The sequence below is a fragment of the Oncorhynchus clarkii genome, chromosome 33 (genome assembly GCF_045791955.1).
Source record: "Oncorhynchus clarkii lewisi isolate Uvic-CL-2024 chromosome 33, UVic_Ocla_1.0, whole genome shotgun sequence".
NCBI classification, from domain to species: Eukaryota; Metazoa; Chordata; class Actinopteri; order Salmoniformes; family Salmonidae; genus Oncorhynchus; species Oncorhynchus clarkii.
Window position 1 is genome coordinate 30,726,116 of NC_092179.1, and position 255,699 is coordinate 30,981,814.

General features: G+C 45.4%; 2 protein-coding genes across 2 annotated transcripts in view; one reads left to right on the forward strand and one right to left on the reverse strand.

Annotated features, from left to right (window-relative positions):
- Window positions 1-28,314: 28,314 nt before the first annotated feature.
- Window positions 28,315-240,758, reverse strand: LOC139393337 (serine/threonine-protein kinase WNK1-like). The gene is made up of 31 exons (XM_071141971.1): window positions 240,064-240,758; window positions 236,668-238,139; window positions 128,201-128,379; window positions 124,055-124,275; window positions 121,923-122,080; window positions 104,507-104,595; window positions 95,012-95,231; window positions 94,525-94,804; window positions 92,187-92,380; window positions 82,450-82,536; window positions 77,922-78,053; window positions 75,250-75,348; window positions 73,764-74,123; window positions 73,231-73,310; window positions 72,896-73,043; window positions 71,426-71,542; window positions 70,804-70,914; window positions 70,575-70,641; window positions 70,227-70,379; window positions 68,401-69,632; window positions 66,756-66,845; window positions 63,421-63,507; window positions 63,104-63,140; window positions 62,899-62,969; window positions 62,177-62,682; window positions 59,038-59,243; window positions 58,146-58,361; window positions 56,866-56,961; window positions 35,796-35,837; window positions 31,962-32,200; window positions 28,315-30,969 (listed from the first exon to the last, which is right to left on the reverse strand). The coding sequence occupies exons 2-31, from the start codon at window positions 237,478-237,480 to the stop codon at window positions 30,586-30,588; spliced, it is 6,714 nt and encodes a 2,237-aa protein (XP_070998072.1). The 5' UTR covers window positions 237,481-238,139; window positions 240,064-240,758; the 3' UTR covers window positions 28,315-30,585.
- A 14,403-nt stretch (window positions 240,759-255,161) lies between these two features.
- The window catches only part of LOC139392974 (uncharacterized), a 543-nt gene continuing 5 nt past the window's right edge, over window positions 255,162-255,699 (forward strand). The window contains exon 1 of the mRNA XM_071141281.1: window positions 255,162-255,699. This exon is cut by the window's right edge and continues 5 nt beyond it. Coding sequence (XP_070997382.1) covers window positions 255,162-255,699 — 538 coding nt within the window.

A 255,699-nucleotide genomic window follows, 5' to 3' on the forward strand; every position in this document is an offset into this window, starting at 1 on the left:
AGCAAGAGGGACTGGTTTGGCAGATGATTGGACGGCTTTGAAATATCTTCGAAATATGGGTGTGGCTAAGATGCGTAAATTAAAAGCAGACCACTACCTGAAATCTACTTCACATCATTTTTTAAAAATCCATCCAAATTTGGGCAAGTTGTGAAGGGTTTGGAGTTCAAAAAAGATACACAGCTTCCCAAACAATTGTTGTTCGACACACAGATTGTAACTGAGAGAACCTCCATTCTGAAAGCTATTGAATCAGCATCTTTTAGATGCAGGCAGTTTATTTGAAAAGGTCAAAGGTATAATTGAGCCCCCTATGAATTTACCTGCAACCCCTGTGCACTCATTCACCAGGTTCTCCTTTTCATCCTTCTCTGTTTCAGAAGTGTGTAAAACCCTGAAAGAAATTGATGGAAAAACATACCCTGACCCTGATGAACTCGATCCCCACCTCCTACACCTACTGTAGCTGCACACATCATTGCTCCCCCTTAACATGTATTTTTAACCTCACGCTTGATGTTCAGGAAATCCCCAAGTTATGGAAATCTGCTTTTGTACTGCCTCTCCTGAAAGGTGGAGATCCTTTGCTACTTGACAACTATCGGCCCATATCAAAATAGTCTGTACTGTCAAAAGTACTGGAGTCCTTAGTTAGTAGGCAGCTAAAAGTACTGGAGTCCTTAGTTAGTAGGCAGCTAAAGGTACTGGAGTCCTTAGTTAGTAGGCAGCTAAAGGTACTGGAGTCCTTAGTTAGTAGGCAGCTAAAGGTACTGGAGTCCTTAGTTAGTAGGCAGCTAAAGGTACTGGAGTCCTTAGTTAGTAGGCAGCTAAAGGTACTGGAGTCCTTAGTTAGTAGGCAGCTAAAGGTACTGGAGTCCTTAGTTAGTAGGCAGCTAAAGGTACTGGAGTCCTTAGTTAGTAGGCAGCTAAAGGTACTGGAGTCCTTAGTTAGTAGGCAGCTAAAGGTACTGGAGTCCTTAGTTAGTAGGCAGCTAAAAGTACTGGAGTCCTTAGTTAGTAGGCAGCTAAAAGTACTGGAGTCCTTAGTTAGTAGGCAGCTAAAGGTACTGGAGTCCTTAGTTAGTAGGCAGCTAAAGGTACTGGAGTCCTTAGTTAGTAGGCAGCTAAAGGTACTGGAGTCCTTAGTTAGTAGGCAGCTAAAGGTACTGGAGTCCTTAGTTAGTAGGCAGCTAAAGGTACTGGAGTCCTTAGTTAGTAGGCAGCTAAAAGTACTGGAGTCCTTAGTTAGTAGGCAGCTAAAGGCCTACTTGCAAGAAAACAACATCTTAAATAGAATGCAATCAGGTTTTAGGTCTGGCCACAGCACTGTTTCAGCAACATTGAAGATTTTAAATTACATCCACTGTGCTCTTGATAAGAAGTTACATGGTGTCTATCTTTATTGATTTGTCGGAGGCTTTTGACACTGTGGACCATGCTGTGTTAGTGCAAAGGTTCAAATGTTGTGGAATTACTGGTCATGCTCTAGATTGGTTTATAAATTACCTTTCAAATCGTACACAATGTGTAATGGCGGATGGTTGTAAATCCGAGTCCATAGAGGTGTTCCGCAAGGTTCTATTTTGGGCCCACTGTTGTTCATTTTGTATATCAACAACATTGGGGATCTTATTGAAACAGCAGATGTTCATTTTTATGCAGATGATACTGTTCTTTATTCAAGTGGTAGTAGTTTATCTTTAGCTTTTGAAAATGCCCAAAGAGCATTTAACATCATACAACAGAATCTGTATGATTTAAAGCTGGTTCTAAATTCGGGTAAAACAAAATGCATGGTATTTTCAAATGCCAGGCATGTTACAAATCATGTCATTGCTACATTGGCTGGACATGCTATAGAGCAAGTTAAAGTGTACAAATATTTGGGTGTGTGGGTTCATGATAAACTGGCAGATGTATATATGCAGGCCTCAACCACTACCCTGAGAGCACTTGATTCAGTGTATCATGCAGCCCTCAGGTTCATTACCAATCAAAAACGTCTAACACATCATTGTGATCTCTACAGCGCTGTTGGCTGGTAGTCATTGACCTTGCGTAGGCTTAAACACTGGTATACACTGATTTATAAGGCCATACTGTAGGCTTAAACACTGGTATACACTGATTTATGAGGCCATACGGTGTAAAATGCCATTTTTTAGTTAGGTCGGTAAATAAATATCAATTACGGTCCCATTCGCTTCGAACAGTACCAAAAATTAGAACGGGTCATGGTAGAAATAGTTTTAGTTACTTAGCTCCATGGTCCTGGAATTCTCTCTAGTTTCGTTGGTGGAGTTTTAACCCTTGATCGATCGTATATATCATAGAAGAATGTAATTGTTATTAGGCTGTTTTTAGTCAAAACTTATTTTTTGTTATAGTGTATGTGTGTTTAAAGTTTTGTTTTAGAATAAGGCTGTAACGTAACAAACTGTGGAACAAGTCAAGGGTTCTGAATACGTTCTGAATGCACCCGTACCTGTACAGTACCTGCTGCAGTCTGGCTCACCTCCAGTTGCTGATGCGTGATGAACGAAGCAGTGTGTGTGTGTGTGTGTGTGTGTGTGTGTTTGTGTGTGTGCACTTGTGTAGAGAGGTTTTTTCATTTCATTCTGGCCCCATAGGTTTCATTTTCCTCCCCTACTGCTCTGCATACCCCATGTTCAGTGTGTGTGTCCAATCTTCTACTACAAGTAGGGCAGAGTCCACACTGCCTGCTCCTTCTGTGTGATATAATATGAGCCTCCCTGGCTGGCTCCTGTAGGGAACAGGGTCTTTGTAGCCCATAGAGATACAGTACATGAAGCTCATAGATTTGCATTCCAAAATGGCACCCTATTCCCTTTATAGTGCACCACTGAGGCATTCCCATTCCAATTCCATTCTCTCCGAGGGGAATGCCAACTCCATTCTCTCCGAGGGGAATGCCAACTCCATTCTCTCCGAGGGGAATGCCAACTCCATTCTCTCCGAGGGGAATGCCAACTCCATTCTCTCCGAGGGGAATGCCAACTCTATTCTCTCAGAGGGGAATGCTAACTCTATTCTGTCTGAGGTGATTCTAACTATGTGTTCTTTCAAGGAATTCTAGCTATATGCACCGAGGTAACATTGAGTTTCTCACCCATCCTATCCTCAGACGTTCAACTATATACCTACTGGATGAAAAGAAGTCAGGGAGTTCACTCTCTCTGGGATTCCTCTGTTTCCTGTCTCACAGAGCCACAGTGACTTACAGGTTAATCACTAACACACCTGCCACAGTGCCACCATAGATCCAAAATGTCTGTGAGTCTAGACCTGCATACCTGTGTGTGTGCGTCACTCCTCTGGCCATGGTTCAGCTGGCTCTGTTAGCTCTCCTCCTGCCCGCTCTCCCTCACTAAATGACAATTAGTCCTTTCACAGTTTTTATTCAGTTGCTGCTATAGAGCCTGTTAACCACAGTGGGGTTGGTAGATTACTGCTATAGAGCCTGTTAAACACAGTGGGGTTGGTAGATTACTGCTATAGAGCCAGTTAAACACAGTGGGGTTGGTAGATTACTGCTATAGAGCCTGTTAACCACAGTGGGGTTGGTATAATACTGCTATAGAGCCAGTTAAACACAGTGGGGTTGGTAGAATACTGCTATAGAGCCTGTTAAACACAGTGGGGTTGGTATAATACTGCTATAGGGCCAGTTAAACACAGTGGGGTTGGTAGATTACTGCTATAGTGCCAGTTAAACACAGTGGGGTTGGTCCCTGAGAGGCAGTGAGTGTGTGTATATGTTTACAAACCGTTCCAAGACCAGTCTCATTATGTATCCCACATGGTTTAGATCAGAAGAGCGTAAGGGAAAACTGATCCTATATCAGTTGATGAAGTACCAGAGAAATGTTCCACCTAACAGGGTGACCATAGTGCTCTATCATTAGATCAGGGATAGGAGACCCTGGTCCTGGATGCTCTATCATTAGATCAGGGATAGGAAACCCTGGTCCTGGATGCTCTATCATTAGATCAGTGTGTGTGTGTGTGTGTGTGTGTGTGTGTGTGTGTGTGTGTGTAAGAAAGAGAGATGTACGCACAGCAAGCATAGAGAGATGGTGTAACTTAGAGAGATGGAGTAACTTAGAGATGGTGTAGCTTAGAGAGATGGTGTAGCTTAGAGAGATGGTGTAGCTTAGAGAGATGGTGTAGTTTAGAGAGATGGTGTAGTTTAGAGAGATGGTGTAGCTTAGAGAGATGGTGTAGCTTAGAGAGATGGTGTAGCTTAGAGAGATGGTGTAGTTTAGAGAGATGGTAAAGGCTTAGAGAGATGGTGTAGTTTAGAGAGATGGTGTAACTTAGAGAGATGGTGTAACTTAGAGAGATGGTGTAGCTTAGAGAGATGGTGTAACTTAGAGAGATGGTGTAACTTAGAGAGATGGTGTAGCTTAGAGAGATGGTGTAACTTAGAGAGATGGTAAAGGCTTATAGAGATGGTGTAGTTTAGAGAGATGGTAAAGGCTTAGAGAGATGGTGTAACTTAGAGAGATGGTAAAGGCTTAGAGAGATGGTGTAACTTAGAGAGATGGTGTAACTTAGAGAGATGGTGTAACTTAGAGAGATGGTAAAGGCTTAGAGAGATGGTGTAGTTTAGAGAGATGGTGTAACTTAGAGAGATGGTAAAGGCTTAGAGAGATGGTGTAGTTTAGAGAGATGGTGTAGTTTAGAGAGATGGTGTAACTTAGAGAGATGGTGTAACTTAGAGAGATGGTGTAGCTTAGAGAGATGGTAAAGGCTTAGAGAGATGGTGTAACAGAGAGATGGTGTAACTTAGAGAGATGGTGTAGTTTAGAGAGATGGTGTAACTTAGAGAGATGGTGTAGTTTAGAGAGATGGTGTAACTTAGAGAGATGGTGTAACTTAGAGAGATGGTGTAACTTAGAGAGATGGTGTAGCTTAGAGAGATGGTGTAGCTTAGAGAGATGGTGTAGCTTAGAGAGATGGTGTAGCTTAGAGAGATGGTGTAACTTAGAGAGATGGTAAAGGCTTAGAGAGATGGTGTAACTTAGAGAGATGGTGTAACTTAGAGAGATGGTGTAGTTTAGAATGATGGTAAGGCTTCTAGAGATGGTGTACCTTAGAGAGATGGTGTAACTTAGAGAGATGGTGTAGTTTAGAATGATGGTAAGGCTTCTAGAGATGGTGTAGTTTAGAGATATGGTGTAGTTTAGAGAGATGGTAAAGGCTTAGAGAGATGGTGTAACTTAGTGAGATGGTAAAGGCTTAGAGAGATGGTGTAACTTAGAGAGATGGTGTAACTTAGTGAGATGGTAAAGGCTTAGAGAGATGGTGTAACTTAGATAGATGGTAAAGGCTTAGAGAGATGGTGTAACTTAGAGAGATGGTGTAACTTAGAGAGATGGTAAAGGCTTAGAGAGATGGTGTAACTTAGAGAGATGGTGTAACTTAGAGAGATGGTGTAACTTAGTGAGATGGTAAAGGCTTAGAGAGATGGTGTAACTTAGTGAGATGGTAAAGGCTTAGAGAGATGGTGTAACTTAGAGAGATGGTGTAACTTAGTGAGATGGTAAAGGCTTAGAGAGATGGTGTAACTTAGATAGATGGTAAAGGCTTAGAGAGATGGTGTAACTTAGAGAGATGGTGTAACTTAGTGAGATGGTAAAGGCTTAGAGAGATGGTGTAGTTTAGAGAGATGGTAAAGGCTTAGAGAGATGGTAAAGGCTTAGAGAGATGGTGTAGTTTAGTGAGATGGTAAAGGCTTAGAGAGATGGTAAAGGCTTAGAGAGATGGTGTAGTTTAGAGAGATGGTAAAGGCTTAGAGAGATGGTGTAGTTTAGAGAGATGGTAAAGGCTTAGTGAGATGGTAAAGGCTTAGAGAGATGGTAAAGGCTTAGAGAGATGGTGTAGTTTAGAGAGATGGTGTAGTTTAGAGAGATGGTAAAGGCTTAGAGAGATGGTGTAGTTTAGAGATATGGTAAAGGCTTAGTGAGATGGTAAAGGCTTAGAGAGATGGTAAAGGCTTAGAGAGATGGTGTAGTTTAGAGAGATGGTGTAGTTTAGAGAGATGGTAAAGGCTTAGTGAGATGGTAAAGGCTTAGAGAGATGGTGTAGTTTAGAGAGATGGTGTAGTTTAGAGAGATGGTAAAGGCTTAGAGAGATGGTAAAGGCTTAGAGAGATGGTGTAACTTAGAGAGATGGTGTAACTTAGAGAGATGGTGTAACTTAGAGAGATGGTGTAACTTAGATAGATGGTAAAGGCTTAGAGAGATGGTGTAGTTTAGAGAGATGGTAAGGCTTCTAGAGATGGTGTAACTTAGTGAGATGGTAAAGGCTTAGAGAGATGGTAAAGGCTTAGAGAGATGGTAAAGGCTTAGAGAGATGGTGTAGTTTAGAGAGATGGTGTAGTTTAGAGAGATGGTGTAGTTTAGAGAGATGGTAAGGCTTCTAGAGATGGTGTAACTTAGTGAGATGGTAAAGGCAGATTCCCAGTCTAATCTCTAGTCCATCAGCAGGCGTATGGGACAGTGTCCTCTGTTAGGGTGACTGACTTTTCTCTGTATACAAAACAAACCTAAACAACCCCCATCCACAGCAGGGTCAGTAACAGCCTCTTTCTGCCTGATAACCTTCACTGCTACTGGGGAAGAATGAACAGGTGAGGACAGTGGCTGGAGGGAGGTTGACCCTGGGGGTGTCACCTTGACCAAAGTTTCCTTAGTCCCCTAGTGAGGGGAAAATCATACGTGTGTCTTCATGGGCTATAAAACACACTATCTCAGTGTGTCAGAGTGTGTGTGAGTGTGTGAGAGCGAGAGAGAGAGAGAGAAAAGAGTGTGTATGTGTGTGTGAGAGAGAGCGAGAGAGAGAGAAGAGTGTGTATGTGTGTGTGAGAGAGAGTGTGTGTGTGTGTGTGTGTCAGAGTGTGAGTGAGTGAGTGAGTGAGTGAGTGAGTGAGTGAGTGAGTGAGTGAGTGAGTGAGTGAGTGAGTGAGTGAGTGAGTGAGTGAGTGAGTGAGTGAGTGAGTGAGTGAGTGAGTGAGTGAGTGAGTGAGTGAGTGAGTGAGTGAGTGAGTGAGTGAGTGAGTGAGAGAGAGAGAGAGAGAGAGAGAGAGAGAGAGAGAGAGAGAGAGAGAGAGAGAGAGAGAGAGAGAGAGAGAGAGAGAGAGAGAGAGAGAGAGAGAGAGAGTGTGTGTGTGTGTGTGTGTTCTTAACAGTGACTAAAGTCGTGTGGACAGTTGTCTCAGTCTCATGTTGTCCTTAGCTAAACTCTCTCTCCCACAAACCACTTTCCCACAGCCTCACACTGGTTTTCAACTGGCTTTGAAATGGCTGCTTAACTAAATCCAATCACCTTCCTCTACCAGTGAGAGAGAGAGAGTTTTGCATATTTTCACAGACCACAATGTCTAACCGAGGGCTTTGACGAAGGGAGCCCTCTGCTCCAACTTCTAATTGCCCCCTTGTTTCTTCCAAAACCATGTTCCTTTGTTCAGAGGCAACAACACATGGTGTGCTGATTCCGTTCCAGGAGATCCTCTTTCAAAAGATGAGCTTCATGGTGGGATTGGAGAAGCGTGAGAAAGAGTTCAGAGGGTTAGTCGGAGGCTGGCAGGGAGTGTGTGAGTGGTAGCTGTGATCTCACAGCACGTCCATTTATCAGCAGGCAGGGTGAGAGGGCAGCCCTGTCAGTTTGGCCCAGGAGCATGTATGGAGGATCCAATAGAAGCTTGGAAGAGGAGGGGATGGAGTATCAGAGAGAAGAGGGGATGGAGTGACCGAGAGGGGGATGGGGTGACCGAGAGGGGGATGGAGTGACAGAGAGAAGAGGGGGATGGAGTGACAGAGAGGGGGGTGGAGTGACAGAGAGGGGGAACAGTAGGTCTCTACAGGGAGGGGGGCGGGGTGACAGAGAGGGGGATGGAGTGACAGAGAGGGGGATGGGGTGACCGAGGTGGGATGGAGTGACAGAGAGGGGGATGGGGTGACCGAGGGGGGATGGGGTGACCGAGGGGGGGATGGGGTAACCGAGGGGGGGATGGGGTGACCGAGAGGGGGATGGGGTGACAGAGAGGGGGAACAGTAGGTCTCCACAGGGAGGGGGGTGGGGTGACAGAGAGGGGAACAGTAGGTCTCCACAGGGAGGGGGTGACAGACAGGGGAACAGTAGGTCTCCACAGGGAGGGGGAGGGGGTGACAGACAGGGGAACAGTAGGTCTCCACAGGGAGTGTTGAAGTAAAGTAGGACGCTTGTAGTGACTCATTTTTACTCTCAAAAACAACCCCCAAATCATCGCCTAACATTTCCAGTCGTGAGAGTTCATGTTTATGTGGGTGTTATGAATAGACTATTTACAGCTGTTAAAAGTAAGCAACGGGCTTAGCATCAGAATACAACGGTGATGAACTAGCCACTACTATTGTCACAGCACTGTATTGTACAAGGTCAGATTAGTAGGAGGTTCCCATGACAACAGGACGTGGTTGAGTGGGCTGTTGTTTACCTGATCAGCTCTCTGTCTCCTCAGCAGAGAGAAGACAGGCCACTCAGCCTGTCAGTGAAAAGAGCACCCCGATTTAACACAGCTAATTGTACACGAACAGAGACAGAGAGAGACAGAGAGCCCACACAAAGTCCGTTTGTACGGTGCTTTGGTGATTACATTTCACTTCCTTATGTTATTATAAGATACATTTTAACAAGACAAATATCATTATTCATGTTCTGAATCGTTCATTGGGCTCTTTCTCTAACATCTCATTAACATCTCATTAACATCTCATTAACATTACCTTTCCCTTTATAGCCCAAAAGTTGGAGTTCGTAAACCTAATACATCCCATAATAAACACAGAGCTCTGTTGACAGAGTGGTGCAGGTTTCTCTTAACCTAATACATCCCATAATAAACACAGAGCTCTGTTGACAGAGTGGTGCAGGTGTCTCCTAACCTAATACATCCCATAATAAACACAGAGCTCTGTTGACAGAGTGGTGCAGGTTTCTCCTAACCTAATACATCCCATAATAAACACAGAGCTCTGTTGACAGAGTTGTTTCTGTGGTGGCAGAAAGCTAAATGAGCACGACACCAGCAGAATGACATGTAAAAAGCTCTGACAATAAAACAGCTGGGTAACAGGTACATGCTCAGTGCTCCGTTGACCTTTCACAGGGATACACTTGTTTTGGTGTAAAAAGGAAGAACAGAAATGTCAAATTAATATGAAAAGCTTATTAAAAATATGGAAATACAAAAATACATATATCCATCTCACCTCTAATATTGTTTTATGTCCTTCGGGTTCGAGTAGAAAGAAGACGAGACCAACGGGAAAGGGATCCTGTCAGGTTGGAGTAGAAAGAAGACGAGACCAACAGGAAAGGGATCCTGTCAGGTTTGAGTAGAAAGAAGACAAGAGCAACGGGATCCTGTCAGGTTTGAGTAGAAAGAAGACAAGAGCAACAGGATCCTGTCAGGTTGGAGTAGAAAGAAGACGAGACCAACGGGATCCTGTCAGGTTGGAGTAGAAAGAAGACGAGAGCAACAGGAAAGGGATCCTGTCAGGTTGGAGTAGAAAGAAGACGAGACCAACGGGAAAGGGATCCTGTCAGGTTGGAGTAGAAAGAAGACGAGACCAACAGGAAAGGGATCCTGTCAGGTTGGAGTAGAAAGAAGACGAGACCAACAGGAAAGGGATCCTGTCAGGTTTGAGTAGAAAGAAGACAAGAGCAACGGGATCCTGTCAGGTTTGAGTAGAAAGAAGACAAGAGCAACAGGATCCTGTCAGGTTGGAGTAGAAAGAAGACGAGACCAACGGGATCCTGTCAGGTTGGAGTAGAAAGAAGACGAGAGCAACAGGAAAGGGATCCTGTCAGGTTGGAGTAGAAAGAAGACGAGACCAACGGGAAAGGGATCCTGTCAGGTTGGAGTAGAAAGAAGACGAGACCAACAGGAAAGGGATCCTGTCAGGTTTGAGTAGAAAGAAGACAAGAGCAACGGGATCCTGTCAGGTTTGAGTAGAAAGAAGACAAGAGCAACAGGATCCTGTCAGGTTGGAGTAGAAAGAAGACGAGACCAACGGGATCCTGTCAGGTTGGAGTAGAAAGAAGACGAGAGCAACAGGAAAGGGATCCTGTCAGGTTGGAGTAGAAAGAAGACGAGAGCAACAGGAAAGGGATCCTGTCAGGTTGGAGTAGAAAGAAGACGAGACCAACAGGAAAGGGATCCTGTCAGGTTAGAGTAGAAAGAAGACGAGACCAACAGGAAAGGGATCCTGTCAGGTTGGAGTAGAAAGAAGACAAGAGCAACGGGATCCTGTCAGGTTGGAGTAGAAAGAAGACGAGAGCAACGGGATCCTGTCAGGTTTGAGTAGAAAGAAGACGAGAGCAACAGGAAAGGGATCCTGTCAGGTTGGAGTAGAAAGAAGACGAGACCAACGGGAAAGGGATCCTGTCAGGTTGGAGTAGAAAGAAGACGAGAGTAACGGGATCCTGTCAGGTTGGAGTAGAAAGAAGACAAGAGCAACGGGATCCTGTCAGGTTGGAGTAGAAAGAAGACGAGAGCAACAGGATCCTGTCAGGTTGGAGTAGAAAGAAGACGAGAGCAACGGGATCCTGTCAGGTTGGAGTAGAAAGAAGACAAGAGCAACGGGATCCTGTCAGGTTGGAGTAGAAAGAAGACAAGACCAACGGGATCCTGTCAGGTTGGAGTAGAAAGAAGACGAGAGCAACGGGATCCTGTCAGGTTGGAGTAGAAAGAAGACGAGAGCAACGGGATCCTGTCGGGTTGGAGTAGAAAGAAGACGAGAGCAACAGGAAAGGGATCCTGTCAGGTTGGAGTAGAAAGAAGACGAGAGCAACAGGAAAGGGATCCTGTCAGGTTGGAGTAGAAAGAAGACGAGAGCAACAGGAAAGGGATCCTGTCAGGTTGGAGTAGAAAGAAGACGAGACCAACAGGAAAGGGATCCTGTCAGGTTGGAGTAGAAAGAAGACGAGACCAACGGGAAAGGGATCCTGTCAGGTTGGAGTAGAAAGAAGACGAAAGCAACAGGAAAGGGATCCTGTCAGGTTGGAGTAGAAAGAAGACGAGAGCAACAGGAAAGGGATCCTGTCAGGTTTGAGTAGAAAGAAGACAAGAGCAACAGGATCCTGTCAGGTTGGAGTAGAAAGAAGACGAGAGCAAAAGGAAAGGGATCCTGTCGGGTTCGAGTAGAAAGAAGACGAGAGCAACAGGAAAGGGATCCTGTCAGGTTGGAGTAGAAAGAAGACGAGACCAACAGGAAAGGGATCCTGTCAGGTTGGAGTAGAAAGAAGACGAGACCAACGGGAAAGGGATCCTGTCAGGTTGGAGTAGAAAGAAGACGAGAGCAACAGGAAAGGGATCCTGTCAGGTTGGAGTAGAAAGAAGACGAGAGCAACAGGAAAGGGATCCTGTCAGGTTTGAGTAGAAAGAAGACAAGAGCAACAGGATCCTGTCAGGTTGGAGTAGAAAGAAGACGAGACCAACGGGACCCTGTCAGGTTGGAGTAGAAAGAAGATGAGAGCAACAGGAAAGGGATCCTGTCAGGTTGGAGTAGAAAGAAGACGAGAGCAACAGGAAAGGGATCCTGTCAGGTTGGAGTAGAAAGAAGACGAGACCAACAGGAAAGGGATCCTGTCAGGTTTGAGTAGAAAGAAGACGAGACCAACAGGAAAGGGATCCTGTCAGGTTGGAGTAGAAAGAAGACGAGACCAACGGGAAAGGGATCCTGTCAGGTTGGAGTAGAAAGAAGACGAGAGTAACGGGATCCTGTCAGGTTGGAGTAGAAAGAAGACAAGAGCAACGGGATCCTGTCAGGTTGGAGTAGAAAGAAGACGAGAGCAACGGGATCCTGTCAGGTTGGAGTAGAAAGAAGACGAGAGCAACGGGATCCTGTCAGGTTGGAGTAGAAAGAAGACAAGAGCAACGGGATCCTGTCAGGTTGGAGTAGAAAGAAGACGAGAGCAACGGGATCCTGTCAGGTTGGAGTAGAAAGAAGACAAGAGCAACGGGATCCTGTCAGGTTGGAGTAGAAAGAAGACGAGACCAACGGGATCCTGTCAGGTTGGAGTAGAAAGAAGACGAGAGCAACGGGATCCTGTCGGGTTGGAGTAGAAAGAAGACGAGAGCAACAGGAAAGGGATCCTGTCGGGTTCGAGTAGAAAGAAGACGAGAGCAACAGGAAAGGGATCCTGTCAGGTTGGAGTAGAAAGAAGACGAGAGCAACAGGAAAGGGATTGTGACAGAAAGAAGACGAGAGCAACGGGATCCTGTCAGGTTGGAGTAGAAAGAAGACAAGAGCAAAGGGATCCTGTCAGGTTGGAGTAGAAAGAAGACGAGAGCAACAGGATCCTGTCAGGTTGGAGTAGAAAGAAGACGAGAGCAACGGGATCCTGTCAGGTTGGAGTAGAAAGAAGACAAGAGCAACGGGATCCTGTCAGGTTGGAGTAGAAAGAAGACGAGACCAACAGGATCCTGTCAGGTTGGAGTAGAAAGAAGACGAGAGCAACGGGATCCTGTCGGGTTGGAGTAGAAAGAAGACGAGAGCAACAGGAAAGGGATCCTGTCGGGTTCGAGTAGAAAGAAGACGAGAGCAACAGGAAAGGGATCCTGTCAGGTTGGAGTAGAAAGAAGACGAGACCAACAGGAAAGGGATCCTGTCAGGTTTGAGTAGAAAGAAGACGAGACCAACAGGAAAGGGATCCTGTCAGGTTGGAGTAGAAAGAAGACAAGAGCAACGGGATCCTGTCAGGTTGGAGTAGAAAGAAGACGAGAGCAACGGGATCCTGTCAGGTTTGAGTAGAAAGAAGACGAGAGCAACAGGAAAGGGATCCTGTCAGGTTGGAGTATCCTGTCAGGTTTGAGTAGAAAGAAGACGAGAGCAACAGGAAAGGGATCCTGTCAGGTTGGAGTAGAAAGAAGACGAGACCAACGGGAAAGGGATCCTGTCAGGTTGGAGTAGAAAGAAGACGAGAGCAACGGGATCCTGTCAGGTTGGAGTAGAAAGAAGACAAGAGCAACGGGATCCTGTCAGGTTGGAGTAGAAAGAAGACAAGAGCAACGGGATCCTGTCAGGTTGGAGTAGAAAGAAGACGAGACCAACGGGATCCTGTCAGGTTGGAGTAGAAAGAAGACGAGAGCAACGGGATCCTGTCGGGTTGGAGTAGAAAGAAGACGAGAGCAACAGGAAAGGGATCCTGTCGGGTTCGAGTAGAAAGAAGACGAGAGCAACAGGAAAGGGATCCTGTCAGGTTGGAGTAGAAAGAAGACGAGAGCAACAGGAAATGGATTGTGACAGAAAGAAGACGAGAGCAACGGGATCCTGTCAGGTTGGAGTAGAAAGAAGACAAGAGCAAAGGGATCCTGTCAGGTTGGAGTAGAAAGAAGACGAGAGCAACAGGATCCTGTCAGGTTGGAGTAGAAAGAAGACGAGAGCAACGGGATCCTGTCAGGTTGGAGTAGAAAGAAGACAAGAGCAACGGGATCCTGTCAGGTTGGAGTAGAAAGAAGACGAGACCAACGGGATCCTGTCAGGTTGGAGTAGAAAGAAGACGAGAGCAACGGGATCCTGTCGGGTTGGAGTAGAAAGAAGACGAGAGCAACAGGAAAGGGATCCTGTCAGGTTGGAGTAGAAAGAAGACGAGAGCAACAGGAAAGGGATCCTGTCAGGTTGGAGTAGAAAGAAGACGAGAGCAACAGGAAAGGGATCCTGTCAGGTTGGAGTAGAAAGAAGACGAGACCAACAGGAAAGGGATCCTGTCAGGTTGGAGTAGAAAGAAGACGAGACCAACGGGAAAGGGATCCTGTCAGGTTGGAGTAGAAAGAAGACGAGAGCAACAGGAAAGGGATCCTGTCAGGTTGGAGTAGAAAGAAGACGAGACCAACGGGAAAGGGATCCTGTCAGGTTGCCAGTTGCCTTTCATTCTCACACAGAATCCAGCCTTGCTGACCAGATGCAATTTTCCTGTTTTTTTTTACAACTTTTTCATCTGGCCTCCATTGATTTAGTCACTCTAATTCTGGCCATCATCCTACAATGGTAAAAACTCCAATATCTTCTGAGCAGATTATGATAGAGACATGAGGTTTGGACCATAGGTTTTCTTAGAGAAGTATCTACACAATCAACATATTGATCTACAGTATTGGTAAAAATATGTGTTTTTGATTTGACACCCTACTGTTGGGCTACTGTTTTGAAGCAGGGTTATTTCTCGTCTTTAGATTAATGAGGCTTCATTTACTTTGACAGCTATTTATTTTTAAGAGATGGCTAGAACATTTCCTCAATTCCTCAAATGGACATTTGAGTACAATCTAGTCTAGCCTATATTTGTGCAATGGTTCTTCATACAGGGGTAAGAGGAGCTCGGCTTGCCCCGTACCATCTCCCAAGCCTCACGAGAGGAAAGAAAGCCCTCCTCTTCACCCAGAATGAGGGCAGTGAGTTTGTCCATAATAAAACTCTCACTGGGATAACCTTCCCGTGCAAATATCATGAAACAGGAAGATCTCGTTGAAAGGTCTTTATATAGACTGACGCCTAAGGTTCTAATGGCAGATTAAAACCTAGAGGTGACAGGCGACCTCCTTGTATCATCCCACCAGCTGTAACACACCTCTAGAGATTGAAGGAGAGAACATGAATTAGTCAACATGTTACATTTCCGTCAGTGACGGTCTACCGGATGATTCTCAGTGACGGTCTACCGGATGATTCTCAGTGACGGTCTACCGGATGATTCTCAGTGACGGTCTACCGGATGATTCTCAGTGACGGTCTACCGGATGATTCTCAGTGACGGTCTACCGGATGATTCTCAGTGAGCTTTTTCCACCACAGGTTGGCTCTTTCCTCAGGTCTGGACTGATGAGGGACTCAACATCTCAGAGTGCTGATCCAGGATGTGTTCTAGATCCTAGTGAATATGATTATATGAACAGGGGGGGGGGGGGGAGAACCTGATCCCAGAACAGCACTCCTATCCTTGGGGGCAGGTAGCCTAGCGGATAGAGTTTGGCAAGTAACTGAAAAGGTTTGAATACCCGAGCCGACAAGGTAAACAAATCTGCCAATGTGCCCTTGAGCAAAGCACTTAACCCTAATTTGCTCCAGGGGTGCCATACTACTAAGCTGACCCTGTAAAACAACACATTTCACTGCACCTATCTGGTGTGATGAGGGTGCCAGCCTCTACAGGATCTCAGTCCAGCCCAACAGGGTTCATAATTTGGCAACAAAAGCACAGCGAGGGACAAATACTGTATGTCATGAAACAGGGGGAGGACTGCTAAGTTCCACTTTCCTATGGTGGGGGGGGAGCATCTACTCAGCACAAATACAAGAGAATCAGAGGAATGCACATTGCCTACTTCAGCCAACATGGGACAGACTTGACTGTGTCAATCTGTTGAGCTGAGGCGGCACACACACACGCACACACACACACACACACACACACACACACAGGAACACACACACACACACACCACACCAATACACCACACGCACACACACACAGAGGAACGCAAGGCACAAACTGAATCCTATGCAGTGCGTGTTCTTGGAGGACATTTCTGGATAAGAAAATAAATTAAGGAAATACATTTTTCATTTTCATCAGATAAGGAGGTACCGTTAACAAGATGGCCGCCCTGATTTCATACAATCACTAATTATTTTACTGACGTATACAAACACTCAGTCACCCGAAGAAACAATGCATTTCCTTCCCTTGACGGCTTTCTATTGGTCTCAGACCTGAATGGTTACTTGATTAGCAACTAGTGGTGTGTGCATGGAGAGGAGCATGTGACTGTGTCCCAAATGGTACCCTATTCCCTACATAGGGCACTACTTTTGCACAGGGCCCTGGTTAAAAGCAGTGCACTACATAGAGCATGGTGTGCCACTTGGGAGGGAGCCTTATTCCTCTGTGATTTATATCAGGGTAGTGCAGCTCTGTTGTGGAATATTGTTCCTAAAGTAATTCCCTTTTCCTTCCCCACTTCATTCTTTCCACAGAATCCATGACGACTGACAAACACTAGTTTTCCCAGTCTCCCACCAGCCTGCCTCCAAATTGGCTCTCAGTCACAAGCGTAAGTCATTCAGTCTGTCTATAATAATGTATTGCGCAACCTGTAACACGATCAGATATATTGTTATATATTGTGATCTAAACAGCAGAACTGATCCCAAATCCCAAGTCGGACATTTACATACACCTTAGCTAACTCAGTTTATCACAATTCCTGACATTTAATCCACCACTTTATTTTAAGAATGTGAAATGTCAGAACAATAGTAGAGAGAATGATTTATTTCAGCTTTTAATTATTTTATCACATTCCCAGTGGGTCAGAAGTATACATACACTCAATTAGTATTTGTTAGCATTGCCTTTAAATTTTTTTAACTTGGGTCACACGTTTCGGGTAGCCTTCCACAAGCTTCCCACAAGTTGGTGAATTTTGGCCCTCTGTCCTCCTGACAGAGCTGGTGTAACTGAGTCATTTTTGTAGGTCAACTTGCTCACACACACTTTTTCAGTTCTGCCCACAAATTTTCTATAGGATTGAGGTCAGGGCTTTGTGATGGCCACTCCAATACCTTGACTTTGTTGTCCTTAAGCCATTTTGCCACAACTTTGGAAGTATACTTGGGGTCATTGTCCATTTGGAAGACCCATTTGCGACCAAGATTTAACTGATGTCTTGAGATGTTGCTTTAATATCTCCACACAATTGTCCTTCCTTATAATGACATCTATTTTGTGAAGTGCACCAGTCCCTCTTGCAGCAAAGCACTAACCACAACATGATGCTGCCACCCCCGTGCTTCACGGTTGGGAAGGTGTTCTTCGGCTTAAAAGCCTCCCCGTTTTTCCTCCAAACATAACGATGGTCATTATGGTCAAACAGTTCTATTTTTGTTTCATCAGACCAGAGAACATTTCTGCAAAAAGTACGATCTTTGTCCCAATTTGCAGTTGCAAACCGTATTCTGGCTTTTTTACGGTGGTTTTGAAGCAGTGGCTCCTTCCTTGCAGAGCGGCCTTTCAGGTTATGTCGATATAGGACTCATTTTAATGTGGATATAGATACTTTTGTACCTGTTTCCTCCAGCATCTTCACAAGGTCCTTTGCTGTTGTTCTGGGATTGATTTGCACTTTTCTCACCAAACTACGTTCATCTCTAGGAGACAGAACACGTCTCCTTCCTGAGCGGTATGACGGCTGCGTGGTCCCATGGTGTTTATACTTGCGTACTGTTGTTTGTACAGATGAACGTATTATGAACGTTTTTTTTCTGAGGGCTTGGCTGTTTATTTTGATTTTCCCATGATGTCAAGCAAAGAGGCACTGAGTTTGAAGGTAGGCCTTGAAATACATCCACAGGTACACCTCCAATTGACTCAAATGAAGTCAATTAGCCTATGAGAAGCTTCTAAAGCCATGACATAATTTGGGCGAATTTTCCAAGCTGTTTAAAGGCACCAGTCAACTTACACTTCTGACCCACTGGAATTGTGATACAGTGAATTATAAGTGAAATAATATGTCTGTAAACAATAGTTGGAACATTTGTGTCATGCACAAAGTAGATGTCCTAACCAACTTGCCAAAACTATAGTTTGTTAACAAGAAATTTGTGGAGTGGTTGAAAAACGAGTTTTAATCTCCAACCTAAGTGGATGTAAACTTACAACTTCAACTGTATATAAACTCAAAAAATAAACATGCTCTCACTGTCAACTGCGTTTATTTTCAGCAAACTTAATGTGTAAATATTAGTTAGATTCAACAACAGACATAAACTGAACAAGTTCCACAGACATGTGACTAACAGAAATGGAATAATGTGTCCCTAAACAAAGGGTGGGGGGGTCAAAATTAAAAGTAACAGTCAGTATCTGTTGTGGCCACTAGCTGCTGATTTGCCAGTTCTTGCTGTGAGATGTTACCCCACTCTTCCACCAAGGCTCCTAGCCCTCACCCTCCGATCCAACAGGTCCCAGATGTGCTCAATGGGATTGAGATCTGGGCTCTACGCTGGTCATGGCAGAACACTGACATTCCTGTCTTGCAGGAAATCACAAACAGAACGAGCAGTATGGCTGGTGGCATTGTCATGCTGGAGGGTCATGTCAGGATGAGCCTGCAGGAAGGGTACCACATGAGGGAGGAGGATGTCTTCCTTGTAACGCACAGTGTTGAGATTGCCTGCAATGACAACAAGCTCAGTCCGATGATGCTGTGACACACTGCCCCAGACCATGACGGACCCTCCACATCCAAATCGATCCCGCTCCAGAGTACAGGCCTCGGTGTAACACTCATTCCTTCAACGATAAATGCGAATCCGACCATCACCCCTGGTGAGACAAAACCGTGACTCGTCAGTGAAGAGCACTTTTTGCCAGTCCTGTCTGGTACAGTGACGGTTTGTGCCCATAGGCGACGTTGTTGCCGGTGAGGACCTGCCTTACAACAGGCCTACAAGCCCTCAGTCCAGCATATCTCAGCCTATTGCGGACAGTCTGAGCACTGATGGAGGGATTGTGCGTTCCTGGTGTAACTCGGGCAGTTGTTGTTGCCATCCTGTACCTGTCCCGCAGGTGTGATGTTCGGCAGTACCGATCCTGTGCAGGTGTTGTTAAACGTGGTCTGACATTGAGAGGACGATCAGCTGTCCGCCCTGTAGCGCTGTCTTAGGCATCTCATAGTACTGACATTGCAATTTATTTCCCTGGCCACATCTGTAGTCCTCATGCCTCCTTGCAGAATGCCTAAGGCACATTCACGCAGATGAGCAGGGACCCTGAGCATCTTTCTTTTGGTGTTTTTCAGTAGAGTCAGTAGAAAGGCCTCTTTAGTGTCCTAATTTTTCATAACTGTGACCTTAATTGCCTACCGTCCGTAAGCTGTTCGTGTCCTAATGGTGCATGTTCATTAATTGTTTATGGTTCATTGAACAAGCATGGGAAACAGTGTTTAAACCCTTTACAATAAAGATCCGTTTAGTTACTTGGATTTTTACGAATTATCATTGAAAGTCAGGGTCCTGAAAAAGGGACGTTTCTTTTTTTGCTGAGTTTATATACACTGCTCAAAAAAATAAAGGGAACACTTAAACAACACAATGTAACTCCAAGTCAATCACACTTCTGTGAAATCAAACTGTCCACTTAGGAAGCAACACTGAATGACAATACATTTCACATGCTGTTGTGCAAATGGAATAGACAACAGGTGGAAATTATAGGCAATTAGCAAGACACCCCCAATAAAGGAGTGGTTCTGCAGGTGGTGACCACAGACCACTTCTCAGTTCCTATGCTTCCTGGCTGATATTTTGGTCACTTTTGAATGCTGGCGGTGCTTTCACTCTAGTGGTAGCATGAGAGTCCACAACCCACACAAGTGGCTCAGGTAGTGCAGCTCATCCAGGATGGGACATCAATGCGAGCTGTGTATACATATATAAATATATATATATATACACGTTTGTTGTACCGGTACAAAGTCAATGTGCGGGGGCATCGGTGTCGAGGTAATATATACATGTAGGTAGAGTTATTAAAGTGACTATGGATAGATAATAGCAAAGGGTCTGAATACTTATATTTTATAAATCTGCAAAAATGTGAAATCTGTTTTGGCTTTGTCATTATGGGGTATTGTGATGTCATTATGGGGTATTGTGATGTCATTATGGGGTATTGTGTGTAGATTGATGATGATTTTGTATTTATTTAATCCATTTTAGAATAAGTCTGTAAACGTAACAAAATGTGTTAAAAGTCAAGGGGTCTGAATACTTTCCGAGTGCACAGTACAGTATATGTCATATACTGCCCCCATGTGGCAGTGGATGGTACTAAAACATGTGGATAAAAAAAAAAAAAACATTTAGGACAAGATTAAAGGACCAATAACTTGATTAATTTAAATTACTTTTATTTATTAAGTTTACAAATAAAGTAACAAATATATTTTATTGGAGCGCAAAGCGTAGTTTTATGTGAAGATTGAACAGCCTCTACTCAATGCAGAACAGTTAAACGCTGCCAATGATTCCTAACAGGTTCCGTTTGGTTTTCCATTTCACTATTATTCTAAAACATTTTTTGTACAATGTTAAACAGCACGAGGAAAAAACATTCAATTAAGTCACTAGATGTTTCTTGAGACATAAAATTGCAAAAAAACAAAACAAAAAATCTGATAAGTAGAACAAAACACTTTAAATCAACTTGAATTGTTTTGTTTTTGTGAGGGTGGCTGTGTACACGTTTGGAGTTGTTTTGTGGTCATAACTTTACAGTATAATAAGCTGTGATGAAAAGGTAACACATGCCAGATGGTAGCTAGAGAAACAAGCATGCTCTTTATTCAACCACTTCTGTGTCAGTCAGATCAACGCTGAATTGAATGACATTCCAACATTTTATGTGCACTTTGCAGGACATATATCAGTTACAGAAAGGCGAAGGAGGAGGTGTAACGTAACAGTAACAAGGAACAGAACAGGAGAAGTACCAGAATCGATCGGGATTCTGAATGGATGGTAAAAAATAATATTATTACGCTTTGTAAATTCAGTAACTTCCCTCCTCTGTAACTATGTAAATGTAGCTCTGGTCCAGGGCGTGGTTCGGCTACTCTCTCACGACGACGATCGTTGGAGCACAGAGCTGGACCAGAGCTACTGTAAATATGTTCATCAGAGGAGGTCTTCAGTTTCACCACTGTAACCTCACCATAACCTGTTCACTACTGTAACCTCACCATAACCTGTTCACTACTGTAACCTCACCATAACCTGTTCACTACTGTAACCTCACCATAACCTGTTCACTACTGTAACCTCACCATAACCTGTTCACTACTGTAACCTCACCATAACCTGTTCACTACTGTAACCTCACCATAACCTGTTCACTACTGTAACCTCACCATAACCTGTTCACTACTGTAACCTCACCATAACCTGTTCACTACTGTAACATCACCATAACCTGTCCACTACTGTAACCTCACCATAACCTGTCCACTACTGTAACCTCACCATAACCTGTCCACTACTGTAACCTCACCATAACCTGTTCACTACTGTAACCTCACCATAACCTGTTCACTACTGTAACCTCACCATAACCTGTTCACTACTGTAACCTCACCATAACCTGTTCACTACTGTAACCTCACCATAACCTGTTCACTACTGTAACCTCACCATAACCTGTTCACTACTGTAACCTCACCATAACCTGTTCACTACTGTAACCTCACCATAACCTGTTCACTACTGTAACCTCACCATAACCTGTTCACTACTGTAACCTCACCATAACCTGTTCACTACTGTAACCTCACCATAACCTGTTCACTACTGTAACCTCACCATAACCTGTTCACTACTGTAACCTCACCATAACCTGTTCACTACTGTAACCTCACCATAACCTGTTCACTACTGTAACCTCACCATAACCTGTTCACTACTGTAACCTCACCATAACCTGTTCACTACTGTAACCTCACCATAACCTGTTCACTACTGTAACCTCACCATAACCTGTTCACTACTGTAACCTCACCATAACCTGTTCACTACTGTAACCTCACCATAACCTGTTCACTACTGTAACCTCACCATAACCTGTTCACTACTGTAACCTCACCATAACCTGTTCACTACTGTAACCTCACCATAACCTGTTCACTACTGTAACCTCACCATAACCTGTTCACTACTGTAACCTCACCATAACCTGTTCACTACTGTAACCTCACCATAACCTGTTCACTACTGTAACCTCACCATAACCTGTTCACTACTGTAACCTCACCATAACCTGTTCACTACTGTAACCTCACCATAACCTGTTCACTACTGTAACCTCACCATAACCTGTTCACTACTGTAACCTCACCATAACCTGTTCACTACTGTAACCTCACCATAACCTGTTCACTACTGTAACCTCACCATAACCTGTTCACTACTGTAACCTCACCATAACCTGTTCACTACTGTAACCTCACCATAACCTGTTCACTACTGTAACCTCACAATAACCTGTTCACTACTGTAACCTCACCATAACCTGTTCACTACTGTAACCTCACCATAACCTGTTCACTACTGTAACCTCACCATAACCTGTTCACTACTGTAACCTCACAATAACCTGTTCACTACTGTAACCTCACCATAACCTGTTCACTACTGTAACCTCACCATAACCTGTTCACTACTGTAACCTCACCATAACCTGTTCACTACTGTAACCTCACAATAACCTGTTCACTACTGTAACCTCACCATAACCTGTTCACTACTGTAACCTCACCATAACCTGTTCACTACTGTAACCTCACAATAACCTGTTCACTACTGTAACCTCACCATAACCTGTTCACTACTGTAACCTCACCATAACCTGTTCACTACTGTAACCTCACCATAACCTGTTCACTACTGTAACCTCACCATAACCTGTTCACTACTGTAACCTCACCATAACCTGTTCACTACTGTAACCTCACCATAACCTGTTCACTACTGTAACCTCACCATAACCTGTTCACTACTGTAACCTCACCATAACCTGTTCACTACTGTAACCTCACAATAACCTGTTCACTACTGTAACCTCACCATAACCTGTTCACTACTGTAACCTCACAATAACCTGTTCACTACTGTAACCTCACCATAACCTGTTCACTACTGTAACCTCACAATAACCTGTTCACTACTGTAACCTCACCATAACCTGTTCACTACTGTAACCTCACCATAACCTGTTCACTACTGTAACCTCACAATAACCTGTTCACTACTGTAACCTCACCATAACCTGTTCACTACTGTAACCTCACCATAACCTGTTCACTACTCTAACCTCACCATAACCTGTTCACTACTGTAACCTCACCATAACCTGTTCACTACTGTAACCTCACCATAACCTGTTCACTACTGTAACCTCACCATAACCTGTTCACTACTGTAACATCACCATAACCTGTTCACTACTGTAACCTCACAATAACCTGTTCACTACTGTAACCTCACCATAACCTGTTCACTACTGTAACCTCACCATAACCTGTTCACTACTCTAACCTCACCATAACCTGTTCACTACTGTAACCTCACCATAACCTGTTCACTACTGTAACCTCACCATAACCTGTTCACTACTGTAACCTCACCATAACCTGTTCACTACTGTAACCTGTTCACCATTGCATGTTATGCATTGCAGCCACTGTATCATACAGTATGACACTTAGTTAAGAGGAAGTAAACATTGTAAATATTGCTCCGTATTCTTTAGATAGAGCAGATTTTCATGTAGCTAAAGTCATTACTGCATGGTAATGGCACTGAGGCAGTGGCATTGTAAAGGTCTTATTTGTTTTTCAAAAGTATCGATCATCAACAAAAGAACTAAGAAAATAGTATTTTTTGTCACGTTCACAGCTTCAACCAAACTTGCTAAGTACTGAGGGCCTCCAGTAAGTACTGTACTGAGGGCCTCCAGTAAGTACTGTACTGCTGTACTGAGGGCCTCCAGTAAGTACTGTACTGAGGGCCTCCAGTAAGTACTGTACTGAGGGCCTCCAGTAAGTACTGTACTGCTGTACTGAGGGCCTCCAGTAAGTACTGTACTGCTGTACTGAGGGCCTCCAGTAAGTACTGTACTGAGGGCCTCCAGTAAGTACTGTACTGCTGTACTGAGGGCCTCCAGTAAGTGCTGTACTGAGGGCCTCCAGTAAGTACTGTACTGCTGTACTGAGGGCCTCCAGTAAGTACTGTACTGCTGTACTGAGGGCCTCCAGTAAGTACTGTACTACCGTACTGAGGGCCTCCAGTAAGTACTGTACTACCGTACTGAGGGCCTCCAGTAAGTACTGTACTGCTGTACTGAGGGCCTCCAGTAAGTACTGTATTGCTGTACTGAGGGCCTCCAGTAAGTACTGTACTGCTGTACTGAGGGCCTCCAGTAAGTACTGTACTGAGGGCCTCTAGTAAGTACTGCATTGCTGTACTGAGGGCCTCCAGTAAGTACTGCATTGCTGTACTGAGGGCCTCCAGTAAGTACTGCATTGCTGTACTGAGGGCCTCCAGTAAGTACTGTACTGCTGTACTGAGGGCCTCCAGTAAGTACTGTACTGAGGGCCTCCAGTAAGTACTGTACTGCTGTACTGAGGGCCTCCAGTAAGTACTGTACTGAGGGCCTCCAGTAAGTACTGTACTGCTGTACTGAGGGCCTCCAGTAAGTGCTGTACTGAGGGCCTCCAGTAAGTACTGTACTGAGGGCCTCCAGTAAGTACTGTACTGAGGGCCTCCAGTAAGTACTGTACTGCTGTACTGAGGGCCTCCAGTAAGTACTGCATTGCTGTACTGAGGGCCTCCAGTAAGTACTGCATTGCTGTACTGAGGGCCTCCAGTAAGTACTGTACTGAGGGCCTCCAGTAAGTACTGTACTGCTGTACTGAGGGCCTCCAGTAAGTACTGTACTGAGGGCCACCAGTAAGTACTGTACTGCTGTACTGAGGGCCTCCAGTAAGTGCTGTACTGAGGGCCTCCAGTAAGTACTGTACTGAGGGCCTCCAGTAAGTACTGTACTGCTGTACTGAGGGCCTCCAGTAAGTACTGTACTGCTGTACTGAGGGCCTCCAGTAAGTACTGTACTGCTGTACTGAGGTCCTCCAGTAAGTACTGTACTGCTGTACTGAGGGCCTCCAGTAAGTACTGTACTGCTGTACTGAGGGCCTCCAGTAAGTACTGTACTGCTGTACTGAGGGCCTCCAGTAAGTGCTGTACTGAGGGCCTCCAGTAAGTACTGTACTGAGGGCCTCCAGTAAGTACTGTACTGAGGGCCTCCAGTAAGTACTGTACTGCTGTACTGAGGGCCTCCAGTAAGTACTGTACTGCTGTACTGAGGGCCTCCAGTAAGTGCTGTACTGCTGTACTGAGGGCCTCCAGTAAGTACTGTACTGCTGTACTGAGGGCCTCCAGTAAGTACTGTACTGCTGTACTGAGGGCCTCCAGTAAGTACTGTACTGCTGTACTGAGGGCCTCCAGTAAGTACTGTACTGCTGTACTGAGGGCCTCCAGTAAGTACTGTACTGCTGTACTGAGGGCCTCCAGTAAGAACGAAAAGTTCAATCCACAAAACGTTTTACAAAGAAAACCAACTGTTTTTAACGGTTTTAAATATCCAGGATACAACATAGTCACTCTGAAAAGACAAATGATTGAGAATCTACCATCTGTTTTCAAGTGATTTCCCGTAGCAGACATGTTTACAGCGAGGAGAGACGACTGAAGCGCTAAGCAGAAGGCGATAGATCTAGCAGTCCCTGTAAGCTAATCAGTAGTTAAGGTGACGAGTGTTTATTAAAAATCACTTTTCTACGGTTTTAAACATGTTTGACCCCAGGTAATGGTTTTGTACAGTTGCTTTGAAAAGGATATGGGGCTTAATTAACTATTCTGTTGTACACAGACTGGACCAGTTTTACTGTCTACAACACTGTCAGGTAACGAGAAAGACACGGACACTGTTCATCTATCATTACAACATTTTGTAAGGTTTCCAAAAAGACCAGAAGGACATCCATCAACCAAAAAACTAAAACATTCATGTCGAATAAATCTAATCATGATGGAACCAACCATTTATTTGTCTGCATTGTGAGTGGTGAGACTGTCTGCTACTTTAGAACAAGCTACAAACCTGCACTAAAAGCCACAGGTGGTTTCATTAAAGAGACTGGGGCAGCATTAAGCAGATGATGAAATAACTGGGCTTGAACCACCAGCATTTGTGGTGAGGAAGTCACTTGTTGGTCAAACCCAGCAGCACAGCGTACAGTACTACTGCCATGTGTTGGAGATAGAGAGTCCCCTGACCTCTCCTCTTCTGCCTCCACTAGCCCTGGTTTCTACCTCAACCCAGCAGCACAGTGTACAGTACTACTGCCATGTGTTGGAGATAGAGAGTCCCCTGACCTCTCCTCTTCTGCCTCCACTAGCCCTGGCTTCTACCTCAACCCAGCAGCACAGTGTACAGTACTACTGCCATGTGTTGGAGATAGAGAGTCCCCTGACCTCTCCTCTTCTGCCTCCACTAGCCCTGGTTTCTACCTCAACCCAGCAGCACAGTGTACAGTACTACTGCCATGTGTTGGAGATAGAGAGTCCCCTGACCTCTCCTCTTCTGCCTCCACTAGCCCTGGCTTCTACCTCAACCCAGCAGCACAGTGTACAGTACTACTGCCATGTGTTGGAGATAGAGAGTCCCCTGACCTCTCCTCTTCTGCCTCCACTAGCCCTGGCTTCTACCTCAACCCAGCAGCACAGCGTACAGTACTACTGCCATGTGTTGGAGATAGAGAGTCCCCTGACCTCTCCTCTTCTGCCTCCACTAGCCCTGGCTTCTACCTCAACCCAGCAGCACAGTGTACAGTACTACTGCCATGTGTTGGAGATAGAGAGTCCCCTGACCTCTCCTCTTCTGCCTCCACTAGCCCTGGTTTCTACCTCAACCCAGCAGCAGTGTACAGTACTACTGCCATGTGTTGGAGATAGAGAGTCCCCTGACCTCTCCTCTTCTGCCTCCACTAGCCCTGGCTTCTACCTCAACCCAGCAGCACAGTGTACAGTACTACTGCCATGTGTTGGAGATAGAGTCCCCTGACCTCTCCTCTTCTGCCTCCACTAGCCCTGGCTTCTACCTCACTTTCACTTTACCCACCTTAAATGGCATAGGGCCCAGTCACAACTACTACTGTAAAGACTACGTCCAAAATGGTGCCCTATTCCCTATTCAGTGCACTAGGGTCCATAGGACGCTGGTCAAAAGTAGTGCACTATATAGGGAATAGGGTGTCATTTGGGGGACACAGCCTAAGACTGCCCCACTGACAGTAGACACACATTATGCCTGGTTAGTAAACTATAAAACACCACAATCTGGTTTTAACTCTTTTGAGACATTCACACAAATACCGTTTCTCACTGACTGACTTTCTCTTCTCTATTCCTATCCGTCTACCGCTTCCTCCCCTCTCTTTCACCACCAACACGAGGCTTGTATACCGTGCTGCCTGGTGTCGGACACACTCAAGGCTTCCTGGACAGGCCATCAGTAAAGATAGTCTGATTGTTGTAGTGGGTCTAATGATAGGCTCAGTGTTAGCTAGAGAGCTCTTGCATACTGAATGAATGGTTCTAGCATCTGAAACACTAGAACAAACGGAACAGTCAAGCATTCTGTTCCTAACAGACCCTTTATTTTAAATGTTAAGGTAACCCTGGTTCAGCCTCACTCTGTTGTTGTGTTGTCTGCGTTCCTTTGTTTGTTTCAAATACAGAGTTTGTCCAAGCTTCACCATCAGATCCAGTCCTACTCTCTGCAGAGTCTAGGACTAAGTTTGTCTTCCGCCCCCCCAAATCAAAATGTATTTAACCCCAATACTAAAACAATAAATGGCACAAAGAAACAAAAACCCCACAGCCCACCTTCCCCCGTCTCCCCTTCCCAGTGTACCTTTGACTTTTGTACCCACAGAGCCAGTAAAGCACTTCAATGTAGCAGAAATCAACAGCACTTCCGTTACTCCATCATGTCAAAGAAACTGTTCAAAATAATAAGCAAAATAAATAATGGAAGGCACTAGAAACTCTAGCAGAGCTCTCGCTGGAGTACTGGGGGGCGAAAGGACACGGAAAAGACCAAGGGTGAGTCCTACATTGCACCTTATCCCCTATATAGTGCACTACTTTTGACCAGAGCCCCATGGGCCCTGATCGAGGTCTTATCGGCTCCTGGTGAAAGGTTGAACACGGTGTAGGGGATAGGGTGTTATTTGGCACTCAACCCCAAGTTACTATTCAAGTACGTTAATTGAGTCCATTTAACATTCACATTTATCTAATATAAAGAAAGTAGAAAGAGAAGAAAGGTTAAAGTGACCTCGATAAGTACTGGATAAGGAAAATAGCTAGCCTTTTATTTTGTTATTTTTTTGTTCAGCCTAAGTATTACCAATCCACCATAACGTTTCCTCCAACTGTCTTTTATTTTGTTATTTTGTGTTCAGCCTAAGTATTACCAATCCACCATAACGTTTCCTCCAACTGTCTTTTATTTTGTTATTTTCTGTCTTTTTTCTTCTTAAACTCGTGTTGTCCAACAACATGTATAATAATCACAGTGTTTCAACATCAGAAACTGATGGGTAAATACAGGTCCATACAGAACGTCTTTTCTTGTTTTTTAAATAGAATAATAATAATGTACATTTCTGTTTTCAATCACACTATTGAAAAGACTCAGAAGTAGAGAGAGATCGAGGCCCCTAACGCTGTCAACATCATGATTATAAAAGGCTTTATGTTACTAATAGATCATAGGTTTGAAAGCTTCACAAGCCCTCAGGACAGACGGCGTTGTGTTGCTGGAGATCCAAGGCATTACTTTTCATCCATCATACCATCCACCACGCAGCCTACCACCAAGCCCAGCCCACGTCCAGTCCTCTCCTTGCCCCACCGAGACCTGTCCGTCTCTGGGTCCATGCAGGACCAACACCAACCTACCTCACAACCGTGAAAACAATATCATGTGTGACACAGAGAGCCAACAGGACATACCTCCTTCCGTTCACCCTGCATTCCCTCTCAGAGCTAAACCACCTGTGAAAAAGAAGACTATTGAGTTGAGTCTGAGAGAATCTACTTCAGTCAACAACTCCTGTCTGAGAGAATCTACTTCAGTCAACAACTCCTGTCTGAGAGAATCTACTTCAGTCAACAACTCCTGTCTGAGAGAATCTACTTCAGTCCTGTCTGTGTTAGTTCAGGGGGGCTCTCTCATTAGGGATATGTAGATGGGAACTACGAGCCAGCTTGTACAGACTTTATGCTTCAGGATGGGGATCTCATCAACCTCCCAGATATAGCACATTTTAAAATGGAGTAACTATAAGCCTGAAGTTAAGACTGGGATAGATGGGTCTCACACACACTACTCCCCTCCAATCATGTAAAGAGATGGTTACCATGGAGAGGGGAGTTGTAGTTTCTTTAAAGGCCCTATATACTGGGAGATGTAGTTTCTTTAAAGGCCCTATACTGAGAGAGAGTTCCTGGATAGGAGGGTCAACCCTAGCGTTAACCCTTTCATCATGCTACAGAAGAGTCTCCTCAGTTCAATGGGGACAGAGGAAAAAAAATTAAAACACTAATCAAACATGGAATCATCATAATCCCAAACTCTTCAAAAATCATAAAAAAAAGACATTCTGAATCTGGTCATGGATTGTTTTGTTTTCCTAATGAAGGTCACTTTATGTGTTATTATTATATTAAGGAGGAGGTTTCTATTACGGTGTTCTTATTGCATCCCATGGCAACAGGAGGGGTAGAGCAGGGTATGAACCCCCAGGTCTTTTCTACTGACTGTCAACACTGCCTGACCAGCTACATACATGGCACCAGTCCCACACCTCAGCCTCACAAGCTCATTCCTTGACCCCATAACCTTCCTCACATCTCCTCAACATGCTACACAACTCTACCATAATGGACTTCTACTGGAGCTGTATAGTACTGTACAGTCACTTAAAGCTCTGTTCTGGAGGTCAGTTACCAACAGGAGGAGCTGTATAGTACTGTACAGTCACTTAAAGCTCTGTTCTGGAGGTCAGTTACCAACAGGAGGAGCTGTATAGTACTGTACAGTCACTTAAAGCTCTGTTCTGGAGGTCAGTTACCAACAGGAGGAGCTGTATAGTACTGTACAGTCACTTAAAGCTCTGTCCTGGAGGTCAGTTACCAGCAGGAGGAGCTGTATAGTACTGTACGGTCACTTAAAGCTCTGTTCTGGAGGTCAGTTACCAGCAGGAGGAGCTGAACAGGCAGGGGGGGGGGGTTCAGATAGGTGAGAGGAGAAAGGGGGTTAGCTATGTACTGCAGCTCCCCAACGATAAGTAGACCCCCTTGGTCTGTTACTATCCTCCATCCCTCCTCTCTGAGATCAGTACAAGGCTCTGGTCTCTACTATAGAGTACATGTAAAAGCCAGTCACAGTGAAGGAACAAAGCCCATCACCACACACACACATTTTACAATAGTAATTGTCACATTAACCCTCTTTGGCCACATAACATTGCACTCGTGTCCATTGGTATTCCTTGTCGCGTTTTGCGTCTTTCTTCGACCCCCAAGGCCCACAGTTGACCTCGGGGTGGGGGGGGAGAGGGGAAGTGTGTCCCTCTCCTGTTATCCTTCAAGGAAACAGAAGAGGGCAGAGTGGTGCACCATTTCACACAGCAGCTGACTCTTCTCTCTCCTGCTCCTCCTCTTCTTCACAGCCAGCTCATTCACATTCAATACAGTCCCACCAACCATGATGTCGCTTGTAACACACAAGCCCCTCTCCCCCTTGTAACACAGACACCCTTCATTCCTCATGTCTCTCTCCCTCAGTCTGTCAGTCTCTCAGCCCGGCATGGCTAACATCCCCTCATGGCCACTACGTGGTCCTCAGGTTGGGGCCTCCAGGGTTGCTGACGGATTTCTGCAAAGTGCTGATGTGATGGAAGCCCTGCAGGGAGCCCTGCCCCCCAGTGGCAGAGGAGGGGTACTGCGAGGAGGAGGCAACCAGGGGCTGAGAGGAGGCTAACATACCGGCCTGACCCTGTCCCGGCCCTGTGGACCCCGTGGATCCCACCCACTGGGCGCTGCTGTAAGGTGCAGTGGAGGAGGGGTAGCATGCCCCGACCCCGCCGTACTGGGGAGGGGGACACAAGGAGCCCTTGCGGCCTCCCAGAGAGGTAGCGGGGGTGGAAGAGGCGTTGCTGGGGCACAGCTGACTCGGGGCGGAGAACTTACGGCCCTTGTTGGTGGACGGGGTCGCCTGGAGAGGGAGAAGAGACACCAGGGTGAGATACTGCATGGCTGCTCTCCAATATCCATACTAGCATACCACTTACATTACATGGCCAGAGCTATCTCAGCTATGCTACGTGGAGGTTGGACCAGGACCCATATCAACAACTCATGTTCCAGCTTACAAACACCATAACATTCCCGTCCCCATAACATTCCCATAACATTCCCGTCCCAATAACATTCCCGTCCCCATAACATCCCCATAACATTCCCGTCCCCATAACATTCCAGTCCCCATAACATTCCAGTCCCCATAACATTCCCGTCCCCATAACATTCCAGTCCCCATAACATTCCCATAACATTCCCGTCCCCATAACATTCCTGTCCCCATAACATTCCCATAACATTCCAGTCCCCATAACATTCCAGTCCCCATAACATTCCCGTCCCCATAACATTCCAGTCCCCATAACATCCCCGTCCCCATAACATTCCCGTCCCCATAACATTCCAGTCCCCATAACATTCCCATAACATTCCCGTCCCCATAACATTCCCGTCCCCATAACATTCCCGTCCCCATAACATTCCCGTCCCCATAACATTCCCGTCCCCATAACATTCCCGTCCCCATAACATTCCCATAACATTCCAGTCCCCATAACATTCCCATAACATTCCCGTCCCCATAACATTCCCGTCACATTCCCATAACATTCCCGTCCCCATAACATTCCCATAACATTCCTGTCCCCATAACATCCCCATAACATTCCCGTCCCCATAACATCCCCATAACATTCCCGTCCCCATAACATTCCCGTCCCCATAACATTCCCGTCCCCATAACATTGCCGTCCCCATAACATTCACTTCCAGTAATCTATATTTCAAATAAGCAACACAATCAAACATGGACTATATTGGTAAGGCTTGAGCATCCCATTATTTTGATGAATAAGACCTTTTGAGAATGTTTTGTTTCTATACTAGAATGAGTCTGTCTTTACTCACCTGGTAGCTGTGTCCCTGTGAGGGTTGCTGTTGCTGTTTGGAGCGACTCTTGCCCTGGGACAGACTGATGGCGTCGCGGGCCCAGTTGTCAACCAGCTTGTGCAGGTCGTCGGTGAACGTGCCCTTCCGGCCCTGTTGAGGGGGGTTGGGAGAAGGCTGGCCCTGGTTCTGACCCCCTGAACCCTGGTCTCCTGGACCCTGGCCTCCTGGACCACTCACTGTGTTGGTGCTGCTGGTCCCTGGAGAGACGGGAGAGACAGAGAGAGAGAGGGGGAGAGAGAGACAGAGAGGAGGGTTATGGGATATGTAGAGTAGGTAGTTGTTTGGTGTCAGTGTGTTTGCGTTGGTTAACGACATACTCTAGCTATGTCAACGTAACAGGACAGGATCCTATGACACATTATGATCAACTCTGAGGCATGCATTTCCTCCATCCTGATGAACTGGGCCAACATTTAGCAGGATGAAAATATCTACTCTAATCTGACAAATGGGTTCTGCATATGAACAGCAGAGGGAGCTGTAACACAAGTCTTAGTCCATCACCCTGAATGAACCAGAACATTCTCCATTTTAAAAACACATTCACTGTCTGCAGATAAAATGTTCAATATATCAACAATGACTAGCTTAGACTTACAGCTAAAATGACCCATCTCTCACAAGATCCATGTTGGGGATTTAATTTGGGCCAAGACCTAAGATCATGGTGGTTTACGTTTGGAGACTTAATGAATTGTATTTCAAAAGAAAATGTTATCTAATGTTGTCTACAGTCATTCTGTATCAGCAGCCTTCCTAAAACACTAACAGGCATTATATTACAGCAAGCATTACATGAGAACAGATGTATTGAGCTGCAAACAGGCTTTAAAAAGGTTAGCTGTTCAGTGCCTCTCTTCCTGGAAGCAGAGCCAGAACCCAAAATACACCAGAGGTGAGAGTGAGTATGGGAAAATTAATCAGCTCCTTTTTCACAGTCACCTACTGCAATGTCTCAACAATCGAAGGCAACAATAATTATATACATGCAGTAGCCATGCAGTAGCTGGCTGCAATAGGAACTCAAGGACCTGATGCATTTCCGTTGCAAACAATAAATGAAGCTATGATAGAAAAACAAACTCCTAAAATGTAATTGTTGTTCAATAGATAAACTAAGTTCAATCATTGAAGATCTTTGGCATTTCTGACAAGCTACTGAGTCAAGTCTTTTTATAAAAAAAAGGAAACATTTATAATTAGAGGGAGGCAAAGCCATGAGTAAAGCAGCGATACACTGAGTCATGACTGCAGCACCAGTGGAACTCTGGGTAATGGAGTCCACAGGACAAGCCATGCTCTAAACTAGAAGAGATGGGGGAAGGAGGGGAGCAGCTGAATCACAACATGACTTCAACATTTTGTGGTCTGGATGACTCCCATTCACATTGCAACGACTCTGAATAAATATTTTTTAGGTTGGCCAATAACCAAAATACCGTACGTTTAAAGGGCCAATCAGCACGTGCTACATACGTTTTCTGACTTGTACATTCTTGATATGTATCCAATTATTCTTGAAGAATCTAACTTATAAATGCCTCAGGTGCTTAGTTCAATTGTCGTATCCCATCAGAACTCAAAATACAACCTTGTTTTACTCCAATGTTTGTAAACAAAAGGAACAAACACTTTTTAGCCTCAAAACATTGTTAAAACGATCATTTTAAGGCTTCCCGAGTGGCGCTGTGGTCTAAGGCACTGCATCCCAGTGCCATTAGAGATCCTGGTTTGAGTCCAGGCTCTGTCGCAGCGGGCTGCGACCGGGAGACCCATGGGGTCCAGCATCGTCCGAGTTAGGGGAGGGTTTGGCCGGCCGGGATGTTCTTGTCCCATCGCGCTCTAGCGACTCCTGTGGTGTACCGGGCACATGCACGCTGACACGGTCGTCAGGTGTACGGGTGTTTCCTCCGACACATTGGTGCGGCTGGCTTCCGGGTTAAGCGGGCATTGTGTCAAGAAGCAGTGCGGCTTGGTTGGGTCGTGTTACGGAGGACGCATGGCTCTCGACCTTCGCCTCTTCCGAGTCCGTACGGGAGTTGCAGCGATGAGACAAGACTGTAACTCCCAAATGGAAACCACGAAATTGGTGAGTAAAAGGGATGATCTATTTTATATACATACACCACTGTTCAAAAGTTTGAGGTCACTTAGAAATGTCCTTGTTTTTGAAAGAAAAGCAATTTTGTTGTCCATTAAAATAACATCAAATTGATCAGAAATACAGTGTAGACATTGTTGTAAATTAATGTTGTAAATGATGTAAATGGCAAATTTTTAATGGCATATCTACATAGGCGTACAGAGGCCCATTATCAGAAACCATCACTCCTGTGTTCCAATGGCACGTTGTGTTAGCGAATCCAAGTTTATCATTTTAAAAGGCTAATTGATCATTAGAAAACAATTTTGCAATTATGTTAGCACAGCTGAAAACTGTTGTTCTGATTAAAGAAGCAATAAAACTGGCCTTCTTTAGACTAGTTGAGTATCTGGAGCCTCAGCATTTGTGAGTTCGATTACAGGCTCAAAATGGCCAGAAACAAAGAACTTTCTTCTCAAACTCATCAGTCTATTCTTGTTCTGAGAAATGAAGGCTATTCCGTGCGAGAAATTGCCAAGAAACGGAAGATCTCATAAAACGCTGTGTACTACTCCCTTCACAGAACAGCGCAAACTGACTCTAACCAGAATAGAAAGAGGAGTGGGAGGCCCCAGTGCACAACTGAGCAAGAGGACAAGTACATTAATGTCTAGTTTGAGAAACAGAAGCCTCACAAGTCCTCAATTCTCAGCTTCATTAAATAGTACCCGCAAAACACCAGTCTCAACGGTGAAGAGGCGACTCCGGGATGCTGGCCTTCTAGGCAGAGTTCCTCTGTCCAGTGTCTGTGTTCTTTTGCCCATCTTAATCTTTTATATTTATTGGCCAGTCTGAGATATGGCTTTTTCTTTGCAACTCTGCCTAGAAGGCCAGCATCCCGGAGTCGGGACGTTGTTGACGTTGAGACTGGTGTTTTGCGGGTACTAATTAATGAAGCTGCCAGTTGAGGACTTGTGAGGCTTCTGTTTCTCAAACTAGACATTAATGTACTTGTCCTCTTGCTGAGTTGTTTATTTATGTTCCCCAAACATTTTTGAGGAATACAAGATGTATCGACTTGAAAACTGTATAATTGGTTAAGTACTGTGGATACCAATATCCCTGTGAGCCTCTGCAGGCGCATGTTGCCCAGGGTTAAGAACAGACATGGGAAAATGAATAATATGACATTGTATCGTATTACACCCTCAAAACTTATTCCATGGATCCCTTGGTCAATTTATAAAAAATCTGTTAGTATTTTCACGTAAAATAAAATGACATTTAGAAGACATTGTTATATATCTGGCCACGGAACCCACTTTGAGAACCCCTGTGATAGATCATTTGAATGGGGTCATCGTCACAACAGAGAAATGCTCAAGTCACCCTGTGAGAGGAGAGCCTTGTTGACTCCGACACACGACTAAAGCCACAGCTGGCATCCACAGGGCAGTAAAGTGCACAGACATTCAAAGCAGAGAGCAACGGGAGGTAGGATTGCAAAATTACAGCAACTTATTCAAAATGTCCAGGTTTCCAGAAAGGGAATAAGCAGGGAGGGAATCCTCCAAATGGGATTTCTGGAAAACCTGGGACATTTGGGAAAGATTCTTTAACTTTGCAACCCGAACAGGGGGGTGCAGAGAGTGAGGGTGGTGGAGGAGGCAGTAGGGGGTGGGGGCAAAGGTCATAAAATAGATAATTACTACAGAGTTGGTTGCAGGGGCAGACTTTTTTCACCATCTTCCCTGAAGAGTGGACGGAGAGAATGTGAAGCGCAGGACGGACGGAGAGTGCGTGAGGATTGGAGGAGAAAGTGTGTGTTAATCATTCACCCTTCTACAACAGACTACAGCATACTGAGTGTTTTCAATTCAAACTAAAACAAGCACTCCTCCTGAGGTAAATCCAGATCCTCTCTACAGCTCATTCCCCTTGGTTAAAAAGACAGGAGTGTAGGGGTGTAGGGCGGTGGGTATAGGGGTGTAGTTGTAGGGTTTAGGGTGCAGGGAATAGTAGTATAGGGGTGTAGTTGTAGGGTTTAGGGTGCAGGGAATAGGAGTGGAGGGGTGTAGGGTTTAGGGTGCAGGGAATAGGAGTGTAGGGTGTAGGGTGGAGAGCAGAGGTTGGCAGGAGTTTAAGCTGCAGAGGGATCATTAAGGCATTCATACAAACTTAATTAACATCCATTAATGAAAGTACAAACTCCTTTCATTGAGTCAAACCCAGTCAGAATAAGTTACATCAACTCAACAGGTAATAAACAATTGCTTGTCTTTCCTTTTTGTCTGCTTTGCAATGGAAGACATGGATCTGGCTGGCTGGGTGGGTTCTCTCCTAGCAGATAGCCAAATGGTGAGAAGATGAGATGTGATGAGGCTGAGAACAGCACATGGTAAGTTGGAGAAAGGTGGGGTTTCTGGATGAAGTTTGCTAAGGTTCTCCACATTAACACTATCAATGGTGCTAACACAAGACAGAAGAAAAGACCGGCTGCCGGCTGCAGTAGGGAGAAGTGTAGTACAGACCATAACTACCACTAAAGGGTAGTACTGTAGTACAGACCATAACTACCACTAAAGGGTAGTACTGTAGTACAGACCATAACTACCACTAAAGGGTAGTACTGTAGTACAGACCATAACTACCACTAAAGGGTAGTACTGTAGTACAGACCATAACTATAACTAAAGGGTAGTACTGTAGTACAGACCATAACTACCACTAAAGGGTAGTACTGTAGTACAGACCATAACTACTACTAAAGGGTAGTACTGTAGTACAGACCATAACTATTACTAAAGGGTAGTACTGTAGTACAGACCATAACTATAACTAAAGGGTAGTACTGTAGTACAGACCATAACTATTACTAAAGGGTAGTACTGTAGTACAGACCATAACTATTACTAAAGGGTAGTACTGTAGTACAGACCATAACTATAACTAAAGGGTAGTACTGTAGTACAGACCATAACTATTACTAAAGGGTAGTACTGTAGTACAGACCATAACTAATACTAAAGGGTAGTACTGTAGTACAGACCATAACTAAAGGGTAGTACTGTAGTACAGACCATAACTATTACTAAAGGGTAGTACTGTAGTACAGACCATAACTAATACTAAAGGGTAGTACTGTAGTACAGACCATAACTAAAGGGTAGTACTGTAGTACAGACCATAACTACTACTAAAGGGTAGTACTGTAGTACAGACCATAACTATTACTAAAGGGTAGTACTGTAGTACAGACCATAACTATAACTAAAGGGTAGTACTGTAGTACAGACCATAACTATTACTAAAGGGTAGTACTGTAGTACAGACCATAACTATTACTAAAGGGTAGTACTGTAGTACAGACCATAACTATAACTAAAGGGTAGTACTGTAGTACAGACCATAACTATTACTAAAGGGTAGTACTGTAGTACAGACCATAACTAATACTAAAGGGTAGTACTGTAGTACAGACCATAACTAAAGGGTAGTACTGTAGTACAGACCATAACTAATACTAAAGGGTAGTACTGTAGTACAGACCATAACTATTACTAAAGGGTAGTACTGTAGTACAGACCATAACTAAAGGGTAGTACTGTAGTACAGACCATAACTATTACTAAAGGGTAGTAGTTCAGACCATAAATATTACTAGAGGGTAGTACTGTAGTACAGACCATAACTATTACTAAAGGGTAGTACTGTAGTACAGACCATAACTATTACTAAAGGGTAGTACTGTAGTACAGACCATAACTATTACTAAAGGGTAGTACTGTAGTACAGACCATAACTAAAGGGTAGTACTGTAGTACAGACCATAACTAAAGGGTAGTACTGTAGTACAGACCATAACTATTACTAAAGGGTAGTACTGTAGTACAGACCATAACTATTACTAAAGGGTAGTACTGTAGTACAGACCATAACTATTACTAAAGGGTAGTACTGTAGTACAGACCATAACTAATACTAAAGGGTAGTACTGTAGTACAGACCATAACTATTACTAAAGGGTAGTACTGTAGTACAGACCATAACTACTACTAAAGGGTAGTAGTACAGACCATAACTATTACTAGAGGGTAGTACTGTAGTACAGACCATAACTATTACTAAAGGGTAGTACTGTAGTACAGACCATAACTATAACTAAAGGGGAGTACAGACCATAACTACTACTAAAGGGTAGTACTGTAGTACAGACCATAACTATTACTAAAGGGTAGTACTGTAGTACAGACCATACCTACTACTAAAGGGTAGTACTGTAGTACAGACCATAACTATTACTAAAGGGTAGTACTGTAGTACAGACCATAACTAGTACTAAAGGGTAGTACTGTAGTACAGACCATAACTATTACTAAAGGTTAGTACTGTAGTACAGACCATAACTATAACTAAAGGGGAGTACAGACCATAACTACAACTAAAGGGTAGTACTGTAGTACAGACCATAACTACTACTAAAGGGTAGTACTGTAGTACAGACCATAACTATTACTAAAGGGTAGTACTGTAGTACAGACCATAACTAGTACTAAAGGGTAGTACTGTAGTACAGACCATAACTATTACTAAAGGGTAGTACTGTAGTACAGACCATAACTATTACTAAAGGTTAGTACTGTAGTACAGACCATAACTATAACTAAAGGGTAGTACAGACCATACCTACTACTAAAGGGTAGTACTGTAGTACAGACCATAACTATTACTAAAGGTTAGTACTGTAGTACAGACCATAACTACTACTAAAGGGTAGTACTGTAGTACAGACCATAACTATAACTAAAGGGGAGTACAGACCATAACTACAACTAAAGGGTAGTACTGTAGTACAGACCATAACTACTACTAAAGGGTAGTACTGTAGTACAGACCATAACTACTACTAAAGGGTAGTACTGTAGTACAGACCATAACTGCTACTAAAGGGTAGTACTGTAGTACAGACCATAACTAAAGGGTAGTACTGTAGTACAGACCATAACTATAACTAAAGGGTAGTACTGTAGTACAGACCATAACTATAACTAAAGGGGAGTACAGACCATAACTACAACTAAAGGGTAGTACTGTAGTACAGACCATAACTACTACTAAAGGGTAGTACTGTAGTACAGACCATAACTAAAGGGTAGTACTGTAGTACAGACCATAACTATTACTAAAGGGTAGTACTGTAGTACAGACCAAAACTATTACTAAAGGGTAGTACTGTAGTACAGACCATAACTATTACTAAAGGGTAGTACTGTAGTACAGACCATAACTATTACTAAAGGGTAGTACTGTAGTACAGAACATAACTACTACTAAAGGGTAGTACTGTAGTACAGACCATAACTACTACTAAAGGGTAGTACTGTAGTACAGACCATAACTAAAGGGTAGTACTGTAGTACAGACCATAACTATTACTAAAGGGTAGTAATGTAGTACAGACCATAACTATTACTAAAGGGTAGTACTGTAGTACAGGCCATAACTATTACTAAAGGGTAGTACTGTAGTACAGACCATAACTAATACTAAAGGGTAGTACTGTAGTACAGACCATAACTACTACTAAAGGGTAGTACTGTAGTACAGACCATAACTAATACTAAAGGGTAGTACAGACCATAACTACTACTAAAGGGTAGTACTGTAGTACAGACCATAACTACTACTAAAGGGTAGTACTGTAGTACAGACCATAACTAAAGGGTAGTACTGTAGTACAGACCATAACTATTACTAAAGGTTAGTAGTACAGACCATAACTATTACTAAAGGGTAGTAATGTAGTACAGACCATAACTATAACTAAAGGGTAGTACTGTAGTACAGACCATAACTAATACTAAAGGGTAGTACTGTAGTACAGACCATAACTACTACTAAAGGGTAGTACTGTAGTACAGACCATAACTAAAGGGTAGTACTGTAGTACAGACCATAACTATTACTAAAGGTTAGTAGTACAGACCATAACTATTACTAAAGGGTAGTACTGTAGTACAGACCATAACTATTACTAAAGGGTAGTACTGTAGTACAGACCATAACTATTACTAAAGGGTAGTACTGTAGTACAGACCATAACTATTACTAAAGGGTAGTACTGTAGTACAGACCATAACTATAACTAAAGGGTAGTACTGTAGTACAGACCATAACTAAAGGGTAGTACTGTAGTACAGACCATAACTATTACTAAAGGGTAGTACTGTAGTACAGACCATAACTATTACTAAAGGGTAGTACTGTAGTACAGACCATAACTACCACTAAAGGGTAGTACTGTAGTACAGACCATAACTATTACTAAAGGGTAGTACTGTAGTACAGACCATAACTAATACTAAAGGGTAGTACTGTAGTACAGACCATAACTAAAGGGTAGTACTGTAGTACAGACCATAACTATTACTAAAGGGTAGTACTGTAGTACAGACCATACCTACTACTAAAGGGTAGTACAGACCATAACTATTACTAAAGGGTAGTACTGTAGTACAGACCATAACTATTACTAAAGGGTAGTACTGTAGTACAGACCATAACTAGTACTAAAGGGTAGTACTGTAGTACAGACCATAACTACTACTAAAGGGTAGTACTGTAGTACAGACCATAACTAAAGGGTAGTACTGTAGTACAGACCATAACTATAACTAAAGGGTAGTACTGTAGTACAGACCATAACTATAACTAAAAGGGGAGTACAGACCATAACTACTACTAAAGGGTAGTACTGTAGTACAGACCATAACTATTACTAAAGGGTAGTACTGTAGTACAGACCATAACTACTACTAAAGGGTAGTACTGTAGTACAGACCATAACTAAAGGGTAGTACTGTAGTACAGACCATAACTATTACTAAAGGGTAGTACTGTAGTACAGACCATAACTATTACTAAAGGGTAGTACTGTAGTACAGACCATAACTATTACTAAAGGGTAGTACTGTAGTACAGACCATAACTACTACTAAAGGGTAGTACTGTAGTACAGACCATAACTACTACTAAAGGGTAGTACTGTAGTACAGACCATAACTATAACTAAAGGGTAGTACTGTAGTACAGACCATAACTAAAGGGTAGTACTGTAGTACAGACCATAACTATTACTAAAGGGTAGTAATGTAGTACAGACCATAACTATTACTAAAGGGTAGTACTGTAGTACAGACCATAACTAATACTAAAGGGTAGTACTGTAGTACAGACCATAACTATAACTAAAGGGGAGTACGGACCATAACTACTACTAAAGGGTAGTACTGTAGTACAGACCATAACTATTACTAAAGGGTAGTACTGTAGTACAGACCATAACTACTACTAAAGGGTAGTACTGTAGTACAGACCATAACTATTACTAAAGGGTAGTACTGTAGTACAGACCATAACTATTACTAAAGGGTAGTACTGTAGTACAGACCATAACTATTACTAAAGGGTAGTAGTACAGACCATAACTATTACTAAAGGGTAGTACTGTAGTACAGACCATAACTACTACTAAAGGGTAGTACTGTAGTACAGACCATAACTATTACTAAAGGGTAGTACTGTAGTACAGACCATAACTATTACTAAAGGGTAGTACTGTAGTACAGACCATAACTATTACTAAAGGGTAGTACTGTAGTACAGACCATAACTATTACTAAAGGGTAGTACTGTAGTACAGACCATAACTAAAGGGTAGTACTGTAGTACAGACCATAACTATTACTAAAGGGTAGTACTGTAGTACAGACCATAACTATTACTAAAGGGTAGTACTGTAGTACAGACCATAACTATTACTAAAGGGTAGTAATGTAGTACAGACCATAACTATAACTAAAGGGTAGTACTGTAGTACAGACCATAACTATTACTAAAGGGTAGTAGTACAGACCATAACTATTACTAGAGGGTAGTACTGTAGTACAGACCATAACTACTACTAAAGGGTAGTACTGTAGTGCAGACCATAACTATTACTAAAGGGTAGTACTATAGTACAGACCATAACTATTACTAAAGGGTAGTACTGTAGAACAGACCACAACTACTACTAAAGGGTAGTACTGTAGTACAGACCATAACTAAAGGGTAGTACTGTAGTACAGACCATAACTATTACTAAAGGGTAGTAGTACAGACCATAACTATTACTAAAGGGTAGTACTGTAGTACAGACCACAACTACTACTAAAGGGTAGTAGTACAGACCATAACTATTACTAAAGGGTAGTACTGTAGTACAGACCATAACTATAACTAAAGGGTAGTACTGTAGTACAGACCACAACTACTACTAAAGGGTAGTAGTACAGACCATAACTATTACTAAAGGGTAGTACTGTAGTACAGACCATAACTATAACTAAAGGGTAGTACTGTAGTACAGACCATAACTACTACTAAAGGGTAGTACTGTAGTACAGACCATAACTAGTACTAAAGGGTAGTACTGTAGTACAGACCATAACTATTACTAAAGGGTAGTACTGTAGTACAGACCATAACTATTACTAAAGGGTAGTACTGTAGTACAGACCATAACTACTACTAAAGGGTAGTACTGTAGTACAGACCATAACTATTACTAAAGGGTAGTAGTACAGACCATAACTATTACTAAAGGGTAGTACTGTAGTACAGACCATAACTACTACTAAAGGGTAGTACTGTAGTACAGACCATAACTATAACTAAAGGGGAGTACAGACCATAACTACAACTAAAGGGTAGTACTGTAGTACAGACCATAACTACTACTAAAGGGTAGTACTGTAGTACAGACCATAACTACTACTAAAGGGTAGTACTGTAGTACAGACCATAACTGCTACTAAAGGGTAGTACTGTAGTACAGACCATAACTAAAGGGTAGTACTGTAGTACAGACCATAACTATAACTAAAGGGTAGTACTGTAGTACAGACCATAACTATAACTAAAGGGGAGTACAGACCATAACTACAACTAAAGGGTAGTACTGTAGTACAGACCATAACTACTACTAAAGGGTAGTACTGTAGTACAGACCATAACTAAAGGGTAGTACTGTAGTACAGACCATAACTATTACTAAAGGGTAGTACTGTAGTACAGACCAAAACTATTACTAAAGGGTAGTACTGTAGTACAGACCATAACTATTACTAAAGGGTAGTACTGTAGTACAGACCATAACTATTACTAAAGGGTAGTACTGTAGTACAGAACATAACTACTACTAAAGGGTAGTACTGTAGTACAGACCATAACTACTACTAAAGGGTAGTACTGTAGTACAGACCATAACTAAAGGGTAGTACTGTAGTACAGACCATAACTATTACTAAAGGGTAGTAATGTAGTACAGACCATAACTATTACTAAAGGGTAGTACTGTAGTACAGGCCATAACTATTACTAAAGGGTAGTACTGTAGTACAGACCATAACTACTACTAAAGGGTAGTACTGTAGTACAGACCATAACTAATACTAAAGGGTAGTACAGACCATAACTACTACTAAAGGGTAGTACTGTAGTACAGACCATAACTACTACTAAAGGGTAGTACTGTAGTACAGACCATAACTAAAGGGTAGTACTGTAGTACAGACCATAACTATTACTAAAGGTTAGTAGTACAGACCATAACTATTACTAAAGGGTAGTAATGTAGTACAGACCATAACTATAACTAAAGGGTAGTACTGTAGTACAGACCATAACTAATACTAAAGGGTAGTACTGTAGTACAGACCATAACTACTACTAAAGGGTAGTACTGTAGTACAGACCATAACTAAAGGGTAGTACTGTAGTACAGACCATAACTATTACTAAAGGTTAGTAGTACAGACCATAACTATTACTAAAGGGTAGTACTGTAGTACAGACCATAACTATTACTAAAGGGTAGTACTGTAGTACAGACCATAACTATTACTAAAGGGTAGTACTGTAGTACAGACCATAACTATTACTAAAGGGTAGTACTGTAGTACAGACCATAACTATAACTAAAGGGTAGTACTGTAGTACAGACCATAACTAAAGGGTAGTACTGTAGTACAGACCATAACTATTACTAAAGGGTAGTACTGTAGTACAGACCATAACTATTACTAAAGGGTAGTACTGTAGTACAGACCATAACTACCACTAAAGGGTAGTACTGTAGTACAGACCATAACTATTACTAAAGGGTAGTACTGTAGTACAGACCATAACTAATACTAAAGGGTAGTACTGTAGTACAGACCATAACTAAAGGGTAGTACTGTAGTACAGACCATAACTATTACTAAAGGGTAGTACTGTAGTACAGACCATACCTACTACTAAAGGGTAGTACAGACCATAACTATTACTAAAGGGTAGTACTGTAGTACAGACCATAACTATTACTAAAGGGTAGTACTGTAGTACAGACCATAACTAGTACTAAAGGGTAGTACTGTAGTACAGACCATAACTACTACTAAAGGGTAGTACTGTAGTACAGACCATAACTAAAGGGTAGTACTGTAGTACAGACCATAACTATAACTAAAGGGTAGTACTGTAGTACAGACCATAACTATAACTAAAAGGGGAGTACAGACCATAACTACTACTAAAGGGTAGTACTGTAGTACAGACCATAACTATTACTAAAGGGTAGTACTGTAGTACAGACCATAACTACTACTAAAGGGTAGTACTGTAGTACAGACCATAACTAAAGGGTAGTACTGTAGTACAGACCATAACTATTACTAAAGGGTAGTACTGTAGTACAGACCATAACTATTACTAAAGGGTAGTACTGTAGTACAGACCATAACTATTACTAAAGGGTAGTACTGTAGTACAGACCATAACTACTACTAAAGGGTAGTACTGTAGTACAGACCATAACTACTACTAAAGGGTAGTACTGTAGTACAGACCATAACTATAACTAAAGGGTAGTACTGTAGTACAGACCATAACTAAAGGGTAGTACTGTAGTACAGACCATAACTATTACTAAAGGGTAGTAATGTAGTACAGACCATAACTATTACTAAAGGGTAGTACTGTAGTACAGACCATAACTAATACTAAAGGGTAGTACTGTAGTACAGACCATAACTATAACTAAAGGGGAGTACGGACCATAACTACTACTAAAGGGTAGTACTGTAGTACAGACCATAACTATTACTAAAGGGTAGTACTGTAGTACAGACCATAACTACTACTAAAGGGTAGTACTGTAGTACAGACCATAACTATTACTAAAGGGTAGTACTGTAGTACAGACCATAACTATTACTAAAGGGTAGTACTGTAGTACAGACCATAACTATTACTAAAGGGTAGTAGTACAGACCATAACTATTACTAAAGGGTAGTACTGTAGTACAGACCATAACTACTACTAAAGGGTAGTACTGTAGTACAGACCATAACTATTACTAAAGGGTAGTACTGTAGTACAGACCATAACTATTACTAAAGGGTAGTACTGTAGTACAGACCATAACTATTACTAAAGGGTAGTACTGTAGTACAGACCATAACTATTACTAAAGGGTAGTACTGTAGTACAGACCATAACTAAAGGGTAGTACTGTAGTACAGACCATAACTATTACTAAAGGGTAGTACTGTAGTACAGACCATAACTATTACTAAAGGGTAGTACTGTAGTACAGACCATAACTATTACTAAAGGGTAGTAATGTAGTACAGACCATAACTATAACTAAAGGGTAGTACTGTAGTACAGACCATAACTATTACTAAAGGGTAGTAGTACAGACCATAACTATTACTAGAGGGTAGTACTGTAGTACAGACCATAACTACTACTAAAGGGTAGTACTGTAGTGCAGACCATAACTATTACTAAAGGGTAGTACTATAGTACAGACCATAACTATTACTAAAGGGTAGTACTGTAGAACAGACCACAACTACTACTAAAGGGTAGTACTGTAGTACAGACCATAACTAAAGGGTAGTACTGTAGTACAGACCATAACTATTACTAAAGGGTAGTAGTACAGACCATAACTATTACTAAAGGGTAGTACTGTAGTACAGACCACAACTACTACTAAAGGGTAGTAGTACAGACCATAACTATTACTAAAGGGTAGTACTGTAGTACAGACCATAACTATAACTAAAGGGTAGTACTGTAGTACAGACCACAACTACTACTAAAGGGTAGTAGTACAGACCATAACTATTACTAAAGGGTAGTACTGTAGTACAGACCATAACTATAACTAAAGGGTAGTACTGTAGTACAGACCATAACTACTACTAAAGGGTAGTACTGTAGTACAGACCATAACTAGTACTAAAGGGTAGTACTGTAGTACAGACCATAACTATTACTAAAGGGTAGTACTGTAGTACAGACCATAACTATTACTAAAGGGTAGTACTGTAGTACAGACCATAACTACTACTAAAGGGTAGTACTGTAGTACAGACCATAACTATTACTAAAGGGTAGTAGTACAGACCATAACTATTACTAAAGGGTAGTACTGTAGTACAGACCATAACTACTACTAAAGGGTAGTACTGTAGTACAGACCATAACTATAACTAAAGGGGAGTACAGACCATAACTACAACTAAAGGGTAGTACTGTAGTACAGACCATAACTACTACTAAAGGGTAGTACTGTAGTACAGACCATAACTACTACTAAAGGGTAGTACTGTAGTACAGACCATAACTGCTACTAAAGGGTAGTACTGTAGTACAGACCATAACTAAAGGGTAGTACTGTAGTACAGACCATAACTATAACTAAAGGGTAGTACTGTAGTACAGACCATAACTATAACTAAAGGGGAGTACAGACCATAACTACAACTAAAGGGTAGTACTGTAGTACAGACCATAACTACTACTAAAGGGTAGTACTGTAGTACAGACCATAACTAAAGGGTAGTACTGTAGTACAGACCATAACTATTACTAAAGGGTAGTACTGTAGTACAGACCAAAACTATTACTAAAGGGTAGTACTGTAGTACAGACCATAACTATTACTAAAGGGTAGTACTGTAGTACAGACCATAACTATTACTAAAGGGTAGTACTGTAGTACAGAACATAACTACTACTAAAGGGTAGTACTGTAGTACAGACCATAACTACTACTAAAGGGTAGTACTGTAGTACAGACCATAACTAAAGGGTAGTACTGTAGTACAGACCATAACTATTACTAAAGGGTAGTAATGTAGTACAGACCATAACTATTACTAAAGGGTAGTACTGTAGTACAGGCCATAACTATTACTAAAGGGTAGTACTGTAGTACAGACCATAACTAATACTAAAGGGTAGTACTGTAGTACAGACCACAACTACTACTAAAGGGTAGTACTGTAGTACAGACCATAACTAATACTAAAGGGTAGTACAGACCATAACTACTACTAAAGGGTAGTACTGTAGTACAGACCATAACTACTACTAAAGGGTAGTACTGTAGTACAGACCATAACTAAAGGGTAGTACTGTAGTACAGACCATAACTATTACTAAAGGTTAGTAGTACAGACCATAACTATTACTAAAGGGTAGTAATGTAGTACAGACCATAACTATAACTAAAGGGTAGTACTGTAGTACAGACCATAACTAATACTAAAGGGTAGTACTGTAGTACAGACCATAACTACTACTAAAGGGTAGTACTGTAGTACAGACCATAACTAAAGGGTAGTACTGTAGTACAGACCATAACTATTACTAAAGGTTAGTAGTACAGACCATAACTATTACTAAAGGGTAGTACTGTAGTACAGACCATAACTATTACTAAAGGGTAGTACTGTAGTACAGACCATAACTATTACTAAAGGGTAGTACTGTAGTACAGACCATAACTACCACTAAAGGGTAGTACTGTAGTACAGACCATAACTATTACTAAAGGGTAGTACTGTAGTACAGACCATAACTAATACTAAAGGGTAGTACTGTAGTACAGACCATAACTAAAGGGTAGTACTGTAGTACAGACCATAACTATTACTAAAGGGTAGTACTGTAGTACAGACCATAACTACTACTAAAGGGTAGTACTGTAGTACAGACCATAACTAAAGGGTAGTACTGTAGTACAGACCATAACTATTACTAAAGGTTAGTAGTACAGACCATAACTATTACTAAAGGGTAGTAATGTAGTACAGACCATAACTATAACTAAAGGGTAGTACTGTAGTACAGACCATAACTAATACTAAAGGGTAGTACTGTAGTACAGACCATAACTACTACTAAAGGGTAGTACTGTAGTACAGACCATAACTAAAGGGTAGTACTGTAGTACAGACCATAACTATTACTAAAGGTTAGTAGTACAGACCATAACTATTACTAAAGGGTAGTACTGTAGTACAGACCATAACTATTACTAAAGGGTAGTACTGTAGTACAGACCATAACTATTACTAAAGGGTAGTACTGTAGTACAGACCATAACTATTACTAAAGGGTAGTACTGTAGTACAGACCATAACTATAACTAAAGGGTAGTACTGTAGTACAGACCATAACTAAAGGGTAGTACTGTAGTACAGACCATAACTATTACTAAAGGGTAGTACTGTAGTACAGACCATAACTATTACTAAAGGGTAGTACTGTAGTACAGACCATAACTACCACTAAAGGGTAGTACTGTAGTACAGACCATAACTATTACTAAAGGGTAGTACTGTAGTACAGACCATAACTAATACTAAAGGGTAGTACTGTAGTACAGACCATAACTAAAGGGTAGTACTGTAGTACAGACCATAACTATTACTAAAGGGTAGTACTGTAGTACAGACCATACCTACTACTAAAGGGTAGTACAGACCATAACTATTACTAAAGGGTAGTACTGTAGTACAGACCATAACTATTACTAAAGGGTAGTACTGTAGTACAGACCATAACTAGTACTAAAGGGTAGTACTGTAGTACAGACCATAACTACTACTAAAGGGTAGTACTGTAGTACAGACCATAACTATAACTAAAGGGTAGTACTGTAGTACAGACCATAACTATAACTAAAGGGGAGTACAGACCATAACTACTACTAAAGGGTAGTACTGTAGTACAGACCATAACTATTACTAAAGGGTAGTACTGTAGTACAGACCATAACTACTACTAAAGGGTAGTACTGTAGTACAGACCATAACTAAAGGGTAGTACTGTAGTACAGACCATAACTATTACTAAAGGGTAGTACTGTAGTACAGACCATAACTACTACTAAAGGGTAGTACTGTAGTACAGACCATAACTAAAGGGTAGTACTGTAGTACAGACCATAACTATTACTAAAGGTTAGTAGTACAGACCATAACTATTACTAAAGGGTAGTACTGTAGTACAGACCATAACTATTACTAAAGGGTAGTACTGTAGTACAGACCATAACTATTACTAAAGGGTAGTACTGTAGTACAGACCATAACTACCACTAAAGGGTAGTACTGTAGTACAGACCATAACTATTACTAAAGGGTAGTACTGTAGTACAGACCATAACTAATACTAAAGGGTAGTACTGTAGTACAGACCATAACTAAAGGGTAGTACTGTAGTACAGACCATAACTATTACTAAAGGGTAGTACTGTAGTACAGACCATAACTACTACTAAAGGGTAGTACTGTAGTACAGACCATAACTAAAGGGTAGTACTGTAGTACAGACCATAACTATTACTAAAGGTTAGTAGTACAGACCATAACTATTACTAAAGGGTAGTAATGTAGTACAGACCATAACTATAACTAAAGGGTAGTACTGTAGTACAGACCATAACTAATACTAAAGGGTAGTACTGTAGTACAGACCATAACTACTACTAAAGGGTAGTACTGTAGTACAGACCATAACTAAAGGGTAGTACTGTAGTACAGACCATAACTATTACTAAAGGTTAGTAGTACAGACCATAACTATTACTAAAGGGTAGTACTGTAGTACAGACCATAACTATTACTAAAGGGTAGTACTGTAGTACAGACCATAACTATTACTAAAGGGTAGTACTGTAGTACAGACCATAACTATTACTAAAGGGTAGTACTGTAGTACAGACCATAACTATAACTAAAGGGTAGTACTGTAGTACAGACCATAACTAAAGGGTAGTACTGTAGTACAGACCATAACTATTACTAAAGGGTAGTACTGTAGTACAGACCATAACTATTACTAAAGGGTAGTACTGTAGTACAGACCATAACTACCACTAAAGGGTAGTACTGTAGTACAGACCATAACTATTACTAAAGGGTAGTACTGTAGTACAGACCATAACTAATACTAAAGGGTAGTACTGTAGTACAGACCATAACTAAAGGGTAGTACTGTAGTACAGACCATAACTATTACTAAAGGGTAGTACTGTAGTACAGACCATACCTACTACTAAAGGGTAGTACAGACCATAACTATTACTAAAGGGTAGTACTGTAGTACAGACCATAACTATTACTAAAGGGTAGTACTGTAGTACAGACCATAACTAGTACTAAAGGGTAGTACTGTAGTACAGACCATAACTACTACTAAAGGGTAGTACTGTAGTACAGACCATAACTATAACTAAAGGGTAGTACTGTAGTACAGACCATAACTATAACTAAAGGGGAGTACAGACCATAACTACTACTAAAGGGTAGTACTGTAGTACAGACCATAACTATTACTAAAGGGTAGTACTGTAGTACAGACCATAACTACTACTAAAGGGTAGTACTGTAGTACAGACCATAACTAAAGGGTAGTACTGTAGTACAGACCATAACTATTACTAAAGGGTAGTAATGTAGTACAGACCATAACTATTACTAAAGGGTAGTACTGTAGTACAGGCCATAACTATTACTAAAGGGTAGTACTGTAGTACAGACCATAACTAATACCAAAGGGTAGTACTGTAGTACAGACCATAACTACTACTAAAGGGTAGTACTGTAGTACAGACCATAACTAATACTAAAGGGTAGTACAGACCATAACTACTACTAAAGGGTAGTACTGTAGTACAGACCATAACTACTACTAAAGGGTAGTACTGTAGTACAGACCATAACTAAAGGGTAGTACTGTAGTACAGACCATAACTATTACTAAAGGTTAGTAGTACAGACCATAACTATTACTAAAGGGTAGTAATGTAGTACAGACCATAACTATAACTAAAGGGTAGTACTGTAGTACAGACCATAACTAATACTAAAGGGTAGTACTGTAGTACAGACCATAACTACTACTAAAGGGTAGTACTGTAGTACAGACCATAACTAAAGGGTAGTACTGTAGTACAGACCATAACTATTACTAAAGGTTAGTAGTACAGACCATAACTATTACTAAAGGGTAGTACTGTAGTACAGACCATAACTATTACTAAAGGGTAGTACTGTAGTACAGACCATAACTATTACTAAAGGGTAGTACTGTAGTACAGACCATAACTATTACTAAAGGGTAGTACTGTAGTACAGACCATAACTATAACTAAAGGGTAGTACTGTAGTACAGACCATAACTAAAGGGTAGTACTGTAGTACAGACCATAACTATTACTAAAGGGTAGTACTGTAGTACAGACCATAACTATTACTAAAGGGTAGTACTGTAGTACAGACCATAACTACCACTAAAGGGTAGTACTGTAGTACAGACCATAACTATTACTAAAGGGTAGTACTGTAGTACAGACCATAACTAATACTAAAGGGTAGTACTGTAGTACAGACCATAACTAAAGGGTAGTACTGTAGTACAGACCATAACTATTACTAAAGGGTAGTACTGTAGTAAAGACCATACCTACTACTAAAGGGTAGTACAGACCATAACTATTACTAAAGGGTAGTACTGTAGTACTGTAGTACCATAACTATTACTAAAGGGTAGTACTGTAGTACAGACCATAACTAGTACTAAAGGGTAGTACTGTAGTACAGACCATAACTACTACTAAAGGGTAGTACTGTAGTACAGACCATAACTAAAGGGTAGTACTGTAGTACAGACCATAACTATAACTAAAGGGTAGTACTGTAGTACAGACCATAACTATAACTAAAGGGGAGTACAGACCATAACTACTACTAAAGGGTAGTACTGTAGTACAGACCATAACTATTACTAAAGGGTAGTACTGTAGTACAGACCATAACTACTACTAAAGGGTAGTACTGTAGTACAGACCATAACTAAAGGGTAGTACTGTAGTACAGACCATAACTATTACTAAAGGGTAGTACTGTAGTACAGACCATAACTATTACTAAAGGGTAGTACTGTAGTACAGACCATAACTATTACTAAAGGGTAGTACTGTAGTACAGACCATAACTACTACTAAAGGGTAGTACTGTAGTACAGACCATAACTACTACTAAAGGGTAGTACTGTAGTACAGACCATAACTATAACTAAAGGGTAGTACTGTAGTACAGACCATAACTAAAGGGTAGTACTGTAGTACAGACCATAACTATTACTAAAGGGTAGTAATGTAGTACAGACCATAACTATTACTAAAGGGTAGTACTGTAGTACAGACCATAACTAATACTAAAGGGTAGTACTGTAGTACAGACCATAACTATAACTAAAGGGGAGTACAGACCATAACTACTACTAAAGGGTAGTACTGTAGTACAGACCATAACTATTACTAAAGGGTAGTACTGTAGTACAGACCATAACTACTACTAAAGGGTAGTACTGTAGTACAGACCATAACTATTACTAAAGGGTAGTACTGTAGTACAGACCATAACTATTACTAAAGGGTAGTACTGTAGTACAGACCATAACTATTACTAAAGGGTAGTAGTACAGACCATAACTATTACTAAGGGGTAGTACTGTAGTACAGACCATAACTACTACTAAAGGGTAGTACTGTAGTACAGACCATAACTATTACTAAAGGGTAGTACTGTAGTACAGACCATAACTATTACTAAAGGGTAGTACTGTAGTACAGACCATAACTATTACTAAAGGGTAGTACTGTAGTACAGACCATAACTATTACTAAAGGGTAGTACTGTAGTACAGACCATAACTAAAGGGTAGTACTGTAGTACAGACCATAACTATTACTAAAGGGTAGTACTGTAGTACAGACCATAACTATTACTAAAGGGTAGTACTGTAGTACAGACCATAACTATTACTAAAGGGTAGTAATGTAGTACAGACCATAACTATAACTAAAGGGTAGTACTGTAGTACAGACCATAACTATTACTAAAGGGTAGTAGTACAGACCATAACTATTACTAGAGGGTAGTACTGTAGTACAGACCATAACTACTACTAAAGGGTAGTACTGTAGTGCAGACCATAACTATTACTAAAGGGTAGTACTATAGTACAGACCATAACTATTACTAAAGGGTAGTACTGTAGAACAGACCACAACTACTACTAAAGGGTAGTACTGTAGTACAGACCATAACTAAAGGGTAGTACTGTAGTACAGACCATAACTATTACTAAAGGGTAGTAGTACAGACCATAACTATTACTAAAGGGTAGTACTGTAGTACAGACCACAACTACTACTAAAGGGTAGTAGTACAGACCATAACTATTACTAAAGGGTAGTACTGTAGTACAGACCATAACTATAACTAAAGGGTAGTACTGTAGTACAGACCATAACTACTACTAAAACTATTACTAAAGGGTAGTACTGTAGTACAGACCATAACTATAACTAAAGGGTAGTACTGTAGTACAGACCATAACTACTACTAAAGGGTAGTACTGTAGTACAGACCATAACTATTACTAAAGGGTAGTACTGTAGTACAGACCATAACTATTACTAAAGGGTAGTACTGTAGTACAGACCATAACTATTACTAAAGGGTAGTACTGTAGTACAGACCATAACTACTACTAAAGGGTAGTACTGTAGTACAGACCATAACTATTACTAAAGGGTAGTAGTACAGACCATAACTATTACTAAAGGGTAGTACTGTAGTACAGACCATAACTATAACTAAAGGGTAGTACTGTAGTACAGACCATAACTATTACTAAAGGGTAGTACTGTAGTACAGACTATAACTACTACTAAAGGGTAGTACTGTAGTACAGACCATAACTATTACTAAAGGGTAGTACTGTAGTACAGACCATAACTATTACTAAAGGGTAGTAGTGTAGTACAGACCATAACTATTACTAAAGGGTAGTAGTACAGACCATAACTATTACTAAAGGGTAGTACTGTAGAACAGACCATAACTACTACTAAAGGATAGTAGTACAGACCATAACTATAACTAAAGGGTAGTACTGTAGTACAGACCATAACTAAAGGGTAGTACTGTAGTACAGACCATAACTACTACTAAAGGGTAGTAGTACAGACCATAACTATTACTAAAGGGTAGTACTGTAGTACAGACCATAACTATAACTAAAGGGTAGTACTGTAGTACAGACCATAACTATTACTAAAGGGTAGTACTGTAGTACAGACCATAACTAAAGGGTAGTACTGTAGTACAGACCATAACTACTACTAAAGGGTAGTACTGTAGTACAGACCATAACTATTACTAAAGGGTAGTACTGTAGTACAGACCATAACTAAAGGGTAGTACTGTAGTACAGACCATAACTACTACTAAAGGGTAGTACTGTAGTACAGACCATAACTATAACTAAAGGGTAGTACTGTAGTACAGACCATAACTATTACTAAAGCGTAGTACTGTAGTACAGACCATAACTAAAGGGTAGTACTGTAGTACAGACCATAACTAAAGGGTAGTACTGTAGTACAGACCATAACTAAAGGGTAGTACTGTAGTACAGACAATAACTACTACTAAAGGGTAGTACTGTAGTACAGACCATAACTATTACTAAAGGGTAGTAGTTCAGACCATAACTATTACTAAAGGGTAGTACTGTAGTACAGACCAAAACTATAACTAAAGGGTAGTAGTTCAGACCATAACTATTACTAAAGGGTAGTACTGTAGTACAGACCAAAACTATAACTAAAGGGTAGTAGTTCAGACCATAACTACTACTAAAGGGTAGTACTGTAGTACAGACCATAACTATTACTAAAGGGTAGTAGTTCAGACCATAACTATTACTAAAGGGTAGTACTGTAGTACAGACCATAACTATAACTAAAGGGTAGTACTGTAGTACAGACCATAACTACTACTAAAGGGTAGTACTGTAGTACAGACCACATTAACATTCCAATCATTCAAGAACTTCAGAAGTATAGCGTGTACGGTTTAAATCAGGGTGATTATTAGATGGATGAAGAAACATCAGACATGATAATATTATGATGAGATGTTGACCTGAGTGGAGAGTATGGGGCCACAGTGGAAATGGATCAGTGTGGAGGGCCAAGTAGCAAATATTATAGATATCTACTTCACTTTAGAACAGTTCTCTCCAGCCCTGTTCCTAAAGAACTACTCTCCTGTAGGTTTTCACTACAACCACAATCACATCTGATTCTAACAATTAGATGGTTGAGAAGATGCACCAGGTTAGTTCCAACTGGGATTGGGGTGAAAACTCAGGAACAGAGTCGGAGAGCTCCGTTCTAGACTGCACCAGTCTTATAGCTCAACCTGCTTTACGGAGCCATTACTGTTGCTATAGGTGATAATAATAATCAACATGGTTTATAGACGGGGGTCAGATGTTTAAGGCTCTACCTCCACATGGTCTGTCTGTGGTTATAAACTAGATACATGACTTTAATGCACGAGGAAGGGAATGTACAGTCGTGGCCAAAAGTTTTGAGAATGACACAAATATTAACTTCCACTTTTGTCTTATGGCAAGGTGCTCCATAATGCTGGAAAAGGCATTGTTCGTCACCAAACTGTTCCTGGATGGTTGGGAGAAGTTGCTCTCGGAGGATGTGTTGGTACCATTCTTGATTCAAAGCTGTGTTCTTAGGCAAAATTGTGAGTGAGCCCACTCCCTTGGTTTCTTCACAACAATTGAACCGCTCTCCTTCAAGTTCTTTATGATTCGATAATGGGTTGATTTAGGTGCAATCTTACTGGCAGCAATATCCTTGCCTGTAAGCCCTTTTTATGCAAAGCAATGCTGACGGCACATGTTTCCTTGCAGGTAACCATGGTTGACAGAGGAAGAACAATGATTCCAAGCACCACCCTCCTTTTTGAAGCTTCCAGTCTGTTATTCAAACTCAATCAGCATGACAGAGTGATCTCCAGCCTTGTCCTTGTCAACACTCACACCTGTGTTAACGAGAGAATCCCTGACATGATGTCAGCTGATCCTTTTGTGGCAGGGCTGAAATTCAAAGGAAATGTTTTTTGGGGATTCAGTTCATTTGCATGGCAAAGAGGGACTTTGCAATTAATTGCAATCCATCTGATCACTCTTCATAACATTCTGGAGTATATGCAAATTGTCATCATACAAACTGAGGCATCAGACTGAAAATGTATATTTGTGTCATTCTCAAAACTTTTGGCCACGACTGTACAGAATGCCATTACATACATGTATCCATTAATTATGTGATGATGCATCATCAGTGGTCATTGATCTACAATTATCTATAAATGGGGCCAATTAAAAAAAAAAAAAAGAGGAGAAAATGCCAGAGAGGAGAAAAGGCTCCCAATCGGAAGATAAGAGATAAATCACATGACAGGAAGTAGGAAGTGAAGGAGAAAGAAGACAAAGGAAGAAGCGTTACACACAAAGAGCCAAGCAGGGCGTACTCAGAAAACGGGTCCTTCTGCCACCACCTGGTTTGATGGTCACTCTCTCCGACCCACAGCTGAACGTAACACAGCCTGTGGTACAAAAAGAGAGGGGGAGAGAAAGAGAGGGGGGGTGGAGAGAGGGAGGGAGAGAGGGGGTAGAAAGAGAGAGGAGGGGTGGAGAGAGGGGTGGAGAGGAGAGAGAGAGAGAGGAGGGGTGGAGAGGAGAGAGGGAGAGAAGAGGGGTGGATAGAGAGAGAGAGAGAGCGAGAGAGAGAGAGAGAGAGAGAGAGAGAGAGAGAGAGAGAGAGAGGAGGGGTGGATAGAGATAGAAAGAGGAGTGAGGAAGAGGGGGGGGGGGAGAGAGAGAGAGAGAGGAGGGGTGGATAGAGATAGAAAGAGGAGTGAGGAAGAGGGGGGGAGAGAGAGAGAGAGAGAGAGAGAGAGAGAGAGAGAGAGAGAGAGAGAGAGAGAGAGAGAGAGAGAGAAAGAGAGGAGGGGTGGATAGAGATAGAAAGAGGAGAGAGGAAGAGGGAGAGAGAGAGGTACACATACACACAGTAAGAATGGAACAGTAAGTACACTGAGCAACAGAGAGGGAGATGGAGAGAATGGAGAGGGATGGAGGAGAGGATAGAGCTGCACTGGGAGCAATAGCACTCCCTGTAGCGTGGGAGGAATAGGAGCGGCCCCATCCCGACAGTAATGGAGCTTCCACTGAGTGTGTGGAAGAAAGGCTAGCTTGAGACAGAGGTGCCCAAATCAACAGTCCAATTGAAATACCCAACATGCACCACTGTCTTGAGCCAGAGCAATAGTGTTCGCCGACTGAAGGGAGATTTTATTTTAATCGTAAGCCTTCCCAACACTACAGTCCAGTGCCACTGTCTGTATCAGAGCAAAATGGCTCTGTCAAACATTCCTCTACTGTACCAACCCTAGTGGACAAGACAGGACAAGACAGAGCAACACCCAAATAGAGACCATTACGACAGACAGACTTTTTGGGGATGGTATCCAGGGAAGGATGGGGACACTACTAATTCCCATCCCTATGTGATGGTGGTATGGGGAGGGGTGGTGGTATGGGGTGGGGGAGGGGTGGTGGTATGGGGTGGAGGAGGGGTTGTGGTATGGGTGGGGGAGGGGTGGTGGTATGGGGTGGTGGTGGTGGTGGAAGATTAACTTTTCCTCAACAGACAAGGCAAATGAGGCCTACTGGAGGCAGATGGAAGGACGAATGGGACGGAGGCAGTAGGGCGCTGTGTGGGGCCTACCTTGGGTGGGGGCACAGAGACTGGGCACGGACAGCGTAGCTTCGCTGGTGTAGGCAGAGCACAGGTTTTCACTGGAGGGGCCGAGATGCTTGAGGGGCCGGGGTCGGCTCCCCGAGGCAGGGTGGAGGTTGGGGTCGGGGAGGCCCCCAGGGGCCAGGAGGAGAGCCTGGTAGGGTGGGTACACTGAGGGGGCGCTCTGTGCAGATAAAGTGCTGCCTGAAGTTGACACACACAGACACCATACACACAGAGGAGGAGAACAGGGGAGGGAGGAGGACAGGTCAGGGGAACAGCCTCCAAAAGTGCAGACACGCACACAGTGACTCTCACACATAGTGTAGGTAGGTAGGTAGGTAGGTAGGGTGCAGGTCCCACAACCACAGTGTAGGTAGGTAGGTAGGGTGCAGAGTGCTGGGTTTCATCATAAACAATACAGCTAGTTCACTGTATGGTTTAAAAGTGAAGGAAGGAGAGAAGAGAAGACTGGTTTGCCACAAGTAGTCCTGTGAAGAAGAGAAAGCGAGTGCAGTACAGTAACAAAGTCCCTACTGTAACACACTGGCTCTGCCAATACCCTCTACTGAGGAGGACCACAGGTTAGAGGTCAGGACCTGGCTATAGTGGGCTCTAACAAAGATGGTGGATAAATGAAGATCGCTTATTCCGGCCGTTTACCATTGAAAGAAAATATATATCTCCCATAGACACCAATGCGATAGCAGCTGGATCCGGTCTACTAAGTTAATTGACTTCAATTGAACTAGAAACAAACAGCGAGTGGGGAGTCTCACTTCCTTTTCCATCTCTGGCTCTAACACACTTAAGGTCAAGGGCTTCAAGGGGGTTCTTGCTGATAGGACCAGTTCAGACAGAGGTCAGGGGTTAGTAGTACCTGGTTGCAGGGGGCTCTTGCTGCCCTGGGAGGAGCTGCAGCGGCTGGACTTGCTGCTCTTGCTTTTGGTGGGTCGTCTCCTGCGACCGGCCAGGGCTACAGCTGGAGGGACCACCACGGCTGGAGGCACCTTGCCCAGCCTGGCGAACAGGGAGTCAATCTCATCCTTCTGCTTGGTGTGCAGGGCCTGGATCTCCTTCATGTGCCTGGAGAGGAGATGAGAGGGAGCTCAATAGCCAAAAATCTTCCCCAAATCCAATCAGTCTAATAGCACAGAAACAGTTCAGGTGAAGGTAGACATCTGGGGGTTTTAGGAATGGAAACATAAGCACTTAAATGTGACAATTCAAGAAGGGATATTTAAGGGATATATAACAGCAAACAGAAACATGTCAGTCGAGCAGAAGGGAGGAGAGAGAAACAGGGTAAACCTACTAAAGCAGAAGAGAAACAGGGTAAACCTACTAAAGCAGAAGAGAGAGAAACAGGGTAAACCTACTAAAGCAGAAGAGAGAGAAACAGGGTAAACCTACTAAAGCAGAAGAGAGGAGAGAGAAACAGGGTAAACCTACTAAAGCAGAAGAGAGAGAAACAGGGTAAACCTACTAAAGCAGAAGAGAGGAGAGAGAAACAGGGTAAACCGACTAAAGCAGAAGAGAGGAGAGAGAAACAGGGTAAACCGACTAAAGCAGAAGAGAGGAGAGAGAAACAGGGTAAACCTACTAAAGCAGAAGAGAGGAGAGAGAAACAGGGTAAACCGACTAAAGCAGAAGAGAGAGAAACAGGGTAAACCTACTAAAGCAGAAGAGAGAGAAACAGGGTAAACCTACTAAAGCAGAAGAGAGAGAAACAGGGTAAACCTACTAAAGCAGAAGAGAGAGAAACCAGGTAAACCTACTAAAGCAGAAGAGAGAGAAACAGGGTAAACCTACTAAAGCAGAAGAGAGAGAAACAGGGTAAACCTACTAAAGCAGAAGAGAGAGAAACAGGGTAAACCTACTAAAGCAGAAGAGAGGAGAGAAAAACAGGGTAAACCTACTAAAGCAGAATAGAGAGAAACAGGGTAAACCGACTAAAGCAGAAGAGAGGAGAGAGAAACAGGGTAAACCGACTAAAGCAGAAGAGAGGAGAGAGAAACAGGGTAAACCTACTAAAGCAGAAGAGAGGAGAGAGAAACAGGGTAAACCGACTAAAGCAGAAGAGAAACAGGGTAAACCTACTAAAGCAGAAGAGAGAGAAACAGGGTAAACCTACTAAAGCAGAAGAGAGAGAAACAGGGTAAACCTACTAAAGCAGAAGAGAGAGAAACAGGGTAAACCTACTAAAGCAGAAGAGAGAGAAACAGGGTAAACCTACTAAAGCAGAAGAGAGAGAAACAGGGTAAACCTACTAAAGCAGAAGAGAGAGAAACAGGGTAAACCTACTAAAGCAGAAGAGAGAGAAACAGGGTAAACCTACTAAAGCAGAAGAGAGAGAAACAGGGTAAACCCACTAAAGCAGAAGAGAGGAGAGAGAAACAGGGTAAACCTACTAAAGCAGAATAGAGAGAAACAGGGTAAACCTACTAAAGCAGAAGAGAGGAGAGAGAAACAGGGTAAACCGACTAAAGCAGAAGAGAAACAGGGTAAACCTACTAAAGCAGAAGAGAGAGAAACAGGGTAAACCCACTAAAGCAGAAGAGAGAGAAACAGGGTAAACCAACTAAAGCAGAAGAGAGAGAAACAGGGTAAACCCACTAAAGCAGAAGAGAGAGAAACAGGGTAAACCGACTAAAGCAGAAGAGAGAGAAACAGGGTAAACCCACTAAAGCAGAAGAGAGAGAAACAGGGTAAACCTACTAAAGCAGAAGAGAGGAGAGAGAAACAGGGTAGACTCACTAAAGCAGAAGAGAGAGAAACAGGGTAAACCCACTAAAGCAGAAGAGAGAGAAACAGGGTACACCCACTAAAGCAGAGAGAGAGAAACAGGGTAAACCCACTAAAGCAGAAGAGAGGAGAGAGAAACAGGGTACACCAACTAAAGCAGAAGAGAGATACAGGGTAAACCTACTAAAGCAGAAGAGAGGAGAGAGAAACAGGGTAAACCCACTAAAGCAGAAGAGAGAGAAACAGGGTAAACCCACTAAAGCAGAAGAGAGGAGAGAGAAACAGGGTAAACCCACTAAAGCAGAAGAGAGGAGAGAGAAACAGGGTAAACCGACTAAAGCAGAAGAGAGAGAAACAGGGTAAACCTACTAAAGCAGAAGAGAGGAGAGAGAAACAGGGTAAACCTACTAAAGCAGAAGAGAGAGAAACAGGGTAAACCTACTAAAGCAGAAGAGAGAGAAACAGGGTAAACCTACTAAAGCAGAAGAGAGAGAAACAGGGTAAACCTACTAAAGCAGAAGAGAGAGAGACAGGGTAAACCTACTAAAGCATAAGAGAGAGAAACAGGGTAAACCTACTAAAGCAGAAGAGAGAGAGACAGGGTAAACCTACTAAAGCATAAGAGAGAGAAACAGGGTAAACCCACTAAAGCAGAAGAGAGAGAAACAGGGTAAACCTACTAAAGCAGAAGAGAGAGAAACAGGGTAAACCTACTAAAGCAGAAGAGAGGAGAGAGAAACAGGGTAAACCCACTAAAGCAGAAGAGAGGAGAGAGAAACAGGGTAAACCCACTAAAGCAGAAGAGAGGAGAGAGAAACAGGGTAAACCTACTAAAGCAGAAGAGAGGAGAGAGAAACAGGGTAAACCCACTAACGCAGAAGGGAGGAGAGAGAAACAGGGTAAACCTACTAAAGCAGAAGAGAGAGAAACAGGGTAGACCCACTAAAGCAGAAGAGATGAGAGAGAAACAGGGTAAACCTACTAAAGCAGAAGAGAGAGAAACAGGGTAGACCCACTAAAACAGAAGAGAGAGAAACAGGGTAGACCCACTAAAGCAGAAGAGAGGAGAGAGAAACAGGGTAAACCTATTAAAGCAGAAGAGAGGAGAGAGAAACAGGGTAAACCCACTAAGTTAGAGGAGAGAGAAACAGGGTAAACCCACTAAGTTAGAGGAGAGAGAAACAGGGTAAACCTACTAAAGCAGAAGAGAGGAGAGAGAAACAGGGTAAACCTACTAAAGCAGAAGAGAGGAGAGAGAAACAGGGTAAACCTACTTTTCCCGTAACCGGTTGACCTCCCTCTTCAAGTCCTCGTCCTCAAACTCAGAGTCGTTATCAGAGCTCATGTAGGAGTTGTTGAGGCTGGGCAGGGAGCTCTGTTTGTCCTCTGGGCTGAGGAGCATGGTGGCCGAGCCAGGATCAATACTAGGCCCGTTAGCCTGGGAAGCGGGTGTTTGCTCCAACCCAGCCTCGACTGCCTCATCCTGGGCTCGGCTCACTGAGAAGCGGCCCATCCTGGCATCCGGTGCGTTGGTGGTGACCTGGAAGCGGCCAATGGTGGTGGGCTGAGGGGAGGCGGTCCGGTGGGGGAGGGAGGGCAGGCCGTCCACAACATCTCCCCCGCCAGTCTTACCTCCGTGGAGAGGGGAGGAGACATTGTGCAGTGTGTTCTCCGGGCTGGAGGAAGAGGAGGAGGAAGAGGAGGAAGAGGAGGTGGAGGAGGATTTTGTGGGGCTCCCTCCCTCGATTTTGTGGGGACGCTGGTCTGCAGCCACAGAGACCTGGGGAGGGGGACAAGTGATGGAGAGAGATTATGAAAAGACAGAATTTAAAGGCCCAGATCAGCCATAAGGACCATCACTACAATCATAGAAAACGATTCTGAAGAGAGATGGATGAAGAACATAGAGACTGCAGACTCTGACCACCAGACAGACAGCGCTGGAATATTCCAATCAGGTAAATAGAGCTGGAAAGGTACAGCTAGAATTCCATACCTGGAATCGTCCCATTTGGAATCCTCCAGCAATAGGCGACATGATTGGTTCCCCTTCCAGAGAGAAAGGCACTGAAACGACCAATGAGACATCATCACGTTACAATGCAACAGTCGGCAAAACATCCCAAAAGAGAAGGACAACACACTAACAGGTAGCACGACCATTTCAAAATGGGAGTAAGGATAGATGTTGAAGTACACACCTGGCTGGCCACCTGCAGGCATCCCAGTGAGGGAGGACTATGGTACAGGGGGAGAACACAGTGTGACTGTCCTGTCTAGAGTCACACCAACAAACATTCCACATACCACCACATGAGCTGTACAGGAGCATGACAGTGATGGCAGTATTAGACAGAGCAGAATAATAACGGCTACAAAAGACAGATTAGAAGAAATAGTATTCATATACTTTTTCAAGGTCAAAAACATACAACTAAATCTGACATTTCAACAACTAATAAATACATTGTCATTCCTCCAGGCCTGAAGGGGGCATGTGTGTGTGTGGTTATGGTACCTGTGTGGTGACACAGCTGACAGAGACCGTCTCTGGGCTCAGGGCCCTCCTCAGCTGGGCATCCAGGTCTTCCAGAGGCTGCTGGGACTAGTGGGCAACAACAAGCCGTTATAGACGATAGTCAAACAGACGGCAACACATCCTCACACGGTAACTCAGAACACATCAAACTAGTTGGTCTCTAGACATGAATTACTGTTGAATTTCATCTAGCAAAAATGTTATGAATCACAGCAAACGTTTAGCTTTCATTTTTCCAGAAAATATTTGAAAAGACTGAAAGATTTAGGTAAAATCCTAGATTGGGTTTAATTTAGTCAAAGACTGTCTTCAAGCCAAGGCATCCAGGTGACGTTGAAAATCAATATATTAAAAGGGGATTTCCCCCTTTCTCAACTTCATATTCCTCCTCTCCAGCACCTCCCCTTTCTCAACTTCATATTCCTCATCTCCAGCACCTCCCCTTTCTCAACTTCATATTCCTCATCTCCAGCACCTCCCCTTTCTCAACTTCATATTCCTCATCTCCAGCACCTCCCCTTTCTCAACTTCATATTCCTCATCTCCAGCACCTCCCCTTTCTCAACTTCATATTCCTCATCTCCAGCACCTCCCCTTTCTCAACTTCATATTCCTCATCTCCAGCACCTCCCCTTTCTCAACTTCATATTCATCATCTCCAGCACCTCCCCTTTCTCAACTTCATATTCCTCATCTCCAGCACCTCCCCTTTCTCAACTTCATATTCCTCTTCTCCAGCACCTCCCCTTTCTCAACTTCATATTCCTCTTCTCCAGCACCTCCCCTTTCTCAACTTCATATTCCTCATCTCCAGCACCTCCCCTTTCTCAACTTCATATTCCTCATCTCCAGCACCTCCCCTTTCTCAACTTCATATTCCTCATCTCCAGCACCTCCCCTTTCTCAACTTCATATTCCTCATCTCCAGCACCTCCCCTTTCTCAACTTCATATTCCTCATCTCCAGCACCTCCCCTTTCTCAACTTCATATTCCTCCTCTCCAGCACCTCCCCTTTCTCAACTTCATATTCCTCATCTCCAGCACCTCCCCTTTCTCAACTTCATATTCCTCATCTCCAGCACCTCCCCTTTCTCAACTTCATATTCCTCATCTCCAGCACCTCCCCTTTCTCAACTTCATATTCCTCATCTCCAGCACCTCCCCTTTCTCAACTTCATATTCCTCATCTCCAGCACCTCCCCTTTCTCAACTTCATATTCCTCATCTCCAGCACCTCCCCTTTCTCAACTTCATATTCCTCATCTCCAGCACCTCCCCTTTCTCAACTTCATATTCCTCATCTCCAGCACCTCCCCTTTCTCAACTTCATATTCCTCATCTCCAGCACCTCCCCTTTCTCAACTTCATATTCCTCATCTCCAGCACCTCCCCTTTCTCAACTTCATATTCCTCATCTCCAGCACCTCCCCTTTCTCAACTTCATATTCATCATCTCCAGCACCTCCCCTTTCTCAACTTCATATTCCTCATCTCCAGCACCTCCCCTTTCTCAACTTCATATTCCTCATCTCCAGCACCTCCCCTTTCTCAACTTCATATTCCTCATCTCCAGCACCTCCCCTTTCTCAACTTCATATTCCTCATCTCCAGCACCTCCCCTTTCTCAACTTCATATTCCTCATCTCCAGCACCTCCCCTTTCTCAACTTCATATTCCTCATCTCCAGCACCTCCCCTTTCTCAACTTCATATTCCTCATCTCCAGCACCTCCCCTTTCTCAACTTCATATTCCTCATCTCCAGCACCTCCCCTTTCTCAACTTCATATTCCTCTTCTCCAGCACCTCCCCTTTCTCAACTTCATATTCCTCATCTCCAGCACCACCCCTTTCTCAACTTCATATTCCTCATCTCCAGCACCTCCCCTTTCTCAACTTCATATTCCTCATCTCCAGCACCTCCCCTTTCTCAACTTCATATTCCTCATCTCCAGCACCTCCCCTTTCTCAACTTCATATTCCTCATCTCCAGCACCACCCCTTTCTCAACTTCATATTCCTCATCTCCAGCACCTCCCCTTTCTCAACTTCATATTCCTCATCTCCAGCACCACCCCTTTCTCAACTTCATATTCATCATCTCCAGCACCTCCCCTTTCTCAACTTCATATTCCTCATCTCCAGCACCACCCCAAAATTGCATATTTCTGTAGTCAGAAAGATAGTTTCCAATTAGTACACAATTAATTGGAAATGGGCAATACTTCCTCATAATTGGTTAAAATCACGATGCACACCGATGATGTCACTGGAAACATTTCACTTCCTCCATCTTTTAAAAAAAATAAATAATAATAAACGTGACATTTTCACATATGTTGATGTTGGGGAGGTGCTGGAGAGGATGAATATGAAGCTGAAAACGTTACAAATATCCCTTTAAAGAATTTCACATCAGAACCATTAGAGCCACAGGAGGCAGATTGCAGTCGCTTTCTCAAGGTCAAATCACCTCAGACCAGAGCAGAGCTTTGAACGGAAAATTACACAGAATTCTTACAGATGAAAGAAAAATAATGAACCCCCTTTTCCTTACAATGAACAGTGCTCTGGTTTGCTTGGTTTGTTCTATTTTTAGATTTGAACGTTCACGCTGTGGACAACACTGTCTGTCTGAGTATAAACCAAACTGTAATCTCCACTAGCCTGGGGGAGCCTGTCTTCTCGTCTTTCCTAGTTATTCCCTAGTTGATTTAGTTTAAGAAAGAATGCGCTGTGGGAGAGAAAAACTATGTCTGGATGTAATATTTTGCTTGTGGCGAGTCTTCTCTTTCTTCGTGGAAGAAAACTATTAAAATATTGTGCTGACAAAAACCACAATGACAAATGAACATGAGTGATGTTGATCTCCCCAGCCTCCCTAACGGTCTGTCTGGAGAAAGACTGAGGGAGGAGAGAGAGGAAGGAGAAGGACAGAAAGAGGGAGAGACAGGGAGAGAGAGAGAGTCAAAGAAAGAGAGTGGGATAGAGGTGCAGGAGAAAGAGGGAGACAAGAGACAGACTTCGACAGAGCGAGAGAGAGAGAGAGAATCAGATAATGAGGAACAGACGTGGTTAATGAGAGTCACAGGTCATCATGCTGCTCCGCCAACACAGAGAGAACCAGAGACAGAGATGTCTTCTTCAGACACTGAACAGATTGAGTCTGATCTGATCTTCATGCGTCACTAGTTTTTACACAGGAGACAAATGATGGGAGGGGGAGATGGACGGATGAAAGAGAGAGGGGGGGGGGTACAGATAGAGGGATGATGGAGGATCAAAATGGCAGTCAGGAGAAAGAGGGAAAGGCACCTGAGTTAGACAGGGTCCTGGGAAGGGTGCCATGTGGTCTGAGGGAGGAGGGGGGCCAGCCTGAGCCTGATCTGAGCCCACAGGCAACACCTAATAAACAGAGGGATGAAGAGAGGGATGAAACGGAGAGAAGAGGAGAGATAGGAGAACATAATGCACTGCAGCCACATGCAGCTGGAAGGACAGGGGATTCTACCTACAGCTCTCTGACACTGACTGGGACATTAGACAATAAACAAAGACTGTAGTGTTACTTAAGCAATAAGGCCCGAGGAGGTGTGGTATATGGCCAATATACCAAGCCTAAGGACTATTCTTACGCACGATGCAACGTGGAGTGCCTGGATACAGCCGTTAGCCATGGCACCTTTGGGCTCCTGAGTGTTAACATCTCATCTAGAAGCTGTTAACCATTAACATATCTCCTCTAGAAGCTGTTAACCATTAACATATCTCCTCTAGAAGCCGTTAACCATTAACATATCTCATCTAGAAGCTGTTAACCATTAACATATCTCATCTAGAAGCTGTTAACCATTAACATATCTCCTCTAGAAGCTGTTAACCATTAACATATCTCATCTAGAAGCTGTTAACCATTAACATATCTCCTCTAGAAGCTGTTAACCATTAACATATCTCCTCTAGAAGCTGTTAACCATTAACATATCTCCTCTAGAAGCTGTTAACCATTAACATATCTCCTCTAGAAGCTGTTAACCATTAACATATCTCCTCTAGAAGCTGTTAACCATTAACATATCTCCTCTAGAAGCTGTTAACCATTAACATATCTCCTCTAGAAGCTGTTAACTATTAACATATCTCCTCTAGAAGCTGTTAACCATTAACATATCTCCTCTAGAAGCTGTTAACCATTAACATATCTCCTCTAGAAGCTGTTAACCATTAACATATCTCCTCTAGAAGCTGTTAACCATTAACATATCTCCTCTAGAAGCTGTTAACCATTAACATATCTCCTCTAGAAGCTGTTAACCATTAACATATCTCCTCTAGAAGCTGTTAACCATTAACATATCTCCTTTAGAAGCTGTTAACCATTAACATATCTCCTTTAGAAGCTGTTAACTATTAACATATCTCCTCTAGAAGCTGTTAACCATTAACATATCTCCTCTAGAAGCTGTTAACCATTAACATATCTCCTCTAGAAGCTGTGTTTGACAAAACCCTAGAAACCCCAAAACCCTAAAAACTACAGTGGAGGGTTTTAACAACTATATGGTGCGCTACCTGATATCTAGGGGGGATGGACACAGTATAGAATAGAGTTGTTGCCATGCAACAGAAAGCAGAGCAAACGTTCATTCAACAAAATGTTAGGAGACAAAAGCAGTTGATCAAGGAGGTTAACAAAAGGCTGTTAAAGGTGGAGTTGGCACAATCACATGTCAATCATTTGATTTGATTTATTTAACTAGGCAATAACTGTGTATGTCAACTATGTAATAATGATGTAGAATTCTCCAAAAGACTACAAATACAGAATTACACAAACTTACCTTACACAGAGGTGTCATAAAAATCTGAAATGGTTTACAACATACTGTATGTGTTATAAACAGCGCTCTTCAAGCCACATCTAATACGCTAGCCTCCACATCCATGCTGACTGACTCACCGGTAACCTAGACAGAGGTGCTTTGGCCGGGGTAGTCTGGGTGTAGGTGGAAGGGGTTCCAGCCTGTCCCGGGGTGGTGAGGGGGGTCCCAGAGACATGCCCTGGTCCTGAGGAGGCCAGGGGGAGGCTGGAGGGGGGCAGGGGGGTGCCTGTGGAGCTGGGGGTGGATGAGTGGCCGGTTGGGGAAGAGGTTCCCGGGACACCAGTGCCTCCGGCTGGGTCGACAGAGCCATCGGCCTGGGTGGTTCCACCGCCGCCCAGGTCCATGAAGAGAGAGCGAAGCTTCTTATCCAGGGCGTGGATGTCATCGATGCCCAGGGCCACCTCACACTCCCCACACTGGGCGTGGGTCTGGTTGGGCATTGTAGCAGGCTGGGGCTGGGTGTGCACCAGGGTGGGCTGGACCACGGGGATGGTGGTGGTGATGGGCTGTAAGGTAGGGACCGTGGCCCCTGGGGCTAGAGAGGCTACAGGCGAGGAGGAAGAAGGGAGCTCTGCACTGGGGTTAGCAATGGAGGGGGCTAGCAGGGGGCCTTGGATAGCCGTGGTGGGGACTACGGTAGCGGTGGAAGGGACAGGGAGCTGCTCTGAGCTTCCTCCACTATCACTGCTACAGCTGCTGACCAGGGGGGCCGTGGCGGAATGACAAAGGACTGTAGTGGGTATGGAGGTGGTGGGACCACCAGGGATGGAGCCAGAGGTCTGGGGGAAGGAGGCTGAGGTGGACAGGGTAGTTGTGTTGGGGAGGGTGGGGAGGACAGCAGGGACTGGGGGGGACACAGAGGTGGCTGTAACACTAGGTACGGAGGAGACCACGGGTTGGGTCACCGGCAGGGTGAGAGGGGCCTGGGAAAGGAGAGGCTGGGTATCAACAGACTGGAGCTGGGTGGGGATGGGGGCGGTGGCCTGGTGGATGGGTGCAGGTGGAGAGGTGGAGGCTGGAGGGGAGATGGAGACTGGGGGGGGAGGGGAGGTCACAGAGGCCTCAGATGGAACCTGAGCATGGGAGAGAGGAGCAGAGGCTATAGGAGCAGTGGAGAAGACTGGGATGGTGGTGGTGGCTGCAGCAGGGACCAGGACAGGCAGGGAGGCTATGTGGATGGAGGGAGGAGCGGTGCTGGGCCCTGGGTCGTACTGGCCCTGGTTCTGTCTCATCTCTGAGAAGGCCTGCTGCAGGCTGACCGCGGAGGCCGACTGGGACAGACCCTGACCTGCAGCTACAGCACGGGCGGCTGTGGAGAGGGACAATGAGGGAGAGATGGGCAGGGAAACAGAGAGAGTGATAGAAAGAGATGTGTCAACACCAAACCCCGTAACTAAGTAAAACAGTGATGTTAGCCATCACCTTAAAATCAGGTCATACACCACAGATAGGACACTAACTAAACTACTGTTACATAGCAACTAGACATTCATAAACATGTGATGTTAGCCATCACCTTAAAATCAGGTCATACACCACAGATAGGACACTAACTAAACTACTGTTACATAGCAACTAGACATTCATAAACATGTGATGTTAGCCATCACATTAAAATCAGGTCATACACCACAGATAGGACACTAACTAAACTACTGTTACATAGCAACTAGACATTCATAAACATGTGATGTTTTTATTATTAACTTTACAATACAACAACATTCAGTCAGTCACAAGATCAGATGATCCCGGTTTTCAGAAACATCTAAATGTTATTACATTTGGATGCTGAATGCATTATCTTGTTGACTAATAAGATCACTTATTGGTAGGCTGTCACTGTGCGTGTGTGTGCATTCATGTGTGTGTGTGTGCGTGTGTGTGTGCGTGCTAAACTCACCGTGAAAGGACTGTGAATCTTGTCTCAGCAGGGCAGAGCCTGCAGCCGCTGAGTCAGCAAAGAACTGGTCCCTGAGTCTGAACTCAGGCACGGGACTGACTATAAACCTCCTGCCTGCAGAGTGGACCACCTGTGCTGCACAGGAAGGGACACCTGGAGATGGTAGGGTCACACATAGGGTTAATGCAAAATGGGTGCCTCTATTGAATTCAATACATTTACATTTCTCAGCGAGGGAAAGTTCAATAATTCATGGTACAGATGGAAAATTCTCATGCAAAACATGTCTGTCATTTTGTTGTTGTAGGGTACCAATTCCCTGTGTGGACATTGTGTTGGTTGTTTTACCTGGCAACGGTTCAGATATAGCAGGGATCTGTTGCTGCTGGAGGTCACTAACTATCTGGGAAACAATCTGTGGCACAAGATGCAGTCAGTCTGAGACAGTACAACAGCCGTTTACAACGATCCATGATGAAGTTACTTAAGCCAATGTACCTGGTATAGAAGGGTGAAGAATGATGCTCTTTCACAGCAACAACATGGAGGAAAAATGAATGGAGAGACGTCACTCTACCTGGGTGTTTCCATCTTTCTCCAGACCCTTTTCGTCAGCCATCTCGATGACCTCACGGACCTGCTCCATGAACGACTCCCTCTCGCTCTCCAGTATAAACAGACTGGTGACCTGTAGTCACACACCAGGAAAGAAAAGCCCTCTCAATCACAGTCCTCATTCTTCTCAGAATCTGATGGTTGGATTAATTCATCATTTCAGAACGGATTAATCAAAGTCAAAACACCCAGAAAGTCTGGTGAAATAAAGCCTTTCATTATTACCAGATAAACTCTCTGGACATGCCTGAGACAAATACCATCAGGGAACATCACAACACAGTTGGGATTCTGGGCTACTGCAATCAGAGAGGGGAGACGGCTCAATAATGAGAGAGAGATAGAGGGGGAGGGAGGGAGAGAGAGACAGTGAGAGAGTGAGAGAGAGAGCGAGCGAGAGACAGCGAGTGAGACAGCGAGAAAGAGAGAGAGAGCAAGCGAGACAGCGAGGGGCAGCGAGAGAGAGAGACAGCGAGAGAGAGAGAGACAGAGAGAGAGACAGGAGGGGGAGAGAGACAGGAGGGGGAGAGCGACAACGAGAGAAAATAGGGAGGGAGTGTGCTCGTAATCTTCTCTGTAGTTACCATAATCTGTGCTATTTCCTCTGGGTTATCTCCGTCCAGATCAAACTTAAAAGTCACCATCTTTCTGTTGTGCGTTTCCAACTGGCACTCAGCTACCCTGTCGCCCATGTTGGATATCTGGAATAAACAAAGGAACAGAAGCCAGAATAAGATGTGGATGAAATGAAAAGATGAAAGAGAGCAGCTCTTCAGATTTATCGACAGAAATCACACGGCCTGTTTGAATGTCTCTGTGTCGTTCTGTCTAATCAGTAGGGCCTAAACGATGCTGTGCCAGGGAACTCAAAGAGGCAGGCATCAGTACAGGGAGATACACACCAGAGACAGACATTAATCAGATGCTGTATGCTCCAATTAGAGAACACTTTCCAAGAAAATACAGCTTATTGAACTGAATGAAAAACAATCTCAGCTGGTGGGAGACAAGAGCACCGAGCACAATGCAACGGCTTGGACAATTAAAAGGTTATGTCAATCAAAGTTGATCATAAGTAGGCCTATAATATATAAACAAAAACAACAGGCTTATCACAGGTGCTAAACACACTAATGAAAAATAATGTTTCGTGTAGTATATATCGGTCATTTCCCCTGAGCTGACTCTTACATTTAGTATATATCAGTCATTTCCCCTGAGCTGACTCTTACATTTAGTATATATCAGTCATTTCCCCTGAGCTGACTCTTACACTTAGTATATATCAGTCATTTCCCCTGAGCTGACTCTTACACTTAGTATATATCAGTCATTTCCCCTGGGCTGACTCTTACATTTAGTATATATCAGTAATTTCCCCTGAGCTGACTCTTACACTTAGTATATATCAGTCATTTCCCCTGGGCTGACTCTTACATTTAGTATACATATCAGTCATTTCCCCTGGGCTGACTCTTACACTTAGTATATATCTGTCATTTCCCCTGGGCTGACTCTTACACTTAGTATATATCGGTCATTTCCCCTGGGCTGACTCTTACATTTAGTATATATCAGTCATTTCCCCTGGGCTGACTCTTACACTTAGTATATATCGGTCATTTCCCCTGGGCTGACTCTTACACTTAGTATATATCTGTCATTTCCCCTGGGCTGACTCTTACACTTAGTATATATCGGTCATTTCCCCTGGGCTGACTCTTACATTTAGTATATATCAGTCATTTCCCCTGGGCTGACTCTTACACTTAGTATATATCGGTCATTTCCCCTGGGCTGACTCTTACATTTAGTATATATCAGTCATTCCCCCTGGGCTGACTCTTACATTTAGTATATATCAGTCATTTCCCCTGGGCTGACTCTTACATTTAGTATATATCAGTCATTTCCCCTGGGCTGACTCTTACATTTAGTATATATCAGTCATTTCCCCTGGGCTGACTCTTACATTTAGTACATATCGGTCATTTCCCCTGGGCTGACTCTTACATTTAGTATATATCGGTCATTTCCCCTGGACTGACTCTTACATTTAGTACATTCAACTTTGCTTTGCCAATCTTGTCGGTACGAGAGCGACTCCGTACAGAGCGTCGCTGGTGTCGCTTGATGGAGCGCCCCTCCTGTCTGCCTCCATCATTTCCATCGCTCAGGCCGGACGCCACGTCAGAGTGACCGCTGAGTCAGACACACAAACACCGTTAAAATTCATGATCTGAAGAATGAGAGCGAGGCACCAAGCCTCTAAGCTAATAAAAAACTAAATTAAACAATCATGACTGATTATAAAATTTGAGATATCTTTCCCATCTCTTATAAAATCTCAACGTGTATATCTTTACCATCAGTTAAACATGCATCTTACCTCTCCATGGACGAGGGCACTTGTGGTGGATGTAACTGTGACTGGTCCAATGACAAAGGCTGAGGAGCCGTCTGGGAGGGCTGGAACACACAGTACAGGAGAACAGAGGGTCAGAGAACTGTGGGAAACTTGTTTTACAGTCAAGAGAGTGCAAAGTAGTGTGGTCTTTTGGAGATGAAAGGCTTCAGAAGGTATTGAGGTTAAAAAGAGAGGCAGAATATGAGACTTAAAAGCATGTGAGAGTAGCAGTATAAAGAAATATGAGTAGGTTCTTAGTGTACTAATCCCACCGTAACCAAATGTTTGACAGCATCTATGTCCAGAATGTTTCATCCACATCTAGCTACTTGTGACCATAAAATATATGACTAGACACATCCACAACTTCACACAACCAACTCAGGACTCATTTAAATAACAAACATACAGTCAAGGAAACACGCAAACCAGCTATGATCAAAGAACTACTCTCCATCATCCATACGACCAGGCGGGGGGGACATGACGAAGGGGGTTTGGCTGACCACAGGTACCTGGGGCTGGGCATCTCCTGGCGGCTCTGGGGAAGTGCTGGCTACGCTGATGACGGGCACCACAACGACCAGCGGCTGAGTAGGCATCATTTGGGGCGGCATAGGGGAGGCCGGTGGCACCGGCGGTGGATGAGTCACCAGAGTGGGTGCAGATACAGAACCAGGTAGAGGATGAGCCCCAGGAGGCAGAGGTACGGCTGCAGCTGCTATAGGGCTCTGTGGGGACACCAGGGCTCCCCCAGGGGGTGACGCCGCCCCTTGGGCTGCAGCTGCAGTAACCGGGACCGAGGGCTGATTGAAGGCCATCTGTGCCACAGAGACAAGTCCCACTGAGGAGGGAGGTGGAGCCATACTGCAAGGCTGGGGGCGGGAGGAGGAGAGCAAGGGGCGGGTCAGGTCAGGTTAGGACTGGCTAGGGTAACGAAGGGTCATGGGAACTAGGTTGGAGTGGGCGGATTATGGATGATAGAAATAGTAAGTCCACTTCTATGGGATGGATATTATGTTGGTGGTTGACTAAAGGGTGACTGAAGGAACAAAACTCAAGGGGATAAGAGTGTGTGTGGTGGGTGTGACAGAATTTAACACTGTGCATACAACCACTAAACAAACAAAGTCAACACACAAAGCCACGCACCACAACAACATGCGACCAAACACGATGTGTTTCACAAATGGCATGAAACCGGATGTCAAACCGAAGGTTCAACTGGTTCAACTGCACTGAGAGAACAAAGCAGTGCTAAGGTGTGGACAGGACTCCTCATGAGGCCCTCTCCACTCAGTGGTACAACACGCCTGCGGTGACATCATGCTGTTGGTCACTAACATGGACTCTAATGGAACAGCCATGATCGTCCATTAGACCTCAATTCACATCGACAAACACAGAAGACACTGAAAGACAGATACTTTTCTACTGGGGCTCAAACAACAACAACACAAGCGATACTGAGTGAGGACAGCTGATACTAATGGAAATGGACACACGTACAGTCGCACACATAAACACGTTCTACCACCCTAGTGGGGACCAGCACTATAATAACAGCACAGTGAGTGGTACCTGGACCAGAGCTAGCTATAATAACAGCACAGTGAGTGGTACCTGGACCAGAGCTAGCTATAATAACAGCACAGTGAGTGGTATCTGGACCAGAGCTAGCTATAATAACAGCACAGCGAGTGGTACCTGGACCAGAGCTAGCTATAATAACAGCACAGCGAGTGGTACCTGGACCAGAGCTAGCTATAATAACAGCACAGCGAGTGGTACCTGGACCAGAGCTAGCTATAATAACAGCACAGCGAGTGGTACCTGGACCAGAGCTAGCTATAATAACAGCACAGTGAGTGGTACCTGGACCAGAGCTAGCTATAATAACAGCACAGTGAGTGGTACCTGGACCAGAGCTAGCTATAATAACAGCACAGCGAGTGGTACCTGGACCAGAGCTAGCTATAATAACAGCACAGTGAGTGGTACCTGGACCAGAGCTAGCTGGTGTGCCTGGTAGAGATAGTAGAGGTGTTCTAAGCTGGGCGAAGGGGACATAACAGAAGCGCCCAGCTCACTAGCACACAGCTGAAGACCACCAACCATGCATACAGACAGACCAGGCAGACCAGACCAGGGCAGGGCAGGCAGACCAGACCAGACCAGGGCAGGCAGACCAGACCAGACCAGGGCAGGCAGACCAGACCAGACCAGGGCAGGCAGACCAGACCAGACCAGGGCAGGCAGACCAGACCAGGGCAGGGCAGGCAGACCAGACCAGACCAGGGCAGGCAGACCAGACCAGACCAGGGCAGGCAGACCAAGCAGCATGTCATAGAAGTGTAGTGAGTGGATGAAAGAGTGAGAAAGTCAATGGAATAAAAACAGAAAGAAAGGATGGAAAACTGAAGTAAGAAATGTGAATGTTAAAACGTGTTAACAAGAAACAGAACAGATTAAACTCCATAGAAAGAGAATATCGGTATTATTTAAAAGAGATGGTTGTGTAATACTTACCACGATGGACATGAGTTAGTCAACGACTCAGTAGTGCTTACCCAATCGGTTTCATAAGGGTTTGGTTTATTTTCACATTGGCTTTTGTGAGTGTTTGGTTTATTTTGGCAAAGCTGTTGGACTTTGAAGGCGATGGAAGTTCATGTTTGTACCCACAATGCAGTAAAACTTCACTATAACTAATACTTCTATTCATATGCCTATGACTGAGAAAAGTAAACGCCTAATCACGTAACCAATGGCCCTGTTTGTTTTCCATCGATTGCTGAATAATTGATGGAGGTTTGGTTTTGTGTTACTGACTTGGTTCAGACCAACTCTGACAGGCCTTCAATGGACCCATCCATGGGTTTATGTAAACACACTGGCTCAGGGGGCTGTGCCAAACTCAGCAACAAAAGAAAAGTCCTCTCACTGTCAACTGCGTTTATTTTCACCAAACTTAACATGTGTAAATATTTGTATGAACATAAGATTCAACAACTGAGACATAAACTGAACAAGTTCCACAGACATGTGACTAACAGAAATTGAATAATGTGTCCGTGAACAAAGGGGGGTCAAAATGAAAAGTAATAGTCAGTATCTGGTGTGGCCACCAGCTGCATTAAGTACTGCAGTGCATCTCCTCATGGACTGCACCAGATTTGCCAGTTCTTGCTGTGAGATGTTACCCCACTCTTCCACCAAGGCACCTGCAAGTTCCTGGACATTTCTGGGGGGAATGGCCCTATCCCTCACCCTCCGATCCAACAGGTGCCAGAGGTGCTCAATGGGATTGAGATCCGGGCGCTTCGCTGGCCATGGCAGAACACTTACATTCCTGTCTTGCAGGAAATCACGCACAGAGCGAGCAGTATGGCTGGTGGCATTGTCATGCTGGAGGGTCATGTCAGGATGAGCCTGCAGGAAGGACCCTCATGAGGGAGGGGGACCCTCCACCTCCAAATCGATCCCGCTCCAGAGAACAGGCCTTGGTGTAACGCTCATTCCTTCGTCGATAAACACAAATCCGACCATCACCCCTGGTGAGACAAAACCGCGACTCGTCAGTGAAGAGCACTTTTGCCAGTCCTGTCTGGTCCAGCGACAGTGGGTTTGTGCCCATAGGCGACGTTGTTGCCTTACAATAGGCCTACAAGCCCTCAGTCCAGCCTCTCTCAGCCTAATGCGGACAGTCTGAGCACTGATGGAGGGATTGTGCGTTCCTGGTGTAACTCGGGCAGTTGTTGTTGCCATCCTGTACCTGTCCCGCAGGTGTGATGTTCGGATGTACAGATCCTGTGCAGGTGTTGTTACACGTGGTCTGCCACTGCGAGGACGATCAGCTGTCCGTCATGTCTCCCTGTAGCGCTGTCTTAGGCGTCTCAAAGTACGGACATGGCCACATCTGCAGTCTTCATGCCTCCTTGCAGCATGCCTAAGGTACATTCATGCAGATGAGCAGGGACCCTGGGCATCTTTCTTTTGGTGTTTTTCAGAGTCAGTAGAAAGGCATCTTTAGTGTTCTAAGTTTTCATAACTGTGACCTTAACTGCCTACCGTCTGTAGGCTTTTACCGTCTGTAGGCTTTTACCGTCTGTAGGTTCATTAACTGCCTACCGTCTGTAGGTTCATTAACTGCCTACCGTCTGTAGGTCCATTAACTGCCTACCGTCTGTAGGTCCATTAACTGCCTACCGTCTGTAGGTTCATTAACTGCCTACCGTCTGTAGGTCCATTAACTGCCTACCGTCTGTAGGTCCATTAACTGCCTACCGTCTGTAGGTTCATTAACTGCCTATCGTCTGTAGGTTCATTGAACAAGCATGGGAAACAGTGCCCTTTAAACCCATTACAATGAAGATCTGTGAAGTTATTTGGATTTTTACAAATTATCTTTGAAAGACAGGGTCCTGAAAAGGGGACGTTTCTTTTTTTGCTGAGTTTATATGTGGGCTTGTGTAAAATGTGTCTGTATGAATGCATACAGTATCTGACACGGAATGTGAATGCATGAGTCTGTTACCTGTTTGGTTTTGGGAACCCTCACTCTAACTTGATTAAGGTGTGTGTGTGTGTGTGTGTGTGTGTGTGCACAGAGTGTGGTTAAGTGCCAGTGTTTGCATGTGCACTCTGTGTATATGCATGTGTTGGTCCCTTACCTGTGTGGGCTGTGGTCCAGGGGGTAGCTGGTTCTGAGAGGGGCTCTGTACCACGGTGCTGCCTGCCTGCTGCTGCTGGGGCTGAGAGACCATGGGCTGGGAGGTGGGGGGGAGAGAGGCCTGCAGGGGGGTCTGGAGGAGAGAGGGAGAGGTCAACTCATGACTAGACCTACACAGCAAAGTTAAAAAGGGACAGTTGACTGAGTATGTCGGATGTTTTTGACCTCAAAAGTCTGTTGAGATGAGTCTATGCCCGACACCAGCCTCAAAACCCACGGATGGAAAAGATAAGCACAATCATTGAAAATAAAAAATATCTGCAAACTTTGAGTGAACTGTCTCTTTAAGACCATATGCGTACTTGGCACATATCAGTAGAGTTTCAAAGCAAAAAAACACCCCCATTATCTCACTGTAATTAAACAGTTGACCCTATCAATCAAATGTAGTAATCCTAATTTGACGATACAATTTGCCTTGGGGGGGCAAACATTCCCATCGATTGCAAAAACATTTCTCTGGCGGTCGGCCAACTTACCTTGTGACTTGATGAAAAGCAATGACACACATACTGCACAGGCTTAACCTACAGCCCATCTTATCATATTCTATAGGCAAGGGTGAAGCCGGAGCGGTCCAGTACAGAGTACCGGCAATAGAAAGCGGGGGTACGGCGTACCCGTTAAAACGTGAGTCTATCGCAATAGTTTAAAAAAACATTGTGTAATAAGCCTACAGTTTTCTTGGAATCGATCTATCATGTCAGTCACATAAAAAATGAGCCAATAGACTCCAAAATTGCGGAGTGGTTCGAGGAGAACACTGACATTTTAATAAGGTAGAGATGATTGGCCGAGACCATGACGCGGGTGGACAGCAGAGTAAGCATCAAATTCAGGTTACAAGACTTTTGTTGTCATTCATGACACTGTTCGGTGTCCGGTAAGTCTCTCTGCTTTTATCAAACGGTGTGGATGCTGGAATTATCTCAGAATGGAGTAGCCTGAGAGTTAGAATAGCAACTAAAGTATGGACACTGAATGTAGAACTAAGTGTTCCTCTGAGTAAAATGTCAGACCAAATGTTAATGTGTTTTCAGGAAGAGAAGTAACGCCGTTGAACAACAGTTCCCTGAGCATCCGTCCTCTTCCTGAAACACAATATTTGGTGAGCGTGGCTTTATTTAATATTCTGGATGAGCATCAAGTAATGATCGAGGAGAAGCTGCATGTATCTAATTACAGACACAAGTTGACTAACAAATAGCCTACCAAATGTCGGGAAATTATAAGATGAAATTATGTAAATAAGGTCTAACTATTTCCCCCCCCCCCTGAGTAACATAGCCCAAATGAGTCTTTTCAAGTAACTGTTTGACAATCAGATGAAAACATCATGACTGGCTGTGTTAATGCCACATTAAAAAAGCAGGCTAATACATTTTAAAAGTTAAACGACAAATCAATACTGTTAGGCCCATAGAGATGCTATGTGTCCTTCTGTGATTAGGCCCATAGAGATGCTATGTGTCCTTCTGTGATTAGGCCCATAGAGATGCTATGTGTCCTTCTGTGATTAGGCCCATAGAGATGCTATGTGTCCTTCTGTGATTAGGCCCATCGAGATGCTATATGTCCTATGATTAGGCCCATAGAGATGCTATATGTCCATCTGTGATTAGGCCCATAGAGATGCTATATGTCCTATGATTAGGCCCATAGAGATGCTATATGTCCTATGATTAGGCCCATAGAGATGCTATATGTCCTTCTATGATTAGGCCCATAGAGATGCTATATGTCCTATGATTAGGCCCATAGAGATGCTATATGTCCTATGATTAGGCCCATAGAGATGCTATATGTCCTATGATTAGGCCCATAGAGATGCTATATGTCCTATGATTAGGCCCATATAGATGCTATATGTCCTATGATTAGGCCCATAGAGATGATATATGTTCTATGATTAGGCCCATAGAGATGCTATATGTCCTATGATTAGGCCCATAGAGATGCTATATGTCCTATGATTAGGCCCATAGAGATGCTATATGTCCTATGATTAGGCCCATAGAGATGCTATATGTCCTATGATTAGGCCCATAGAGATGCTATATGTCCTATGATTAGGCCCATCGAGATGCTATATGTCCTATGATTAGGCCCATAGAGATGCTATATGTCCATCTGTGATTAGGCCCATAGAGATGCTATATGTCCTATGATTAGGCCCATAGAGATGCTATATGTCCTTCTATGATTAGGCCTATAGAGATGCTATATGTCCTTCTATGATTAGGCCCATAGAGATGCTATATGTCCTATGATTAGGCCCATAGAGATGATATATGTCCTATGATTAGGCCCATAGAGATGCTATATGTCCTATGATTAGGCCCATAGAGATGCTATATGTCCATCTGTGATTAGGCCCATAGAGATGCTATATGTCCATCTATGATTAGTCCCATAGAGATGCTATATGTCCATCTATGATTAGGCCCATAGAGATGCTATATGTCCATCTATGATTAGGCCCATAGAGATGCTATATGTCCTATGATTAGGCCCATAGAGATGCTATATGTCCTATGATTAGGCCCATAGAGATGCTATATGTCCATCTGTGATTAGGCCCATAGAGATGCTATATGTCCTATGATTAGTCCCATAGAGATGCTATATGTCCTATGATTAGGCCCATAGAGATGCTATATGTCCTATGATTAGGCCCATAGAGATGCTATATGTCCTATGATTAGGCCCATAGAGATGCTATATGTCCTATGATTAGGCCCATAGAGATGCTATATGTCCTATGATTAGGCCCATAGAGATGCTATATGTCCATCTGTGATTAGGCCCATAGAGATGCTATATGTCCTTCTATGATTAGGCCCATAGAGATGCTATATGTCCTATGATTAGGCCCATAGAGATGCTATATGTCCATCTATGATTAGGCCCATAGAGATGCTATATGTCCTTCTATGATTAGGCCCATAGAGATGCTATATGTCCTATGATTAGGCCCATAGAGATGCTATATGTCCTTCTGTGATTAGGCCCATAGAGATGCTATATGTCCTATGATTAGGCCCATAGAGATGCTATATGTCCATCTATGATTAGGCCCATAGAGATGCTATATGTCCTATGATTAGGCCCATAGAGATGCTATATGTCCTATGATTAGGCCCATAGAGATGCTATATGTCCTATGATTAGGCCCATAGAGATGCTATATGTCCTATGATTAGGCCCATAGAGATGCTATATGTCCTATGATTAGGCCCATAGAGATGCTATATGTCCTATGATTAGGCCCATAGAGATGCTATATGTCCATCTATGATTAGGCCCATAGAGATGCTATATGTCCTTCTATGATTAGGCCCATAGAGATGCTATATGTCCTATGATTAGGCCCATAGAGATGCTATATGTCCTATGATTAGGCCCATAGAGATGCTATATGTCCTATGATTAGGCCCATAGAGATGCTATATGTCCTATGATTAGGCCCATAGAGATGCTATATGTCCTATGATTAGGCCCATAGAGATGCTATATGTCCTATGATTAGGCCCATAGAGATGCTATATGTCCTATGATTAGGCCCATAGAGATGCTATATGTCCTGTGATTAGGCCCATAGAGATGCTATATGTCCTATGATTAGGCCCATAGAGATGCTATATGTCCATCTATGATTAGGCCCATAGAGATGCTATATGTCCATCTATGATTAGGCCCATAGAGATGCTATATGTCCATCTATGATTAGGCCCATAGAGATGCTATATGTCCTATGATTAGGCCCATAGAGATGCTATATGTCCATCTATGATTAGGCCCATAGAGATGCTATATGTCCTATGATTAGGCCCATAGAGATGCTATATGTCCATCTATGATTAGGCCCATAAAAAAACAAGTGCGTGCCCACACACACACAGGAGGCCTCTGTACCAGGAAGACATTACATCTACTTTCACCTCTGCTACACTGTAGGCAAATATACATCACAGCCATTTCACTTACAGTTCTGTCTGTTCGTGAGACAGCAGGAAGTTAAATGTTGGATTGGAGAAAAGGGAAAAGCCAGGAGACTCAAGAGATAAAGAGGTGTGAGAGGTGCTCATATCAACGTTGAATGTGTTGTTTTGTCTACCTGCGGAGGGAGCGCTGTGACGTAGTAACCTCCATGCTAAAAGAGACAGACAACACAGTGTGAGAGAGAGAGAGAGAGAGAGAGAGGCACCACAGGGGCCACGCCACAGCTTTCACACCACACAGGAGAGAATACTGTACTCAAGATTAAAAACAGACAGACCAATCAAAACAAAAACACCGTCTGGCTGCCATGACGATGCACCTGTACTCTGAACACAACAGGAGAGGGAGGATTGGCGTGGAGGATGTGTACAAGTTGGCCCTTATCCACACTGGCAATGTCTCAATGTTCCCCTTTGGTAAGGAATTAGGACGTCCTCATAGAGGCCTGTGGAGAAAGGGGGCCTTACTTGTTGGTGGGCGATGGGGACTGGCTGGGAGTTGGGGGCAGGAGGGTGTCCAGTGTTGGGCTGGGAGGTTGGGATCTGCTGCACCTGCTTCAATAGGATAGAGAGATAGATGAAGAGATGGAGAGACAATATGGAGAGAGATAGAAATATGGACACAAGAGAGAAAACAAAACGTGAATTAGGATCTATTTGTGACTTTTGGACATACTGCACAGTACTACATTCTAGCTTGAGCTTTGGTTCACTGTACTGCACAGTACTGTATTCTAGCCTGAGCTTTGGCTCACTGTACTGTACAGTACTACTGTATTCTAGCCTGAGCTTTGGCTCACTGTACTGTACAGTACTGTATTCTAGCCTGAGCTTTGGCTCACTGTACTGAACAGTACTACATTCTAGCCTGAGCTTTGGCTCACTGTACTGTACAGTACTACTGTATTCTAGCCTGAGCTTTGGCTCACTGTACTGTACAGTACTACTGTATTCTAGCCTGAGCTTTGGCTCACTGTACTGTACATACACAAAGTATCCCCTCTCTGACTGTCCAGAGAATCTCCAAGACTCCTTGTGTATGCATGTACATCCACAGGTAACTATAACAGGTAACAAAATCCACTGCTGGGTCAGTTGGGGGGAGTGAGTAGGCTTCATGCACGTGGTAGGGCTCCTAGATGATTCATTACATTGTGAATGTTATTGCTCAACAGAGCACATAGAAGAAGCAGGTTGTGTCCTTTAAATATATTTAGAAAAAACTCAAAATAAAACCTGTTTTTTGTTGTTGTTGCTGGTTGATTGAAACCCTTTACATTCCATGTAATGATTACATTTAGCTTCTGAACCAACCCTAAGAAGTACCCTTAGAAGGCTGCAGACAAGTATACTTGTTCCCAAGCTCAGCTCAACCACTCACTAGAGAGTGAGCTCACACAAGTATAGTTGTTCCCAAGCTCAGCTCAACCACTCACTAGAGAGTGAGCTCACACAAGTATAGTTGTTCCCAAGCTCAGCTCAACCACTCACTAGAGAGTGAGCTCACACAAGTATAGTTGCACCAGGCTGACCACCTACCTTGCCATCCCCTGTTCTCAGGACATTACCACTGAAAACGAGAGGCTTTAGGAGCGGAAAGCATTTCGTAGGAGGAAGAACAGATGAAAATAAAAAAAGATAATAATAAAATTGCAAAATAAAACCATAAAAAGAAGCGCGAAAGAAGAGCGCTGCTCAGAACAAAAGATGAGGCTGCGGGATGACTGATCATGTCAGCATTCTAAGGGTTAATGGATGAATTCTGACCCCTGAGTGTAAAGTATTTATCTTGGATACCAGCTGAGTGTAAAGTCTTCCTATTGGTCGCTGGCTGATTATATGGCACGTGACGTGCTGCAACACCTCCAATAGAACTGTTACTGGGATTGGTGTCCTTGGCAACAGATAATAAATGATAGAAATACCGTTTTAACCATTTCCAGCCAACTAGACAGAGCTACTGTACAAACTGTTCAAATAAAATAAAATACAATTTAAAGAAACATTTTTATGATGTAAATAATGTAAGCTTCAGGTGAACAGTTAAACCGGTCTAAAGCCCCCGTTTGTTGTATGTTTGTGTGTTGGATCATACAAATCCTCAAAGCCATGTGGCAACAAGTCTGTGATTATTACTCACAACAATGATCCCATTCCCATACAGTAGTGCCTTGACAATTTGGTGTTTTTGAATATTAAATAAGGCCCAATTCGACTTTGGATTCGTATGTACAATATGCAGTTCTACCTCACTGTATACCAATACAAACACACATTTGTCCATATAATTACATATATGAACATACAAAATCTTACTTACTCTAAGAGACCGATACAAATAATTCCGTAGGTGATAAGAGAACATACCGTCAACAGAACTAGGGGATTTAAACAGCAGATTCCTAATTGTTTCCTGAAGACCAGCACCTCCTAAAAAGGACCTTTGAGTGTAGACAGTCATGGCTGGAAAGGGTTAAAACCACAACCACGAAACAAAATGAATCAGGTAAGTGATAAAGACAGGGTTGGTGTGGAGGGTAGACGGCTGAGGGTTGCTATCGAATAAGAAAGTGATGGTCTAAGTACCAGCCCAGGGTTTCCCTGCATGGCCAGAGGAAACTCGTGATACGAGAGGTCGGGTTGGACGTTCGTCTGTCGGGCCCAGGTGGTGTGTAGTATGTTAACGTGAGAGGACTGACGCCCTGGGGACTCGGAGGGAGGCACAAACAGAAAGGTCTGCTGGCTGGGGGGGTGGCCCACTCCCTGGCCCTCTGCAGTGGCGTCCCTCCCCCCGGCCTCCGCCACGTAGAAGGTGTGTGGGATGGACTGGGCGGCCGAGGAGGCCCCGAACTGGGGCGGAGGAGAGTGGAACTCTCCACAGTCAGAGGAGGCCATGGAGTCACTGGAAGGTTCCGGGCTGCAGTCCTTCTGGCCCTGGTGCAGTAGCAGGCTCCCGGGAGGGAGAGGCATCTCAGGGCTGATGTAGCTGTACAGTTCCTCAGTGACAGGCTGCAGGCGGCTGTAGGTCCCAGACCCCCCTGACTGTCCTCCTGGTCCCCCCTGTTCCTCCAGGTTGAGGTCCATGGAGCCGCGGCGAGCCCGGTACAGTCTAGAGGCCAGCACGCCAGAGTCGGCCCCAGCGGCGGCCGCTGCAGTAGCCATGTTTTGGACATGGAACTCGAACATGCTGCCTTGCGGGGGCTCCATGACTGGGGGAGCGGACTGGGGGAAGGAGGCGGAGTGCTGCAGCTGGTACCCATCGGTAGTACCCGAGGCCTGCGGGCCCAAGGTGCTCATGGGTGGCAGCTGAGGGATGGGGCTGTGAGTGAGGCGCATGTGACTCTGCATGTGGGGGTGGTAGGTCTGGGCGTAGGCCGGCTGTGGAGGGTCGTACACGGCCAGGCTGGCAGCTGCCGCAGCCTGCATCTGCTGGTGGAAGCTGATCTGGTTGATCTGGTGAGCAGTCATGGGGTAGCCCCCATAGGCCATGGCCTCGAAGTGATCCAGCAACGCTGCCTGGTTCAGACTCAGCCTCCGCACAGCCTCCACCACCTCCTCCTGCTGCTCCGCCCTCACGTCCTTGTACCCGTACAGAGGGTCCTGGAGGGACTGACCTTGGAGGTGCTGGTGCATGGGCTCTCCAACCGACCCCAGCCTCGGAGCACCGTAGCCGGGCACCATGAAGAGGGACGAGGGATCCACTCCCAGGTGCCCATCCACTCCTCCTCCTCCACCCACGCCCAGCCCCTCCATCCCCGGGTGGTAGGGGTGCAGGCTGCTGGCGTAGCGGGGGTAGGCAGGCTGGAAGTGGCGCGTATGGGCCTCCAAGATGGACGTGCTCTTGCGGCGTTGGGCGTTGTAGGCCTTGGAGGGAGGGCAGGCAGGTGGCGGTGAGAAGGAGATGGGACGCTCCAGAATGGAGGGGAGAAAGAGAGGCGGGGTGGGGTCCGGAAGGCCTGCTGAAGCCCAGACTCCTCCTCCACTGCTGTACTGGTGAGTCACAGACTGCGGCTGAAGTGACATAAGATTATAGATAGATGCATCATCTTCATGGGGGAGAGAAGCACCGTTAAATACTGTAGTATTCAGAGAGATAGAAAGAGAGAAGAGGGTGAAGAGGTATATCAAAAGAGAACAAGAGAGGTAGCAGTGCTATATATTTCTGCTAATGCATTAATCCCTGCAACGGATAAAGAAAGTCAAGAGCCTAGCAAAGAAACCCATGAAGAACTTAACCAAAAGATGAAGGTACAGACAGACAGTAATAGCTTCTAGGTATGGAATTAAATGCAGATGTGGCAAAGACGGCTTCCTTTAAGATCAACAGACTGCTGCTACTGTGACATTAAATGGTTAACTATAAACTGCACCTTATATACAAAACTATCTAGCATGACGATAATGTAAGTCATTACATTATTTTACATGATGTGTATTTTGGGGGGTTTGAAGCTGACAGTGAATGATGTTCATGCTAATTGAAATTGTACCTGCTGCTTAATGAAGACTTTAGTGGAATCCTGGATAAAACAGGTGACCACACCAACTACTGTACATAGATCTGACTGAATGTACAGCAGTCTGACCAGTCTCACTAGGAGGGAAGTGTAGTTTAGCTAGCAGTCTGACCAGTCTCACTCGGAGGGAAGTGTAGTTTAGCTAGCAGTCTGACCAGTCTCACTAGAAGGGTAGAGAAGTGTACTGTAGCAGCAGTCTGACCAGTCTCACTAGGAGAGCAAGGGAAGTGCCAGGCAGTCTGTATTTAATGTGAGCACAGGGCGCCTGGCGAGAGGCCCGAAGCGAAGAACAGCAGGGTTCACTCACAGGTATCTGAAAGTGGATTAAAGATGAACACACAATAATCTGATCTTCTGTTCTCTATTTGTTATGTCTCTCTATATGTCTCTACTGTTTTATCCCTCGTCTCTCCTTGTTTCAGATACCCATAGACAGCCCTACTGAGCTCCGGTCCCAGCTCCACCAGACTACACCCTGGTTCACACCACTCTGTGGCCAGAGATGCTCTAACATACAGGGCTGACAAACACCGCCGGGAGGCTGGCTCGGCGTTGTTGCCGTGGGCGAGGCGGGGTGGAATGAAGGGGCAGGACACTCTCCAGGGCCTTGGAGAGCCGGCCCGCAAACGTGTCACCGTCTTCCGACCCCCGGCAGGGGGAGTGGGGGGCGGAGAGCACCGGAGGAGGGGTGGAGGGCCGGTTGGGAAGGCAGGACAGAGCAGGAGGGGTGGAGGAAAAGTAGGGGACGCAAACGGACATGCTACGGCCGCGGTGGCGGGGAGGTGGTGAGAGAGGCTGCAGGCGGAAGGAAGGAGGGAAGGACAATTAACCACAGAATGGATGGAACACAGGTGAACTAAACACAGGTGAGCTAAACACAGGTGAACTAAACACAGGTGAACTAAACACAGGTGAACTAAACACGGGTGAACAGAGGTGAAAGATCTGAAAACACGGGACACGATAAACACTATGGAATAAAGACAAGACACGTGGCATTAGAAGACGGTTAGACGGTTAGTATGAAGGTTAGAAAGAGGTTTCAAAAAATCCGGCAAGAGCATATTGGGAACAGAAAGAGGTTAGATAAGAGGTAAATAATACTGATTAAAAGGAAAAATAATCTATAATCTCAAATTAGAGATGTGAGTACTAGAGCCATTTCTAGGTCATCTAAAGTGTTTATTAACAAGCTAGGATGACTCAAATAAAACACTAAAGCAGCTCTAATCTATTTCTTGCGGCTTTGTTCAAAATGAAAACACTAGCTGAATAAGAACCATTCAATTTAGTGGTATTGCACTACTATCTAGGGCATTTAAGAACATATTCTACCCTCAAACCAATCTCAGGGTCCGTGTCCAAAATTGCACCCTATTTCCTATATAGATCTAGGCTCCTGGTCAGATGTAGTGCACTATATAGGGAATAGGGTGCCATTTCAGATGCAGACAGTGTTCTAAATCATAGTGTGGCTGAAAGGAAAATCACTGCCACAGACTATGTACTGCTCTGCTGCAGGAAACTAAATATAGCTAGGTAGCCAGCTGCCTGACAGGGGACTTGGCAATGCCAGTGTACCAGAGGCGCAGTCTGCTCTGTCTGTACAATGATTCACAGACACATTCACCTTGCTGATTCTACACAATGGCCTAAAAAGAAATCAATGTTCCGCCAAGAGTGGTCAGGGAACAGTTGATTTGGGGGTCGATGAAGCTATTCGTTATTCATCCACAGTAGCTCTACAATGTTGCATTTAGATTTGATCTGTGCCTAGTCAATTCTTCTGTTTATATAGTCTAGTGAAGCCTACTGGTTACAGTCTAGTGAAGGCTACTGGTTACAGTCTAGTGAAGCCTACTGGTTACAGTCTAGTGAAGCCTACTGGTTACTGGTTACAGTCTAGTGAAGCCTACTGGTTACAGGTTACAGTCTAGTGAAGCCTACTGGTTACAGTCTAGTGAAGCCTACTGGTTACTGGTTACAGTCTAGTGAAGCCTACTGGTTACTGGTTACAGTCTAGTGTACTGGTTACTGGTTACAGTCTAGTGAAGCCTACTGGTTACAGTCTAGTGAAGCCTACTGGTTACTGGTTACAGGCTAGTGAAGCCTACTGGTTACTGGTTACAGGCTAGTGAAGCCTACTGGTTACTGGTTACAGTCTAGTGAAGCCTACTGGTTACTGGTTACAGTCTAGTGAAGCCTACTGGATACTGATTACAGTCTAGTGAAGCCTACTGGTTACTGGTTATAGTCTAGTGAAGCCTACTGGTTATAGTCTAGTGAAGCCTACTGGTTACTGGTTATAGACTAGTGAAGCCTACTGGTTATTGTGCCTCTGGCTATAAGATAGCAGAGGATACTATTAAAAGGCAAGGCCCAGCACAGGGCTTTCAAGAGATGAAGGGCTATGAACTCATTCTCAAAGTAAATCACAGCTTTGTTGATGGAACCTTCCAGAACTGAATTCTGTTGCAGCCCAGGAATAATAGCTGGTAGAACTCGTGAAAACATTGTTTACATCCAATGAGATGTTTAACAGGTCAACATAGCACAGCGGTTAAAAGGGATTTACTAAAAAGAAGTGATGTGATTTATATCACACAGGGAACCAATAACATTTGATGATAACACACAATAAATAAATTGACAAAGAGGAAAATAATCTCAAATGACACAAAACTTAAAAACCCAACAGTAGTGGAGCAGACTGCATCGACACACCAATCAATCCCATCTTTCAGTATGAAAAACACACGTAAGAATGGACTGCAAAATATGTCCACAAGCCTTTTTCAGGTTGGGTTTTATTGATATACAGCTGTGTTGTTTCCTATTCAGATGTCAAAATAGCAGCAGCTAGGCATCGTTTCAAGGTCAAATATGTCATTTAGGACCAATGGCAATATCATTTTAACACTTCTACCACTATCATTCAGCAGATTGATTCACTTTAAAGTAATGGCACTTGATGGTCAAATAAAACCAAACAATGGTAAAATGATTGCAGAATTTAAAGTGGCTGTGGTTGTCATGCCCCAATAACTTTTTATGCAAGCTTACCAAAGACCACACACACACACACACACACACACACACACACACACACACACACACACGGTGGAATTAATGTGTAATCCACGTTGAATGCAAATAATTCTTGATAAACTTGAACAGCTTGGAAATCTCAATCTAACATATGCCATCGGGTGTATGGTTTGTGGTGTATGGTTTGTGGTGTATGGTAAAGCTCCATAGCTTTAGGAAGGTGAGCTATAATTCACTGACACTATGGAGATGGCCGAGTCGGCTCCAGTAACAAGGCTTGTGATTCAGTGTGTCTGACACTGATGAGTGATGGCTGGCTGAGGTGACTGCCAGTGTGCCAGACAGAGAGCCTAAAAACACCAGCATGGCACCTCTAAAATAAACCGTATGGGATTGATGGAGGCCCTGACAGCTTGCACAGCTAACTGCCTAATATCTATACAAACACCACAAATAATGAGAAATAACAACATGAGTACTATGAATAATATGTACCATAAATGATTGGTTGGGATTGGGGGGTGATGGGTTGGGGGAGGGGGGGAACAGGGTACTGTACTAGAACGAGATGCATGGGATAACTGAGGATGCAGCAATGTGGAAGGTATGAGGGGGAAAAAGGAATCAAACGCAAAGCATGGAGTTTGTTTACTTCTGAGTGACTTTGGTTTCTCCAACATGCATCATTCTGTTCAGAAATGCTAATCAAACCAACTGACATTGGGCAAAACAACAGTTCAATTCATTAAAACTAAAGGAAATGTAGAAGACACAACTGACCAAACTGTACTCCTGGAACTAAAACACACAGAGTAACTGATTTCAGACACTTGCAGCTGTTCTCACTTTTGGGCAGATTAAAGGCTAGTTAATTCTGGTACTTACCTGTAAGTCACTGACTGAAGACCCAAGAGCATGACTGGAGCTTCTAACCTATGGGATGGTCTTCATATACTCTACATCTGTCTAAACCCTTTAGGATGGTGTTAATTAGACATCTGTCTAAACCCTTTAGGATGGTGTTAATTAGACATCTGTCTAAACCCTTTAGGGTGGTGTTAATTAGACATCTGTCTAAACCCTTTAGGGTGGTGTTAATTAGACATCTGTCTAAACCCTTTAGGATGGTGTTAATTAGACATCTGTCTAAACCCTTTAGGATGGTGTTAATTAGACATCTGTCTAAACCCTTTAGGATGGTGTTAATTAGACATCTGTCTAAACCCTTTAGGATGGTGTTAATTAGACATCTGTCTAAACCCTTTAGGATGGTGTTAATTAGACATCTGTCTAAACCCTTTAGGGTGGTGTTAATTAGACATCTGTCTAAACCCTTTAGGATGGTGTTAATTAGACATCTGTCTAAACCCTTTAGGGTGGTGTTAATTAGACATCTGTCTAAACCCTTTAGGGTGGTGTTAATTAGACATCTGTCTAAACCCTTTAGGGTGGTGTGAGACATCTGTCTAAACCCTTTAGGGTGGTGTGAGACATCTTTCTAAATCCTTTAGGATAGAACATGGCACATGGGTTCTAGAAAATAGGTTTTAGACTTGACCTTTAGGGGAGGCCGTGGGGTTAAGCTCTGTTAGTGGAGACAGACCTACGGAGCAGGAAGGGCAGCTCATTTGTGACTAGGCTATACATTTTGGGTGTAGATTAACATATTGGTTTGTCCTTCCTTAATTTGTGTGTTTTGGGTGTAGATCAACCGTTGTCTTGTGTGACTATTTGTTTGGGACTCCTTTATTTGTGTGATTTGGGCGTTGCTCAATCGTCTTGTGTGACTATTTGTTTGGGATTCCTTAGTGTGTTTTGGGCGTAGCTCAATCGTCTTGTGTGACTGTGTTTGGGATTCCTTAAATTAGTTCATTTTTCTGGGTCTTCGGTTTTAACTTTTAATCAAAAAATGCTCTGGTATTGTTTTATGACTAAAAGCTATACCTGTTCCTGTCCTATTCCTTGTATTAGCTTGACTGGAAACATGAGAGCATATTAAAAGACTGAATTAACAGCCAGTTTAATATTTGATATTCTATAAAGGCCCTATTCCTCCCAATACACTGAAGAATACTGTTCCAGACATTGGTTTGGGAGTCTCTTGGCAAACAGCAAGACCATCAGCGTTACTGTTGAAAGAGGAACTGTAAAACCTGACCTCTGGTTCTCTCTGAAAATTGACACTGAGTTTGTCATTTATTCATTACTGAATAAGTGGGTTAAAACGCAGCTGCTGGTCCACCACTGCGGTACCAAGAAGACCGAAATGTCAAACTGAAGAACTCGTGGGACTACAGTAGGCTGATGTCAGACAGTCTCTGCTGTAATGGCAACTCCTCTTATAATTGTCATGATTAGTGTAACAACGACCATAGGAGTTGGCAAGACAGCACAAACAGATGTGGGATTATAAAGGACTACAGGACAAACCTGACAGAGAGGGCAGCCGGGAAGGAAGAAGGTTGCTCCATTTCAAAGACTGAGAACCTCTTCATCTCAAAAGGGAACTGGCTCCAAATCCAGTCTTCAGACATCACCTTCATGCATATTACAACTACAAACTCCACTGAAATTCACTTCACTTCTGCCTTCCTAAGAACTACAAAAAATATATAAGAATCCCTCCGACTCGTGACTTACCATGTTCTGCTGTTGGTAGGCATTGAGCTGCTGCTGTTGTTGCTGCAGCTGGGGGGAAGGGGAGGGGGAGGGGGCCTGGGTTTGGCCCTGCTGCTGCTGGGTGGCAGGGATGTTGCTATAGGACATGGTCAGCTGGCCCAGATGGGACTCAGAGAACACGGACGAACCCTGGCCGTTGTCCACCGCTCCGTCAGCTGTAGGTGGAAGGGACAAGAACCCACACAGTGACCAGATGAGAAAGGAGGGGAGAGGGAGGGAGAGAGAGTTGGAAACACACACACTACCGTTATATATATATATATATGAATGAGAGCGAGAGAGAGCGAGCAAGAAATCCAGATCAAGCGAGCCATTGAGAGATATACAGTGCCTTGCGAAAGTATTCGCCCCCCTTGAACTTTGCGACCTTTTGCCACATTTCAGGCTTCAAACATAAAGATATAAAACTGTATTTTTTTGTGAAGAATCAACAACAAGTGGGACACAATCATGAAGTGGAACAACATTTATTGGATATTTCTAACTTTTTTAACAAATCAAAAACTGAAAAATTGGGCGTGCAAAATTATTCAGCCCCCTTAAGTTAATACTTTGTAGCGCCACCTTTTGCTGCGATTACAGCTGTAAGTCGCTTGGGGTATGTCTCTATCAGTTTTGCACATCGAGAGACTGACATTTTTTCCCATTCCTCCTTGTAAAACAGCTCGAGCTAAGTGAGGTTGGATGGAGAGCATTTGTGAACAGCTCAAGGGGGCCGAATACTTTCGCAAGGCACTGTACAATATCAACTACATTGTATTCCAGATTTACAGTGCATTCGGAAAGTATTCAGACCCTTTGAATTGTTCTACTTTTATTTTTTACATAACAGACTTATTTTAAAATTGAGTAAATAGTTTTTTCCCCCTCAATGTACACACAATACCCCATAGTGACAAAGCAAAAAAAAGACAAATATCACATTTACATAAGTATCCAGACCCTTTGGTAGCGATTACAGCCTCAGGTCTTCTTGGGTATGACGCTACATTATTGGCACACCTGTATTTGGGGAGTTTCTCCCATTCTTCTCGGCAGATCCTCTCAAGCTCTGTCAGGTTGGAGGGGGAGCGTCACTACATAGCTATTTTCAGGTCTCTCCAGAGAAGTTAGATTGGGTTCAAGTCTGGGCTCTGGCTGGGCCACCCAAGGACATTGAGACTTGTCCCGAAGCCACTCCTACATTGTCTTGACTGTGTGCTTAGAGTCGTTGTCCTGTTGAAAGGTGAACCTTCACCCCAGTCTGAGGTCTTGAGCGCTCCGGAGCAGGTTTTCATCAAGGATCTCTCTGTACTTTGCTCCGTTCATCTTTCCCTTGATCCAGACTAGTCTCCCAGTCCCTGGCGCTGAAAAACATTCTCACAGCATGATGTTGCCACAACCATGCTTCACCGCAGGGATGGTATTGGCCAGGTGATGAGCAGTGCCTGGTTTCCTCCAGACGTGACGCTTGGCATTCAATTAAATTGTTTCTCATTGTCTGAGAGTCCTTTAGGTGCCTTTTTGGCAAACTCCAAGCAGGTGTCAAGTGCCTTTTGCTGAGGAGTGGCTTCTGTCTGGCCACAACCACAAAGGCCTGATTGGTGGAGTGCTGCAGAGAAGGTTGTCCTTCTGGAAGGTTCTCCCATCTCCACAGAGGAACTCTGGAGCCCTGTCAGAGTGACCATCGGGTTCTTGGTCACCTCCCTGACCAAGGCCCTTCTCCCCTGATTGCTCAGTTTGGACGGGCGGCCAGCTCTAGTCTTGGTGATGCCAAACTTCTTCCATTTAAAAATGATGGAGGCCACTGATGGATGCCACTTCCCCAGATCTGTGCCTCAACACAATCCTGTCTTGGAGCTCTATGGACAATTCCTTTGACCTTATGGCTGTTTTTTTCTCTCTAACATGCACTGTCAACTGTGGGACCTTATATAGACAGGTGTGTGCCTTTCCAAATCATGTCCAATCAATTGAATTTACCACAGGTGGACTCCGATCAAGTTGTAGAAACATCAAGGATGATCAATGGAAACAGGATGCACCTGAGCTCAATTTCGAGTCTCATACCAACGGGTCTGAATACTTATGTAAAAAAGGTTTTGTTTACATTTTTTAAATAAATTAGCAAAAAAATGTATAAAATCCTCTTCCACTTTGTTATTATGGGGTATTGCGGGTAGATTGATTTCTTATATGTTTAATACATTTTTGAATTAAGGCTGTAACATAACAAAATCTGAAGGGGTCTGAATACTTTTCCGAATGCACTGTAAATAAACCCCATCTCTGAGTGAGACGCTGTGCCTAGTCCACATACATGTCATGGAGATGTTGGCCTGTTGGTACTGCTGCTGGTCCATCTCTGGGTCCTCCTTCTCAGTCTGGGCTATAGGGGGCTGGGGGTGTAACTGACTCTGCTGGGGGGATCTGAGGGCCTCTGCTGCCTGTAGGGTATACTGCTGCTTCTGATTCCTCTTCTCCAACTCCTCTCTGACCAGCTGCCTCTGTTCTCTCTTCTTTTGGATCAGAGACACTCGGTCTTTGATGGCCTTGGCCATCGTCTTGTGGTCTCCCTCGCACACATAGCCAGACTCGACCTGTTGGGACAGGAGAAGGAACAACCATGACTAGTCCATCTTGTTTTGACAGTCGCCACAACATCTCTCTCAGTGACAAGCTTCTACACCTCTACCCAGCCACCGTTTTCATCGATGTTGCAGTTCTGTTTTTAAAATCACCAGATCAATTACTTATAACAAAAATACATGGTATCAATCGATCCACCGTCCAACAATAAACCGTACCATTTCCTGTGCCACATCTTCGGGGAAGTCCTTGTTGAGGTCGAAGGAGAACTCGATGGCTTCGTTGTCCTTGTACTTTCCCTTCAGCTTCTTGACGTCTTCTATCCTCAGCCACAGTTTGATAGCGATCATCTCCCCATCGTCCTCCTCGGCTAGCTCCACACGCACACCAGTCTCCTCCTGGAAGAACGCATGGCTCAGCAGGATCTTAATGACATATCTGTAGCAGTGGAGGAGGAGGGATGGGGGAAGAGAGAGGGAGAAGAGAGGGGGACAATAGAGAGAGGGGGAGAAGAGAGAGAGGGGAAGAGAGAGGGGGAGAAGAGAGAAAGAAGGGAAGAGAGGGGGGGAAGAGAGAAAGAAGGGAAGAGAGGGGGAGATTGATGGTAGAGTTTAGCATTAAGACCAAAACAGGTTTTATTACATTCAATAAGTTCTGCATGGTGCATGATTAACCTATTAGCCTATTTACAGAGGACATTACACAACTCTGTGTGGGCTGGCCTAAAGGACTGCAATAGAGCTGTGTGCTGACATCCAGTACTATGGCTTAATATCCTATAATAACTACATATATTTACAATCCATAAATTATATCCCATATTAACTATGTACAGTCGTGGCCAAAAGTTTTGAGAATGACACAAATATAAATTCTCACAAAATTTGCTGCTTCAGTGTCTTTAGATATTTTTTGTCAGATGTTACTGAAGTATAATTACAAGCATTTCATAAGTGTCAAAGGCTTTTATTGACAATTACATGAAGTTGATGCAAAGAGTCAATATTTGCAGTGTTGACCCTTCTTTTTCAAGGCCTCTGCAATCCACCCTGGCATGCTGTCAATTAACTTCTGGGCCACATCCTGACTGATGGCAGCCCATTCTTGCATAATCAATGCTTGGAGTTTGTCAGAATTTGTGGGTTTTTGTTTGTCCACCCGCCTCTTGAGGATTGACCACAAGTTCTTAATGGGATTAAGGTCTGGGGAGTTTCCTGGCCATGGACCCAAAATATCGATGTTTTGTTCCCCGAGCCACTTAGTTATCACTTTTGCCTTATTGCAAGGTGCTCCATCATGCTGGAAAGGCATTGTTCATCACCAAACTGTTCCTGGATGGTTGGGAGGAGCTGCTCTCGGAGGATGTGTTGGTACCATTCTTTATTCATGGCTGTGTTCTTAGGCAAAATTGTGAGTGAGCCCACTCCCTTTGCTAAGAAGCAACCCCACACATGAATGGTCTCAGGATGCTTTACTGTTGGCATGACACAGGACTGATGGTAGCGCTCACCTTGTCTTCTCCAGACAAGCTTTTTTCCGGAAGCCCCAAACAATTGGAAAAGGGGATTCATCAGAGAAAATTACTTTACCCCAGTCCTCAGCAGTCCAATCCCTGTACCTTTTGCAGAATATCAGTCTGTCCCTGATGTTTTTCCTGAAGAGAAGTGGCTTCTTTGCTGCCCTTCTTGACACCAGGCCATCCTCCAAAAATCTGTGTTTCACTGTGCGTGCAGATGCACTCCCAGCTGCCTGCTGCCATTCCTGAGCAAGCTCTGTACTGGTGGTGCCCGATCCCGCAGTTGAATCAACTTTAGGAGATGGTCCTGGCGCTTGCTGGTGGTGCCCCGATCCCGCAGCTGAACACGGCACGTGTTTCCTTGCAGGTAACCATGGTTGACAGAGGAAGAACAATGATTCCAAGCACTACCCTCCTTTTGAAGCTTCCAGTCTGTTATTCGAACTCAATCAGCATGACAGAGTGATCTTTAGCCTTGTCCTCGTCAACACTCACACCTGTATTAACAAAATAATCACTGACATGTCAGCTGGTCATTTTGTGGCAGGGCTGAAATGCAGTGGAAATGTTTTTTGGGGATTCAGTTAATTTGCATGGCAAAGAGGGACTTGGCAATTAATTGCAATTCATCTGATCACTCTTCATAACATTCTGGAGTATATGCAAATTGCCATCATACAAACTGAGGCAGCAGACTTTGTGAAAATTAATATTTGTGTCATTCAAAACTTTTGGCCACGACTGTATATTTACTATCCATAAGTTATATCCCATATTAACCATGTATATTTACTATCAATAATTGATATCCTATAATAACCATGTATATTTACTATCCATAATTGATATCCTATAATAACCATGTATATTTACAATCCATAATTGATATCCTATAATAACCATGTATATTTACAATCCATAATTGATATCCTATAATAACCATGTATATTTACAATCCATAAATGATATCCTATAATAACCATGTATATTTACAATCCATAATTGATATCCTATAATAACCATGTATATTTACAATCCATAATTGATATCCTATAATAACTAGGTATATTTACTATCCATAATTGATATCCTATAATAACTAGGTATATTTACTATCCATGACTCAGACAAAAGGCATAATTGAAGGCTCAATGTTACCTCTCAGGACATCTTATCATGTGAGGCTCAGCTGGTAAGTGTGTCACGTTCTGACCTTAGTTCTGTTATTATATGTTTGTTTTAGTATGGTCAGGGCGTGAGTTGGGTGGGCAGTCTGTTTGTTTTTCTATGTTGGTTTTTGAGTTTGGCCTAGTATGGTTCTCAATCAGAGGCAGCTGTCAATTGTTGTCCCTGATTGAGAATCATTCTTAGGTAGCCTTCACTTTTGGGCTGTGAGTGTTTGGTCCACACGGTACTGTTTTCGGTTTTGTATATTCACGGCATCGTTTGTTGTTTTGTTCCAGTGTTCTATAGTCTTTATTAAAATGCATTACGGGCACTTACCACCCTGCGTTTTGGTCCTCCGATCCTCCATACTACTCCTCTTCGTCAGAAGAGTGTGTGTACAATGTGTGTGTAAGTGTCTTTGGATAAATGTGCATGTCTGCTAAGTTCATTATTATATTACAGTGATGTTTAATGCATGACTGAGTAGAATACATGTGCAGCACAGGGTGAGCCAGCGACAGCTAACATGGTAAACAACTACAGGAGCTCTCTCACACACACACACGTTGGATTCTTTCCGACACACAAAAACATGTCAGTTCATCGATGAATGCAGTGTTTACACCCCCAGTAAGGTGATGGATCATCAGGCCTCTCTGTAAATGTAAAGTAGGCCGGCTAGGCACCAACAAAACTAATCAAATGAAATGTTATTTGTCACATGGTAAACAACAGGGTGTAGACGAACCGTGAAATGCTGACTGACAGGTCTTCCCAACAATGTAGAGAAAAATAGAAAGATAATAACACCAGGAATAAATACACAATGAGTAACACTGAGTTGATGTGCCGGGGTACGAGGTAATAACTTGGCTATATACACGAGGTACCAGTACTGAGTTGATGTGCAGGGGTACGAGGTAATAACTTGACTATATACACGAGGTACCAGTACTGAGTTGATGTGCAGGGGTACGAGGTAATAACTTGACTATATACACGAGGTACCAGTACTGAGTTGATGTGCAGGGGTACGAGGTAATAACTTGACTATATACACGGGGTACCAGTACTGAGTTGATGTGCAGGGGTACGAGGTAATAACTTGACTATATACACGGGGTACCAGTACTGAGTTGATGTGCAGGGGTACGAGGTAATAACTTGGCTATATACACAGGGTACCAGTACTGAGTTGATGTGCAGGGGTACGAGGTAATAACTTGACTATATACACGGGGTACCAGTACTGAGTTGATGTGCCGGGGTGCGAGGTAATAACTTGACTATATACACGAGGTACCAGTACTGAGTTGATGTGCAGGGGTACGAGGTAATAACTTGACTATATACACGAGGTACCAGTACTGAGTTGATGTGCAGGGGTACGAGGTAATAACTTGACTATATACACGAGGTACCAGTACTGAGTTGATGTGCAGGGGTACGAGGTAATAACTTGACTATATACACGAGGTACCAGTACTGAGTTGATGTGCAGGGGTACGAGGTAATAACTTGACTATATACACACGAGGTACCAGTACTGAGTTGATGTGCAGGGGTACGAGGTAATAACTTGACTATATACACGAGGTACCAGTACTGAGTTGATGTGCAGGGGTACGAGGTAATAACTTGACTATATACACGAGGTACCAGTACTGAGTTGATGTGCAGGGGTACGAGGTAATAACTTGACTATATACATGGGGTACCAGTACTGAGTTGATGTGCAGGGGTACGAGGTAATAACTTGACTATATACACGAGGTACCAGTACTGAGTTGATGTGCAGGGGTACGAGGTAATAACTTGACTATATACATGGGGTACCAGTACTGAGTTGATGTGCAGGGGTACGAGGTAATAACTTGACTATATACACGAGGTACCAGTACTGAGTTGATGTGCAGGGGTACGAGGTAATAACTTGACTATATACATGGGGTACCAGTACTGAGTTGATGTGCAGGGGTACGAGGTAATAACTTGACTATATACACGGGGTACCAGTACTGAGTTGATGTGCAGGGGTACGAGGTAATAACTTGACTATATACACGAGGTACCAGTACTGAGTTGATGTGCTGGGGTACGAGGTAATAACTTGACTATATACACGAGGTACCAGTACTGAGTTGATGTGCAGGGGTACGAGGTAATAACTTGACTATATACACGAGGTACCAGTACTGAGTTGATGTGCAGGGGTACGAGGTAATAACTTGACTATATACACGAGGTACCAGTACTGAGTTGATGTGCTGGGGTACGAGGTAATAACTTGACTATATACACGGGGTACCAGTACTGAGTTGATGTGCAGGGGTACGAGGTAATAACTTGACTATATACACGGGGTACCAGTACTGAGTTGATGTGCAGGGGTACGAGGTAATAACTTGGCTATATACACGAGGTACCAGTACTGAGTTGATGTGCTGGGGTACGAGGTAATAACTTGACTATATACATGGGGTACCAGTACTGAGTTGATGTGCAGGGGTACGAGGTAATAACTTGACTATATACACGGGGTACCAGTACTGAGTTGATGTGCAGGGGTACGAGGTAATAACTTGACTATATACACGAGGTACCAGTACTGAGTTGATGTGCAGGGGTACGAGGTAATAACTTGACTATATACATGGGGTACCAGTACTGAGTTGATGTGCAGGGGTACGAGGTAATAACTTGGCTATATACACAGGGTACCAGTACTGAGTTGATGTGCAGGGGTACGAGGTAATAACTTGACTATATACACAGGGTACCAGTACTGAGTTGATGTGCAGGGGTACGAGGTAATAACTTGACTATATACACAGGGTACCAGTACTGAGTTGATGTGCTGGGGTACAAGGTATTTGAAGTAGATATGGACATATAGGTAGGGATAAAATGACTAGGAAACAGGATAGATAATAAACAGTAGCAGCAGTGTATGTGGGGCGGCGGGTAGCCTATCGGTTAGAGCGTTGGACTAGTGACCGAAAAGTTGCAAGATCGAATCCCCGAGCTGACAAGGTAAAAATCTGTCGTTCTGCCCCTGAACAGTTGCCTAGTTAAATAAAGGTTAAAATTAAAAAATTATGTTATGAGCCAAAAGAGTTCGTGCAAAGGGGCGTCGACCAAATTGCTACCTGGACTGTCTGCATGAATTATTTAGTATTCTTATGGTTTGGGGGTAGAAGGGGTCCTGTTGGTTCCAGACTTGGTGCACTGGTACCGCTTGCTGTGCAGTAGCAGAGAGAACAGTATAGGACTTGGGTGGCTGGAGTCGGACAATTTTTAGGGCCTTCCTCTGACACGGCCTGGTATAGAGGTCCTGGATGGCAGGGAGCTCGGCCCCAGTGATGTACTGGCTCGTATGCATTACCCTCTGTAGAGCACTGCCCTCTGTAGAGCACTGCCCTCTGTAGAGCACTGCCCTCTGTAGAGCACTGCCCTCTGTAGAGCACTGCCCTCTGTAGAGCACTACCCTCTGTAGAGCACTACCATCTGTAGTGTCTTGCAGTCGAATGCCAAGCAGTTGCCATAACAAGCGGTGATGCAGCCAGTCAAGATGCTCTCAATGGTTTAATCTGTAAAACTTTGAGGATCTGAGGGCCAATGCCAGATCTTTTCAGCCTTCTGGAGGGGGAAGAGGCGTTGACGTGCCTTCTTCACAACTGTGTTGGTGTGTGTACCATGTTAATTCCTTAGTGATGTGGACATTGAGGAACTTGAAGCTCTCGACCTGCTCCACTACAGCCCCGTCGATATGGATGGGGCCGTGCTCAGCCCCCCGTTTACTGTCGTCCATGATCAGCTCTTTTGTCTTGCTGACATTGAGGGAAAAAGGGTTGTTGTCCTGGCACCACACTGCCAGGTCATTGACCACCATTGGCTGTCTCATCGTTGTTGGTGATCAGGCCTACCACTGTCGTGTCATCAACAAATGTAATGATGGTATTGCGCGGCCACGCAGTCGTGGGCGAACAGGGAGTACAGGAGGGGACTAAGCATGTACCCTGTGTTGAGGGTCAGCGTTGCGGATGTGTTGTTGCCTTCCCTCACCACCTTTGGCGGCCCGTCAGGAAGTCCAGGATCCAGTTACAGAGGGAGGTGTTCAGTCCTAATGTCCTGAGCTAGGAGGGCACTGTGGTGTTGAACGCTGAGCTGTAGTCAATGAACAACACTCTCACATAGGTGTTCCTCTTATCCAGGCGGGAGAGTGCCGTGTGGAGTGCAATAGAGATTGCGTCATCTGAACATCTGTTGGGTCAGTACGCGAATTGGAGAGGGTCCAGAGTGTCTGGGATGATGGTGTTGATGTGAGCCATGACTTCCACAGTATTTCATGACTACAGATGGCTACAGGGCTGCCAAGTGTCTGACATGTCACAAAGAACAGGATAAGATAATCCCATGACTGTTACAGGTGGCTAACACACTGTAGGCACCACTGGGTCCACACAGTGAATGCTCTAGTGCAGGGCTCTCCGACCCTGCGCCTGGAGAGCTACCCTCCTGTAGGTTTTCACTCCCACCCCAGTTGTAACTAACCTGACTCAGCTTATCAACAAGCTAATTATTATTAGAATCAGTTGCGCTAGATTAGGGTTGGCGTGAAAACCTACAGGACGCTAGCTCTCCAGGAACAGGGTTGGAGTGAAAACCTACAGGACGCTAGCTCTCCAGTAACAGGGTTGGAGAGAAAACCTACAGGACGATAGCTCTCCAGGAACAGGGTTGGAGAGAAAACCTACAGGACGCTAGCTCTCCAGGAACAGGGTTGGAGTGAAAACCTACAGGACGCTAGCTCTCCAGGAACAGGGTTGGAGAGAAAACCTACAGGACGCTAGCTCTCCAGGAACAGGGTTGGAGTGAAAACCTACAGGACGCTAGCTCTCCAGGAACAGGGTTGGAGAGCCCTGCACTAGTGAGTCTAGTTTAAATAGCAAACATTCTATTATTGTTGAGACCGACCGCATAGTTAAGTCATACATTTCATGCATCGTTAAGTTAACCTCAATCATTAACCTGTCATTCTTCTGGTACTTTAGACAGAGCTGTATATAAATCAGTGTGAAAAAACAAGGCTAGAGTCTTGATAACAAACACCGTGAGAATGTCTGCACAGTATAGCCAGCCTTTCCATGCATCGTTGAGTTAACAAACCTCAACCATGCAACATTAGTTTCAAGTACCAGGATAATGACAAAGTGGGGGAAAACTAAAGGCTTTGGTTGAAATAGTAAACATACAAATGATGTTGTTAGACAACATAGTTTAAGTCAGTCTTTTTTTATCCATTGTTCTGTCTGAAACCTCAACCATGCATCATTAAGGACCCAGAGTGGGGGAAAAACATGGCTTGATTATACTTAGGCTAGTGGGAATAACATCCTACCACATATTAAAAGCTTTCCTGCACTTCTCTTTTCTCAAGGGTGTAGTTTGGTTGTTGTTGCAGGGTGTTGTATGATATGTCTATAATACAAAACACAGACTTTTATTAGAATGACAATAAAAGATACAGAGATGAATCCTACTAGTAGGAGACAGCAGAGATGTATTAATACAACTGGCGGCTTGGCTACTAAAAGCACATTTATGCACCGGGGATTTTACAATCTCCCAGTGTTCATGCATCGTTAAACAGTTCGCACCAGAGAAAGACAGCCAAGTCACCATCAGTCTTTCCACTGCATCATCAGTGAAACATCACACCGGGGTTTCATCTGACAACAAACGACCAAATATTGCTTGCTTTCCTCCCCCACATTTCATATTTCAATGTACTAATGCAAAATTGTTGCCCTTAGTTCAAGGACTGGACGGCCTTCATAGTGCAAACACAGTGCAGCATAGCAGAGGGATATATTGATTTGTCAGTTGTGTGTGAGACAGCAGTCTTTCCAGCTCTCACTCATTGACAAAATCATTCACTACTCAACTGGCCTCACGGAGTAAAGTTGACCTTCAAATGCAAACTTTAAAAAGACACCCAGTATATATCTTTCACATACTGAAACATTTCAGAAAAACTCAAGGATTGACACGTAGTTAAACATGAAGGCTGTAAATCTTCATGAGAGTGACAGTAAAACTGATGGACATTTCATAAAAACTTTACCAAAAAAAGTGTTCTTCAAAACAAGTCCGTTTGTTCCCCCTCTAGGTTCAGGGGTATTCAAGCTTTTTCAGTGGGGACCCCATTTTGTACAGTAGAATGTCAGGGGACCCCATTATTTTACCAATAATCTCTTGCCCCAAATCTAATGACAACCTTAAAAATCAACAAATAACCTTCAATTCATTGCATTGTCAACTCTTATCCAAATGAAAATAAACCAATAAATACATGTATTCCATACAACTGTATCTTTAAAATGATCTTTTCTCTAAAACTTTTGTTTCTTGCCCCATAAAATATTCAGTATTGTTAATTTGTATTTTATTTCGGTGACCCCACTTCAGTGTCACAACCCCGACTTTGAAGAATACTGCTCTAGGCAAAAACTGACATGTAGTCAAGGCAACCGTGAGTGACATTCATATTTAAACAGTGATGAGGGGTTTTGACAGACACAGGTAGTCGCCAGCTAGAGACCGTAATACAGATTCAGTTCCTCTTGTTTTGGTTCAACAGGAACAGAGAGTGGAAAAGGAAAACACTCTGTCCACAAACTGTGGGAGATTTATGTAGCGATTCAGAGTGGCAGTGTGTGTGTGGGGCCTGTTTGTAGGACTAAGTACTCAGGGAGAACTAAGCGGCAGGCTGGCCAAGGCCTTCAGGCCCTCAGACTCTGAACATCATGTGTGTGAATGACAGATGAAAGGACTAACAGCACCCCAAGGTGTGTGTTTATGTACAGTACACACACACACACACGCTCTCACACACACACACACACACACGCTCTCACACACACACACACACACACGCTCTCACACACACACACACACACTCTCACACACACACACACACACACACGCTCTCACACACACACGCGCTCTCACACACACCCTAGCTCACCTCTCATCTTTGTTCTGGCGGATGCATCCCTCGATGATTTCCTTCACTTCTGGTATGGCTACCTTGTCAAAGCTGGCCGGCTTGACTCCCTGTGGGGGCAGAAACACAGGAGAACATTAAATCAATGTGCCAGCTGAAGCATGAGGCCAACAGAGACCCCCATTTCACCTCATTATCGAGCAGGGGGGCATCTAGTGGAAAGATCAAGGCCAAGGAATCAAGAGAGAGAAACAGCGAGAGAGAGAGAGAGAGAGCGAAAAAGAGGGGGTCTCAGTTAAAAAACAACTTTCAATTCTGGTTGAGTGTAGCAGTGGGTAATTTTCCTTACGACAGAGACCATAAAGGGGTGTGTGTTGTGTGTTTTGTGGGCCCCAGTGAGCTCTAAACAGCCAGGGTAACCAGCCGTGTTGATTTAACTCAGGGAGTGTGTGGTGTGGCAGGCCTGAAGCTCTAGCTGAGACAGACTTGGAAGTCTGTCACCGGCTCAGCCCAATGTAGCCAAAGTCTGTCTCGAGACGCTTCAGTAAACCTGGGACCCGGGCATAACGGGATCAACATAGAAACATACATGTGCACACAACATGCGAGCCCCATTAGCCTACCATACAAACACGTTTTACTGGACAACATTGATCAAATCAGGAACAGCTGAGTGTCTTTCCCCTGAGATAAACATGTAAACAATCTGTCTCTCACAACTTGGTGACAAGTCTATTTTCAGACACCATTAGAACTCACACCAATACTTTTGCCATCCTTTCAGACGCAGATGGAAGCAGCATCTATAGAAAATAAAATACTAAAAGCTCATTTGATCCAAATCAGGTTCTAAGAGAGTCTTGAAACGCAGGACTTGAATAAAGTCCACATCAAGAGGATCCAGTTGTTGAGATGAATAAGTCCAGCCCAACATCAGGGCAGTGAGATTCAAGGTCATCCTCCTGATACCAAGTTGATCCATACAACCTGAACCCAAGGCAAGTCATCCTCCTGATACCAAGTTGATCCATACAACCTGGACCCAAGGCAAGTTGATCCATACAACCTGAACCCAAGGCAAGTCATCCTCCTGATACCAAGTTGATCCATACAACCTGGACCCAAGGCAAGTCATCCTCCTGATACCAAGTCATTTGTAAAAAAATAAAAAAAATACAAATTAGGATCCAATTAGCTAAAGCCATAACGCTAGCTAATCTTCCTGGAGTCCAACACCAATTAACAAGACATTACAAACAACCACAAAACAAGACTTCAAAACTTTCAACAAGTAGACAATTAAAATACCTGACAGGAAACACATTTAACATTCAGTTGACGCTTTCTATTTCATGTCCAGTCATATGGTCTACCACATTAGATGTTCTTTCTATTTCCTGTCCAGTCACATGGTCTATCGCATTAGATGTTCTTTCTATTTCCTGTCCAGTCACATGGTCTATCACATTAGATGTTCTTTCTATTTCCTGTCCAGTCACATGGTCTACCGCATTAGATGTTCTTTCTATTTCCTGTCCAGTCACATGGTCTACCACATTAGATGTTCTTTCTACCTCCTGTCCAATTATATGGTCTATCGCATTAGATGTTCTTTCTACCTCCTGTCCAGTCATATGGTCTACCACATTAGATGTTCTTTCTATTTCCTGTCCAGTCATATGGTCTATCACATTAGATGTTCTACCTCCTGTCCAGTCATATGGTCTATCACATTAGATGTTCTTTCTATTTCCTGTCCAGTCATATGGTCTATCACATTAGATGTTCTTTCTATTTCCTGTCCAGTCATATGGTCTATCACATTAGATGTTCTTTCTATTTCCTGTCCAGTCATATGGTCTATCACATTAGATGTTCTTTCTATTTCCTGTCCAGTCATATGGTCTATCACATTAGATGTTCTTTCTATTTCCTGTCCAGTCACATGGTCTACCACATTAGATGTTCTTTCTACCTCCTGTCCAGTCATATGGTCTATCACATTAGATGTTCTTTCTATTTCCTGTCCAGTCATATGGTCTACCACATTAGATGTTCTTTCTACCTCCTGTCCAGTCATATGGTCTATCACATTAGATGTTCTTTCTACTTCCTGTCCAGTCATATGGTCTATCACATTAGATGTTCTTTCTACTTCCTGTCCAGTCATATGGTCTATCACATTAGATGTTCTTTCTATTTCCTGTCCAGTCACATGGTCTATCACATTAGATGTTCTTTCTACCTCCTGTCCAGTCATATGGTCTATCACATTAGATGTTCTACCTCCTGTCCAGTCATATGGTCTATCACATTAGATGTTCTACCTCCTGTCCAGTCATATGGTCTACCACATTAGATGTTCTTTCTACTTCCTGTCCAGTCATATGGTCTATCACATTAGATGTTCTACCTCCTGTCCAGTCATATGGTCTATCACATTAGATGTTCTACCTCCTGTCCAGTCACATGGTCTATCACATTAGATGTTCTTTCTACCTCCTGTCCAGTCATATGGTCTATCACATTAGATGTTCTTTCTATTTCCTGTCCAGTCATATGGTCTATCACATTAGATGTTCTTTCTACCTCCTGTCCAGTCATATGGTCTACCACATTAGATGTTCTTTCTACTTCCTGTCCAGTCATATGGTCTATCACATTAGATGTTCTACCTCCTGTCCAGTCATATGGACTATCACATTAGATGTTCTACCTCCTGTCCAGTCACATGGTCTATCACATTAGATGTTCTTTCTACTTCCTGTCCAGTCATATGGTCTATCACATTAGATGTTCTTTCTACCTCCTGTCCAGTCATATGGTCTATCACATTAGATGTTCTTTCTACCTCCTGTCCAGTCATATGGTCTATCACATTAGATGTTCTACCTCCTGTCCAGTCATATGGTCTATCACATTAGATGTTCTACCTCCTGTCCAGTCATATGGTCTACCACATTAGATGTTCTTTCTACTTCCTGTCCAGTCATATGGTCTATCGCATTAGATGTTCTTTCTATTTCCTGTCCAGTCACATGGTCTATCGCATTAGATGTTCTTTCTACTTCCTGTCCAGTCACATGGTCTATCACATTAGATGTTCTTTCTACCTCCTGTTCAGTCATATGGTCTATCACATTAGATGTTCTTTCTACCTCCTGTCCAGTCATATGGTCTATCACATTAGATGTTCTTTCTACTTCCTGTCCAGTCACATGGTCTATCACATTAGATGTTATTTCTACCTCCTGTCCAGTCATATGGTCTATCACATTAGATGTTCTTTCTACCTCCTGTCCAGTCATATGGTCTATCACATTAGATGTTCTTTCTACCTCCTGTCCAGTCATATGGTCTACCACATTAGATGTTCTTTCTACTTCCTGTCCAGTCATATGGTCTATCACATTAGATGTTCTTTCTATTTCCTGTCCAGTCATATGGTCTATCACATTAGATGTTCTTTCTACCTCCTGTCCAGTCATATGGTCTATCACATTAGATGTTCTTTCTACCTCCTGTCCAGTCATATGGTCTATCACATTAGATGTTCTACCTCCTGTCCAGTCATATGGTCTATCACATTAGATGTTCTACCTCCTGTCCAGTCATATGGTCTATCACATTAGATGTTCTTTCTACCTCCTGTCCAGTCATATGGTCTATCACATTAGATGTTCTTTTATTTTTTTCTTGAAGGTGGATTTACTTTTTGCCTGATAAATATGGATTGGTAAAGAGTTCCATTCAGCTAGAAATATGGATTGGTAAAGAGTTCCATTCAGCTAGAAATATGGATTGGTAAAGAGTTCCATTCAGCTGATAAATGTGGATTGGTAAAGAGTTCCATTCAGCTAGAAATATGGATTGGTAAAGAGTTCCATTCAGCTGATAAATATGGATTGGTAAAGAGTTCCATTCAGCTAGAAATATGGATTGGTAAAGAGGTCCATTCAGCTAGAAATATGGATTGGTAAAGAGTTCCATTAAACTAGAAATATGGATTGGTAAAGAGTTCCATTCAGCTGATAAATATGGATTGGTAAAGAGTTCCATTCAGCTAGAAATATGGATTGGTAAAGAGTTCCATTCAGCTGAGAAATATGGATTGATAAAGAGTTCCATTCAGCTAGAAATATGGATTGGTAAAGAGTTCCATTCAGCTGAGAAATATGGATTGGTAAAGAGTTCCATTAAGCTAGAAATATGGATTGGTAAAGAGTTCCATTAAACTAGAAATATGGATTGGTAAAGAGTTCCATTCAGCTGATAAATATGGATTGGTAAAGAGTTCCATTCAGCTAGAAATATGGATTGGTAAAGAGTTCCATTCAGCTGAGAAATATGGATTGATAAAGAGTTCCATTCAGCTAGAAATATGGATTGGTAAAGAGTTCCATTCAGCTGAGAAATATGGATTGGTAAAGAGTTCCATTCAGCTAGAAATATGGATTGGTAAAGAGTTCCATTCAGCTAGAAATATGGATTGGTAAAGAGTTCCATTCAGCTAGAAATATGGATTGGTAAAGAGTTCCATTCAGCTAGAAATATGGATTGGTAAAGAGTTCCATTCAGCTAGAAATATGGATTGGTAAAGAGTTCCATTCAGCTGAGAAATATGGATTGGTAAAGAGTTCCATTCAGCTGATAAATATGGATTGGTAAAGAGTTCCATTCAGCTAGAAATATGGATTGGTAAAGAGTTCCATTCAGCTAGAAATATGGATTGGTAAAGAGTTCCATTCAGCTAGAAATATGGATTGGTAAAGAGTTCCATTCAGCTAGAAATGTGGATTGGTAAAGAGTTCCATTCAGCTAGAAATATGGATTGGTAAAGAGTTCCATTCAGCTAGAAATATGGATTGGTAAAGAGTTCCATTCAGCTAGAAATATGGATTGGTAAAGAGGTCCATTCAGCTGAGAAATATGGATTGGTAAAGAGTTCCATTCAGCTAGAAATATGGATTGGTAAAGAGTTCCATTCAGCTAGAAATATGGATTGGTAAAGAGTTCCATTCAGCTAGAAATATGGATTGGTAAAGAGTTCCATTCAGCTAGAAATATGGATTGGTAAAGAGTTCCATTCAGCTAGAAATATGGATTGGTAAAGAGTTCCATTCAGCTAGAAATATGGATTGGTAAAGAGTTCCATTCAGCTGAGAAATATGGATTGATAAAGAGTTCCATTCAGCTAGAAATATGGATTGGTAAAGAGTTCCATTCAGCTGAGAAATATGGATTGGTAAAGAGTTCCATTCAGCTAGAAATATGGATTGGTAAAGAGTTCCATTCAGCTAGAAATATGGATTGGTAAAGAGTTCCATTCAGCTAGAAATATGGATTGGTAAAGAGTTCCATTCAGCTAGAAATATGGATTGGTAAAGAGTTCCATTCAGCTAGAAATATGGATTGGTAAAGAGTTCCATTCAGCTGAGAAATATGGATTGGTAAAGAGTTCCATTCAGCTGATAAATATGGATTGGTAAAGAGTTCCATTCAGCTAGAAATATGGATTGGTAAAGAGTTCCATTCAGCTAGAAATATGGATTGGTAAAGAGTTCCATTCAGCTAGAAATATGGATTGGTAAAGAGTTCCATTCAGCTAGAAATGTGGATTGGTAAAGAGTTCCATTCAGCTAGAAATATGGATTGGTAAAGAGTTCCATTCAGCTAGAAATATGGATTGGTAAAGAGTTCCATTCAGCTAGAAATATGGATTGGTAAAGAGGTCCATTCAGCTGAGAAATATGGATTGGTAAAGAGTTCCATTCAGCTAGAAATATGGATTGGTAAAGAGTTCCATTCAGCTAGAAATATGGATTGGTAAAGAGTTCCATTCAGCTAGAAATATGGATTGGTAAAGAGTTCCATTCAGCTAGAAATATGGATTGGTAAAGAGTTCCATTCAGCTAGAAATATGGATTGGTAAAGAGTTCCATTCAGCTAGAAATATGGATTGGTAAAGAGTTCCATTCAGCTGATAAATATGGATTGGTAAAGAGTTCCATTCAGCTAGAAATATGGATTGGTAAAGAGTTCCATTCAGCTAGAAATATGGATTGGTAAAGAGTTCCATTCAGCTAGAAATATGGATTGGTAAAGAGTTCCATTCAGCTAGAAATATGGATTGGTAAAGAGTTCCATTCAGCTAGAAATATGGATTGGTAAAGAGTTCCATTCAGCTAGAAATATGGATTGGTAAAGAGTTCCATTCAGCTGAGAAATATGGATTGGTAAAGAGTTCCATTCAGCTAGAAATATGGATTGGTAAAGAGTTCCATTCAGCTAGAAATATGGATTGGTAAAGAGTTCCATTCAGCTAGAAATATGGATTGGTAAAGAGTTCCATTCAGCTAGAAATATGGATTGGTAAAGAGTTCCATTCAGCTAGAAATATGGATTGGTAAAGAGTTCCATTCAGCTAGAAATATGGATTGGTAAAGAGGTCCATTCAGCTGAGAAATATGGATTGGTAAAGAGTTCCATTCAGCTAGAAATATGGATTGGTAAAGAGTTCCATTCAGCTAGAAATATGGATTGGTAAAGAGGTCCATTCAGCTGAGAAATATGGATTGGTAAAGAGTTCCATTCAGCTAGAAATATGGATTGGTAAAGAGTTCCATTCAGCTAGAAATATGGATTGGTAAAGAGATCCATTCAGCTAGAAATATGGATTGGTAAAGAGTTCCATTCAGCTAGAAATATGGATTGGTAAAGAGTTCCATTCAGCTAGAAATATGGATTGGTAAAGAGTTCCATTCAGCTAGAAATATGGATTGGTAAAGAGTTCCATTCAGCTAGAAATATGGATTGGTAAAGAGTTCCATTCAGCTAGAAATATGGATTGGTAAAGAGTTCCATTCAGCTAGAAATATGGATTGATAAAGAGTTCCATTCAGCTAGAAATATGGATTGATAAAGAGTTCCATTCAGCTGAGAAATATGGATTGATAAAGAGTTCCATTCAGCTGAGAAATATGGATTGGTAAAGAGTTCCATTCAGCTAGAAATATGGATTGATAAAGAGTTCCATTCAGCTAGAAATATGGATTGGTAAAGAGTTCCATTCAGCTAGAAATATGGATTGGTAAAGAGTTCCATTCAGCTGATAAATATGGATTGGTAAAGAGTTCCATTCAGCTAGAAATATGGATTGGTAAAGAGTTCCATTCAGCTAGAAATATGGATTGGTAAAGAGTTCCATTCAGCTGAGAAATATGGATTGGTAAAGAGTTCCATTCAGCTAGAAATATGGATTGGTAAAGAGTTCCATTCAGCTGAGAAATATGGATTGATAAAGAGTTCCATTCAGCTAGAAATATGGATTGGTAAAGAGTTCCATTCAGCTAGAAATATGGATTGGTAAAGAGTTCCATTCAGCTAGAAATATGGATTGGTAAAGAGTTCCATTCAGCTGATAAATATGGATTGGTAAAGAGTTCCATTCAGCTAGAAATATGGATTGGTAAAGAGTTCCATTCAGCTAGAAATATGGATTGGTAAAGAGTTCCATTCAGCTAGAAATATGGATTGGTAAAGAGTTCCATTCAGCTGAGAAATATGGATTGGTAAAGAGTTCCATTCAGCTGATAAATATGGATTGGTAAAGAGTTCCATTCAGCTAGAAATATGGATTGGTAAAGAGTTCCATTCAGCTAGAAATATGGATTGGTAAAGAGTTCCATTCAGCTAGAAATATGGATTGGTAAAGAGTTCCATTCAGCTAGAAATATGGATTGGTAAAGAGTTCCATTCAGCTAGAAATATGGATTGGTAAAGAGTTCCATTCAGCTAGAAATATGGATTGGTAAAGAGTTCCATTCAGCTAGAAATATGGATTGGTAAAGAGTTCCATTCAGCTAGAAATATGGATTGGTAAAGAGTTCCATTCAGCTGAGAAATATGGATTGGTAAAGAGTTCCATTCAGCTAGAAATATGGATTGGTAAAGAGTTCCATTCAGCTAGAAATATGGATTGGTAAAGAGTTCCATTCAGCTAGAAATATGGATTGGTAAAGAGTTCCATTCAGCTAGAAATATGGATTGGTAAAGAGTTCCATTCAGCTAGAAATATGGATTGGTAAAGAGTTCCATTCAGCTAGAAATATGGATTGGTAAAGAGTTCCATTCAACTAGAAATATGGATTGGTAAAGAGTTCCATTCAGCTAGAAATATGGATTGGTAAAGAGTTCCATTCAGCTAGAAATATGGATTGGTAAAGAGTTCCATTCAGCTAGAAATATGGATTGGTAAAGAGTTCCATTCAGCTAGAAATATGGATTGGTAAAGAGTTCCATTCAGCTGAGAAATATGGATTGGTAAAGAGTTCCATTCAGCTGAGAAATATGGATTGGTAAAGAGTTCCATTCAGCTAGAAATATGGATTGGTAAAGAGTTCCATTCAGCTAGAAATATGGATTGGTAAAGAGTTCCATTCAGCTAGAAATATGGATTGGTAAAGAGTTCCATTCAGCTAGAAATATGGATTGGTAAAGAGTTCCATTCAGCTGAGAAATATGGATTGGTAAAGAGTTCCATTCAGCTAGAAATATGGATTGGTAAAGAGTTCCATTCAGCTGAGAAATATGGATTGGTAAAGAGTTCCATTCAGCTAGAAATATGGATTGGTAAAGAGTTCCATTCAGCTAGAAATATGGATTGGTAAAGAGTTCCATTCAGCTAGAAATATGGATTGGTAAAGAGTTCCATTCAGCTAGAAATATGGATTGGTAAAGAGTTCCATTCAGCTAGAAATATGGATTGGTAAAGAGTTCCATTCAGCTAGAAATATGGATTGGTAAAGAGTTCCATTCAGCTAGAAATATGGATTGAAAGAGTAAAGAAATATGTTCCATTCAGCTGAGAAATATGGATTGGTAAAGAGTTCCATTCAGCTAGAAATATGGATTGGTAAAGAGTTCCATTCAGCTAGAAATATGGATTGGTAAAGAGTTCCATTCAGCTAGAAATATGGATTGGTAAAGAGTTCCATTCAGCTAGAAATATGGATTGGTAAAGAGTTCCATTCAGCTAGAAATATGGATTGGTAAAGAGTTCCATTCAGCTAGAAATATGGATTGGTAAAGAGTTCCATTCAGCTAGAAATATGGATTGGTAAAGAGTTCCATTCAGCTAGAAATATGGATTGGTAAAGAGTTCCATTCAGCTAGAAATATGGATTGGTAAAGAGTTCCATTCAGCTAGAAATATGGATTGGTAAAGAGTTCCATTCAGCTAGAAATATGGATTGGTAAAGAGTTCCATTCAGCTAGAAATATGGATTGGTAAAGAGTTCCATTCAGCTAGAAATATGGATTGGTAAAGAGTTCCATTCAGCTAGAAATATGGATTGGTAAAGAGTTCCATTCAGCTAGAAATATGGATTGGTAAAGAGTTCCATTCAGCTAGAAATATGGATTGGTAAAGAGTTCCATTCAGCTAGAAATATGGATTGGTAAAGAGTTCCATTCAGCTAGAAATATGGATTGGTAAAGAGTTCCATTCAGCTAGATAAATATGGATTGGTAAAGAGTTCCATTCAGCTAGAAATATGGATTGGTAAAGAGTTCCATTCAGCTAGAAATATGGATTGGTAAAGAGTTCCATTCAGCTAGAAATATGGATTGGTAAAGAGTTCCATTCAGCTAGAAATATGGATTGGTAAAGAGTTCCATTCAGCTAGAAATATGGATTGGTAAAGAGTTCCATTCAGCTAGAAATATGGATTGGTAAAGAGTTCCATTCAGCTAGAAATATGGATTGGTAAAGAGTTCCATTCAGCTAGAAATATGGATTGGTAAAGAGTTCCATTCAGCTAGAAATATGGATTGGTAAAGAGTTCCATTCAGCTAGAAATATGGATTGGTAAAGAGTTCCATTCAGCTAGAAATATGGATTGGTAAAGAGTTCCATTCAGCTAGAAATATGGATTGGTAAAGAGTTCCATTCAGCTAGAAATATGGATTGGTAAAGAGTTCCATTCAGCTAGAAATATGGATTGGTAAAGAGTTCCATTCAGCTAGAAATATGGATTGGTAAAGAGTTCCATTCAGCTAGAAATATGGATTGGTAAAGAGTTCCATTCAGCTAGAAATATGGATTGGTAAAGAGTTCCATTCAGCTAGAAATATGGATTGGTAAAGAGTTCCATTCAGCTAGAAATATGGATTGGTAAAGAGTTCCATTCAGCTAGAAATATGGATTGGTAAAGAGTTCCATTCAGCTAGAAATATGGATTGGTAAAGAGTTCCATTCAGCTAGAAATATGGATTGGTAAAGAGTTCCATTCAGCTAGAAATATGGATTGGTAAAGAGTTCCATTCAGCTAGAAATATGGATTGGTAAAGAGTTCCATTCAGCTAGAAATATGGATTGGTAAAGAGTTCCATTCAGCTAGAAATATGGATTGGTAAAGAGTTCCATTCAGCTAGAAATATGGATTGGTAAAGAGTTCCATTCAGCTAGAAATATGGATTGGTAAAGAGTTCCATTCAGCTGAGAAATATGGATTGGTAAAGAGTTCCATTCAGCTGAGAAATATGGATTGGTAAAGAGTTCCATTCAGCTAGAAATATGGATTGGTAAAGAGTTCCATTCAGCTAGAAATATGGATTGGTAAAGAGTTCCATTCAGCTGAGAAATATGGATTGGTAAAGAGTTCCATTCAGCTATGGCTCTGTATTGAACTGTATATTCAAGTCAGTTTGTCCTTGGCCTGGGTTGCCTGTCTGGTTTAGTGGTTATTTCTTTTTTTTTTTTTTAAATAACATTCCTAAAGAAAATCAGAAGACTGGATAGTAATTTGTTTTCAACGTGAAGCCATGAGAGATTCTGATGCATTTGAGTGATTTTGAGCTTTTTGTATACATCTTTCTTTGCTGTAGATGACCATATAACCGGACAGTACTCTAAGAGTGATAGGACCAGGGACTGACCGTATAACCTATCACTCTTAGAGTACTGTCAGGTTATACGGTCAGTCCCTGGTCCTGACAGTACTCTAAGTGTGATAGGACCAGGGACTGACCGTATAACCGGACAGTACTCTAAGTGTGATAGGACCAGGGACTGACCGTATAACCGGACAGTACTCTAAGAGTGATAGGACCAGGGACTGATTCACCTGATTCAGTGTGCTAGATGTTTCATACTCTGAACATTTTCTTGTAACAGCAACTCCCTTACCCATCTCTGATTCAACCTGAACCCAAGGCAAGTCATCCTCCTCATACCAAGTTGATCAATATAACCTGAACCCAGAAACATTGATGGGAATAGGAGCCATGAACACAGACTCAAACACAGAGACTAATAAAGAAATAACTCAACGAACCAAACCCTTCCTCTTACTACCTCAGTCTCTTCTCTGCAGTACCCCCCCCCCCCCCCCCACATACCACCCCCCCCCCATCAGACAGTCGTATAAAAAGAAAACTGTCAAAACAGTAGAGAAGAAAATGTTCCAGAGAAAGGTAGAGACAGAAAGAGAGAAAAAGAGATTGAGGAAGAGACTTACCGGGATGTGAGAGTGAGAGACAGGTCCGACAGACAGAGAGAGTTGGACTCACTAAACTCTTGTAACCTGGTACATTGAGTTCTGCAGGCTCTGTCCTTTACAGTTCTGAACACAGTGGCTTCTCAGTCTTTACCAACCTCCCCTGTCCCTCCAATCTAGAACCTGTGCTTATATAACATTACACACACACACACACACACGCACAAACCTCCTAGAGATTCCTGGGGCCAAACAAAGTAAGGGATGACAGCGGAAGAGGTAATGGAATTAAGGAGGACCGGTATTCCAATAACAGGGTGATTAAAAAGGCCTCATTACGGATGAAACTCTCACAGTGAACAGAGGTCCTTTAAGCCGGTTACATGCTGGTTCCTTTCTGCCCCCTCACAGAACAGCCAACAATGGAGAGAGACATTAAAAGGTACATTTAAAATGCTTTACAAAAGACCAGAGGCAGAGGGAGGGTGGAGAGACTTGATGTGATGACGGTGTGGGAGGACTAGCAAAGTATGTGAGGGTGAATCCTGTCTTCCAATTAAGTCAAATTGTCACTTAGTCAATGGAGAATCACCCCATTGTGGAAAGAGAAAAGGACTAATTATGATCTTAAAAAAGTCCAATACATCAGCTTTTATCTCAATACCAAATCATTTCTGGGTAACAAATAAGTGCCTTACAGTCATTTGTTTTCAATTAAATTGGTCAAAAAGAAGCAAAAATATAGTTTCTTAGCAAAGAGACATTTCTCAAGCAAGAATTTTACTAGAACTGTCTGGGAGTGTTCTGCGTGGGGAGGATTCATTTTTTATTTGGGCCGTTATTGGCAGAGAGGATTGGAACTCTTTCTTATTGGTCTATTAACTCATTTAGCGCATGGTGATGTCACCATGGAAGGCCAAAACTCCATCCCACCAAAACATGCAGAAATGTCAAAACAGCTCTTCATCTTCCAAACAGCTCTTCATCTTCCAAACAGCTCTTCATCTTCCAAACAGCTCTTCATCTTCCAAACAGCTCTTCATCTTCCAAACAGCTCTTCATCTTCCAAACAGCTATTCATCTTCCAAACAGCTGTTACCCTAAAGGGTCACGATCATCATGTTCTAAATGTCCCGGTATTATTCCAACCTAACGTTCTGACTGCACTTGGCCGTTGACTTGACTTCCCAGCTCTTTATAATTTGAGAGTTAAGGTCAGTTCTCAAAGCTGTGCGTTCCGTTTATACTTCACAGTAGAATTCATATATAAACTGATGTTTTATTTAAATTGCTCTTAAGAATCCGTCTGTCCGGTCTGTCAGATTTAAATAGTCCAGCTCTCCAGCAAACAAACAAAGGGATGAAAATACCCTGGACATTATATACAAATGACTGGACTGGGAGCAAGTTGATGTGTACCAAATGACTGGACTGGGATCAAGCTGCTGTGTACCAAATGACTGGCCTGGGAGCAAGCTGCTGTGTACCAAATGACTGGACTGGGATCAAGCTGCTGTGTACCAAATGACTGGACTGGGAGCAAGCTGCTGTGTACCAAATGACTGGACTGGGAGCAAGCTGCTGTGTACCAAATGACTGGACTGGGAGCAAGTTGATGTGTACCAAATGACTGGACTGGGATCAAGCTGCTGTGTACCAAATGACTGGACTGGGAGCAAGCTGCTGTGTACCAAATGACTGGACTGGGAGCAAGCTGCTGTGTACCAAATGACTGGCCTGGGAGCAAGCTGCTGTGTACCAAATGACTGGACTGGGAGCAAGCAGCTGTGTACCAAATGACTGGCCTGGGAGCAAGCTGCTGTGTACCAAATGACTGGACTGGGAGCAAGCAGCTGTGTGCCAAATGACTGGACTGGGCGCAAGCTGCTGTGTACCAAATGACTGGACTGGGAGCAAGCTGCTGTGTGCCAAATGACTGGACTGGGAGCAAGCTGCTGTGTACCAAATGACACCCTATTTCCTAGATGGGCCCTGGTCAAATTGTAGTGCACTATATAGGTGGCGTTTGGGACGTAGCCAGTGGAACTGTCACTGAGGGTAACAGTCTGAGGCAGGAGGCTGTAATAAGAGTCGGTCTACAGAGCTGGGAGAACAGAGTGACGGGGGAGAGAGACTGGAGCACGCTGGGTCATTATATACCATCAGCGTCATCCAGACACGGTCTGGATTGTGTGTGTGTGTGTGTGTGTGTGTGTAAGTAACATGACAAGACATGATTTTCTTGGGTTGCAGCTCTACAGTCACTGACACAGTATGTCTAAGAGTCAAAGGACTTCATTTTTAACTTCAGTACTTCACATGAAGCCAATTTCTAACCTGACATGATGTATCCACACAACTTTCCTAAAGCAAAATACCTCCAAGAAGTAATGTGATGGATCACTGAGTTGGAGTAACGGGATTGATTCCCAATTGGTCCATTGACCTCTCTTGGTTACTTCAGCTCACATTGATTCCTCTTAACCACATCCAAGGAAATGCCATAGGTTACACGTTAGTTCCCAGCAGCTAAAATCCATACCAATCTGATAGACGGTTCAAGTATTAATAGTCCTGTATTCCCATGACAAATCCCTACTCTGATCCCACAGGGGAATGGCATGCAGAGTCACAGTGACTGGGGGGGGGTCCAGGGAAGCTGCTCTGTCATTATCATAACACAGGATTTACGTCTCCCAGACAACCCTGTGTGGTGACCCCTAAAGCTGAGGTCACCCACCACCGCAATCAGCCATGACGGTCAATAAGCACGGTTCATCACTGACTAGCCGTCTGTCTGTCCTGTACTTAAACATCATTGGGATTTCCTAAAAACCTTACTATAGACTTACACTGATTACATGGAGTAATTCTGAGTACATGGGAGCTTGGTTTTGACCAGCAGGGTTATGTAAACACATATCACAATGACGAGATCAGTCAAAGAGAAGGAAAAGACTGTCACATCTGTCTGCATGATGAGATCATCTCATGGCAGTAACACAAAAAGACAGTGATTACATTTCCCATCCACCCGGCCATCCACCCGGCCATCCACCCGGCTATACCTACAAGTGTTTCTGGTTGCAGAGTTGTGTCGTGTGATTAAAACCTACAGGACTCTAAGGAGGGATCAAAGCTTAACGGATGAACTGGTGTAAAGGGGAGGGCAGCCCCCAACACATAGTCCAGTCTCCCCTCAGAGAATGTCTTCCTGCCAGCCCCTGTCCACTAGAATACCAAGCACTAGATGAGGTGGCATCCTTCAGCTGCTGTCTACAACTCTCCACAGTCCCCTTTCCAACAGGCCATTATGGAAGCCCTTCACAGCTAACATGAGGGCTGTGTCCTTCCTCTCTCCCTGGGATTCTGTGGCCCCTTAGGATGGACAGGATATCCTGTGAGGAGGGGGGAGTCGGTACAGAGGAAGGGGGAGCCGGTACAGAGGAGGGGGGAGCCAGTACAGAGGAGGGGGGAGCCGGTACAGAGGAGGGGGGAGCCGGTACAGAGGAGGGGGGAGCCGGTACAGAGGAGGGGGGAGCCGGTACAGAGGAGGGGGGAGCCGGTACAGAGGAGGGGGGAGCCGGTACAGAGGAGGGGGGAGTCGGTACAGAGGAGGGGGGAGCCGGTACAGAGGAGGGGGGAGCCGGTACAGAGGAGGGGGGAGCCGGTAGAGAGGAGGGGGGAGTCGGTACGGAGGAGGGGGGAGCCGGCACGGAGGAGGGGGGAGCCGGCACGGAGGAGGGGGGGAGCCGGTACAGAGGAGGGGGGAGCCGGTACAGAGGAGGGGGGGAGTCGGTACAGAGGAGGGGGGGGGAGTCGGTACAGAGGAGGGGGGTGTCGGTACAGAGGAGGGGGGCGTCGGTACAGAGGAGGGGGGGTCGGTACAGAGGAGGGGGGCGTCGGTACAGAGGAGGGGGGGGGGGGGGGGGAGTCGGTACAGAGGAGGGGGGAGTCGGTACAGAGGAGGAGGGGGGAGTCGGTACAGAGGAGGAGGGGGGAGTCGGTACAGAGGAGGAGGGGGGAGTCGGTACAGAGGAGGGGGAGTCGGTACAGAGGAGGGGGGAGCCGGTACGGAGGCGGGGGCGGGGGTACAGAGGCTGGGGCGGGGGTGCCGGTACAGAGGAGTCAGAGAGGAGGGATGGGGCCTGTCTGTGTGTTGAAGACATGACAGAGAGAGAGCCTTGCTGACACTGAGGACAACTGGAGGACTGAGTTTTAGGTAATTGAAGAAAAGTGATTCGGAACAGAACGTAGCACAAAACCTCTATGGTATTTGGAGTATTTCAGGATTGCTCTTCCTGCAGAATGATTTCACCAGTGTGGGGGTTAGCCTGCCTATACTGGCTTTACTGGTTGACTGAGGAATTCCCACACTTGAGGTCAGTAAAGGCTGTCTGGACAAATCACAGAACCGTCTGTGATCTACATAAGCAGCTGAGGAAGCATGGAATGCAGACAGGTTTGCCCTCTACTTCTCTTAAAACAAGTTCACACCACAGGACAGTAGACCCACCGTCTCCCCCTACTGGTGACCTTCACAGAATCCCTCACTGAGCCTCTGGGTTTGTCCCCTAGGGTGCCATGGGCTGTACATAGGACATAGGGTGTAGTTTGGGACAGTCAGAAAGCCTTCCTCTTTTTCCATCTATTGCAGTAGCATCATGTGACCGTGGCCACGGCTCCATCTAAACCAGACAGAAGCTCATGACTGCTTCTATTTTACCGGAGAGGAAACAACCCAATTTGAGGAAAGAGAAAATAGAAAATGAAAGGTCATCAGTTAATAACAGATGAGATAAAGAGATGTGGGGTGGCGCAGGCAGAGGGAACCTAGGGAGATTATACAGAGGAGAGGCAGTAAGCACAGGACTAGCCTGGTCCCAGATCTGTTTGTGCAGTCAGTTGGCGAGTCAGCACCAACAGATCTGGGAACAGGTTAGCACAGAAAGGCCATGCCTCGTCACACAGCCACTGATGATGAGGAATAACAAGACTCAAATGTCCTCTCTGCACTCAGGAAGGCCTTCCTCATTCTCAGTGCTTGGTAATAGTACTACAATTGGGTCAGCTAGGTCTCCGGATCTATATGTTTACCAAATCAGCAAACTGGCGAGACCAGCACATTAGGGGAACTATTGTAAACATCTCAGTTACAACAAATACAATGTGATGTGCTGTATGTGAATACAGGCCTGGATTCTGTAGTGGAGTGAAGCGGTCGTTCCCTGGCAACCAGACTAGCAACAGTAAAAGTCAGATAACATCTACAACGTCATTATTAGTTATTAGTCCCATTCAGAGTTGGACAGTTGAATCCTTGTAAAAACCTGACCATTTCAAAGCTAGACGCTCCTCCCAGTGTCAGAGTCCCAGTTCAACAGCCGATGGCAGACATCTGAATGGTGGAAGCCATTGTGTAACTGCGGAGGCAGAATGGTTCCCCAATCTCAACACCGTAAATGATATGCTGCTTGCTGGGGTTGGCTGGGTGACTATAGGGGAATGGAGAATACCTGGCGGCACAAAGCAAGGAGGGTGTGTGTGTGTGTGTGTGTGTGTGTGTGTGTGTGTGTGTGTGTGTGTGTGTGTGTGTGTTAAACTCCCTGCCCCTGGGGGGGGGGGGGAGGTGGATGAGGACGTGGAGTCCTCCTCCCTAGTGATCAAACATGAGCTTTATGTTCGACTGAGACCATAAAGAACAAACCACACAGACACATACAGGCCTAGTGTATGTGAGACTGACTGCAACCCAGAGGAATGAGAGACACAGAGAGACACAGAACAAGAAAAAAACTAGAGAGAGGGTGGAGAAGAGGAGAGGAAGAGAGGAACGGCAGCTAGAAGAGAAAGAGTGTAATTGGCAATGACATCCAGAAGGGGAGAGGATGGAGGGGGGAGGGGCTGGACCAAGGAATTTTAAGATGGAGGACACTTACGCTGGTGACTCGGCGGTAGATCTGTGCAGCGTTCTGGCACTCGGAGTAGGGGTACTCTGAGGTGGCCATCTCCAGCATGCACATCCCAAAGGCATACACATCCACTGACTCGTCGTACTTCTCCTCATACATCTCAGGGGCCATGAACTCTGGGGTACCTTGAAACGGATCAAAACGGAACGGGTTCAGAACTCTCTGTGCCTCACACTGCTGTGTCTCCTCCGGCCCAACTCACCCAAGAGGGCCAGAGGGGAGAGGAGGAAAGGACGAAGCCACGGGACAGGCCGCCGACGTACCACCTGCGAGGAGAGAGACAGAAGAGAGAGCGGAGAGGGGGAATGGTGGGAGCAAAATAAATAAATCAAATAAATAAATAAAAGAGAAGGGGGAAGCTGGCTTCAGTTTAGTCAGAATTGAAACAAGCACAAGTTTTTCTCTGTAAGGCCTTTTATTGGGGCTAAGAGAGAGAAGGGGGGGACAGGTGCACAGAACATGCTGATTGGCCCTTGTGCTGACACTTTGTAATCAAGCAATTGGGAGCAGTCTGGTTAGAGAAGACTCAAACAGGAGAGGGGTTGAGAGGACGACAGGTTGTTAGGCAGACAGACAGGTAAATGTAAGTTCAATCCCCTCCCCATTCAGACACAAACGCCTGATTGGATAGCTTTGTAACAGCTGAGTCTGAAATAGCCAATCGAGGGCCTTTATTACTACATGTGTCCTACTGGTACGGTTATCAACGTAGCTATGGAACTAACTTGTGTCAAAACCTCACCTTTCACAGAGAAACACGATACATGTCTTAGTGTCACTTACCTGTTAGTTGACCTGTTGGAAGCAAATGTTAGAGTAGGTTGGTTAGGCCCTGAGATAAAGCCCATCCCATAGCTACAGACTGAACTAAACAGCTCTGTTCCGTGCACCTGGTGACACTGGTAAGAAGCAAAGGTCTTACACAGAGAAACTATTATTTAGATTTTTTTGTAGACGTTTATTTAATGTTTATTTTCACTTACCAGAACCACTTACTGTGACTGCAGTACATATGATATTATTACCCAGTACTGCAGAATGAGGGAGAGCCTGCATGTTTTAAATACTCAAAGAGCATAGATAGACAAAAAAGAAAACAGGTTGATTAAGGGGGAAAAGCTAGATGAGCAGATAGAGATGGCCGTATCAGGTGATCTTAAAACGCTGAGGGGGAGAACACAAAACCCACGAGGAAAACATTTCACAGAGAGAGAGATGTTACTGCATCTGAAATGGTCCCCTATTCCCTATATAGTGCACTACTTTTGACCAGAGCCCTATGGGAGCCCTACGGGCACTGTTCAAAAGTAGTGCACTATATAGTGAATAGGGGGCCATTTCAGGAACATTCATTATCATTGTCAGCATGTGCATCTTAGATTTTAAATCAGGCTTAAAGTAAACAAACCACAGGTCTCCACCCAAACCCAAAGAGAAAATATGTTTTTTACCCACAAGAGGGGAAAACTCCACATTTATTGTCAACAGTTGTGGGATTTCACGATGTGGCTAAAGACCTGCTGTCATTAGGGCAATTTACAAGCTCCAACACACCACAGTTTATGGAAAGTTAGAGTGCTTTCACCTGCCTAATATGAATTTCAATTATCTTTTTCTGGCGTAACTGATTGTTTTCAGATGGGGGAACAGAGACCAAAACAGTGTTTTCCCCTTGTTAAAACAGGGAACTGGATGGCACAGCAGAGCCGGGGTGGCTCCCCAGTTTCACCGCCAGACCAGTCAAACACAACCAGCCCTGGAGGAAACTGGAGGCCCACGGAGTACTACGGTCAGGGAGAGCCAGGCGCTGAAAACCTGTGGTCAGCTTACGACAAACAGTGGTTGGAATCTTAAACACTTTTTAAAAAGAAGTCTATTTTACTTTTGTCCAGTCCCTCCAACCCCGTCACCCGAAACCCTCACATTCCCTTCCAGAAGGTGTCAATTTAAATCCTAATATATTTTAAATTCAACCATCTGTGGGGAGGTCGGAAGGGACGAGGGAATGGATCTGGCTTTGACACAGGTGTTGGGGTGGAAAGTGAAAGGTCAAGGGTCAAAGGGTTAAAATGTCAGTAAATCAGCCTATGTGGTTGTACCTATGACACTCTTGGCGAAGGAGGCCCGTTTGAGCGTAGCCAATCCCAGGTCTCCTATCTTGACAGAGCCAGTGGGGCCAGTGATGAAGATGTTGTCACACTTCAGGTCCCTGTGAATGATGGGAGGAGCCCGGGTGTGGAGGAAGTGGAGCCCCTTTAGGATCTGACGACACCAGCTACGTAGAACCTTGATCTTCATCACCTTGAACCGCTTCAGATACCTAGAACACAATAAGAACAAACCGTAATGAGACTGTGGGACATTTCTAACCAGTGTTGTTCTGATATAGCTGACGAACCATCATCTTCAGCACCTTGAACCTCTTCATGTACAGTACCTACAACACATTTTAAATATTCATTTAGCCAGTAAAAGTTATCATTATAAATGTAAGGTAAAGCATTGAGAACAAATGAGCTTTTACAATAAAACAAGCAGTGGTGAGATGAGGTGTAACATGTCTATCAGGTGTTACAGGTGATTAATGATTATTAAAGTAACCATCACTGATGAGGAGTGATCACTGGTCTCATGTACAGGACCAGTCAATAGTTTGGACACACCTACTCATTCAAGGGTTTTTTCTCTCTTTATTTTTTACTATTTTCTACATTGTAGAATAAGAAAGACATCAAAACTATGAAATAAAATATATGGAATCATGTAGTAACCAAAACAGTATTACACAAATCAAAATATATTTTATATTTGAGATTCTTCAAAGTAGCCACCCTTTTCATTCTCTCAACCACAAAGACACAGCGGTTGGAACCAAACATCTCAAATTTGGACTCAAACCAAAAGGATTTTTAGTAGTGATTTCTTTGCAGCAATTCGACCATGAAGGCCTGATTTACGCAGTCTCCTGCTTCCTGTGAAGCAATTATTTGGGCTGCAATTTCTGAGGTTGGTAACTCTAATGAACGTATCCTCTGCAGCAGAGGTAACTCTGGGTCTTCCTGTCCAGTGGCGGTCCTCATGAGAGCCAGTTTCATCATAGCGCTTGATGGTTTTTGCGACTGCACTTGAAGAAACTTTCAAAGTTCTTGAAGTTTTCCAGATTGTCTGACCTTCCCGGACATTTCTGGGGGGAATGGCCCTAGCCCTCACCCTCCGATCCAACAGGTCCCAGACATTTCTGGAGGGAATGGCCCTAGCCCTCACCCTCCGATCCAACAGGTCCCAGATGTGCTCAATGGGATTGAGATCCGGGCTCTTCGCTGGCCATGGCAGAACACTGACATTCCTGTCTTGCAGAAAATCACAAACAGAACGAGCAGTATGGCTGGTGGCATTGTCATGCTGGAGGGTCATGTCAGGATGAGCCTGCAGGAAGGGTACCACATGAGGGAGGAGGATGTCTTCCCTGTAACGCACAGCGTTGAGATTGCCTGCAATGACAACAAGCTCAGTCCGATGATGCTGTGACACACCACCCCAGACCATGACGGACCCTCCACCTCCAAATCGATCCCGCTCCAGAGTACAGGCCTTGGTGTAACGCTCATTCCTTCGACGATAAACACAAGTCCGACCATCACCCCTGATGAGACAAAACCGCGACTCGTCAGTGAAGAGCACTTTTTGCCAGTCCTGTCTGGTCCAGCGACGGTGGGTTTGTGCCCATAGGCGACGTTGTTGCCGGTGATGTCTGGTGAGGACCTGCCTTACAACAGGCCTACAAGCCCTCAGGCCAGCCTCTCTCAGCCTATTTTGGACAGTCTGAGCACTGATGGAGGGATTGTGCGTTCCTGGTGTTGCCATCCTGTACCTTTCCCGCAGGTGTGATGTTCGGATGTACTGATCCTGTGCAGGTGTTGTTACACGTGGTCTGCCACTGCGAGGATGATCAGCTGTCCGTTCTGTCTCCCTGTAGCGCGGTCTTAGGTGTCTCTCACAGTACGGACATTGCCCTGGCCACATCTGCAGTCCTCATGCCTCCTTGCAGCATGCCTAAGGAATGTTCACGCAGATGAGCAGGGACCCTGAGCATCTTTCTTTTGGTGTTTTTCAGAGTCAGTAGAAAGGCCTCTTTAGTGTCCTAAGTTTTCATAACTGTGACCTTAATTGCCTACCGTCTGTAAGCTGTTAGTGTCTTAGCGACCGTTCGTCAGATGCATGTTCATTAATTGTTTATGGTTCATTGAACAAGCATGGGAAACAGTTTTTTAACCCTTTACAATGAAGATCTGTGGAGTTATTAGGATTTTAACAAATTATCTTTGAAAGACAGGGTACTGAAAAATGTATTTTTGCATTTCTATATATATTACACATACATAATATTTTCTACATGCTTTATAATATATCTGGTTTTAGTTGTTTAAGTTTACACTGAAAACGTCCATTTCTAAAAACCCTGTTTGGACTTAGCAGGCCCGAACAAACACTTAGGCGGCCCGCCCAAGGATTTAAATGGCAGACAAATCCCTGGTGTGTATACGTGCACCTGTGTTTAGACTACATGTGTGTATCTGGATCAGTACCCTGAGTGTTACAGTGCCAGACCTCAGTGTCTTGTCTTTCTGCACTGGGCTCAGGCTCCCATGTTTTTCTTCCATCAGCTTTAAAGATAGTTTCTGTTTTTCCACACATTTAATTCATAGCCATATACAAGTCTTACTTCCATAACAGACACAGTGTTACAGGAAGTGGATAATCTAGGCCATGACAATATCACAAGCAGTGGATAATGTAGGCCATGACAGTGTTACAGGAAGTGAATAATCTAGGCCGTGACAGTGTTACATGAAGTGGATAATCTAGGCCATGACAGTGTTACAGGAAGTAGATAATCTAGGCCATGACAGTGTTACAGGAAGTGGATAATCTAGGCCATGACAGTGTTACCGTCCCCATAGTGAAGGTACAGTCGTTTGGGACACAGCACACTGACTCTTCCACAGGAGGGAGCTGCTGGTCTGGTCCAGAGTCCTGAGCTGCACTGTCTGTCCTGTTGTGGGCCCAGACAGACTAGCACCACATGGTCAGTACTGGTACCACACCACAGCAGATTGGACAGGCAGCCACACTGACACCCTCTCGTTTAGTCTTAGTCTGTCGCTCTCTCTCGTTCTCTGTCTCTCTCCATCCTCACTGTCTGTCTCTCTCCATCCTCTCTCTCGTTCTCTGTCTCTCTCCATCCTCACTGTCTGTCTCTCTCTCTGTCTCTCTCCATCCTCACTGTCTGTCTCTCTGTCTCTCTCCATCCTCACTGTTTGTCTCGCTCTCTGTCTCTCTCCATCCTCTCTGTCTGTCTGTCTCGCTCTCTCCCCTCCCCCTCACTTTGTCTGTCGCTCTCTCTCGTTCTCTGTCTCTCTCCATCTTCACCGTCTGTCTCGCTCTCTCTCCTCCCCCTCACTTTGTCTGTCTGCCTGTCTCTCTCACTCTACCTCAGTCTCGCTCCCTCCCTCCGCCTCTCTATCAAGAATGTGAGGAATCTGCAGCAGCAGCAGCTGGCAGGTGGGCAGCTCTCCCACAATGCATCAGTCCCATGGAAGGTGGGGTGGTGGGCGGCACGCAGTCCGTTGCCCATTTCTACTGTAGCTGTCTGCTCTACATTCAGGTTTTATTGTTACCACAAACACCACTGGGCCAGACCCAACCCTTACTGGCCTGGTACCCCCCTGTCCTGTCTGCTTCTGTTCGCTCTACATTGTCAGGGGTTTTGTCATGTGTGTGTGTCTGTGTGTGGCTCTAGTGTGCCAGACCGAGTGTAGACTAGCTAGCAGCAGGGAGGTAGGGAGATGGACATGCGTCCTGGGCATGGTGAGACAACAGCATCCTGTTAAGAGGTACCACTCTGCTCTCAGGGCTCACACACAGCTGTGAAGTGCTTATTATGGAACACTCACAAAGCCCTATTTTGACTAGCAGATGTGACTACGCATAATATGAAGGTTATGGAACAAGGAAAAGGTTTAGTAGAAGGACAAATAACATTAAGACATTTCCTTTGACATTTTCATATCTCCGTTGGTGGCAGAGAACAACAGTAGGGGGGGATGAGACGGCAGAGGTTGACGACTGGAGAGGTGGACGTTCACCAAAATGTTTAGTGTGTCTGTCTGTGTCTGTGTGTGTGTGTGTGTGTGTGTGTGTGTGTGTGTGTGTGTGTGTGTGTGTATATATATAGTACTACTCACGTTTTGAGGGTGCCTGATGTCATTAGCTCTGTGACCAGCACGATGCACTTGGAGTTCTTTCCTTTGGAGGGAGACTCCCAGGAGTCGTAGAAGCGTACAATGTTATGGTGCTGCAGACCCTTCAGCATCTCAGCCTCCTCCTTGAACCTCTGACGCTCCGTCTTAGACAGCTTACGATCCTGTCGGAGAGAGCAGGAGAAACATCTAGCAAACAATAGATTTCACATTCCATTTCCTGTTGTCTTGACACATAATGCTTTACAATAACCCAGCCTAAAGTATAGGACAGAACCCAATCAATCAATTGTTCATAAAGTCCTTTTTACATCAGCAGTTGTCACAAAGACAGTGTTTCACAGTAACCCTGCCTAGTCAAGCCATGAACCACACAGGAAGAACTGAGAAAACAAAAACAAACAGACTAGCTAGGGAACCTACACACTTCTCAGTTGTCCTATTTTAACAGCCTGGGTCCCTCTAACTTAATGGGAATACCAGTGCTGGCCTGCACCATAAACCATATATGCACCGGCCATTGCGGTCAGGGAAACACTAATAAACATTGCTGTACATTTAAAAAGAGTGAGTTTGAGGGGTTTGACTTGTTTTACGGAGATTCCATGTTTGTGGTTTAGAAATATCTTGGTCCTGCTAAACGGACACTTGGGGTTTTCAGCAATGAGGCCCTTTAACAACTTCCCCAGAATCAGATTAACTAGTTGATACCATTTTAAGGTCTGTGTCAAGTATGAAGGAAGTTAGAAGTAGTTTCTCGAGCCAATGCTAACAAGTGTTAGTGCAATGACTGAAAGTCTATGGGTATCTGCTAGCCCGCGAGTTAGCAATTGCGCTAACGCAAGTTAGCAATTTGCTTCAAACCGCACGCAAACACATAAAAATGGTATCCACGAGTTCATCTGACTCTGGGGGGACCCCAAAGTATCCCTTTTAAGGTCAGAGTTCAGTTCAGGGGCCAGGTGTTAGAAGGCCAGTGGAGAGTCACCCTGTGTGGCCCTGGCCTATAGAGGTGAGTCACCCACAGTCACCTCCCCCTGGCCAGATCGGCTTGGCACAACATTGCGTCATCTCTTTTCTTTTCCACATACACAGGCAGGCAGAGATAGAGAGATAGGGTGGGAGGAGGCCCTATCGGTCCACAAACCTAGTCATTAATCATCCTCATTCCTTCCTGGTCAGATGGATTATATCAAAAGCAGACAGGGTTCAGCCTTCAGTTTCACAAAAAAGGTCAGACATCTATTTGTTTCATTATGGCCTTATTTTCCAGCCCAGAAAAAACAAAAAGTCTACTTCCGTCGAGGATATGATGGTTTTAATCCGCTGATGGGGGTAAGGATGGGGTTGCTCTGAAATCTGCACCTGGGGCATTACATGAGGATGGATTAGAACAATGCCTGGTGAAAGCACTAAAGCAATTGTATTTCCGGGGATTTTAGTTTTGGCATTAGCAGTGATTTAGTCCTTTTAGCTGGCAGAGACAGGCATTACTAGCCTGGGTCTCTAGACAATCTGCCAGCATCACTGGCTACCCTACAGAAGAAGAAACCAAGTGTATTTGTGTCCGTATCGGTCTGTGTGCGTCTTTCACCTGTGCAGCCATAAAGCCCAGGTCAGTTCAAGCCACCTAAATCCACCAGCAGGAGGACCCTCAGTGTCACCAAAGCACAGATGCAACTCATTAAGCCAAGTCATTACCCGGTTTCAGAGGGATCAGGTTCTGTGTATGGAAACACAGCAGGGAAGGTGGGTCTGAGAACACACTCAGCCCAGATGAGACCATTAGACATTAAGCAGCTCTAACGAGGATCAGGGGTCCCAGGGCCATCAGGGGTCCCAGGGCCATCAGGGGTCCCAGGGCCATATACACATTAGCTTTGGAAAGACGGAGTTGGAAATAAAGGTTCCACCTGGATACTACCAATATTTATAAAAGGGACATTTCAAAACTGATCTGCTTCATATTTACCATGTCCAGCACCACCCCAACATCCATCTGAAAATGGCACGTTTCTATGTTCTGTAGTAAAAGGAGGAAGATGCAAATGCCTCCTCATAATTGGTAAAAAAACAAAAAAAAATGAAAGAATAAGAATAAGAACAGTCTTATAAATGAGGGTTATTTCAGATGACACCTAGCTATATAGTTAACTAGCTAAATAAAGCTACTGAAACAGATTGTCGTTTTTCTATGTTTTTGGTTTAGAACATTGCTTCCATCAATGAGCTAGCTTTTCTTTAAATGACCAGCACTGTAGGTGCGCTAGACAACTTTACCAGCGTCATAGCATATGTATCGATGAATCGTTGTGACATGAAATACGAGTGTAATCGATGTGTAATAACTATCTAATAAATGTATGAACGCATTAAATGATTATGTGACGTGCAGTCAATACTCAGGTCCTGATTGGTCAACGAGTCTATTTGACACGTCAAATAGTATATTTTCTGACACCAAAGACCCGAAAGACGTTCCATAGAAATCCTGGTTGAGACTGAACAAATGAACAAAGAAACAGCACAGCAAGTAAGTGACAGAATTAGGGTTTGATTATGTTTTACTAGTAACGGGGACATACATAAATGCCAACAAAATAACTTTTTGGTCAGTGTGTGTGTGTGTGTGTGTGTGTGTGTGTGTGTGTGTGTAACCTTTATTTAAGTAGACAAGTCAGTTAAGAACAAATACTTATTTACAATGACGGTCTACACCGGCCAAACCTGGACGACGCTGGGCCAATTGTGCGCCGCCCTATGGGACTCCCAATCACGGCCGGATGTGATACAGCCTGGATTTGAACCAGGGACTGTAGTGATGCCTCTTGCACTGAGATGCAGTGCCTTAGACCGCTGTGTCCATGTGTGTGTGTTAACTATTTAACTGTACTAGAATGCCTAAAAGGCGCTAAAATTGTAAATATCGGTTATCGGTATCGTTTTTTCTGAGCAAGAACATTTTGGAAATCGGTATCGGCCCGAAAATGTCATATCGGTGAATCACTCATTTTAATATATGTTGATGGTGCTGGAGATGGACATTTCCCTTTAAAAGTCTTCTGTGCAGCCTCCCGGGTGGCACAGTGGTCTAAGGCACTGCATCGCTGTGCTGGCTGTACCACCAGAGATTCTGGGCTCGACCAGGTTGCCAGCACGCTGACCAGGATGTGCGTTGTGTCAAGAAGCAGTGCCGCGACCGGGAGGTCCATGGGGCGACGCACAATTGACCCAGCGTCGTCCGGGTTAGGGAGGGTTTGGCCGGCAGGGATATCCTTGTCTCATCGCGACTCCTGTGGCGGGCCGGACGCCGTGCACGCTGACCAGGTCACCAGGTGTACGGTGTTTCCTCCGACACATTGGTGCGGCTGGCTTCCGAGTTGGATGTGCGTTGTGCGAAGGCTCTCGACCTTCGCCTCTCCCGAGTCTGTACGGGAGTTGCAGCGATGAGACAAGACTGTAACTACCAATTGGATACCACGAAATTGGGAAGGAAAAAAAAGAAAATAATTGTGCCAATTTTGCCGAATTCCAAATAAAACATGGAACAAAAATATGTCCAAAAAAAACCCGGCAAGAAATGTGCCATCCAGTCAAAGTGTGAGAACTGAAGAGGGGGGTTGGCAAGGCTTATCATGTTCGTCTCCAGTGTGAGAACTGAAGAGGGGGGTTGGCAAGGCTTGTCATGTTCGTCTCTGCCACCTCTGTACTGTCTGCCTCGTCTTCTTCCACCACGGTGGCTAACCACAAAAGACACATTTAGCACACTGCTGCTTAGAATACAACACAGGTGTTTGTTTGTGCATTACAAACCATGACATGTGACCTGACTGTGGACTAGATTAAGCACATGTGCAAAATAGCTCAGAATGCATTAACTCTTTAATGACATCACTAACACACGCAGAATGGTTAGCTATAGGAGTGTGTCATCGGCCGGGCCACTGGCCTCTCCCGTGTTAAATTCAAAGAGAGAGAGAGAGAGACTTAGTGGTAGCAAACCAGTTCCTCCCTGATCTCCAAGTCACAAGGTGTCCTACTTCAGGTTTGACCAGTGACCACAAGGGCTAAGTTTAACAACATAAGACCACAGTAGAGAACCAGACCACAGCACACAGAGCAGCAAGTCAGACAGGTTCCATCCTTCAACAAGGAAAGGAAACATGGAGCCAAAAGGTGGTGCTGTACATGATTCCAAGACAAAATCCTACTACCCTGGTCCCAGATCTGTTTTGTGCTGTCTTGCCAACTCATGTGGTCATTGGCTAATGGCTATAGGCACTGCAGCCCAAACAGATCTGGAGCAGGCTAAATCCTGTGGTTCTCTGTGGCACGTGGAGCTCGGCGTGGAAGCTCTTTCATCTGTGAAATACACACCAACAACCAGGCAGGTCAGGCTTCAGCCGGCCTGTTACACCTTCAGATGCCCTCCACATCACCCCAACACGCCTGACCCTGCACTCGGCCAGATGCCCTCCACATCACCCCAACACGCCTGACCCTGCACTCGGCCAGATGCCCTCCACATCACCCCAACACGCCTGACCCTGCACTCGGCCAGATGCCCTCCACATCACCCCAACACGCCTGACCCTGCACTCAGCCAGATGCCCTCCACATCACCCCAACACGCCTGACCCTGCACTCAGCCAGATGCCCTCCACATCACCCCAACACGCCTGACCATGCACTCAGCCAGATCCCCTCCACATCACCCCAACACGCCTGACCCTGCACTCAGCCAGATCCCCTCCACATCACCCCAACACGCCTGACCCTGCACTCAGCCAGATGCCCTCCACATCACCCCAACACGCCTGACCCTGCACTCAGCCAGATGCCCTCCACATCACCCCAACACGCCTGACCCTACACTCAGCCAGATGCCCTCCACATCACCCCTGACCCTACACTCAGCCAGATGCCCTCCACATCACCCCTGACCCTACACTCAGCCAGATGCCCTCCACATCACCCCTGACCCTGCACTCAGCCAGATGCCCTCCACATCACCCCTGACCCTGCACTCAGCCAGATGCCCTCCACATCACCCCTGACCCTGCACTCAGCCAGATGCCCTCCACATCACCCCTGACCCTGCACTCAGCCAGATGCCCTCCACATCACCCCTGACCCTGCACTCAGCCAGATGCCCTCCACATCACCCCTGACCCTGCACTCAGCCAGATGCCCTCCACATCACCCCTGACCCTGCACTCAGCCAGATGCCCTCCACATCACCCCTGACCCTGCACTCAGCCAGATGCCCTCCACATCACCCCTGACCCTGCACTCAGCCAGATGCTCTCTCAGTCAAACAATCAGACGCGTATCCCCTGGACCCGGTTCATTTTCCACATACAAAGTTTGTGTGTGTTGCAATCGCAAACCCCTGGCTCTCCTCTCCTCCCTCTCATCTTCACATCTTGCTATCTGTAGTTTCTCCTCCTCTTTCCTTCCTCCTCCTCCTCCACATAGAACTTTAGTGTTCCAAACCCCTGGCTCTCCACTCCTCTCCTCCCTCTCATCTTGCTATCTGTAGTTTCTCCTCCTCTTTCCTTCCTCCTCCTCCTCCACATAGAACGTTAGTGTTCCAAACCCCTGGCTCTCCTCCTACTCCCTCCTCCTGGTCTGGGCATGGAGATAAACAAGCAGTTGGCCAGGCTCTCCATCCAGAAAACAAGCCCTCTCCAGCCCAGAGGGAGCCAGATACAACAGAGGACCTGATCCCTGCCTCACCACTGGCTCAGACTAACAGCTAAACTCACCCCCTCGTACATACTGAACCAACCTCCAATGAAAACAATCCTTCCAAAGCTCTCCAGTGTGTACGTATGTGTGTGTGTACGGAGAGGCAGATCAGCCAAATCCACAATGGAATTAATATGCTTTGTATTTCTCTCGCTCTGCTTTCTCTGTGGAAAATGATCCAATGTTATTCCCAGTCCTTAGGGACATCTCCAAGCCAAGCATCAGTGCAGTAATCTGGGGCCAGTTGTTTTCAGTTAGTGTGTGTGTGTGTTTAGGTGTCTGTGTGTGTGGAATGTGCATGCTCGTGTGTGTGTCTGTGTGTGTGTGTGTGTGTGTGTGTGTGTGCCAGGATATGAGAACAGAGGGGTGTGTGGTATTACTGGTCAGAGTCAGGGCTGGGCCTGGAGGGCATTGATAAATTCCTTCTCCATTTCCACATATCAAATATTAATACAGATGGGGAAATGGCTGGAAGGCTGGGATCAGAGTGGCTAGTCACCATTTCCAAGGATTTGTGGTGGTCAGAATTACTGGCAGGGCAGGCAGTGAGTGGTGCTGTATGGACCATATAAATAGAATTAGTAGAATGGTCAAAGCCTAGAAGTAGAATTAGTAGAATGGTCAAAGCCTAGAAATATAATTCGTAGAATGGTAAAAGCCTCCCCAGACCATGGATATTCGACTGGAATGGGAATGTTCATTGTAGAAAGTCCATTTCTATGGCTATGTACAGTACGCCCACTCCCAGTCAAGGTTATTGTGGCAGCACAGGGAGAAAGCACTCTCAGAAGGCAATGGGTTAATGGGTTCAACCAAGAGATATAGTTCAATCAATTCAGAGCACTATATCCATTATATGACTGACAGTGAGATAAGGCAACAACAGGACGGGTGAGGCCATCAAAGCTCACCCACCAGACCGGTCACAGAGTTTTATCAAACTAAACAATACGGGACAATAGTAGACTAGAAAAGAGCAAAGCAGTCACTGTTAAACAAGTCACTCGGATGACAAATCACTTGGTGACTTGTAGTTATGAACACAGAGATATGTAACGGTCAAATGAAAGCAGAGTTGCAGTGAGTGACTTAGTATTCTGGCAGCAGGTTTCCAACGCCACTGGAAAGATCAAAGACACATCGATAAGAAGGAGACCATATCAGGCTCAGGAGCGTGTGTGTGTGTGTGTGTATGTGTCTTTGAACCAGTATCTGAAAGAGCACTAGCACTCATCCCCATCCTCTAACAATAGCACAACACCTAAGGAAGGTAGCTAGCTAGCTTAGGCTACAAGCAGCTACTCAGCGTACAGTACATGATCTGTAACACCCAAACCTGAGCACCACTTGGACCCTAAAGATACCCAGTCCTGGTGGACATAAACCTGGAGCCACCCAGACCACTGTGAGATGACCCAATACTATTCTGCTTCAGATATGTCTCGGAGGCTCTGGCCAAACACGCACTAGAAAGGGAATAGGACTAGGGTTGCAAAAGGTTGGAAACTTTCCGGTAAATTTCCGGAATTTTTCTGGAAATTTTCCATGGGAAATTAAGCCCGGGAAGTTAGGGAATTTTGCTGAAATGTATCAAAAAATGTCGCTTATAACAGTGAACCTTTTTTTGTGGGTAATTCTAGGCAATTCTAGGTCTTGTGGCATATTTTGGTTAAACTATCCCCAATTAAATGGAACCACAGTGCATTCATCCATCACATATACAGCTGATTCTCAAGATCTTGCACACTAATGAGATGCTATTGAGCCCACACTACTACACTGTCTGAGACAAGGACTACATGCTTTCTGGTAAGTTTTGATTACAATACTGGGTGGGGTGAATATATTTTAAATGACATACATTATTTTTTGTTAATTAGTAAATAGTAGCCTACAGCAAAGTGTGTTTAAATAATTTCTAACTTAACAATTTCTGCTAGTTAGTTTTTGCTACCATGTGGGTTTTAGCTTGCTTGAGCCTGCAAACTGAGGAGTGTTAATTCACCGGTTTCCCTACATGTTTCATTTTAAAACATTTATCTGACAAAGGAGTTGTTTACTCTAACTGCTTAACTATTTATCTGTACATGGAATTGTATTTGATTGTTACTTACTCATTTTTTTCTAATCTTTACAGGAAAATTCCACGGGCACTATCTGACGTGTGGAGACATTTCCCTGTAGCTAATGTAGACGGAAAATCTGTGCACATTTGCAAATACTGTGCCAGATCATATGCGAAGAATGCAACAAAAATGCAGAATCATCTGGCCAAGTGCATAAAGTTCCCTCAGTGCTCACAACAAGCAACCTCTGACAAAAGTCCCTCTCATCATTTTCACCTCGAATAGAAGTAATCAGACACCTTATCGATAGCAACAGCTCATGGTCTTCCTGGAATCAGATGTTTTTTTTGACTCAATGGAGGAACGTAGTCAGAGAAATGCTGATGAATTTTATGCTCAAGCTGCGTATGGAACTTTTTCACCTCTGATGCTCACAGGCAATGAGTATTGGAAGAGATTTCTGAATGTTCTTCACCCAGCATACACCCCTCCAACAAGACATGTTTTATCTACTCAATTGCTGGATACAGAGTTCAACAGAGTTCAAGTGAAGGTCAAGCCAATTATAGAGAAAGCAGACTGTATTGCAATCATCTCTGATGGGTGGTCAAATGTTTGTGGGCAAGGAATACTTAACTACATCATTTCCACCCCTCAAACAGTATTCTACAAGAGCACAGACACAAGGGGCAACAGACACACCAGACTCTACATTGCAGATGAGCTGAAGGCAGTCCTCAATGACCTTGGACCACAGAAGGTATTTGCACTGGTGACAGACAATGCTGCGAACATGAAGGCTGCTTGGTCTAAAGCGGAGGAGTCCTACCCTCACATCACACCCATTGGCTGTGCTGCTCATGCATTGAATCTGCTCTTCAAGAACATCATGGCACTGAAAACAATTGATACACTTTACAGGAGAGCCAAGGAAATGGTTAGGTATGTGAAGGTATGTGAATTCCCGTTAATTCTCAGAGAAAGTTTCCACCTCTGAATATTCCCCAAAATGTGCAACCCTAAATAGGACATAAACATAGTGCACTAGAAAGGGAATAGGACTGTTGTGAGTGGGATGATTTAGGTGGACTGAATCAACTGAGTTGTATCTTTGCCAGGGGAAGATTCGTACCGCTCCGAGACATGCCGAGGCAGAAGGTGGGTTAAGTTAAGAGTGATTACTCTGGACTGGCAGTGCAATGCAGTCTGAATCCCAAATGGCACACTATTACCTACATAATGAGCCCGTAGGGCCCTGATCAAAAATAAGTACACTACACTATGTAGGGATTAGGGTGCCATTTAGGCCTTATGTGGGAGAGCCTACTACCCAGGGTGTGAGGAGGAGAGTTCTCACGGATTAGAACAGGCCTCACTCTAATCCAATGGACTTTCTCCCAGCACACTGACAGATAAGTAGGGATGTGGGAAATGGATGGCTGGCTGTGTGTATATATCTACTGTAGTACTACAGACAGTAACAGGCTGTGTGTATATCCACCCACCCACCCACCCACCCACCCACCCACACACACACACACACACACACACACACACACACACACACACACACACACACACACACACACACACACACACACACACACACACACACACACACACACACACACACACACACACACACACACACACACACACACACACACACACACACAGCTCAGAGCTGCCAGACAGACAGACGGCTGTGCCTTGGAGAAGTAGCCCAAAATACTAGAGAATACAACATTTCACCTACTTGTATTTCTGAGAAGAGGTCGAACCAACCATCTCTGTACTTCTGCTTTCAGTTTAAAATGAGACGAAGCCCCGAGATGAGAGCCACAACATATGGACAATCTATCAATCTAACATCCTACTTGTCAACGTCGACAGTCCGTCAAGCTAACATCCCACTTGTCAACGTCGACAGTCCGTCAAGCTAACATCCCACTTGTCGACAGTCCGTCAAGCTAACATCCCACTTGTCGACAGTCCGTCAAGCTAACATCCCACTTGTCAACGTTGACAGTCCGTCAATCTAACATCCCACTTGTCAACGTCGACGATCCGTCAATCTAACATCCCACTTGTCAACAGTCCGTCAATCTAACATCCCACTTGTCAACGTAGACAGTCCGTCAAGCTAACATCCTACTTGTCAACGTCGACAGTCCGTCAAGCTAACATCCCACTTGTCGACAGTCCGTCAAGCTAACATCCTACTTGTCAACGTCTACAGTCCGTCAAGCTAACATCCTACTTGTCAACGTCTACAGTCCGTCAAGCTAACATCCTACTTGTCAACGTCTACAGTCCGTCAAGCTAACATCCCACTTGTCAACGTCGACAGTCCGTCAAGCTAACATCCCACTTGTCGACAGTCCGTCAAGCTAACATCCTACTTGTCGACGTCGACAGTTCGTCAAGCTAACATCCCACTTGTCGACAGTCCGTCAAGCTAACATCCCACTTGTCGACAGTCCGTCAAGCTAACATCCCACTTGTCAACGTCGACAGTCCGTCAAGCTAACATCCCACTTGTCAACGTCGACGATCCGTCAAGCTAACATCCCACTTGTCAACGTAGACAGTCCGTCAAGCTAACATCCCACTTGTCAACGTCGACAGTCTGTCAATCTAACATCCTACTTGTCAACGTCGACAGTCCGTCAAGCTAACATCCCACTTGTCAACGTGGACAGTCCGTCAAGCTAACATCCCACTTGTCAACGTCGACAGTCCGTCAAGCTAACATCCCACTTGTCAACACCGACAGTCCGTCAAGCTAACATCCCACTTGTCAACGTCTGAAGGAAACCAAACTCCCCATATAGGGCAACTGATCTCTAGAGACATACTGTATGAGAGGGGAGCACAGCAGGAGAGGAGGTTAGTGAGGGTACACACAAACACTGTGTGTCTGCCTGCCTCTACACAGAGGGTACACACAAACACTGTGTGTCTGCCTGCCTCTACACAGAGGGTACACACAAACACTGTGTGTCTGCCTGCCTCTACACAGAGGGTACACACAAACACTGTGTGTCTAGCTGCCTCTACACAGAGGGTACACACAAACACTGTGTGTCTGCCTGCCTCTACACAGGGGGACTTCCCCAAACAGTTGACGCTACTTACAGAGGCCCAGATGGAACTAATACAGCAGCAAATGCAGAACTGACTGTATCCATTTAGCAGTAGGCCAATATAGAGAGGGCCTTGTGAAGAGCACAGCCACGGTACAGAGAGTTAGTTTCTGCCTGCTAGGCCTCTGTGGTAATGCTTTCACATCTGTGCAGGGCTGTGCGGACACACACACACACAGCCAGCTAAAGCTGCAGGGTAAAACCCCAGGCCTGGAGCTGGCAGGGGGCCATGGGTTTCCAGGAACAGACTATCCATCCAGTGTGGTGTGACAATGTATTCTCTAAAAACCTTCACACATTTTGAAAAGGTAAAATCCTGTCATTGAGCCCATATCTTCATCACAGGGAACGGTTCATCCCGCCGGCACAGCAGAGGGTGCAGGCTTTTGAATAGTGTGTGTTGGAGAGACAGAGAGCCCACTAGGAACAGCATTCACACCAGCGGCCCAACGAATATTAATATTTCCCAAAAATACAAAAAGGGACACCAGTCTAATTCTGATACAGTGCCTTGCGAAAGAATTCGGCCCCCTTGAACTTTGCGACCTTTTGCCACATTTCAGGCTTCAAACAAAGATATAAAACTGTATTTTTTTGTGAAGAATCAACAACAAGTGGGACACAATCATGAAGTGGAACGACATTTATTGGATATTTCTAACTTTTTTAACAAATCAAAAACTGAAAAATTGGGCGTGCAAAATTATTCAGCCCTCTTAAGTTAATACTTTGTAGCGCCACCTTTTGCTGCGATTACAGCTGTAAGTCGCTTGGGGTATGTCTCTATCAGTTTTGCACATCGAGAGACTGAAATTTTTTCCCATTCCTCCTTGCAAAACAGCTCAAGCTCAGTGAGGTTGGATGGAGAGCATTTGTGAACAGCAGTTTTCAGTTCTTTCCACAGATTCTCGATTGGATTCAGGTCTGGACTTTGACTTGGCCATTCTAACACTTGGATATGTTTATTTTTGAACCATTCCAGTGTAGATTTTGCTTTATGTTTTGCATCATTGTCTTGATGGAAGACAAATCTCCGTCCCAGTCTCAGGTCTTTTGCAGACTCCATCAGGTTTTCTTTCAGAATGGTCCTGTATTTGGCTCCATCCATCTTACCATCAATTTTAACCATCTTCCCTGTCCCTGCTGAAGAAAAGCAGGCCCAAACCATGATGCCGCCACCACCATGTTTGACAGTGGGGATGGTGTGTTCAGCTGTGTTGCTTTTACGCCAAACATAACGTTTTGCATTGTTGCCAAAAAGTTCAATTTTGGTTTCATCTGACCAGAGCACCTTCTTCCACATGTTTGGTGTGTCTCCCAGGTGGCTTGTGGCAAACTTTAAAAGACACTTTTTATGGATATCTTTAAGAAATGGCTTTCTTCTTGCCACTCTTCCATAAAGGCCAGATTTGTGCAATATACGACTGATTGTTGTCCTATGGACAGAGTCTCCCACCTCAGCTGTAGATCTCTGCAGTTCATCCAGAGTGATCATGGGCCTCTTGGCTGCATCTCTGATCAGTCTTCTCCTTGTATGAGCTGAAAGTTTAGAGGGACGGCCAGGTCTTGGTAGATTTGCAGTGGTCTGATACTCCTTCCATTTCAATATTATCGCTTGCACAGTGCTCCTTGGGATGTTTAAAGCTTGGGAAATCTTTTTGTATCCAAATCCGGCTTTAAACTTCTTCACAACAGTATCTCGGACCTGCCTGGTGTGTTCCTTGTTCTTCATGATGCTCTCTGCGCTTTTATCGGACCTCTGAGACTATCACAGTGCAGGTGCATTTATACGGAGACTTGATTACACACAGGTGGATTGTATTTATCATCATTAGTCATTTAGGTCAACATTGGATCATTCAGAGATCCTCACTGAACTTCTGGAGAGAGTTTGCTGCACTGAAAGTAAAGGGGCTGAATAATTTTGCACGCCCAATTTTTCAGTTTTTGATTTGTTAAAAAAGTTTGAAATATCCAATAAATGTCGTTCCACTTCATGAGTGTGTCCCACTTGTTGTTGATTCTTCACAAAAAAATACAGTTTTATATCTTTATGTTTGAAGCCTGAAATGTGGCAAAAGGTCGCAAAGTTCAAGGGGGCCGAATACTTTCGCAAGGCACTGTACATAGTGTTGTTACTAAAAATACACAGAGAAACTCACAAAAAGTGCAACACACACACACACACACACACACAAGAATCACTACATAAATCTCCCACAGTTTGTGGACAGAGTGTTTTCCTTATCCACTCTCTGTTCCTGTTGAACCAAAACAAGAGGAACTGAACCTGTATTACTGTCTCTAGCTGGCGACTACCTGTGTCTGTCAAAACCCCTCATCACTGTTTAAATATGAATGTCACTCATGGTTGCCTTGACTACTTGATTTAGCCTAGAGTGTGAAGAAACTACCATGTTTGGAAGTTATGAGTTTTATCAGTCTCACACATGAAATGGGGCCTCAATGGAAACAGCCATGCCTCAAAGAGTGCAGTGGAGAATACTGCAGACCAATTAAGCAATCCTCAGAGGAAGCAGGCGATGACAGAAGGTCATGTCCCTAATGGCAACCTATTCCCTACATAGTGCACTACTCTAGACCAGAGCCCTATTCCCTATATAGTGCACTACTTTAGACCAGAGCCCTATTCCCTATATAGTGCACTACTTTAGACCAGAGCCCTATTCCCTATATAGTGCACTACTTTAGACCAGGGCCCTATTCCCTATATAGTGCACTACTTTAGACCAGAGCCCTATTCCCTATATAGTGCACTACTTTAGACCAGAGCCCTATTCCCTATATAGTGCACTACTTGGCTTGGTTAAAAAATAAGTTTGTTTTAAAAAAATTATCCAGATTTTTGGTTTTAAATTTTTTTGTTGTTGTTGACATTAAATGCACTATGCGGGTTGAATACATATCTTACATTACTCATCTCATATGTATTTACTGTACTCTATACTATCTACTGTATCTTAGTCTATGCCGCTCTGTCATTACTCATCTCATATGTATTTACTGTACTCTATACTATCTACTGTATCTTAGTCTATGCCGCTCTGTCATTACTCATCTCATATGTATTTACTGTACTCTATACTATCTACTGTAGCTTAGTCTATGCCGCTCTGTCATTACTCATCTCATATGTATTTACTGTACTCTATACTATCTACTGTATCTTAGTCTATGCCGCTCTGTCATTACTCATCTCATATGTATTTACTGTACTCTATACTATCTACTGTATCTTAGTCTATGCCGCTCTGTCATTACTCATCTCATATGTATTTACTGTACTCTATACTATCTACTGTAGCTTAGTCTATGCCGCTCTGTCATTACTCATCTCATATGTATTTACTGTACTCTATACTATCTACTGTATCTTAGTCTATGCCGCTCTGTCATTACTCATCTCATATGTATTTACTGTACTCTATACCATCTACTGTATCTTAGTCTATGCCGCTCTGTCATTACTCATCTCATATGTATTTACTGTACTCTATACTATCTACTGTATCTTAGTCTATGCCGCTCTGTCATTACTCATCTCATATGTATTTACTGTACTCTATACTATCTACTGTATCTTAGTCTATGCCGCTCTGTCATTACTCATCTCATATGTATTTACTGTACTCTATACTATCTACTGTATCTTAGTCTATGCCGCTCTGTCATTACTCATCTCATATGTATTTACTGTACTCTATACTATCTACTGTATCTTAGTCTATGCCGCTCTGTCATTACTCATCTCATATGTATTTACTGTACTCTATACCATCTACTGTAGCTTAGTCTATGCCGCTCTGTCATTACTCATCTCATATGTATTTACTGTACTCTATACTATCTACTGTAGCTTAGTCTATGCCGCTCTGTCATTACTCATCTCATATGTATTTACTGTACTCTATACTATCTACTGTAGCTTAGTCTATGCCGCTCTGTCATTACTCATCTCATATGTATTTACTGTACTCTATACTATCTACTGTAGCTTAGTCTATGCCGCTCTGTCATTACTCATCTCATATGTATTTACTGTACTCTATACTATCTACTGTATCTTAGTCTATGCCGCTCTGTCATTACTCATCTCATATGTATTTACTGTACTCTATACTATCTACTGTAGCTTAGTCTATGCCGCTCTGTCATTACTCATCTCATATGTATTTACTGTACTCTATACTATCTACTGTATCTTAGTCTATGCCGCTCTGTCATTACTCATCTCATATGTATTTACTGTACTCTATACTATCTACTGTAGCTTAGTCTATGCCGCTCTGTCATTACTCATCTCATATGTATTTACTGTACTCTATACTATCTACTGTAGCTTAGTCTATGCCGCTCTGTCATTACTCATCTCATATGTATTTACTGTACTCTATACTATCTACTGTAGCTTAGTCTATGCCGCTCTGTCATTACTCATCTCATATGTATTTACTGTACTCTATACCATCTACTGTATCTTAGTCTATGCCGCTCTGTCATTACTCATCTCATATGTATTTACTGTACTCTATACTATCTACTGTAGCTTAGTCTATGCCGCTCTGTCATTACTCATCTCATATGTATTTACTGTACTCTATACTATCTACTGTATCTTAGTCTATGCCGCTCTGTCATTACTCATCTCATATGTATTTACTGTACTCTATACTATCTACTGTATCTTAGTCTATGCCGCTCTGTCATTACTCATCTCATATGTATTTACTGTACTCTATACTATCTACTGTAGCTTAGTCTATGCCGCTCTGTCATTACTCATCTCATATGTATTTACTGTACTCTATACTATCTACTGTAGCTTAGTCTATGCCGCTCTGTCATTACTCATCTCATATGTATTTACTGTACTCTATACTATCTACTGTAGCTTAGTCTATGCCGCTCTGTCATTACTCATCTCATATGTATTTACTGTACTCTATACTATCTACTGTAGCTTAGTCTATGCCGCTCTGTCATTACTCATCTCATATGTATTTACTGTACTCTATACTATCTACTGTAGCTTAGTCTATGCCGCTCTGTCTTTACTCATCCACATATTTATATATTCTTAATTCAATTCCTTTACTTGTGTGTATTAGGTAGTTGTTGTGGAATTGCTAGATATTACTTGTTAGATATAGATGCACTGTCGGAACTAGAAGCACAAGCATTTCAACACCCGCAATAACATCTGCTAAACACGTGTATGTGGCCAATAAAATTGGATTTGATTAAATTAGTTTTTTTGATTAATATTATTTAATTCCAAGTCACCACCTCTATAGACTGACTAAACCACCTCTATAGAGCTGCTGTCTGACTAAACCACCTCTATAGAGCTGATGTCTGACTAAACCACCTCTATAGAGCTGCTGTCTGACTAAACCACCTCTATAGAGCTGCTGTCTGACTAAACCACCTCTATAGAGCTGCTGTCTGACTAAACCACCTCTATAGAGCTGCTGTCTGACTAAACCACCTCTATAGAGCTGCTGTCTGACTAAACCACCTCTATAGAGCTCTAGTCTGACTAAACCACCTCTATAGAGCTCTAGTCTGACTAAACCACCTCTATAGAGCTGCTGTCTGACTAAACCACCTCTATAGAGCTGCTGTCTGACTAAACCACCTCTATAGAGCTGCTGTATGACTAAACCACCTCTATAGAGCTGCTGTCTGACTAAACCACCTCTATAGAGCTGCTGTCTGACTAAACCACCTCTAGAGAGCTGCTGTCTGACTAAACCACCTCTATAGAGCTGCTGTCTGACTAAACCACCTCTATAGAGCTGCTGTCTGACTAAACCACCTCTATAGAGCTGCTGTCTGACTAAACCACCTCTATAGAGCTCTAGTCTGACTAAACCACCTCTATAGGGCTCTAGTCTGACTAAACCACCTCTATAGGGCTCTAGTCTGACTAAACCACCTCTATAGAGCTCCGGTCTGACTAAACCACCTCTATAGAGCTGCTGTCTGACTAAACCATCTCTATAGAGCTGCTGTCTGACTAAACCACCTCTATAGAGCTGCTGTCTGACTAAACCACCTCTATAGAGCTGATGTCTGACTAAACCACCTCTATAGAGCTCCAGTCTGACTAAACCACCTCTATAGAGCTCCAGTCTGACTAAACCACCTCTATAGAGCTGCTGTCTGACTAAACCACCACTATAGAGCTCCGGTCTGACTAAACCACCTCTATAGAGCTGCTGTCTGACTAAACCACCTCTATAGAGCTCTAGTCTGACTAAACCACCTCTATAGAGCTGCTGTCTGACTAAACCACCTCTATAGAGCCGCTGTCTGACTAAACCACCTCTATAGAGCCGCTGTCTGACTAAACCACCTCTATAGGGCTCTAGTCTGACTAAACCACCTCTATAGAGCTGCTGTCTGACTAAACCACCTCTATAGGGCTCTAGTCTGACTAAACCACCTCTATAGAGCTCCGGTCTGACTAAACCACCTCTATAGAGCTGCTGTCTGACTAAACCATCTCTATAGAGCTGCTGTCTGACTAAACCACCTCTATAGAGCTGCTGTCTGACTAAACCACCTCTATAGAGCTGATGTCTGACTAAACCACCTCTATAGAGCTCCAGTCTGACTAAACCACCTCTATAGAGCTCCAGTCTGACTAAACCACCTCTATAGAGCTGCTGTCTGACTAAACCACCACTATAGAGCTCCGGTCTGACTAAACCACCTCTATAGAGCTGCTGTCTGACTAAACCACCTCTATAGAGCTCTAGTCTGACTAAACCACCTCTATAGAGCTGCTGTCTGACTAAACCACCTCTATAGAGCCGCTGTCTGACTAAACCACCTCTATAGAGCCGCTGTCTGACTAAACCACCTCTATAGGGCTCTAGTCTGACTAAACCACCTCTATAGAGCTGCTGTCTGACTAAACCACCTCTATAGAGCTGCTGTCTGACTAAACCACCTCTATAGAGCTGCTGTCTGACTAAACCACCTCTATAGAGCTGATGTCTGACTAAACCACCTCTATAGAGCTCCAGTCTGACTAAACCACCTCTATAGAGCTCCAGTCTGACTAAACCACCTCTATAGAGCTGCTGTCTGACTAAACCACCTCTATAGAGCTCTAGTCTGACTAAATCACTATTAGTAGTTCAATGTAAATAAAGCAGAGTTTCCCCAAACTCGGGCCTCCAAGAGGTGCACGTTTAGTTATTTGCCCTAACACTACACAGCGTGATGATTAGTTATTTTAATCAGCGAGGGTAAAAAACAAAATACCAATACCTCAAAGAAACTGCTCTCTATGGATCCTCTCCTGATTGCTCATTCTTCTGTCTCTTACATAGCAGGCGTAAAATAAACTGGAAAAGTAGCCGTGCAATGAATTATGGTCATTGTAGTTAATAATCCAATTTTCTGCGCTAAACTATGTAGAATATTGGCCTGTTGGAAACTACAACTCCCTACGCAGGTTGGGAAATTAACTTGTTGGTCCATGATCATTTATCTCTACAGAAACTGCAGTGCATTGTGTGCATTGAGCTCACAGAAGTAAAAACAAAAACAAAATGGAATTCAAATAATTGAACCAACTGTGGCAAATGAGTTGTTTAAAAAGTGGATTTGGGGTTAATCACTCAGCACTACTGGAGTCAAAAGCAGTGCACGATATAGGAACACGGTGCCATTCCGACACATCCTGAAAGTGGCCTGGGAACCTGTACTACCAGGACTGTTGATGGTTATATCACTCAGCCCACATTAACTGTACTGAAGAGAGGCAGGCTGGTTTATCAGCTTATCTGGCTCCACTGATGATGATGAATAAATGTGTGTGTGTGTGTGTGTGTGTGTGTTTTCCCCCTGATGGAAAGAAAGACAGGCTCAGGGTTGGTCATGTGACTAGCTGACAAAGCCTACCACTCTATTTCCCAGCAGCACTTAATGTAGTAATGCAATGCCCACCCCCCCCATGACCAATTCCCCTGTACCATCAAAACAAGTATTAACCCTTCACCCTCCCTCTGGGCAGAAAGATGTTACAGAGGTAGGCTATCGCGTGTTTGAGTGAGGAGAAGGGGCGAGTAGGAGAATTGGAATCTTATGAAGTTATTAACAGGAAGCAGAATCTCTCATTTTAGATATTCAGACAATGCTGGTTTTCGTGACTGGTTTAGTTATGAGGCTAGACTCTCTCTTCATTGCATCTGCTGCATACATCATAAGAGACTCGTCAACTTAAAAAATACCCTCATTCCTTCAACTTTTTTTTCCTGTTCCGTTTTCAGGGCAGTTCAAATAGACTAAAATCCGTTCTAGCAGCAGTGACAGCTCTATGTCTGTCTCGGCTATTTCTGGAACTAGGCAACAATGATGGAAACAGGAGGGCTGTGTTCCAAATGGCCTAAAGTTCAGATCATTGGCTCAAATAACTCCTTATAGACCTAGTTTGTTATTTACCAAAAGGAGGGCTGATGACCTTTTCAAATGACCGACTATGACAAAACTATCTTCAGTTCAAACTTGGTCAACTGCCTAGTCATAGGAGTTAGCCTACTTCCCCTTCAGTCTTTTTGTCAGTTAATGTGGACTTAAGTCCTAAAAAGTACAGACATTGGGTCAGTGAAAGTTGGTGCCCAGCAGTCTACAGTTACAAGCCAAGTGAAAAGGTCCACTGTGTAGGGATGGGTCCCAAATGGCTCCCTATATAGTGCACTACTATTTATTGACCCTAGCCCTATGCAGGGCTCCCTTGCAAAATAACTTGGTCTCAAAATGGGACTCCCTGTTAAAATAAAGGTTAAATATTGGCCCAGGACCAAAGTAGTGCTGTATGTAGGGAATAGGGTGCAATTTGGAACACACAGATTGTGTGTACAGTGCTGTCTTCAGATCTGGATCTCTCTGGTTGGTGCTCTCCTGCAGAGCTCACAAACCTCCAACCCCTCAGATCAGCCAGTCACGGTTGAGGATCTCAAGAGGGTTTGAAACGAGAGAAGAAGAAAAAAGAGGAAATGAAAAAAGGAGAATTTGCAAGCAGAACAAGCAGCAGCAGCAGGAGCAGCAGGACATCTGCTTTGAATAAGAGTTACTTGAGAAGAGCTAGTAAATGCAAAGCGGACATAGAACCTACTGTAACTTTCACAAACGGGATTCTTAGAACTCTATAAACAGACACTTCAACAGTGGCTTCCAATTAGGGAAGGAAACTTGGGGTCTCCTTGTCTTTCCTTTTCTTTCTGCAGGGGCTCAAGGTTTTTAGTTTCTCGTCAATCAGCACTTCACAGATTGCCTTAACTAAGACCATGTGGGTCTCAAACCCCCAAACTACATGTGGTTGCAATTCAGTCATCCTGCCCCTAGGGGGGGCACCAATGTGGTGCCTCTTGCCTACCAACCGGTTAATGTATACTTCCTAAACGGCACCACATGGGGAAGGTTGTGCACAATGTAGGGATTAGTGCACCATGTGGAACACAGCCCATGTATTTCAGGAGTAGGACGGATCATCTCCATCTTGGTGTTGTTTTTAAAGCCTTTTCAGAAAAACTGTCTGGGATTAGAGGCAGCTCCCGAGTGGCACAGTGGTCTAAGACACTGCATCTCAGTGCTAGAGGAGTCACTACAGACAGTTTGATTCCAAGCTGTATCACAACCGGCCCTGATTGGGAGTCCCATTGGGCGGCACACAATTGGCCCAGTGTCGTCCGGGATTGACCGGGGTAGGCCGTTATTGTAAATAAGAATTTGTTCTTAACCGACCTGCCTAGTTAAATAAAGGTTAAATAAAATTACGTGTGATTGATGAAGGGGGATGTCAGGGAACAGAGGGGCTCACTGTGCAGCTGCTCTGGCTCTGACATATCCCTGTCTCAAGTCACTCAGTGCTGATCTGAGAGATGGGTTCAGGGTAGAGATGGGTTCAGGGCGGAGATGGGTTCAGGGCGGAGATGGGTTCAGGGCGGAGATGGGTTCAGGGCGGAGATGGGTTCAGGGCGGAGATGGGTTCAGGGCGGAGATGGGTTCAGGGCGGAGATGGGTTCAGGGCGGAGATGGGTTCAGGGCGGAGATGGGTTCAGGGCGGAGATGGGTTCAGGGCGGAGATGGGTTCAGGGCGGAGATGGGTTCAGGGCGGAGATGGGTTCAGGGCGGAGATGGGTTCAGGGCGGAGATGGGTTCAGGGCGGAGATGGGTTCAGGGCGGAGATGGGTTCAGGGCGGAGATGGGTTCAGGGCGGAGATGGGTTCAGGGCGGAGATGGGTTCAGGGCGGAGATGGGTTCAGGGCGGAGATGGGTTCAGGGCAGAGATGGGTTCAGGGTAGAGATGGGTTCAGGGCAGAGATGGGTTCAGGGCAGAGATGGGTTCAGGGTAGAGATGGGTTCAGGGTAGAGATGGGTTCAGGGTAGAGATGGGTTCAGGGTAGAGATGGGTTCAGGGTAGAGATGGGTTCAGGGTAGAGATGGGTTCAGGGTAGAGATGGGTTCAGGCTAGAGATGGGTTCAGGGTAGAGATGGGTTCAGGGTAGAGATGGGTTCAGGGTAGAGATGGGTTCAGGGTAGAGATGGGTTCAGGGTAGAGATGGGTTCAGGGCAGAGATGGGTTCAGGGCAGAGATGGGTTCAGGGCAGAGATGGGTTCAGGGTAGAGATGGGTTCAGGGCAGAGATGGGTTCAGGGTAGAGATGGGTTCAGGGTAGAGATGGGCGATATGGACAAAAATCCATACCGGGATAAATTGCCTGAATTGATGTGAAAACGATCATGTTCATCACAGTTGTTTTTCATTAGCCTTTAAAACCACTAGTTTGATTAACAACAATCACCGATGTGACCAAAACTCACTTTCCTCTAGTATAGGCTACTTATCGTAATGAATACCATCAGCAAAATGCCTGTCCTAAGTGGTCAGTATGGTCGGTGTATCGTCCCAGGTCTAGTTCAGGGCTCCTCATAGCATGAAAATCAGCCAATTAGGGCCTAGCAACAGCCTGAGTAGCAACAGCAGAATATAAATCCATACAACATAAAATCATCTAAATATTCAGTAAGCATGCAGCTTCTGAATCAGAGAGAAAATGAGAGGAATTTATTCAGAGCCTCCATAACAGATGAGTCACGACTGACTTGCCATTTGTCCGACAGACTGCACACACACACACACACACACACACACACAAACACACAAACACACAAACACACAAACACACACACATTAGACCTGGGATGTCTCTGGGAGGTGTTCTAAACCCTTTATAGTGCACTACATCTGACCAGGGAACCAGAAGGTTCTAGACAAAGTATGGGATGCCATTTGGGACATATCCTCCCTCCTCCTGGTTAGACCTGACCACCACAGCCTGATCGAGGCCACGTAACGTCCGCCCAGAACTCTGGGGCTATCCACTAACCCTTAGCATAATTCAACAAAGCTCTTCAGCCCCGGATATCATCCCAAATGGCACCCTATTTTCCCTATATAGTGCACTACCTTTGACCAGAGCCCAGAGAGCTCCAATCAAAAGAAGTGCACTTTATGGGGAATAGAGTTGCATTTGGGTCACAGAACTGTTATCACCAGTGTTTACAGTTTCAAAGTGCCTCCATCCTCAAAAGCTATTTGCATCAATTAGAGACAGAGGGTTTCCATCGCCTGCTCTTCTCCATAGAACAAAGTCAACAGAGTTGCCACGGTAATGAGCTTTAGCTCAGACTCAGTCCCAAATGCCTCACTATGTCTTATGTAGTGCACTATATAGGAAATAGGGTGCCATTTGGGAGTCAGACACTCACCCAGAAGCTGAAAACCATCAGGATTACTACAGCATCCCCTGTTTTATGAGTGTCTGAGAATCTGCCCTCATATCCAGGCACCGCACATGTTTGCAAATCCTAGTCCGCTGCGACTTAACCAAAGAGTGGTTTCCATGTTACCAGTGCAAAGCATCCTTGGCAATCCTCTTTAAAATAAATAAATAAATACTACTTGCTAGAGTGCAAAGATTGCACTAGAGGGCTAAAAATAACTTCCCTGAAAATAAAGGCTAATGGGTAAAGAATTTCAAAAGGCAGCCTAAGCCACAATAATGCCTGTTTTTAACATTGTGCTTTGAACATGATCTATGGTGTGTGTCAGAGACACTGGATACATCCCAAATGGCACTCTAGTCCATACATAGTGCACTACTTTTAACCAGGGCCCATAGTACACTACTTTAGATCAGAGCCCTAAGTAGGAAATACAGAGCCATTTGGGACGCAAGCCAGTGTGTTGCAGGGTCTGAGTGTATCTGGGTCAGGGCATAAACAAGGCGTCCTCAGTGTGAATGCATTCCAAATAGAACTCTATTCCCTTTATAGTGTACTTCCAGTCCTGTGGGCATAGTAGTGCACTACATAGAGAATAGGGTGCCATTCAGAATGTAGCCAACAACAAGGCATCCTCAGTGCATGTTCCTGCCTGCCGCTGGGCACCATCCTGGGGGTCAGGAGGTCTGACGGGTGAGCTGGAGCTGAGGCGCACCAGTGTCGCCCAGAGACAGACTCTATTGTTCCCCAAGACAGGCCTGGCTGACTGGAATGGTGGACCGTGTCTCCACTCTGCCTCTTCTCTCCTCCATCTGTCTGTCCATCCCTCATCAGAAAGTAGTAAGAACAGACTGTCTCCACTCTGCCTCTTCTCTCCTGCATCTGTCTGTCCATCCCTCATCAGAAAGCAGTAAGAAAATACTATCTCCACTCTGCCTCTTCTCTCCTCCATCTGTCTGTCCATCCCTCATCAGAAAGCAGTAAGAACAGACTGTCTCCACTCTGCCTCTTCTCTCCTCCATCTGTCTGTCCATCCCTCATCAGAAAGCAGTAAGAACAGACTGTCTCCACTCTGCCTCTTCTCTCCTCCATCTGTCTGTCCATCCCTCATCAGAAAGCAGTAAGAAAAGACTATCTCCACTCTGCTTCCCCTCTCCACTCTGCTTCCCCTCTCCACTCTGCTTCTCCCTCTCCACTCTGCTTCTCCCTCTCCACTCTGCTTCCCCCTCTCCACTCTGCTTCCCCCTCTCCACTCTGCTTCCCCCTCTCCACTCTGCTTCCCCCTCTCCACTCTGCTTCCCCTCTCCACTCTGCTTCCCCTCTCCACTCTGCTTCTCCCTCTCCACTCTGCTTCTCCCTCTCCTTCTCCCTCTCCACTCTGCTTCTCCCTCTCCACTCTGCTTCTCCCTCTCCACTCTGCTTCTCCCTCTCCACTCTGCTTCTCCCTCTCCACTCTGCTTCCCCTCTCCACTCTGCTTCTCCCTCTCCACTCTGCTTCCCCTCTCCACTCTGCTTCCACTCCCCTCTCTGCTTCCCCTCCCCTCTCTGCTTCCCCTCCCCCTCTCCCTCTCCACTCTGCTTCCCCTCTCCACTCTGCTTCTCCCTCTCCACTCTGCTTCTCCCTCTCCACTCTGCTTCTCCCTCTCCACTCTGCTTCTCCCTCTCCACTCTGCTTCTCCCTCTCCACTCTGCTTCCCCTCTCCACTCTGCTTCCCCTCTCCACTCTGCTTCTCCCTCTCCACTCTGCTTCTCCCTCTCCACTCTGCTTCTCCCTCTCCACTCTGCTTCTCCCTCTCCACTCTGCTTCTCCCTCTCCACTCTGCTTCTCCCTCTCCACTCTGCTTCTCCCTCTCCACTCTGCTTCTCCCTCTCCACTCTGCTTCTCCCCTCCACTATGCTTCTCCCTCTCCACTCTGCTTCCCCTCTCCACTCTGCTTCCCCTCTCCACTCTGCTTCTCCCTCTCCACTCTGCTTCTCCCTCTCCACTCTGCTTCCCCCTCTCCACTCTGCTTCCCCCTCTCCACTCTGCTTCCCCCTCTCCACTCTGCTTCCCCTCTCCACTCTGCTTCCCCTCTCCACTCTGCTTCTCCCTCTCCACTCTGCTTCTCCCTCTCCTTCTCCCTCTCCACTCTGCTTCTCCCTCTCCACTCTGCTTCTCCCTCTCCACTCTGCTTCTCCCTCTCCACTCTGCTTCTCCCTCTCCACTCTGCTTCCCCTCTCCACTCTGCTTCTCCCTCTCCACTCTGCTTCCCCTCTCCACTCTGCTTCCACTCCCCTCTCTGCTTCCCCTCCCCTCTCTGCTTCCCCTCCCCCTCTCCCTCTCCACTCTGCTTCCCCTCTCCACTCTGCTTCTCCCTCTCCACTCTGCTTCTCCCTCTCCACTCTGCTTCTCCCTCTCCACTCTGCTTCTCCCTCTCCACTCTGCTTCTCCCTCTCCACTCTGCTTCCCCTCTCCACTCTGCTTCCCCTCTCCACTCTGCTTCTCCCTCTCCACTCTGCTTCTCCCTCTCCACTCTGCTTCTCCCTCTCCACTCTGCTTCTCCCTCTCCACTCTGCTTCTCCCTCTCCACTCTGCTTCTCCCTCTCCACTCTGCTTCTCCCTCTCCACTCTGCTTCTCCCTCTCCACTCTGCTTCTCCCCTCCACTATGCTTCTCCCTCTCCACTCTGCTTCTCCCTCTCCACTCTGCTTCTCCCTCTCCACTCTGCTTCTCCCTCTCCACTCTGCTTCCCCTCTCCACTCTGCTTCCCCTCCCCACTCTGCTTCCCCTCCCCACTCTGCTTCCCCTCCCCACTCTGCTTCCCCTCCACACTCTGCCTCCCCTCTACACTCTGCCTGCCCTCTCCACTCTGCCTGCCCTCTCCACTCTGCCTGCCCTCTCCACTCTGCCTGCCCTCTCCACTCTGCCTGCCCTCTCCACTCTGCCTGCCCTCTCCACTCTGCCTGCCCTCTCCACTCTGCCTGCCCTCTCCACTCTGCCTGCCCTCTCCACTCTGCCTGCCCTCTCCACTCTGCCTGCCCTCTCCACTCTGCCTGCCCTCTCCACTCTGCCTGCCCTCTCCACTCTGCCTGCCCTCTCCACTCTGCCTGCCCTCTCCACTCTGCTTGCCCTCTCCACTCTGCTTGCCCTCTGCTTCCCCTCTCCACTCTGCTTGCCCTCTCCACTCTGCTTGCCCTCTCCACTCTGCTTCCTCTCTCCTTCTCCACTCTGCTTCCCCTCTCCCTCTGCTTCCCCTCTGCTTCCCCTCTCCACTCTGCTTCCCCTCTCCACTCTGCTTCCTCTCTCCCTCTCCACTCTGCTTCCCCTCTCCACTCTGCTTCCCCTCTCCACTCTGCTTCCCCTCTCCCTCTGCTTCCCCTCTCCCTCTGCTTCCCCTCTCCACTCTGCTTCCCCTCTCCACTCTGCTTCCCCTCTCCCTCTCCACTCTGCTTCCCCTCTCCACTCTGCTTCCCCTCTCCCTCTCCACTCTGCTTCCCCTCTCCCTCTCCACTCTGCTTCCCCTCTCCCTCTCCACTCTGCTTCCCCTCTCCCTCTCCACTCTGCTTCCCCTCTCCCTCTCCACTCTGCTTCCCCTCTCCCTCTCCACTCTGCTTCCCCTCTCCCTCTCCACTCTGCTTCCCCTCTCCCTCTCCACTCTGCTTCCCCTCTCCCTCTCCACTCTGCTTCCCCTCTCCCTCTCCACTCTGCTTCCCCTCTCCCTCTCCACTCTGCTTCCCCTCTCCCTCTCCACTCTGCTTCCCCTCTCCCTCTCCACTCTGCTTCCCCTCTCCCTCTCCACTCTGCTTCCCCTCTCCCTCTCCACTCATCAAGAGGAGAAAGGGGAGGAGGCATAACTGACATAAATGACTGTCCTGGGATAGATGAAGCAGCATATGGACTGAGAGATGAGCCTTTGCCTATGACTGACAGCCTCTATGAATCAAGCAGGGTTTCATCAACTCTCCACCAACAGGGACACTGAACTCAAGTGATAGAAAAATAAAATAATTCTCCCTGTGAATTCAGACAGTGATCCTCATTTTGAAGGGAGACCATGTCTCCATCACAGTTCTTCATTTCATTTGAAGGACAACTGTATCCTTCATTGAAAAGGTGTCTACTGTGAGCCCTAAAGCTGCCCATGGTCTAAGTCCCACAAGCATCCTGTTAGCAGTAAAGCCATCACCTGACTGGTGAATCTTAGTAATGAGAACTTTCCAGGATAAATCTGGGCTCTCCTCTGAATCCGTAACCCAACAATAAGTGGACACAATGGCTAATCTGTAATTTGCAGGAGAAAATCTGAAAATCACTTCCTCATAAAGCTCCTCATTACGGCCCACTTCCATGTTAGAACATTGTTGTTCTGCAAGACTTGACAAGACGCCTGAAGATCCTGACGTGGCCTTGATAGTAACAGCTTAGCTCCAACAACATCTCGCTTTGTGTCCAAATCACATTCAATTACAGAAATTCAAAGATTTAACGATTAAGACGGATATTATTTTGGGATGACCCTTTAATTTTCCTGAGCTGTGTGCAATGGAAGGCAGACATTTCAATTTGACCCTAAATGAACAATGGAAGCTTTTCAACTTGGCAAACTTGAAAGACGAGCAATGAGAGGACTCACTTGACGTGTAGCCCACAATTTCAATGTATAAATGGTCAGTCAGGAGTCTTTCGGGGCTCTATATCCGGCCATTCCAATCCTCGGCTTTAAAATACCAGATCAGAGGTCAAAGAGAGCGCTGGATAACAGTTCCCCTTGCGTCAGACCTTCCAGACATTTTATAAATCGCTGAGCAAGACAAGGGATCACATGGGTCAAATGCACCACGGCCCAAAATGGCACCACCAGTTGCTGTTGAAAGCCCACTGAGTTTCTATACATGTGGGTAACTGTATCCGGTTGGATGCACGTCACTGGTAACTACAGAAACTGGTCATCCAATCCAAGCGAGACCATGTTTTATCTTTTCAATTGTTAGATGAAACAATAGGCCCAAAAAACACTTGACTTGAGCAAAGTAATGGGGACTCTCCCAAAAACACACCTTCAAAACAACTGGCTTTGAAGACACCATCTTCAGATCTCTATCAGAACAGCTGTATGTAGTGGTTAGGTTACCTTTCATCTGTAGTACTGGGCTGTGGTTAGGTTACCTTTCATCTGTAGTACTGGGCTGTGGTTAGGTTACCTTTCATCTGTAGTACTGGGCTGTGGTTAGGTTACCTTTCATCTGTAGTACTGGGCTGTGGTTAGGTTACCTTTCATCTGTAGTACTGGGCTGTGGTTAGGTTACCTTTCATCTGTAGTACTGGGCTGTGGTTAGGTTACCTTTCATCTGTAGTACTGGGCTGTGGTTAGGTTACCTTTCATCTGTAGTACTGGGCTGTGGTTAGGTTACCTTTCATCTGTAGTACTGGGCTGTGGTTAGGTTACCTTTCATCTGTAGTACTGGGCTGTGCCCCTTCACGGTACAGACTAGTGTTGCTAGTGATTAACCCACACTCCCACAGCTGTTCCCCCGGCAGGTCCTCAGAGCCTACTGGTCATCTCCACAACGCTTTTCAGAGAGTAGGAGTGCTGATCTAGCATCAGGCCCTCCCTGTCCATGTAATCATTATGGTCTTATAGGGAAATACTGATCCTAAAATCAGCACTCCTATTCGGAGAAGGTTTGTGAATAGACGCCCATGGCCTCAGAGACCACTGGTAATGTCACATTAGTTCTGGAGGGGTAGGGGTAGTTGATACAGGGCCTCCCCATTATGCTACCAGCCTACCACTGGACCCCTCCACACTGTACAGCAGCTAAACACACTGAGCTCACAGCCCTTCTAAGATAATACAGGGATTAACTCATCACAGCACAAAGACCTGGTTCAAGAGAGAGAGAGAGAGAGAGAGAGAGAGAGAGAGAGAGAGAGAGAGAGAGAGAGAGAGAGAGAGAGAGAGAGAGAGAGAGAGAGATTTAGCCGGCCAAAGAAAGAAAACATTCAAAGACTGGAAACGAGTCGAGACGTCCAACTGGAAAGTTGAGAACTATTTTTTCTGTCTTTTGTTTCCTTGGCCCTTTATTGCTTTGACCTACAAATCCTTCACAGTTTATTTGAGATCTGACAAATGTGGGAAAGGAACCAGGAACTTCATTTTTAAAAGTTTGTTGGGGGAAACGAGAGAATAGAAAACTCACCAGACAGTTTATTAGGTACACATATCTAGTACTGGGTCGGACCCCACTTTGCCTCCAGAACATTCCAAATTCTTCGGGGCATTCTACAACGTGTCGGAAGAGTTCCACAGGGCTGTTGGACCATGCTGATGCGATGGCATCACACAGTTGCTGTAGATTGGACGGCGGTACATTCATGCAGCCAACTGTTCCATCTGGGGACTGGGGACTGACCAGGCCACTCAAGTAAACTGAACTCACTGTCATGTTCCAGGCGATGCTACCACTCCTCAGTTGTCCAGTGTTGGTGAAAGCGCGACAACTGGAGCCGCTTCTTCTTGTTTTTAGTTGATAGGAGAGGAACTCAGAGTGGTCGCTGCAACAGCCCATCTGAGCCCATCTGTGACAAGGATTGACGAGTTGTGCTTTCCGAGATGCCGTTCTGCTTGTTGTTCTGAGAGGTCGGTCTTTAGATGGTGTACACATGAAATTGTGTCATTCAGAACTTTATATTGCATTTTGCTGGCACTCGAGCAACACCTTTCTGTCCATTCTACAGGTAACTGCCAAAATAAAGGAAACACTTGAGTAAATGAGGGATACAAAGTATATTGAAAGCATGGTGTGCTTACCAAAGGAAGTTGCACACACTTGTAGAATCAATGCCAAAGCGCATTGGTTGGTGTTCCCTTTATTTTGGCAGTTACCTGCAGCAGCAGGTTACATGGAGAATAGAACAGCTGGAACGGGGAAACGGCTTTAGTCGCCCAAAAGGGGATATAACGTTGCGGATAAGGTTTGGAATGACACCATTTCATGTGTACAACATCTAAAGATCTGCATCGCGAAACAGCTTTGTCGTTTCTAAAAGGATGCATTTGGGTGTTTTTCTATAACATCCAATTAACATTTGGTTATAAAAAAAAAATGTAAAAAAATAAAACGCTTCCACATGAACATCCATCGGTGCCAAATGGACTCATTAAGACAGTTTCCCTAGTTTCCATGGCTGCCCCTCAAACACAGTGCAAGGTGGAACAAGAGTGTAGGTGTGTGTGTGTGTCAGGCTCAGCAACTACAACAAAAATAAATGAATTAAGCTAATTGTGACTGACAAACATCAGAAACTTAAACAATGTGAAGGAACGCAACACGAGGTTCACCGAGACGCGTTTACTTTCTCCATCGATGACAGACTATCGTTAAACTCATCACACACACACACACACACACACACACACGCACAATTAAAGACCAGTGTAGAGTAGGAATGGCAAAGCTGGCGCCATATGGTAGAGGTTGGAGCGTGTTAGTACTTGGCAGTGTGTGGAGGCCACGTTCACTGACTGAGATCAGCCTTGCCACCCAGACACGGATCACCTCTGGAACATGTGTGTGTTTTGGGAAGGGAGGGGTGGGAGAGAGAGAGAGTTGGTGTATGAGTGTGTAAAACTACAGGAAAGGGGAAGTATTTGGCTGTGGTGGTGACGGGGGTGTGTATCTATGGGAACGATACAAAGATACTTTTCAGCTGTGGTCCACTCCCAGGCCAGCTCTGACCATGGCCATAGTGAGAGAACAGCTGCTGAGGGGCAGTGAGCTGGAGAGTTGACATAGTCGCTCTGTGTCACATGGTGGCTGTGGCCCAGCTGCCACCCAGGACCCTCAGCCTGTAAATCTCCCCTTAGTTAGGAGTAGCTGAAATACTCCCCTAGTTAAAGACACTAGTTACGCCCTGGAGTTATAGTTAGTTAAAGCCATGGAACTAGTTAAGACTCTTGGTGGGTGAGGTTATGTGGTTGTAAAAAACTCAAGGCCCTCCACATAACCACTGACAGAGATAACAGAAAGCCACCATGAGGTCCCACCACCCAGCAGCGTGGGCTACATAATGACTGTGCTGTCAGTGCTCTCTCTCTCTCTGATTGACTTATTTCCTGCCTTGTCTTTAACAAGGGGCCCAGCCTCCCAAAGCAAAGAGCCAGGCCAGGCTTGGGAACACCATGGTCCCGTCCATGATGTGGGGTGGCAGAAATCTGAAAATAAAAGTCACATATGTTTGGTTGGTATCCGGTTGTGGCTGTGTTTGGTATCTGGTATATCTGAGTAGCTGAGAGGTCAGAGGGGGACAGAGGAGGAGGATATTATAGTCTACTGCCTAATGAGTGGTCGACCTCGCTACAGATATAACAGAGTAGTCTAGCTTGGACCCACAGCTTGACTGAGCTAGCTAGCATGAGACAGACTGGCTAGTGAGGCTAGTAGCAGAGAGACAGAGACCAACTGACAGACAGACTGGCTAGTGAGGCTAGTAGCAGAGAGACAGAGACCAACAGACAGACTGACTAGTGAGGCTAGTAGCAGAGAGACAGAGACCAACAGACAGACTGACTAGTGAGGCTAGTAGCAGAGAGACAGAGACCAACTGACAGACAGACTGACTAGTGAGGCTAGTAGCAGAGAGACAGAGACCAACAGACAGACTGACTAGTGAGGCTAGTAGCAGAGAGACAGAGACCAACAGACAGACTGACTAGTGAGGCTAGTAGCAGAGAGACAGAGACCAACAGACAGACTGACTAGTGAGGCTAGTAGCAGAGAGACAGAGACCAACAGACAGACTGACTAGTGAGGCTAGTAGCAGAGAGACAGAGACCAACTGACAGACAGACTGACATGAGATGTGGTCAGAACTGTTCCTGTACCTCCACCCCCCCAGTGAGACAGACTGATTCCATATGTGTTATTTCATATGTGTTATTTCATATGTGTTATTCCATATGTGTTATTCCATATGTGTTATTCCATATGTGTTATTTCATATGTGTTATTTCATATGTGTTATTTCATATGTGTTATTTCATATGTGTTATTTCATATGTGTTATTCCATATGTGTTATTCCATATGTGTTATTCCATATGTGTTATTTCATATGTGTTATTTCATATGTGTTATTTCATATGTGTTATTTCATATGTGTTATTCCATATGTGTTATTCCATATGTGTTATTCCATATGTGTTATTTCATATGTGTTATTCCATATGTGTTATTCCATATGTGTTATTCCATATGTGTTATTCCATATGTGTTATTCCATATGTGTTATTCCATATGTGTTATTCCATATGTGTTATTTCATATGTGTTATTTCATATGTGTTATTTCATATGTGTTATTCCATATGTGTTATTCCATATGTGTTATTCCATATGTGTTATTTCATATGTTATTTCATATGTGTTATTTCATATGTGTTATTTCATATGTGTTATTTCATATGTGTTATTTCATATGTGTTATTTCATATGTGTTATTTCATATGTGTTATTCCATATGTGTTATTTCATATGTGTTATTTCATATGTGTTATTTCATATGTGTTATTTCATATGTGTTATTTCATAGTTACAATGTAGAAAATAATAAAAGAAAGAGAAACCCTGGAATGAGTAGGTGTGTCCAAACGTCTGACTGGTACTGTAGGTCAAAGAGGGGTGGATTGTAGTAGTCATTGGAGTTTCCTTTTTTGGGTTTCTAGACTTGTGTGGATTATATTTATTGGGGAAAGAAGAGACGTGTCGTGGAGTTGAACCTGTATGACTGAAGCACTGAGCATGACAGAGTGCTGTAACAGGGTACATACACTGAGTGTATAAAACATTAAAGACATCTTCCTAATATGGAGTCCTCCCTCTTCCTGCCCTAAGAACAGCTTCAAATCGTCCGGTATGGACTCTCCAAGGTGTCGAAAGCCTGTTGACCCACAGTTGTGTCAAGTTGGCTGAATGTCCTTTGGGTGGTGGATCATTCTTGATACCCACGGTAAACTGTTGAGAATGAAAAAAACAGCAGCGTTGCAGTTCTTGGCACGAACCAGTGCACCTGGCACCTACTCGTTCAAAGGCACTCAAATCTTGTCTTGCCAATTCACCCTCTGAATGGCACACAGATACAATCCACATCTCAGCTGTCACAAGGCTTAACACTCCTTATTTAACCTGTCTCCTCCCCTTCATCTACACTGACTGAAGTGGATTTAACAAGTGACATCAATAAGGGATCATATCTTTCAGCTGGATCGTCTATATCATGGAAAGAGCAGGTGTCCTTAATGTTTTGAACACTCAGTGTATGAGTTTATGTGAATGTGTGAAAGTGAGAGGTTTTGACTGATGGAAAAGAAACTAGGACCACACCTCCACCATCATAACTTCTCTCTCTCACACACACACACACACACACACACACACACACACACACACACACACACACACACACACACACACACACACACACACACACACACACACACACACACACACACAGCTTTCTCAACATCTGTCTTTCATGTAGCCAGTTATTCTCCACCCAAATCTTGTTAAACAACACATTGAAATCCTTAAAGACGTTGCTGAGTACTTTGAAAAGACAGAAGGCGTGAGTGAAGCTGGTTCAACACAAAACCGGCATTAGGCCCATGTCCACTTAATGTGATCTCAGATATCAGATACAAGCACTACAGGCATGTAAACAATTATCAGCAGGCCATGGTTTGACTTTTCTGAGTTTCCTTCAAATGGGATCCAGATCCCGAGCTCTAGGATGTGTCCCAAACGGAAGCCTATTCCCTATATAGAGCACTATGGTTCCTGGTCAAAAGCAGTGCACTATAAAGGAAATAGGATGCCATTTGGGACCCAGTTCTTGACCAGTCAAACTGGGAATCTGAACTGATCCTTATAATATTCCTTTATTTCTTATTCAGGCTGAAACCACACAATGCAGGGAAATTATACAGCACTTTGTGTCTCCAGGCACCGCTGGGCGATACAGGGAGACAAGGGGAGTTCTCCTCATAAACTAGGCTGCTCATTTCACTGTCTTTACCAAGTGGAAACAACAAGCCACAGGAACACAGGATCTGGCTTGTCAAGAGTTACTGTTGTTGATGACACTAACTGTAAAACAATGTATTTCACTGCAACCAATGACCACATGACCGCTGGGAAAGGAAAACCATAGAATTTATGTGCCGGAAACTTGTGGTTTGAGAAAAAACAGGAAATACCCCTATACTAGACATATTAATTAAGACTTGACAGTGGTGGTTTATAACCACTTAGACTGATAGAAGTGGTGGTTTATAACCACCTAGACTGATAGAAGAAGTGGTGGTTTATAACCACCTAGACTGATAGAAGTGGTGGTTTATAACCACCTAGACTGATAGAAGTGGTGGTTTATAAACACCTAGACTGATAGAAGTGGTGGTTTATAACCACCTAGACTGATAGAAGTGGTGGTTTATAACCACCTAGACTGATAGAAGTGGTGGTTTATAACCACCTAGACTGATAGAAGTGGTGGTTTATAACCACCTAGACTGATAGAAGTGGTGGTTTATAACCACCTAGACTGATAGAAGTGGTGGTTTATAACCACCTAGACTGATAGAACTGGTGGTTTATAACCACCTAGACTGATAGAAGTGGTGGTTTATAACCACCTAGACTGATAGAAGTGGTGGTTTATAACCACCTAGACTGATAGAAGTGGTGGTTTATAACCACCTAGACTGATAGAAGTGGTGATTTATAACCACCTAGACTGATAGAAGTGGTGATTTATAACCACCTAGACTGATAGAAGTGGTGGTTTATAACCACCTAGACTGATAGAAGTGGTGGTTTATAACCACCTAGACTGATAGAAGTGGTGGTTTATAACCACCTAGACTGATAGAAGTGGTGATTTATAAACACCTAGACTGATAGAAGTGGTGGTTTATAAACACCTAGACTGATAGAAGTGATGGTTTATAACCACCTAGACTGATAGAAGTGATGGTTTATAACCACCTAGACTGATAGAAGTGGTGGTTTATAAACACCTAGACTGATAGAAGAAGTGGTGGTTTATAAACACCTAGACTGATAGAAGAAGTGGTGGTTTATAAACACCTAGACTGATAGAAGAAGTGGTGGTTTATAACCACCTAGACTGATAGAAGAAGTGGTGGTTTATAACCACCTAGACTGATAGAAGTGGTGGTTTATAACCACCTAGACTGATAGAAGTGGTGGTTTATAACCACCTAGACTGATAGAAGTGGTGGTTTATAACCACCTAGACTGATATAAGTGGTGGTTTATAACCACCTAGACTGATAGAAGTGGTGGTTTATAACCACCTAGACTGATAGAGAAGTGGTGATTTATAACCACCTAGACTGATAAAAGTGGTGATTTATAACCACCTAGACTGATAGAAGTGGTGGTTTATAACCACCTAGACTGATAGAAGTGGTGGTTTATAACCACCTAGACTGATAGAAGTGGTGGTTTATAAACACCTAGACTGATAGAAGTGGTGGTTTATAACCACCTAGACTGATAGAAGTGGTGGTTTATAACCACCTAGACTGATAGAAGTGGTGATTTATAAACACCTAGACTGATAGAAGTGGTGGTTTATAAACACCTAGACTGATAGAAGTGATGGTTTATAAACACCTAGACTGATAGAAGTGATGGTTTATAAACACCTAGACTGATAGAAGTGGTGGTTTATAACCACCTAGACTGATAGAAGTGGTGGTTTATAACCACCTAGACTGATAGAAGTGGTGGTTTATAACCACCTAGACTGATATAAGTGGTGGTTTATAAACACCTAGACTGATAGAAGTGGTTTATAAACACCTAGACTGATAGAAGTGGTTTATAAACACCTAGACTGATAGAAGTGGTTTATAAACACCTAGACTGATAGAAGTGGTGGTTTATAACCACCTAGACTGATAGAAGTGGTGGTTTATAAACACCTAGACTGATAGAAGTGGTTTATAAACACCTAGACTGATAGAAGTGGTTTATAAACACCTAGACTGATAGAAGTGGTGGTTTATAACCACCTAGACTGATAGAAGTGGTGGTTTATAAACACCTAGACTGATAGAAGTGGTTTATAAACACCTAGACTGATAGAAGTGGTTTATAAACACCTAGACTGATAGAAGTGGTTTATAAACACCTAGACTGATAGAAGTGGTTTATAAACACCTAGACTGATAGAAGTGGTGGTTTATAAACACCTAGACTGATAGAAGTGGTTTATAAACACCTAGACTGATAGAAGTGGTTTATAAACACCTAGACTGATAGAAGTGGTTTATAAACACCTAGACTGAGCGTTCTCCACATCTTATATACTGGTCCTTTCTGGTGCACTAAACAACCATACAAATACATCTGCAAAAGCCTAATAAAATGGGCCAATAATGTCAGTCATGCTCTAATTATATGGCTGTTCTGCGATCATTATGGTCATAATCCCTGTCATAAAGCCTGGGTGTGAATTCCTACAGATAACACCTTGGAGGACAGGAATGTGCATGGCTCAACACCCCCCCCCCCCCCCCCAAGGCGCCCGTCTACCCCTCCCCCAAAACACACATCAGATTGTGCAACAATTACAGAGAAAGCAGCAAATAGCCATGGAGAGTGGAGACCTGTCAACCAATTACAATCAGAGACCGACTTATCTCCATCTTTTCTTCCTGCATCCCCAGCCCCTGATCACCCTATAGAGGCAAAGCACATAGGGTGCCATTTTGGATATAGCCTATTACATAGATAATGCTTTAACTCTGACCAAAGCCCTGTGGGCCCTAGTTAACAGTAGTGCCCTACATAGGGAACAGGGTACCATTTCAGAAACAGACACACTGCCTGTAAGGAGGTTCAGAGAACATCTGAAAATATCTGGAATGCCAGGCAGCGGGCTATGGGGGGGGTGGGGGGTCACTCTGCCGCCGCGGGCTATGGGGGGGGTCACTCTGCCGCCGCGGGCTATGGGGGGGGTCACTCTGCCGCCGCGGGCTATGGGGGGGGTCACTCTGCCGCCGCGGGCTATGGGGGGGGGGGTCACTCTGCCGCCGCGGGCTATGGGGGGGGGGTCACTCTGCCGCTGCGGGCTATGGGGGGGTGGGGGGGTCACTCTGCCGCCGCGGGCTATGGGGGGGGGTCACTCTGCCGCCGCGGGCTATGGGGGGGGTGGGGGGTCACTCTGCCGCCGCGGGCTATGGGGGGGGGGTCACTCTGCCGCCGCGGGCTATGGGGGGGGGGGGGGGGTCACTCTGCCGCCGCGGGCTATGGGGGGGGGGTCACTCTGCCGCCGCGGGCTATGGGGGGGGTCACTCTGCCGCTGCGGGCTATGGGGGGGGTCACTCTGCCGCCGCGGGCTATGGGGGGGGTCACTCTGCCGCCGCAGGCTATGGGGGGGGGGGGGGGGGGGGTCACTCTGCCGCCGCGGGCTATGGGGGGGGTCACTCTGCCGCCGCGGGCTATGGGGGGGGTCACTCTGCCGCCGCGGGCTATGGGGGGGGTCACTCTGCCGCCGCGGGCTATGGGGGGGGTCACTCTGCCGCCGCAGGCTATGGGGGGGGGGGGGGGGGGGTCACTCTGCCGCCGCAGGCTATGGGGGGGGGGGGGGGTCACTCTGCCGCCGCAGGCTATGGGGGGGGGTCACTCTGCCGCCGCAGGCTATGGGGGGGGGTCACTCTGCCGCCGCAGGCTATGGGGTGAGTCACTCTGCCGCCGCAGGCTATGGGGGGGGGGGGGGGGGGGGGGGGGGGGGGGTCACTCTGCCGCCGCGGGCTATGGGGGGGGTCACTCTGCCGCCGCGGGCTATGGGGGGGGTCACTCTGCCGCCGCGGGCTATGGGGGGGGGGGGGGGTCACTCTGCCGCCGCGGGCTATGGGGGGGGTCACTCTGCCGCCGCGGGCTATGGGGGGGGGGGTCACTCTGCCGCCGCGGGCTATGGGGGGGTTGGGGGGTCACTCTGCCGCCGCGGGCTATGGGGGGGGGGGGGTCACTCTGCCGCCGCAGGCTATGGGAGTGAGTCACTCTGCCGCCGCAGGCAATGGGGGGGGGGGGGGGGGGTCACTCTGCCGCCGCAGGCTATGGGGGGGTCACTCTGCCGTTCCGGGCTATGTGGGGGGTCACTTTACTGTTGCGGGCTATGGGGGGGGGGGGTCACTTTGTCGTTGCGGGCTACGGGAGGTAGGGAGATTAGCAGCACAGGTGGGGTAATGTTACTGTGTAGGAGTGTTCGTTTCTGTCACAGACTATGGTGTTGCCACATACCAGTTGGTGTGAACATATCAAACTCACTCAGCAGTCAAAACCCAGGCTTGCTGGTTGAATCTAACACGTTTAGTGGACAAAGACAATAGGCTAAATCAGCGAGGAACAACTTCAGCAAAACCAAATGGAAGGAAATAGGAAATCCTGGCAGAAGCCATGTGGCATACTACCGTACTTGTACAGTCCCTGTGAGGGCTGGAGACGTGCTGTGCAGAGTGTACACACACCAAACAGAGCTTCTCTCTCCTACTGAAGCCCTAAAATAAAGAGCTTGGCAGCACTGCGTCTCCCTCCTGACAGTAAACACCCAAGATGAGATGGTCACATAACCACACACACACTGGCTGAAACACACACACACACACACACACACATTTCTACTAGCCAAAATATAGATGTGCTTACCTGGTAGGATAGAAACAGCAGTGTCAACGACAGCAACAGCACATGGAAGACAGAAAACACTTTGTTAGTGTTGGAACCAATAAATCAACAAGTTTTTCCCTTCACTTTTTAGATCTGTCATCATTCTCAGTGGCATAGGCTCTCAGTCCACAGCTCAAAGCCCACAGCTCACAGCCCACAGCTCAAAGCCCACAGCTCAGAGCCCACAGCCCACATCTCACAGCTCACAGCTCAAAGCCGACAGCCCACAGCTCACAGCTCAAAGCCCACAGCTCAAAGCCCACAGCTCAAAACCCAAAGCCCACAGCTCAAACCCCACAGCTCAAAGCCCACAGCCCACAGCTCAAAGCCCACAGCTCAAAACCCAAAGCCCACAGCTCAAAACCCAAAGCCCACAGCTCAAACCCCACAGCTCAAAGCCCACAGCTCACAGCCCACAGCCCACAGCCCGCAGCCCACAGCCCACAGCTCACAGCTCACAGCTCACAGCTCACAGCTCACAGCTCACAGCCCAAAGCCCAAAGCCCACAGTCCACAGCTCGGGTAGCATCAACGTTAAAGCAAAGTTGAAAATAACGAAACCCTACGCAGTCCTTCTCAAAGGAGATAAACACAGTCATAACTCACTTAAGTGATGGTCATGAAAGATTATATATTTACTTCTCTCTCTACTGTGGGGCACCTAGGAGGATGTGATCTGTCCCATTGAGCTCCTGATCACCTCTATGTGAACCCTGGGAACACACCACCTGGATCTAATCAACTGGTTCACATGTGTGTGAGAGAGATTCAGGGGGTAAAGGGGAGCGTTCAAAGGATTTACTTTTAACTACAGGGATATGAATATATATACACATTACACAGAGACCGAGAGAGACCAACAGAGACCGACAGAGACAGAGACCGAGAGAGCCAGAGACCGCCAGAGCCAGAGACCGAGAGAGCCAGAGAGCGGAGAGACACAGAGAGCGGAGAGACACAGAGAGCGGAGAGACACAGAGAGCGGAGAGACACAGAGAGCGGAGAGACACAGAGAGCGGAGAGACACAGAGAGCGGAGAGACACAGAGAGCGGAGAGACACAGAGAGCGGAGAGACACAGAGAGCGGAGAGAGCGGAGAGAGCCAGAGAGCGGAGAGACACAGAGAGCCAGAGACACAGAGAGCCAGAGACACAGAGAGCCAGAGACACAGAGAGCCAGAGACACAGAGAGCCAGAGACACAGAGAGCCAGAGACACAGAGAGCCAGAGACACAGAGAGCCAGAGACACAGAGAGCCAGAGAGCCAGAGACACAGAGAGCCAGAGACACAGAGAGCCAGAGAGCCAGAGAGACAGAGAGCCAGAGACACAGAGAGCCAGAGAGCCAGAGAGCCAGAGAGAAACAGGGAGCCAGAGACACAGAGAGCCAGAGACACAGAGAGCCAGAGAGCCAGAGACACAGAGAGCCAGAGAGCCAGAGACACAGAGAGCCAGAGACACAGAGAGCCAGAGAGCCAGAGACACAGAGAGCCAGAGAGCCAGAGCCAGAGAGCCAGAGAGCCAGAGAGCCAGAGACACAGAGAGCCAGAGACACAGAGAGCCAGAGAGCCAGAGACACAGAGAGCCAGAGACACAGAGAGCCAGAGAGCCAGAGAGCCAGAGAGCCAGAGACACAGATAGCCAGAGAGCCAGAGAGCCAGAGAGCCAGAGACACAGAGAGCCAGAGACACAGAGAGCCAGAGACACAGAGAGCCAGAGAGCCAGAGAGCCAGAGACACAGAGAGCCAGAGAGCCAGAGAGCCAGAGACACAGAGAGCCAGAGACACAGAGAGCCAGAGACACAGAGAGCCAGAGAGCCAGAGACACAGAGAGCCAGAGACACAGAGAGCCAGAGAGCCAGAGAGCCAGAGAGAGAGAGAGCCAGAGACACAGAGAGCCAGAGACACAGAGAGCCAGAGACACAGAGAGCCAGAGAGCCAGAGAGCCAGAGACACAGAGAGCCAGAGAGCCAGAGAGCCAGCGACACAGAGACACAGAGAGCCAGAGAGCCAGAGAGAAACAGGGAGAAAGAAGTTAGTCGTTTGAAACAAAAGAGAGACCCGCTCGGCTAACATTTTGATAATGAAAGATAAAGGAAGAATGGAGATCATTCCAGGACATATTAATACTATAGTCTGACAGATACAGTGTCGGGTAATAAACGCCTTGGGCGGATCTCTTACACTGACTCAATGATTCAGTTTAACATCCATTCTTTAGGAAAAGTGAAACCTTTTACAATTATCACAATTATCATACAGTACCATCTGAGAGCAATTATCTCTGAGACTGTTTATACAATGGATACCACAGCAGATAGCATAGCTGCACCACGACGCAGAGTGTGTGCCTATTGAGTAGCAGAGTAAAGATGTCCAACCTGTTAACAGGGAGGATTACTTTGTATTGACTTGTACTTCAGAGCCAATTGCACGCACACCTACCTAACTGACGGTGACCTTTGACTTCTATGGTGCGCTGTATTGGTGTTCTATACAGCATGCATTGAATTGCGAATTGTCACAAAACGGTCACACGCTTGGTGCGTGGGTTGAGAAGGGGTGAGGAAGGGAGAGGAGGGGAGGGGCCACACCACATGTTATTACAACAACGGGTGACAACACACGGTGTGATCAGCTCAGCAACATAGTTTCCAAGTGACAGTCAGTCAGTAAATCTGAGGCACATGTCAGAGAGAGGACAATTTAATAAACAAGAGTTGACATGGCATGGTGGAATTTAGTCTAAATGGATTCTAGCGGGGAGCCTCTTCCAACTAAGCACAGACCAGAGATTTACAGTCTCTGTCAGTTTGACTGGAACAGTGCACATAAAAACCTTTCAGTTTACGCATCAATGTACAGTGCATTCAGAAAGTATTCAGACCCCTTAACCTTTTCCATATTTTTTTACGTTACAGCCTTATTCTAAAATGGATTACATTGTTTTTTTTCAAACACACACACACACACACACACACACACACACACACACACACACAACCCCATAATGACAAAGCAAAAAAGTTAAAATAAATAAGTGAAATATTACACTTTACTCAGTACTTTGTAGAAGCACCTTTGGCAGCAATTACATCCTTGAGTCTTCTTGGGTATGACGCTACAAGTTTGGCACACCTGTTTCTCGCATTCTTCTCTGCAGATCCTGTCAAGCTCTGTCAGGTTGGATGGGAAGTGTCGCTGCACAGCTATTTTCAGGTCCCTCCACAGATGTTCGTAGTCCGTGCTCTGGCTGGGCCACTCAAGGACATTCAGAGATCTGTCCAGAAGCCACTCCTGCGTTGTCTTGACTGTGTGCTTAGGGTCGTTGTCCTGTTGGAAAGTGAACCTTCACCCCAGTCTGAGGTCCTGAGCGCTCTGGAGCAGGTTTTCATCAAGGACTGCTGTACTTTTCTCCGTTCATCTATCCCTTAATCCTGACTAGTCTCCCAGTCCCTGCCGCTGAAAAACATCCCCACAACATGCTGCTGCCACCACACTTCACCGTAATTGAATTTACCACAGGTGGACAAGTTGTAGAAACATTAAGGATGATCGATTGAAACAGGATGCACCTGAGCATCATTTTGAGTCTCATAACAAAGAGTCTGATTACTTATGTAAATAAGGTGGTGGTTTATTATTTTTAATACATTTTTTTAATACATTTTTAATACAGCAAAAATGTATAAAACCTGTTTTGGCTTTGTCATTATGGGGTATTGTGATGTCGTTATGGGGTAATGTGATGTCATTATGAGGTATTGTGATGTCATTATGGGGTAATGTGATGTAATTATGGGGTAATGTGCATAGATTGAGGAGGTAAAACATTTATTTAATACATTTTAGAATAAGGCTGTAAGGTAACAAAATGTGGAAAAGGGGAAGGGGTCTGAATATTCTCCGAATGCACTGTAAACGTGCCATAGTTAGCTATGTTCTGAAGTTAACTATGACTATTAAGCCTAAATCCATAGACCATTTACATCCTGGCAGTGTGGGGGATGATGGGAAAAGGTGAGGACACGAGGAACACTCCATGACGCCATCCTGTAGTACCAGCAGTGATTCCCAACCAGGGGTACTAGGACCCTGGGGGCACTTGGACTATCCACAGGGGGTACTTGAGAAGACTCATGACACCATAGGTCAACTGGTAAAATCCACACGAGGGGGTACTTCAGGGGTACTGCGGGCAGAGCAACATTTAGCTGGTGGTCCAGTAACAGAGAAAGGTTGGGAACCACTGTGTTACAGTGGATCAGACAGTCCTATAAGCCCACTAGTGAATACATACCGTAGCATACAGCCTCACTTTACAGACGCTGAATAACAAATAAACAGTGTTAGCCCAGTTCTCTGCCCCAGTGCTGCCTGCTGCCTTCAGCAACACACAGATTACATCACTGGCAGGGCTTTACAAGGGTTCAAGAAAACACACACACAAACAGAGACAGAGAGACAGAGAGACAGAGAGAGAAAATAGTGAAATGAAGAAAGCAAGAGTCGTGTGGGGCAGAATGAGTAGAAGACTGAGTATGAGGAGGGAGGGTTGTTTTCTTCAGTTTTAGGACCTTAATGTCACTGTGTAGAGCACATGCACTGATCCATGTGGTTGGGCTATTGGGAGGGGGGGGGGGGTATGATTTGTTTTGCTAGGCTAAATCTATGTATATGCCTGGCTGGCCATGTAAATAAAGCCTTGCTTTATAAATAAAAGTTCAAATGAAAGTTCAGACTAGTACCCACTTGCCCCCAGACTAAACCCTAACGCAGCAGGACAATCTATGAAGAAATGTGATGTTTTCTAAAAGCTGGGTTAGGCTATTTAGAACGTTGATTGTTTATATGGGCCCACAAAGGAAAAGTCTGTTTAAAAGCAGTGTCCACAACGAGTCAAACAAGTTACAGCCCAGTTTCAGCCTAGAGGGAGTTTCAAGAGTTGACCTCCTTTATTTACCTTCAGCCCAGCCACTGTAAAGTGAGGTGTGTAACTGGAGCGACCCTAGCTGTCAGATAATAACAGACAGGCCAGGCACTGTAAAGTGAGGTGTGTAACTGGAGCGACCCTAGCTGCCAGATAATAACAGACAGGCCAGCCACTGTAAAGTGAGGTGTGTAACTGGAGCGACCCTAGCTGCCAGATAATAACAGACAGGCCAGCCACTGTAAAGTGAGGTGTGTAACTGGAGCGACCCTAGCTGCCAGATAATAACAGACAGGCCAGCCACTGTAAAGTGAGGTGTGTAACTGGAGCGACCCTAGCTGCCAGATAATAACAGACAGGCCAGGCAGGCCCCCACGATAAAACCAGATGCAGCCCTCAGTGGACCCAACTGAAGCAGCCAATATAATCTTCTCCTGGCCTGGTCCGAGAGCCTCTGAGTAGTCTCTGCCAGCAGCACGTCTGGATGGTTCAGCTGAAGAATGTTTCAGATGTAAAGACTAATGTGTTTGAAATGGCATCCATTTCTTATGTAGTGCATTGCTTTTGACCAGGGCCTGCATAGCTACAATATACAGTGTATTTGGAAAGCATTCAGACACTCCTGTGTTCTTGGCTGTGTGCTTAGGGTCGTTGTCCTGTTGGAAGGTGAACCTTCGCCCCAGTCTGAGGTCATGAGCGCTCTGGAGCAGGTTTTCATCAAGGATCTTTGACCTTTGCTTCGTTCCTGACTATTCTCCCAGTCCCGGACGCTGAAAAACATCCCCACAGCATGATGCTGCCACCACGCTTCACCGTAGGGATGGTGCCAGGTCTCCTCCAGACGTGACGCCTGGCATTCAGGCCAAAGAGTTCAATCTTGGTTTCATCAGACCAGAGAATCTTGTTTCTCATGGTCAGAGTCCTTTAGGTACCTTTTGGCAAACTCCAAGCAGGCTATCATGTGCTTTTTACTGAAGAAGGGCTTCCATCTGGCCACTCTACCATAAAGGCCTGATTGGTGGAGTTCTGCAGAGATGGTTGTTCTTGTGGAAGGTTCTCCCTTCTCCACAGAGGAACTCTGGAGCTCTGTTAAAGTGACCACCGGGTTCTAGGTCACCTCCATGACCAAGGCCCTTCTCTCCTGATTGTTCAGTTTGGCCGGACGGCCAGCTATAAGAAGAATCTTGGTGGTTCCAAACATCTTCCATTTAAGAATGATGGAGGCCACTGTGTTCTTGGGGACCTGCAGACCATTCACTAGATCTGTGCCTTCACACAATCCTGTCACGGAGCTCTACAGACAATTCCTTCGACCTCGTGGCTTGGTTTTTATTCTGAAATCCACTGTCAACTGTGGGACCTTATATAGACAGGTGGTTAGCCTTTCCAAATCATGTTGTAAATTCAATTGATTGGACAGGTGGACGCCAATCCAGTTGTACATGGATTAACAACTCTACATTGAACCCTGCATGGGGATGAATTACAGTCAGGACATATTTTTGGTGAGAAGGCCTAAGATGAATGATTCTGAAGAAAATACGCTCTGTCTTTATCAAATGTTTTTGCATATTTTCAGTGTGGATCTTGTCTGTTTAGGGGGTAATATTAGCCTGGGCTAACCCATTCTAAATGCCACTAGCAGTTCACAATGTAGGGTCATCACTGAAGCTAGTTACAACATCCACAAAGTCATCAACCCTGCCTGTTTCTACAATTTTGCTTCTTAAAATCTGATTATAAACCTAACCCTTATCTTTATGCCTAACCTTACATTAAAGACCAAATAGCAACTGATTCATTTCTACACAATCATTCCAAAACTGCAGCTCATTAAAGAATTGTGATAAAACTGTCATCATTTGGCAAGGAATGAAGTCTGTGTCTGCCATCAGTTAGATACGTTTTTATAGGCATTTATTTCTGTAGGCATGTAGAGGGAGCGGTCTGAAAGCCACTGACTGAGACATGGAGGGAAAAGGGAGCAGACCTGTGTGATATTTGGCTTGGTAAATTTGTTGTGTCCCACATATGTACAAATGGAACACTAGAGTCAAAGCAAATTAACGCCGTCAGCCAGACAAATTCCACCAATTACTCTTACAGTATTCGAAAAAAAATATGATCTCTGGTTAAAGATTGAGTTTTGCCGTCAGTTGGAGTACTCCATTACTCATGCCCATCCCTACTCTAATTCCTCCATGGGGCCGGGCAGAGATTATATTTGGTTCTAAACCTGAAGGGAAACGCAGGCCGGGCAGAGATTATATTTGGTTCTATACCTGAAGGGAAACGCAGGCCGGGCAGAGATGATATTTGGTTCTATACCTGAAGGGAAACGCAGGCCGGGCAGAGATTATATTTGGTTCTATACCTGCAGGGAAACACAGGCCGGGCAGAGATTATATTTGGTTCTATACCTGCAGGGAAACACAGGCCGGGCAGAGATTATATTTGGTTCTATACCTGAAGGGAAACGCAGGCCGGGCAGAGATGATATTTGGTTCTATACCTGAAGGGAAACGCAGGCCGGGCAGAGATGATATTTGGTTCTATACCTGAAGGGAAACGCAGGCCGGGCAGAGATGATATTTGGTTCTATACCTGAAGGGAAACGCAGGCCGGGCAGAGATGATATTTGGTTCTATACCTGCAGGGTAACACAGGTGAGCCTGCATACCACAGTACTGTGTCATGTTGGAGACAGATCTGATAATAAAACCGCCCGCTAATTGGCTTCTGTACATATTTCATAGCTGAATCCACTGTGGGACATATTGCATATTTCGTGCCAAGACGCAGATGTTTAGATTGATAATAAATTAAAGTACAGTAGGCGTATGTCTGTATGTTCAAACAACTCCAGGGCAACAAATCACATGGCAAAAATGTGACTTTGAACCAATTCCAAAATACCTACCTTGCCAGAAATGTCATATCATCACATGTAATGTAAAACACTTTATTCTGTTTAATAAAAAGAAAAACAGAACTCGAGGGGATAAGCCCCGCCCCATACCTCAAGAGGGGATAAGCCCCGCCCCATACCTCAAGAGGGGATAAGCCCCGCCCCATACCTCAAGAGGGGATAAGCCCCGCCCCATACCTCAAGAGGGGATAAGCCCCGCCCCATACCTCAAGAGGGGATAAGCCCCGCCCCATACCTCAAGAGGGGATAAGCCCCGCCCCATAACTCAAGAGGGGATAAGCCCCGCCCCATACCTCAAAAGGGGAAAAGCCCCGCCCCATACCTCAAGAGGGGATAAGCCCCGCCCCATAACTCAAGAGGGGATAAGCCGCTGGCATTCATTATGGCACTATGGTGGATTTAGTTTGTTATTGGTTGTCTTTAATCTCAGAGATGGAACAGGAACTGTTATAACTTTGTGTGGTTCCACCAAAAACAAGAGTCTCCCTCTCTCTAATATGCTCAGGAAAGTCATGTCTGATGCTGCATCACCTTGGGTTGGGTAAGAGCTACTCAATGTGTATTTAACTAACCTTACCGTAAGCAGGCAAGTCATGTAGGAAGTTCTTAGTTACAATGTCCCCTGGTACAAAGAGACAACACGGTGGAAAGAACCGTCATTACTTTGTGCCTGTTTGTGTCCCACCTGCTTTGTCCGTGGATACGGAACACACACCTTAACAAGAAGCAGAGAGCGGGCAGCGGGCGAGCAGAGAGCGGGAGAGCAGAGAGCGGGAGAGCAGAGAGCGGGAGAGCAGAGCAGAGAGCGGGAGAGCAGAGAGCGGGCGAGCAGAGAGCGGGAGAGCAGAGACAGTGAGAGAGAGACAGTGAGAGAGAGACAGTGAGAGAGAGACAGTGAGACTAAGGAAGCGATTCCAAAACCAACAATAACAAATCCATCACCTACAGAGAAATGAACCCAGAGAAGAGTCCCCTAAGCAAGTTGGCCCTAAACAGAGAGTACACAGTTGCAGAATACCTGACCACTGTGACTGACCCAAACTTAAGAAAAGCTTTGACTATGTTCAGACTCAGTGAGCATAGCCTTGCTATTGAGAAAGGTCGCCGTAGGCAGACATGTGCTCACTGCCCACAAAATGAGGTGGAAACTGAGCTGCACTTCCTAACCTCCTGCCAAATGTATGACCATATTAGAGACACATATGTCCCTCAGTTTACACAGATCCACAAAGAATTTGAAAACAAACCTAATTTTGATAAACTCCCATATCTACTGGGTGAAATTCCACAGTGTGACATCACAGCAGCAAGATTTGACCTGTTGCCACAAGAAAAGGTCAACCAGTGAAGAACAAACACCACTGTAAATACAACCCATATTTATGTTTATTTATTTTCCCTTTTGTACTTTTGTGCTTTAACTATTTGCACATCGTTACAACACTGTATACAGACAAATTACATTTAAAATGTTTCTATTCTTTTGGAACTTTTGTAATGTAAGTGTAATGTTTTACCATGCAAATCAAGCCCCTTAAATTGACATTTAATTGAGACAAAGAGAGAATAGTAAAAAAAAAAAAAATTGTGATTTTCCAGAGAGGATCCAGATCTCAGGGAGTTAGACCAAAGTTCTCAATTGGTACAAAAAATATATAGAGTACTGCACAAATTACAATTACTTAGGTTTAAAAACAAGCTCAACTGGACACCTAAATGAGGCAGTGAATGAACAGTGAGAAAGCACGCAGGGCATTCTACGCCATTAAACAACTCATTCAACTTGAAATACCTATTAAAATGTGGCTAAAACTAATTGAATGTGTCATTGAACTAATTGCACTTAATGACAGTGAGGGGTGGAGTCCACTTGCAAAACAAGATTTCAACCAATGGAACAAACATCCCATTGAAACCCTGCATGCTGAATTCTGTAAGATTCTCCTACATGTCCAGAGGAAAACTACAAACAATGCATGCAGGGCAGATTTAGGCCAATATCCACTAATAATAAAAAATAATAAAAAATTGCAATTAAGTTTTGGAAACATCTAAAATACAGTGACCCCCTCTCATATCATTACCAAGCCCTGAAATGCCAAGAGCTGAGCAAAGAAAAGAGTCCCCTCATCCAGCTGGTCCTGGAGCAGAGTTCACAAACTCAGGACCAACCTCAGGACCAGAACATCCACATCAATCAGAATAAACCAAATTACAACACAGTCAAAACAGAACTACATTACCTACTGGGAAACACCAGCACACAGCTAAATGTAGTGCTATCTGGCCCTAAATCAACAGTACACCATGGCAAACTATTAGACCCTGGTTACTGATCAGAAAAACCTTGACAAAATACAGGCTCAGTGAGCACAGCCTTGCCATTGAGAAGGGTCGACACAGGAGAACCTGGCCCCCTGTAGTGGAAAGGCTGTGCAACCACAGCACCACAGCAGAACCTGGCCCCCTGTAGTGGAAAGGCTGTGCAACCACAGCACCACAGCAGAACCTGGCCCCCTGTAGTGGAAAGGCTGTGCAACCACAGCACCACAGCAGAACCTGAGACAGAGCTGCAATTTCCTGACAAAATGTCAACAATATAAAATAATTAGAGTGTAATTTCCCCAAATTTAAAACACTTATTCAAGGTTTCAAAGACCTCTCTGATGAGAATAGGCTACCTGTCCTGTTGGGGGAGGACACAGAGAGCTGTGGGTTGGCAGGGCACTACATTGAAGACCTCTCTGATGAGAGTAGGCTACCTGTCCTGTTGGGGGAGGACACAGAGAGCTGTGGGTTGGCAGGGCACTACATTGAAGACCTCTCTGATGAGGATAGGCTACCTGTCCTGTTGGGGGAGGACACAGAGAGCTGTGGGTTGGCAGGGCACTACATTGAAGACCTCTCTGATGAGGATAGGCTACCCGTCCTGTTGGGGGAGGACGCAGAGAGCTGTGGGTTGGCAGGGCACTACATTGAAGACCTCTCTGATGAGGATAGGCTACCCGTCCTGTTGGGGGAGGACGCAGAGAGCTGTGGGTTGGCAGGGCACTACATTGAAGACCTCTCTGATGAGGATAGGCTACCCGTCCTGTTGGGGGAGGACGCAGAGAGCTGTGGGTTGGCAGCGCACTACATTACTGCCTGCCAGAAGATGAGGGACAGTGTCAACAAACCTGCACATGTCCTCTTTGCCATTGTATGATTATTTTTACCCTTAAATTATTGTTGCTACCCTTTATCCCGTTGACAATAATGATTATTTAAATTCTGTTAATATTGTAAATGTATCACTTCATCTCCAAAGTACACTTTGGCAAAACGTTACATCATCCCAATAAAGCAAATTGAATTGTGAGAGAGAGAATACACAGATTATTTCAATGAAACCCACCAAGGGGGAATAACTAGGATGCCAGCTGGCTGAGAGGAGAATAGCCAGGCATATCCATGCTCCTCTTACTGTACATTGTCCAATATCAACTGTCTGCTGCCCAGCTAGCTGGTGATTCCTGCACACAGGACAGACATGTTACATGTCCTCGAAGCTTTCAATCTATTTTCAACGCTAACAACGTTTTGTGTATTGATGTGTTCATGCAGGGCTCATCTGTGAAAGAGGCAGTGGTCTCAACACGACTCCCTGCTTAAATAAATTAAAGCTTCAATAAAAAGTCTAAACAAAGGAGATAAAGCCAACAGCATGTTGTCCTGTAACATTACAGAGGGAGAGCTGGGAGGGCAACCATACAGTCTTCTGTCCTGTAACATTACAGAGGGAGAGCTAGGAGGGCAACCATACAGTCTTCTGTCCTGTAACATTACACTAGGAGGGCAACCATACAGTCTTCTGTCCTGTAACATTACACTACGAGGGCAACCATACAGTATTCTGTCCTGTAACATTACAGAGGGAGAGCTAGGAGGGCAACCATACAGTCTTCTGTCCTGTAACATTACAGAGGGAGAGCTAGGAGGGCAACCATACAGTCTTCTGTCCTGTAACATTACAGAGGGAGAGCTAGGAGGGCAACCATACAGTCTTCTGTCCTGTAACATTACACTAGGAGGGCAACCATACAGTCTTCTGTCCTGTAACATTACAGAGGGAGAGCTAGGAGGGCAACCATACAGTCTTCTGTCCTGTAACATTACACTAGGAGGGCAACCATACAGTCTTCTGTCCTGTAACATTACAGAGGGAGAGCTAGGAGGGCAACCATACAGTCTTCTGTCCTGTAACATTACAGAGGGAGAGCTAGGAGGGCAACCATACAGTCTTCTGTCCTGTAACATTACAGAGGGAGAGCTAGGAGGGCAACCATACAGTCTTCTGTCCTGTAACATTACAGAGGGAGAGCTGGGAGGGCAACCATACAGTCTTCTGTCCTGTAACATTACAGAGGGAGAGCTAGGAGGGCAACCATACAGTCTTCTGTCCTGTAACATTACAGAGGGAGAGCTAGGAGGGCAACCATACAGAGTCTCCGGAGATGTTCCTACAACTTGATTGGAGTCCACCTGTGGTAAATTCAATTGATTGGACATGATTTGGAAAGGCACACACCTGTCTATATAAGGTCCCACAGTTGACAGTGCATGTCAGAGCAAAAAAACAAGCCATGAGGTCAAAGGATTGAAGGTCCCCAAGAACACAGTGGCCCCCATCAATCTTAAATGGAAGAAGTTTAAACCACCAAGATTCTTCCTAGAGCTGGCTGCCTGGCCAAACTGAGCAATCGGCAGGAGAAGGTCCTTGGTCAGGGAGGTGACCAAGAACCCGATGGTCACTCTGACAGAGCTCCAGAGTTCCTCTGTGGAGATGGGAGAACTTTCCAGAAGGACAACCATCTCTGAAACACTCCACCAATCAGGCCTTTATGGTAGAGGGGCCAGGCAGAAGCCACTCCTCAGTAAAAGGCACATGACTGCCTGCTTGGAGTTGGTCAAACAAGGACTATGACCATGAGAAACAAGATTCTCTGGTCTGATGAAACCAAAAGTGAACTCTTTGGCCTGAATGCCAGGCGTCACGTCTGGAGGAAACCTGGTGCCATCCCTACGGTGAAGCATGGTGGTGGCAGCGTCATGTTGTGGGGTTGTTTTTCAGTGGCAGGGACTGGGAGATTAGTCAGGATCGAGGCAAAGATGAACGGAGCGAATCTTCCAACAGGACAACGACCCTAAGCACACAGCCAAGACAACACAGGAGTGTCTTCGGGACAAATCTCTGAATGTCCTTGAGTGGCCCAGCCAGAGCCTGGACTTGAACCCGATCGAACATCTCTGGAGAGAGCTTGAGAGGATCTGCAGAGAAGAATGGGATAAACTCCCCAAATATAAGTATGCCATGCTTGTAGCGTCATACCCAAGAAGTCTCATGGCTGTAATTGCTGCCAAAGGTGCTTCAACAAAGTACTGAGTAAAGTTTCTGAATACTTATGTAAATGTGATATCAGCGTTTTTAATACATTTGCAAAAACTTGGTTTTGCTTTGTCATTATGGGGTATTGTGTGTAGATTGAGGGGAAAAATACATACATTTTAGAATAAGGCTGTAACTTAAAGTGTGGAAAAAGTCAAGGGGTGTGAATACTTTCCGAACGCACTATAAGTCAAGTGTTGGAGTAACAGAGGTGGACTTATTCAGGTCAGAGAGCTGTCAATCAAACCACTGTGGAATTTATGACTCAGTGGTTCATTCCACAGTTGTCCTCTCACTGACTGTCAGTCACAGGGAAGAAGCAGCACTGATAACCATCCCATAGATAGGGTTAGTTAAAACTGTGTCACTTCCTATGGAATGGAAGAACATCTGATCTGATGCCATTCCACAGGAAGTGACACGGCCGAGATACGACTCCTGATGACGTACATGAAGTGACCCGTCCATCTAAGGTTGCCCCCTTTCTCACATCCGCTTGTTATTTCTCAAATACATCTCGTCTGAGTTCACGCCACAGAATCCTGCCTGATTCATCCTGCTGCCACCACGGATGCAAATTAATTCAATAAAAAATTGTTGCATTCCTGTGGGGGTTGAGAGGACCAACATAACCATTAGCTGGGCGGCTCGCGCTGCAAACGGCAGTTAACTTTTTATCCCAAAAGGCACCCTATTCCCTATGTAGTGCACTACTTTTGACCTGAGCCCTATAAGCCCTTAGGGAACCTTCGATTCTCTCTGACAGCTCTTCTGCTGTGAAGCATAAAACTCAGAGAGAATAGCAGGGCAACAGTTAGGGCTAAATTACACACATTTCCACTGGAGGAAGCTGTAGACACAGAATATGTGAAGCAGGGTCTGAGGAGGAAAAGGAGGGAGAAGCTGGAGGAGCCAGTCACTATCATTTGAATGGAAAGGAGACCCCCGCTCCACTCTTTAACATGACCCTGAGCCTGACCCCTGCCTGCCCTGACCCCTGCCTGCCCTGACCCCTGCCCGCCCTGACCCCTGCCTGCCCTCCATCAGAGGAAAAAGATACAGGATTACAGACACAGAAAGGGAGAAAAGAGCCAGAGAGGAAGGGAGAAGTTAAAACCCACTTCATATGCCATAAAGCATGATGACTCAATGCTATCTGAGATGGGAGGGTAACCATCCTCACCCCCTTAGCCAGACTGTCTCAGAGAGAGTGATGCAGTGAGAGAAATAGAAAAAAAGAGAGAAAGGGAGGGGGATAGGAGACAGGACGAGGGCTGTAAAGTAGGACTCCTCTGAGGAGATGATATCACCAACCGACAGGAAAAACAGGAATCCTCTCAGAGAGATTTGACAAAACATATGGGCCTTAGATGGAAAATGACTGAACCAACATCCTTTCTGTTGTATGAGGGTATATGAGAGTATGTCCCTGTACTGCTTTTAAACACCACCACTAAAAGCATCCACTGCATTACACTGTTGTATTCTCTTTATTCTCTCACGGTTTTATTTCACCCAAAATCACTTCCCCTCGTCTCTAACAGGCTAATTGTTTGCTTGGATACCGCTGTTCTGGATATCTAAAAATACAACGACAGTAAATTGAGTTAAGAAGCAGAGGAAAATGAATTCTTCCTGCCCGACTGTTCTGTGTTTGTTCTGCCTTTGCAGTTTCAGGGTGAGAATCTTCTCCCCTTCTCTAGTACCCTTCCCTATTGAATACACTGCATAAATGGCACTCTATTCCCTACGTAGTATAACACTTTTAACCAGAGCTCTCCCCCCAGATTAAATATTCCCATCGTGCACATGACATAATACAGCCATCTTCTTATATGCAAATACTAGTCCTTTGAATAAAATAACAACAAATTCTAAGAAGAATGTCACAGACACTGTAGCTACTGGAAATGTGGCCCGCCTACTTTCTGGAATGCTCAGTCTATACTTTCTCTACATATTCTCATTAGGACGCGTACACAGAAGCCTATAGAAGCCTATAATGTGGGCCTCCCGAGTGGCACAGCGGTCTAAGGCGTCACTACAGACCCGGGTTCAATCCCGGGTTGTGTCACTGCCGGCCGTGACCGGGAGTCCCATAGGGCAGCGTACAATTGTCCGGGTTATGGGAGGGTTTGGCCAGGGGGGACTTTACTTGGCTCATCGCGCACTAGCGACCCCTTGTGGTGGGCCGGGTGCCTGTAGGCTGATGCCTGTCATCAGTTGAACGGTGTTTCCTCCGACACGTTGGTGCGGCTGGCTTCCGGGTTAAGCGGTGGGTGTTATAAAGCTCTGTTTGGCGGGTTATGTATTCGGAGGACAGATGACCCGACCTTCGCCTCTCCCCAGACCGTTGGGGAGTTAACCTACAAAACGTAGGTTGTCAATCCTTCACATGCATCATACACAGGCCTACTGAGATCATTAACCCTACTGGTCCTGGTCAAAAGTAGTGCACCATACACAGGCCTACTGAGATCATTAACCCTACTGGTCCTGGTCAAAAGTAGTGCACCATACACAGGTCTACTGACATCATTAACCCTACTGGTCCTGGTCAAAAGTAGTGCACCATACACAGGCCTACTGAGATCATTAACCCTACTGGTCCTGGTCAAAAGTAGTGCACATACTACAGGGTGCCATTTGGGATGCAGTCTCAGACTTCAGAATTGTCTCTAACCTAGCAGACTTAGCAGAGGGAAGATTTAGCAGAGGAGAACAGAGGAGCCGGGGGGAGGGGAACAGAGGAGCCGGGGGGGGGGGGGGGGGGACGGAGAAGTAAACTGCGTAAAGCTTTTCTAAAACATTCCAGGCAGGTTGTATTGTACAGGCAGGATCAGAAGACACAGAGAGAATTCCCCCCCAGGGTCTGAGCACTCTGCCCAGGGTATAACCGCTCTGACTCCCAGGCCCCTGGATCTAACTCCCCTGGTTTCTGGATCTCTCAGAGTCAAACTCCTTTGGAACTTCGGGAAAGAGGCAAAACTGGGATAGCTGACAGGGCTGGCAACCTCCACTACCTCCCCCACCCTTCACTGCCATCATTCCCCAGCACCCCCACCATGCTCCAGCACCCCCACTGCCATCATTCCCCAACACCCCCACCATGCTTCAGCACCCCCACCATGCTCCAGCACCCCCACTGCCATCATTCCCCAGCACCCCCATCATTTCCCAGCACCCCCATCCTACACTGCCAGCACCCCCATCCTACACTGCCATCATTACCCAGCACCCCATCCTACACTACCATCATTTCCCAGCACCCCCATCCTACACTGCCAGCACCCCCATCCTACACTGCCATCATTACCCAGCACCCCATCCTACACTACCATCATTCCCCAGCACCCCCACCATATGCGCAGACACAGTGCAAGTTAAAGAAGGGGCCAGGGCTATGGAATAGACCCCCGGCAGAGGAGGACAAGAAGGGGTCAGGGCTATGGAACAGACCCCCAGCAGAGGGGGACAAGAAGGGGTCAGGGCTATGGAACAGACCCCCAGCAGAGGGGGACAAGAAGGGGTCAGGGCTATGGAACAGACCCCCAGCAGAGGAGGACAAGAAGGGGTCAGGGCTATGGAACAGACCCCCAGCAGAGGGGGACAAGAAGGGGCCAGGGCTATGGAACAGACCCCCAGCAGAGGAGGACAAGAAGGGGCCAGGGCTATGGAACAGACCCCCAGCAGAGGGGGACAAGAAGGGGCCAGGGCTATGGAATAGACCCCCGGCAGAGGAGGACAAGAAGGGGTCAGGGCTATGGAACAGACCCCCAGCAGAGGGGGACAAGAAGGGGCCAGGGCTATGGAACAGACCCCCAGCAGAGGGGGACAAGAAGGGGTCAGGGCTATGGAACAGACCCCCAGCAGAGGGGGACAAGAAGGGGCCAGGGCTATGGAACAGACCCCCAGCAGAGGGGGACAAGAAGGGGTCAGGGCTATGGAATAGACCCCCAGCAGAGAGAGAGGGACAAGAAGGAGAAAGGGACTGAGGTGGATCAAGTCTGCACTTACTTTTCTACTATGAATGTGACAGGCTGGCAGCCCTACAGGAGGAAGGGGACCACTTAAAACATTAAGAGCAATTAAGGTCCTCTATGATGCATTACCCTGAGCAGTGCTTCACACACACACACACACACACACACGCGCGCACACGCACACGGCTCAGTTACTAGAGCAGGTATGGGACAAGGCAGGCTGCTGGCTCGTAGCCTATAGAACAGAAAGGCCCCTATAGGGTTTCCATTGCAATATTTCACAACTCGGCCCAGCCAGCCTCCCCCTCCTGTCTCCATGTGACCTGCATTCCATTAACCCCTTCACTCCCAAGAAACAAGCTCAGCAAAGGGCTCGCTAATGTTATAAGATATATAGAGATGGGGGAGGGAAAGATGAGTAGTAAGGGTTAACTGTAAGAAAGCTGGGCGTTGAGGGTTTCCTATAAGACACAAAAAAGGAAGAGGGAGGGAAGGTGGCAAGGTTTTGTTATATGACATAGAGAAGGGAGGAGGTCCAAAGACAGGACTAAGAGTAGCTGGGTTCCCTATAAGATGTAATGGAGGAGGTCCATAGACAGGGCTAAGAGTAGCTGGGTTCCCTATAAGATGTAATGGAGGAGGTCCATAGACAGGACTAAGAGTAGCTGGGTTCCCTATAAGATGAAATGGAGGAGGTCCATAGACAGGGCTAAGAGTAGCTGGGTTCCCTATAAGATGTAATGGAGGAGGTCCAAAGACAGGACTAAGAGTAGCTGGGTTCCCTATAAGATGTAATGGAGGAGGTCCATAGACAGGGCTAAGAGTAGCTGGGTTCCCTATAAGATGTAATGGAGGAGGTCCATAGACAGGACTAAGAGTAGCTGGGTTCCCTATAAGATGTAATGGAGGAGGTCCATAGACAGGGCTAAGAGTAGCTGGGTTCCCTATAAGATGTAATGGAGGAGGTCCATAGACAGGGCTAAGAGTAGCTGGGTTCCCTATAAGATGTAATGGAGGAGGTCCAAAGACAGGGCTAAGAGTAGCTGGGTTCCCTATAAGATGTAATGGAGGAGGTCCATAGACAGGACTAAGAGTAGCTGGGTTCCCTATAAGATGTAATGGAGGAGGTCCATAGACAGGGCTAAGAGTAGCTGGGTTCCCTATAAGATGTAATGGAGGAGGTCCATAGACAGGGCTAAGAGTAGCTGGGTTCCCTATAAGATGAAATGGAGGAGGTCCATAGACAGGGCTAAGAGTAGCTGGGTTCCCTATAAGATGTAATGGAGGAGGTCCATAGACAGGGCTAAGAGTAGCTGGGTTCCCTATAAGATGTAATGGAGGAGGTCCATAGACAGGGCTAAGAGTAGCTGGGTTCCCTATAAGATGTAATGGAGGAGGTCCATAGACAGGGCTAAGAGTAGCTGGGTTCCCTATAAGATGTAATGGAGGAGGTCCATAGACAGGGCTAAGAGTAGCTGGGTTCCCTATAAGATGAAATGGAGGAGGTCCATAGACAGGGCTAAGAGTAGCTGGGTTCCCTATAAGATGTAATGGAGGAGGTCCATAGACAGGGCTAAGAGTAGCTGGGTTCCCTATAAGATGTAATGGAGGAGGTCCATAGACAGGACTAAGAGTAGCTGGGTTCCCTATAAGATGTAATGGAGGAGGTCCATAGACAGGACTAAGAGTAGCTGGGTTCCCTATAAGATGTAATGGAGGAGGTCCATAGACAGGGCTAAGAGTAGCTGGGTTCCCTATAAGATGTAATGGAGGAGGTCCATAGACAGGACTAAGAGTAGCTGGGTTCCCTATAAGATGTAATGGAGGAGGTCCATAGACAGGACTAAGAGTAGCTGGGTTCCCTATAAGATGTAATGGAGGAGGTCCATAGACAGGGCTAAGAGTAGCTGGGTTCCCTATAAGATGTAATGGAGGAGGTCCATAGACAGGACTAAGAGTAGCTGGGTTCCCTATAAGATGTAATGGAGGAGGTCCATAGACAGGGCTAAGAGTAGCTGGGTTCCCTATAAGATGTAATGGAGGAGGTCCATAGACAGGACTAAGAGTAGCTGGGTTCCCTATAAGATGTAATGGAGGAGGTCCATAGACAGGGCTAAGAGTAGCTGGGTTCCCTATAAGATGTAATGGAGGAGGTCCATAGACAGGACTAAGAGTAGCTGGGTTCCCTATAAGATGTAATGGAGGAGGTCCATAGACAGGACTAAGAGTAGCTGGGTTCCCTATAAGATGTAATGGAGGAGGTCCATAGACAGGGCTAAGAGTAGCTGGGTTCCCTATAAGATGTAATGGAGGAGGTCCATAGACAGGACTAAGAGTAGCTGGGTTCCCTATAAGATGCAATGGAGGAGGTCCATAGACAGGACTAAGAGTAGCTGGGTTCCCTATAAGATGTAATGGAGGAGGTCCATAGACAGGACTAAGAGTAGCTGGGTTCCCTATAAGATGTAATGGAGGAGGTCCATAGACAGGACTAAGAGTAGCTGGGTTCCCTATAAGATGTAATGGAGGAGGTCCATAGACAGGGCTAAGAGTAGCTGGGTTCCCTATAAGATGTAATGGAGGAGGTCCATAGACAGGACTAAGAGTAGCTGGGTTCCCTATAAGATGTAATGGAGGTGGTACATAGTCTCAGTCAGGGCTCAACTTAGCTGGAATCTTTCATTACTGCTTCTGTCCCCTACCATCACGATGTGTTTTAGTGGAAGAGAGGGGTGCTGAGGGGTCTGAGGTTAGGGTGTAATACATTTTGAGCAGGCCCTATTTGGAGGGATTCTGAGGTCGGGTGAGGATAGGGGGTCCTGTCCTCACAGTGCAAGAGATTGAGAGGTTCCAGACAGTCTATGGCTGTGTCTGAAATGGCATCCTATTCCCAATATATAGTGCACTATCCTCCCCAGGCATATACCCTGGTTAGAAGTAGTGAAGTACAGAGTGAATGGAGTGCCATTTGGGACCAGGTTGGGATCTCTAATTGTAGCGTCGTCTCTGTGGACTGCCTGGAGGAGTCCTGTGGTTGAGGTTTTAGGTCTGACTCGTTCAGCTGTCAAGCCAGGACCGAACCCTCCAGGCCCAACTGGCTTCATTCCAGTTCCACCAACACCATGTACCCCAGACTGTGTGGCTCAACCAGAGTCAACCAAGAGCAGACAGAAAATATTATGTACACAGCCTTCAGAAAGTATTCACACCCCTGGACTTTTCCCACGTTGTTGTGTTACAGACCGATTTTAAAATGGCTTCAATTGAGATTTAGTATCACCCCATAATGTCAAAGTGGAATTATGTTTTTTAGAAATGTTGACTAATTAATGAAAAATGAAACGCTGAAATGTCTCGAGTCAATAAGTATTCAACCCTTTTGTTATGGCAAACTAAAATACGTTCAGGAGTAAAAATGTGCTCAACAAGTCACATAAATTGCATGGACTCACTCTGTGCAATAATAGTGTTTAACATGATTTTTAAACGACTACCTCATCTCTGTTCCCCACACATACAATTATCCCTCAGTCGAGCAGTGAATTTCAAAACACAGATTCAACCACAAAGACCAGGGAGATTTTCCAATTCTTATTTACAATGACTGCAACAAATTCTTATTTACAATGACTCCCTACACCGGCCAAACCCAGACGACGCTGGGACAATTGTGCACCGCCCTATGTGACTCCCAATCACGCCCGGTTGTGATACAGCCTGGATTCGAACCAGGGTGTCTGTAGTGACGCCTCTAGCACTGCGATGCAGTGCCTTAGATCGCTGTGCCATTCGGGAGATAACTGAGGATGGTTCAACATTGTAGGTACTCCACAATACTAACACTATACAATACTAACAAATGACAGAGTGAAAAGGAGGAAGCATGTACAGAATAATTTTCTCTCTCCATAACATGCATCCTGTTTGCAATAAGGCACAAAAGTAATACTGCAAAAAGTGTGTCCTAAATACAAAGTGTTACATTTGGGGCAAATCCAACACATCCCTGAATACCACTTCATATTTCTTAAGCTGCATCATGTTATTGGTATGCTTTTCATCACAGTAAGGACTAGGGAGTTTGGGGGGATAAAAATGAACAGAATAGAGCCAAGCACAGGCAAAATCCTTTTCAACAGACACTGGGAGAGAAATTCACCTTTCAGCAGGACAATAACCTAAAACATAAAGACAAATCTACACTGGAGTTGCTTATCAAGACGACATTGAATGTCCCCGAGGTGCCTAGTTACAGTTTTGACTTACATTAGCTAGAAAATCTAAGACCAGACTTGAAAATGGCTGTCTATCAATGATCAACAACCAATTTGAAAGAGCTTGAAGTATTAAGAATAAAATAGGCAAATGTTGCACCATCCAGGTGTTTAAAGCTCTTAGAGACTGACCCAGAAACCCTCACAGCTGTAATCACTGCCAAAAGTGATTCCAACATGTATTATTGATTCAGGGGGTTGAATACTTATCTAATCAAGATATATCAGTGTTATTTTTATTTATTTGTATCCCACTTTGACATTAAAATGACAATTAAATCCATTTTAATTCCACTTCGTAACAATAAAATGTGTAAAACGTTGAGGGTAAAGGTTGAGGGGTGTGAATACTTTATGAAGGCACTGTATGCCTAACAGTCTCCACACTGTGGGTGATTTGAGAAAATAGCAGCTCTATGGCCCCAAAACACCTGGAGATGGGGCAATATGTAAACTAGGCCAGTTGATTTGGTCCGGAGTCATGTGCTTCAGAATCAGATCAACAGCCATTAGAATGCTACAGTAAAACATGTTAACATCTTATCAAGGCCAACTCAGGACACTTCCAGTTCACTTCCTGTGCCTGGCCTGACCCCGCGAGAGCACACTGGTTTCTCTATTGCATTCACTTCTGTCTTTAGAAGATGTATTTCTCAAACAAAAAACATGTTTCCCCTATTCACACAATGAGGGCCTTTGTGAGGCTGTTCGAGTATCAGGCATTGGACAAATACATGGATGGAGGACTTGGACACGGTGGCAACACAAGAGCAGCACATTTTAATCAGCAGGGTAGCTAGTCAGTCATTAGCATTTTAATCAGCAGGGTAGCTAGTCAGTCATTGGCATTTTAATCAGCAGGGTAGCTAGTCAGTCATTAGCAGGCTACGCTGATGGGAATGAACGCCACAATAATTATCATATGACCACACCAAGAAGGCAAGAACTATGCAACCCACCTAAATTAGCATCAAACTATCATCTAGCATTAGAGAGAGACAGAAAGAGAAGGAGAAAGATTCCCAAACCTTCCATAACAAAGCCATCACCTACAGAGAGATGAACCTGGAGAAGAGTCCCCTAAGCAAGCTGGTCCTGGGGCTCTGTTCACAAACAGACCCCACAGAGCCCCAGGACAGCAACACAATTAGACCCAACCAAATCGTGAGAAAAACTAAAAGATAATTAATTACTTGACACATTGGAAAGAATTAAAAATATATATAAACAATTTTTAAAGGAGCAAACTAGAATTCAATTTGGCCCTAAACAGAGAGTACACAGTGGCAGAATACCTGACCACTGTGACTGACCCAAACTTAAGGAAAGCTTTGACTATGTACAGACTCAGTGAGCATAGCCTTGAGAAAGGTCGCCGTAGGCAAGAGAAGACAGGCTATGTGCCCACTGCCCACAAAATGAGGTGGAAACATAGATGCACTTCCTAACCTCCTGCCAAATGTATGACCATATTAGAGACACATATTTCCCTCAGATTACACAGACCCACAAAGAATTTGAAAACAAACCTAATTTTGATAAACTCTCATATCTACTGGGTGAAATACCACAGTGTGCATCACAGCAGCAAGATTTGTGACCTGTTGCCACAAGAAAAGGGCAACCAGTGAAGAACAAACACCACTGTAAATACAACCCAAATGTATGTTTATGTATCTTGCCTTTTGTATTTTAACCATTTGTACATTGTTACAACACTGTAAATATACATAATGACATTTGTAATGTCTATTATTTTTACTGTATTTTTTATTGTTTATTTCACTTTTGTTTATTGTTTATTTCACTTGCTTTGGTAATGTAAACATGTTTCCCATAACAATAAAGCCCTTGAATTGAATTGAAAGAGAGTGAGAGTAAGGAGAGTGAGAGAGAGTGAAAGGGAGAAAGTGTGTTTGGGAGCAAAAGAGAGATGACTGGGCCTGACTCAGGTTCTCAGAGTTCCCCTCTTCTAATGTGGGCAGGACCTTGACCTGTGTGTTTGTTGGGGGGAGACATGCTGGTGATTAGGCACAGCAGGGTGGCATTTGTCACTGTTTAACAGGGCTGCGTCTACCTCACACTATTTTAGCTGCCGAGGCCACACAGGTCCTCTTCACACAGTCACAGTTTATCCCCAGGTCCTCGGTTCTGTCCTCAACTATACATACAGGCTCTCAATGCTGCCACCAGCCACTCCCTTTAAATCTATGATCTGTCTGCCTGCTACCCTCTGTAGTGTCATTCTCCATGGACTTGACACTTCTTACTGCCCTTCTCAAATTATTCACCATATTATTCCTTTAAATAGTCTGTCTGTCCAGTCAAACATACGGCCTGGGAGAGATCATGTTACTGGGCTGACCTCTCACCTCTCCAATGACAGACAAATGGCAATGTGTTTGCAATGAATGGATAGAGGGCAAAGCAAGGAAACTGCATTCAGTTTTATGAGTGTGCATTCAGTTGCCATGATAAAAAAAAAGCTGTGTCTGTGACTGGCTGAGTGGCTGACGCAGAGAGCAGACGTATGCTTGCTTGGAGACAAACAGTAGCCTAATCTGTCTAAGCTGAGAGGCGTCAAGGAAGGAGAGTATTTGTCTGAGAGGTTTCTATGGGCCCTGGTCAAAAGTAGTTCACTGTATAGACTACAGGTCGACCGATTATGATTTTTCAACGCCGATACCGATTATTGGAGGACCAAAAAAGCAGATACCGATTAATCGGACGATTTGTATTTATTTATTTGTAATAATGACAATTACAACAATACTGAATGAACACATAACTTTGTTACTATTTTAAATCAATAGAAATCAATTTAGCCTCAAATAAATACTGAAACATGTTCAATTTGGTTTAAATAATGCAAAAATAAAGTGTTGGAGAAGAAAGTAAAAGTGCAATATGTGCCATGTAAAAAAGCTAACGTTTCAGTTCCTTGCTCAAAACATGAGAACATATGAAAGCTGGTGGTTCCTTTTAACATGTGACTTCAATATTCCAAGGTAAAAGGTTTTAGGTTGTAGTTAATAATAGTATTTATAGGACTATTTCTCTCTATACCATTTGTATTTCATATACCTTTGACTATTGGATGTTCTTATAGGCATTTTAGTATTGCCAGTGTAACAGTATAGCTTCCGTCCCTCTCCTCGCCCCTCGACAACAGCCACACTTGAAGCAGCGTTACCCATCGCTCCACAAAAGCCGCGGCCCTTGCAGAGCATGGGGAATAATTCCTCCAAGTCTCAGAGCGAGTGACGTTTGAAACACTATTAGTTCACACCCAGCTAACTAGCTAGCCATTTCACATCGGTTACACCAGCCATTAGGCTGATAGGCTTGAAATCATAAACAGCGCTGTGCTTGCAAAGAGCTGCTGGCAAAACGCACGAAAGTGCTGTTTGAATGAATGCTTAGGAGCCTGCTGTTGCCTACCATCACTCAGTCAGACTGCCCTATCAAATATCAAATCATAGACTTAATTATAACATAATAACACAGAAATACGAGCCGTAGGTCATTAATATGGTCGAATCCAGAAACTATAATTTCGAAAACAAAAAGTTTATTATTTCAGTGAAATACGGAACCGTTCTGTATTTTATCTAACGGGTGGCATCCATCAGTCTAAATATTCTTGTTACATTGCACAACCTTCAATGTTATGTCATAATTCCGTAAAATTCTGGAAAATTAGTTCGCAATGAGCCAGGCTGCCCAAACTGTTGCATATACCCTGACTGCGTGCAATGAACGCAAGAGAAGTGACACAATTTCACCTGGTTAATATTGCCTGCTGACCTGGATTTCTTTTAGCTAAACATGCTTAAAAATACATACTTGTGTTTATTGATTTGAAGAAAGGCATTGGCGTTTATGGTTAGGTACAGTCGTCCAACGATTGTGCTTTTTCCACAAATGCGCTTTTGTTAAATCATCCCCCAGCGTTGCATCGATTATATGCAACACAGGACACGCTAGATAACCTAGTGATATCAACCATGTGTAGTTAACTAGTGATTATGATTGATTGATTGTTTTTTATAAGATAAGTTTAATGCTAGCTAGCTAGCTCCTCGTGGAGTGCAATGAGAGGCAGGTGGTTAGAGCGCTGGACTAGTTAACCGCAAGGTTGCAAGATTGAATCCCAGAGCTGACAAGGTAAAAATCTGTTGTTCTCCCCCTGAACAAGGCAGTTAACCCACCGTTCCTAGGCTGTCATTGAAAATAAGAATGTGTTCTTAACTGACTTCCAAAAATACCGATTTCCGATTGTTATGAAAACTTGAAATCGGCCCTAGGACAGCAGTACTGCATCTGCTATAGGACAGCAGTGCCGCGTCTGCTATAGGACAGCAGTGCCGCGTCTGCTATAGGACAGCAGTGCCGCGTCTGCTATAGGACAGCCGTGCCGCGTCTGCTATAGGACAGCCGTGCCGCGTCTGCTATAGGACAGCCGTGCCGCGTCTGCTATAGGACAGCCGTGCCGCGTCTGCTATAGGACAGCCGTGCCGCGTCTGCTATAGGACAGCCGTGCCGCGTCTGCTATAGGACAGCCGTGCCGCGTCTGCTATAGGACAGCCGTGCCGCGTCTGCTATAGGACAGCAGTGCCGCGTCTGCTATAGGACAGCAGTGCCGCGTCTGCTATAGGACAGCAGTGCCGCGTCTGCTATAGGACAGCAGTGCCGCGTCTGCTATAGGACAGCAGTGCCGCGTCTGCTATAGGACAGCAGTGCCGCGTCTGCTATAGGACAGCAGTGCCGCGTCTGCTATAGGACAGCAGTGCCGCGTCTGCTATAGGACAGCAGTGCCGCGTCTGCTATAGGACAGCAGTGCCGCGTCTGCTATAGGACAGCAGTGCCGCGTCTGCTATAGGACAGCAGTGCCGCGTCTGCTATAGGACAGCAGTGCCGCGTCTGCTATAGGACAGCAGTGCCGCGTCTGCTATAGAACAGCAGTGCCGCATCTGATATAGGACAGCAGTGCTGTATCTGATATAGGACAGCAGTGCTGTATCTGATATAGGACAGCAGTGCTGTATCTGATATAGGACAGCAGTGCTGTATCTGATATAGGTTCAGTTAGGCCTTTTAGATCATGAAAATGAATAATATTATACGGACAGGGAGACCTGATCCTAGATCAGCACTAACACTCTAAGACACTGTTTGAATACGGATCCAGAAGTCAAGTCACACCAATAGGATGTAGTGCTGAGTGCTTCGTGACCAACATCACCACCATCCTGTGACTGGGTCTCCGTATCACTGTGAGCATCCTGTTTCATGCAACAGTCAGAAGACGCACCAATAGAGGTGCAGAGTGAGTGCCTGCCACCACCTACACCGTCCTGTGACTGTGTCTCTGCTAACATCCTGTTTCACATAATGACAGGCCAGCTGCACAAGTGTCACAATGAGTGAACAGTCAGTCACAGTCAGACACACACACAGCAATTAACGACCAGTGACTCAGAACAAAACCACTCAACTTTCAAAACACAGGATAAGACATTTGATGGCCTTAAAGCACTAAAATTAAACATTTGGACAAAGCTCAAAAAGGTTATAAAAAGTAGCAAGCCTAAAAACTCTCAAATAAGAGGAATTGTCCCCCAGTATTCTTACACTCTTAGGTCTCAGCTCACATCCGTTTAAGGAAACAGACCACGTCTCCGCTGAGCCTTTCAGAGAGAGGGGACTCGGTAAGACAAGGGAAATGCCATGTCCAATTGGAGGTGTTTTTAGAGAGGGAGGATGAGAGTGTGTGTGTGTGTGTGTGTGTGGGGGGGGGGGGGGGGTTGTTCTAACCCCTTTGAGAGGCACTCAAGCAAGGTAGTCAGCACTACCCACTGGGATCAGACGTCAGCTCAACATCCATTCCACGTTGGTTCAATGTAATTTCATTAAAATGATGTGGAAACATCGATTGAACCAGTGTGCCCAGTGGGTAGGATGCAACTCTAAAGAGCCCACCCTGAGACAGCGGACCTGCCTGTGCTTGGGCCGTAGGCCAGAGCGAACCAGAGAGACAATTTTACAACGGGAGAAGAGAGCTGCCATTATTATAATTATTTCCATATCACCTGTAATATGATGTGTTCCTTCCTATAGGCCTGTTTGCTTTGGCAACGTAAGCCCCTAAACTTCCCAAGGCCAATAAAGTGCGTTGAAATCAACTGAATTGTGAGCGAAGGTGGCAGAGAGAGAGAGAAAGAGGCAGACTATCCTCAAACCAGACAATGTCCCAGCATGACACGGGCCCTAAAAGATTCAACCCTCCCCCCTCCATCCAGCCCCCTCCACTCTCCAGTCCCCTCCACTCTCCAGCCCCCTCCACTCTCCAGCCCCCTCCACTCTCCAGCCCCCTCCACCCAGTGTGTTCATTAAGCCCCTCTTCATCTCTTTATCCCCTTTATTTGGAGAAGAGAGAGAGAGAGAGGAGCAGAGAGGAAAAGAAAGAGAGCAAGGAGAGCAGGAGCCGGGTTCATGGGAGGTAAATAAATAATCCAGAGGTGAAAATGAAATGTAAATCACGAGACGGCTGCAAACACCCCCATCCCACATGAGAACTATTTATAGATGGATACAGCATGATCAAGAGAGCGAGGGACTGAGGGAGAGAGCAAGAAAGAGAGAAAGGGACAGAGGGAGAGATACATGAGGGAAAGAGTGAGAGAGAGACCAAGAGAAAGTGAGAGGGGAGGGGGCACGGCGCAGATAATTCAGTAATTGACACGGAGACATGGACGAGGAAAGAGAGCTTAATTCAACCTCAGAGAAGAGGGGGATGAGAGCAGAGAATGGGCTCAGAGAAGAGGGGGATGAGAGCAGAGAATGGGCTCAGAGAAGAGGGGGATGAGAGCAGAGAATGGGCACCGAGAAGAGGGGGATGAGAGCAGAGAATGGGCTCAGAGAAGAGGGGGATGAGAGCAGAGAATGGGCTGAGAGAAGAGGGGGATGAGAGCAGAGAATGGGCTCAGAGAAGAGGGGGATGAGAGCAGAGAATGGGCACAGAGTAGAGGGGGAGAGAATGAGTGAGGGAGGGAGGAGACAGTGATTCATCCTCTTGGAGACCAGCCGTGTATGAAAACTGCACTTTAACGGCCTATTTACTGTGGACGGACACACACACACACACACACACACACACACACACACACACACACACACACACACACACACACACACACACACAGTCTGATGCTGTGCTGCTGTACAATGGTTTGGTTTTAATACAGCCCTGAATGAGGCCAGTGAGAGATTGGGCACACGGGACGGAGTGGGTAACAACTACCTTTACAAAGACATCCCTGGGTTAGGCTAAATGAATCGCCGGTTTAGAGGTTGTTTTCATCAGCCCTAATTTGACACAAAATGGTGTCTTACTTATTCAAAGAGTTTTCATTGGTGGTCCTTTTAACCATTTCTTTAGCAGAAAAACAGCACTAGGCTAGTCTGTTCACTGTAGACCCAAATAACTGTTTCAATATAACCTACTCCTTACTTTCAACACAAACAAATTCAGGCCTGAGCATGTGGAGGAATGATTAGTCAGACAAACTCCTAGGATCCAGCCTTACCTTCAGCCCGTATCTGACAGCTAGCATCAATGACACACCTGTCCCTTTTAATCTGCTGTGACTGACCCCTCCTCCTTTGTGCTCAACCACCTGTAGAACCTATTTACCCACATCCTGAAACAGTCAGGTCCATGTAGATCCACCTGTATCTGGCCTGACTCACTGCTGATTTGGTCTCTTATCTGATAGAACATGCTCTGGTCCCTCCAGCTCAAACGCCTGTATATCCCTGTTCCTCATTATTACATCTCTACTCACATCCTGAGAGAAAAAAGACAGTCGGGTCTGTTTCTATTTAACTGAACTCACCTCAATCTACCTGCTCAGTGAACGACCACCTGTAGGACCCAGCCAGTCAAGTCATTATGCCACCGACATCCTGAGAGACAGACATGTTTCTGGATCTACCCGATCCTGACTCACTGCGTCACTGATCCTGACTCACTGTGTCACTGATCCTGACTCACTACGGCTGGGATGGAACTCGTTCTGTTGAAACTGACTTGAAATACCTGGCACAGGTTCTCTCAGTCACTACCTTGGCACACCTCTCACCTTAACCACATTGGCAACATATTAAAACATTCAGGACTCTTTGAAGCACTTAAATAAACATCATTCTAAGAATATGGGTAGATATTACATGGACAGTGTATTTTATAGAAGTAGAACTACATTAAGTATAAAAGGAGCCGGTTTGTGTCTCAGACTGATGTTGAGTTGTGTTTGATTGTTTTTCACCAGACTATTGAGGCAAGAATATAATCTTACAATTTTACACCAAGATGTTTTTGGGGAAGATTTTGTTGTAATCTATAGCCTAAATCTTTACATAAATCTAACAAATACCATTTCCCCAAAAAGAAAAGACCTTTGCCCAGTCTCTCCAACATACTAATGAGAGATGCTGGGAGGAGCAGGAGGAAGGTGTTGGGATCCTTGATGTTTTCCACAGCATAAGACTCCATCTTAATAGCCTGGACTCCAAACAGATTCTCCGTTTCAACATTTACTATGGTGAAACACAGCATAACACTCCAACTTAATAGCCTTGACTCCAAACAGATTCTCCGTTTCAACCTTTACTATGGTGAAACACAGCATATCCATTTGGATTCCTGGGCACCAATTTAAAGCATCTTTCCAGTGAAAATCTCACTTTTAAAAGTTCATATTCTGTTAACTCATACCCAAATAATGTTGTGGATTCTGGCCGAGCTGGCCAATCAGCGGTCTACTTTAATGACCGGTATACGCCCACACCATTCAAACACAAAAAAGCTACTTCCTAACATAATTAAACATATTGTAATTCTAGGTCATATTTACTAGAAGAAAGAGACAGAGAGAGACTCTGCTCCATGTAGGGCAGGCTGCTAGCTGGTGTCAGGATGAGACTGAGCTGACACACATGCGCACCGAGGCTGTAGCGCACCGAGGCTGTAGCGCACCGAGGCTGTAGCGCACCGAGGCTGTTGCGCACTGAGGCTGTAGTGCACCGAGGCTGTAGCGCACTGCACCGAGGCTGTTGCGCACTGAGGCTGTAGTGCACCGAGGCTGTTGCGCACCGAGGCTGTAGTGCACCGAGGCTGTTTCGCACCGAGGCTGTTGCGCACCGAGGCTGTAGTGCACCGAGCCTGTTTCGCACCGAGGCTGTTGCGCACCGAGGCTGTAGTGCACCGAGGCTGTAGCGCACCGCACCGAGGCTGTAGCGCACCGAGGCTGTTGCGCACCGAGGCTGTTGCGCACCGAGGCTGTTGCGCACCGAGGTTGTTGCGCGTAGAGTCTGTAGCACACCGAGGCTGTAGAGACTGTTGCGCACCGAGGCTGTAGCGCGTAGAGTCTGTAGCACACCGAGGCTGTAGCACACAGAGGCTGTAAAGGCTGTAGCACACAGAGGCTGTAGCACACCGAGGCTGTAGAGTCTGTAGCACACAGAGGCTGTAGGACACAGAGGCTGTAGAGGCTGTAGCACACCGAGGCTGTAGAGTCTGTAGCACACAGAGGCTGTAGCACACAGAGGCTGTAGAGTCTGTAGCACACATAGACTGTAGCACACAGAGGCTGTAGAGTCTGTAGCACACAGAGGCTGTAGAGTCTGTAGCACACATAGACTGTAGCACACAGAGGCTGTAGCACACAGAGGCTGTAGAGTCTGTAGCACACATAGACTGTAGCACACAGAGGCTGTAGAGTCTGTAGCACACAGAGGCTGTAGGACACCGAGGCTGTAGAGGCTGTAGCACGCCGAGGCTGTAGAGTCTGTAGCACACAGAGGCTGTAGCACACCGAGGCTGTAGAGTCTGTAGCACACAGAGGCTGTAGAGTCTGTAGCACACATAGACTGTAGCACACAGAGGCTGTAGCACACCGAGGCTGTAGAGGCTGTAGAGTCTGTAGCACACAGAGGCTGTAGAGTCTGTAGCACACAGAGGCTGTAGCACACAGAGGCTGTAGAGTCTGTAGCACACAGAGGCTGTAGCACACAGAGGCTGTAGAGTCTGTAGCACACAGAGGCTGTAGCACACCGAGGCTGTAGTACATTATAGTTATCTGTGTTAAAGGCCAAACCACTGACAGGAAACTATACATTTCCCCTTCCCTTACACAAAATGTACACGCAATGTGAGATGGCATGCAAGAAGGGTGAGGGGGTGTGTGTTTAAGAGAGAACATGAGGGGGAAAAAAACTGCGATATGTACATACAGTCTATCGTTCTGAGACGAGGTGTAAATGTTGCTCCTCTGCTTAAATGAATACTGCAGGTCTATAAATAACCTGCTTTGACTGGTGTTGCAGAACTCACTCTGCTCACTGACAAAACTGAAACCTTGCAGAGAGACAGTGTACACATCCACGGCAGGGTGAGAGAGAAAACATACCATGCCCTGCTTGAACGGCACACACACACACACACACACACACACACACACACACACACACACACACACACACACACACACACACACACACACACACACACACACACACACACACACACACACACACACACACACACACACACACACACACACACACACGCTAACCCTGATGTCCTTGCCGTGTCTGAATCCTGGCTCAGGAAGGCCACCAAAAATTCTGAGATTTCCATACCCAACTATAACATCTTCCGTCAAGATAGAACTGCCAAAGGAGGAGGAGTTGCAGTCTACTGCAGAGAGAGCCTGCAAAGTAATGTCATACTTTCCAGGTCCATACCCAAACAGTTCGAACTACTAATTTTGAAAATTACTCTCTCCAGAAATAAGTCTCTCACTGTTGCCGCCTGCTACCGACCCCCCTCAGCTCCCAGCTGTGCCCTGGACACCATTTGTGAATTGATCGCCCCCCATCTAGCTTCAGAGTTTGTTCTGTTAGGTGACCTAAACTGGGATATGCTTAACACCCCGGCAGTCCTACAATCTAAGCTAGATGCCCTCAATCTCACTCAAATCATCAAGGAACCCACCAGGTACAACCCTAACTCTGTAAACAAGGGCACCCTCATTGACGTCATCCTGACCAACTGGCCCTCCAAATACACCTCCGCTGTCTTCAACCAGGATCTCAGCGATCACTGCCTCATTGCCTGTATCCGCTACGGAGCCGCAGTCAAACGACCACCCCTCATCACTGTCAAACGCTCCCTAAAACACTTCTGTGAGCAGGCCTTTCTAATCGACCTGGCCCGGGTATCCTGGAAGGACATTGACCTCATCCCGTCAGTTGAGGATGCCTGGTCTTTCTTTAAAAGTAACTTCCTCACCATTTTAGATAAGCATGCTCCGTTCAAAAAATGCAGAACTAAGAACAGATATAGCCCCTGGTTCACTCCAGACCTGACTGCCCTCGACCAGCACAAAAACATCCTGTGGCGGACTGCACTAACATCGAACAGTCCCCGCGATATGCAACTGTTCAGGGAAGTCAGGAACCAATACACACAGTCAGTCAGGAAAGCTAAAGCCAACTTCTTCAGGCAGAAGTTTGCATCCTGTAGCTCCAACTCCAAAAAGTTCTGGGACACTGTGAAGTCCATGGAGAACAAGAGCACCTCCTCCCAGCTGCCCACTGCACTGAGGCTAGGTAACACGGTCACCACCGATAAATCCATGATTATCGAAAACTTCAACAAGCATTTCTCAACGGCTGGCCATGCCTTCCGCCTGGCTACTCCAACCTCGTCCAACAGCTCCCCCCCCCCCGCAGCTACTCGCCCAAGCCTCTCCAGGTTCTCCTTTACCCAAATCCAGATAGCAGATGTTCTGAAAGAGCTGCAAAACCTGGACCCGTACAAATCAGCTGGGCTTGACAATCTGGACCCTCTATTCCTGAAACTATCCGCCGCCATTGTCGCAACCCCTATTACCAGCCTGTTCAACCTCTCTTTCATATCGTCTGAGATCCCCAAGGATTGGAAAGCTGCCGCAGTCATCCCCCTCTTCAAAGGGGGCGACACCCTGGACCCAAACTGTTACAGACCAATATCCATCCTGCCCTGCCTATCTAAGGTCTTCGAAAGCCAAGTCAACAAACAGATCACTGACCATCTTGAATCCCACCGTACCTTCTCCGCTGTGCAATCTGGTTTCCGAGCTGGTCACGGGTGTACCTCAGCCACGCTCAAGGTGCTAAACGATATCATAACCGCCATCGATAAAAGACAGTACTGTGCAGCCGTCTTCATAGACCTTGCCAAGGCTTTCGACTCTGTCAATCACCGTATTCTTATTGGCAGACTCAGTAGCCTCGGTTTTTCGGATGACTGCCTTGCCTGGTTCACCAATTACTTTGCAGACAGAGTTCAGTGTGTCAAATCGGAGGGCATGCTGTCCGGTCCTCTGGCAGTCTCTATGGGGGTGCCACAGGGTTCAATTCTCGGGCCGACTCTTTTCTCTGTATATATCAATGATGTTTCTCATGCTGCGGGCGATTCCCTGATCCACCTCTACGCAGACGACACCATTCTATATACTTCCGGCCCGTCCTTGGACACTGTGCTATCTAACCTCCAAACGAGCTTCAATGCCATACAGCACTCCTTCCGTGGCCTCCAACTGCTCTTAAACGCTAGTAAAACCAAATGCATGCTTTTCAACCGCTTTTTGGATGGTTCCGACCTTGAATATGTGGACATCTATAAGTACCTAGGTGTCTGGCTAGACTCTAAACTCTCCTTCCAGACCCATATCAAACATCTCCAATCGAAAATCAAATCAAGAGTCGGCTTTCTATTCCGCAACAAAGCCTCCTTCACTCACGCCGCCAAACTTACCCTAGTAAAACTGACTATCCTACCGATCCTCGACTTCGGCGATGTCATCTACAAAATTGCTTCCAACACTCTACTCAGCAAACTGGATGCAGTTTATCACAGTGCCATCCGTTTTGTCACTAAAGCACCTTATACCACCCACCACTGCGACTTGTATGCTCTAATCGGCTGGCCCTCGCTACATATTCGTCGCCAGACCCACTGGCTCCAGCTCATCTACAAGTCCATGCTAGGTAAAGCTCCGCCTTATCTCAGTTCACTGGTTACGATGGCAACACCCATCCGTAGCACGCGCTCCAGCAGGTGTATCTCACTGATCATCCCTAAAGCCAACACCTCATTTGGCCGCCTTTCGTTCCAGTTCTCTGCTGCCTGTGATTGGAACGAATTGCAAAAATCACTGAAGTTGGAGACTTTTATCTCCCTCACCAACTTCAAACATCTGCTATCTGAGCAGCTAACCGATCGCTGCAGCTGTACATAGTCTATTGGTAAATAGCCCACCCATTTTCACCTACCTCATCCCCATACTGTTTTTATTTATTTATTTTTCTGCTCTTTTGCACGCCAATATCTCTACCTTTACATAACCATCTGATCATTTATCACTCCAGTGTTAATCTGCATAATTGTAATTATTTGCCTACCTTCTCATGCCTTTTGCACACAATGTATATATAGACTCCCCTTTTTTCTACTGTGTTATTGACTTGTTAATTGTTTACTCCATGTGTAACTCTGTGTTGTCTGTTCACACTGCTATGCCTTATCTTGGCCAGGTCGCAGTTGCAAATGAGAACTTGTTCTCAACTAGCCTACCTGGTTAAATAAAGGTGAAATAAAAAATAAAAATAAAAAAACACACACACACACACACACACACACACACACAGAATTCAGGTGAAAGATATGATCCCTTATTGACGTCACTTGTTAAATCCACTTCAATCCGTGTAGATGAAGGGGAGGAGACGGGTTAAAGGAGGATTTTTAAGCCTTGTGATAACTGACACAAAATATGTAAATGCCTTTGAACGGGGTATGGTAGTAGGTGCCAGGTGCACCGGTTTCTGTCAAGAACTGCAACGCTGCTGGGTTTTCCAACACTCAATAGTTTCCGGTGTGTATCAAGAATGGTTAACCACCCAGAGGACATTCAGCCAACTTAACAACTGTGGGACGCATTGGAGTCAACATGGCAAGCATCCCTGTGGAACGCTGTCGACACCTTGTAGAGTCCATGACCTGACGAGTTGAAGATGTTCTGAGGGAAAAAGGGGGCTGGTGCAACTCAATATTAGGAAGGTGTTCCTGATGTTTGGTATACTCCATATGTGCACACATCACGCACGCACACACACGGTCCAACCACAACTCATAACGCATACACTATTGTTTGACCACTATTCAAACAGAGGAGAACACACACCGACATACAGCTAGCACCACCTGTACTCACAGTCACAAACACACCAACATACAGCTAGCACCACCTGTACTCACAGTCACAAACACACCGACATACAGCTAGCACCACCTGTACTCACAGTCACAAACACACCGACATACAGCTAGCACCACCTGTACTCACAGTCACAAACACACCGACATACAGCTAGCACCACCTGTACTCACAGTCCCAAACACACCAACATACAGCTAGCACCACCTGTACTCACAGTCACAAACACACCGACATACAGCTAGCACCACCTGTACTCACAGTCACAAACACACCAACATACGGCTAGCACCACCTGTACTCACAGTCACACTGACATAAGGCTAGCACCACCTGTACTCACAGTCACACCAACATAAGGCTAGCACCACCTGTACTCACAGTCACACTGACATAAGGCTAGCACCACCTGTACTCACAGTCACAAACACACCGACATACAGCTAGCACCACCTGTACTCACAGTCACAAACACACCAACATACGGCTAGCACCACATGGACTCACAGTCACACCAACATAAGGCTAGCACCACCTGTACTCACAGTCACAGCACAACGACATAAGGCTAGCACCACCTGTACTCACAGTCACAAAACACATGAAAACACTGCTCCAACATGCACCATTAGCCACTCAGAGAAAAACAGAGAGACAGACTGACAGCAGACATGACAGGCCTTGGAGTGAGTAGGTGAGTGTTTTAAGGCTGTTGAAGTAACAGGTGTTACTACCACTAGGTTCAGCGCGGTCGTTCATCCAGTGACCATCTGCTCATGAGGGGAAGCCCCCCGAGGCCTGAGAGTCGAACCCTCTAAGCTGCTGGTGTGTGTCTGTGATAGATGAAACTTCTATGTCCTAATGGTCCCAGACTAGATTAGGACAGCATCAGTCAGGCCCACCAGGATTCCTGCAGCTCCTGGAGCACATGGTACAGGGTGCTGCCTAGCCCCATCTGATCCCCTCCGGCTAGGCAGGGATAAGTACACAACACCCCTGAGGAGAAGGTCTGCCAGGGAAGTAAATGCGTCACTGGGGTCTGGGAACAGGCTGGGTAGAGGCTAGAGAAGGGTAGAGGCTGGGTCCTGGGTGCAGGCTGGGTCAAGGCTGGAAATGGGATGGGTACATGCTGGATATGGGCTAGGGATGGGTACAGGCTGGGTATGGGATGGTACAGGCTTGGTATGGGATGGTACAGGCTGGGTACTGGCTGAGTAGAGGCTAGGGATGTGTACAGGCTGGGTATGGGCTAGGGTTGGGATAGGTACTGGCTGAGTAGAGGCTAGGGATGTGTACAGGCTGGGTATGGGCTAGGGTTGGGATAGGTACTGGCTGAGTAGAGGCTAGGGATGGGTACAGGCTGGGTATGGGCTAGGGTTGGGATAGGTACTGGCTGAGTAGAGGCTAGGGATGGGTACAGGCTGGGTATGGGCTAGGGTTGGGATAGGTACTGGCTGAGTAGAGGCTAGGGATGTGTACAGGCTGGGTATGGGCTAGGGTTGGGATAGGTACTGGCTGAGTAGAGGCTAGGGATGGGTACAGGCTGGGTATGGGCTAGGGTTGGGATAGGTACTGGCTGAGTAGAGGCTAGGGATGGGTACAGGCTGGGTATGGGCTAGGGTTGGGATAGGTACTGGCTGAGTAGAGGCTAGGGATGGGTACAGGCTGGGTATGGGCTAGGGTTGGGATAGGTACTGGCTGAGTAGAGGCTAGGGATGGGTACAGGCTGGGTATGGGCTAGGGTTGGGATAGGTACTGGCTGAGTAGAGGCTAGGGATGGGTACAGGCTGGGTATGGGCTAGGGTTGGGATAGGTACTGGCTGAGTAGAGGCTAGGGATGGGTACAGGCTGGGTATGGGCTAGGGTTGGGATAGGTACTGGCTGAGTAGAGGCTAGGGATGTGTACAGGCTGGGTATGGGCTAGGGTTGGGATAGGTACTGGCTGAGTAGAGGCTAGGGATCAGTCTCTCTCTCCCATGTTCCAGACCACACAGTGCTGTAGCCAGACACTTCGGATTCATGCACACTAGGGACACTAGGGATTCATGCATCAATAACACTCTGCCTCTCCCTGCAATAACTCTTCCCTTCCCTCTTCCTTTATCAGGGATGTCTGTCTCCATCAGCATCTTATACACAACAGCAGACCACTTCCTGTCTGATGGATCGAATCTCACAGCCCATACACACACAAACAGGGCTCCAACGCATATTGCACACACAGCTGACAGACAAGAGAGCGAGACAGAGTTTACTCTCAAATATTTATAGGGCCAAGAGGGGATAGAAGCTTTTCAGACCAGTCCCAGTCATCGGGGACATTCACTGCTGCTCACTCACGTAATGTGCTATACTGTATGCAGGTTAGATCTCGTATATCCGATCAGGTGCTATTTAAGAGTGGCTGGCCCAGGTGCTATTTAAGAGTGGCTAGCCCAGGTGCTATTTAAGAGTGGCTGGCCCAGGTGCTATTTAAGAGTGGCTGGCCCAGGTGTTATTTAAGAGTGGCTGGCCCAGGTGTTATTTAAGAGTGGCTGGCCCAGGTGTTATTTAAGAGTGGCTGGCCCGGGTGTTATTTAAGAGTGGCTGGCCCGGGTGTTATTTAAGAGTGGCTGGCCCGGGTGTTATTTAAGAGTGGCTGGCCCGGGTGCTATTTAAGAGTGGCTGGCCCGGGTGCTATTTAAGAGTGGCTGGCCCGGGTGCTATTTAAGAGTGGCTGGCCCAGGTGTTATTTAAGAGTGGCTGGCCCAGGTGTTATTTATAAGTGGCTGGCCCAGGTGCTATTTAAGAGTGTCTGGCCCAGGTGCTATTTAAGAGTGTCTGGCCCAGGTGCTATTTAAGAGTGTCTGGCCCAGGTGCTATTTAAGAGTGTCTGGCCCAGGTGCTATTTAAGAGTGTCTGGCCCAGTGCTCCTGAGAGACGTGGAACAGACAAACAATCCTTTATCTGATCTTCCCTGTTCTCCTTTTACTTCCCATCTTTAAGTTTGGTGTGGGATTTTATTTTGTTTGCCTGTTCTGAGGCAAATGTAGTGGGTCTCATGGTGGGGGTGTTAATTAAGTTCCAGTTGTTGTTGCTAGGCAACTTTCAGTGGACACCCCCATGAGCATCTTTCAGAACCCCTCCTAAAACCCCACCTGTTTTGTTTTGGTGGTTGTCAGTGACTCTTCGCTAGTTTGAGCGACATAATTTGGTTTTCTTGCTGGGGAACGTAACAGACCGAGTGAGAGAGAACGAGAGACCGACAGAGACACGAGAGGGAGGAAAGTCGCGACTCACAAGCTTACAACTTTAGCAGAACAACAAACATATTTGTCCTCCTGTTCCAAGAAGACTGATAGCTGTGTGGTAGCCTCACAAGCTGTTTTAGGCTTAATGACCCGTCTTTTAACACCAGACAGGGTCCAATTGTGACTGCTCTCTCACTACTACTACCAGGGTCTTGGTCAAATATTGACTTAGGCCAGAAGACGCTACAACAGGGAGGAACAATAGGGCTGCTCAGGTAACAACTGTTTACCGGCCCCTTCCCTTGGGTGTGTCTGGTCAAACCCAAATCAACGTTTGTCACATCCTACCTCAACAGGACCACAGGGAAATAATTATGCTACAGGGAGCCTAGTTTAGTAATTCAGGCACAGAACTGCCTAGTGCAGGGTTCCCCAACTGGCGGCCCACAGGCTGAATTTGTAAAACAGATGCAGCCAGAGCAGGAATGGTGTCTAGGACCTGGCCTGAGACTCTCCATGTAAAACAGATGCAGGAATGGTGTCTAGGACCCGGACTGGCCTGAGACTCTCCATATAAAACAGATGTAGGAATGGTGTCTAGGACCCGGCCTGAAACTCTCCATATAAAACAGATGCAGGAATGGTGTCTAGGACCCGGCCTGAAACTCTCCATATAAAACAGATGCAGGAATGGTGTCTAGGACCCGGCCTGAGACTCTCCATATAAAACAGATGTAGGAATGGTGTCTAGGACCCGGCCTGAGACTCTCCATATAAAACAGATGTAGGAATGGTGTCTAGGACCCGGCCTGAGACTCTCCATATAAAACAGATGCAGGAATGGTGTCTAGGACCCGGACTGAGACTCTCCATATAAAACAGATGCAGGAATGGTGTCTAGGACCCGGCCTGAGACTCTCCATATAAAACAGATGCAGGAATGGTGTCTAGGACCCGGCCTGAGACTCTCCATATAAAACAGATGTAGGAATGGTGTCTAGGACCCAGCCTGAGACTCTCCATATAAAACAGATGCAGGAATGGTGTCTAGGACCCGGCCTGAGACTCTCCATATAAAACAGATGCAGGAATGGTGTCTAGGACCCGGACTGAGACTCTCCATATAAAACAGATGTAGGAATGGTGTCTAGGACCCGGACTGGCCTGAGACTCTCCATATAAAACAGATGCAGGAATGGTGTCTAGGACCCGGCCTGAGACTCTCCATATAAAACAGATGCAGGAATGGTGTCTAGGACCCGGCCTGAGACTCTCCATATAAAACAGATGCAGGAATGGTGTCTAGGACCCGGACTGGCCTGAGACTCTCCATATAAAACAGATGCAGGAATGGTGTCTAGGACCCGGCCCGGCCTGAGACTCTCCATATAAAACAGATGCAGGAATGGTGTCTAGGACCCGGCCTGAGACTCTCCATATAAAACAGATGCAGGAATGGTGTCTAGGACCCGGACTGGCCTGAGACTCTCCATATAAAACAGATGTAGGAATGGTGTCTAGGACCCGGCCTGAGACTCTCCATATAAAACAGATGCAGGAATGGTGTCTAGGACCCGGCCTGAGACTCTCCATATAAAACAGATGCAGGAATGGTGTCTAGGACCCGGCCTGAGACTCTCCATATAAAACAGATGTAGGAATGGTGTCTAGGACCCGGCCTGAGACTCTCCATATAAAACAGATGTAGGAATGGTGTCTAGGACCCGGCCTGAGACTCTCCATATAAAACAGATGCAGGAATGGTGTCTAGGACCCGGACTGAGACTCTCCATATAAAACAGATGCAGGAATGGTGTCTAGGACCCGGCCTGAGACTCTCCATATAAAACAGATGCAGGAATGGTGTCTAGGACCCGGCCTGAGACTCTCCATATAAAACAGATGTAGGAATGGTGTCTAGGACCCAGCCTGAGACTCTCCATATAAAACAGATGCAGGAATGGTGTCTAGGACCCGGCCTGAGACTCTCCATATAAAACAGATGCAGGAATGGTGTCTAGGACCCGGACTGAGACTCTCCATATAAAACAGATGTAGGAATGGTGTCTAGGACCCGGACTGGCCTGAGACTCTCCATATAAAACAGATGCAGGAATGGTGTCTAGGACCCGGCCTGAGACTCTCCATATAAAACAGATGCAGGAATGGTGTCTAGGACCCGGCCTGAGACTCTCCATATAAAACAGATGCAGGAATGGTGTCTAGGACCCGGACTGGCCTGAGACTCTCCATATAAAACAGATGCAGGAATGGTGTCTAGGACCCGGCCCGGCCTGAGACTCTCCATATAAAACAGATGCAGGAATGGTGTCTAGGACCCGGCCTGAGACTCTCCATATAAAACAGATGCAGGAATGGTGTCTAGGACCCGGCCTGAGACTCTCCATATAAAACAGATGCAGGAATGGTGTCTAGGACCCGGCCTGAGACTCTCCATATAAAACAGATGCAGGAATGGTGTCTAGGACCCGGCCTGAGACTCTCCATATAAAACAGATGTAGGAATGGTGTCTAGGACCCGGCCTGAGACTCTCCATATAAAACAGATGTAGGAATGGTGTCTAGGACCCGGCCTGAGACTCTCCATATAAAACAGATGCAGGAATGGTGTCTAGGACCCGGCCTGAGACTCTCCATATAAAACAGATGCAGGAATGGTGTCTAGGACCCGGCCTGAGACTCTCCATATAAAACAGATGTAGGAATGGTGTCTAGGACCCGGCCTGAGACTCTCCATATAAAACAGATGTAGGAATGGTGTCTAGGACCCGGCCTGAGACTCTCCATATAAAACAGATGCAGGAATGGTGTCTAGGACCCGGACTGAGACTCTCCATATAAAACAGATGCAGGAATGGTGTCTAGGACCCGGCCTGAGACTCTCCATATAAAACAGATGCAGGAATGGTGTCTAGGACCCGGCCTGAGACTCTCCATATAAAACAGATGTAGGAATGGTGTCTAGGACCCAGCCTGAGACTCTCCATATAAAACAGATGCAGGAATGGTGTCTAGGACCCGGCCTGAGACTCTCCATATAAAACAGATGCAGGAATAGTGTCTAGGACCCGGACTGAGACTCTCCATATAAAACAGATGTAGGAATGGTGTCTAGGACCCGGACTGGCCTGAGACTGTCCATATAAAACAGATGCAGGAATGGTGTCTAGGACCCGGCCTGAGACTCTCCATATAAAACAGATGCAGGAATGGTGTCTAGGACCCGGCCTGAGACTCTCCATATAAAACAGATGCAGGAATGGTGTCTAGGACCCGGACTGGCCTGAGACTCTCCATATAAAACAGATGCAGGAATGGTGTCTAGGACCCGGCCCGGCCTGAGACTCTCCATATAAAACAGATGCAGGAATGGTGTCTAGGACCCGGCCTGAGACTCTCCATATAAAACAGATGCAGGAATGGTGTCTAGGACCCGGACTGGCCTGAGACTCTCCATATAAAACAGATGCAGGAATGGTGTCTAGGACCCGGCCTGAGACTCTCCATATAAAACAGATGCAGGAATGGTGTCTAGGACCCGGCCTGAGACTCTCCATATAAAACAGATGTAGGAATGGTGTCTAGGACCCGGCCTGAGACTCTCCATATAAAACAGATGCAGGAATGGTGTCTAGGACCCGGACTGGCCTGAGACTCTCCATATAAAACAGATGTAGGAATGGTGTCTAGGACCCGGCCTGAGACTCTCCATATAAAACAGATGTAGGAATGGTGTCTAGGACCCGGCCTGAGACTCTCCATATAAAACAGATGTAGGAATGGTGTCTAGGACCCGGCCTGAGACTCTCCATATAAAACAGATGCAGGAATGGTGTCTAGGACCCGGACTGAGACTCTCCATATAAAACAGATGCAGGAATGGTGTCTAGGACCCGGCCTGAGACTCTCCATATAAAACAGATGCAGGAATGGTGTCTAGGACCCGGCCTGAGACTCTCCATATAAAACAGATGTAGGAATGGTGTCTAGGACCCAGCCTGAGACTCTCCATATAAAACAGATGCAGGAATGGTGTCTAGGACCCGGCCTGAGACTCTCCATATAAAACAGATGCAGGAATGGTGTCTAGGACCCGGACTGAGACTCTCCATATAAAACAGATGTAGGAATGGTGTCTAGGACCCGGACTGGCCTGAGACTCTCCATATAAAACAGATGCAGGAATGGTGTCTAGGACCCGGCCTGAGACTCTCCATATAAAACAGATGCAGGAATGGTGTCTAGGACCCGGCCTGAGACTCTCCATATAAAACAGATGCAGGAATGGTGTCTAGGACCCGGACTGGCCTGAGACTCTCCATATAAAACAGATGCAGGAATGGTGTCTAGGACCCGGCCCGGCCTGAGACTCTCCATATAAAACAGATGCAGGAATGGTGTCTAGGACCCGGCCTGAGACTCTCCATATAAAACAGATGCAGGAATGGTGTCTAGGACCCGGACTGGCCTGAGACTCTCCATATAAAACAGATGCAGGAATGGTGTCTAGGACCCGGCCTGAGACTCTCCATATAAAACAGATGCAGGAATGGTGTCTAGGACCCGGCCTGAGACTCTCCATATAAAACAGATGCAGGAATGGTGTCTAGGACCCGGACTGGCCTGAGACTCTCCATATACAACAGATGTAGGAATGGTGTCTAGGACCCGGCCTGAGACTCTCCATATAAAACAGATGTAGGAATGGTGTCTAGGACCCGGCCTGAGACTCTCCATATAAAACAGATGTAGGAATGGTGTCTAGGACCCGGCCTGAGACTCTCCATATAAAACAGATGCAGGAATGGTGTCTAGGACCCGGACTGGCCTGAGACTCTCCATATAAAACAGATGCAGGAATGGTGTCTAGGACCCGGACTGGCCTGAGACTCTCCATATAAAACAGATGCAGGAATGGTGTCTAGGACCCGGACTGAGACTCTCCATATAAAACAGATGTAGGAATGGTGTCTAGGACCCGGCCTGAGACTCTCCATATAAAACAGATGTAGGAATGGTGTCTAGGACCCGGCCTGAGACTCTCCATATAAAACAGATGTAGGAATGGTGTCTAGGACCCGGACTGGCCTGAGACTCTCCATATAAAACAGATGCAGGAATGGTGTCTAGGACCCAGCCTGAGACTCTCCATATAAAACAGATGTAGGAATGGTGTCTAGGACCCAGCCTGAGACTCTCCATATAAAACAGATGTAGGAATGGTGTCTAGGACCCAGCCTGAGACTCTAAATATAAAACAGATGCAGGAATGGTGTTTAGGACCCAGCCTGAGACTCTCCATATAAAACAGATGTAGGAATGGTGTCTAGGACCCGGCCTGAGACTCTCCATATAAAACAGATGCAGGAATGGTGTCTAGGACCCGGACTGGCCTGAGACTCTCCATATAAAACAGATGCAGGAATGGTGTCTAGGACCCAGCCTGAGACTCTCCATATAAAACAGATGCAGGAATGGTGTCTAGGACCCGGCCTGAGACTCTCCATATAAAACAGATGCAGGAATGGTGTCTAGGACCCAGCCTGAGACTCTCCATATAAAACAGATGCAGGAATGGTGTCTAGGACCCGGCCTGAGACTCTCCATATAAAACAGATGCAGGAATGGTGTCTAGGACCAGGCCTGAGACTCTCCATATAAAACAGATGCAGGAATGGTGTCTAGGACCCGGACTGGCCTGAGACTCTCCATATAAAACAGATGCAGGAATGGTGTCTAGGACCCGGCCTGAGACTCTCCATATAAAACAGATGCAGGAATGGTGTCTAGGACCCGGACTGGCCTGAGACTCTCCATATAAAACAGATGCAGGAATGGTGTCTAGGACCCGGCCTGAGACTCTCCATATAAAACAGATGCAGGAATGGTGTCTAGGACCCGGACTGGCCTGAGACTCTCCATATAAAACAGATGCAGGAATGGTGTCTAGGACCCGGCCTGAGACTCTCCATATAAAACAGATGCAGGAATGGTGTCTAGGACCCGGACTGGCCTGAGACTCTCCATATAAAACAGATGCAGGAATGGTGTCTAGGACCCGGACTGAGACTCTCCATATAAAACAGATGTAGGAATGGTGTCTAGGACCCGGCCTGAGACTCTCCATATAAAACAGATGTAGGAATGGTGTCTAGGACCCGGCCTGAGACTCTCCATATAAAACAGATGTAGGAATGGTGTCTAGGACCCGGACTGGCCTGAGACTCTCCATATAAAACAGATGCAGGAATGGTGTCTAGGACCCAGCCTGAGACTCTCCATATAAAACAGATGTAGGAATGGTGTCTAGGACCCAGCCTGAGACTCTCCATATAAAACAGATGTAGGAATGGTGTCTAGGACCCAGCCTGAGACTCTAAATATAAAACAGATGCAGGAATGGTGTTTAGGACCCAGCCTGAGACTCTCCATATAAAACAGATGTAGGAATGGTGTCTAGGACCCGGCCTGAGACTCTCCATATAAAACAGATGCAGGAATGGTGTCTAGGACCCGGACTGGCCTGAGACTCTCCATATAAAACAGATGCAGGAATGGTATCTAGGACCCAGCCTGAGACTCTCCATATAAAACAGATGCAGGAATGGTGTCTAGGACCCGGCCTGAGACTCTCCATATAAAACAGATGCAGGAATGGTGTCTAGGACCCAGCCTGAGACTCTCCATATAAAACAGATGCAGGAATGGTGTCTAGGACCCGGCCTGAGACTCTCCATATAAAACAGATGCAGGAATGGTGTCTAGGACCAGGCCTGAGACTCTCCATATAAAACAGATGCAGGAATGGTGTCTAGGACCCGGACTGGCCTGAGACTCTCCATATAAAACAGATGCAGGAATGGTGTCTAGGACCCGGCCTGAGACTCTCCATATAAAACAGATGCAGGAATGGTGTCTAGGACCCGGACTGGCCTGAGACTCTCCATATAAAACAGATGCAGGAATGGTGTCTAGGACCCGGCCTGAGACTCTCCATATAAAACAGATGCAGGAATGGTGTCTAGGACCCGGCCTGAGACTCTCCATATAAAACAGATGTAGGAATGGTGTCTAGGACCCGGCCTGGCCTGAGACTCTCCATATAAAACAGATGTAGGAATGGTGTCTAGGACCCGGCCTGAGACTCTCCATATAAAACAGATGCAGGAATGGTGTCTAGGACCCGGCCTGACTCTCCATATAAAACAGATGCAGGAATGGTGTCTAGGACCCGGCCTGAGACTCTCCATATAAAACAGATGCAGGAATGGTGTCTAGGACCCGGCCTGAGACTCTCCATATAAAACAGATGCAGGAATGGTGTCTAGGACCCGGCCTGACTCTCCATATAAAACAGATGCAGGAATGGTGTCTAGGACCCGGCCTGAGACTCTCCATATAAAACAGATGCAGGAATGGTGTCTAGGACCCGGCCTGAGACTCTCCATATAAAACAGATGCAGGAATGGTGTCTAGGACCAGGCCTGAGACTCTCCATATAAAACAGATGAGTCGGCCGGTTGCAGCCCTGCTCTGCCACAGACCCACGTGCACACAAACAGTCTGAATATTTCGCAGCCTCCAGATTTATCCCTGCAAACCATGTGACTGGCTGATGCAGGGCCAGGCAGGGAATGAGATGGCATTACACAGACTGCAGGTTGGTGCATACTGTAAAACAAGCTGTATAACAGAGCTGGAGGGAGGAGAGGGAGTGACACATGCAGATCAAGCCATGACAAGACATTCATTTGCATACCTTTGGTATGTTTCTAAACACAGTGGTGTTAGAATACCCATACTAACATACTGTATACTACCTACTTAATGGGTACACACACACACTATACATTCCTTTTAGTATACTGTAAATGAACGGTAGTGTTTCAGTTGAGCGTACGAGCCGCCCGTCTACCGGAAGTTGATGCTGTTGCTGTGCAACCTCTTGCTAGCTTGTTAGCATAACAAATGACTAGCTAGACATTTTACAATTTCGGGTGTATTCGTAAATTCAACCTGGAGTGCCAGAGTGCACTCTGGGCGTTCGTAAATCCAGAGCTCTCGGAGCGATAAGCATACAATATACTCAATTCACGTCACAAATAGTACAGTTAGTGTGGTTAGAATGAGTACTGGAACACAGTTATGGTTCCCAGAAGCCCCAGCTGCCTGACTGACTGTAGACTTTTATTATTAAGTGTCGGCTTATTGACAATATGACACACATGGCTTGTGAGGGAGGAGTCATCTTAACAGATCTACTGTACACTGGTGATGGAGCTCATTTCCTGACTAAGAGAATGGGAACCAATCAAGTTCTCTGTAAGGGAGAACCAAATCATATTGGTCCTTTTTGACACAAGAGAGTAGTGATCCCTTATTAGAGCAGGTATGGAACAAACCCTGCAGTGCATAGCAAATATCTCTACAGGATTGGTCATCCCTGCTGTAGTAAAGGGACTGAAAGCAGCAGTAGGACACGGTCATGAAGGACACTTAAAGATAATTACCTGAAAAGAGAGAATAGCACATAGCATTGGATTGGTGACATCATTGGCTGGAGGGCGTTACCTTCCACCATTGATAAATCCATGAGAGGGAGGGTGTCTGCAAGTACAAACCTCTAAAGGCAGCAGTACAGGACCACTGCGTCATGGCCTGGCCTTGCACTGTAGAGTTCAGTTCACCACATAGCAGAGACATTAACATTCTTCCACTAGTTATCTGGAGCTCTGGGGCTGAGAGGAGAGACATGAGAGCACCGGTCAGCTGAAGCAGGCAGGCCCACACACCCCTTCTCTCCCCCCTCGCTCTTACAAGCAGGCAGGCCCACACACCCATTCTCTCCCCCCTCGCTCTTACAAGCAGGCAGGCAGGCCAACACTCATCCCTCCCCCACCTTTATTCTCTCTCCCCCCACCTTTATTCTCACCCCCCCACCTTTATTCTCTCCCTCCCTCCTGTCTCTCTCAAACTACCAAGGCGAGGGGTGACATGTACGCACTGAGCCAACCAACACGTCACAGGGAAAGCAGTGAAAGGACATACCAGTGCAGAGAGAGTGTGGGAGAGATGATAATGGAAAATGCAGACAGTTACACACCAACTGGTGACATGATGATCAAATAACCACAGAGAAACATGAGCTCAATTATGAGTTCCACATGAGAGGGATTGTAACGTCTAACACACACACACACACACACACACACACACACACACACACACACACACACACACACACACACACACACACACACACACACACACACACACACACACACACACACACACACACACACACACACACACACACACACACACACACACACACACACACACACACACACACACACACACACACACACACACACACACACTGCCCTGTAGATGACATGGGAATGTGTTGACATTGACAGGTCACCTGAACCGCGGTGACAGCAGGCACAGTGACATAGGCTAGAGGACACAGCGTGCTTCCACTGTCACCGGGCTGTGTCTCTGTTACTGCCTCCGTCAGGAGGACGGGCATTTGACTATTCCAGTACTTGCATGCGTTTTGGGGGGGTGATATAAGTATATGAATGCATTTGTAAGGTATTGACTTCGTCCACATTGTTACCTTACATCCTTGTTCTATAATGGGGTAAATACAACTTCTTCCTCATCAATCTACATTAAAATACCTCATAATGACAAAGCAACCACAGGTTTTTAGAAATGTTTGTAAATGTATAAAAACCCTTTGCTATGAGGCTCGAAATTGAGCTCAGGTGCATCCTGTTTCCATTGATCATCCTTGTGTTGTTTCTACAACTTGATTTGAGTCCACCAGGCCAAACTGAGCAATCGGGGGAGAAGGGCCTTGGTCACTCTGACAGAGCTCCAGAGTTGCTCTGTGGAGATGGGAGAGCCTTCCAGGCTAATCAATTCTAAATGGCACTAGCAGTTTGCAAAATAGCCTAAGCAGAAAGTAGACGGGACACATATTTCCCTACTTCAAATCAACCAGTGCATTTTGCATGTGATAACTGTCGTTGTTTGGCATGGATCCCATCAGAGGCATTTATTATTCCCACCATCCCACCGGTTTTAAAGGCATTTATTTCTAACAGGCGTTTGTGTCCGAATGCAATTGAGTGAGTGAGACATGGAGGGGAAACGAAGTTTAGGGACTAGAATTGTGTGATGCTTTCCTTGGTTTATTTTTTTTTGTGCCCCGCAAATGTACAAATGGAACACTAGAGTCAAAGGAAATTGACGTGGTCGTCAAGACAACAAGCCACAAAGCACATTCCACCAAGAAGTTTAACAGTATTTGAAATAATGGTGATCTCTGGTTAAAGAAAGAGTTTTGACTTCCGTTCGAGTATTCAATTACGCATACCCATCCCTACTCAGCCACTGCCTCTAACCCTGTCCCTCAGTCTCTGTCCCTGTCAGTCCCTCTCTGTCCCCACCTCTAACCCTGTCCCTCAGTCCCTGTCAGTCCCTCTCTGTCCCCACCTCTAACCCTGTCCCTGTCAGTCCCTCTCTGTCCCCACCTCTAACCCTGTCCCTCAGTCTCTGTCCCTGTCAGTCCCTCTCTGTCCCCACCTCTAACCCTGTCCCTGTCAGTCCCTCTCTGTCCCCACCTCTAACCCTGTCCCTCTGTCCCTGTCAGTCCCTCTCTGTCCCCACCTCTGACCCTGTCCCTGTCAGTCCCTCTCTGTCCCCACCTCTAACCCTGTCCCTCAGTCTCTGTCCCTGTCAGTCCCTCTCTGTCCCCACCTCTAACCCTGTCCCTGTCAGTCCCTCTCTGTCCCCACCTCTAACCCTGTCCCTCAGTCTCTGTCCCTGTCAGTCCCTCTCTGTCCCCACCTCTAACCCTGTCCCTGTCAGTCCCTCTCTGTCCCCACCTCTAACCCTGTCCCTCAGTCCCTGTCAGTCCCTCTCTGTCCCCACCTCTGACCCTGTCCCTGTCAGTCCCTCTCTGTCCCCACCTCTAACCCTGTCCCTCAGTCGCTGTCCCTGTCAGTACCTCTCTGTCCCCACCTCTAACCCTGTCCCTGTCAGTCCCTCTCTGTCCCCACCTCTAACCCTGTCCCTCAGTCGCTGTCCCTGTCAGTACCTCTCTGTCCCCACCTCTAACCCTGTCCCTGTCAGTCCCTCTCTGTCCCCACCTCTAACCCTGTCCCTCAGTCGCTGTCCCTGTCAGTACCTCTCTGTCCCCACCTCTATCCCTGTCCCTGTCAGTCCCTCTCTGTCCCCACCTCTAACCCTATCCCTGTCCCTCAGTCTCTGTCCCCATCCCTACACTCTAAACTCAGTCTCTGTCCCCGTCCCTACACTCTAAACTCAGTCTCTGTCCCCATCCCTACACTCTAAACTCAGTCTCTGTCCCCGTCCCTACACTCTAAACTCAGTCTCTGTCCCCATCCCTACACTCTAAACTCAGTCTCTGTCCCCATCCCTACACTCTAAACTCAGTCTCTGTCCCCGTCCCTACACTCTAAACTCAGTCTCTGTCCCTGTCCCTACACTCTAAACTCTCTGTCCCAGTTTCTAGTCTGTCGTGTCATTGGGCTCTCCCTGGTTTCTGCTCCAGTTCTGACCATGCAGCCTCTGTCTCCGTCCTCATGTCCCCATCCCAGTCTTTGCCTCAGACTGGCTATGTCTCCATCTCAAGTCCTTAGGCCCTCCCCCTGCCTAGCGTCTGCTCCAGTTCTGACCATGCAGCAGAACAGCCCCGGCAGATGAGGTGCTGCTATTTATAGATCCTTAAAAAAAAAAAGGAGAGCAGGGGAAAAAAGTAGATCTCTCCCTCTCTCCTGCTCCTTCCTTCGCTGGGTTAGAATATTCCCTCAGGGAATGTGTGTTTTGGTAAGGTCTCGATAAAAAGTGATAAATCATCACCCCGTCATCGTAATCTCCCCCCTCTCCTTCTCTGTACAATACAGCCTGCCTCGTCATCCACACACAGAGAGACAGAGGACACCGAGGTGAGGTGAGATCCGATAGCCACACAAACACACCAATCTGTTACTGGCCAGCAGCCGTATACCCTTGAGAAGAAGACAGGCACTACTTCTCTGGCAAAGCCCTGAGACTTTAAAATGGCCATTTATATTGCTTTATTATCACACTCAATTTCTGGGGCTGCAAAACTTTGTTTTTGAGAGAGCAGGGTGCCCTACTTTCCCCTTGCGGTAGGGGGTGAACACAGACCTTCATGTGATGTAATAGTCTGTGACAGCATGGTGGCCTCAGAGTTGAAGGAGAGTTGAACACCTTCCCTCAATCCTGACAGCCTTTTTCCTCATGGCCTACGCTCCAAGAGAAGTAAAAGACAAAGTAAGAAGTCCAGCCCAATAGTGTTTGCGGAAAGGCGCACCAAAACGTGACATTTGACCCAAATTCTACTGTAAAATTGACATTCCTTCAAGTTCAGTGGTTTTTCCAAGTGGAGCAGTTGAATAATGGATAGCCTGACTTGGGTTAGGACAAATCATACAATATAGTAGTACAGTTATAACAGCAGCAGTCACATTCATCACATTCCTGCGTTTTCTGGCTTGGGAACCACTCCATTCATATTGCTGTGATCAAAGCTCAGGGCTAGCCCTCTTCTATAGGCCAAGACCTCTACATCCTATCCCAGCTTGCTCCACTTTCAACAGACACCATGTGATATGATTTAGCCCTGCAGCATGCAGGTGGAGAACTGTGGAGCCTTTTGCCTCCATCAATCTCTGATAGAGAAGGAGAGGGAGCAGGAGACACACAGAGAGTCTATTTATTTCCCTTATTGTACTTTAACTATTTGCACATTGTTACAACAATATCATACTATGCCATTTGAAATGTCTATTATTTTGACATTTTTGTGAGCGTAATGTTTACTGTAAATTTTTTACTTCACCTTTGTTTATTATCTATTTCACTTGCTTTGGCAATGTAAACATGTGTTTCCCATGCCAATAAAGCCCTTTGAATTGAGAGGGGTGAATAAGGGCAGAGAGGGAGAAGGCAGAGAGAGAGAGACACACACAGAGAGAGAGAGGAGAAGATGGGAGCGGGCAGAGAGAGAGAGGAGAAGATGGGAGGGGGCAGAGAGAGAGAGGAGAAGGAGAAGATGGGAGGGGGCAGAGAAGGAGAAGATGGGAGGGGGCGGTGAAAGAGAAGATGGGAGGGGGCGGTGAAAGAGAAGATGGGAGGGGGCAGAGAGAGAGAGGAGAAGGAGAAGATGGGAGGGGGCAGAGAAGGAGAAGATGGGAGGGGGCGGTGAAAGAGAAGATGGGAGGGGGCGGTGAAAGAGAAGATGGGAGGGGGCGGTGAAAGAGAAGATGGGAGGGGCGGTGAAAGAGAAGATGGGAGGGGGCGGTGAAAGAGAAAATGGGAGGGGGCGGTGAAAGAGAAGATGGGAGGGGGCGGTGAAAGAGAAGATGGGAGGGGGCAGAGAAAGAGAAGATGGGAGGGGGCGGTGAAAGAGAAGATGGGAGGGGGCGGTGAAAGAGAAGATGGGAGGGGGCGGTGAAAGAGAAGATGGGAGGGGGCGGTGAAAGAGAAGATGGGAGGGGGCGGTGAAAGAGAAGATGGGAGGGGGCGGTGAAAGAGAAGATGGGAGGGGGCGGTGAAAGAGAAGATGGGAGGGGGCGGTGAAAGAGAAGATGGGAGGGGGCGGTGAAAGAGAAGATGGGAGGGGGCGGTGAAAGAGAAGATGGGAGGGGGCGGTGAAAGAGAAGATGGGAGGGGGCGGTGAAAGAGAAGATGGGAGGGGGCGGTGAAAGAGAAGATGGGAGGGGGCGGTGAAAGAGAAGATGGGAGGGGGCGGTGAAGGAGAAGATGGGAGGGGGCGGTGAAAGAGAAGATGGGAGGGGGCGGTGAAAGAGAAGATGGGAGGGGGCGGAGAAAGAGAAGATGGGAGGGGGCGGTGAAAGAGAAGATGGGAGGGGGCGGTGAAAGAGAAGATGGGAGGGGGCGGTGAAAGAGAAGATGGGAGGGGGCGGTGAAAGAGAAGATGGGAGGGGGCGGTGAAAGAGAAGATGGGAGGGGGCAGAGAAAGAGAAGATGGGAGGGGGCGGTGAAAGAGAAGATGGGAGGGGGCAGAGAAAGAGAAGATGGGAGGGGGCAGAGAAAGAGAAGATGGGAGGGGGCAGAGAAAGAGAAGATGGGAGGGGGCAGAGAAAGAGAAGATGGGAGGGGGCAGAGAAAGAGAAGATGGGAGGGGGCAGAGAAAGAGAAGATGGGAGGGGGCAGAGAAAGTGAAGATGGGAGGGGGCAGAGAAAGAGAAGATGGGAGGGGGCAGAGAAAGAGAAGATGGGAGGGGGCAGAGAAAGAGAAGATGGGAGGCTGGCAGAGAAAGAGAAGACGGGAGGGGGCAGAGAAAGAGAAGATGGGAGGGGGCAGAGAAAGAGAAGATGGGAGGGGGCAGAGAAAGAGAAGATGGGAGGCTGGCAGAGAAAGAGAAGATGGGAGGGGGCAGAGAAAGAGAAGATGGGAGGGGGCAGAGAAAGAGACAGGAAAAGAAAGACAGAAGAAGAAGAGTGACCCTGTTCCTCCACTGTGTCTTAAGGCCTCTCTGAGAGCAAATCAAATCAAATTTTATTTGTCACATACACATGGTTAGCAGATGTTAATGCGAGTGTAGCGAAATGCTTGCGCTTCTAGTTCCGACAATGCAGTAATAACCAACAAGTAATCTAACTAACAATTCCAAAACTACTGTCTTGTACACAGTGTGAGGGGATAAAGAATATGTACATAAGGATATATGAATGAGTGATGGTACAGAGCAGCATAGGCAGATACAGTAGATTGTATCGAGTACAGTATATACATATGAGATGAGTATGTAAACAAAGTGGCATAGTTAAAGTGGCTAGTGATACATGTATTACATAAGGATACAGTCGATGATATAGAGTACAGTATATACGTATGCCTATGAGATGAATAATGTAGGGTAAGTAACATTATATAAGGTAGCATTGTTTAAAGTGGCTAGTGATATATTTACATCATTTCCCATCAATCCCATTATTAAAGTGGCTGGAGTTGAGTCAGTGTCAGTGTGTTGGCAGCAGCCACTCAATGTTAGTGGTGGCTGTTTAACAGTCTTATAGCCTTGAGATAGAAGCTGTTTTTCAGTCTCTCAGTCCCAGCTTTGATGCACCTGTACTGACCTCGCCTTCTGGATGATAGCGGGGTGAACAGGCAGTGGCTCGGGTGGTTGATGTCCTTGATGATCTTTATGGCCTTCCTGTGACATCGGGTGGTGTAGGTGTCCTGGAGGGCAGGTAGTTTGCCCCCGGTGATGCGTTGTGCAGACCTCACTACCCTCTGGAGAGCCTTACGGTTGAGGGCGGAGCAGTTGCCGTACCAGGCGGTGATACAGCCCGCCAGGATGCTCTCGATTGTGCATCTGTAGAAGTTTGTGAGTGCTTTTGGTGACAAGCCGAATTTCTTCAGCCTCCTGAGGTTGAAGAGGCGCTGCTGCGCCTTCTTCACAATGCTGTCTGTGTGAGTGGACCAATTCAGTTTGTCTGTGATGTGTATGCCGAGGAACTTAAAACTTGCTACCCTCTCCACTACTGTTCCATCGATGTGGATAGGGGGGTGTTCCCTCTGCTGTTTCCTGAAGTCCACAATCATCTCCTTAGTTTTGTTGACGTTGAGTGTGAGGTTATTTTCCTGACACCACACTCCGAGGGCCCTCACCTCCTCCCTGTAGGCCGTCTCGTCGTTGTTGGTAATCAAGCCTACCACTGTTGTGTCGTCCGCAAACTTGATGATTGAGTTGGAGGCGTGCGTGGCCACGCAGTCGTGGGTGAACAGGGAGTACAGGAGAGGGCTCAGAACGCACCCTTGTGGGGCCCCAGTGTTGAGGATCAGCGGGGAGGAGATGTTGTTGCCTACCCTCACCACCTGGGGGCGGCCCGTCAGGAAGTCCAGTACCCAGTTGCACAGGGCGGGTCGAGACCCAGGGTCTCGAGCTTGATGACGAGCTTGGAGGGTACTATGGTGTTGAATGCCGAGCTGTAGTCAATGAACAGCATTCTCACATAGGTATTCCTCTTGTCCAGATGGGTTAGGGCAGTGTGCAGTGTGGTTGAGATTGCATCGTCTGTGGACCTATTTGGGCGGTAAGCAAATTGGAGTGGGTCTAGGGTGTCAGGTAGGGTGGAGGTGATATGGTCCTTGACTAGTCTCTCAAAGCACTTCATGATGACGGAAGTGAGTGCTACGGGGCGGTAGTCGTTTAGCTCAGTTACCTTAGCTTTCTTGGGAACAGGAACAATGGTGGCCCTCTTGAAGCATGTGGGAACAGCAGACTGGTATAGGGATTGATTGAATATGTCCGTAAACACACCGGCCAGCTGGTCTGCGCATGCTCTGAGGGCGCGGCTGGGGATGCCGTCTGGGCCTGCAGCCTTGCGAGGGTTAACACGTTTAAATGTCTTACTCACCTCGGCTGCAGTGAAGGAGAGACCGCAAGTTTTCGTTGCAGGCCGTGTCAGTGGCACTGTATTGTCCTCAAAGCGGGCAAAAAAGTTATTTAGTCTGCCTGGGAGCAGGACATCCTGGTCCGTGACTGGGCTGGATTTCTTCCTGTAGTCCGTGATTGACTGTAGACCCTGCCACATGCCTCTTGTGTCTGAGCCGTTGAATTGAGATTCTACTTTGTCTCTGTACTGACGCTTAGCTTGTTTGATAGCCTTGCCGAGGGAATAGCTGCACTGTTTGTATTCGGTCATGTTACCAGACACCTTGCCCTGATTAAAAGCAGTGGTTCGCGCTTTCAGTTTCACACGAATGCTGCCATCAATCCACGGTTTCTGGTTAGGGAATGTTTTAATCGTTGCTATGGGAACGACATCTTCAACGCACGTTCTAATGAACTCGCACACCGAATCAGCGTATTCGTCAATGTTGTTGTCTGACGCAATACGAAACATGTCCCAGTCCACGTGATGGAAGCAGTCTTGGAGTGTGGAATCAGATTGGTCGGACCAGCGTTGGACAGACCTCAGCGTGGGAGCCTCTTGTTTTAGTTTCTGTCTGTAGGCAGGGATCAACAAAATGGAGTCGTGGTCAGCTTTTTCGAAAGGGGGGCGGGGCAGGGCCTTATATGCGTCGCGGAAGTTAGAGTAACAATGATCCAAGGTCTTTCCACCCCTGGTTGCGCAATCGATATGCTGATAAAATTTGGGGAGTCTTGTTTTCAGATTAGCCTTGTTAAAATCCCCAGCTACAATGAATGCAGCCTCCGGATAAATGGTTTCCAGTTTGCAAAGAGTCAAATAAAGTTCATTCAGAGCCAACGATGTGTCTGCTTGGGGGGGGGATATATACGGCTGTGATTATAATCGAAGAGAATTCTCTTGGTAGATAATGCGGTCTACATTTGATTGTGAGGAATTCTAAATCAGGTGAACAGAAGGATTTGAGTTCCTGTATGTTTCTTTCATCACACCATGTCACGTTAGTCATAAGGCATACGCCCCCGCCCCTCTTTTTACCAGAAATATGTTTTTTCCTGTCTGCGCGATGCGTGGAGAAACCTGTTGGCTGCACCGCTTCGGATAGCGTCTCTCCAGTAAGCCACGTTTCCGTGAAGCAAAGAACGTTACAGTCTCTGATGTCCCTCTGGAATGCTACCCTTGCTCGGATTTCATCAACCTTGTTGTCAAGAGACTGGACATTGGCAAGAAGAATGCTAGGGAATGGTGCACGATGTGCCCGTCTCCGGAGTCTGACCAGAAGACCGCCTCGTTTCCCTCTTTTTCGGAGTCGTTTTTTTTGGGTCGCTGCATGGGATCCACTCCGTTGTCCTGTTTGTAAGGCAGAGCACAGGATCCGCGTCGCGAAAAGCGTATTCTTGGTCGTACTGATGGTGAGTTGACGCTGATCTTATATTCAGTAGTTCTTCTCGACTGTATGTGATGAAACCTAAGATGACCTGGGGTACTAATGTAAGAAATAACACGTAAAAAAACAAAAAACTGCATAGTTTCCTAGGAACGCGAAGCGAGGCGGCCATCTCTGTCGGCGCCGGAAGTAAACTCATTGTGTAGAAGCGAAAACGACCAAATTAAAATCAAATGGTCAATTAAGCCCAAAGCTTCAGTGAGTCAGCAGTTCTTCTCTTCTCAGTCTCTCTCTCCCCTTCTGATCACAGACACCATGAGCTCTTCCTCCTTTACGGTAAATGAGAAAATGTGTTTGTTTTTAGACCACAGATTTAGACTTGAGGCCTTCAAAAAAAAACTAAAATTACAAATATGAACTCTCCAATTTTAGAAACTTGTATGCTGGTTAGCAGATGAACTAATTCTTATTTACAATGACGGCCTACCCCGGCCAAACCAGGACGACGCTGGGCCAATTGTGCGCCCCCCTATGGGACTCCCAAACATGGCCAGATGTGATACAGCCAAGATTCAAACCAGGGACTGTAGTGATGCCTCTTGCACTGAGATGCAGTGCCTTAAACCACTGCGCCACTCAGGAGCCATAATGGAGGACTTGACTAAATTCTATGCATCAAGACAGCTGGATACTATGCTCATGATTGGGTCTTTCTGCTTGGTTCGGGTTATTCTGAAAGGGAACAATGGAATGGGGATGGTGTAGAAAGGAGAGGAGGGTCACACACACCCCTCCCTAACCACGTGTTTTTGTCCAGTGAGCTGCCCGCTCTTACAAATGACTGATGTCCTGCCACAAGAATCCAGGGAATGTGAGAGCAAACAGAAAACCAACCAACCAGGAAGCAGTGGACAACATAGAACCCATCATCAACCACAACAGACTGTCTCTCTCACACAAACACAATTACAGAGCAGCAGGCAGCACAGTCACTGCAGTGCAGCTCAGCTTACGCTGATGCAGTGAAGTGAACAAGCAGTCTAGTTTATCCCAGTTTTAGCCACCGAGGCTCACATAAGGCCTGTTGATCAATAGGTTTGTTCTCTCTCTGGATCCATTGTGGCATGGTAGTGCTATTGAAAGTCAAAACCACAGCACCAGTTCTTTAAGGTCATGACATGTAAGTCACAAGTAGGCAAACTTATGTCATCATAACGCATTGTTAGTGAATAGACCCATGTTCCTACTGTATTACAGCAAGCCTGTTTTCTGCACTAGTTCATATAGGTCAGGGATGGGCAACTTGCGGCCCCCCCATTTGTAGGCCCACATTATATTTTTTTAACTCCCTTGTGCACTCAACTTGCCGTCCTGAGAGTTAGAACAGTAGAACACACAAGGTGCCATTTTTAAATGTGGTTGGCATCATCAGTTTCAGTTGTTATGTCAGTCACTCAATTAACCCGTCAGCTAACAACACTGATTGGTAAATTAGTCTAGCCAGGAGACTGGTGGGTGGAGGTTGGTGGGTGGAGGATTTTTGGAAGGATGCACCAGGGAGTTGGGAATTAGGGAGGTTGGGATTGTGGGTGGTTGAATAGGAGAGTTGGAGGGAAAGGGGAGGTGCAGGAGAGTTGGAGGGAAAGGGGAGGTGCAGGAGAGTTGGAGGGAAAGGGGAGGTGCAGGAGAGTTGGAGGGAAAGGGGAGGTGCAGGAGAGTTGGAGGGAAAGGGGAGGTGCAGGAGAGTTGGAGGGAAAGGGGAGGTGCAGGAGAGTTGGAGGGAAAGGGGAGGTGCAGGAGAGTTGGAGGGAAAGGGGAGGTGCAGGAGAGTTGGAGGGAAAGGGGAGGTGCAGGAGAGTTGGAGGGAAAGGGGAGGTGCAGGAGAGTTGGAGGGAAAGGGGAGGTGCAGGAGAGTTGGAGGGAAAGGGGAGACTCACTCAAGAGAATAGAAAACAGGAATCCAACTCCACTGATTTTATACTTGCAGCCATCTGTCAATGTGGGGTTTTGTAGTGAAGAATGTGAACTGATTAGTTTCATTATTTTGACAATGTCACTATTGTTTAACTGGCTCATAAAAAAACATAACCCCTCAATTTTCTAAATCCGAAACACACTTCGGCCGGGCCCTCCTTCCAGACTGTCTGTCGTTCCACAAACAGCATGGGTTTTAAAAAAACCTTTCCAGAAAATTATTTAAAGACAATCAGCATGACAAAAACTGATCACGGGCCAGAGAGAAGAGGTTAGTAATGGAGCCAATATGCTATGCTAGTAGCCTTGTCATTTTTGATATTTTGTAGGCCGGTATTCAATAGGCAAAAACCTAGCGAAAAATGGTCTTCAGCGCTAAAACTGAAAATATATATCTGATGTAACCACATTTTCATGAGTCCATTCAAAACACCAGGGGCATTAACACGGAAGTATGACGTGGGAACGAGTCACTTGCATTGCTTATAATGGGAGGTAAAACAGAGGTGGAAGTGGGGGAGCAGGCAGGAGGTGTAGAGGTGAGCAGTGAAAACATGAGCAGTTCACTGCCTTCCCAAGAGAAGAGACAAAAACGTTTTCTTCTTAAACTCAGAGTCTTGGTTGGCCCTGAGGATATCTGGGGAATTACAGCAAACATCTTCACATAGTTTAGATCCCCATCTCAGGAGGAGCGGAGAGAAAGAACAAGCCTTGGCATGCCACCATCTCTCTCCCCTTCCTTCAATCCCTTTAAAAGACAGGCATTGAAACCTACAGGAGATTCAGTGCTGTAGGTGGCCTAGCGGTTAAGAGGTAACCGAAAGGTCCCTGGTTCAAATCACCGAACCAGCAAGATGGGAAGATCTGCCGTTCTGCCTTTGAGCAAGGCAGTTAACCCCCAACAACAACTGCTCCCCGGGTGCAGATGATGATTAAGGCAGCCCCTCGCACGTCTCTGATTCAGAGGGGTTGAGTTAAATGCAGAAGAGACATTTCGGTTGAATGCATTCAGTTGTGCAACTGACTAGGTATTCACCTTCCCTTTCTTTCAGAGCAGGCCAAGCTGACCTGCTTTATGTTAGCTATTAGCCTAGCATTTAGCCTATTTCTGTTGAGTTTCTAGCTTTTAGTCTACTGCAGTTGGGACTTTTAGCATTTAGCCTAGCGCTCTGTGCTACTGAGGAGAGACGGGCTGTAAAAGTAAAGAGCAGACAGTTAGCTTAAGATGTGGGAACAGACAAGCGTCTGACGGAAACGAGAAAGACAGAAAAACAAAAAAGGAGAGGAAGACAGAGAGATGGAAAGAGAGACACAGAGAGAGCGACACACACACAGAGCGAGACAGCTAGAGACAGAAAGAGAGCGAAAGAGACACAGAGAGAGCGACACACACACACACAGAGAGACAGCTAGAGACAGAGAGAGAGAGAGCGAAAGAGACACAGAGAGAGGGACACACACACACAGACAGCTAGAGACAGAGAGAGAGAGAGCGAAAGAGAGAGACAGAGAGAGCGACACACACACACACACACAGAGAGACAGCTAGAGACAGAGAGAGAGAGAGCGAAAGAGACACAGAGAGAGGGACACACACACACAGACAGCTAGAGACAGAGAGAGAGAGAGCGAAAGAGAGAGACAGAGAGAGCGACACACACACACACACACACACAGAGAGACAGCTAGAGACAGAGAGAGTGCGAGCGAAAGAGACACAGAGAGAGCGACACACACACACACAGAGAGACAGCTAACGACAGAGAGAGAGAGAGAGAGAGAGAGAGAGAGAGAGAGAGAGAGCGAAAGAGAGACAGTGCGAGCGAGAAAGATCAGCTGGGTCATGCTTCTTCAGAGGTAAATCATACAGCATGTCTGACGCAGGCGCTTCACCTGTCCCCAATTCACCCAGCCTTGTTCACGGCCCTGTTACAGAACAACCCCACTGTCATACAGCCCTGTTTACAGCCCTGTTACAGAACAACCCCACAGTCACCCAGCCTTGTTTACAGCCCTGTTACAGAACAACCCCACTGTCACCCAGCCTTGTTTACAGCCCTGTTACAGAACAACCCCACTGTCACCCAGCCTTGTTCACAGCCCTGTTACAGAACAACCCCACTGTCACACAGTATCCAATTCACCCAGCCTTGTTCACAGCCCTGTTACAGAACAATCCCACTGTCACACAGTCTCCAATTCACCCAGCCTTGTTCACGGCCCTGTTACAGAACAACCCCACTGTCACACAGGGGCTTCACCTGTCCCCAATTCACCCAGCCTTGTTCACGGCCCTGTTACAGAACAACCCCACTGTCACACAGTCTCCAATTCACCCAGCCTTGTTAACGGCCCTGTTACAGAACAACCCCACTGTCACACAGTCTCCAATTCACCCAGCCTTGTTCACGGCCCTGTTACAGAACAATCCCACTGTCACACTGTCTCCAATTCACCCAGCCTTGTTCATGGCCCTGTTACAGAACAACCCACTGTCACACAGTCTCCAATTCACCCAGCCTTGTTCACGGCCCTGTTACAGAACAACCCCACTGTCACACAGGGGCTTCACCTGTCCCCAATTCACCCAGCCTTGTTCATGGCCCTGTTACAGAACAACCCCACTGTCACACAGTCTCCAATTCACCCAGCCTTGTTCACGGCCCTGTTACAGAACAACCCCACTGTCACACAGTCCCCAATTCACCCAGCCTTGTTCATGGCCCTGTTACAGAACAACCCCACTGTCACACAGTCTCCAATTCACCCAGCCTTGTTTACAGCCCTGTTACAGAACAACCCCACTGTCACCCAGCCTTGTTCACAGCCCTGTTACAGAACAACCCCACTGTCACACCGGGGCTTCACCTGTCCCCAATTCACCCAGCCTTGTTCACGGCCCTGTTACAGAACAACCCCACTGTCACACAGGGGCTTCACCTGTCCCCAATTCACCCAGCCTTGTTCACGGCCCTGTTACAGAACAACCCCACTGTCACACCGGGGCTTCACCTGTCCCCAATTCACCCAGCCTTGTTCACAGCCCTGTTACAGAACAACCCCACTGTCACACCGGGGCTTCACCTGTCCCCAATTCACCCAGCCTTGTTCACGGCCCTGTTACAGAACAACCCCACTGTCACACAGGGGCTTCACCTGTCCCCAATTCACCCAGCCTTGTTCACGGCCCTGTTACAGAACAACCCCACTGTCACACCGGGGCTTCACCTGTCCCCAATTCACCCAGCCTTGTTCACAGCCCTGTTACAGAACAACCCCACTGTCACACAGGGGCTTCACCTGTCTCCAATTCACCCAGCCTTGTTCACGGCCCTGTTACAGAACAACCCCAATTCACCCAGCCTTGTTCACAGCCCTGTTACAGAACAACCCCACTGTCACACAGTCTCCAATTCACCCAGCCTTGTTCACGGCCCTGTTACAGAACAACCCCACTGTCACACCGGGGCTTCACCTGTCCCCAATTCACCCAGCCTTGTTCACAGCCCTGTTACAGAACAACCCCACTGTCACACAGGGGCTTCACCTGTCCCCAATTCACCCAGCCTTGTTCACAGCCATGTTACAGAACAATCCCAATGTCGCTCTAGTGTAGCCTAGTCTGACTGCTGCCGCAACTCAAACCACGCAAATCCTCTACACCACACTGCGCCACTCAAAACCCTTATCCCACCCACAAGGCTCTGACAGAGAGAGGGGGAGGTAAGAGTGAGACAAATGCTTTCAGCAGACATGGAGCCCAAAGACTAAACCAGACGGACAAATTTACTAGCTGAGTGATAAAATGCAAAGCAGAGAGAGAACGAGAGAGAATAAAAAAATTAAATAACTGTCAATCATATATTTCAGAGACAAGACAAACACACTCAGTAGATTTCCATTACAGACTTATGTTCCTATATCTCACACTCAAAACGTGTAAACGCACACACTCAAGACACACACACCACAAGGAAGGAGGACAGAGTTTGTAAATGAAGGAAGCGCAGCCCCTTCTCCTCTGCTCTGTCTTCCTCTGACCCAACACTGACACACACACAGTACTTCAACAATGAATCAAGGGAAGAGAAGGGAAATGGCTGTGGCTCAGATCCATGGGATTGGGTTTCTTCCTCCTCTCTCTCTGGCTGTCAAAAATGGCACCCTATTCCCTTTATAGTGCACTACCTTTGATCAGGGCTCTGGTTAAAAGTAGTGCACTATAAAGAAAATAGGTTGCAATTTGGCACTCCTCTCTGTTCACATCCTCTGCATTATTCACTGATGACGACACGATGGCTGTGTCCCAGAACTCCCTACATAGTGCACCATTTCTTACATAGTGCACTACTTTTGAGCAGGTGCACCAGCCTAAATAGGGAATAGTGTGCAATTCGGGACGCAGACTCTCGCTCTCTCTCTCCACTGCTCACTTAGCCATTGCCTCTGAGATCTCAGTGTGTGTGTGTGTCTTAGCTGCAGGGCAGACAAGGCAGAGTCACCTCCCTCACAAATTCCTTTACTCTGATTACTAACATCTCTGTGATAAGCCCCAGAGCTCAGGGCCGACTGAAGGATTACGTCAGAGCAGAGGGAGAGAAAGACCTCCAGTATGACCTCTTAGTCCATTACTGTGTTGTAATATAGAATAAATCGGGTCAATTTACATCTTCTACATTCTTTACGGCAGTTTTTTCCCTAAAAACTTCTTGCTTCAGTGTGTCTGTCTGTGTCTGTGTGTGTCGCGCACGCGTGTGTCGCTGTGTGTGTGTGTGTGTGTGTGTGTGTGTAGGCCTAGACTTTCCTTGGCGCAGGTCCTGGACCTGTAGCATAACGGAAGGAGGAAGGAGAGCCAAGTGTAAGTGAAGAGTCTACATGACAACCAGTTTAAGGGCAATTAGAGCAGCACGTTGGGTCTACGTCCCAAATGGAGCCCAATTCACGATTTAGTGCACGACAAATAGGGCTCTGGTGAAAAGTAGTGCACTATATAGGGAATAGGTTGCTGTTTGGGCAGCAAAACTCTGCTGTCTACTCTCCACTACGACCCAAGGTCACACAGACAGGAAACACGTCAGCGAGGGGGAGAGAGGGGAAAAGAGAGAAAAAGAGACAGACGGATGGCTAGTGGAATGGGGTGTTGCGCAAACTGTGAGTCAGGTTCTGTTTCTATCACTCTGCGAAAGCAGAATGAAGAACGTGTCTCCTAAAATGAGAGTTTACAGGTCTCCTCCACTGAGTTACAATAACACTGCTTTGTTTCCACTGTCCTGTCCTCTCTCTGACATCTTAGGACACGAGAGAGAGAGAGAGATGAGGTAAAAGAAAGAGCGATGAGACTCATGAGGTGAAAGCGAGAGAAAGCACAAAATATTTTTAAAAAGCCAAGAGAATAAGCTCAGAACCAAAGCGAGAGTGAGACATGAGATATATATGAATGAGACTCATGCGATACATGTGAAAGCGAGAGAAAGCACTGAAAGAAAAAAGCTACGAGAGCGAGTACTCAGAGCATATACAGTGCATTCAGAAAGTATTCAGACCCCTTGACTTTTTCCCCATTTTGGTACGTTACAGCCTCAATCTAAAATGGATTCAATAGATATTCCCCCCTCAATCTATGCACAATACCCCATAATGACAAAACAAACAGGTTTTTAGAAATGCTTGCCAAAAAAAATAAAAACAATGTACTGAAATATCACATTTACCTGTATTCAGACCCTTTACTAAGTACTTTGTTGAAGCACCTTTGGCAGCGATTACAGCCTCAAGTCTTCTTGGGTATGACGCTACAGGCTTGGCACACCTGTATTTGGGGAGTTTCTTCCATTCTTCTCTGCAGATCCTCTCCAGCTCTGTCAGGTTGGATGGGAAGCGTCGCTGCACAGCTATTTTCAGGTCTCTCCAGAGATGTTCGATCGGGTTGAAGTCAGGGCTCTGGCTGGGACACTCAGAGACATTCAGAGACTTGTCCCGAAGCCACTCCTGCGTTGTCATGGCTGTGTGCTTAGGGTCGTTGTCCTCTTGGAAAGTGAACCTTCACCCCAGACCGAGGTCCTGAGCCCTAATCTATGGATTTCACGACTGGGAATACAGATGGTCAAAGATACTAGGGATGCACGATATATCGGTGAACATATTGGAATCAGACGATATTAGCTAAAAATGCCTACATCGTTATTGGCCGATGTCTAGTTTAACAGCGATGTGCAAAACCGATGTTAAAGCTGACGTGCATACCTATATAACGTAGGTAGATGAGGTACATACCTATATAACGTAGGTAGATGAGGTACATACCTATATAACGTAGGTAGATGAGGTACATACCTATATAACGTAGGTAGATGAGGTACATACCTATATAACGTAGGTACAGGATGTAATGACGCCACGTAAAATGTAGAGCTACACGTGCAACACAGCATTCCTAACCTAGCCCACAATGTCTGTTGTGTGGATCAAGCAGTCAACAAGTCCAGCAGTCATTTGAAAGAGTAACAAAATTTCAGCGAGACAACTCAATGGCAAAATCCATTAAAGCCAAGATAAAGGAATTCATTGCCCTTGACAATCAACCGCTCTCTGTCATTTGTGATGTTGGCTTTCGCCGACTGGTTGAGCACCGGTACACACTACAAAGTGTGCCATTTTCAGATGTTGCCCTACCGGAGTTACACAGTAATAGCGTCACTGCTAATAGCTTCACGACATACATACTATGGAATGCCATTTAGGTCTTTGTGTGTCAAAGAAGATACAGTAGCACTGTCAAAGCTGTACAAAAAGTCTGCAAACAAGCGAACACCGGCCACAAACGACGTGTTTACAATACCGCTTTGGTAATAAAGCATAATTTGTTCGACCGCAACTTCTGGGGTAGCTAGCTTTAGCACCAATACAACCAGCCTGAAAACAATGACCAGTAGAAACTGCATTATTCTTAGCAATAATTTCAGAATCCTTGTGAGTAAATATTAGCTAGGTTGCTATTTGTTGTTTGCCTATTGAAATTGAACTTCATGAAAATGAAAAATAAATAGCTAGCCAGCTACTTAGCCCAAACTAACGTTATAAACAGGTAGCTAGCTTCATCTGGCTAGTGAGGCTCGACCGGACTGGGTTATGTATGTGTTGTGAAGCTAGCCACAGTAAGGATTAGCCATAATAGTGCAAGTTGCAGTTTGCCTTCAAAATAAAAGGTATGTAATTGACAGTGATGCAAATGACTACAAATAGTATTTGTATTTTGAAGACTGACCACAAAGTCCACTATTGTGGCTAATCCTTACTGTGGCCAGCTTCACAGATGGGTCCGACCACCATTAATCAAATAAGAACTGTCTTATAAATTAGGGTTATTTCAGATAATGACACCTAGCTATATAGTTAGCTAGCATTGTCTTGTGTGACAAAAAAAAAATATCAGTCAAGTATAAAGAGGGGTAGGCTAAGTAATTAAAAAGAGTGACTGCCTTTAAAAAGCAACAAATCCCTTTGAAAACGGCCTATGCGGAATCGATATGAGTCAGAAACACTTATTCTAGTGCCCAAATTTACTACAAAGTGTAAATAGGATGAAGTCAGTCTGGTCTAAAACGGAGTTTGGAACATCTGCGCGTCACACTGGGTAAATGAAGGTTGGGGTGCCCACTAACATAGGGTGAACAGCTGTGGAGACTGTCTATGCTATTGGGTAGAGGGCAGTGAGACAGACCTGCCCAACAGCTCTGACTGTTTACATAAGAACACGTAGCACATTATTTTACTTGAGAAATACTGCATCAAACACCTTTGATGGATGAAAAATTGTGCATCTAAAACATCCTCGGCCAAAATGTAAAAATTAATTACAGATTTCTGAGGACGTTGAGGAAATTAAATGGGCTTCCTACAGTGTCTCATGAGGGACAAACACCATTAACCAAAAGTGGAAATCGGTCAGGAGACACACCTCTAAGACTGAAATCTAGTCTTTCTAATGAGCAACAGAAAAACACACGTGCCAAACGGCTTGTTCAGTGGCTCTTTAAGATACTATCATTGTTTTAAAAAAATGATCAGCCTAGAAAGTCATACAAAAACCTCAACTTAAGAGAAAGACATTTCAAAGTAACGTTAGGTTAAATCTGGCCCCAAACACGGGCCTCCCGAGTGGAACAGCGGTCTAAGGCACTGCATTGCAGTGTTTGAGGCGTCACTACAGATTCGGGTTCGATCCCGGGTTGTGTCACAGCCGGCGGTGCACAACTGGCCCAGAGTCATCCGGGTTAGGTGGAGGTTTGGCCAGCTGGGATGTCCTTGTCCCATCGTGCTCTAGCGACTCCCTGTGGCGGCTGGCTCATGCACGCTGACATCGGTCGCCAGTAATACAGTATTTCCTCCGACACATTGGTGAGGCTGGCTTCTGGGTTAAGTGAGCTGTGTGTCAAGAAGCAGTGAGGCTTGGCGGGTTTGTGTTCCGGAGGAGGCATGGCTCTCTTGACCTTCGCCTCTCCCGAATCCGTACGGGAGTTGCAGCGATGGGACAAGACTAACTTGCCGCCCCCCCCCCAAAAAAAAGTGTATTAATAGATAAAACAATTCTGGCCTCAAACATAGACAATCTGCATTGAGAAAGAGACCATAGAAATTCTCTCTCTCAAGTCTAGCATGAATGGCATTAGAATAACGCTCAAAGGTGCTCGGTCCCTCCCCCTCTACTTAGCCTGGCTTGGTGCTCAAAAACCTTGAAATTCCCTCTACAACCGACCGCCTACAAGGTAACATCCCAAATGGCACCCTATTCCCCATAGAGTGCACTACTTCTGACCAAAGCCCTACGGCCTTGCCGCCTTTGTCAACAGTAGTGCAATAAATAGGGAACCATTTGGGATGCAGACTAGATTATTCTTCCTCATTTTCCCCCCACTGTCCCCCAAGCCCAGAAAACATTGACCAATTACAAAGTGGTTTCCTTCTAGAGTTCCTCCACCCAACAACCAAACTCTCAGCCCTGGCCTACAAAAGGACAGAGGGCCACTGCAGCATACAAGGCCAGGCACTCCTCTCTCTGTGTGTGTGTGTGTGTGTGTGTGTGTGTGTGTGTGTGTGTGTGTGTCCACTTCCCCTTTTCATTCTGCTCCCTCTCTTTGTCAAAAGCAAACATTGTCATCAACTCCTCGCTGCGCCTACTCATGACCTACGACCCCACTACCCCTCCGCGCCTCCCTCCTTTCTTTCATTCCCCCCATCCTTCGTTCATTCCCTCCGGGATGGGACTGCTTTGGTTCAGCTATTGAGGGATGCCCACCACCCCCCACAACTCTTCACACACGTCACACAAACAGTCATTGACCAATTCCAGATGCTCTCATGACGCCACGCCCACCCAGGCAGCGTGTGTAACCCCACTCCCACTACTTCATCCCATGTCAGTAGAAGTACATAGTCTGTTTTACAAAACTGTCTGACAAACACTAACATCCATAGGATTACCGAGCCAGCAGGACAAATAGAGGTCTTAACCCTACATGCAATGTACATTACGTTACCTGTGGTTAGAGTGGATACACACATTTACGTAACATTACGTTACCTGTGGTTAGAGTGGATACACACATTTACGTAACATTACGTTACCTGTGGTTAGAGTGGATACACACATTTACGTAACATTACGTTACCTGTGGTTAGAGTGGATACACACATTTATGTAACATAACATTAATCTACAGACCAGGAGCTCTTTATAGTTATTCAACATTCACTATTGGATGAGCTGCCTGGATGATGCTTGAAAGGGCAAATGCAATCAGCAGCAACCAGGCGACTGAGTGATGTGATTCAATTCCGTGGTTGTGGATTATAGGGGAGGACTGTGAATGGACAGTTTTCTAGTATCTGAGCCCAACTGACTAGAAATTATGACTAACAAGTTGTAGCGTAAGTCATTGTGACAACAGTACCATCTATGCCACAGAGCTGGGACCAGGGCTCAGTCACAACTCACAAACATCTCTTTGAAAGAAAAGGTGGCAGAACAAGTGAATTTCAGCAGAGAGGGAGAAACAGCACCTTGTGACTCCTACACAGGAGGAAAACAGCTTCATTGCAGTGAGTGACCCGACCGCACTCTAAATGAGAACCTACTGAGTTTCATTAACAGCATGGTTAACACGGACCCCCTGTAATGCGTTCCCTTTTCCCTTTACTGTGCCCCTGAGGCTCTGGTCAAAGTGGTCGATTATACAGGGAATAGGATGCCATTAGAGACACACCCCCTGAGTTACAGCTGTTTAACCACAAGGTGTTATTTTTAAACTAACGTCCGCCCCTGCTTACCTGACCCCAAACTGAGGCTCCTTCGTGGAGGGATTTGTGAGTTAGTTATCAGTGACCGTATCACAGAGCCAAGCAACCAACTGCTCCTTCCACCACGTGAGCTAGAGCTGCGCTAGATTCTAAACGGAGCTGTGAATTCAGCTAAGATCCAGTCATATGACTGGCTGGCTGCCAAACTTGAAACTTTCTAACAGACATGTTCCTCTCTCTCCCTCCAGGCTTCTTCAATGAATGACCCACATTAAGCACTATGGGAACCATGACCACAAAAACAACTTCTTGTACAGAATAAGAATGTAGAAACTAGCAACAACATCCTGTGTGCCATTCTGTCTGTCTGGGCTGTTGCATCAGCACCTGCCAGTTGCACCCTTGCTGGGCATCATCGTACCTCAGCGCTGCTCTGACATCATCCATCTGCCAACCCGGTGTGATCTTTATCAGACGAGGTACTAGCAAGCTACATCCTTCCTTCTGCACCTTATCTGTATCTTCATACCTGGGATATTTTGTGTGCGCCAATCTATTTAGGTACTTTAGTTCTCCACTACAATAGGCAGCGGAGGAAGAACTGAGAGAGTATAATAAAACACTGCTTAAAATGTTACTCAGAGCAGAGAGTAAGGAAGTAAAGAAGGATAGTAAATGATTGGGTTGTGTCTTACCTGCAGTTCGCACCACGCCACCTCCACTGTAGTCTCCGTATCCAGGCCCTTGTAGACCGTCTTGAAGGATCCGCGTCCGATCTCGATGTCAAACTTCAGGAAGCGTCCGTCCAGCGAGGTCCCTATGGCCTTGGTCTCTACTTCCTCTATGTCGTCCTGAACCTTTTTCTCTGCTTCCCTCTTCTGCTCCTCTAACAGGGCCTTAGCCGCCCCCTTCTCCTTCTCCTCTCGCATCTCCTCTGTAACACTACCGCTCTCCTCCTCCGCGGGCTCCCCTGCTTTACTGGGCGCCACCTCCTCCATTCCAGGAGCCTCTGCGGCGGCTAACGACGACAGCTTCTTTCCTTTCTCTCCGCCGCAAACATCCAATACTGCCGTGCATGGCTTTATCTGCAATACCGTACCATCCACTCTAGTACCGCCACCAACACTGGGCCCTAATACCGCACTACAAGGCCCATCCCCTCCTTCCTCATCTGCTTCCACCTCGGCCACTGCCAGGCACGGCTCGGGTACCACCACAGAGGGGACAGCCAGGGAGAGCCAGCCCAGGCTGGGGGGCTCGCAGTCGGGCGGGGAGGTGAGGATGACGGCCTTGCTGGGGAGGTCTAAGGCGGTGGCGTTCGAGTCACAGATGACGCTGCGCCGGAAGAAGCGATGTTCGGCCTGTTTGGGGTCGCGGTCCATGGTGTGGCGGCGTCGGCGGACACCGTCGGTCCCCAAATTCTCACCAAGGTACGTGTCCGAGCTGGAACCATTCACATTCTTGGGCGGCGGAGGGAAAGGGGCTAGGAACCTGTCTGTTTCCGACATCTTGTTATTTTTTTTATTCCAGGGGGTGTGCGTGAGCAATGAGAAAAAAAATCAAAAATATGAGGTATAAATAAATTACAAGGAAGAACAAAAAACTCGAGAAAAAGTAACTGTAAACCTCAACCAACAATAAACCAAAACTTTTGTTGTGAAGAACCGAACACCTGTGCGTCTTCCAAACAAACTCCTGAGAGGGGAAATATATAATATGGGTATAGAAAATAAAACCTCTGGAGAAAACCCTCTGTGGAGTTTGGATGGGGGGGAGAGTTAACTTAACCTCCTCTGTAAGTGTCACTTAGCAACAACAGTTACTATAACTTTTACAGCGCTCAGGGGTGGTTGGGCCCAGAAGAGGGGGCGTTCTTTTATAAATGGAAAAGAACAGGAAACAGTCACAGAGGAGCAAGCGCTGATGATGACACACAAGGACCGTCAAATCCACACCATCCATCCTGTAGCGACCCAGAGATAGCCTTCATTGAGCATAAGGGACCACAAGAAGAGGAGGCCAGATAGTCTGTACTAGCAGGCTCAGGCTGACTGCTTGGGCCTGGACAGTGGACAGCCTCTGGCGTGTCGCTGTAGTGATGGTGGGGGAGGGAGAAATCTCACTCACACCATTAACTCCACCGCCTCCAAAGCAAGGGGCAGATTCACTAAAAAAGAGAACAGAGGGAGAGTGAAGGAATGAGTCAAGAGGCAGAGAAGTTTGGTTTAATTGCATATCCAAATGTAAAGTAACTGTAAACCTCAACCCGACTCTGCTTGACCTCAGGGTTACAGAGTAAAACAATTCAGAGAGTAGCTTGGTTTGGCATCACTACTGCAGAACGGGAGACTTGGTTTGGCATCACTACTGCAGCTGCAGAACAGGAGACTTGGTTTGGCATCACTACTGCAGCTGCAGAACGGGAGACTTGGTTTGGCATCACTACTGCAGAACGGGAGACTTGGTTTGGCATCACTACTGCAGAACAGGAGACTTTGTTTGGCATATACCAAATTTCACTCTATTCCCTACATAGTACACTACTTTTGACCAGAGCTATTCCCTACACAAAAGTAGTTTACTATATGTCATGGTTATCAAACCTCTTCTCAGGGGAACCATAGCCGTTCCATGTATTTGATCTATTCCAGAACTAGCACACCTGATTCAACATGTCAACAAATCATCAATCCCTTGAATAGGTGAATCAGGTGAGCTAGTTCAGAGCTACAATAAAATTGTGAAAAGGTTAGTGCTATCTGGGATCCTTGGGACATCTCTACCCTAAACCTCCTGTAGGTTTTCGTTTCAACAGCAGTTGTAACTAACCCTATTGGAGAGCCATGCATTAACCGTTTAGGAGTAGCGTCAGAGTTGGCATGTCCCAAGGATTCAGTTTAAACTTTTCCATTGTGGAAGGAGGAAGGGTCCCCAATGAGTGGTTTGAAAACCACTGATATGGACGTGTGCGATTTGGGACGAAAAACAGTGTCGCATCTAAAAACGAATTAGCTCTCTACCCATTCCATTACTCTTGTTCAGAAATGTATGGACATGTCTGAATGTTAATTAAAGCACCGGGGGAAAAATGTAATTCCCCATAATTGTACTATTTATATTTTCCCACGAGTAATTTCCACTGGTAATGTATAATCTCGTTTACCAGATTTCCGACCATGCGCAGATAATTTATTAACTGAGATTTTTTTTAGAAATCCCAAAATTAAGATAAATCCGAAGTGACAAATGTAATTACAAAGCTAATACAAAAAACATCTGAACCTGGTTAAACATGACACACATGACGGGTCGTCAATCTGTGAATGAACGATCTCATTCATTTCGTGGGTCGAATCGATACCGTGAGCAAGCTAAAAAAATAAATACACCGAAAAACATTGAAGCTGTCAATAGTATCTGTTAACGGTGACTCGATTTTCTATTATATTTTCTTCCGATCATAAATGTTACGTTATTCATTTACCTTTATTGAAGAGTACTCTCTGTGGCCTTTCCCTTCCCACTCGTCTTTATGGCTAGCTAGCATAACTGGCTAACCATGGTGGAATAGTTCGCTAGCTACACTTCTGCAGTGCTGTCTTGTCGAAGCTATAATTAATTCTACAAACGAACAGGCACATATATCGACTGTCAAGGGGACTGTACCAAAGCGAATGTACAGCGAAATAGTTATGTTATTTATCGTCAACTTGGACAACTAACTAGCTAACGTAGTAAGGTAAAAACCTCGGTAGTCTTGGTTACTTTACGCTCCCGCTGGATATGGATAGTCTCGCGCTGAAAATGACTTCCAGGCAGAGCGCACAATGCAGATAAAGAGTTAGTGCTTGTTACAACAAACTAGCAGTAGTTGCAAGTGTCCAACTGCCAGGCACGTTAAGCAAACCCAGCCGACGCACCACAGAACGCCGATACGGTTTTCCACAGCACGCGCTATAGCGAGCCGTAGAAGTGTGCTAAAAAGCTATTTCGTAGCGAAACAGCCAATAATCAAGCTAGATGTCATTAGACTGTGTCAATATGCATGCACTTTCCAGCTATATCAACAACATGATTGGTAAAGGCATTACCTTTCGTATTATGGCCATTCTCCCGTAGAAGATCGGTTGGTTGATACTTGGAAGAGTAATTCAACAAAAAAATATGCAACGATATTCCTAGTTACTAGTATTAGATCACATTAGTTTTTATTTAAATGTGCAATAATAAACGGGTATATCTACATTCGAAAGCGACCGTATGCGTTCTCAAGACCGCTGTCTTTCATTGGCTTTAGCAGCTACCTCAAGCAGAGCGAGAAAGCCACGTTCATATCGGAGTTGTATCCCCTATGTATCCAGCAGTTCTTCTCTCCCTCCTATTAGATCAGAGCGGACAAAACAAATTCTCCATCTCTCAGCCGCAATTCAATTCCAGATGACCTCAATTTTACTCCATCTCCATGCGATTACTCAGCTACAGTTGTATTACGATGTGAACACAGAAAGAGCAAGACATCCACTGCGGTTCAATTCTCGTTCACTCGTCTGTTCCAATGACTCCGTTCGAATCGAATTCGCTTTTGTTATCCACAAAACAGCAGACAGAAAATGACAGCACAATGTATGTAGGAAAAGACTCTGTCCTACGTGTCCACAGTCAGATGTTGCCGTTTCAGATCGCTAACATAGCCTGCATACAGCTGTTTCCCCTTGGTTCGCTTCATCCACAGATGTAAGGTTTGATGGAGCGCCGACTGTGTATCTATCTGGTTGCTAACTGCTATAGCCAAGCTATGCGCTCCCAAAATGCGTATTGACGTGGGCCCTCGTCAGCCAATCGCTTTTTTTCCTTGTTTAAAAAAAAAAAAATTAAATCAAAGACCTGGGGGATCGCGCCTGCTTCCACACTGTGGCGAGACCGAAGCCTGGCTTCAACATTTTAAACGGATACATTGTCCAAAAAGACCATGGAGTTTGGGGACATGTCACTTTTTATCTGGGGGAGAGTTGACTCAGACTGTCAACTTCACTGCCCCCTGAAATGATTCAGCTATAACATAGTAGGCTAAGAAGAGCTCTTAACGTTACTGTCTCACAGTGATGCGTTATGATTTTGTGTGAGTGTGCTTTTGGTTGAAAATACCACTTTTTCATGTGGACAATGAACACCACTCATTTGAGCTTTTCTTAATGAGAATAATATACTTATTTGTAAATGTCAATCAGAGTACTTCTATTGAAATAGCATTACAATTAAATGCATCTGATATAGCACCTGCGAAAAGTGCTTGTTTCCAGATGTTGGGATGGAGAGCCTGCGCAGAAGTGGATATTATCGAATGTGTACTCAGTGAAGGAGGAAGTATAATCCGAGTATATTGACATTCATGATGTTCTGAAATATATACTGTATATTACTTTGTGTGTTGTTCGAGTTGTGTGTCTGTCAAATTTAAAGTCCAGGTTCATCATTAAAAGCTATTCGTTTGGTCAGTGCAAATGTACTGCACTACAATTCCCAAGCACAACATTGACACACCGCGCGAGAACCACAAGGGGATTTTAGTTTTCATCGGATAATGATGTGTAAACCAGCCTAATGCGTTTGGCCCCATTCTTTCATTATAATGGATTGTCTTTGTCTGAAAGTTGGTTGAATAAGGAATTGGAAACGTTTACATATTTGTCTTATTGTTTGTGAAAGTCATTGTATTACGTCACAGTATTGTTAATAACGTGCAAATCTTTCATCCTCTTTCAGAAGTAGGCTAGTTTGAAAATGTGTATTTATAGGGTGGTACAATTTCCTGCATTTTTCACATAGTTTTAAAAGACATACACCGACTTCCATAGGCTACCAGAAGTCCAGAACAATTTACAACCACTCTGACATGAAATTTGTCGTAACACCAGAACTGATCATGAGTTTTTAATGATGAGAACCAGCTTTGGCCTGAGAATGCCTCTAGCGTCTCACTGAGACAGCCATAAAGTAGCTTCTCAACAGAAAATTACCATGTCAACTGGGTTGATTTATTCTCTTCAAGTTGTCCCATATGCAGCCTCTAACAATGGGATAGCCCTCTTTTGTAACTTCCTGTGTAAGATCCAAACCAGTCTCTTTCTTTCTCTCTCACACACAGTCTCTTCAGCAGCTCTTCTATTCAGCTGACAGTTCAATGTAGATCGATGTAGACAGCCCTCATGTGTATGCCAAATTGCACCCTATTTCCTATATAGTGCACTACTTTTGACCAGAGCCCATAGGCTTATATAGGGAATAGGGTGTCCTTTTGAATGTAGCTTCAGTCTGTGTGGGTGTGCTCTCTGCAGCCATTCCTCTGGGACCGGAGCTGCTCTCTTACCAAGCCTCAGCAGCTTGTCTGGGTAGTGCTGCTGACTGAGAGGTGCAAACGATGCAGTTGGCTCCCCTACGCTTTGACCAACGCTGGGCTCCGATGCCAAGTGTCCAACAGGTGTCCAAGTGGCTTGAGAAATAGAAGCTCTGCCTGAATGGGATCTCTCCTAACGCAGACAGGAAGCAGTCGGAAATATAAAGACAGAAGCTATCACTACAATAATTAACAATGTAACATGTTTTGGTTGATATAGTAATAACAATATCTGTATTGTTGTCTATAAGGAGGGAACTTTGTCTTTTTATATTAAATATTGTTTTATATTTAATATATTTATTACTGTTAAATGTTTAGTGGGCAAGTTAATTCAGGCAAAAACAACTTGTCTGTAAGTCAAAGGCGAACCCTTAATAGAAGCTAGATGATGTACTAGACTGGGTAATGTTGGTGTTTTTCTCTATAGAGAAACCCTGTCATATTTAAACCCTTGTCCTAACACATATTTCCTGTTGGTGCAGAGTTGAGCAGGAAGTCAATAGCCTTTGAAGGCAGAAACGGTGGCACACACATACAGTACACACGCACAGGGAGACACACTCACATACAGTCACACACATGTATGCATGCACACACACACATATTGTACTCAAGCCAGCTCTAGTTGCAAAAAATAAATGTGTCACTGAAGTCAACAATGTAAATTCCAATAAAGTTACTCAATATTTTTGACTGCGGATTTTAACACGTAAAATATATTTTGGACTGCAGTTTTAATACAATCTAAACTTCAGAAATATTTGTGACTATCTTTTGATCATTTTTTCAAGTGTAGGTTTAGTGTAGTGTAGGATTAGCGTACTGTGGGTTTAGTGTAGGGTTAGTGTAGTGTGGGGTTAGTGTAGGGTTAGTGTAGTGTGGGGTTAGTGTAGTGTAGGGTTATTGTAGTGTGGGGTTAGTGTAGTGTGGTGTTAGGGTTAGTGTAGTGTAGGGTTTGTGTAGTGTGGGTTTAGTGTAGTGTGAGATTAGTGTAGGGTTAGTGTAGTGTGGTGTTAATGTAGTGTGGGGTTAGTGTAGTGTAGGGTTAGTGTAGTGTGGTGTTAATGTAGTGTGGGGTTAGTGTAGTGTAGGGTTAGTGTAGTGTGGGGTTAGTGTAGTGTGGAGTTAGAGTAGAGTTAGTGTAGTGTGGAGTTAATGTAGTGTAGAGTTAGTGGAGTTAGTGTAGTGTAGAGTTAGTGGAGTTAGTGTAGTGTGGAGTTAGTGTAGTGTAGAGTTAGTGGAGTTAGTGTAGTGTAGAGTTAGTGTAGTGTAGGGTTAGTGTAGTGTGGTGTTAATGTAGTGTAGGGTTAGTGTAGTGTGGAGTTAGTGTAGTGTAGAGTTAGTGTAGTGTGGAGTTAGTGTAGTGTGGTGTTAATGTAGTGTGGGGGTAGTGTAGGGTTAGTGTAGTGAGGGGTTAATGCCGTCCCTAGGAGGGGTGCGTCACTTGAATGGGTTGAGTCACTGACGTGATCTTCCTGTCCGGGTCCGGCACCCCCCTTGTGTTGTGCCGTGGCGGAGATCTTCATGGGCTATACTCGGCCTTGTCTCAGGATGGTAAGTTGGTGGTTGAAGATATCCTTCTACTGGTGTGGGGGCTGTGCTTTAGCAAGTTGGGTGGAGTTATACCCTGCCTGTTTGGCCCTGTCCAGGGGTATCGTCGGATGGGGCCACAGTGTCTCCCGACCTCTCCTGTCTCAGCCTCCAGTATTTATGCTGCAGTAGTTTATGTGTCGGGGGGGCTAGGGTCAGTCTGTTATATCTGGAGTATTTCTCCTGTCTTATCCTCTTATCCAGTGTCTTGTGTGAATTGAAGTATGCTCTCTCTAATTCTCTCTTTCTTTCTTTCTCTCGGAGGACCTGAGCCCTAGGACCATGCCTCAGGACTACCTGGCGTGATGACTCCTTGCTGTCCCCAGTCCACCTGGCCGTGCTGCTGCTCTAGTTTCAACTGTTCAGCCTGCGGCTATGGAACACTGACCTGTTCACTGGATGTGCTACCTGTCCCAGACCTGCTGTTTTCAACTCTCTAGAGACAGCAGGAGCGGTAGAGATACTCTGAATGATCGGCTATGAAAATCCAACTGACATTTACTCCTGAGGTGCTGACCTGTTGCACTCTCGACAACCAGTGTGCTTATTATTATTTGACCCTGCTGGTCATCTATGAACATTTGAACATCTTGGCCATGTTCTGCTATAATCTCCACCCGGCACAGCCAGAAGAGGACTGGCCACCCCTCATAGCCTGGTTCCTCTCTAGGTTTCTTCCTATGTTCTGGCCTTTCTAGGGAGTTTTTCCTAGCCACCATGCATCTACACCTGCATTGCTTGCTGTTTGGGGTTTTAGGCTGGGTTTCTGTACAGCACTTTGTGACATCAGCTGATGTAAGAAGGGCTTTATAAATACATTTGATTGATTGATTGATGATTGGGAGTCCCATAGGGCGGTGCATAATTGGCCCAGCGTCGTCCGGGTTAGGGTTTGGCGGGGTGGGCCGTCACTGTAAGTAAGAATTTGTTCTTAACTGACTTGCCTAGTTAAATAAAGGTTAAATAAAACATGGAAAAATAGTGGTGTGGGGTTAGTGTAGTGTATGGTTAGTGTAGTGTATGGTTAGTGTAGTGTATGGTTAGTGTAGTGTAGGGTTAGTGTAGTGTATGGTTAGTGTAGTGTATGGTTAGTGTAGTGTATGGTTAGTGTAGTGTATGGTTAGTGTAGTGTAGGGTTAGTGTAGTGTATGGTTAGTGTAGTGTATGGTTAGTGTAGTGTATGGTTAGTGTAGTGTATGGTTAGTGTAGTGTGAGATTAGTGTAGTGTATGGTTAGTGTCTGGTAGGATTAGTGTGTGGTGGGTTTAGTGTAGTGTGAGATTAGTGTAGTGTATAGTTAGTGTAGTGTGAGATTAGTGTAGTGTATGGTTAGTGTAGTGTATGGTTAGTGTAGTGTATGGTTAGTGTAGTGTATGGTTAGTGTAGTGTATGGTTAGTGTAGTAGTGTATGGTTAGTGTAGTGTGAGATTAGTGTAGTGTATGGTTAGTGTCTGGTAGGATTAGTGTGTGGTGGGTTTAGTGTAGTGTGAGATTAGTGTAGTGTATAGTTAGTGTAGTGTGAGATTAGTGTAGTGTATGGTTGGTGTCTGGTAGGATTAGTGTGTGGTGGGTTTAGTGTAGTGTATGGTTAGTGTCTGGTAGGATTAGTGTATGGTAGGATTAGTGTAGTGTGGGTTTAGTGTAGTGTATGGTTAGTGTATGGTAGGTTTGGTGTAGTGTATGGTTAGTGTCTGTTAGGATTAGTGTAGTTTGGGTGTAGTGTAGTGTATGATTAGTGTATGGTAGGATTAGTGTAGTGTATGGTTAGTGTAGTGTATGGTTAGCAACATTGTCCATCAATAGGGATGACTAGCGTCCTGCCCACCACATCTCTATAATGTACATTCAAAGACTTTTCTGCTTTCTCAAGTCTCAATACACTTTGGGAAATAAACAATAAACATATTTTCCTGCTGTAATTTTCTAAAAACTTACACCAATTACCCCGTTCCTTTATTAAACAGATTATGTAATAGAGTGTGTTTGCGAAATTGAATTGAATTGGGACAGAGAAAATGTTCACTTGTGTTATTATAAAATCAACACAGATTTGGGGCAGGGATCTTTTTAAACATAATATTTTTGAAAAGCAAGTGATCTGTTCAGTATTTGGGAAGGGGAGACTTAGTCAGTTGTACAACTGAATGCATTCAACCAAGATGTGTCTTCCGTATTTAACCCCTCTGAATCAGAGAGGTGCACGGGGCGGGGCGGCCTTCGTCGACTTCATCGGCGTCCGGGGAACAGTTGTTGGGTGTTAACTGCCTTGCTCAAGGGCACAATGGCAGATTTTTCCACCTTGCCAGATTAGGGATTTGAACCAGCAACCTTTTGGTTACTGGCTAAACGCGCTTAAAAACTTGAAGCGACTCTTAAATGAAAATTCCACCCAAAAATGATCTTTTGGTATTTGTTTCATTAGTCCATTGTTGCTTTAGGCCCAAAAATGTTTTGCATGTCAGCAATCAAGTTTTCAAGATATGTAACTTTCAAAAAACAGAAATACAGCTGATATGCAAAATACATCATACAGGCCGTATTTCTGTTTTTTGAAAGTTACATATCTTGAAAACTTGATTGCTGACATGCAAAACATTTTGGGGACTATATCAACAATGGACTAATGAAACAAATACCAAAAGATCGTTTTTGGGTGGAATTTTCCTTTAATGCATAGTACATTTTCCTTTTATGATGCAATGGTTAAATGCCCATTGTTTTCACTTTGCTCCACTTGTGTAGAGTGCAATAATGAAGAGCACTGTAGTTGAGGAACTAGGCTGCTGCATTGAGCACTGAGCTCTGGTGAGGCAGAGTCAAACAGCACATGATTTTCCTGTTCTGCGAGGACATGAAAAACTCATTTAAACTAAAACTCAGAAAGCATTAAGTAAACAAACTGTCAATGGTCATTTGTGCCCGTCCCCCTCCTTTTCACAATACCTATTTACTCCCCCTTTAAACCTTCACTAACCCCTCTGTTTCTCAGTGACTCTTTGTCTTCTAGAATGTGCTTGAGGGCCTCTCACGTCAGTCAATACATTAGGGCTGGTTGGTGGTTATTGGCTTTTGCGTCCTAAATGTCACCCTCTTCCTTATGTAGTGAATATTCCTTATGTAGTGAATATTCCTTATGTAGTGAATATTCCTTATGTAGTGAACATTCCTTATGTAGTGAGTATTCCTTATGTAGTGAATATTCCTTATGTAGTGAATATTCCTTATGTAGTGAATATTCCTTATGTAGTGAGTATTCCTTATGTAGTGAATATTCCTTATGTAGTGAGTATTCCTTATGTAGTGAATATTCCTTATGTAGTGAGTATTCCTTATGTAGTGAATATTCCTTATGTAGTGAATATTCCTTATGTAGTGAGTATTCCTTATGTAGTGAATATTCCTTATGTAGTGAGTATTCCTTATGTAGTGAATATTCCTTATGTAGTGAGTATTCCTTATGTAGTGAATATTCCTTATGTAGTGAATATTCCTTATGTAGTGAGTATTCCTTATGTAGTGAATATTCCTTATGTAGTGAATATTCCTTATGTAGTGAATATTCCTTATGTAGTGAATATTCCTTATGTGGACCCATAAGGCTCTGGTCAAAAGTAGTTCACTGCTATTTGGGATGTGCCCATGGTGACGTGGGGTTTGGTACATGTTTTATTTTCACTGCACACAGAGGTTAGCAACACTCTGAAAACATTATAAAACACAGTAACCACCTCGTTTATTTTTCTTTCACAGATGCCCTCCCTCCCTCCCTCCCTCCCTCCCTCCCTTTCTCCTCCCTCCCTCCCTCCCTCCCTCCCTCCCTCCCTCCCTCCCTCCCTCCCTCCCTCCCTCCCTCCCTTTCCCTCCACCCTCCCTCCCTCCCTCCCTCCCTCCCTCCCTCCCTCCCTTTCTTCTCACACCCTCCCTCCCTCCCTCCCTTTCTCCTCACACCCTCCCTCCCTCCCTCCCTCCCTCCCTCCCTCCCTCCCTCCCTCCCTTTCTCCTCACACCCTGTTCTCTCTTTCTTATCATGCGTGACACACGTGTTCGTTGTGTGGTCTTTCTCTCACTATACACCTTGTGAGGGCTTTGACGCCTCCAGCACCCCCTTAACCCTGACAAATGATGAATGATGATGTGGAAAGTGACAATTCATGGAATATCTGTTTTAGACTTGGTATAGGACCCCAGTGGTCTGTTTTAGACTTGGTATAGGACCCCAGTGGTTTTAGACTTAGTATAGGACCCCAGTGGTCTGTTTTAGACTTGGTATAGGACCCCAGTGGTCTGTTTTAGACTTGGTATAGGACCCCAGTGGTCTGTTTTAGACTTGGTATAGGACCCCAGTGGTTTTAGACTTGGTATAGGGCCCGCCCAGTGGTCTGTTTTAGACATGGTATAGGACCCCAGTGGTCTGTTTTAGACATGTTATAGGACCCCAGTGGTCTGTTTTAGACATGGTATAGGACCCCTCCAGTGGTCTGTTTTAGACATGGTATAGGACCCCAGTGGTCTGTTTTAGACATGGTATAGGACCCCAGGGGTCTGTTTTAGACTTGGTATAGGACCCCAGTGGTTTTATACTTGGTATAGGACCCCAGTGGTTTTAGACTTGGTATAGGACCCCAGTGGTCTGTTTTAGACATGGTATAGGACCCCAGGGGTTTTAGACTTGGTATAGGACCCCAGTGGTCTGTTTTAGACATGGTATAGGACCCCAGTGGTCTGTTTTAGACTTGGTATAGGACCCCAGTGGTTTTAGACTTGGTTTAGGACCCCAGTGGTCTGTTTTAGACATGGTATAGGACCCCCCCCCCAGTGGTCTGTTTTAGACTTGGTATAGGACCCCAGTGGTTTTAGACTTGGTATAGGACCCCAGTGGTCTGTTTTAGACTTGGTATAGGACCCCAGTGGTTTTAGACTTGGTTTAGGACCCCAGTGGTCTGTTTTAGACATGGTATAGGACCCCCCCAGTGGTCTGTTTTAGACTTGGTATAGGACCCCAGTGGTCTGTTTTAGACTTGGTATAGGACCCCAGTGGTTTTAGACTTGGTATAGGACCCCAGTGGTCTGTTTTAGACATGGTATAGGACCCCAGGGGTCTGTTTTAGACATAGTATAGGACCCCAATGGTCTGTTTTAGACATGGTATAAGACCCCGGTGGTCTGTTTTAGACTTGGTATAGGACCCCAGTGGTCTGTTTTAGACTTGGTATAGGACCCCAGTGGTTTTAGACTTGGTATAGGACCCCAGTGGTTTTAGACTTGGTATAGGACCCCAGTGGTTTTAGACTTGGTATAGGACCCCCCCAGTGGTCTGTTTTAGACATGGTATAGGACCCCAGTGGTCTGTTTTAGACATGGTATAGGACCCCAGTGGTCTATTTTAGACATGGTATAGGACCCCAGTGGTTTTAGACTTGGTATAGGACCCCAGTGGTCTGTTTTAGACTTGGTATAGGACCCCCCCAGTGGTCTGTTTTAGACATGGTATAGGACCCCAGTGGTCTGTTTTAGACTTGGTATAGGACCCCCCCAGTGGTCTGTTTTAGACTTGGTATAGGACCCCAGTGGTCTGTTTTAGACTTGGTATAGGACCCAGTGGTCTGTTTTAGACTTGGTAAAGGACCCCAGTGGTTTTAGACTTGGTATAGGACCCCAGTGGTCTGTTTTAGACATGGTATAGGACCCCCCCAGTGGTCTGTTTTAGACATGGTATAGGACCCCAGTGGTCTGTTTTAGACTTGGTATAGGACCCCAGTGGTCTGTTTTAGACTTGGTATAGGACCCAGTGGTCTGTTTTATACTTGGTATAGGACCCCCCCAGTGGTCTGTTTTAGACTTGGTATAGGACCCCAGTGGTCTGTTTTAGACTTGGTATAGGACCCAGTGGTCTGTTTTAGACTTGGTATAGGACCCCAGTGGTCTGTTTTAGACTTGGTATAGGACCCCAGGGGTCTGTTTTAGACTTGGTATAGGACCCCAGTGGTTTTAGACTTGGTATAGGACCCCAAAGGTCTGTTTTAGACTTGGTATAGGACCCCAGTGGTCTGTTTTAGACTTGGTATAGGACCCCAGTGGTTTTAGACATGGTATAGGACCCCAGTGGTCTGTTTTAGACTTGGTATAGGACCCAGTGGTCTGTTTTAGACTTGGTAAAGGACCCCAGTGGTTTTAGACTTGGTATAGGACCCCAGTGGTCTGTTTTAGACATGGTATAGGACCCCCCCAGTGGTCTGTTTTAGACATGGTATAGGACCCCAGTGGTCTGTTTTAGACTTGGTATAGGACCCCAGTGGTCTGTTTTAGACTTGGTATAGGACCCAGTGGTCTGTTTTATACTTGGTATAGGACCCCCCCAGTGGTCTGTTTTAGACTTGGTATAGGACCCCAGTGGTCTGTTTTAGACTTGGTATAGGACCCAGTGGTCTGTTTTAGACTTGGTATAGGACCCCAGTGGTCTGTTTTAGACTTGGTATAGGACCCCAGGGGTCTGTTTTAGACTTGGTATAGGACCCCAGTGGTTTTAGACTTGGTATAGGACCCCAGTGGTTTTAGACTTGGTATAGGACCCCAGTGGTCTGTTTTAGACATGGTATAGGACCCCAGGGGTTTTAGACTTGGTATAGGACCCCAGTGGTCTGTTTTAGACATGGTATAGGACCCCAGTGGTCTGTTTTAGACTTGGTATAGGACCCCAGTGGTTTTAGACTTGGTTTAGGACCCCAGTGGTCTGTTTTAGACATGGTATAGGACCCCCCCCCAGTGGTCTGTTTTAGACTTGGTATAGGACCCCAGTGGTTTTAGACTTGGTATAGGACCCCAGTGGTCTGTTTTAGACTTGGTATAGGACCCCAGTGGTTTTAGACTTGGTTTAGGACCCCAGTGGTCTGTTTTAGACATGGTATAGGACCCCCCCAGTGGTCTGTTTTAGACTTGGTATAGGACCCCAGTGGTCTGTTTTAGACTTGGTATAGGACCCCAGTGGTTTTAGACTTGGTATAGGACCCCAGTGGTCTGTTTTAGACATGGTATAGGACCCCAGGGGTCTGTTTTAGACATAGTATAGGACCCCAATGGTCTGTTTTAGACATGGTATAAGACCCCGGTGGTCTGTTTTAGACTTGGTATAGGACCCCAGTGGTCTGTTTTAGACTTGGTATAGGACCCCAGTGGTTTTAGACTTGGTATAGGACCCCAGTGGTTTTAGACTTGGTATAGGACCCCAGTGGTTTTAGACTTGGTATAGGACCCCCCCAGTGGTCTGTTTTAGACATGGTATAGGACCCCAGTGGTCTGTTTTAGACATGGTATAGGACCCCAGTGGTCTATTTTAGACATGGTATAGGACCCCAGTGGTTTTAGACTTGGTATAGGACCCCAGTGGTCTGTTTTAGACTTGGTATAGGACCCCCCCAGTGGTCTGTTTTAGACATGGTATAGGACCCCAGTGGTCTGTTTTAGACTTGGTATAGGACCCCCCCAGTGGTCTGTTTTAGACTTGGTATAGGACCCCAGTGGTCTGTTTTAGACTTGGTATAGGACCCAGTGGTCTGTTTTAGACTTGGTAAAGGACCCCAGTGGTTTTAGACTTGGTATAGGACCCCAGTGGTCTGTTTTAGACATGGTATAGGACCCCCCCAGTGGTCTGTTTTAGACATGGTATAGGACCCCAGTGGTCTGTTTTAGACTTGGTATAGGACCCCAGTGGTCTGTTTTAGACTTGGTATAGGACCCAGTGGTCTGTTTTATACTTGGTATAGGACCCCCCCAGTGGTCTGTTTTAGACTTGGTATAGGACCCCAGTGGTCTGTTTTAGACTTGGTATAGGACCCAGTGGTCTGTTTTAGACTTGGTATAGGACCCCAGTGGTCTGTTTTAGACTTGGTATAGGACCCCAGGGGTCTGTTTTAGACTTGGTATAGGACCCCAGTGGTTTTAGACTTGGTATAGGACCCCAAAGGTCTGTTTTAGACTTGGTATAGGACCCCAGTGGTCTGTTTTAGACTTGGTATAGGACCCCAGTGGTTTTAGACATGGTATAGGACCCCAGTGGTCTGTTTTAGACTTGGTATAGGACCCAGTGGTCTGTTTTAGACTTGGTAAAGGACCCCAGTGGTTTTAGACTTGGTATAGGACCCCAGTGGTCTGTTTTAGACATGGTATAGGACCCCCCCAGTGGTCTGTTTTAGACATGGTATAGGACCCCAGTGGTCTGTTTTAGACTTGGTATAGGACCCCAGTGGTCTGTTTTAGACTTGGTATAGGACCCAGTGGTCTGTTTTATACTTGGTATAGGACCCCCCCAGTGGTCTGTTTTAGACTTGGTATAGGACCCCAGTGGTCTGTTTTAGACTTGGTATAGGACCCAGTGGTCTGTTTTAGACTTGGTATAGGACCCCAGTGGTCTGTTTTAGACTTGGTATAGGACCCCAGGGGTCTGTTTTAGACTTGGTATAGGACCCCAGTGGTTTTAGACTTGGTATAGGACCCCAAAGGTCTGTTTTAGACTTGGTATAGGACCCCAGTGGTCTGTTTTAGACTTGGTATAGGACCCCAGTGGTTTTAGACATGGTATAGGACCCCAGTGGTGTTCCCTACCTAAGTGCATGTCTTTGACTTTGTTGTTTCCTGTCTACTGTGGGCAACGGCATGTTGTTTCCTGTCTACTGTGGGCAACAGCATGTTGTTTCCTGTCTACTGTGGGCAACAGCATGTTGTTTCCTGTCTACTGTGGGCAACGGCATGTTGTTTCCTGTCTACTGTGGGCAACGGCATGTTGTTTCCTGTCTACTGTGGGCAACGGCATGTTGTTTCCTGTCTACTGTGGGCAACAGCATGTTGTTTCCTGTCTACTGTGGACAACTGATTTGCCCTGCACTCTCTTCCAGTATTGGTTAACAAAGGCTATTTTCTGTATGGACTGGGTTGAAGGAGATAGGTAGCTAACACGATGACTGTATGTTACAAACCACAAGCTATACCAGGAAATTAGGGGGCTAAACTTCAGTGATCGAAAGGGAAGTGATGAACGTTAAAGCTTATGCAACAAATTGTTCAACATCTTGGAGAAACTGGGAAATAATTTAGAATCGCGAAATAAGCAGTTTGATATGTCGCCACAGACGGATGTAAGAACATCCTCAGTCTTATGATGTCAACTTCACTTTCCCTTGTGGCTGTAAGGAGGATGTATTGCTGCAGTGATCATGTTGCAGTGACGGACGTGTCACTTCCTCTTGGTTAGTAGTATTACAAGAGAGGATGAGGATGTGAGGGAGGAATTTTAGTTAAAGTTAAAGATATCCTTAGTCAGCTGCTTGGATCTGTATTACTCACCATGATTGTCTTAGTTATTACTCTATAACTCTATTAACTAAATACTAACTTGCTTTGGTTAAAAGCAGAAACATGGCCTGGGGCGTCAGGGTAACCTAGTGGGGCGGCAGGGTGGCAGGGTAGCCTAGTGGGGCGGCAGGGCGGCAGGGTAGCCTAGTGGGGCGTCAGGGTAGCCTAGTGGGGCGGCAGGGTAGCCTAGTGGGGCAGCAGGGTAGCCTAGCGGGGCGTCAGGGTAGCCTAGCGGGGCGGCAGGGTAGCCTAGCGGGGCGACAGGGTAGCCTAGCGGGGCGTCAGGGTAGCCTAGCGGGGCGGCAGGGCAGCCTAGCGGTGCGGCAGGGTAGCCTAGCGGGGCGTCAGGGTAGCCTAGCGGGGCGGCAGGGCAGCCTAGCGGGGCGGCAGGGTAGCCTAGCGGGGCGGAAGGGTAGCCTAGCGGGGCGGCAGGGTAGCCTAGCGGGGCGGCAGGGTAGCCTAGTGGGGCGGCAGGGTAGCCTAGTGGGGTGTCAGGGTAGCCTAGTGGTTAGAGCATTGGACTAGTAAACAGAAGGTTGCAAGTTCAAAACCCCCAAGCTGACAAGGTACAAATCTGTCATTCTGCCCCTGAACAGGCAGTTAACCCACTGTTCCTAGGCCGTCATTGAAAATAAGAATTTGTTCTTAACTGACTTGCCTAGTTAAATAAAGGTATAAAAAAATCATCTGCTCAATGGCATATTTCTTTAAAACGCCTGCAGTGACTCTTCTCACCAGCTGGGGGCAGAAGAGAGTCCAAAGACAAAACACACTGAGCTTCATGTTTCCCCCATGGGGTGCCATTATTTTAAACGCATGGGGGAAATTACCTGCACGTGTACATGTTGCAACATTTTAAGCAATTATAGTAAATTAGGCATTTTTCCCTGTGGTTGGAGTAGCTTTGAAAAGGTAATTGCTTCAAACAGTAATTGCACAGGAACGCCTGAGGTCTGTGACTGCATTAGCTATAGAAGAGATACGTATTATCTGAGGGGGACAATGGGACCTTAATATTATCTAAACCAGGTTGTTGTCTCATCTTTAAGTTAGGATATATATTTTCTCACGGCCCACAACTGTTATCTTGTGCCGTGTGGTTGTAGCATTTGCTATAAATTGCCCTCACAGATCCAACACACAGGATGCAGGTTCACCTTTCAGTTCAGCAGATGTCCAGAACTGCAGACAGATACATCAGAGGATTACATTTGGCCTCTTTGAAAATATTAAATATCCTTGATTTTGTTTTGCACAAATATCTTTTTGTTTTGTTTTTGTATCAATGGGGCCAGAAATTTATAGTTTTCTGCATTCACTTTGGGAGCAATTCATTTACATGGTAGTTGAAGCTTCTTAAAAGGCCATAGTAATTGTGGGTTTCTCTCCAAAACACAATGCCTTCATTTTCCCTGGACGTGTATGGTGTGTGTGTGTGTGTGTGTGTGTGTGTGTGTGTGTGTGTGTGTGTATGGTGTGTGTGTGTGTGTGTGTGTGTGTGTGTGTGTGTGTGTGTGTGTGTGTGTGTGTGTGTGTGTGTGTGTGTGTGTGTGTGTGTGTGTGTGTGTGTGTGTGTGTGTGTGTGCGTGTGTGCGTGTGTGTGTGTATGGTGTGTGTGTGTGTGTGTGTGTGTGTGTATGGTGTGTGTGTGTATGGTGTGTATGGTGTGTGTTTATGGTGTGTGTGTATGGTGTGTGTGTGTGTGTGTGTGTGTGTGTGTCTTCCTGTCGACCTGCAGGCTCCTCAGGTCATTGTCAAACCCAGTGACACTGATCCATCCCTGTGACTCACTTCCTGCTATGATGTGCAATGTGATCATTATGTAACCTGTACATTCCCTCTACGCTTCCTGTGGATAATGCACTTTAGTTTATGTTTATTCCTGAAAGTGGGCCTGAAAGTGGGCCTGAAAGTGGGCCTGAAAGTGGGCCTGAATGTGGGCCTGAAAGTGGGCCTGGAAGTGGGCCTGGAAGTGGGCCTGAATGTGGGCGTGGAAGTGGGCCTGAATGTGGGCCTGGAAGTGGGCCTGAAAGTGGGCCTGGAAGTGGGCCTGAAAGTGGGCCTGAAAGTGGGCCTGAAAGTGGGCCTGGAAGTGGGCCTGGAAGTGGGCCTGGAAGTGGGCCTGAATGTGGGCCTGGAAGTGGGCCTGAAAGTGGGCCTGGAAGTGGGCCTGAATGTGGGCCTGAATGTGGGCCTGGAAGTGGGCCTGAATGTGGGCCTGGAAGTGGGCCTGGAAGTGGACCTGGAAGTGGGCCTGAATGTGGGCCTGAAAGTGGGCCTGGAAGTGGGCCTGAAAGTGGTCCTGGAAGTGGGCCTGAAAGTGGGCCTGGAAGTGGGCCTGAATGTGGGCCTGAAAGTGGGCCTGAAAGTGGGCCTGAAAGTGGGCCGAACAGCAC

Coding starts and splice junctions, on each gene's coding strand:
- LOC139393337 (XM_071141971.1), bottom strand. CDS start 237,480: ATGTCGGAAACAGACAGGTTCCTAGCCCCTTTCCCTCCGCCGCCCAAG. Junction 128,380..236,667: donor TGGCGTGGTGCGAACTGCAG/GTAAGACACAAC, acceptor TCTCTCCGACAG/GATCGTAAGCTGTCTAAGAC. Junction 95,232..104,506: donor CGCCAGAACAAAGATGAGAG/GTGAGCTAGGGT, acceptor CCACTGCTACAG/ATATGTCATTAAGATCCTGC.